The sequence below is a fragment of the Spea bombifrons genome, chromosome 5, assembly GCF_027358695.1.
Source record: "Spea bombifrons isolate aSpeBom1 chromosome 5, aSpeBom1.2.pri, whole genome shotgun sequence".
Classification (NCBI taxonomy): domain Eukaryota; kingdom Metazoa; phylum Chordata; class Amphibia; order Anura; family Pelobatidae; genus Spea; species Spea bombifrons.
In genome coordinates this window covers 48163919-48429064 of record NC_071091.1, presented here as the reverse complement: position 1 = coordinate 48429064, position 265146 = coordinate 48163919, and the positions used below count along the sequence as shown (strand labels likewise).

Here is a 265146-nt window from a genome sequence, read left to right as displayed (position 1 = left end):
CGTTAGAAAATCAGGAAATGGATGGTGTGCTGATTGGGTGGCGCAATTGGCCACTTGACTAGACTTGCCCTCCAGGCTGTAGGCTGCCAGCCCTCACCTGCTTGGGATGGATATTAAATCTGAAGAAGACCCGTCTTCAACCACCCAGACTTGTAGTTTCCTGGGTCTGAGAATACATTAGTCTCTGCAAAAGGTATTTCTCCCAAAAAGTAAGGCCTAGAACCTTATAAACATGATTATTACCGCTATGCAATAATGAAGATATAGTTTCAGACTGAGAATTAATCTTCTTAGATTAATTGCATCTGCAAGATACACAGTGCCCTGGATTTGTTTTGATATAAGACAGCTCCAAACATTGAGGCTGAAAGGTTGGGATCAATCCGTTTTCTGTTTAGACAGAGAATTTCATATTCCTCTTGAGGTGGCTGCAGAAGAAGATACTGCAAAAAGGCAGGTCCTGGGAAGATCCTGTGTGGAATCACCATGACAAAAGGCAGCCTAGAGTTTGGGAAGCTGTTATCATATCTTTTGTCTAACATTCAAGTGGGGAAGCACTTGGGTAATAGTGATCACAATATGGTCTCTTTTGAAATAAACTCAAAAAAGAAATTGCCCATGGGGAATACTAAAACATATAATTTATTTATAATTTATTGACTGGCATAAACTCTTTTGGGATAAAAACACTGAGGAAAAATTTAGTATTTTCAAACAAATATTAGCAGGGTACACTTCTCAGTATGTACCACTAGGAAATAAATACTGTATTTGCTTGATTATAAGACGATCGGGGTCGTCTTATAATCAGACCTCAAATAGGTCTGACTATGAGACGACTAAGATCCAGATCCCCCGCAGCTGCAGGGGACCTGGATCCTCCGGTGCGGGGAACTCTGATCTCTGACAGTCGTGGAAGGTCTGCGCGATGGACGCAGACAACCCCCGCTGCTAGCCACGCCTCCTTCCGTCTGCAGCGTAAGCGCGTGGGATCTACACGCTGCCCCGGCTACATGACAGGGGAGTCAGAAGCAACGGTAAGTGGGGGGGGAGTGTTAAATGGGGGGCATAAGGCATTTCTGGAGGCAGAGTGCTCTGTGAAATGCCTTTTAACCCCCTTAATGCCACTCTGCCTCCAGAAATGCCTTTTTAACCCTCTATACGCCACTCTGCCTCCTGAATGCCTTAAACCTCCCTATATGCCACTCTTCCCCATAATATACCTTTTAACCCTCTAAATGCCAGAGTGGCATATAGGAGTATAAGGCATTTCTGGAGGCAGAGTGGCACATAGGGGGTCAAAAGGCATATCATGGGGCACAGTGGCATATAGGGTTAAAAGGCATATCATGGGGCACAGTGGCATTTAGAGGGTTAAAAGGCATATCATGTTGCACAGTGGCATATAGGGGGTATAAGGCATTTCTGGGGCAGATGTGCATAACTGGGGGGCAGGTTGGAAAATAGAAGGAAATAAAACCAAAATATTTTTCTCAATCATAGCTTTTATTAAAAAAAAATAGTTTAGATGAATTAACATTTACTTGTAAAACTTTTTTCCTATAGGGTCGTCTTATATTCAGGCTTTTTCTTTTTTTCCTAAATTAATATTCAGATTTGGGGGGTCGTCTTTTAATCAGGGTCGTCTTATAATCGAGCAAGTACGGTATAAAAGAAACAAATTGAAACCAATGTGGCTTAGTGGGGATGTTAAGCAGAAAATTAAAAATAAGAAAATGGCTTTTAGAGCATTTAAATCAGACGAATCAGAGCCATCCTATATAAGATATAAGGAAGCCATTACAGCATGCAAAAAGGTGATTAGATGGGCTGAACTAAAAAAATTAGAGAGTGATAGCCAAAGAGAGCAAAACTAACCCCAAATAATTCTTTAAGTACATAAATTCTAAAAAAATGATAACGTAGGATCATTAAAAACAGAGATGGGAGTGTTGGCAAAGGAGGACCAGGAAAAAGTAGAAACTTTAAATACCGTATTTGCTCGATTATAAGACGAGGTTTTTTCCAGAGCAAATGCTCTGAAAAATCCCCCTCGTTTTATAATCTAGGTCGTCTTCTAATCAGACCTCATTCTGCTGTGGCCAAGCTGCTTACCGGGCTTTGGTCGCGAGCAGCGTCCAGGAGAACAGGAAGCTAGCACAGTCCTCACATAACTCTGCCTCCCCCTCTTTCCTATGGGGGCGGGGCCAGAGAAGTTGCTCGCACAGCCAGGCCCCTGCAGAAGTCTGCCAGTGGGAGATCTGCAGTTCAGGTAAGGGGGTGGGGGAGGGTTTTTGCACAAGTATGCAATGAATGAGTATTTAAATGTTTGTGAATGAGTGTGTGTGTGTGATAGCATGGGGGTGGGGGTGGTAGCATGGCATAGGGAGGCTGTAATCACACTACTATCATCCACAGGTTCCAGCATGTACTGGCTGCCTTGGCTTGATAGGAGTGTGATTGCTGTTAGCAGTTATATATATATATATATACCTCCAGAAATGCATTTTAACACCCTATATACCACTCAGCCCCATGATATGCCTTTTTACCCCCTATATGCCGGGTGCCACTCATCAGGGGAGTGCCAACTTAAAGTAATGTCCGCCGCTGGAGGAGCAGGCTCGCAAGAGAGCGGTATCGGAGGTCTTTAACAGACCTCCGGCTCCCTTGAGTGATTTTAAGCCGGTTCCCTTGAACCGGCTTAAAATCACTCAAGGGAGCCGGAGGTCTGTTAAAGACCTCCGATACTGCTCCCTTGCGATCTGCGCGGCAACTGCTGCTGTGCGCCGGGGTTTGTTGTCAGATCCCGGCGGCACTGAAGCCGCGCCCACAGTGCCCTCTGACCCGGAAGAAGACAGAAGAAGAGGAGCGAAGAGGAAGACTGCTGTAAGAAGAAAAGACTCCTGTAAGAAGAAAAAAGGTAGAAAAGAAGGTAGGAACTCATTCAGTAAGACTGAGTGACAGTGACAGTGACAGTGGATTGGTATGTGTGGAATTTGTGGATTGGTATATGTGTGGATTGTTATGTGTGGAATCTGTGGATTGGTATATGTGTGAAATCTGTGGATTGGTATATGTGTGGAATCTGTGGATTGCTATATGTGGATTGGTATGTGTGGAATCTGTGGATTGGTATATGTGTGGAATCTGTGGATTGGTATATGTGTGGAATCTGTGGATTGGTATATGTGTGGAATCTGTGGATTGGCATATGTGTGGAATCTGTGGATTGGTATATGTGTGGATTGTTATGTGTGGAATCTGTGGATTGTTATGTGTGGAATCTGTGGATTGGTATATGTGTGGAATCTGTGGATTGGTATATGTGTGGATTGTTATGTGTGGAATCTGTGGATTGTTATGTGTGGAATCTGTGGATTGTTATGTGTGGAATCTGTGGATTGGTATATGTGTGGAATCTGTGGATTGGTATATGTGTGGATTGGTATATGTGTGGAATCTGTGGATTGGTATATGTGTGGAATCTGTGGATTGGTATATGTGTGGATTGGTATATGTGGATTGGTATGTGTGGAATCTGGATTGGTATGTGTGGATTGGTATGTGTGGAATCTGTGGATTGGTATGTGTGGAATCTGTGGATTGGTAAGTGTGGATTGGTAAATGTGTGAGAGTGATGGGTGTTATGCTGTACCATTTCCAATGTCTTTTTCATTAGAATTATGCTCTAAAGTACATCATAACTCCCATCACTCTATACTGTTCCATACAGTGGCAGAGCTGGGAGACAGAGGCCTTGCACCCCCACCGCAGGACTCCTGAAAGGTAAGTGAACTTCAAAGGGGCAGAGGGTAGATAGTTAGGAGGGGGTAGATAGGGAGAAGGGAGTGAGACGGGGGATAGGGGGTAGATAGGGAGAAGGGAGTAAGAAGGGGTAGATAGGGCAGAAGGGGGTGAGAATGGGTAGGTAAGGAGAAAGGAGGGTAGCAAGAATATTGAAATAAAGAGTCAGAAAATGAATGGATTAATATGTGGATGAATTGTGTGAATGAGTGAGAGAATTAATTAATTTGTGAGAATGCATCGATGAATATGTGTTAATTTGTGTGAAAGAATAAATGATTGTGTGAATGAATTGTGTGAATGAAAGTGAATTAGTGAGTGACTGTAAAAGTGTTTGTGTTAATCATAGGTGTATAGTTGATTTGTCAAAAAGGCAAAGATGGTATAAGCAGGGTGTTTATGGGACAAAAATGGCACAGGCAGGGTGTTTATGGGACAAAGATGGCACAGGTAGCGTGTTTATGGGACAAAGATGGCGTACACTCGGCTGTTTGGGAACAATGCTGACTCATGCTGGGCTGTTTGGGGGCAAAGATGGCACGTCCTATGTGTGTGTAATTTGGGTGCTGGTCAGGTTCTATGTGGGCAATGTGGGCAATGTGGACGCTGTTTTTTTTGGTGGGTTATTAAAGAAAGCACCATTATATGTTCAGTAAATGTTATTTAAACATGTTTATTTTACTTATAAGTTATTTATTTTTTTCAGATTTCTTGTTGTTTACAGTTGACATACAGTTTACAAATTGGTGCAATAAATATTCTTGCCAACAATTTTGTGGACGTCTTTACATTTGGGGGGGGGTGCCACTTACAGGATCCGCCCCGGGTGCCAAATACTCTAGGTACGCCCCTGAGTAGAAGTATAGATCAGGGTGTTGCAGTGGATGTAATCTACTTGGATTTTGCCAAGGCGTTTGACACGGTTCCACACAATAGGTTAGTATTCAAACTGAACGAAATTGGTCTAGATGCAAATTCTTGTTCTTGGGTAGAACACTGGCTTAGAGATAGAAAGTACAGAGAGTTGTTATAAATGGTACATTTTCAAGCTGGTCAAAAGTGATAAGTGGTGTCCCTCAGGGTTCTGTTCTGGGACCAATTTTATTCAACATATTTATAAATGACCTGGCAATAGGCGTTCAAAGTCATGTTTCTGTGTTTGCAGATCTAGATAGACTGGGGGACTGGGCACACAAATGGCAGATGAAATTAAATGTAATGCATAAATGTTATGCACTTCGGGGTAGGGAATGCACAAGCATCCTACACCCTAAACGGTAGTGAATTAGGGGTAACGACAAATGAAAAGGATTTGGGAATTGTTATAGACAACAAACTAGGCAATAATGTGCAATGTCAGCTAGCAGTTGCTAAGGCCAGTAAGGTATTGTCATGTATAAAAAAGGGCATCAATTCGCGGGATAAAAATATAATTTTGCCTCTGTATAAATCAATGGTAAGGCCGCACCTTGAATATGCTGTGCAATTTTGGGCACCTATTCTAAAGAAGGATATCATAGCACTAGAAAGGGTGCAGAGGCGGGCCACAAAATTAATAAAAGGAATGGAGCACTGTAGTTATGAAGAAAGGTTAACAAATTTAAATCTATTTCGTTTAGAAAAACGGCGCCTCAGAGGGGATATGAAAGCATTATATAAATATATTCGGGGCCAATACAAACCATTCTCTGGAAATCTGTTCATAAACAGGACTATGCATTGGACACGTGGTCATGCATTTAGACTGGAAGAAAGGAGATTTAGACTAAAGCAGAGGAAAGGGTTTTTTTACAGTAAGGACAATAAGGATGTGGAATTCTCTGCCTGCAGAGGTAGCTTTATCGGGGTCTGTACAGATGTTTAAACAACAACTGGATGGATACTTGGAAAACATAATATTCGGGGATATAATCTTTAATTATGGGGAAACAGCTTATTGATCCAAGGAGAAATCTGAATTTTTTCCCTGGTTAGTGCAAAATTGGAAAGAGCCAAACTGGGGTTTTTGTTGCCTTCTTTTGGATCAACAGCAACAAATTAACAGATATAGGAAAGGCTGAACTTGATGTCTTTTTTTCTGCCTATATAACTATGTAACTATATAAGTCTTTGTCTTTCTTCTTCAATTGAATGGTCAGAAATGATCCTGTCTATCAATCTCTTGCAGCTTTTGGCAGTCTCAGAAACTCCAATTCACCCATATTGAAGCTAGCCCAACAGACCTGGTCTACCTAGGAGACCAATCCGGAGGATTGGCATCTGGGTTGAGAATCAAGTGTCATGTTTGAAGACCATACATATCAAGGGCTCAGGCGATTTCAAGGAAGATTTTCAGTGGTATCTGAATATGGCCACTTAATTGCAAATAGTAAAGTTTGGTACATGCTGGACATAGATCTGTTGGCAAACAAGCTAACTACTTAGGTGGATGAATCAGCAGAATAGGGGGAAAGGTCTGATGTTTTTGACAGAGTAATATACAAGGTATTCTACAAAATACCCAATAATACAAAGCAAAGTTTTTAACTGCTTAACTTATCTCACACTTACACACTCACCACCAAAAAGGTTAAGTAGGTAGAGTAACTTGAAACATACCACAAAGAAATACCCCAGTTATCAGCCAGTGTATGCTAGTAAGAGAGTTTTTATCTGCGTCACTTTTGTTTGCAAAGATCTGATGTCATTTGTGCACATCAGAAAGCTAGATTGAGAGGAATTTGGTGGTGATCCTGACTTCTCCAGTTTGCCCCATACAGATTTAGTGTCCAGAGCTGATCTGTTATCTATGGCAGGCCCAAAAAGGCTAGAAACCAGACTGAACCTATTGCATCAGGAACCTATTCTGCATCCATATCCTTCTTACTGGAGATTGGGAGCTTGGCTCTATTTTACAGAAGTGTCCTCTAGTCTAGATCTTCAGGTCCTAGTTTACTGACAGACATCTAATTATCACTGGCGTTTATGTCAGTCAAATATCAGATTTCCTTAAAAATGGATTTGGACAAGATCTTTACCATACTACCCTGAAGGCATGCATACTGTACTAAGAGCTTTTGTTAGCCAATAACTACTATGACATCCTTAGGTAGACGTTTCCTTAAGGAACTTTGTTGAATATGACATACAAGAAGACACATGGCCGCATCCTGGGATCTCAATTTGATTCTTACCCAGTTAACTTTGTGATGATAAGACTTCTTTACTCATAGCTCTTACTTCTTCAGCTAGGATAACACTCTCTATACTAAAAAAACATACAGTATCTTCCATTAATATTGGCACCATTGATAAACATCATCATTCATCAATGCATTCTCACAAATCAATGAATTCTCTTCATGCAATTCATCCGCACATTCATTCATCTCACTCATCCACACAATACATACACACATTAATTATTGCATACTCTCACTCATTCACACAATTCATCTACACATTAATTCATTCATACTCTCACACATTCACATAATGCATCCACACATTAATTAATTCGTTCTCCCACTCATTCTCATTTCTCTCTACCCCCCTCTCCCCCTTCTCACTATCTTCCCTCTCCCACTTCTTATTCTCTACCCTCTCTCCCCTTTGTAGTTCACTTACCTTGTAGAAGTCCTGCGGTGGGAGCGCAAGGCCTCTGTCTCGCTGCTCTGCCACGGTGCACAGTGCTTTACTGCTGGACGCAGAAATATGACGTAATATTCCGGCGCTCAGCATTAAATGCTGGCCCTGCAACCAAGCTAGGATCCTCACGGAGGACAGTGAGGGGTGCCGAGCGGTTGCTGAAAACTTATTCATGAGCGATATCTTTGCGGCCCCCCCATCAAAAAAAAAAAAAAAGGACAGCGTTTTAATTGAGGAGGCCACTGATTCCAGGACAATGCATTGAGGCTGCCCAGGACCCGGGACTTAAAGTCCCATTGCGGGTCTGTCCCAAGTAATCCGGGACATGTGGTTCAGCTTCAGGGAAGGGGGCTGTGTGTTGCTGTCACAACATTCCCTTGCTGCCTGATCGCTGCCTGACAGTGCAGCGTTAACCACTTCAATGCCACAATTGCAGCATTTTAGGAGTTAATACCCGTTATGTATGGGGCTCTGCTGCTGCTGGCCTGCTGCTGCTTCTAGGCAGAGCAGCAACAGCAAAAATGAGTCCTCACGAGCCCTTTGATTACTCCTACAGGAGTGATTAAAGAGGCTCCTCCCTCCAAACCTGTACCCAACAAACTGATCTCTCAAAATTCCATGTTTGAAAACTGTAATGTCTAAAATAAATGCCCTACCCGTGCATATGGGGTATTCCTGTACTCTGGGGGTGTTTCTGAATACAAATCACAAGTTGTCTCAGTAATTCTATATACCCAGGGAAAGAAATGTACTGAAATACTGTGTTTGCATAGAATGGGTTTATTAAAAATGAAATTTTACTGCAATGTTTAGGACAGACTGGTACTAAAATGGTTAAATCAAAAGTGTTAAAATACCCCTAATAAAATACTTTGGGATGGCAACTTTCAAAAAATATATACTTTTGTTCACCAGTTTTTCTTTTTCTTGTTTAGAAACAGCGATACGCATCATTCATATTTAACCCTGTAAGTGCCAAAATAAATGAAAATACCAGGCACATGAGGTGTTTCCAAAAACAGGACAAATACCTAAATATACTTTTGGAGTTTTTCTTCCATTTGCACTGGTTATATGTTTTTATAAGTCAAACTGTGAAAGATTTTTCTTTTTTACCTAATTTTCTCCAAACCTTTTGATATTTCTCATACTAAATATCTAAATATATTAAAATATATATATATATATATATATATATATATATATATATATATATATATATATACACCGTATTTGCTCTATTATAAGACAAGGTTTTTTTCAGAACAAATGCTCTGAAAAATACCCCTCGTCTTATAATCGGCGGCGTCTTATAATCAAACCTCAAATGAGTTCTGACTCTGAGACTAAGATCCAGATCCCCCGCAGCACTGCAGGGGACCTGGATCCTCCTGTCTTATGCACCCCATTTAACCCCCTCAAACTTACCGGTGCTTCTGACTCCCCGGTGTGTAGTCGGGGCAGCGGGTAGACGTCTACGAGATTCACATAGGCAACTTCCCCTGCAGCCAGAAGGAGGTGCGGTTAGCAGCGGGGGGGTTGTCTGCGTCCATCGCGCAGACCTTTCCCGACTGTCAGAGAGTTCCCCGCAGCTGTGCAGGGAACTCTCTCTGACAGCCGGAGGGTGTATGCGCGAAGTTGCCTACGTGAATCGTGTAGACGTCTACCCGCTGCCCCGACTACACACCAGAGAGTCAGAAGCATCTGTAAGTTTGGGGGGGAGTGTTAAATGGGGGGCATAAGGCATTTCTGTAGTCAGAGTGCTCTATCATATGCCTTTTCCGTTTATTAAAAAAAAGTAACATTGCATAGTTCAAAGTACAGGATACATCAGGCATCGCAGCAAGGCAGTATACATCAGGCGATATGTATTCAGGGAGGAGTCAGTTCGAGTAGGGACTACATACATCGAAATATACCGCATAAGCTTCAATTGATATCGAACAACACAAGGAGTAACAATGCGATCAGTATCACGGATACAACAGGATAGGTTAGCAGACAGTTCTGTCTTGGAAAGTTGCCGAGAGTAACAACAAGAACCAAAGAAGATAAAACAAACAAAAATAAGATAAAAATGCACGGCAATGTATGGATGGATGGAGCGCCGTCTAACGAGTCACCCAAAAAGGTAGAAAAAGGAGGTCAGTGCGAGTAGAGAGACTGGTGAGGTTGGTGTCATAATGTATGCGTACCATTCAATACGTGATGGCTAACTGCCTGGTCAACAGTCGTCAAGGTCGGGGGGGCGTCAACAAAGCCGCCGAGAACGGTCTGAAAAGTGGGAGAGGCCAGGAACTCCCTCCATGGCAACCACTTCAGCCCATTCTTATATCCTAGGCCCCTGGAGCTCATAACCATGTCTGGAGGGAGTGTAGTGCAGAAGCATTGTCTTGGGGGAGGCTTGAAAATCAGGGTCATCTATTGCTCGTATCACCGCAGTCACAGCTGCCCATAGAGGTTGGACAAGAGGGCAGTCCCACCACAGATGCATATAGGTACCCACAGCGGTCCCACACCTCCAGCACGCGGAGGAGACTTGTGGAAGGATATCATATGCCTTTTAACCCCCTCAATGCCACTCTCCCTCCAGATATGCGTTTTAACCCCCTTTATGCCACTCTGCCTCCAGAAATACCTTTTAACCCTCTATACACCACTCTGTCTCCTGAAATGCCTTATACCTCCCTATATGCCACTCTGCCTCATAATATGCCTTTTAACCCGCTAAATGACAGAGTGGCATTAAGAGGGTTAAAAGGCATATCATGGGGCACAGTGGCATATAGGGGGTATAAGGCATTTCTGGGGCAGAGTGGCAAGCCTGGGGGCAGATGTACATAACTGGGGGGCAGGTTGGAAAATAAAAGGAAATAAAAACAAAAATATATATTTTTCTCAATCATAGTTTTTTAATCTTTTATTAAAAAAAACAGTTTACATAGTTTACATGAATTAACATTTACTAGTAAAACTTTTTTCCTATAGGGTCATCTTATATTCAGACTTTTTCTTTTTTCCCTAAATTAATATTCAGATTTTGGGGGGTGGTCTTATAATCAGGGTCGTTTTATAATCCAGCAAATACGGTATATATTATTTTAAAAGAAAGGCCTCCTTGTGCTGAAAAAAAAAATATGTGTGTGGGTGCGAAAAAAAAATAGTGGGCAATCACATTTGAATAAAGACATAGCAAAAGCACAAATACTGCTCTGGTCATTTAGTGCAAAAAAAAAAAAAACCTGGTACTGAAGGGGTTAAATGAACACCTGACTGCCATACCTGGGTACTCTCCAGGTTTGACCCGGAGAACACCAGGTGAAGCAGCGCTTCGTCCAGGTCGCGGGAGTGAAGTTTTGACACGTCTGGCTCCCTGCCCATTTCCACTTTAAATGGGAGTGTTTCCCTACGATGTTAGCGGGAATGCTACTGACCACAAAATCTTTGTCCTACCATGGCCATCCCAGTTCCCTGACTTAAACCCATAGAAAACCTGTGGGGTAAACTGAATAGGTGAGTCCACCAGTGTTGACAAAAAGGGAACCAAAAATTGTGACTTATACACATCTTTTCTTTAATTTTTGTATGTTGTGTTTGCAATTGTTAGATATCCACAAGAGCCCCTACCTGAAAATAGGCCCAGTCAGGGAGATTTCCCAGTGATCCGGCTGGTCCAAGGGGCCGATGGAGCATAGAAGCGGCTGATACAACCCTCATCAACAGCAATCTAACGAAAAACAGGCCTGCTTATGTACACCGCCTAATGCCTCAGTGAGACTATTCGTCCAGTCCCCTTTAGATGCGATGTGACGCGGGCTCAGACAGGATCAGAGTCAGTCCTGTGGAGGAGTATTTAGTGGAGTGCACAGAGCAAGCAGGCAGGCATGTGATCAGGAAAAAGGTACATAAATTATATAAAAAAATAGTTGGTGGGAGTGGGGTGATGATAGATGTGGACCCATTATGGGCCACCCATATTTAAAGGGGTATCAATAGCTCTAAGCTCTCACAAAGGGGGGCTGGGTGGCAAAACTACAAAATGTGGGGCTGGCTGGGGGTGATACACAAGGGGGCAAGAACACAGAAGGGGGACAACAAAAAGCAGTGTGGAAAATGTTATTGTTGTAGCACATTAGGATATGTCCTGGTGCGTTTGTATGGGTGTCTGTGTAACACAGCCTGTCCTGGTGGATGTGTTTGGGTGTTTGTGTGGCAGAGCCTGTCCTGGTGTGTGTTTGGGTGTCGGTGTGGCAGAGCCTGTCCTGGTGTGTGTATTTGGGCCTCCGTGTGGCTTAGCCTGTCCGGGTGTGTGTGTTTCGGCGTCCGTGTGGCAGAGTCTGTCCTGGTGTGTGTGTTTGGGTGTCGGTGTGGCAGAGCCTGTCATGGTGTGTGTGTGTTTGGTCATCTGCTTCCTGCCACTTTACTTACTGTAAGAATAAATTTAATATGTCATTCAGAGATAAAACACCCTCCTGAATTTGTAGTCACTTCAGAGGACACAACTTTCTAGGCTCAGAAATCAGTGAGAGGAAAACTATTTAAATTAGCATATTTTATTAGAAAGGATTACTGGCACTAAATTGTGACTTCAAGCGTCCCGTGTATGATGACTTTTTTTTTGTATACTGATGTACTCTCAACCCACATAAAATTATATAGTGTACTATCTGTCTAGCACTGATGTTATCTTTCAGTAGTACAGATGGATGCCAAGGAGTTAAGATTCTGTCTATTCAGGCCCATGATGCTCTTAATCCAGCCCTGCTGGCACGACATGGGTTTAAACAAGCGTAAAATGCAATCATCAATTCGCTCAACTAGTGTTGCAATGCCTGTATATCAAATCATCCAGCAACACCAAGAAACTGTAGGGGCCCTGTAAAATTGCTTCTAGAAAGAGGTTGTACCCACCATATCGAAAGACTTACTGCCTTTCAATTATGGCGTCGCACGGCTTAGGAAAAAAAATACTCTAAAGGTTATCAATGATCACTTTCTAAGCTCAGCCTATATAGAGACATTAAGCATTACAAAAAAAGTCAGGGGTCCTGTTTGAACGCTCCTAGGAGTGTTTCAAACTGCCTCCTGTTAGGACATGCTGCATCTAAAAAGATGGCGGCGCCCATTCAAAATAAAAAAATAAAAGAGTTCAAAGAGGGTCTCTCCAGACTCTGCAAGTACTGCTGGCAGCCATGCAGATTTGTTGAGATATAATCTGAAAGTGCTCTCACAGTGCTATAGCCTATGTGATACAATTGTATGGTTAAGATAAGTATAAATAAAGTGTATGTTGTTATCTCCTCCTTCCTCCTAAACAGGAAGAGAAGCAGTTAATATGTTTCAATAAAGACACAGAAGCAAGGAGCATGGAGCAGACTTTGCTTTGATGGAGATGAAAAGAATTAGGAACTTTGGGAGAATAAGTTCTTGGGACATCTGAGGTTAATGATTAATCTTAAAAAGACCATCCTGAATGTGCCTGCAGACACTGAAGATGAGGATGAAGATAACAGTAAGAATGAAGAAGCATATGCTGAATTAATTCAATTTTTAGATGATAAAAGTTTGTCCCTGGTTATGAGAGAAGCAGCTGATGATGGAAGAAAAGCACTTCAAATATTGAGAGACTGTTATGCAGGAAAAGGAAAGCCACGCATAATCAGTTTATATACTGAACTAACATCTCTACAGAAGTCTGTAAATGCGACTATATTATACGTGCAGAGACAGCCATTACAGCACTGAGAAATGCTGGAGAAACATTAAGTGACTGTTGATTGCAATGATTTTGAAAGGTTTACCTGAATCATTTAAACTATTTGCCATCCACATTACACAAGGGGATGAAAAAGTAACTTTTGCAGAGTTTAAAACACAATTGAGAAGTTTTGAGGATACTGAAAAATACAGCAGCAGTGCAATTAATGATAATATATTAAAAGTGAGTAACACAACTCCAAGATTTAAAGAGAGAGATAATCCTAACATTGTTTGTTACAATTGCGGCCAAAAGGGACACAGGGCCAGAGCGTGTTCAAACAATAAAAATAAAGGTCAATCGCTGTGGTGTAGCAATTGCAAAAGCTCAACACACAAAGATGCAAATTGCAGGCGCAAAAAGAAAGACAATGTCAACCAACAGATGACGCCGACAACAGACACTCATTCGCTTTTAAAATTAGAGATGACCCACTAGATGAGTTAAAACTAAAGGGACTAACGGTTGATACAGGAGCAACGTCCCATATAATTACTGACATCAGAGCTTTGATGACACTTTTAAACCGGAGAAACATTCAATGGAACTTGCAGATGGAAAAAAGACAACTGGTGTGGCGCTGAGAAGAGGCGATGCAGAGGTTTGTTTGCTTGACAGCGAGGGAAAGCGAAAGATGATAACACTGAAGAATGCGTTGTACATACCTTCATACCCCCAAGACATCTTCTCTGTAGATACAGCAACAAACAGTGGAGCATTAGTCAGCTTCCAGCAAGACAAGAATGAACGCGTGCATAGAAACGGTACCAAATTCACAATCCAGAAGTACAATAGACTTTACTATCTGAATGTTTTTGTTAAAAATGATGACAGTTGTCATGAATGTCATGATATAGAAATGTGGCATGAAATCCTAGGTCACTGTAATTATGATGATATTGCAAAACTACAAAATGTGGTAGAAGGAATGAAAATTAAGGGTAAGATTGATGTTTTTTATGAAGTTAAATTGTGAAGTTTGCATTCAAGGAAAAGTTGTTCAGAGCAGGAACAGAGAATCTGATACAAGAGCCACAGCTATATTAGAGCTAGTACACACTGATTTAGCAGGTCCTATAGAACCGCCAGCTAAAGAAGGTTTCAGATATACAATAGCATTCACTGATGATTACTCAGGTGCAATATTTGTATATTTCCTAAAAAACAAGAGTGATGCAGTGTTAGCCACTGAAAGGTTTATTGCTGACACAGCCTTGTATGGAGTCATAAAATGTATAAGATCTGATAATGGTACAGAGTTTATGGCAAACAGCTTTAAATCACTGCTAAATAAGAGAGGCATAAGACATGAAACCTCAGCACCTTACTCACCCCACCAAAATGGGACTGCTGAGAGAAATTGGAGAACGCTATTTGAAATGGCAAGATGTCTGTTAGTTGAGAGTAAATTACCAAAAGCATTATGGACATATGCAGTAATGACTGCCGCTCATATCCGAAACAGGTGTTTTAACAACCGTTTAGCACAAACTCCATATTACCTTTTAACAGGCAGAAAACCTAATCTTTCTAAGATGAGAGTTTTTAGGTCAGAGTGTTTTGCATACAGGTATGACAGAAAGAAACTAGACTCAAAATGTGAGAGAGGAATTTTCATTGGCTATGACAAGAACAGTCCTTCTTACCTATTGTTTTACCCAGACACTGGAAAGGTCCTTAAACACAGACTTGTGAAGTTTATCACAAAGAGAGTTTTTGAAAGAGAGACTCAAACTGACCTGTTACATGATGATGAGGAATGCCATAGGGAGAACTATGTACCCTCTATACCAAAGATTAATCAAACTGAAACTGAGTGTCCAAACTCGATTCAAATTTCTGAAAAATAAACTTTGAAGAGCAAGGACAATGGTCAAGCAGGCTGTGACCTAAAAGAGACAGAAAAACTCGTCAGTATTTGGAGGACTATGTTTTAGAAGTGGAATGTGATGATCAAATACTAACAAACATTGATTATTGCTACAAGGTGTTTGATGTACCACAAAACTGTAAGAAGCTTTAAGCTCACCTCAGTCACAAAATTGGCTTAATGCTATGACAGAGGAAATTGATTCATTGAAAGAAAATGACACCTTCACCTTGACAACTTTACCAGTAGGTAAATGTTCAGTGGGGGGACGATGGGTGTATGCAGTGAAAAATAATGTTGACGGATTATAAAGCCAGGTATGTTGATAAAGGTTATTTTCAACATTATATCCGTACGTATTTTTATGCAACTGGCAGCACAGTATGGTTTACTTCTTCACCAGATGGATGTGAAAACAGCCTACCCACATGCTCCAATTGATTGTGAGGTTTACGTGGAACAACCAGAAGGATTTGAGATACAGTCCAAACAAAACAAGAGACTAGTTCTAAAATTGAACAAGTCATTGTATGGTCTAAAACAATCAGGTAGAAATTGGAACAAGATGCTGCATGATCATTTAAATGAGAATGGGTTTGAACAAAACCCAGCAGACCACTGTGCATATGTCAAACATTCTGGACATGAGAGAGTAATATTGCTAATATGGGTTGATGATCTCATTATTGGCTCCAGTGAAGAAACAGTACTCACTGACGTGAAGAAAATGTTCACAGCAAAATTTAAGATGAAAGACCTTGGGAAGATCAAACATTTCCTAGGTATTGATTTTGAACAAAGTGATGGTTTGGTAAAGATGAACCAAAAGAGATACATATCAAAGATTCTGGAGAAGTTCAGAATGACAGATTGCAAACCCAGATCAACACCATGTGAACAGAAGTTGGACCATAATGATCACAATGATCTGGTAGATACAAAAAGATATCGAGAGATAGTAGGAAGCTTGTTATATGCAATGACCTGTACAAGACTGGATTTAAGCTGGGTAATCAGTAAACTGTCACAATACCTATCAGAACCAACAGAACAACATTTAATCACAGATAAGCATGTGATGAGGTATTTAAACGTACTATTGACTATGAGCTTTGCTACAGAAGGTGTAGTGAAAACTTTAAACTTGAAGCTTATAGCGATGCTGAACGATAGAAAAAGTACGACTGGATATTGCTTTAGTCTAACAAAGAAAGGTCCACTGATTGCATGGAAGTCAGAGAAACAGTCCACAGTAGCTTTACAGTAGCTTTACCTACATGTATGGACAATGGTTATCACAATGAACCAGTAACAATTTTTGGTGACAATCAAGGTTCAATAGCTCTTTCAAAGAATCCTGTTTGCCGGCAGAGATGCAAACATATTGATATCAAGTACCGCTTAATTCGATCAGTAATCAGTGAGGGTAAGACAGTTCTTGAGTATTGTCCAACAGACAAGATGGTAGCAGATGTTATGACTAAACCTGCAACAAAACTCAAGTTAGAAGAGTTTTTGAGTTATATGTTTGGAATGTAAGTCATGTGTATGAAAAAAAGGGATTAAACACTTGAGAGCAAGTGGGGGTGTTGAGATATTATCTGGAAGTGCTCTCACAGTGCTATAGCCTATGTGATACAATTGTATGGTTAAGATAAGTATAAATAAAGTTTATGTTGTTATATCCTCCTTCCTCCTGAACAGGAAGAGAAGCAGTTAATATGTTTCAATAAAGACACAGAAGTAAGGAGTACCTGTGTGTTTTGCCTACATCTTTATATATATATAAATTTCTTATATACCCGGTTATCCTATCCTAATAATTCAAATGGCAACAAGATCAATGGAGTCCAGCTCACTAATGACAATGTTTCACACAAAAATTGAAAAAAAGGCACTTTTTCTTACTTTTTTTTTACTCATCTACAAAAGCTAATGAAAAACAAATTGCTAAATAAGTTCTACTATTTACCTTGAGTTTAGAAATACCGAATGTTTATGTTGTTTTCCAAGTTGTAGGGCAGTAATTACTGCTCTTTCAAAACTATTTTTTTCAATACTGGAAATTTTGCTCTATGTGCTATTTGGGACATCTTTGAAGCAGTCAATTTACCCCATCAAACTATATATTTTTGAAATCTAGACACTCCAACATATTTCAAATACTGGTGTTTTAACCCTTTCCATGCACACGTTTTACTACCAGCCTTTGTCAAACTTAGGCAAGGTTTCCATTTGGTTTTTTTTTGCTGAAAACGCCTATAAAAACGCCAATAGTGCCACCTGGCGTTTTTTTGTGAAAAACGGCTGCAGCCAGATGTTAGCTGTAATTCAATAGGAAATCGCAAAATGCCATTTCCACTTGGCGTTTTTCTGTCTGGTGTTTTTTCAGTCCTCTTTGGCGTTTTTCTGCTTTTTTGGGCTCTGTGGCAGTTTTTCAAAACTGCAGCATGTTGACACTCTGGCGTTTTTTGCAAGAAATCTTGGCTTTTTTTCTCCAATAGAAGTCTATGGGAGAGAAAAAACGCCATGAAAAAGCCATGTGGGTTTATTGCCTTGGCGTTTTTTATGGCGTTTTTTCCACAGTTACAATGCAGAGGATGGACCCAGTATCTGTGTGTCCTACGAGAAATAGGCTGAAAACAAACAGTTTCACACAAAACAAAGTCCTGGACTGGTTCATATTGAATTTTACACCATTTTTAACAAACATGCCATTACAAACAAACATACCAACCGGATCCTGCGTGCCAAAAGCAACAGCAAACAATTTGCACCATCATTTGGGGCCAATCTTCCCAGAGGAGCAGACATTCAAAATAAAGCATGCCTTACAAACCACAGAAAAGAGACAAAAGGGTCTACCAAGTAAATGACATCAGGAGAGGGCAGATACTTGCCATTTATCCTAATCCCTTTTAGCTGGGTGAAACTTCTAACTTGTAAAGGCTGGAAAAACTGCCTAAGGTCAAAAAAAGCAATTTCCACAGAAAGGCTAAAACGCCAGAAAAAACTGCAGAAAAAACGCCAAAACGCAGGTAAATGCAGTGGCAGTTTTCTTGGCAGTTTTCCTGGCGTTTTTCATCAAGAAAAAAACGCCGGACAAAAACCCAAGTGGAAACCTAGCCTTATAGTGGTAGTAATTATTTTGCTTTTTTTCCTCACACATTTATATTTAGGCATACATTTACAGCTCCTGGTATATGTCACTTTAAAGCAACACCCCAATCTGTGTTTAGTAACATCTCATAAGTACAATGATACCACCCATGCATGGTTTATTTTAGGAGGTAATGCACAATTCAGTTCTTCAACTTAATTGAAACATTAAGAAAGTGTAGCACTTTCTGTAATGTTAGCAATTGAAAAATAAGTTGATGTTTGTATAAGTAATAATATTCCTGGTTGAGGAGATCCCCATTATACTGACAAACTTTGATGAGATATGAGAAATATGAGGAATGGCAAAGTGTGCAAGAACTAACTATTAGGGTTCTAATCAGTAGATATGTGCAAATGTGCCAAAAACTATTCTGACAAATTTTCCTTTTTTTGGCCTATATGTTTTTGGGCAACGGATTACATTCCCCGACCATTTGGTTAAGCCAAAACTTTAGAGGAATTTTTAATTCAGGAACAAAATTCGTAGCCTGGTGTCTACATTCACTCACTCTCACATATTCATTCTCATTCATTCTCTCTCTCACGCTCTTTGTCTGCCGACCTCTTCCTCTTCTGCATTTTCTTTATCTTTTATCTTCTCCCTTCTCTTCTCTATTCAATCTTCTATGGCGATTACTGGTCCTTCTGTAAGTAGGATTTTATTTTTATATTTTATTTATTTTTTCTATTAATGATTTAATGTAGGTTGGAACATAATATGAGCTGTGGCTCAAATAAAGTAGTGTGTAATTTATTTTTTATACAGATGATTTGGTTAATTATATTTTGTACAGCAAGTTGTACAGCTTTGTTTGCTCAGTATGTGGTAGCTAAGTTAAGTGATCCACAGACATAACATGCTCTTATTGTGTATATCACATTAAGTTTCACATATAGACACTTAATAGTCAAATGAGGGTTTGTCTAAATTTCAGATATTTGAAGTGACGCTTACACTTTTGTTATTGTTATTCTCATAGTATTATTATTTTGTGTTCATTTTGATAGTTGCATGTTTATTGTGTGCATATACAGTCTTATTATTTTCAGATTTTTTATATTTGTATATATATTCTTTGTAGGGCTGCAACTAACGATTATTTTAATAATCGATTAGTTGGCCGATTATTTTTTCGATTAATCGATTAATCGGATAAAAAAAAACAATATGCAAATTTTTCGTTTATTTAAAATAATTTAATGAACTGGATGTTAAAAAACAACTTAAAATTTACATTAACATTCTTATTTTGTTATGATGTAATAAAAAACAATATTTTCAAAGTACAAGAACCCAAACACAATATTTATGCACTTTGCACCCAGCCCTGGCACTTTGCACCCAGCACTTTGCCCCAGCCCTGGCACTTTGCACCCAGCACTTTGCACCCAGCCCTGGCACTTTGCACTCAGCACTTTGACCCAGCCCTGGCACTTTGCACCCAGCACTTTGCACTTTGCACCCAGCACTTTGCACCCAGCACTTTGCACCCAGCCCTGGCACTTTGCACCCAGCACTTTGCACCCAGCACTTTGCACTCAGCCCTGGCACTTTGCACCCAGCACTTTGCACCCAGCCCTGGCACTTTGCACCCAGCACTTTGCACTGTGCCCCAGCACTTTGCACTGTGCCCCTGCACCCAGTCTCCAACTCTGCCCTGCACCCAGCCCTGCCCCCACACTCACACCGTGCCCTGCATCCCCACCCCCACTCTGCCCTGCACCCAGTCTCCCACTCTGCCCTGCCCCCCACCCCCACTCTGCCCTGCACCCCCACTCACACCCTGCATCCCCACCCCCACTCTGCCCTGCATCCAGTCTCCTAGCCTGCCCCCCCACCCCCACTCTGCCCTGCCCCCCCCACCCAGCCCTGCACCCACACTCACACCCTGCCCTGCATCCCCACCCCCACTCTGCCCTGCACCCAGTCTCCTACCCTGGCCTGCACCCCCACCCCCACTCTGCCCTGCACCCACACTCACACCCTGCCCTGCATCCCTTGAAACCCCACCCCCACCCCGCCGTGGACCCCCACCCCCGCGAATCGCTCTGTGCGAATGGAGCCACTCGCACAGAGCGAATCGCTCTGTGCGAATGGAGCCACTCGAACAGAGCGAATCGAGCCACTCACACAGAGCAAATCGCACATAGACATAAAGAATACTTACCTCCGCTACGGACTCGTTCCACTTCCAAGCTTCAAGTTTAAAACTTTATTGAAATCTTGATTGAAGCGCGTCACATCCGTCACGTAGCGAAAAGAAGGCGGAGACTGCAGAGCGTGTAGCAGAAGCGGGGGAACGCTCGCGGAGGTAAGTAAAAGGAGCTGAGTGCTCCAACAACGAATCGATCACTCGATTAATCGATAACGGAAATCGTCGACAACGATTTCCATTATCGATTTTATCGATTCGTTGTTTCAGCCCTAATTCTTTGTATCATTTGATATCTGACATAGGGGTTAATTTTTCTTCCATGTTGACATTCAACTCCAGCTGGAGGGTTTCACTTACATCATCTGTGTGCTTTGATCTCTTGAGAGAAGTCTTGCCCTCTGCATCAACTAGGGCTGCAACTAACGATTATTTTCATAATTGATTAGTTTGACGATTATTTTTTCGATTGATCGGATAAAAAGAAATGTAAATTTTTCATTTATTTAAAATAATTTAATGGGGGGGCATGTCCAGCCGCCGAGGAAGATGGCCGCATAATCTCCCAGCTCCGCCGCTGCTCGCCCTTTTTCAGCTTGAAACCTGTCTTTACTCACCTTTTTTTTTGCCATGGGATGCAATAAGAAGCAGCCCGCGGACCCTTCTACACCGGGTGCCCTTCTCACGCTCGACTTCTGCTTTCCTGCGGGAGTTTTTCCGCACTCCTGCTGATCTGGCCACGCAGGCCTCTGAGGACCACGAGGCCCAGTCTCCCGCCAGCTCGTCCTCCTTTGAGGATGGCACCGTGGCACCACCTCCACCACCTCAACCTCTTACACCTGAGGTCCGGCAACTGTTCTCCTCCGCTCCATGGCGTACGGATTTCTCGACGCTGATCCTCGAACTTAAGCAAGTGGTGAGGGACGAGGTTTCCGCGCTGTGGACAGACTTAACCTCCCTGGAGCGCAGGGTGGTTGCTCTGGAAGAAGCCTCATCGACTCAACATGATCCTGCCCGACAGACTCAACAAGATACTCACCAGTTTCTCTGGTACCTGGGAAATCTTCGTCGTCGGGTTAAGGACCTGGATAACAGAGGCCGCCGCCATAATGTAAGGATCCGAGGTGTTCCTGAGTCTGACGCCTCTGAAGACCTGCCTGCGCTGCTGTCGTCCCTGATCTCCGGCCTCCTGGGATGCCCGTTTGTTGCCGCTGGGGCTCTGGATCGTGTTCATTGGGCCCTGCGGCCCAGAGGTAATCCGTCCGGCCCTCCGAGAGACATAGTCTGCCACTTCACAGACTATACCCTCAAGGAATCATGGCGCGTGCTAGCGAGGTGGGCTCGTGGCCTTGGCAGGGGCATCAGATCACCTTTTACCACGATGTCTCCGACCTCACCCTCCAAGTGCGGCGGGCCCTACAGCCATTGACTTCTGAGCTACAGCGTTTTGCGCATCCCTTACCGGTGGGGGCATCTTTTTGCCCTGGTGATCTGCCATGCCAACACCTCCCTTGCACTACGGTATTACCCTGATGTTCTACGCGTGCTTGGACTGCCTTCTCTGCATGTCCCCGACTGGACTTTCCTGGGCCTCGAGCCTGAAGGTGGGCCGTCGCGGCCTCCACTATCCTCCCGCCCGCGAGGAGACCCGCGCCCTTGACCTAGGGGAGCTCCGCTGGACTCTGACGCGATCCCGGGAGCCTTACCTTCCCTGCGGGCACGAGCTGCTGAGGAATGACCGTGTTCATTTCTTACCTCATTTGCTGTTTCTTTGACGGGTATTGGACAATGTTTTTTTGTTTTTCTCTTCTTTCTCCTTTATGTTGTATATACTTCTCCTCTCTCAAACCAATACCACCAATTGATATGCGTGGAGAATAATCCGCTCTGCGTTGTGTATTAATGATAAATGTAATACCCTTGTTACCTCCTCCAAGAACTAACATATAATCGTATCCCCTTTTCCAGATAATATATATGTCTAGTTCTACTAAGGTTTTCTACCCGATATTACAATAAAACAGCCAACCCAAGATTCTTACCAGAGAGAGAGCTTTAATTAGAATCTGCCCAGATTAATGTTACAGCAAAGACAAAACCAGAGTTACAGTGATATACAGATGACAATCATTCATACCACTCACAAACATCCCATCTATCTAATATCTGCTGCTAAGTGTGTATGCTGTGTGGGTGATGTGCCAAGGGTGAGACTCTCCAATCCAGTCTCCTTTTCTGTGTGTTTCTACAATGTCTTTTTAAGGGATTTCTCTATTGATGTGTAAATGAGGTCCCTGTCCTCTGTTCCCAAGACCCCACCGTGTGATGTTATTGACTCGCTATGTTTCCCATGCCTATCTCCAGGTGATGCATTTCCTTCCTTCTCTACATAGTATGTAGGTGTGATATCTTCTTACAGCTGTCTTTCCTGTTACTTCCCCCCTAAGTAGCTTGCAGCTATCATACATACATATATACACACAAACTTAATCAAGCACATATTAATTACAGATATACATACTTTGTATTTACCCCAACACTTTACTCACTGTAATGTCCGCCTGGGTGTTGATTCGGACTTCTGGTACTCAGGTCCTACTGCTGTTTTCACGCTCCTGCTCTTGCCTTTACTACTCGTTCGCGTTCTCCTGGCCATACGGCGTTTTATATACTGCACTATTTCTATGTCCTGGCCCCTGGCATCTCCTTAGTTTCACCCGGGGGTGAAGCATTCCCCTTCTCAGGGCTGGCCACCTGCTCCCACGCACACACATGTGTCTGTACACACTTTTCTCTATCTATATATTTTCTTTTTTTTTTTTCTATTGTATACTCTATATATCGTGCGTGCTCCAATACGCAAGTCTCTTTACGCACAATGGGTGACTGGCCGTCTCTGGCCCATTGTTGGGAATGCGTTAGGTGGTTGTGACCCACAGGCGGTGCAACTTCTATTTACTGGCCCCTCCCTGGTTCCACCTGAGGGTGATGCATTCCCCTCCTCGGGGCTGACCGCCTACTCCCGCGCACACACACGTGTCTGTACACACGTCTTTATTTCTTTCCCGTTTTTTTTTTATTATTATTTTTTTTTTCTCTGCCTCACATTATGGCCCTTGCGCCTTGCAGTACATAATTCCTATTCACTCTCACGCTGTTCTACATGATACACTCACACGTCTCCCATCGCACCTGGGGGCCTTCTGTACACTGTCACTCTGGCTGCTCCATTCTCACCTCAGTGACCTGTTTTATATACATTGTGACTGTACCCATGGCTGTTTTCACTTGTACCTATGTTGTTCTGTATTCCCAGGTTATTTTGTGCTATGTTCCACTCAGGTTTCCTCTCCGCACACGAATGTTTGCGTGTAGCGGCGGGAGGGGTTTATCTTCCTTGTTTGGTTGCTCACCTCCCTGCACATATCGCCTCTTTTTTGTCGATTCGGCCCCACCTTCCTTTTACTAGGGGTGGTTCCTTTTTTGCAGTCTCGGCAGGCGTCAGGTGTGTTTCAGTCCCCTACTCGGAGCTCCTGATCCTTCCCTCCCCCCTTTTTATCCTCCCTTCCTTCCCTCTCTACTAAGCCCCTCCCCCCCCTTCTTTTTCCCCTTCCCTGTACAATGTTGCCCACTGCCGCGACGAAGGCCCTCACACTTCTCTCTATTAATGCTCGGGGTCTTAATATCCCGGAGAAACGTTCACATCTGCTAAACGATTTGCGCAGGGAAAAGGTTGATATAGCCTTTATCCAGGAAACGCATTTCTGCAAAGGTCGAGCCCCTAGGCTTTCTGATCAGTTCTACCCTACTGGTTTCTTTAGCTCTAACTCTGCCGCGAAGTCAAAAGGAGTCGGGAACTGGGTGTTTGTGCTGACCCGGACGGGCGTTATTTGTTTCACAAGGGGACTGTCGCGACCAAGACATATACTTTTGCTAACCTTTACCTCCCTAACCAGGGCCAACATATGTCTCTGAAACAGATCCTCGCTAGACTGCAGGGCTTTCTGGGACTGAGGGGATTCTGGTGTTGGGGGGTGACTTTAACGTGGCTCTACATCCCTCTATGGACACCTCCTCTGGCTAATCCCGCGTCCCTCGCCGCGTTCTACGCTCTCTTCTTTCTCTGCTCTCCACGTACCGCCTTGTTGACTGTGGTCTGATCACGCCCCTGTGATACTATCCCTGACCTCGCCTCTGACTCACCCCATGGAGCGCTCCTGGCGTCTGAACGACGCTATCCTTTCTGATGAGGCGGTGAACGATGAGACCTCTCAAGCTTTATCCCTTTACTTCAGTGAAAATTCGTCCCCCGATCTCGCAGCACTTACTGTCTGGGAAGCCCATAAAAGTGTGATCAGGGGTCACTACATACGGCTCTGCTCCCAGCGAAAGAAGGCGGCGGGGAGGGAGATCAGCTCCTTGTGCGCACGCATCGCGGTGCTAGAACAGGACCATAAGACTTCTCTGTCCAGAGACGTCTTGCATTAACTTACGCTTCTCCGTGGGAGGCTGGCCACAATCCTTAACGATAAACACCACTGCTCTTACTTACGCAACAAAGCGCTGTTCCGCGAACACAGCGACAAGCCTGGCAAGTATTTGGCTTGTGCCCTCTGTGGCTCCCGCCGCCTCACCTATATCCCTAGAGTTCGATCGGCTGATGGCCGTCTACACCTCCTCCACTCTGATATCTTGCGGAGTTTCCTCGATTACTATACGGGCCTTTACAACCTCCCGTCTTTGGATAGTGACCCCTCCCCGTCCGTCGAACGTTCAGGGTTGACTGACTATTTGGACCATACAGTCCGTACAGGCATCCCCACGGCCATTGCGGAGGCGCTGGATGCTCCCATCTCACTGCCTGAGTTTGTTCAAGCAGTGAAATCCTCTAAAACCGGGAAATGCCCGGGGCCCGATGGTTTGCCTTTGCGGTATTACTCTCGTTTCCGTGACACCCTTGGCCCTTTCTTTGTCTCTGCCTTCAACTCAATCCTGGAGGGGGGCCAGATTCACGCGCATACTTTGACGGCTTCCATCTCCCTTATACCTAAAGAGGATAAAGATCCGGAGAAGTGTGGCAGCTACCGCCCCATTTCGCTCCTCAACTCTGATCTGAGGGGCTCCGGTATTCGTGCCTACCTGTCTCGTACCGGTCTTGCGTCTTTGGGGGACCTAGTGACCCCGGGACCTCAGTCCCTATTGGCCTGGTTCCGTTATTCGCAGCTTTGTCACTTTTTGAGGTCCTTGAGTCGGCCCCATCATGTCCTCAGGGACTGTGAGGTTCGTCTTACCAGGAGGAATCCGGAATGCAGGAATGGAACACACTTGCTCAGAACAGAACACGCACAAGGGGCCTGGTGAGGGTAACAGGGCGCTTGGCAGTGTAGCTGTAAGCACGGGTGGTCAGAACGAAGCCGTTTAGTAGACCAGGGTCGGGATGCCGGCGATACACAGGAGCCGTTGAGATAGCCGGGGTCAGGAAGCCAGAGGTACACGGAGTCGGTATGGATAGCCAGGGTCAGGATGCCAGAAGTACACGGAGTCGTGAGGAGACCCGGGGTCAGGATGCCAGAGATACACGGAGATACACGGAGTCATAGAATAGCCAGAGTCAGGATGCCAGAAGTACACGAGAACCGTTAAGCAGACCAGGGTCGGATACCGGATAAACGAGACAAAGCAACTTGGGATACTGGAGGGGCTCACGAGATATAGGAAGCACCAGTATAACTGAGCACTGAGGACATGGAGAGAGAGGTTTAAATAGCCCGGGGGGGGGGCGTTCCCCGACGCCCAGGACGTGATATAGCGACGCAGCGGAATCCAGTCGGCGGTCAGCCTCATAAATATTCATGAAGCGGCCGCGCATTGTGCACTCGTATTTGCAAACCCTCTCGGACAACACTATCCCCTTTACCCCGGAGTTTTTGCTCCTTCATCACACGCCTTACTGCAGCGAAGGCCTTGATCCCCTTGCACTGGGGAGATTCTGCCCCCCCCCACGATACGGGAGTGGTTTCAATGCATTGAGAGGACATGGACCCTTGACGAGCTGATGTGTTCCCTAAGCATCTGCGCACCTGGTTCCATTGGATGCAGCGCCTTTCTGATTCTCCAGCCAGCTCCTTATTTGACACGCCACCCATGTGAATGTGACGGATCCATACTGCCCCCCCCTTTGTTTTTCTTCTTTTTCTCCCCTTCCCCCTCCCCCTCTTCTCCCTTCTTTCTTGTTTTTATTTCCCAACCTGAGCCCCAGTTATGCACATTTGGGCCCAGGCTTGCCACACTACCTCCCACATATGCCACATATGCCACATACCCCCAGATATGCCATTCTGCCCTCCCCACATATGCCTTATATACCCTATATGCCTTATACCCCCAGATATGTCACTTCGTCCTCCCCAGATATGCCTTATACCCCCAGATATGCCATAGTGCCCTCATAGATTCACAGACTCGTTCATATCACACTAACACTATGCTTTTATAAAAAAAATACAGGATTAATCTTCACTGCCCCCAGGATTTAGATTCCCCTTAGTTTACCCCCCTTTACCTCTAACTGCACCATAAGTTTGTTTTTTTTTGTAAATTCTCCGTTTATTGACAGATTTATGGCAGAAGACAACAGATTGTAACACATTGATGCAGGGAGGTACATAATGAATACAGTCAATATAACGCATACAGTAAGACCGTGGAAAACAAAGCATTCATAGGGCAGTAAAAATCCAATGCAAAGATGATAACTTTAAAATGTAACATACTTGTACCAATGAGAAGGTCACACGTGCATGAGTAGCCCCAAGCGTCGGACTAGGGAGTAAACATAAACAAGTAAAGCTTCCCTCATGGATCACAGGCTTTGATGGAATTACCAATTGTGAAGAATGAGCATCCCAAACAGCTAGAGAACAATCAAGTCGTACGGAAGTATCTGAGAACCATGGCTGGGTAAACATAACACTGTAGGAACCCAGTATTACAACAAAGAAAAGAAAAAAAAAACGGGGAAAATAAAGGGACGAAAAGCGATGCGTGTATTGGTGTTAACAGCTGTCAAAGTGAAGGTGTACTCGGGACGTCATTATCAGGCAGAGGCAGGCCCATACATGAGGTAGGGACAGAACCCAGAAAGGGTGCACCGGAGGACGCAGACCAGGAGGGAATACAGTCAATGTAGTAGCTCAGGGAATCTCTGGGAGGAAGTGAGATCCTTCCACCAGAACTAGCGCCGATTATATTGAAACTCCTTGCCTCGGGACGCCCAAACCAACTCCTCCATATGTGAAATAAATTGCACCTTACTGAGCCATATTTGTATAGGGGGGGTAATTTCTTCCTCCAAAAGAGAGGGATGACAGCCTTGGCGGCACACAGGATGTTGTAGGAGACCGAATGTTTATATGAAGTGACTGAGAGGGAGATGTGATGCAGCAAAGCTGCCTCCGGGGTTAGGATAAGAGCCGGGTCAGACACCTCTCGTAATACACACTCCACAACCTTCCAATACGGTACAACCAGTGGGCAATCCCACCAGATGTGCAGGAAGGTGCCCGGTCCCCCCTCACATCTCCAGCAAAGGTCGGGTATATCAGAAATAAATCTATGAAGGTCATGAGGAACACGGTACCACCTAATAAGTAGCTTGTAGGAGGCCTCTTGTATTTTACTAGCCAATGCACCCTTGTGTGTTAGATGAATGATTTTATCCCAGTCCTCGTCAGACGAGATGTGGGGGAGGTCTCGTTCCCAAAGGGCTAGGAAATACGGTTTGGACTTGGTGTCCAAGGCAAGTAACATGGAGTATAACACTGACATCAGATGGGCCGGTTCGGAGGAGGCGGTGCATAAGTGTTCAAAGTCCGTCAAAGGTCTACAGTAGTCAGAGCGGCGAGGCAGAGAGGTAATGAAGTGAACTGCACCATAAGTTAACCTTATTAAATTAATTAAATTAACCCTCAGTCCTCAGCATTAAATTAACCCTAAACACCCCATTAAGCATAACTGCCCCTAAATTAACCCTAAACGCCCCATTAACCATAACTGCCCCTACATTAACCCTAAACACCCTCATCAAACATAACTGCCCCTAAATTAACCCTGAAGACCCCATCAACCATAACTGCCACTAAATTAACCCTGAAGACCCCATCAACCATAACTGCCACTAAATTAATCCTAAACACCTCATCAACCATAACTGCCCCTAAATTAACCCTAAACACCTCATCAACCATAACTGCCCCTAAATTAACCCTAAACATCCCATCAACCATAACTGCCCCTAAAGTAACCCTGAAGACCCCATCAACCATAACTGCCCCTATATTAACCCTGAAAACCCCATCAACCACAACTGCCCCTAAACTAACTCTAAACACCCAATCAACCCTAACTGCCCCTAAATAACCCTAAACACCCAATCAACCCTAACTGCCCCTAAATAACCCTAAACACCCCATCAACCATAACTGCCCCTAAAAACTCCATCAACCATAACTGCCCCTAAATTATCCCTAAACACCCCATCAACCATAAATGCCTCTCAATTAACCTTAAAGACCCCATCAACCATAACTGCCCCTAAATTAACCCTAAACACCCCATTAACCATAACTACCTCTAAATTAACCCCCACCTCTCCTAACTTTCAGCAGTCAAAATATTATTTTTAAACTTACTGTTAGATGAGTTGCTGAGCCGTGTGGACACTATAAGGAGCAGGGTCAATCGTCTGTGTGACTGTGGGGAGGGACTGGGAAGCAGAAAGGGCGGGGCCAATTGTCAGAGTGACTGCAGGGAGGGACTGGGAAGTAGGAACTCCTGTGGGTCGCACCGAGGGATCTGAAGAATCGGATCATGAATCGGGTCATTTCAATGAACGACTCGAAATGAACTGATTCACTTTACTGATGGGTATAAGGAATAGTGGAGACTGGGGGATTCTGCAGATTCAAAATCCGATAACACCGTGACATCACTTTTACTCAGTATTTAGGGACCACTTGCATAACTAAAATACATATCCAAAAATTAAGATCAAGAAGCCAACTATTGTGTCGTCTACTATCGCCCTTACAAACGTTGCACTGGAGTATAATTTAAATAATTAGCCCTCTCAAATAGGACAAAAACGGCACTTGAAAATAAAACGTGGGAAGTTTTTTTGTTTATTAAAGATAACATAGCTTAATTTAATGCCATTCGTTTTTCAACTAGTGATGTCCGGATCATGAACGAATCGTTCATTTGATCCGGTTCTTTTTAGTGATCCGGATGAATTGGTTCACTAGACTGAACGATTCATTTGTAGCGGTTCAGTCTGTGAATCATGCAGCTGTAACCTGATCCTAGAGCTGTGAGTCATCTGCAGAGCACTCAGACACAGACTCTGGGGTCAGGTTACAGCTCATTAATTCACACAGGAACGATCACTCATAGAGTCAGAGAGTCGTTCAAAGAGTCGAATGATCCGAAGAGTCGAATGATCCGAAGAGTCGAATGATTCGAATCTTACAAGGATCCGAATCTTACAGAGATTCGAATCATTCAGAGAATATTACTGATACCATACTTTTATAAATAAATACATTAATAATGTTCACACTGCCCCCAGGATTTAGATTCCCCTGAGTTTGCCCCCCTTTACCTATAACTGCACCTACAGTTAACTTTATTAAATTAATTAAATTAACCCTCAGTCATCAGCATAAAATTAACCCTTATACCCCATCAACCATAACTGCCCCTGAAATTAACCGTAAAGATCCCATTAACCATAACGGCCCCTGAAATTAACCCTAAAGACCCCATTAACCATAACGGCCCCTGAAATTAACCCTAAATACTCCATTAACCATAACTGTCCCTAAATTAATTGCATGTACTCCAGATAAATTACCTAATAAATTGGTATGGTTGATGGGGTCTTTAGTGTTAATTTAGGGGCAGTTATGCTTAATGGGGTGTTTAGGGATAATTTAGGGGCAGTTATGCTTAATGGGGTCTTTAGTGTTAATTTAGGGGCAGTTATGCTTAATGAGGTGTTTAGGGTTAATTTGGGGGCAGTTATGCTTAATGGGGTCTTTAGTGTTAATTTAGGGGCAGTTATGCTTAATGAGATGTTTAGGGTTAATTTGGGGGCAGTTATGCTTAATGGGGTCTTTAGTGTTAATTTAGGGGCAGTTATGCTTAATGAGGTGTTTAGGGTTAATTTGGGGGCAGTTATGCTTAATGGGGTCTTTAGTGTTAATTTAGGGGCATTTATGCTTAATGAGGTGTTTAGGGTTAATTTGGGGGCAGTTATGCTTAATGGGGTGTTTAGGGTTAATTTGGGGGCAGTTATGGTTAATGGAGTGTTAAGGGTTAATTTTAGGGGCAGTCATGGTTGATGGGGTGTTAAGGGTTCATTTTAGGGGCAGTCATGGTTGATGGGGTGTTTAGGGTTAATTTAATGGTGAGGGTTAATTTAATTAATTTAATAAAGTTAGCTTAAGGTGCAGTTGCAGGTAAAGGGGAATGTAAATCCTGGGGGCAGTGATTATTAATGTATTATTTATAACAGTATGGTGATATTCTCTGAATGATTAGAATGCCAATGAAGGCAGAGAGTCGTTCAAAGATCCGGATCTTACAATGATCCGGATCTTACAGTGATCCGGATCTTACAGTGATCCGGATCTTACAGTGATCCGGATCACTGTAAGATTCGGATCCCTGTAAGATCCGAATCTTTGAACGACTCTCTGCCTTCATTGACATCACTGGAGGCAGGGGGGAGGATTCATAATGAAAGGGGCGGGGCCAATCGTTAGTGTGCCGAAGATCCGGATCATGAATCGGATCATTTCAGTGAACGAATCGAAATGATCCAATTCACTTTAATGATCCAAACTTCCCATCACTATTTTCAACAGACTGCCAGATACAAACATGTCCGCCCTGGCCAAGGAGGCGTGGAGCATCTAGAGTTCTAGACACTGGAGCCTTCCAAGTAGGACACAGTTCCAAATAGAATTAGCACCAATATATTTTTTTAACGACAAATGATTTATATTATTAAATAATTTTTGTTTAAAACCGCGTGATAATGCAAAAAATCGCTAGAATTTGGTAACCGGAAGAAACGATACTAAATTTACGCATCATGCCATGGGCCTCTATCCCCGCCCAGTCGGCGTATGCGCGTGTGTCCCGAGAAATGACATTAGAGGTGGGCGGAGAGTTTGTTGAAGGACTGGCAGACAAAACTTTTCTTTCTTATAATGGGCGCGAGGCACGGAGTAATAGAAAGCGGCATTAACTGATCAGCGGCGGGCATCGGAATCGCCTCGATTATTCTCTGCATGTGTGTAATGTTAACGGTTTTTAGGAACCATTGGGACGTGTGTGCTTATTCGTGCATACTTTTGGGATTTAACGTGCATAGTTATGTCTGTACGCCTTCATGTCTCTATGTGTGTGTGAAGTTATGTATTTATTGTGCGTTTAATCTAGTGTTTGTGAACAAGTGACACATTTTGCACTGTTAGGACAGGACTGTTGTGCTCGTAGTATGGTTTGGTGGTAACGATCTCGTTGATAACACAGTTATATATCGTGCTTAGTGTAGGGTAGTAATTCAGCCTGATTCCATCTAACGTAAATGCACCGTTTGGTCGTTACCGTCGGGAGCCGTCTGCTGAATTCTTCAACTTCCTTGTTGCGGTAAACATGTATACCAGCAGAACGGCGCGAGGGAGAGTGGCGGAAAGGGGTATGGCTTGGTGCTCGTGCGATATTACTAATTCAACTTTTTATTTTTAGTATCACTTTAAGGTTAATAAATGCCATCCAACAATATTCCCATTTTCTGCAGGAAGAAATCAATCATAGTTAAGTGTGTGAATAAATCGTATTGATTTAACTGCTTTATGTATTGCCAGCTAAACTCTTCTGCAATAGATGCTCCCTACTCATAGTGTATATAGTGATGCCAGGAAGTTAAAAGCCCAGCTCTCCAGCAAACACTCTTGTAATGACAGTGCTGCTTATATATGTTTATATTATAAATAATCCATATTATTTACTAACAAACTAAAAGCAAAACTTCAAAGAACGTTTTTAAGAGCCTGTGCCTGCTTTTAAAAAAAAATATATATAATTCAGTGTTCTCATTGAACTTTTCTAAATAACATGTTTTTTAATCCATATTTTGTGACTTGTTCTTAGGAAATGTTGTTTCCCTGCATCAGTGTAAATTCTTGTTTCTGGTTAGTTGACTGTTTTGGATATTTTTATGTTTGTAATATTAATGGAGCCAAAAAATCCAAATGTGAATTCATCTCTTCTAGGAGCAGGGATATATTCACTTTAGTACTTAATTATTTATTGTAAAAATATTTGTTGTTGTTGTTGCTTGATTTACAGTTTAACATATGTTTAACCCATTTAAGTACATTACTGAATAACCCCCAAAGCTTTTTCTAAAGTGAGAATTGACATGGCTCTTGTGGTTTGAACTCACTGCCTTCTCTATTCATTATAAAGGGCTGTGTTTGGCTTTAAAAAGAGCTGAGCTGGACTGGCACAATGCCTAGGTCAATCAGTGAAAAACCTTTAAAAAGTAAATCATAAAATGACTGATCTCAGTATGCTTTATACAGGGCCACATATGCTATTCTTTGAGCTGAAGCTCACTGAGGTTGGTCTATGATGTAAAGTGAAGTCAGTGATCCTGGACCAGCCACCCATGATAAAAAGGACAGGGAGATTGAAATCTCTCACACACACACACTCTCTCTCTCTCTCTCTCTCTCTCTCAATACTCTCGGAAGTGTATTAGTTGTTTCAGACTGATCAGGATGCTTAAGTATACATGCATCACTGTGGCTTGGTGTTGTCAGTGTGTGTGAGCTTGAATCAGTGAGGCTATGTGGTCATTATAAGCATTTATTAAATGGTTCCCCTATTGTAAAAACAAAAAAAGAGAATCCCTTTGTCTATTATAAGGTCCAGCCAGAATGCCCCTAGCTTCTTTCCAGTATTATGTAACAGAATCAGGAATAGAATCGTATAATTGGACCTTGTGTTTTCTTTAAAGGTGTGACAAGAAACCACAATGAGAAAAAAAAATGTGTGTCGGTAAGAACAATTCTCAGAGTTTATTTAATTTTAAGCATATTTTTGTAGTTTGTGTGTGTAATTGAGGAATTGGTTTTGCAAACAAAAGACCTTTTTTCTTTTTTTTTTTTTTTTTTTTTAGGATGAATGTGTATCGGGAGTCCTAGATGGAGACATAAAGAAAGTAATGAACTCTTGGATTTTTGAATTTACATTTGTACTGGGAGGAGAAATGCTGCATCGCAAAAGCTGACATTTTGAAACCAACTTTTGAAGCCAAAGACAAAATTAGATGACCAGCAATATACAAACATTTCTGGATATCCATCAAATTTTTCATAAAGCCATCTCAATCTGCAGTGGTCATTTTCTCAATTTTAAAGCCTTGAAGATAACTTACTTTTTTTTTTTTTTTAAACTTTATCTTCCATTTTTTTTTTTCCAGCTTTTGGTTTGCCACTGTCATTGCTAGTCAAAACATAGTTTTAATGCATTACAATCTTAAGGAGCTGTACCTTTAAAGATTTTTTTTGCGTTGTCATTTTTTTTTTTTGTTAAAGATCCTTCATCCTACCCTTACAAAAACTCACCATTGAGGGATATATCATTTAAAGGCCTTTGTGTTATTTTTTTATACCATGGATTGGGAAGAAGATAATGGAGGAATCACTGATATGGAATATGTTAGCATGCAGATGCAACAAAAAGATGTGCCAAATCGACTACAAATTGGGCAGCAGTTCTTGGAATATCTTACAGACACCCATCGTTCTGCTCATCTTGATCTGGACTCCAGCACATTGGACAAAATTATTGATGAGTTAACCAGCTGGCTCAATTGCAGCCACTACAAGGTGAGCAAAATTTTTCCTTTTATCTATTCATTTGGGTATTTGGTTTCATCATTCCCTTCTGGCAGTTCATGTTAGCGTGGTTGCTAGTCGGAACTCCTGTAGCATGGCCGCACCTTCCCCAACTTGATCACACTTCATCTCCCTGGCACACAGATTGTGATTGTGGCATAATGCGCATAACACACAGTTGGGGGGGGGGATGGCAGTTAAGGGAGGGACCTCAGTGCTGTGGTACTAAAGTACCAGGCGTCTGATATCTGCTTTGGGCAGCTGATTATAATTAAACTGTTTAGGTTTTGTGTCAATGTCTGTGAGGACTTGCATAGATAATAAAAAATAAACAAAGTGAGCTAAGTGGTGTCATTGTGACATCACTGGCATTAATAACATGTTGAAGAGGTCCCTCTAGCCATACTGTACTACACTGCAAATTTTGAAAAAACAATCCCATTGCACAACCCCCAAACCCGTTAAGCCATAAGTATAAAAAATACTACCATTTAGGGTACTAAATGTAAGGGATGGATATGGCCCTCTAAAAAGGAAAAAAAAATAAGAATGCGAGGTATTTCCGTAATCTGGAGATGCATCTAAACAAATTTTATCTAGGTTTCTCTGGCGTAACACATACCCTGTACAAAAAAGTCTAAGAAACACAGAACTGTTGATGAAAAAAGTGCAGGAAATTTCTGTTTCAGTGATTGGTGACCAAATAGCTGCATGAATAATGTATTTATATAAATACAGAGGCAAAAGTAAATAAACCCTTTGGCATTACCTAGTATTCTACATTAATTGTTCATAAAACGTAAACTAATCCACATCTAAATCTAAGTATAGACAAACGCAATGTGCTTAAGCTTACACACACAAACAATGATTATCTTTCCTGTGTTTATTGAACACATCCGTTCACAGTGCTGGTGGAAAAGGTAAGTGATCCCTTGGATTTAATGACTGGTGGAACCTTCTTGGGCAACAATAACCTGAAACATGCCCTTCCTGTAGCTGCAGTTCAGACCTGTACAAAGTTCGAGAGTAATGTTATATACCGTTATTTATTACAGAACTACTTAAGCTCAGGCGTATTCTTACGATGTCTGGTGTGAATGGCCCTCTTGAAGCCCTTCCACAGCATCTCTAATGTTTAGGGTCATTGATCTGCTGCAAACATCTACTGAACTTCAGCTGGTAGACAGCCATCCTGACATTATTCTGTGTACCTTGATAAACGTAGAAAGTCATTGTCCCGTCTATGGTGGCATGCTTTCCAGGTCCAAAGGCAGCAAAGCAGCCCTTAATCATAATGCTCCCTGCACCGTAGATGATTTCATGTTAGTATGTAGTGCGCGTCTTACTTCATACGTGGTACTGCGTGTTCTTCCCAAACAATTCAACCTCAGTTTGGCAAATTTCAGGCGCGGAGCAATGTTTTTTTTCCAGAGAGCAGTGGCTTCCTCTGTGGTGTCCTGCCATAGACTCCATCCTGTTTAATGTTTTGCATATGGTAGACTCATGAACGAGCCTGTAGCTGCGTGAAGGGTTGTTTTTGTTAACCTCATTAACCAGGCACGTCACGCAAAAACAGTCAGTTGACCATGGCATTAAACAAGCTTAGAAAGCGATCTATGTTGCTGTAATGCCTCAACGTCAAGGCATTCAGCAACACATAGCTCGGCATCAGGGGCTCCTGTATGACGGACGCTCGTTTGTGGATCGCTTCCTAAGCTCTTCTAAATCACCCCCCAAAGATTCAATGTTGTGGCTAAAATGCTTCGATAGCAAGGCGTTCAGCGACAACTAACACCCAGGATGCACTGTGACCGATCCGGAGAGTGGCTACAAGCTCCACTGCAAGAGAGTTTGCCTCTTGCAAGATGGCATCATCCTTTAAAAAAAAAAAAGGTTTCTAAGAGGGTCTCTCCAGACCCTCCTGAGAACTCTGGGCAATGTGATTAGTAAAATATTTTAAAAAATTATAAAAATAAAAAAAATGAAAACAAAATAAAAATGGCTTCAAAATAAATAAAAACATGGTAACTTTTCAACATAACTGTGCAGTGATCTCACCATCAGCTAAAATTAGCGCCTTATCTTCCCAAAAATCCTGACATGGAAAGAGTTAAATTACAAGCTCTTCAAATACCCAAAGTGCTAAGTTGCAGCTGCTGGGTTTAAAGATGTCCCAAATAGTGCATAGACACAGAGTGACCCAAATGGGGGTACTTCCCAAATGTGGCCTTTTCCCCCCCAACACAATACAAACCCATGCATGGGGGTGTCACTGTAATTGGGAGGCTTTACTGAACACATATTGTTTGACAATGATATATACCAGGAGTGATAAATTCATACCTGAAGTACAATGTGTCACATTTTGACAGACTGGTAGTAGAATTAGTCCATGGAAAGGGTTAAAATACCGGCATTTGAAATACCCTGGAGTGTCTCGTTTCCAAACTATATTTTGATTTGATGAGGTAAATTGCATTGACTGGCTTTAAAGGTGTCCCAAACAGCACATGGTGGGAGAAGGACCAGATGTCAAAGATCCAAGTAAAAAAAAATGTGCACCTCCCAAATGTGGTGTTTTACCTCCCGAATAAACCCATGCTTGGGCGGTATCATTGTCCTCGGGAGATATAGCTGAACACAGTGTCGTTTGAAAGTGACCTATACAATTTGTTTGAAGGGAAAAAAAAATTACTACCACAAACTTTGGCAAAGGCCGATGGTAGAATCTCGTGCATGGAAATGGTTACAATACCAACATTTGAAATACCTTGGGGCATCTAGTTTTCAAAACTAAATATGGTTTGATGGAGTAAATTGCATTGGCCAGCTTTAAAGATGTCCAAAATAGCACATGGGGCAGAATGACCAGGTTTGGAAGAAAAAATGTTTTTTAAATAGCAAAATGCTATGTTTTGCCCTATAGCTTGCAAACCTGCAAAAGAAACCAGAAAAATTGGTATTTCTAAACTCAGGGCAAATAGTTCTAATTTCCTATTAAAAAATAAATCAAACGATGGTATCTGAAGAAAATCTTCAAATCTTCTTGTCCTGGAAAAAAAAATAACTTGTGTGGTACACTAAATGGGAGAGGAGAAAATTACAGCTAAACACGTGCATGGCAAATGTGTTAAAACAGTCTTGGGCATTGTGCACATGGAGTCAGCTGGCTGTCCACTTCTAGAGAGAGTAGCCAAAGTACTAAACTGTCTCCATTTGTCTCTGGACTGATGAATATGCAAGCTCTTCGAGATTACCTTGTAACCCTTTCCAGCTTTTTACAGATTAGTAATTCTTGCTTCATTGGTCGGACTCCCAAGTTTGCTAATGCCTGACTCCAATTAGCTTTTGTTCAAGTGATTAGCCTAGGGGTTCATAAGCTTTTTTCTTGCCATTCCAGGTGGCACAGATGGAGAGATGGCTCCACTTATCAGGTGGGGCAGAAAACCCTATAAAAAGGCGGACCTCCCCCTTCTTCCCTAGTGTTTCCTGCCCTACCCGGGTAGGGCTATTTTTTTATTTTCTTTGGAGCCCCAGGGGGTATCCCTTGTTTGAGTTCCTGGCAGAGGTCCTTGGGTGGATCCAGTGAACCACAGTAACAGGCTGCAGCAGAGACAAGACCCCTCTCTCTTACCTTATTTGGCTCACTTCCCAATAACCCGGGGGCTCCTTGGGTAGGTTCCCGGCACCATGCTCCTTCCTCCACCTTGGAGAGACGCACCAGTGTATGCTTCTGCTAAGGCCATGGCATTGTCCTCTGTATCTAGAAGAGCATTCTGGCTAAAATCGTGGGTTGCAGATAATGCTTCAAAGCATAGGGTATGCTACAGAGCCTTTCAGGAAACAAACCCTCCAGGAGTGAACTCGACTCTATCCTGGAATCGACTACAGGGGCAAGTATTGTTTGCCTCAAAGGAGAGGTCCTCCCTGTTCTTAGATCCAACTATCATCCAGCGAGAGACGGGGTTAACCACAGATCTACGTACACAAGACAGGGTTCCCAGTCCTTTTGTGATAAACCCTTCCCAGGAGGCAAACCCCATTTAGGTGGTAGAAGAGATAAGGAAGATAAAGCTGGAAAATTCTGATGCCAGTCACCCTCAAGTCAGAGGCAGGTTGACTTCGGTTTTAAGACTTTTTTGGATTACAAGCTGGTAGGACATCCCTGGTTTGCTAGACTATCCAAAGGAATGTGCAGACTTCGGCCTAGGTCCAATTCTTCAGTTCCCCCATGGGATCTTAACCTTTTTTTCTAAGACAACTCATCTCTCAGCACTTTGAGCCTCTAGTAGAGACTTCTCTAAAACTACATGCCTACAAGGTTGTCCTCCAAGTGGCCATCACTTCTGCAAGACGGGTGGGTGAGCTCCAGGCCTTCTCCAGATTGGAGCCGTTCCTCAGGATCCTCCTGGATAGAGTGTTCCTTAGGTTGCCACCAGAATTTCTACCTAAGGTGGTCTCGAGTCTTCACTCGTATCAGGAGATGGTACTACTAGACATCTTCCTTTTTGGGATTCTTGGTGTCTGGATAGAACTCCCCACTCTAGACCTGCGGAGATGTATCCAGATCTACTTGTCCCGTACTCGCCCATAGAAGAAATCCAATTCTCTTTTTTCCTATTTTTTTTTTTTTTTTTTTTTTTTTTTCTGGTGTCCGCAAGGGGATGTAAGTATCTCACAGCATTTGACCTGGAAGCACCCTGGACTTTCAGGTCAGTTCTGATTTTGTTTTGTTTAACGCTTTCAATGCTGATGTTCCATTGGAGCACAGCATTGACTGATATTTAGTCCCCACTAGCTTGTGGGGACAAACGTTAACCCCTGCAATGCCACGAATGTCATACACAATTGTGGAATTGAAGGGGTTAACGCTGCACTGTCGCTCTCATGGAGCGATCAGTCAGCAAGGGAGGGTTGGGGCTGGTCTCCACACTCATGTGGAGACCAAAGAACCCTCTACCCCTGTCCCTGAAGCTGCCTCTGGCAGCTGGGACGCAATTGCTGGTCTATAGACCAGCCATTGCAGGGGGAGTCTCTGATGACTGCTGTAGGCTTCCATGCCTACAGTAGTCATCAAAGGGCTTGTGGGGGCTCGTTTTTGCTATTGCTGGTCTGCCTAGGTATTGAAGGGGTTAATGCTGCACTTTCGCTCTCACTTGTGTGGGGACCCAATCAACACTCAACCCCCCTTCCTGAAGCTACCTGTGGCAGCTGAAAACGCGATTGCAGGTTTTCCTGCAATCGCAGTTTCAGCCTACAGAATCACTCCTTGGGAGTGATCTCAGGCTCGGTGGCAGGCTCTGAGTGGCTGTGCTGGTCTGCCCAGACTCCTGGGCACACAGCAGCAGTAGCGCCCCTGCGATCACAGGCTGACAAACACCTAGGCGCTAGGACAAAATTCAGAGTTGCCATGGCGACCTGGCGTCTGGGATTTGTCGAGCCCTGCCTTAAGTCATTTGTAATTTGTTTTATTATATGTTTACCTTTTGTCTAATTGTTCTACAACCCAAAAATGTTTGAACTACCCAGTGGCATCACTTGGGGGTGAACAGCATTAGTAAGAATTCCTTAAAGCTAATACTCATCAATACATGCTTTAATTATTTTTGTTACTTGTTTCATGCTATCTCTGCAATTTTATTCCTTTTCAGGTGGCTTTGCTGGGATTAGACCTCCTGAGTACCTTAGCTGATAGGTTGCTAGAGCGTTTTCGGGGCCATCTGGCAACAGGTGGGTTGATTACATGAATATATTTTTTGCGCTACACTTGTAGATAGGTTAGTAATTACTTGTATAGATGTTTGTCATGTTAGGAATGGATCTTCTCTTTATCTCATATTGTACTTAATAAACCCATTACCCCTTTTGTATTTGCATTACAAACTACAACTTACATTAGAAAGTTGAAATACTGCATGGCACAGAAAATATTAGAAAACGAATATTTTAAAATTACAACCAAGAAGCTATACACTTTAGCTCAGTCTTAAATTATTGCTCATCTACAGCTTTAGTATTTGTGTCTAACAGTTGAACAAATGCTTTTTTACAAGAGATGTTTTATCACTTTTTATTTCTTCCATTTTATTTACAACCTGTGTCAAACACAGCAGTCCCACAAATATTGAAGGATCTCCACAACTTTATATTACTGTTTTGCTGAGATGTCCTCCATTCTTGAATGGTTAATATTAATATGTATTCTTTCCTGATGGCTGCATGAGACACTTAACTGTCTGTATGAAGTACAAAACTTCAGTTTATCAATCAGCAGGTCTGCTATTCTTAAAATCATTTGCATTTCACTGCTGTTAAATGTTTTTCTGATAAAATATGACACGCGTATCGCACATAACTGCAAAATATCAGTGTTACTGTTCGTGTTGTCTATTTTAACTGAATTACGTTAAAAACATTTATGGTGAGTAGGAAGATGTACAAATCGAGAACCCCAGAAGCCTATAGTATATGATTTGGCTTACAAAACAGTCGCCCTATGATTGTAACGAAATTAGTTCCTTCTAATTCAAGAAAGCCATCCTGGGTACCCTACTGACAAATTTTAATGTGCCACAAGACCAAAAGAAGCAAAATATAAATGGATTTTTCTGTACTATAATATTCAAATGTGTGATCCCTATTGAGTAGCAAATAATTCTAACGTACCGTATTTGCTCGATTATAAGACGACCCTGATTATAAGACAACCCCCCAAAATCTGAATATTAATTAAAAAAAAAAAAGAAAAAGCCTAATTATAAGACGACCCTATAGGAAAAAAGTTTAATTCATGTAAACTTTTTTTATTTTTATTTTTATTTCCTTTTATTTGCCACTCTGCCCCCAGAAATGCCTTATACCCCCTATGTGCCACTTTGCCTCCCTGATATGCCTTTTACCCTCCTATATGCCACTCTGCCCCATGTTATGCCTTTTAACCCCCTATATGCCACTCTGCCTCTAGAAATGCCTTATACCCCTAAATGCTACTCTGGCACATAGGGGGTTAAAATGCATAACATGGGACATAGTGGCATATAGGGGGTTAAAAGGCATAACATGGGGCAGAGTGGCATATAGGGGGACACTTACACAACCAGACACTAATATACTCGCTTACATACCCACTCTGACACTTACATACCCAGACCCTAATATACACTCAAGCAACTAAGGCACTTCACTCACTGTGATACCTCAGCAGGCGCTTACTGCAGCTCCCACGGGATCACACACAATGACGCTGTGTGACCCTGCTAGGCCCCGCCTCCTCCAGAAAATTACCGGATCCGCCGATGACTTTGGGACGGCACAGTGCCGCCGGGGTCCCGGTGTTTTTTCTGATCTCTCCGACCGGCTCTACTACCCCGGCAGTGGGCGGGCTATCCCGGCTGTGAGAAGGTACGCACATATGCAACCTCCGCTGCCGTCCGCTATTTGAGGTCTGATTAGAAGACGACCCTGATTATAAGACGAGGGGTATTTTTCAGAGCATTTGCTCTGAAAAAAACCTCGTCTTATAATCGAGCAAATACGGTAATTTTAAAAACTTGAATCTTCAGTTTATATCCTAGTTTTAAATGGTTAAATGGTGTGTATCCCTGTCATTAAAATATATGTGCAGTCTGGTGACACAACAGTAACATTTCCACTAAACCATAAAACCACTTTTAATCCCAACTCTTTAGCTTGCAACAAAATGAAAGTAGCATACACATTTACAAACCATGGTATTAAACAAAGCACGTGTTAACTCTTATAATTAGTCTCTGCCAATATTGTAATGCAGCCCGATATATATGCTGTCCACCCTAACAATTACATTATTCTGGTGTTAAATGCAGAAATAACCTAAAGGGAAGGAGGTTGATAACCTTAATAAAGTGTTTTTTTTTTCCCCCCTGTATTAAGAATTATCTTGTCTTAGTTTGTGTCTGACTCAAATGCATCTGCAAAACTTACTGAGAACTGTTTTTAATTTAAAAGCTGAATGCTTATTGACATTAAATGACCAACAATATTTAGATTAATGTGAAGTAAAAAAGGATTTCAGTTGAACATATTAAAGTATGCATGCATCAAATTACTTTGCTCTTTTAATTTTTTGTTCTTTTAATTTAATGTTCTTTTTACCACTCTAGTTCTACCAGTTTTAATTGATAGACTTGGAGATGCTAAAGACCAAATTAGAGACCAAAGCCAAAACCTTATCTTGAAGTTGATGTATAGGACTGCATCGCCAGCGGTAAGAATGCCTCCTTTATCTTTAAAAAGTTTTTTTTTATTGCGAAAAATTTAGAGGACTTCAAGAGTTCTTTGTTAACCAGATAATACAAATAATGAGTTTTTTTTTTTTTTTTTTTTGGTTGTCAACACCATACCATCACAATCCAGCATTATTGGCATCTGGCAGGGTTTACTCTTACAGCTTTCCTCATACTCCAGCCCGGTCATCATTGACCGACTTTCATCAAAAAATCTTGGGCCCAGAATCAATTTAGATCCTGGGCTCCGTGGTCAATAGTCTACCCTCCTTGTTAAAGACATAAAATCCACACCTGCTTTTCACCCATCTTCCCCTGGTGCCCCTCCCACAAAAATAAAATCTTTTACCAAGAAACAATTGTGCTTAACCCCTTAATGACAAGGCCCGTACATGTACGGGCTCAAAATGCATTGTTTTCAATGGGTTTAGGGACCGCCCATTGTCCTTAAGGGGTTAAAACAAGGCCAACCTGCAGCTTTTGTTAGTTTTTTCAAAGTAGAAGCTTGTATCTGTATTCAAGACGTGAGGTTGGCAACCAAAAACTAGAACTTCTCAGTTTCCCTGTAGTCTTTACATGAGAAGACAATGCTATGGAAAATGTAACTGTTCATAATTGCTGTTCACCTCCCTAATAAATGTGTCGCTTTAGGCCTTTTTTTCTTTTCTAGTGAAAAAAACATATTTCCAGGTTTTGATACAGTGATCCTCTCAAATGACATAATCCTTGTATTAAGTACTGTGTAAATTGTTGATGCTATATAAATAAAAGTTAATAATCACATGTGCAGTAGGTAATTTTAGGGTACTTCCAGTAAATTTTCTGAATCTGTATTGGATAATTATTTTAATTAATATGGATCAATCCATTTTGATTTTACTCACTTGTGTCTTGACACAAGTGCATCTCCAAAATGTATTGCGACCTGTTGTAACTTAATTATTGTAGGTTTCTGTATATTAAAGCTTTATTCATTGTTTGTTTTGATTTGCTTTAATGTTCCCATTTTTTCCAATGCAGTTTTTCTAAAAGGCTACTCATAACACACACACCACAACTACGTGATGTGGAACTGATTGATCATAGGCATAGCATAACAGACCACTTTTGGTTTCTGCAGTGTTTTTATTCTGGTTGATGTGTTGAACATAAGCTACCCAGTACTGTTAATAATTAGCAAAAAAAAATGCAAACTTTTTTCCCATTTTTTTCTCAACAGTATGTCTGGGAGAGATTAGCTGCTGGCTTTAAGCACAAAAATTTTAGATCCAGAGAGGGAGTCTGCCATTGTCTCATCTCAACCTTAAATATGTAAGCAACTTAATCTATCATAATGCTTCTCCTGTGCTTTGTAAGTTGATTTTATTTCTCACCTAGTTGTCTTTCAGAAAAAAAAAAAAAAAACTTTTTTTTCCAGTTCCATTGTGTTACATCCTATATTTAATCTAGCCACTTGTTTTATGGTTCATTTGGTCACAACCTTTAAACTGCACTCATTGAAAGATGTCAGCTATACATATTGGTGTAAAAAATTCCATAAGGCATGGGTGTGGAAACAAACGAAAGACAAAAAAAACCCTTCAAATATGTAAAATATCTTTCTGCGGGCAGACCTCTTTGCTAAGATTGTAAAAGAAAAAGATATTAAGCTATAGATATATATAGATAGATATATACTAAAAAAGATCAATATCAAATAACAGATGGAATAAGTATCTTCTCTTAGTCCAATAAAAAATTTATTATCAGAAGATACTTATTCAATCTGTTATCTGATATTGACACCACTGGACTAATACGGCAACTACCTCTACTCTACTAAAAAAGATCAATATATAATTACCGTATTTGCTCGTTACGAGGTTTTTTTCAGAAAAATACCCCTCGGGGTCGTCTTATCAGACTTCAAATAGAGGTCTGACTATGAGACTAAGATCCAGATCCCCTGCAGCGCTGCAGGGGACCTGGATCCTCCTGTCTTATGCCCCCCATTTAACACTACACCCCCGCCAACTTACCGGTGCATCTGACTTCCTGGACGCAGACAACCTCCGCTGCTAACCGCACCTCCTTGCGGGTGCAGCGGAAGTTGTCTACGTGAATCGCGTAGACGTCTACCCGCTGCCCCGACTACAAACTAGGGAGTCAGAAGCACTGGTAAGTTGGGGGGGTGTTAAATGGGGGGGCATAAGGCATTTCTTTAGGCAGAGTGGCACATAGGGGGTGAAAAGGCATATCATGGTGCACAGTGGCACATAGGGGGTCAAAAGGCATATCATGGGGCACAGTTGCACATAGGGGTCAAAAGGAATATCATAGGGGTTAAAAGGCATATCATGGGGCACAGTGGCATTTAGAGGATAAAATAGTTTACATGAATTAACATTTACTAGTAAAACTTTTTTTCCTATAGGGTCGTCTTATAATCAGGCTTTTTCTTTTTTTCTAAATTAATATTCAGATTTTGGGGGGTCGTCTTATAATCGAGCAAATACGATATATGAAAAAAAGACTGTTTGTTACTCCTTAACTTCCATCTGGACGAGGCAGTTAATTCTATAAGTGCCTGTAAAAAAGGATATGGTCTCATTTTGAATAGTATGTTTAAACATTTTTGCATGATTTTCCAGTTACAACATTCCTCTATAGTGACCATTGTACTACCAAAACTTGAGCACTGAATCTAGAAGATAATTTCTTATATAACCATATAAATTGGAATGTAAGCTTGCGTTGACTTTTTTAAAAATGTTTGATTACTATAAAGGTAACTAAGATGATGCAATTGTGTTAGTGTAACTTAAATTTAGGTCTAGTTATTTTTTGGGTCAGTGCAGTTACTCTTGCTGTTTAAGCTAGAAAGATGCTAAGATGTATATTGCCCTGAATGTTAATACTATGCTTCTGGTAATAGTTTTTTTAAATGTATATTTCAAAGGTTTGGTGCTCAGCAGTTGGGAGTGAGCAAGCTTGTTCCTCAGTTGTGCTTATTGTTTGGAGATTCCAATGCCCAAGTAAGCATTTTTTTGTTCTCATTTTAACTTAAGTAAATCATTTTAATTTTACTAATCTGTGTATTTATAAAGATTCTTTATCACAAAGTGTTAAGATGCCATCCTAATAGTAATTATCAGTAGTAATGCTAATGTTACTTTCCCCCACTCAAATAGCTGATGTGCATACAGCTGTTGTGATGCACTTCTAGCCCTGCAATGGTGGAGTGTTACAAGAGGCATTTGGTGTCCTTACACTTACCCAGGTTTTTGTTGCATTGCCTCTTTATAGAGCACCAACAGATTCTGTAGTACCATTACAATAGAGTAAGAAAATTAATAGCGCCATTTAAATTGACAGTACACACATTATTGATCCATTTAATACATATTACAACATACTGATACAGAAGAAGAGTAAGCCCTTTAGAAGGTTGAGGGAGAAAAATGCAAACAAATGACAAACACAGGATTAGTGCATATTACAATAGTATGAAACATTAACGTTTAAAGGAAGTAGGATAATTTGCTATTGCTCATATATAAACTGGCCAATCAGGCTTTTACCTTGATTGTGCTTGCCTTGTGCACACCACCAGCCTGCTCTCCCACCTCCTGTATGTGTTTGTGTGTATGTAAATTATATATTTCTGTATTAATGTTGTTTAATCACCTAATGGCAGTACTGTCTGGACGTTTTTGAGACTTGAAAGGTTTAGAGTTAGGCTCATGTTTGTAACAAAGGAAGATAATACATTTCTTGATGATATTCCTAACTAGTAATTAATACAATAAAGATTGCTCCAACATTTTGTTCTCCACAGTCCTTATCCCCTTTTTTTTAAATTTCACATTCCATAGGTACGGGAAACAGCAATTCTAGCAATTGTGGACGTTTATAGACACATTGGTGAAAAAGTGAGAGCCGATCTTTGCAATAGAGGAATACCAGCAGCAAAGTGAGTGGGCAAGAAATATATATATATATTTTTTTTATTGATTTGTTACACATCTGGATCCATTCCCAAAGTTGAGGGAAAACGTTCACTCAATAATATAACATTACACACAGACCCTGATCCAAAAATATATATAACAATCTTATTTTAATACCTCCAGTACAATTGTGATTTACTTATGTAGTGCTGTCTTACTATGCACCATTGTAAAAAGGGTCAACAGAACATGCAGTAGAGTTGGGATTATTTTACACAAGGTAACACAACTATGGTGAATGAAAAGTATTTAATCCCCTGCTGATTTTGTACATTTGCCCACTGACAAAGACATGATCAGTCTATAATTTTAACCCCTTAACGACAAAGCCTGCACATGTACAGGCTTGCAGTGCAACGTGATAACGACAAAGCCCGCCGTTAAATAGCTGCATTGCCGCGAAAGCCCTCCCCGGAAGAAAAATGGCCGTCGCCGCACCGATCATCAAAGATCGCGACGCCCGGCTAAAACAGCTAAGGATGCAATCGGAATCGCTTCCTAAGCGTAAACTGTGTTGCTGACATGCCTCGATATCGAGGCATGTAGCAACACAAACCCCGATAGCCTTGTGATTGCTCCGAAGAGCAACCACAAGTGCCATTATGTAAATGACGTTGCCGTCATTCACAAGATGGCATCAACAATAGAAACCTGAATGAGTTCAGAGGGTCTATCCCTCTTGAGAACTCTTGAGGGTGTCTAGTTTTAAAAAATGTGTGCGTTGATGGGGTAAACTGAATTGGCCGTGTTCAAAGATGTCCCAAATATGGGACATGAGGGCAGTAGGATAAAATGTCTAAATGGCAAAAAAAAATACACACTTCACAAAGGTGGCCTGTTACTTCCCAAATAACCCAACAAACCCATGCATGTGGGCTATCACTGCGCTCAGGAGATGTTAGTGAACACATATTGGGGTGTTTGACACTGAGATATACCAGGAGTGGTAAATTTATACCTGAAGAAAAAATGATTTTGAAATGGCAAAACGCTTTTATTTATTGCCCCATAACATGCAGAAAAAAGCCATAAAAACATTGAGCATTTCTTAACTCAGGACAAATAGTAGAATCAATTTAGCAGGTTTTTTCATTAGTTTTTGCAGATGAGTAAAAGTTTTTTGTTACAAAATTACTTTCTCGCTTTTTAAACAAAAAATCACCATATTTTATCTTTTTTTTTTTTTTATAGTAAATTAGGTGATATGATAAAAATAATGGTATCTAAAGAAAGCCCTGTTTGTCCTGGGAAAAAAACTATATATATTATATATTGTTTTTTCCCAGGACAAACAGGGCTTTCTTTAGATACCATTATTTTTATCATATCACCTAATTTACTATAAAAAAAAAGATAAAATATGGTGATTTTTTGTTTAAAAAGCGAGAAAGTAATTTTGTAACAAAAAACTTTTACTCATCTGCAAAAACTAATAAAAAAACCTGCTAAATTGATTCTACTATTTGTGGGAGCATGAAATGAGAGAAGAAAATCACAGCAACACTGAAAAATGTTAAGAGCCATTGTCCCACAATATACTATGAGTAAGAAACCGTATTCTCCTTAAGGGGTTAATGGTAGGTTTATTTGAACAGTGAGACAGAATATCAAGAAAAAAATCTTCAATGACACATGTCAAATAAGTTATACATTGATTTGCTTTTCACTCAGTGAAATAAGTATTTGACCCCTTTGCAAAACATGACTTTGTTACTTGTAGGTGGTCACCAGGTTTGCACACATCTCAGGAGGGATTTTGTTCCACTCCTCTTTGCAGATCCTCTCCAAGTAATTAAGGTTTCGAGGCTGACATTAGGCAACTCGAACCTTCAGCTCCCTCCACAGATTTACTATGAGATTAAGGTCTGGAGACTGGCTAGGCCACCTTAATGTGCTTCTTCTTGAGCCACTCCTTTGTTGCCTTGGCCGTGTGTTTTGGGTCATTGTCATGCTGGAATACCCATCCACGACCCGTTTTCTATGCCCTGGCTGAGGGAAGGAGGTTCTCACCCAAGATTTGATGATACATGGCTCCATCCATACAGGAATTCATTCATAGAAGCCCCAGCGGAAGTGAAGGGGAGTAACCATACAGGAAGACTTAAGTCACCAAAACAACCAATGACGTTCCTGGCATGGCATTAAATAAGCTTAAAAAAGTTTTTTTTCATTTATCACTCTTTTTATAGTAGATTAGACTGAGAAAAAAAATACCGCTAAATACTAGCACTGCACAAATGGGGTACAAAAAAACAGATTAGTGGTTAAGTGGGTAATGGTACATGCTCCTTCACTGAAACAATTACTGACTGACAAGCAAAAAATCTAAATAGGTAATACCGTATTGGCTCGGATATAGGCCGCCCCCGTATATAGGCCGCACCCTAAAAGTTTGGTGCTTTTTTAAAGAAAAAGTTTTTTTTCTTTAAAAAAGCACCAAAAAACATGCTGCCACTCTGTCCCCCCCCCGAGATATGCTGCCACTGTCCTCCCCCCGAGATATGCTGCCACTCTGTCCTCTTCTCCCCCCCCCGAGATATGCTGCCACTCTGTCCTCTCCCCCCCCGAGATATGCTGCCACTCTGTCCCCCCCCCCCCCGACTTACCAGAGCAGACTCCCGGGTGTCTTGCGGGGCCGGAGGGGGACATCTATGCACATCGTGTATACAACTCCCGGTGCCGGAACTCGGCGGAAGTGCCGGCACCGGAAGTTGTATACGCGTATTGCGTAGATGTCTTCCGCCGGCCCTGCAAGACACCCGGGAGTCTGCTCTGGTAAGTCGGGGTGTGTGTGTGTAAATGCATCGTGCGGACGTTCGGACAATGCGCTTAGACAACCTCCAGTGCCGGCACCCCCCCCGTGGGAAGTGCTGGCAGGGGAGGCTGTCTGAGCGTATCAGACAGTAGGATACAGGTCCCCTGCACTGCTGCGGGGGATCTGTATCCTTGCCCGGCGCCCGGGAGTGCATGTCCTGGGCGTCGGGTGGTAGACCCCGAATATAGGCCGCACCCCCACTTTAAAGACTTAAAGTGGGGGAAAAAAGTGCGGCCTATATTCGGGCCAATACGGTAGTTCCTTTTTCTTATTGATATAAATGTATCACTATGTGGACACTAGGTGGCGATCATTGTACTTTAATCCAATGCGGAATTAATGCACTGCCTTGTTATGTGCTAAAGATGCCAGACTAGCAACAAGAAGAGCTTGCGTCACTCAGGGGGAGGGGAAAAAAAAGACTACGACAGGAAAGCTGAATTTATTATTCAAACAGCCAGGAAGCTAAATCGGCCGAATCTAGCTGTATTTTATTTGTGAACTTCTGCACGTTAGGATGGTTAAGCGGACAGCCTGGATTAGGTGAATTTGTCATCAGGACACTGAAGACATTGTCTTAAAGTCATCGTATAAGGCAAGCAAGATGAGAGAGATTGTTGTTTTTTTTATTTAAATATTTTATTTTTTTGGTATTTTAATATTGAAAATAGCATTGAAAAAAGTGCATTGAAAAAGGATTTTCTTTTTGAGGCCTAGGAGGCCTTCTCTGCATTGTAGTTCATTGTTAGCTTTGATGGCACAAAAGACTAATCCTATTTCTCTGTTCAGACCCACTGCAGTGGTGCCTGACACCAATGCATGTATAGGCAGAAAAATTTAACTTGGTTTTTAAAGCAGCTTTGAACTGATTTGATTTAATTTAGACGATAAGGAAATGCTTTAATAAGAATTGTAGTAATGAAATATGGCTACCAACACTGACTTAGATTTATTGTAACTGACTTGGTTTTATTCTTTTAATTTGTCTATTGTTAACCTAAAAAGCATACAGTAATTTTAACGTTTTATGTTTAGGAATTATTTCACATCTGGCTTTCCACATGTATTTGGCATACTGCGGCTTCTTGGTTAATAAGACGATGGTTTAAAGATTGCTTTTGAAAATATTTTTCTGATGTGGAGGGCTTTACTTTTTTTTTTTTTTTGCATGATATAGGTGGTTTGTGTTCATCTTATGATACTGGGCTGATTCAATTCAAGCATATTACCATACAAATGGTCAACCAAGTAATTATTTTGGAGAATTTGCAACCTTTTAACTATTCTTTTTAACCATGGTTGTAAAGTATGCAAGTGTTTGTGTATGTATGTGGGTCCTAGTTTTTGAAAGACAAACCATTTTAGTTCATTAATAACATCAAATGCATCAGAAATAAATAAAGTTTAGACATTCATGCTGTAAATTACTATTGTAGCTGGAAACTGCTGTTTTGTTGATATCTTCATAGGCGAAGAGAAGCCCTTTATCGGCAACCATCACTCCTGTGATCCAATGGCAGCTAATCCAAGTTTAAGTTTAAAAGGCTAATTCATCATTAGAAAATGGTTTTGCAATTGTTAAGAAACCTATAAATTTCCTTGTTTTTCATGACTCAACTCTTGAACAGTAGTGTATAATGTGTATGTATGTTTGTGTGTATATCCATATACACGTGTGTGTGTATAAGTATGTTGGCTGTATCAGTTAAATATTATAATTGGCCTTGAAATAAAGCAGCTATCAAAATTCTATCAAAGCATGTCTGTGGCAGATGTCTTTGTGAACCTTACTGTATTTGTCAATTATCACCTGATATTCTTTTAAAATGGCCCTGTTAGTGTTTCTAACAGTGCTCTTGAAATGTCTAAACAGGGACATAAGCTGGAGTAACTTTTGCAGTTATGTGCTAAAAGGCTTTCCAAGTGCCAAATTGAAGCTAAACAAGTTCTAAGGAGGCAATACAATGACCACTGCATAAAAATCATTTGGCTTCAGAAAAAGCAAGAACGAGCATACCTAAAATGCCCACACCATCAAAAGAATAGAAATGCACACACACCCACAATTCATACCTAGCCAAACCAGTAACGTCCTACCTGTAAGCAAAAGCACTTGCAAAGTGCAGCTGCAGTCTCTAGACTCTAAAAGTGGCTCAACTGTTGGGCATAGGACAAGCCATACATGAGTGGAAGACTAAAAAAAAAAAAAGTGACAAACGAAAATCTGGAATTTTTTGTGGTAATCCGAGTTCCAAAATATTGAGAACTTTTGAGCTTCACTGTATTCTTTGCTGCTGTTAAGTTGTCAGTATGAAGTTACTGGTCTTGTCTTCTGGAAGTAGCCATCAGAAGAACAGTACACTGTGGTCATAAAGGGAAGGACATGGTGAGCAACAATACTTGGGTAGGCTGTTGCGTTTAAACGATGCTCAATTGGTACTAAGGGGCCCAAAGTGTGCCATGGAAATGTCACCCACACCATTACACCACCAGCCTGAACCGTTGTTTATGGGTGGATCCATGCTTTCATGGTTTTTACACCAAAGTCTGAACCTGCCATTTGAATGTCACAGCTGAAATTGAGACTCATCAGACCAGGTAACGTTCCGTCAGTCTTCCATTGTCGAATTTTGGTGAGCCTGTGTGAATTGTAGCCTCAGTTTCTTGCTCTTAGCTGACAGGAGTGGCACCTGGTGTGGTCTGCTGCTACTGTAGCCCATCTGCTTCAAGGTTCGACGTATTGTGCATTCAGAGATGGTATTCTGCATACCTTGGCTGTAACGAGTGATTATTTGAGTTACTGTTGCCTTTCTGTCATCTCTAACCAGTCTGCCCATTCTCCTCGTGACCTCTGACATCAAGAAGACATTTTCGTTCACACCACTGCCGCTCACTGGATATTTTCTCTTTTTCTGACCATTCTCTGTAAACAGTAGAGATGGTTGTGCGTGAAAATCCCAGTAGATCAGCAGTTTCTCAAATACTTGGACCAGCTTGCCTGGCACCAACAACCATGCCACATTCAAAGGCACTTTCTTCCCCATTCTGCTCGGTTTGAACTTCAGCACGTTGTGTTGACCACATCTACATCTCTAAATGCATTGAGTTGCTGCCATGTGATTGGCTGATTTGCTATTGAACATGTGTACCTAATAAAGTGCCCAGTGAGTGTAGAACAGATAGGTTTGTCTTACATATTACTATCTCTACACCTATAAAAACAACAAAACAAATAGCTGACCATCTTCTAATGATCCTAGTTACATTTTGGATTTTAGCCTACAACAAATTATGTTCAGTGATCATTCTGTAATGTGTCATGTTAGACAAAAAAATGAATCATTTTAGGCCAAAACCATTCTTAAGTTCCCTTTTCCTGTAGTGTGCTGTTAAGTTGCTATTTGTTGGTTCATCCAGTCCTTGTAATGCGGTGAAAGGAGAGAACATGGACACAGGGTATTGCTTTGACAGGCTAGCTGTGCCAGATGCTTCAGATCTGTGCCTCTGACTTTTAATTGAAAATGTATTAGTGATTGACAAAGAAAACTCTTAAGCTGTAAGTGTTAAGCACTGCTTACCCAGAATGCAGTCTCATATAGTCAGTGTGAATGTTGCAAAACCCCCATACACTCCATATGCCAACTTTGGCTGTCTATTTGGAAACAAATACTTTCTTAATCTCTTGGTAAGAAAACACAACAGATGTCATTGGCCTTCATTTAATACATGGATGTGGTAAAAGTGGCTGCTTTGTAATTATGTCTCTGTGAAGCCAGTACGTGTTACATTGTTTTTTTTTGTTGTTTTAGTCCAATGTAACTACATCCGCCCTCATTCTAAAACGTTGGTGTGTTTTAGTATTTAATCCCTAATAAACCCACATTTGCTTTTCTTGCTTAGTAAAACCCCACCATGAATGGAATAATGTTCATTTTTCTCTTTTCAACTGTGATGTCCCTATATGACATTTTTAAACATATAAAAATCTGTTTTACAATTATATAAATTGTACACAGCTAGTGCAAATTTGGGGGGGGGCAAAATACATCCATTAACCACCCCATATGAATAGGACCATATTTTGGTCATATGGGGCAAATCCAACAAGGTAAGCATCACTTTGGTTTTCAGTCGTCTTTTTATTTTTTTTATTTTTTTTTAAATCAAATTTGTATAGTAGAACAAAAATAGTGGTTATACATAGAGATGGGAAGGTATGGGGAGACAAATTGGGAAAACGCCCCCCCCCATTTTTCCAAAGTCTTTTTTTTTTTCTGGAAAACTTGAAAAAAATTGGAGTGTTGGATATCTTTTACAGTGATAAATGTTTGACATGGCATCCAAGCTATTTTACATGAAGACCTTTTTGAAAGATGCAGTGTGTCCACATCTGACTGGCACACATAATGCCAGTTACTTAACGTTCCCATTTGCAATTGGTGCTAAGGTGCAGATATAATAGGGCGACTGTGATCGCTCTCCCCGTACAATTCATGAAGGAGGATTAGAGGAGATATTTTGTTTTTTTTTTTCAATTTTGTTGCATTTGAAGGAAAGGGGGGGGTGTTACCTGTTAACATATACAGTTCCATTTGCAACAAAAATAGTTTTAAAAAGCAAATTTAGTTTAATATTTACTGAATAAACTGTACTTTTATTTTAAGCATGATACTTTTTATATACACTGCACTTCATGTTCCCAGTGTAACAAAATAATTTTAAATTTGTAAAACTACTCCACTCAATTATTCTAAAAATGTCAATTTTTATCTCTAGTAACACAACTTCATACCACCCCATAAAACCATATGTTAGTAAACAGTAGACAATCTCAGGGTGTTTCATTAGTCTCACAAATAAACAAAATATCAAGGAAGCTCCAATATTTTAGTAATAGGCACAAAGAAAATGAACAAAAATATAGTGTTGTAAATAAAAAATTGTATGTGTTAATGGTTACTCACATATAGTGATGGAAAACAGTTTCATAAATAGTGATGTCCCAAAGAGTGAATGCGTTCTCCAACACCCTCAAAGCGATAGGACAAATATATGTATGTGTATGTAATATATATTATAAAATAGGGTCAATAGACGGTGATCTTGTACTTAAAATGCTGCACTCACGTGTGTTTCTTTCAAATAAAGCTCTTTAAAAAAACAGCAGCATCAATCAAGCAGAAACAATTTCAATAGATGGCATATCTGGGATGGCGCAGGTTCTGTAGAACCATTGTTTTATAATGCACCTAGTGTATCACTGGTCACGGGATTAAAACACCTCTCCTTACTCTCCTAATACAACTCCTTCATTAATCTTCTAATTGCTCATTGTCCATTATACCATTTTGAAAATAGTGTTCCTGTCTCTTAAGTGCTGTGAAACCCATTTTCTAATGTTGTTTTTGTGTTGTCGCTACCTGTATTACCGTATTTGCTCGATTATAAGACAAGGTTTTTTTCAGAGCAAATGCTCTGAAAAATACCCCTCATCTTCTAATCGGGGTCGTCTTCTAATCAGACCTCAAATGGAGGTCTGATTAGGAGACTAAGATCCCGATCCCCCGCACCGCTGCAGGGGACCTGGATCCTCCTGTCTCACCCCCCTCCCCCATCATACACACACTTACCGGCGCTTCCTGCTGCGTTGCCGGGGCAGCGGGTTGACGTCTACGCGATCCGCGTAGACAACGTCCGCTGCAGCCGGAAGGAGGTGTGGCTAGCAGCGGGGGTTGTCTGCGTAGACCTTCCCCGACTGTCAGAGATCAGAGTTCCCCGCACCGGTGCGGGGAACTCTGATCTCTGACAGCCGGGGAAAGTATACGCGACGGACGCATACAAACCCCCGCTGCCAACTCCACCTCCTTCCGGCTGCAGTGGAAGGCGACGTCAACCCGCTGCCCCGGCTGGAAGCACCGGTAAGAGAGGGGTGAGAGAGAGTGTGTGTGTGTTAGTTAAATGGGGGTATAGGGTGTGTGTGTTTGTGTGTGTGTTAAATGGGGGCATAGGGCATTTCTGGAGTGGCGTTAAGGGGGCAATTAATAGAGCACTCTGCCTCCTGAAATGCCTTATACCTCCCTATATGCCACTCTGCCCCATAATATGCCTTTTAACCCCCTAAATGCAAGAGTGGCATATAGGGGTATAAGGCATTTCTGGAGGCAGAGTGCTCTATACAATGCCTTTTAACTCCCTTAATGCCACTCTGCCTCCTGAAATGCCTTATACCTCCCTATATGCCACTCTGCCCCATAATATGCATTTTAACCCTCTAAATGCCAGAATGGGATATAGGGGTATAAGGCATTTCTGGAGGCAGAGTGGCACATAGGGGGTCAAAAGGCATACTATGGGGCACAGTGGCATATAGAGGGTTAAAAGGCATATCATGGGCCACAGTGCCATATTGGAGTGGCAAGCCTGGGGGCAGATGTGCGTAACTGGGGGACAGGTTGGAAAATATAAGAAATAAAAACAAAAAAATATTTTTCTTAATCATAGCTTTTATTAAAAAAAATAGTTTACATGAATTAACATTTACTGGTAAAACTTTTTTCCTTTGGGGTCGTCTTATATTCAGGCTTTTTCTTTTTTTCCTAAGTTAATATTCAGATTTTGGGGGGTCGTCTTATAATCAGGGTCGTCTTATAATCGAGCAAATACGGTATTACCTGAAATAACTGTTTTAATAAAGCAGTGTATAATAGTTTACAACTATGCAACACATGCTGCCTACTAGAAACCACAATTTTGTGTTACTGCATAATTAAATCTTTTGAGTGCTGCAGTGTTTAGCTTTTTTTTCTTTAAACACCTTGACTACGCTGATTCACTGTAGTCCATGGGAACCCAGTTGTATAGTAGAAATGTTTTTTGTTACTGTATAACGAATTCTCCCCTTATGGTTTTTGTTCCCCCTTTGAGTGTTATGACAGAGAAAAATACCTCCTCTCTAATTTATAAACATAAATAAAATGCCCGTAATTTCTAACATAAACTAACTCTAGGTAGTTTAATGAAAAATGAACAGATTTTTTTATGTCCCAGGAGCATGTGTTGACAGTCTTTAAATTATGGATTCTATGCAATAAGTCATGGTATATACCAGGAAACTTATGCAGTGTACACACCTTTCCAAATGTTACACGCTTACTTTCTATTGCTACATTTTGATTGTACTGTGAAAAATGCAACATTAACAACTTTGGTCTTTAGTTTACAAAATATATATATATTTTTATTTTGCAGGTTACAAGCAATATTTTCAAAGTTTGATGAAGTAAGAAAATCTGGAAATATGATTCTAAATTACTCTAATGGTAAGTTTAGAATCTCCTTGAACAGGTGTGTTTGTAGGTGTTCAGACAGCTGCATGTTAGCCATTTTTATGTGTTCTATCTTGGTTGTCTTAGCCTAATCTAAACACACTGACGCCTTATGATACTACTGTGGTAAACAATAGAATGGCTGATTGTTAATCACTAAGCTGGACACTGCAGTGTTAACCCCTTAACGACAAAGCCCATACATGTAGGGCTGCCGTTAAATAGCGTTTTCGCTGCGAACGGCGGCTTTGCAGCATCCACTGAAGCCTCGCAAGTGAGGCTGACCGTGGATCCAGGGAGAAGAAAAATGGCCGCGGCGGCGTCTGGCTAAAACAGCTTACGAAGCAAACGGAATCGCTTCCTAAGCATAAACTGTGTTGCGGACATGCCTCGATATCAAGGCACGTCAGTAACACTACCCGCAACCACAAGTGCCATCCTGTAAATGACGTTGCCGTCATTCACACAATGGCATTAACAATAGATCTGAGTTCACAGAGGGTCTATCCAGACCCTCTTGAGAACTGTCGATGCAGGTACTGCATCCAACCATGCAAGGTCAATGGAGCCCAGCTCACTAATCAGAGTGATTATATAAAAAAAAAGTAATGTTTAAAAAAAAAAAAAAAAAAAAGAGCAAGTCCTACAATTCTTTATCTTCACAAAAATTCCCACATGGTTAAAATATTGGCATTACAAATGCCCATAGGGTGTCTAGTATAAAAAAAATACCGGCTTCAAAGATACCCGAAATAGGATATGGGGCAGAATGACCAGCTTTGGGGAAAAAATGGTTTTGAAATAGCAAAACGCTACTGGTACTTATTGCCCCATAACGTGCAGAAAAAAGCAAAAAAAATGGGTATTTCTAAACTCAGGACAAATAGTAGAATCTATTTAGCAGGTTTTTTCAATAGTTTTTGCAACTGAGTAAAAGTTTTTTGTTTTAAAAAGTGAAGAAAAGTTATTTTTTCCTGCCATACAGTGGCAGTACGAGACGGTAGTATTCCTTCTTTGTGGACAAGAAGACGTTAAGGGATTTAAAGGGTTAAATAAGAGCGAACTCCTCCTTTACCCATAAAAACCGGCTTACCCTGAAACGCGAATCGGCTCTTCTGGAGGGCGCCAAATTCAAATCTTTAAAAGCTCTTGCTGAGTTTTAATTTTCTTTACCAGATGTCTAGTCTGGTTTCTCCGGAGGATAAAGACAAGAAACCTGCTCCCATTCCTAGAAAGGCCACTTTTAAATCAAAGCATGCGGCTTGCTCTGAGTGTGCTACCCCTCTTCCTGATGGATGCAGGAAAAAGATGTGTAATGCTTGCTCGGCAGAACAACTCTCTAAAGATAAACAGAAAGACTTACAATCCTTCCTGGGATGGTTCCAGGAAAATCTAGCTTGGACCTTTGAGGCATTTCAGGCCTCTGCGGCTCAAGCTCAATCCAGGGTCTCGGGAAAAATCTTCCCGCAAACGCAAGAGATCCCGGTCATCCTCCAGATCAGATCTGTCATCAGGGGAAATCTCGCAATCTTCAGGCTCTACTACCTTGTTCAGTTCTGAGGATGAAGTGTTTTTTTCCTCCCCAGCAGCTTCGCAAAAACATTAAGGAGGTGACTCGAATTTTATCGGATGAAGGGGTTGATAAAGTCAAGGGATTTCCTGTTCTTCCCAAGCTGGAAAGAGTATGGAAGTACCTGGGGAAGCTGGCTTTTCTCTCCAGATATTTCAAACATTTGTTCCGGCTCCAAAGTGAAAATTTTCAAAGTTTCTATGGAGATAGAAAATTCCAGCACCATCCCAAAAAACAAGGCAAGGGAAAATTCTGACAAAGTGGGAGGAAGGCTGCAGCAGTTCACTACTGTTTGGGAACACACGACAAACGGGTGGATTCGGAAAATTGTTTCAGAGGGGTACAGGATCGTTTTTATTTCTCCTCCCAAAAGTCAGTTCCTGATATCCTCGTATCCATCCTCTGTGAAAAATTTGGCTCTACATTCGGCCTGCCTATCTCTACTTTCAAAAGGGGTAATAGAGAGACTCCGAGCTTCACAACGCTTCCAAGGCGTGTATTCCAGACTCTTTCTAGACCCAAAGCCGGATGCATCCTTTTGCCCCGTTTTGGATCTAAAAAAGGCGAACAGCTGCATCCCGTATCGCCACTTTCGGATGGAGAACGTTTCTTCAGTCGCCAGTTTGCTTCAGAAGGGAGACGTCATGGCAACCTTGGAGCTGAAGGACGCTTACCTACACGTTACAATTGCAGAGGCTTCCAGAAAGTTTCTCAGGTTTGCAATCCGAATGGACGGAGTTATTCATCATTTCCAGTTCAAGGCGCATCCGTTCGGTCTGTCCTCAGCCCCGAGGATCTTCACAAAGATTCTGTGTCAGTTGGCGGCATCTCTGCGAGAAAAGGGGATTTCCATCGTGCCTTACCTCGATGACTGGCTCATCAAGGCCGAATCTTCAAGGAAGCTCCGGGCGGATCTAGCCACCACGATGCAGTTTCTGGAAGATCACGGCTGGATTATCAACCGAAGGAAATCCAACCTCGTACCTTCCAAAAGGATCCAATTTCTCGGCCTAGTGGTGGATTTGATTTCTCAACATTTTTTCTACCATCCGTCAAAATCAGGAAGATCAAAAGAGAGGTCAGGTCCCTTCAATTACATCCAACTTGCTCTATCAGGAAAGCCATGAGCATCCTAGGTCTTCTTACAGCCTCCATCCCAGCGGTCAAGTGGGCACGAGTTAAACTGCGTCCCCTTCAGTGGGATATTCTACGAAGTTGGTCAAGACGAGAGGAGGACCTAGACGTCACAATCTCGAGGCGGGTCTTAGCCCAACTTACCTGGTGGAGGGCGTCGGCTCATCTTTCCAGAGGCCTTTCTTATCGTCCCCCCAACTGAGTAACCCTTACCACAGATGCTTCCGTTATCGGATGGGGCGCCCATTTCAGTTGTCACTTCAGGCAAGGCAGATGGTCTCCGGAAGATTCGCTTCGCCAATTGGAAGTCGTGCCGTGAGGATCCAGTCAGACAACGCCACAACAGTCGCGTACATAAGCAAGGGGTACACGGGTAAGGAGCCTGCAGGTTCTTTGTACTGTGTTGATGAGTTGGGCCCAGCTTCAACTGGACGACATCGGCTACTCACATAAGAGGCTGCAACAATACCATTGCGGACGATCTCAGCAGGCTCAGATGGTCACAAGCAGAGTGGTCCTTAATCGAAAGAACCTTCACCTCCCCTAGTGTCAAGATTTGGCCTTCCAGACATAGATTTGATGGCATCCAGGCGCAAGGTTCCAATTTTCGCCTCACTCAACAGGCAGGATGCACCAGACTTCCTGGACGGTCTGTCCATTACGTGGGATTTCCTTCTGGGATGCGTGTTTCCTCCAGTTGCGTTGATTCCCCGCGTCCTCCAGAGGATCCGTTCAGACAGAGCACGGGTCTTAGCCATCGTTCCGTACTGGCCAAACCGCAGTTGGTTCTCCCTCCTACAACATCTAAGCCTAACGAGTTGGGAACTACCTCAGTCAGATCACTTTTTGGACGATGGGGCTCTTCATCTGGAGCATCTCCAGATGTTCGAGTTGACGGCCTGGCTACTGCAAGGATGATTCTTCGTTATCAAGGTGTTGAGGATGATCTCTGAGGAGACCTCATTTTCCGGCTTGGGATCTTACCGTGGTTCTTCACTCTCTCTGCTCGGCTCCATTTGAACCTTTGGAAGAGATTTCATTAAAGCCCCTGTCGTTTAAGACTGTGTGTTTTTAGTGGCCATTACGTCCGCCAGAAACGTGGGAGAAATACAAGCCCTGTTGTCCTCGAAGAACTTTACCATCTTCCATCAGGATAACGTTGTTCTCCACCTGCAGCCTTCCTTTCTTCTGAAGGGTTAGCAAAGTCCGCTATTAACCAGCCCTTGGTTCTGCTGTCATTTTTTCCATCTCTCTCCTCTGCGGAGGAAGGTAAATGGCACATGTTGGATGTGAAGAGGGCCCTGGAGTTATTTCTAGGACTTCCTCCATCCGTTCCACTGACCAGCTGTTTATTTCTTAGTCTGGTCGTTCAGCGGGTAAGGCTGCCTCCAAGGCTACCCTGTCACGACGGATCACGGAAACTATTTGTATGGGCTACCAATTATCTGATCTACCTCTATTTTCTCCTGTCATGGCCCATTCCAACAGGGCTATGTCTGCCTCGTGGGCTAAGAAGGCTTCCGCTTTGCCGGCTAGGTGGTCATCATTCAATGCCTTTGTTCGACACTAACGGCTAGACATCTTCTCATCCTCTGCAGGGGATTTCGGGCTTAAGGTGCTGTCCACAAAGAAGGAACAGTACCCTCTCGTACTGCCACTGTATTAACCCCTTAATGACAAAGCCTGTACATGTACAGGCTCAAAATGTATTGTTTTCAATGGGTTTTGGGACCGCCCATTGTCCTTAAGGGGTTAAGGAAATAATTTACGGTGAGTAGAAAATTTCCATTTTTAACAAAAAATCCCCATATTTTATCATTTTTTTAATAGTAAATTAGACGATATGATAAAATTAATGGTATCTAAAGAAAGCCCTATTTGTCCTGGTTAAGAGCCATCGTCCCACAGGGGTTAAGCAGGGAATATAAATGGCTAGAGGACATATAAAATTACGTTGTCAAGCACTATTGTTAAATATTAAAATAACGCAATGGGCTCATAAGATTGGTGTCCCCCAACACTCACAAAGTACGACCTATAGAATTATATAGAGATGGGCACCCACAGATAATTTCAACAAATTAAAAAAAAAATTGATCCATTATACATTTCTATTATATGCTTGTACAAGCAAAATTAGATAAAATTAGGTCCATGTTAATTCTGACCTAAAATACTATATTTTATGTTCCATTTTGCATTGTGTGTGCTAGGGATACACCGAAACCGAAAATTCAGGATTCACTTGGCCGAAACGGAAAGCGAAAATGACCACCCCCCTTAAAAAATAAATAAATAAAAAAAAAACCCACACACTTTTATTAAAAGTAACACACCAACATGGGGAAAAAAAGGAATAACAATATTTTTACATTTTATTTATTTATATATATATATATATATATATATATATATATATATATATATATATATGTATATATGTATGTGTGTGTGTGTGTGTCTAACAGCAATCACACTCTTATCATGGCCAGGTTCTAGCATGTGCTGGCGGCCTGGGCATGATAGGAGTGTGATTACAAGGTTCCTATGCCATGCCATGCCATCCCCCCACACAAACACTATTTGATTTAATAGTGCATTTGGGGGCAAATGATTTGTCATGTAAGGTTGGTGTTGTAACGGATGTTTTGCAGTAAACTATGCTCTGTAGCAGGTTGCATCCGCCGTATTTCTTCTGAGGTTTTACCTGTGTATTTGGAGACCGGATCGTAAGAATTGGAGTATTATGGATTTTAATCCATGGCTAGGAAAGTGGTGTTATAAACAGGGATTTGGTTTTATTTCCCACAGTAGTCCTATTTGGAGAAATAAAACTGTATATATATAAAAAAAAGTTAACTTAGTGCGTGGTGCTATTAACAGGCATTTAAACTAGTAGAAGGGGCTCACAGGCACACCCTTCTCGAAGCATGACCGTTCTGGTGGCAAAAAGTTTAAAATAACAATGCTGCCGTCACCAAGACAAATTACACAAAAAATCCACAAATTATTCTGACACGATATCTGCGATTTTAAATTACCAATAAAGCGGTCTAATCAGGTAACGTGACAAAGAACTTTTTATAAAGGATTATTTATTATGAACAAGTCGTGCGTACAAAAACAATGATAAACAGATTTACACCAAACAGATAAAAATAGAATGGAGAAATTAACAGAAAAACCTTACTGCTCATTTGAAAGGCTCCAGCAAGGAAAGATGACAATTTATTAGTAAGCACACTAGACATTTTCAGTTCATCTCAAGTTTCCAAGTGAACCCAGAGGCGGTATAAGCGGAGGGAAGGCGTACCTATAAAAACCATAAGTGACCTCCCCCTTGTGTTGTGGAACAATTCTTGTCCAAATAGAGAATTGAGATTTGATTTTCTCTCTTTTGCTTGTTACAGAGATAATTCTCGCATGTGTTAATTTTGATAGATATGTCACACTTGCTACTTATGACCTGATACCCCAGACTTCATAATTCCTTCCAAAATTGTGCTAGCTGTATTTGTACTCACAAAAGGACACATGATTATTAATCTGTGGGTTATTATGAATGTATGTTTTGTAAATACTGTATTTGCTCGTTTATAAGACGAGGTTTTTTTCAGAGCAAATGCTCTGAAAAATACCCCTCGTCTTCTAATCGGGGTCGTCTTCTAATCAGACCTCAAATAGAGGTCTGATTAGGAGACTAAGATCCAGATCCCCCGCACCGCTGCAGGGGACCTGGATCCTCCTGTCTCACCCCCCCCATCATACACACACTTACCGGTGCTTCCTGCTGTGTTGCCGGGGCAGCGGGTTGACGTCTACGCGATCAACGTCCGCTGCAGCCGGAAGGAGGTGTGGCTAGCAGCGGGGGTTGTCTGCGTCCGTCGCGTAGACCTTCCCCGACTGTCAGAGATCAGCGCTCCCCACACCGGTGCCGCACACCGGTGCCGCACACCGGTGCGGGGAACTCTGATCTCTGACAGCCGGGGAAAGTATACGCGACGGACGCATACAAACCCCCGCTGCCAACTCCACCTCCTTCCGGCTGCAGCGGAAGGCGACGTCAACCCGCTGCCCCGGCTGGAAGTACCGGTAAGAGAGGGGTGAGAGAGAGAGAGTGTGTGTGTGTGTGGTAGTTAAATGGGGGTATAGGGTGTGTGTGTGTGTTAAATGGGGGCATAGGGCATTTCTGGAGTGGCGTTAAGGGGGCATTTAATAGAGCACTCTGCCTCCTGAAATGCCTTATACCTCCCTATATGGCACTCTGCCCCATAATATGCCTTTTAACCCCCTAAATGCCAGAGTGGCATATAGGGGTATAAGGCATTTCTGGAGGCAGAGTGCTCTATACAATGCCTTTTAACTCCCTTAATGCCACTCTGCCTCCTGAAATGCCTTATACCTCCCTATGTGCCACTCTGCCCCATAATTTGCATTTTAACCCCCTAAATGCCAGAATGGGATATAGGGGTATAAGGCATTTCTGGAGGCAGAGTGGCACATAGGGGGTCAAAAGGCATGCCATGGGGCACAGTGGCATATAGAGGGTTAAAAGGCATATCATGGGCCACAGTGCCATATTGGAGTGGCAAGCCTGGGGGCAGATGTGCGTAACTGGGGGACAGGTTGGAAAATACAAGAAATAAAAACAAAAAAAATATTTTTCTCAATCATAGCTTTTATTAAAAAAAAATAGTTTACATGAATTAACATTTACTGGTAAAACTTTTTTCCTTTGGGGTCGTCTTATATTCAGGCTTTTTCTTTTTTTCCTAAGTTTATATTCAGATTTTGGGGGGTCGTCTTATAATCAGGGTCGTCTTATAATCGAGCAAATACGGTAATACTAGAATAAATGGTCACTTAGCATAACAAAATAATCCACTATCTACGATTTGAGATTAGTCATCCAATTTACATTGAAGCAAGACCTAGAGACCTGTAACATTTCACACCTTGCAGAGGGCACTGGTTGGAGTCCAGGCTTCAAAAGAGGAATTCACATTGTAAAACCTTCTGGCATCACATTCCTATACAATTAAATTAACCCTTGTCATGCTGAAATTGAACCTCTACCAGGTAACAAATGTATGCACTACACAAATTGGCGTGATAAGGGGGCACTGGGATGCTACAGGGGAACACTATTATAGTTGTTATATTTGGGACACACAGATGGGAAAAAAGCCCACTAGGTTTAGATTGCTGTGCATAAATACCCACAGTTAATGGAATGCCTGAGATTCCTGCAGCATTGGTAACTAGTAAGAATATGGATTTGGTGGAAGTTGATAAGACATGGTGCAATTAACAAAATGAGTGGGATGTTATTCCATGATATGAGTTATATAGAAAGAATAGATAATTTAGAACATGAGGATGGGTTGCTGTTTATTATCTAAAAAAACTAATTAGATAAAAGGTAAGGAGGAGAGCCTAGAGAGTAACTAGAACATGGAAATAAGGTAGCTTCTATAGATGTGATTGTCATGTAAAAAAGAACGTATGCCCTCTTTGAATTATATGATTTTACATATCCGGACTTAACAATAATCTGTTCTTTACGTCTAAAAATTGGGTAAATACAACACATGACATGTTACACCGTGTCATGATGTATTAAACAAAAAAACAAAATGGAGAAGGCGTATGTGGAAAAACTAGGTACCGCCCTTACTGGTTCCATAGGAATAAAGATGCTATGTAGCAAGCAGGTGCTGATAATCAAATGCCCTTGATTAATTATCAGCAAGTGTAACCACCTCTATAAAAAGTGTTAGCTGTTTTTGCTGTCTGGAGCATTCAGTGGAGATCTTTGGCCATAATGCGCAGTGCAACATTTGGCGTAAACACCTCATACCAACTGTCAAACATGGTGGTGGAAGGGTGATTTGTTTGTTTCACAGCCACAGGACCTGGGAGCCTTGCAGTCATTGAGTTGACCATGAACAACTCTGTATACCAAAGTATTCTAGAGTCAAATGTGAGGCCATCTGTCTGACAAAAGAAAAGAATCCAGGTGTTGCTATGGCCCAGTCAAAGTCTGATTGAAATGCTGTGGTTGGACCAGAGAGCTGTGCATAATCAAATGCCTGCAAGCCTTAATTAACTGAAGCAATGTTGTAAAGAAGAGTGGGTCAAAATTCCTTATGTCAGAGACTGATAAACTCATACAGAAAACAATTACTTTGTTATTGCTGGGAAAAGGTGATTCTATAAGCTATTGAATCATAAGGCTTTTCTACAAGCTATATAATCATAAGGTTCCCAACTGGGGGCATAAAGATATCCTGAATCTAAGGCAAGATCAAGGGCTGGTTACGACCCGGGTTTTACATCAGGAAAAATGGCCTTCAAATTAAATGTTTCCATTATTAGCCCTCTAGCATAAGAAACGGCAAATGCTCTGAAAAGTGAACTTTTTTGGGGGGAGATATGTTATTGCAATACTCAGTCCATACTACTGAGGCGGTATGGATCTTTTTGGAAGACTACAGTTTATTTCCTCAAAGCACCCCCACAGATGGCATTTTCAGCGCAACATCCTCCCTTTATTAGCCCCATGCAGCTGTTCTTGTAGTCCTCATGGTTTTAGCAGTCATTTTAAAATGAACAAATGATATCCACACACACCTCTTAAGGGTTCAGATTGTAGGCATTCAGTGGCAGCCTTTGATGGAGCCATCTCTACTGCTCACAATGACTTACTTGGCTTCTGTCTAACATCTGTGCAAGGGAACAGGTTGTGACTGTTTCTGCCAAGCTGTATTGGTTTGTTTTTTTCACAGTGCTTTCTTTTTATGTAGCCCCCTCCCCCTCCTGCTGTTTACAGCAGTCTCCGGAGCTTCCAAATGTCAGGGCTCAGCCTCAGCTGCATGGGAAAAAAACACTCATGTCTCCAAGTTCTGGAGAAGAGGGAGTTGTTTCCTCCTCTAACTTGTTTATAAACCTGGGTATGTATTTTATTGAATTCTGTGGACCCTTCTATTTTCATGCAGAAACTTTATTTTTAAAAAAGTGCCCTGCTGTTTAGTTAAAAATTGGTTATATTTTGCTTAATTTTTGTGCAATTGTAAAAGTTCCTGCATGATTCAAAAATATTCTTGCCAGCCATTGAACTTCTGTACATGCTATGAATACTTAACTTTTGTCTTAATGGAGCACTTGTACCATCTGGCTAATGGCCTTGAGTACACAGTTCAGAACTAAACAGTAAAGAAGCCAGAATGGAACTACCACCTTAGTTTGAGATAATTTAAAGGTAAATTAATATTTAATCACTTGACGACAATTGACTTCCTAGGCACCTCATGGAAATACCATTAATGAAATTTGTCAAGGGGTTAAACTGGTTTAGAAAGCGATTAGATATCATTCTTCTCCCAAATTATGCACTAGAATTTGAAATACCCTGGGGTGTCTAGTTTTCAAACATGTATAGTTTGATGTGGGTAAATTGAATTGGGCGGCATCAAAGGTGTCCTAAATTGGACATGGGGCAGGAAGTTTTGAGGAAAAAAAACCCCACTATGGTTTGAAATAGCAATATGCTACTTCTACTTATTGCCGTATAACTTACAAAAAAAAAAACACTGGGTACTTCTAAACATAGGACAAATGCCAGAATCTATTTAACAGTTTTTTTCATTAGCTTTTGTAGTCTTTTTTTTTTCATTCATTTTTTTGAAATAGTAAATTAGGTGATATGATTAAAATAATGGAATGTCATTTGTGTCCTGAAAGAAACAATATAATTTGGGTAGATTAAAGAGAAGAAAATTACAGCTACACATGAGCACAACCTAAATGTTAAAATAGCCATTGTAACGAAAGATACAAAAAATAAAAACACCTGTCCATAACAGGTCAATGAAATACTTGTGTAAGTGCTATAATAAGGATTGTGTATCTTTCACACCCTGATCACTCCCACTGGGAAGCTCATGATATATAACTGGAGAACACTAGGTATGCATTTATGTATATAAACAGAAATACTGTACGTAAACATCCGTATGTATCTTTTAATGTAGGGAATGTGGTACTGTCGTCCTCCTGTGCTGATTCTTTGCAGACAGTTTGGTGTGAGGGAGACAAAGGAAACCATAGAAGCACAGAACTGTGCACAGGGGAGGGGTTCTCTACATGTAGACCAATTACAGAATACTAGTAAAAAGAGAAGTTTGAAAGCTAGAGGAAAAATATGGTAGAGGGGTCATGTTTAAAACCTTTAATATCTTAAAAACTATTCATTTGGGGCAATTATACTTTTTTTTTTTTTTAATTCGAGCAGGGCCCTCTCCACCTAATGTATCTGTTTGTCTAAGTCTGTCCATTCTTGTCTTGTCATACCCCTTGTATATATGCATTGTATTAAGCGATGCGTAAACTGTTGGTGCTATATAAAGAAAGGATGATAATTTTCGATGAAATAAAATAAAGTTGAATTTCCATGATAAAATGCCTATGCCCAAGACACCCAGTGGTTTATAGGTTCTTCAGTGCTCTTAGGTGTTGAGTTGGCAAACATAACCATTACTAAAATAGTTGGCTTAAATTGCATTTGGTAGGTGAGCCCAAAGCAATCTGTAAAACATTCTAATCTAAATTACAATTCTTATCCCATCCCATTACATTACTACTGTTATAAATGTTTGTGTTATGGGATACTGCTGGAGATCTGACAAAGTGACAGTGAGGTTATTTTACATTTCTTTTTGGATTCTTAAAGGAAAAGACTTTTCAAGGTTGTATGCATCTAGATTGCTACCTATATGAAATGGGCATAATTCACTTTATTATGTAAGTGACATTGGACTAATACACTAGTCACAAACAGCAGCAGTCAATCTAATGTCTAGTTGCTCTACTGAAATACATTTTTTGGGCAGTCCTCTGCTAATGTGAGCCCAGGGATCTTAATAGTAGTATTGCCATTTCATTGTTAAAGTAAAACGGTTTCATCCTCCTCCTGTGTGTTTCTAGCAAAACATTGTTTTCTCCTTAAAGGAATAGTAAAGAAAGGCAAAGTGGTCCATCTGTAATGCCTAAAGCAGCTGCATGTGCTAATTGGCAGTTTACTTCTCGTTTTTTGGGGACTTTTTTGCCCTGTGAACAGACCCCAGTCAGACCCCGCCCCCTTATTTTTATTTGATGGTAAAAATGTGTTTTAATAACTGTGTGCAGCTAAATCATTTTTGTATTGATCTTATATCCATATAATTTCCATTGTCCAAGCAAACGGTCATAAGCCTAGAAGATTTAAATCTGTGATTTCAGTCTTTGTTGGGTGGACCTGAATGTATTCATGGTGTGGTTTGTGCTTTGGCTGAAGAAAACAACCTTTTGTACTAGATCTGAGACTTTTATTTTGAAGAGACTCGGAAGCTTGCTATGGTGACTGCAGCACAAGAACTGCAGATCTGACAGGGGTCACACTGAAACACACACGCGCACACACACAAAGCAGTGTCTTTATGCTGCCCTAGGTACACAACAGCACAGTACCCTCAAACAGTGGCTAACATCATTGAAGAGATTCCATTCACAACGAATAATTTCCAGTTTCCTAATGACAGTCGGGGATGGTGAGTGAGAAATGCATTTTTTGTCTTTGAGCCTTGCTTTCTGGACTGAGCATGCAAAACAAATGGAAAGCATTTTGTACAGGGTAGCTGGATGATTACTATCCACCCCACACACACTTAAATCAATTGCATGCTGATTTCCACATAATTTCTAATTACCATTTTTTGGTTACTTTTTTTTTTCTTTTTCTTGAAGATGCTAGTTTTCTGCTTATAGCCAATGTTTATACAGGGATGAGTTGAATCTTATGTTTTGATAATATAGCTTCGACAATTTGCAAATGCATCTTACAGCACGTACATTCGAAGGGTATGACAAAACTAGAATTGTCAAAGACGAAGCAATAGCAGTAAGAAATGAGGGGCATGTTCAGTTTTGTGTCGTAACTTTATAATTTAGTACCGTGAGCTACTGTGTAATATAATTTTTCATACCCTGTATGTACAGTCTGGCTTTTTAAAGTTGCTTTGTTCCTCCTGTTTAAACAAAAGCAAGCCCATGAGTGCTTGATGCAGTAGCTTGTAACAGAAGTAAACATATCCTTTGGAAAGGAGGCTTCGTATGAGATTGAACGATTCCAGCAGTGTACTTTGGCTTGTTGTGTCTGACACCAGCTGGATCTCTGAATCATTTATTAGATATTCATATAATGCAAGCCTCTGTTCTATTGATCTGCTTATAACTTCACACAGCGTTCTCTGTGTCAATTAGTTCACATTTCAATGTGTGTCTGTATGGATTCTGTACAATTGCTTTATAAGCTCATAATAATATAGATACGAATATTCATCATGGGTGCAACACATACTGAAAATCCGAGTTTTAGGTTTTTACGTGAGAATTTAAACGGCAGCCTTTTTTAGATGAGCAGTCAGTCTGTGTTTGACATAAGTGCAAATGTAAGATTGCAGCTCTGAAAACCAGATTATTCACAAGCTGAGAGAAATGGGTTTCCCTATACCCATTAATACAGGGCACAAATAAAGAAGCAAGTCAAAAAGTAAACTTGGCAATAAGAGGGAAATTATTACCGTATTTGCTCGATTATAAGACGACCCTGATTATATGACGACCCCCCCAATCTGAATATTAATTTAGGAAAAAAAGAAAAAGCCTGAATATAAGACGACCCTATAGGAAAAAAGTTTTACCAGTAAATGTTAATTCATCTAAACTATTTTTTTTTTAATAAAAGCTATGATTGAGAAAAAATATTTTGGTTTTATTTCCTTCTATTTTCCAACCTGCCCCCCAGTTATGCACATCTGCCCCAGAAATGCCTTATACCCCCAATATGCCACTGTGCCCCATGATATGCCTTTTAACCCTCTAAATGCCACTGTGCCCCATGATATGCCTTTTGACCACCTATGTGCCACTCTACCTCCAGAAATGCCTTATACCCCTATATGCCACTCTGGCATCTAGAGGGTTAAAAGGCATATTATGGGGAAGAGTGGCATATAGGGAGGGTTAAAGGTATTTCACAGAGCACTCTGCCTCCAGAATTGCCTTATGCCCCCCATTTGACACTCCCCCGCCCCCCCAAACTTACCGGTGCTTCTGACTTCCCTGTCATGTAGTCGGGGCAGCGTGTAGATCCCGGTGCGGGGAACTCTGATCTCTGAGAGCCGGGGAAGGTCTGCGCGATGGACGCAGACAACCCCCGCTGCTAGCCACGCCTCCTTCCGGCTGCAGCGTAAGTGCGTGGGATCTACACGCTGCCCCGACTACATGACAGGGAAGTCAGAAGCACTGGTAAGTGGGGCGGGGGGGGGGGGGGGGGCAGGAGGATCCAGGTCCCCTGCAGCTGCGGGGTATCTGGATCTTAGTCGTCTCATAGTCAGACCTATTTGAGGTCTGATTATAAGACGAGGGGTATTTTTCAGAGCATTTGCTCTGAAAAAAACCTCGTCTTATAATCGAGCAAATACGGTATCTACTGCTCATGGAGATGAAAGGGTTAATAAAGAGTATAAAGTATATTAGATAAAAAAAGTCAACACCATTGAAAATATGATGCAATATTCTATATTAATATAGGAAATATCCAAAGTGACCATTGAATGCAAATCATCATTGGGGTCCATCCCTGCGTTGACTCAGCTGTTGGAGGATATAAAACAATAGTACAGATACCAAGGATAATTCTGAAAACGTTAATTCAATTATGCTCATATCACAGAGACATTTCTTATCACATGGTGAACCCCCCCGCCTTTTCTCACTTTTATCTGAAAGACGTGTTAAATACTATTTGTCATGAGTTTAGAAATACCCGATGTTTTTATTTTTCCTTTTTTTCTACAAGTTATTGGGCAATAAGTACAAGTAGCGTCTTGCAATTTCAAAACCAATTTTTTTTCAAATCTGGTCATTCAGCCCCATGTGCTATTTCGGGTATCTTTAAAGCAGGCCAATGCAACTTACCTCATCAAACCATATATTTCTGAAAACTAGACACCCCAAGTTGTTTCAAATACTGGTGTTTTAATACTTTCCATGCACTAATTCTACTGCCACTCTTTGTCAAACTTTGTGGTAGTAATTTATTTTGTGAAAAATTTGCACTTCAAGCATGGATTTACAGCTACTGGTATATGTCTCTGTTAAACACCCCAATATGTGTTCAGCAGCATCTCCCGAGTACAGTATACTCGGTATAGTAGAGTATACACGGTATAGTCCCCCATGTATGTGTGGGTTGGGTTGCTTAGGTGGTGAAGTGCGCATTTTTCTACATCTGGTCCTACTGCCCTATGTCCTAAGTGAGCCATCTTTGAAGCCAACTAATTCAGTTTACCCGATCAAACCATGCATTCAGCAACATCTTTTCATTACAGTGATACCACCCATGCATGAGTTTGTCTGGTTGTTTGGGGGCTAAAAGGCCACATTTGGGAAGTGTACTTTTTTCCCCATTTTAGTCAGTCTGTGCCTATGTCCTATCTTTGAACCCGCCCACTCCAATTTACCCCATCAAACCATTCATTTTTTTACATAGACACCCCTTGGGTGTTTGAAATCCTTTTACTTTAACTCTTTCCATGTCAGGATTTTTGGGAAGATACAGTGCTAATCTTATCACTTGCTCATAATAAACTTTATTTTTTATTTTTGTGTATTTTTACAGTATATGGTAAACGTTTAATTAACTCAATAACAAAGCATTTGCTGTACAATTTGTAAATGGGGCATAACAAGTAGTATTTAACACAACAATTCAACCTACAGAAACAAGGGGTAAGGAGGGCCCTGCTCAAAGGAGCTAAAGGATTCCATTATAATATAGCCCGTCAAGTGGGGCTGACAACTTTATGCTCAGAACAGATCACATAACAAGAGGCTGTGACAGTCTGTACTTTGATAGATTTGTCTTTTTTTTTTTTTTTTTGTTTTTTTTTAACGTATACATATTATGTATGAAGATTATATTATTTTTACTAAATTCACTGCTACATCTTTGGCTGCAGTATGTATCTAAATGCTGGGAATTCTGTTTCTACATTTCAAGTAGCATATGTGCCTGTCAGTGAAATGACATGGCCAAAAATCTTGTCATCAGAAACTGTCAACATTCAAGGTTCCAAAGCTATTACACCACATTCAAAACATATAAAAAACCGTTGTTGAAACATGAATCTGGATAGTGCTAGATAACCAGTTCAAAGGCTCTCTAGGGATCCGGCAAACCACTGCCAGTGCAATATCGAAAAAATGGATACGGTTTGGGATATTAGTAACTTTATAGGTGTTGCTAATTTTGTCAAAACCACTCAGAGAAAGCCATTGTCATTAAGTCACAAAGAGTGCTATAATGACATCCATAGATCAGCACACCACTCTTACCTTAGCTAAGGTCAGTGTTTATGACCCGTCATTAGAAAGACACTCGATGAATATGGGATTCCTGGAAGAGTAGCAAAACTGAAACCACTGTTCTCTACGAATGCAATTGCTTATCTAGAACTTGCTAGAATCGACTAGTGGAAATAGAGTGCTGGAGCAACATTTTATGTAAAGTTATGTTTGGCAAATACACCAATTTTCAATAAAAAAAACTGCTTCCTTAGCCCAGGACGACACTTAGGAACTCCACCAGCCAGGAACAACAGAATCCACAGACGATTAGAGAAGCTCATATATGTGTATACATGCGGCACAACTAAAACTGATAACTAGTATCTCTTTAAAAATGGTATTCTCAAATATTTTCTGTTTCAAAACAATGACTGCTTTACCATTTTTTGGCATTTATTTGCTACATGTATAGTTTCCTGATTTTAGTTGTAAAATGTGAAAATATGTTTTAATGTTTGCTGCAGACTCTGTTAATCTTGACATTTCTTCAAGTTTTATTTTCATTTATATTAAATAGCTGAATTTAGCAAGTTAACTTTTCTGTTCTTGCCAGCCTTGGTTGCAGAAAGCTTCTAATTCCTAAACAAAGGTTACCTGGCAGACACTACATGTTTGAGATTTACCCACAAATTTTCAAAAATATTCGCTTGGTGACTGCGTGCAGTAGTTCATATTGATTTGGAAATGGTTTGGATCATAGTATTGCTGTAATAACTAAACTTTTTTTTTTTTTCCTCTGGGTTGTTAGCTTTTAAGATTTTCTGTACTTGGTAAAATCAATTTTCCTTTTACCTGCACAATAATTCATGGGCCACTATCTGCCACACTCGAAGCATGCTTAATTGCTTAGTGACCTCGGGTCCTAGTTGATGGCAGATGTAGTATGTCCTATGGTTTTTGCACTGCATGGATTGTTTTCCTGCTGGTACACAGGTAGAATTCGGCAGCCTGTGGTCTGCTCTGTCAGCAGGAGCTATCATTAGATCCAGCGTGATGGAGAATGCCCAAACAGGGGTTCGGGCACCTTCTGCTGGTGGTGCCAGTCCTGACACTGCCGGAATTATCATTCAAAATCGAAAGGTTCCAAGAGGGTCTATCCAGACTCTCCTGAGACCTGCGATTAACCCCTTAATGACAAGGCCGTTTCTTTCTTGTAGTACATTTTGGGACAATGGTTCTTAACATTTTTCAGTGTTGCTGTTAAGCTGTAACTTTCTTCTTTCTCATTTCGTGCACCCACACACATTATATATTTTGTTTTTTTCAGGACAAACAGGGCTTTCTTTAGATACCATTATTTTTATCATATCTAATTTAATATAAAAAAAAATGATAAAATATGGTGTTTTGTTAAATGACTTTTTCTCACTTTTCTTTGAAAAATCTTTTACTCATCTGCAAAAACTAATGAAAAAACCTGCTAAATAGATTCTGCTATGTGTCCTGAGTTTGGAAATACCCAATGTTTTTATGTTTTTTTTTTTTGTTTTTTTTTTGCTTTTTTTCTGCATGTTATGGGGCAATAAGTACCAGTAGCGTTTTGCTATTTCAAAACCATTTTTCCCCAAATCTGGTCATTCTGCCCCATGTGTTGTTTCGGGTACCTTTTGAAGCCGGCCAATGCAATTTACCCCATCAAACCATATATTTTTGAAAACTAGACACCCCAAGGTATTTCAAAAGCTGGTATTTTAACCATTTCCATGCACTAATTCTACTATATATATATATATATATATATATATATATATATATATATATATATATATATATAATTGTATAAACACATTCTCTGAGCAGCCCACTCTTATGTTAGTAATGTATTATTACAAATAATTTATCTGGTTACTACTTGTGTGATTGTTTAGTAACAATGTTGAGTGCATTTATAGAACAGCCAGACGCATAGTGGATTTGCAAGAAGCTTTCCTAGTGGATTCTGAGCTGATCCAGTAAAAGAAGATTAGGTGTTTAAGATGCAGCTAAGGTAATTGAAGGTTGTGGCATCATTTAAGTGTCTCTACAGTTTTTTTTTTTTTGTTGTTGTAAGTTTCACAAATAAATGTGACCGCCAAATATTTTGGCAAATATTTCAGACCTGCATGTCCGAATCTGGAGAGAGCGGTTAAAAAATGCCATCAGGCTGCCCTGAATCTAAATAAAATGGCTGTGCGGCCTCCCACAGCGCCAGGCCGTCTTTAATGCGGGGCAAAAGCATCTGTTTCCTGGCACTTTATTTTTTGTAGGAATAAATTGAACAAATTTAATTTTTACTTATCCAGAGATAAAACGCCCTCCTGAATTTGTAGTCACTTCAGAGGACAAAACCTTCTAGGCCCAGAAATCAGTGAGAGGAAAAGTAAAGGTTTTGTGATATTTAATCTAATTCAATTTGCATATTTTATTAAAAAGGATTAGTGGCAGTAAATTGTGGTTGCAGGCATCACGTGTATGATTTTTTTTTTTTTTTGTCGTGTACTGATGAACTCCCAATATGATCACATTACATCAATATGCGTTAGAAAATCAGGAAAAGATGGGCATGAGATGGGCTGATTTGGTAGTGCAACGGCCCACTTGACTAGACTTACTGCCAGCCCTCTCCTGAATGCCATAGTGAGATACTTTGCCTGTAGCAAAGGGTGGTAAAATGTCAGCATTTGAAATACCCTGGGATGTCTAGTTTGAATTGAATTGGCCAGCTTCGAAGATTTGAGGAAAAAAAGGTTTTGAAATGGTAATATGCTACTTGTACTTATACCCCTACGTCTTGCAAAACAAAATAGAAACACCAAATGTTTTTAAACTTAGGACAAGTATTAGAATCTATTTAGCAGGTTTTTCCATGAGCTTTGTAGATGCGTAAAATATTTTTCAAACAAGTCTGAAAAAGTCCTTTTACTTCTCTCAATTTTTCACCGTACTTTATACTTTTATTTATAGTAATTATGATCCGATTAATATAATAATGTTACCTAAAAAAAACATTCTTGTCCTGAAAACACAATATATAACTTGTGTGGGTACAGTAAATGAGAGAAGAAAATTACACCTAAACAAGAGTACCGCATATATACGAAAAGAAGCGGTGTGTAAATTTTGTGCTGCTCTATAAATAAAACATAATAAACAACAGACATCCTGCAATATGGAGGGATGTGATTGGGGGGAATAGTCTTGTTTTTTTAATCACTGGGTGATAAAAATGAAATGTGTGCTGTTGCTATGCAATCGAGATAAAATACTTGATTTATTTAAAGATTGTTTAATTTTGGTACTATATCATGAGGTAAATTTGCATTTTTTTTTAATTAATCTAGGCATCTATGAATTCCTAATCTTCTCCTGAAAAGATATTTAGCTAATTTAGGTAATAAGATCATAAGACCTAAAATTAGTAGCGAGAACATGAAGAAAAGGTTTCACCCCTAATCTTTTTTTTTTTTTTTTGGCTGTGTAAAGAATTTTTGGCATTCTTTTATACTCTGTTGCATTGGCACTTTAAGGGATGGAAACCTCTCTGTCAGCCTTTGTGATTCTGTTTGCCATGGGGATAATTATGTTCACTGCGAGAAGGGAGAAAAAAATGAAAACGGCTTTCTGAGTCAAATGGGGAACTGAATATTCATATTGCTGCATTTAACTTAAATAATTTGAAAACCATCCTTATGAAATCATATAGTGCCCTATATTTCACATACTGTTTTTAGTTTTAGCATGTACTGAGGAACAAATCTGTTGTGCAGGGACAGGCGGCTGTTGCCATGGCAACCAAAGGAGTGCAGTCTGGGCTTGGTCTGCTCTGTAGCTTGTTGATTGAGAGCCACCTTTTCAGGCTGCAAGTTGTTTCTATGACTTCATAGTAAAAGGATTATGCAACCGACATTACTTTTAATTCACAATTAATGCACGTTTGCCGTGTGTGTGTGTATACATATACCATGTGCTGTTATTTTTTTATGATGGTGCTTTAATACATATGCATACACAATGCTCTATATTTGACATCTTCTTTTAACATGGCCATATTTAAACCATGATTTTAAATCAGCCTGGCAGTGTGTCTGACATTTCTTACCAACAAGATGACCGCCTTCAGTCAAGCTATAAAATTCTCTGCCAAGTGGCACACATGCCACTACATGGATGTGGAGCATACTGTGCCAGCTGCCATCAACTAGAAATGCACAGTCATGTCTCGTAGAATTACATGAATCCATGCAGTGCCTGCCCCAATATGTTGAGGGGCGAGTAATTCAAGACTGCTGATCACTTTCTGAGCTCTGTTCAATAAAGGGAGAGCTTGCACGTCATTAGTCGTTATGAAGCGCAGACACTGGCGCGTTTCTCCAGCTATAAGGGCTGAGCTAGCCCTGCATAATTGAATTATCTGTGTATTATGGGTGGTCCCTTTATAATGAGTAGGGAAGTGCAAACCACCCCTCTTCTGCAAACTCTCTTTAGTGAATAGACCCATCCATGTGCACACAGCATTTATTTTGTGGGTTGGGATTGATGAATCGGCAAATATCATTAATTCTAGGCCCTTGTGCATTGCGGACTATATCAGAATAGCTAGTTAAGAAGAAGTCGGCATCAACAGTTTTAAGATAATTGGCCACCATTTATGAAACATAAAACAATATTTAAAGTCGGTGAGAAATAAAATTTAAATTTTTTTTATGGCCAACTTTAGCATGTTTTGGCTTTTGACAAAAAGTGTGTACCAAGAACTTTAATATTGCATATTCGTATAATTAAAATATAGTAAATTGAAAATGTCCTGTAGTCAGAATACTCCATTGTACAATCTGTAGATTATATAATTTTATAGTATGTTAATATATATATTTATATCTATAGATATCCAATATATAACATGGTAGAAAAGCCATTCTATTAGAAATATCAATATAATGCAAATCTGTAAAAATGAAAAAGGAGACTTTTTATTGTTACTGCAATCAAAATGTTCACATATGCCAGAAGTCTCCTTGCGTTCTATCAGAAGGCTGTTTGCATGCCGTTTGTAGTATTTTTCCCCCCATACTATATGCTACCAGGTTAATACCTTTTTGTGGTTACCATGATCATCAGTGGTATAATCAGCTTTGCCTTGAATCGTGTTTTTATTCTTTTCCAAAAGCGGTATACAATAAGTAACACGATGTCACCATTTAGTTGGGTTTGCGTGAGTGTGTCACAAGGATTTGCGCACTCTTCCTTTAAGAGAAATGTATATTCATGGTAAAGCTACCTTGTCTGTGGCTATTGGAGAATGATGTCACTCTGCAGCTGATTGGCTGATTCCCCTCCCTGCGAGCATAGGCAGGGAAAAGATGCCGGCTGAAGCATCACTGTGGGTTGTGTGGTCCTTTCCGTCTGCCGGGATCTCAGCTTAAGTTCCTGAAAATCCTGCCGCTTGTGCTTATGGGGGGAAGGGAAGGGAGGGCCATGTGAGCTACCCGGAGCATCCTAGAGTGGAAGGAAATGCAAGTGCTATAGAAGGAATGAGGCGACTCATCTGCAAGCGTATCTGTGATTGTAAGTTGCAGTGTCAGGGTGGCACAAAATGCTGCTTTGTAGCGTCACACATTTTAAGAAAATTAAAGCGGAAACTAGTAATTGCCACTGCGTGCTTCCCTTGTCACCGATAAAACTCATTGCAGTTTAATTTAAATCTTTAGAACCGCAAAGTAGCACTTTATGTATTTGTGTGTGTGTGTGTGTGTAGTTGATGTGATTTGAATGCAAGAGATGCATCTGATCTACTAGGCCTGAGACAAAGGGCGTGTTAGCACATTTTTTTCCCTTCTCAAGCTGTGTTCATCCTATTGTAGGATTTGTTGTAACGGAGCTGCAGTAATAGGTGTGTCTGTCCTTAGCCTCAGCTCGTTTCTTTTATTGTTCCCAGATAAAAGCTTTGAGGATGAGGACTCAGTGGATGGGAACAGGCCCTCTTCAGCTGCATCAGCTTTCAAGGTCCCTGCTCCTAAGAAACCTGGCAATCCGGTCAGCTCTGGTAGAAAGCCTGTCTCTGGAGCCAAGGGTGGAGGTAATCAATGCCATTCTGTGAATGTCTGTTTCTATTTCATATGTGGAATGCTTCATCTACCTATTCTTATAGTTATCAAGTGTGTGCTCTTGGCAACTACCTATTTGTATTAGATGTAATAAGAACAATCTAAAAAAATATTTTCCCATAAAAATAATTGTGCGTGCAAATTATTCATAGATGCATATTATACATGTGATTGTTGACATCTACTGGATAAAAAATATTAGCCGATGCACGCATTTACAGTTGCGATGGTCTTTTTTTTTTTTTTTTTTTAATACTCAAATACCTGTCCATTTTTTGTGATTTTTACCATATGTTTGTTAAACCATGATATTTGATGTGCCCTTATAAACATACATTTCTTCTTAACCCCTTCAGTGCCAGGGTTTTTTTGTACCTCATGTCCCAGAGCAATTTTGCCATTTTTTGTAGTTCAGCGATTATTCTCTTTTCCTGTGAATGGTGTACCCATGTATTGTTTTTTCAAGGAGAGATAGAGCTTTCCTTTGATACCATAGTTGGATGATTAGCTGGAAATTTAGAGTGAGAAATTTAGTAAAAACTAGCGAAAATTCGTTTCCCTCTGAATCCCCTCCAAGTTTATCAATTCAGGTGTCCTGATCTCAGAAATACCTAATTTATATAGATTTTCCATACTTTCCCAGCACTTATAGGAAACATACTATAAGGTGTACATTATTTGTAGAATTTTTATGCTTATGGCTTAACGGGTTTGGGGGTTGTGAAAGGGGGCAGGAGGGTTGCAATGGGATGTAAGGGTTTTTTCTTTTTTATATATATATTTTTTAAAAAAAATTTTTTTTCATATTTTTATATATATATTTTTTCAAATGGTTAGAGGTCCGCTTAGGGACCTCTTGAACATGTTATTAATGCCAGTGATTTTTTTAAAAAAATATTTATTTTGTTGGTTTTTTTCTTTTGTTTTAATCACTAATTTTCCCCTTCGTTTTGGTTTTCAGCATGGGAGAAGAATGAGAAACATGGTTTCTCGCTCTCCTCCCTGGGCCGATCACACTGTGATCTCTATGCATGTCCCCACAGACTTGCGTAGAAATCAGTGTCTGTGCGATCGGATATCCCTGCGGGGGATATCATGTCCTCCGACGACCTTCCGGGTGACATCAGCAGTGACGCGACCCGGAAGGGAATGCCTGATCGCACGTGACAGTTTTCCGGCGTTCGTGCCGGAAGCTGTTGCAGGAGATCGGGCAGCAGAAAGCCGGCGATGACAGCCTTTTCTCCTGCCGCTGCAAGAAGGGCAGGACGTACTGGTACGTCCATAGGGGATTCTTGGGATGCGTTTTTTTGATGTATGGTATGTCCGTAGGGGACTGAAGGGGACAAGTTTTTGTAAAAAAAAAAAAAAAAATACAAATACAGAGCAAAGGTTTTTTCAGAGCAAATACTACTTACCAGTCCCTCCCTGCAGTCACTCTGACAATCGGCTCCGCCCCCTTTTTTTCTCCCAGTGCCAATTGGTCTCGCCCATTTCCTATAGCATCCACAACTCCACATTGCTCGGCAATTAATCTAACTGTGAGTATAACATTAATATTTGGGGTTCGGAAACTTAGGGGAGGTGGGGGTTAATTTGGGACAGTTATGGTTAATGGTGTGTTTAGGGTTAATTTAGGGGCCGTTATGGTTAATGGGGTATTTAGGGGCAGTTATGGTTAATGGGGCGTTTAGGGTTATTTTAGGGGCTGTTATGGTTAATGGGGTCTTCAGGGTTAATTTAGGGGCAGTTGTGGTTAATGGGCTCTTCAGGGTGTTAATTTAGGGGCAGTTGTGGTTAATGGGGTCTTCAGGGTGTTAATTTAGGGGCAGTTATGGTTGATGGGGTCGTTAAGATTAATTTAGGACTGAGGGTAAATTTAATTAATTTAATAAAGTTAACTTAATTTGCAGTTAGAGGTAAAGGGGTGCAAACTAACGGGAATCTAAATCCTGGGGGGAAGTGAAGATTAATCCAGTATTTATTTATAGTATTGTCGGTGTCATGTGAACGGGTCTGTGAATCTGAGGGCACTATGGCATATCTGGGGGGTATAAGGCATATCTGGGGCACTATGGCATATCTGGGGGTCTAAGGCATATAGGGTATATAAGACATATGTGGGGAGGGCAGAGTGGTATATCTGGGAGGCAGTGTTGCATATCTGGGGGTATGTGACATCTGGGAGGCAGTGTGATAAGCCAGGGCTCAGATGTGCATAACTGGGGGGCAGGTTGGGAAATAAAAACAAGAAATGCATATTTTAAATAAATGAAAACTGTACATTTATTTTTTTATCCAATTAATGGAAAAGGTAATCCGCCAACTACGGTGTTTGCTCTATTATAAGATGACCCTGATTATAAAATGACCCCCCAAATCTGAATATTAATTTAGGGAAAAAAGAAAAAGCCTGAATATAAGACGACTCTATAGGAAAAAAGTTTTACCAGTAAATGTTAATTCATGTAAACTATGTAAACTATTTTTTTTTTTTTAAAATAAAAGCTATGATTGAGAAAAATATTTTTTTTATTTCCTTTTATTTTCCAACCTGCCCCCCGAGTTATGCACATCTGCCCCAGGCTTGCCACTCTGCCCCAGAAATGCCTTATACCTCCTATATGCCATTGTGCCCCATGATATGCCTTTTAACCCTATATGCCACTGTGCCCAATTAAATGCCTTTTGACCCCCCTATGTGCCACTCTTGCATTTAGGGGGTTAAAAGGCGTATTATGGGGCAGAGTGGCATATAGGGAGGTATAAGGCATTTCAGGAGGCAGAATGACATATATAGAGGGTTAAAAGGCACTTCGGGGCAGCAGGTAGACGTCTACGCGATTCGCGTAGACCACTTCCGCTGCAGCCCGAAGGTGGTGCGGTTAGCAGCGGGGGTTGTCTGTGTCTGCAATGTTATTGCATTTTTTTTTCTGTTATACAATTTAATTGCATAATGACATCACTGGGCTCCCAATAATTTTATTTATTTATATTTCCCTCTTAATTTTTTTTTCATTCATTCTCCCTCTCCTCCTTCTGATCTGAGCGTGCTGATCGCGCTGTGATCAACAAACAGGCTCCATAACTCTGCATTGCAATATGTGCAAACGGCCTCAGAAAGACCATGCTAAGGCTCGCCTGTCCTCCAGTGAATCATTGCATGATTGGCCCTTTTTTTTTTTTTTTTTTTTTTTTTTTTTTTACAGAAAGGTGTCCCAGCACTTGTGCCGAGTAGAGGAGAGTCCACGCTGTCAATAGACAGCTTGGTTCCTGTGTAGCGGCAGGGAGATACCAGTATGTTCTAAGGGGCGTCTTTGCACAGCTTTTAACATCCTAAGGGGTGCAAACTGGTTTAAAAGAGCTCACTGAAATCTACCATTTTACATTTTTGTAGGGCTGCAACTAACGATTATTCTAATAATCGATAAGTTGGCCGATTTTTATTTTTTTGATAAAAAAAAAAGTGCAAATGTTTTTTATTTAAACTTTTTACACTTTCATCTCTTTATCACAATGGCATTTCTCTATTCACCTTCTTATTTTACTGACATAATAATGAAAGCTACAAGAACCCAAACACAGTGTTTCTCAAACTAGGTTTTAATACAAAGTTATTAGTAAATATTAATTCATATGTTAACCATTTTTCATATTTAATAAAAACTGAGAAAAAAGCCTTGTTTATATTTTCTTTTATTTACCAAACTGCCCCCAGTTATGCACATCTGACCTCCAGCTTGCCACTCTGCCCCCATATATGCCTTATACCTCTTATGCCAGAGATTCCACTGTGCCCCCGATATGCCTTATACTCCTTATATGCCAGTGATATGTAACTGAGCCCCCTGAAATACCTTTTACCCCAGATATGTCTTATGCCCCTCTGATATGCCTAATATCAATATGCCTTATACCCCCTATATGCCAGTGTGCCCCCTGATATGCCTTATAACTTCCAATATGCCACTTGCCCCCATTTATGCCTTATACCTCCCTAAATGCCACTATGCTCTGCACCACCGTGAAATTCATTATACTCCCTGATTCACCACTCTGCCTCCCCCAGATATGCCACTCTGAAATTCATTATACCCCCTATACACCACTCTACCTCCCCCTAAACACCACCCCAACCTGCCCAGATATGCCACTCTGCCTCCCTGAAATTCATTATACCCCACCATACACCACTATAACTCACACATACACCACTCTCCACCCTCCCATTCACCACTCTGCCTCTCTCCCCCCTCCCATACACCACTCTGCCTCTCTCCCCCCTCCCATACACCACTCTGCCTCTCTCCCCCTTCCCATACACCACTCTGCCTCCTGTCAGCAACGGAGGTTCACAAGACACCAGGGAGTCGGATAGAGCGACAGAGTGCTGGATGGGAGGGGGAGGAGGCAGAGTGGTGTATGGGAGCCCCCCTCCCATACACCACGCTGCCTCTCTCCTGACTCCCTGGTGTTTTGTGATCCTCCGTTGCTGACCGGCACTTTCACTGGAGCTTCATAGAAGCCCCAGCGGAAGTGAAGGGGAGTAATGGAGGCTGTCTGTGTGCATCGCGCAGACCCCCACCGGCTGACAGAGAGGATGATCCTCTGCAAGAGACCTCGATTCTCTGTTAGCCGGTGGGGGGTCTGCACGATGCGCACAGACAGCCTCCGTTACTCCCCTTCACTTCTGCTGGGGCTTCTACATTACGTGATGCTGGCGCTACATCGTAGAAGCCCCAGCGGAAGTGGAGGGGAGAGACGGAAGTTGTCTGTGCGCATTGCACGGACACCCACCGGCTGACAGTGAGGGGAATCCATGTCCCCTGCAGCGTTGCGGGGATCCGGATTCTAGTGTTATAATCCGATCTCTGAGGTCGGATTATACAAGGAGAGGAGTTTTTCAGAGCATTTGCTCTGAAAAAACCCTCTTTTTATAATCGCTAAAAATCGATTCTACTAATCGATAACGAAAATCGTTGTCAATGATCATTATCGATTTTATCGATTAGTGGTTGCAGCCCTACATTTTTGTATAATACAAATACAGTGATCTCAACTCCTTTACCCCTGGACCTACAGGTATTTCCTTGAAATATGTGCCAAGGTTACCTTTGTGCCATGCAGTGTTCGTGGCAGCAGGGACATCTACCTGCTTCACAAGCTGTCTTTTGGCTTCAGGTTTCCTGCCAACCGATCATGTGTAACGGCGTGAGCACCCATATACCGTTACATAAGGAATGCCTGATCACGCGTTTTCTTCTGGTAAACGTCACTTCTGAAGCCAACCGGTTGGTCGGCTGGTCACACGTTTCTCCCTCTTCCCACGACAAAACAAAGTGAAATAAAATAAACAATATGGTGAGCTCAGTGATGTCATTGTGACGTGCCTGTTATGCAGAAGATGTACCAGAGATCCCTAAAGAGCTCTCTATCTGTATTACTACCTTTTATAGGGTACAATTTAAGGGATGGAAGTGGCCCTCTAGAACATGTGGGGTGTTTCTGTAATCGGGAACATAAATCGGTAGCATTTACAGTGTAGAAGAAATTAGGGATGCACCGATATATCGGTGGCTGAAATATATCATCTGACAAGGGCATTATTGGCAAAATGCCAAATAATAATAATAATAAAAAGGACGAAAATAATTGTCCGCAGGGGCCAGGCTGCCTACCTTTTGAAACTGTGCGAGCAGTGGCTCTTGTGCAGGCCAGGAGAAGCAGGAACCCCATTCACGGGACTGCACATCACATGACTCTGCTCCGTTCCTTCTTCCCCTGGGGGTGGGACAAGAGAAGTTGCTCACACAGCAACACAGAGGGAAGCAGCAGGGCCCCTGCAGAAGTCTGCGAGTGAGAGATCTGCAGTTCAGCCAGTACATGCTGGAATCTGGTTATGCCTGGGCATGATAGGATTGTGATTGCTATTAACAATCATATATATATATACCGTATTTGCTCACTAATAAGACGAACCCCCAAAATTTTAATATTCATTTAGGAAAAAAGCCTGAAAATAAGACTTCCCTATGGGGAATTAATTCACATGTAAACTATTTTTTGTTATGATAAAAAGTAAGATTAAGAAAAGAGTTTTTATATTTTTATTTCCTTTTTATTTGCCACTTTGCCCCAGTATATATGTTATATATAAAATAAATATATATAATATATGTGTGCAGGCCCGGGCATTTAAGACTGAGCAGCCCATTTTTATTTATTTATTTTTTGATAAACCAAATTCTGACAAATTTAATATACCATTTCTTGTTGTCTATTAGTTATTTTTCAGCATGCTTTTGTCACTAATGAATTAGTATTACATAAATATATAATGTATCATAACGTCATGCAATTTCTAAAGTGCTATATCTTTAATGAAAGATTCAAAACAGTAACTAATCTTTGACCATTTAGTTGGTAAAAAAAAACAAAACAAAAACTAGTGGCAGTGTGGCACTCCTTGGGCCTTCGTTGGTCAGATCACCCTCACGACAAGTGAGTCTGTCAGTCACAGACTCACATCACAGCACAGCAGGGAAGAAACTCAGACCACCCCAAATGATTTGCGGCGCTTAGCCGATCCTCTAGGCAGAGCAATGTGACTAAAAAAAAAATAATCATACCCAGGACGCCTGAAGCCACAATCTTTTTAATAAGATACGCAGGTTGAAATAGAGTAAATAATACAAAACCTTTACTTTTGCTCTCACTGATTTCTGAGCCTAGATTGTTTTGTCCTCTGGAGTGACTACAAATTCAGGAGGGCGTTTTATCTCTGGATAAGTAAAAATTAAATAGTTCAATTTATTCCTACAGAAAGGAAAGGGCCAGAAAACAGATGACTAAATACACATCAGGACAGGCTTTGCCACCCAGACACGCACAACAGGACAGGCTCTGCCACACCGACATTTCCTTGGGCCCTGCTCCACTCTCCCTACCATGTAATCACTCCCTCCGCTACCACACAAAAAAAAAAAATTGCCATACTGACTGCAGATTAGGGGAAGACTGTGAGAGTCAGTGCAGTCTTCCCCCCCTTCTCACCCTGAACATGACTTTGAGGGGTCCTCTCCCCTGAAATCATTCCCAGTCCCTTTGTCCCTCATTCACTAAGCCATACCTCTCCTTTCCTTCCTCCCTGTGTACTATAGATCAAACACATATAAACAGCACGTGCATAAAACTCGATTTTGAAAATAAACAGCACGTGCATGTATAGATCACATACAAACCCTATATTTGCAGGTATGCATAAATGATGTATGGAAACATAGCATAGCAGGTATAGATCAACATAATCAACACAAAAGCCAAGCTTTGCAAGTATAGATCAATTGAAAATCACATGTTCAGCCTTGAAGGTATAGATCAAATAAACAGAATGAGACATACAAACCCTCTATTTGGAGGTATACAATAATAATGTATGGAAACAGAGCGTACCAGATACAGATCAACAGAATAACACACACCCAGCTTTGCAGGTATAAATCAATTGGAATTCACTAATAAACTCAGCATTAAAGGTATAGATAACCCCCTAAATGACAGGCATATATCACAGGTTGCACACCCCAAAGCCAGTCCTGGTGTCCACATTGCCCACATAGAACCTGATCAGCACCCAGATTAAACACACATTACAGCCCAGCCTGAACCAACTTTGTCCCCTAACAGCCCAGTGTAAGACATCTTTGTCGGTAAACAGCCCACCCTTCATTACCATCTTTGCATTTCCCCAAATCATTCAAGCAATTCATCCACACATTAATTCTCGTACGCATTCACACAATTCATTCGGTCCTGACTGGGCCTATTTTAAGGTAGGGGCCTGGAGCTGCAGCTCCATCAGCCCTATGTCAACCCGGCCCTGTGCCGCCCGGGCAGATGCCCGATGGCCAGTCCGGGCCTGTATGTATATATGTGTGTGTGTATGTATATTTAATTTTTTTTGTCCAATTTTTTTGTGTGTTGCTTACTTTTAACCCCTTCATTCCCCTATAGATGTACCGGGATGTCCAAAAAACACCTATTAAGAAACCCCTATGGACGTCCCGGTACGTCCAGCCCTTCGTGCAGCGTCAGGGACACATCCCTGCCACTTCACGGGAGACCAGGCTGTCGTTTTAACAGCCTGGACTCCCCACTGACAGCAGAAGCCGGCATTGCCGGCTTTCTGCTGTCCGATCTCCTGTAACAGCTTCCGGCATGAAAGCCGGTAAGCAGTTACCTTCCAGGTTTCGTCACTGCTGATATAACCCGGAAGGTCATCGGAGGACAGGATATCCCCTGTGAGGACCTGCATAGAGCTCACAGTGTGATCGGTGCAGGGGGATCGCGGGGAGGGGAGTGAGAAACCATGTCTCTCACTCCCCCTCCTGTCCTGAAACAGAAAAGTGGGAAAAAAAGTTAATTCGTTTAAAAATTATTAAAAAAATCATTAAAATATTAATATAAATACTAAAAATAATTATAATGTGAGCTGTTATGTCATTGTGACATCACTGGCATGTTCAGGAGGTCCCTAAGAGGACCTCTAACCATTTCTGTGTTAAAAAAATATATAAAAAATACAAAAAAATTAAAATAAAAAAAATATATAAAAAATACAAAAAAATTAAAATAAAATAAAAAGATATAAAAAAAATATAAAAAAAAAAACTTACTTCCCATTGCCCTAGCATAACATCTAGCCAGTATAACCCTCCTGCCCCCGTTCACAACCCCCAAACCCGTTAAGCCATAGGCATAAAAAGTATACAAAATTGTACACCTTATAGTATGCTCCCTGGTGCTGGGAAAGTCTGGAAAATCTATATAAATTAGGTATTTCTGAAATCAGGACACCTGAATTGATAAACTTGGAGGGGATTTTCCATCACTTTACCTAATTTTGTGAGGATTCAGAGGGAAAATGTAAAAAAAATTTGTTTTTTTTTCTAATCTTCGCTAGTTTTTACTAAATTTCTCATTCTAAATTTTCAGCTAATCATCCAACTATGGTATCAAACGAAAGCTCTATCTCTCCTTGAAAAAGTAATATATAGTTTACATGGGTACGCTATTCACAGGAAAGGAGAATAATCGCTAAACTGATATACCCCAAAAATGGCAAAATTGCTCCGGGCTTTGAGGTACCAAAAACCCCTGGGATTGAAGGGTTTAATAAAAGTGGTTGTTTTTTTGGATTGTTTGGTTGTTTTTTTTTTTGGTTAATCCAGGGCTCGACAAATCCCAGGCGCCAGGTCGCCATGGCGACAGAGAATTTTGTCCTGGCGCCTAGGTTTTGTCAGCCTCTTACATCCAGAAAAAAATTGTGGATGTAAGAGGCTGAGTCACCACACGGGGGCGCTGCTTCTTCTGTCTGCCCAGGAGTATGGGCCCGCCCCCAAGCCTGAGATCACTCCCACGGAGTGATCCTGTAGGCTGAAAACGCGGTTGTTGGAAAACTAGCAATCGTGTTTTCAGCTGCCACAGGCAGCTTCAGGAAAGGGGGTTCAGTGTTGATTGGGTCCTCACACAAGTGTGGGGACCTAACACAACATCCCCCTGCTGCCTGATCGCTCCATGAGAGTGACAGGGCAGCTTTAACCCCTTCAATGCCGCGATCGCGGCATTTAGGGGTTAATTCCCGTTTTTCAGGGGGCTCTGCTGCTGGTGGTCTGCCTGGAAGCCCAGGCAGACCAGCAACAGCAAAAACGAGCCCCCAAAAGCCCTTTGATGATTCCTGTAGGCATGGAAGCCTACAGCAGGTCATCAGAGACTCCTCCTGCAATGGCTGGTCTATAGACCAGCAATTGTGTCCCAGCTGCCAGAGGCAGCTTCAGGGACAGGGTGAGAGGGTTCTTTGGTCTCCCCATGAGTGTGGAGACCAGCCCCAACACCCCCCCTGCTGCCTGAGAGCGACAGTGCCGCGTTAACCCCTTCAGTGCCACAATTGTGTATGACACATTCGTGGCATTGCAGGGGTTAACATTTGGGGACTAAATATCAGTCAATGCTGTGCTCCAATGGAACATCAGCATCAAAAGAGTTAAAAAAAAAAAAAATTAATTAAAAAAAAAAAAAACAGCACTGACCTGAAAGTCCAGGGTGCTTCCAGGTCAAATGCTGTGAGTTTAGTAAGTGGGCTGATGATGATCAGATCACTCTTGACCAACTGTTAGTTTAAAAAAATCCTGGCTCCTAACTTTTTTACCTGGCGCCTAGATTCACAACAAATTTGTCAAGCCCTGGGTTAATCCCACATGTGGTCCTTATGGCACTAAAAAGTCTTCGTAAGGAAGAGGGTAAAGATGAGACATAGCATTAAATTGAACCCCTTCGTGACAATGGCTCTTTTAACATTTCTGCGGTGCCCGTGTTTACCTGTAATTTTCTCCTTTCCTGTTTACTGAACCCACACAAGTTATATATTGTTTTTTTCAGGACCAGGAGGGCTTTCTTTTAGATATTATTTTGATTGTATCATATCATTTACTAAATCAAAAGTATAAAATTTGAGGAAAATTACTTTTTCTGACTTTTACCTGAAAAATCTTTTTTTTTTTTTTTTTCTTTTTTTCTGCATGTTATGAGACAATAAATGCAAGTAGCATGAAAGTGTGCAATTTCGGGTATCTTTGAAGCTGGCTAATGCAATTTACCCCATCAAACCATGAAGACTAGACACCCCCGGGGTATTTCAGATGTTAGTATTTTTAATTCTACTGTCAGTCTTTGTCAATCTTTAAGGTAGTAATTTTTTTGCATTTCTTTTTTTGTAAACACATTTTGCTTCAGGTATGAGTTAACAGGTCCTGGTATATGCCGCTGTCCAACACCCCACAATTTGTTCAGCAGCATCTCCTGGCTACAGTGATACCACCCATGCATGGGTTTGCCTGGCTTTTTGGGGGGCAAAAGGGCCGCATTTGGGGCATGCGCTTTTTTTCAATGTTGAACTTTGACATTGGTGGTGATCCACTGCCAATACCCTATTTAGTACATCTTTGAGCACGGCCAATTCAGTGTGCTCTATAAAACCATATATTTTTGAAGACTAGACACCCTAGGGTATTTTAAATGCTGGTATTTTAACTCTTTGCATGCACACATTTTACCACCAGCCTTTGTCAAATTTGCAGTAGTATTTTTTTGTGTGTATTTTTCCCACACGTGTAGTACTTTTATGTGTGAATTTACAGCTCTTGGTATATGTCACTTTTATACAACACCCCACTATGTATTCAGCAACATCTCCTGAGTACAGTGAATGTTTGCGGGCTAAAAGGCCACATTTGGGACATGTGCATCTTTCAAATTGGAAATTAGACATGTGGCCATCCTTCCCCGTGTGTTAATTGGGACATTGTTGAACCCAGCCAATTCAATTTACCCCATCAAATCATAATTTTTTTTTTAAAGTAGACGCAACGTGGGTATTTAGCATGCCGGTATTTACATGCGATAAAGCGCTAATTATAGGACTTTACCATTTTTTTAAATTTTTTTTTTAACTTTTTTTCCACATTTATTTTACTAATCACTTTGTGATTAGAAAGCTGAGCTTTATCGACTTGCATGGTTGAATGTAGGGCTGAAACAACTAATCGATAATCGATTACGAAAATCGTTGGCAACGAATTTCATCATCGATTAATCGAATCTATTTTTATCGATTTATAAAAAGAGGTTTTTTTCAGAGCAAATGCTCTGAAAAACTCCTCTCCTTATAATAATCCGATCTCAAACAGAGATCGGATTATAACACCGGAATCCAGATCCCCCGCAACGCTGCAGGAGACTTGGATTCCCCTCACTGTCGGCCGGTCTCTCACTTCCGTCTCTCTCCCCCCTCCCATACACCCCTCTGACTCCTCCCATACGTCACTCTGCCTCTCTCCCGGCTCAGTTACTGACAAGGACTTTCACTGCAGCTTCATAGAAGCCACATTGTAAGTGAAGTGCAGTAACGGAGGCTGTCTGTGCGATGCAGACACTCACAGGCTGACAGAGAATCATCCTCTCTGTCAGCTGGTGGGGGTCTGCATCGCACAGACAGCCTCCGTTACTGTCAGTAACGGAGCCGGGTAGAGAGGCAGAGCGGTGTATGGGAGGGGGAGGAGTCAGAAGGGTGTATGGGAGCCACCCTCCCATACACCACTGTGGCTCCTCCCCCTCCCATACGCCACTCTGCCTCTCTACCCGGCTCCCTGGTGTCTAGTGAAGATCCGTTGCTGACAGGAGGCAGAGTGGAGTATGGGAGGGGGAGGAGGCAGAGTGGAGTATGGGAGGGGGAGGAGGCAGAGTGGAGTATAGGAGGGGGAGGAGGCAGAGTGGAGTATGGGAGGGGGAGGGGCCAGAGTTGTATGGGAGAGGGGAGGAGCCAGAGTGGTGTATGGGAGGGGGGAGGAGGCAGAGTGGAGTATGGGAGGAGGCAGAGTGAAGTATGGGAGGGGGAGGAGGCAAAGTGGTGTATGGGAGGGGGGAGGAGGCAAAGTGGTGTATGGGAGGGGGAGGAGGCAAAGTAATGTATGGGAGGGGGAGGAGCCAACAGTGATACCACCCATGCATGGGTTTGCCTGGCTGTTTGGGGGGCAAAAGGGCCGCATTTGGGGCATGCGCTTTTTTTCAATGTTGAACTTTGACATTGGTGGTGATCCACTGCCCAATACCCTATTTAGTACATCTTTGAACACGGCCAATTCAGTGTGCTCTATAAAACCATATATTTTTGAAGACCAGACACCCTAGGGTATTTTAAATGCTGGTATTTTAACTCTTTGCATGCACACATTTTACCACCAGCCTTTGTCAAATTTGCAGTAGTATTTTTTTGTGTGTGTATTTTTCCCACACATGTAGTACTTTTGTGTGTGAATTGACAGCTCTTGGTATATGTCACTTTTATACAACACCCCAATATGTATTCAGCAACATCTCCTGAGTACAGTGAATGTTTGGGGGCTAAAAGGCCACATTTGGGACATGTGCATCTTTCAAATTGGAAACTAGACATGTGGCCATCCTTCCCCGTGTGTTAATTGGGACATTGTTGAACCCAGCCAATCCAACAGGGGGGAGGAGGCAGAGTGGAGTATGGGAGGGGGGAGGAGGCAAAGTGGTGTATGGGAGGGGGGAGGAGGCAAAGTGGTGTATGGGAGGGGGAGGAGCCAAAGTGGTGTATGGGAGGGGGAGGAGGCAGAGTGGAGTATGTGAGGGGGAGGGGCCAAAGTGGTGTATGGGAGGGGGAGGAGGCAGAGTGGAGTATGGGAGGGGGAGGAGGCAGAGTGGAGTATGGGAGGGGGAGGAGCCAGAGTGGTGTATGGGAGGGGGAGGAGCCAGAGTGGTGTATGGGAGGGGGAGGGGCCAGAGTGGTGTATGGGAGGGGGAGGGGCCAGAGTGGTGTATGGGAGGGGGAGGAGCCAAAGTTGTGTTTGGGTGAGTTATAGTGGTGTATGGGGGGTATTATGAATTTCAGGGCATATAGGGAGTATAAGGCATATCGATATTAGGCATATCAGGGGGTCATAAAACATCTGGGGTAAAAGGTATATCAGGGGGCTCAGTTGCATATCACTGGCATATAAGGAGTATAAGGCATATCAGGGGCACAGTGGCATATCAGGGGGCACAGTGGAATCTGGCATATAAGAGGTATAAGGCATATATGGGGGCAGAGTGGCAAGCTGGGGGTCTGATGTGCATAACCGTGGGCAGTTTGGTAAATAAAAAAAATTTAAACAAGGCTTTTTTTCTCATAGTTTTTATTAAATATGAAAAATAGTTAACATGTGAATTAATATTTACTAATAACTTTGTATTAAAACCTAGTTTGAGAAACACTGTGTTTGGGTTCTAGTAGCTTTTATTATTATGTCAGTAAAATAAGAAGGTGAATAGAGATAGAGAGGCCATTACAATAAAGAGATGAAAGTGTAAGTTGTACGTTTTTTATTACATTATTTTAAATTTTAAAAAATTGCATTTTTTTTTTATCCGATTAATCGAAAAAATTATCGACCAACTAATCGATTATTAAAATAATCGTTAGTTGCAGCCCTAGTTGAATGCAGTACCTGTAAGGTGAGCCAGAGTTCTCAGAAAATCTCAGAAGTGAAACATTTTCAGCTCCTTTATTTTTTTGAAAGGGGGCGCCGCCATCTTTGTGATTTTGCCACTTGCAGTGGCGCTTGTGACTGCTTTCTGGAGCGATCACGGCGCTATCGAGGCATTTCAGCAACACCATTTAAGTTTAGGAGGTGATAGTTGATCACATCCTAAACTCTCTTAAAACGGACGTCCGCTGCCATATAGTGTATGGTGGTGGTTGACGCCCTGGGGAGGGTCCAGACGTGGCCCCTGATGCCGATACTGGTGTTGCTGAATGCCTCTTCATTGAGGAATTACAGCAACACCGTTTGGGTGCAGAAAACGAACGTAGATCACTTTCTGCACCCGTTTAAAGCAATGACAGTCCTGGCACTTCAATTGTCACTAACTGAATGTTAGTGCATAACGTGCTCGGTCCGTCAATTTTCAAGGGGTTAAACAATTTATGTTCAGCGACATGCCCTGATACTAATATCACACATACAATGGACTGGAACAGATCTAGCAAGGCAGATATTTCACAAATGTACTTGTGGCAAAAGTAGCATCCTTAAATAAATGAAAAATTAAATTTTTTTTATCCGATTAATTGAAAAAATGTCAACTAATCGATTATGAAAATAATTGTTAGTTGCAGCCCTAAACTATACTGTTAAGGTTGTCAGAATGTTGTAAAAATAAAAACACATTTATAGACATACTGATACAGAGGGAGAAGAGAGCTATGGTCTTGTGAGCTCTCAATTGATTACAATCTATTTTGCCTGCACAAATTGTTTTTAATATTTTTAGGACAAGTAGAGCTTTCTTTTGAAGCTGTGCCCATTTATATCCAATGCCTTCCAAAAGTATTCAGAGCCCTTAAGTTTCCTCATATTACTGAATTACAAATGTAACATTTATATTCAGTCATGTCTAAACACTAGAATTCAAAATCAAGTAATGAAAGGAGATTTTTTGGGGGACAAAAATCAGAAAATAAAATTGTGGTACTTACATCAACATATTGTGGTTGTTCTCTGGAAGCTCTCAGTTTCCACAGATGAAGGAAATTGTCCTCTTGGGGATAGCGTTACTGTGATGTCGTTGTCCACCTGTGAACCGTTATCCCTGCTTCTGTTGAATGTCCTAACCATTCCCAGAGAAGTTTAAGTAAATATTTCTCATTCATAATTGTCAGGACAGATGAAGATTAACCACTTTATGACCTTAGGAAGTACTAGTACATTCTATAAAGCAGGCCCTAGATGACCAGGGATGTTATAATAGATGTAATAATTTTGTAATTGGTCTTCGCACCAGTAAGATGTTTACCTTTTGACAGCAGAAACTGACATCTCTACCTTCCTGCTGACCAATTCCGCGTAATAGTGCTCCAGAATATCTGGATCCTAACTGTAAAAAGGAAGGCATGATTGACAACCAACTGTATGTCAATGAAGTGAAATGGTGTTATGATGCAGAGATCCAATGGCAGAGCCTCTCTATACAAGACCTTAAAATGGTCTCAAACATTAATGGAGATTCTTCTCTGCAGAGCACATGGCAAATCAGTTAAGGCATTTGGTCACCTTCCACTCCCTCCCCCAGTGCAATGTCCTTTCCATTTTCAATCACCTTGGTCTCTAAGGGTCACTGGAGAAGATAGGTTACCAGGGGAGTGTCCAGCAGAAGGAGGACTTATTGTGTTTATAAAGTCCTGCCAACTCTCTCTCTCGCTCTCTCTCTCTGAATCTGCGTGGACATGATCACAAGGGAGTGGTAATTGTATCACGTGTTTACAGGCTTATCCTGCGGTTTCTTTGTTATTTCCATTCAATCAATGAATAGATAGTTTGGTAACAGCATATACTAACTTATAGTAATTTGTATATGTATTGTTAGTTTGTTTAGCCTCTCTTAATAAATATTGTTAATTGCAGAAAACAAGGAGTGTGGACTCTGACTTTACACTCAATAGTTAGTGGTTATAGCATAACAGTGTGTGTGTATATATATGTATATATATATATATATATATATATATATATATATATATATATTAGGGCTGCAACTAACGATTATTTTCATAATCGATTAGTTGGCCGATTATTTTGTCGATTAATAGGATAAAAAAATGAATGTCAATTTTTCATTTATTTAAAATAATTTAATAAACGATGTTAAATGCAAACAGCAGAATAAAAAAAACTGATAAAATGCATTTCTTGTCTTTATTTCCCAACCAGCCCCCCCAATTTATGCACATTTGAGCCCAGGCTTGCCACACTGCCTCCCAGACATGCCACGCTGCCTCCCACATATGCCACTCCACGCTGCCTCCCAGACATGCCACGCTGCCTCCCACGTATGCCACTCCACGCTGCCTCCCACATATACCACTCCACGCTGCCTCCCACATATGCCACTCCACGCTGCCTCCCACATATACCACTCCACGCTGCCTCCCACATATGCCACTCCACGCTGCCTCCCACATATGCCACTCCACGCTGCCTCCCACATATGCCACTCCACGCTGCCTCCCACATATGCCACTGTGCCTGATACGCCTTATACCCCCTGATACGCCTTATACCCCCTGATACACCACTCCATCCTCCCCAGACATGCCACGCTGCCTCCCAGACATGCCACGCTGCCCTCCCCACATATGCCTTATATAATGTATATGCCTTATACCCCCAGATATGTCACTCCGTCCTCCCCAGATATGCCTTATACCCCCCCGATATCTCATAGTCCCCTCAGAGTCACAGACCCGTTCACAGCACACTGACACCATACTTTTATAAATAAGTACTGGGTTAATCTTCACTGCCCCCTGGATTTAGATTCCCCTTAGTCTGCCCCCCTTACCTCTAACTGCACCTTAAGTTAACTTTATTAAATTAACCCTAAATCCTCATCATTAAATTAACCCTAAACACCCCATTAACCATAACTGCCCCTAAATTAACCCTAAACACCCCATTAACCACAGCATCCCCTAAATTAACCCTAAAGACCCTGTCAACCACAACAGCCCCTAAATTAACCCTAAACACACCATTAACCACAACTGCCTCAAATTAACCCCAAACACCCCATTAACCACAGCTGCTCCTAAATTAACCCTAAACACCCCATTAACCACAGCTGCTCCTAAATTAACCCTAAACACCCCATTAACCATAGCTGCCCCTAAACACCCCCATTAACCATAACTGCCCCTGAATTAACCCTAAACACCCCATTAACTATAACTGCCCCTAAATTAACCCCCACCTCCCCTAACTTTCAGTAGCCCAAATATTAATTTTATACTTACAGTTAGATGAGTGTCACAGCCATGTGGTTCTGGCCTTCTGGGAGAAGGAAGGGGGCGGGGCCAGTTGTCACAGTGATTACAGGGAGGGACTGGTAAGTAGGAGCTGCTGCTGTGAGTCAGACTAAACTATTATATAATGAGGGGTATTTTTCAGAGCGTTTGCTCTGAAAAAACCCTCATTTTATAATCGATAATAATCGATTCAACTAATCGATAATGAAATTCATTGGCAACGAATTTCATTATCGATTATCGATTTTATCGATTAGTTGTTGCAGCCCTAATATATATATATATATATATATATATATATATATATATATATAATTTCATACTGTAAATGTTATTCAATAATTGCAGTAAGATTCATAAAATACAGACACATTTTTGTTTATAACACTAACCCTGCTGCTTGCCCGGGCGTCGGGCAATACGGATTGCGCTAAACCCCAATTAAAGGCCGGGTGGGGGGGGTTCGGCTTATATTTGGTAATTATGTACAGGTTTTCTGTATATTTACCAAATAAATACTTTGGGGAGATTTTCTTTTTTGGTCAAATGTTGGTATTTACCTTTTGAAATGTATACGTCTATGTCCTAATCCCCCCCTGGCCTCCTACAAGCCACAACTCTGCCTCTCTTTACCTAAATATTCTTTTATTTCACATTTCTTCCATTGTAGCATTTCTGTTACATTTCAAGCTGTGTGGTAGCCACCTTCTGAAACCATGCAGTAAGCAAATAAATGTCATTATAAGTATTGTTTAACGAGTAAGCTTATATCATAAATATGATCAAAGAATGCTGTGAAAAACTGTTTGTTGTAACCCTTTTATCTTCTCTTAAAAAAAAAATACACAAAGATACTCTGCTCTCATGGATATCAAACAATTGCAATCACAACACAGATTTATATATAAAAAAAATATCTACATGTTAAATACATGTGGCACAGTTATTGGCACCCTTTTAGTCAATACTTTGTGCTTACCTCCCTTTGCCATGATAACAGCTCTGAGTCTTCTGCTGTAACGCCTGATGAGGTTGGAGAATACATGGCAAGGGATCAGAGTCCATTCCTCCATGCGGAATCTCTTTGGATCTTTAAAATATCGAGGTCGACGTTGGTGGACTCACCTCTTCGGTTCGTCCCGTAGGTTTGAAATGGGTCAGGGGACTGAGATCGCCATGGTAGGACATTGATTTTGTGGTCAGTAAACAATTTGTGTTGATTTTGATGGATGTTTTAGATCATTGTCTTGCTGGAAGATCCAACCACAGCCCATTTTAAGCTTTTTGACAAAGGTGTCAGGTGTTCGTTTAATATATGTTGATATTTGATAGTCAAATCAACGTATGCCATGTATACTAAAAAATCCCAGGTCCTCTGTCAGAAAAATAGCTCTAAAACATTAAAGAGCCACCACCATATTTAACTGTGGGCATGAGGTACTTTTCCACATGGCTACCTACCTCTGGTGTTTATTGCCAAAAAGCTCTATATTGGTTTCATCTGACCATAGAACCCAAAGACGGTTGAGTTTGTTTTGGGATGAGAGTAGAGGCTTTTTTTTCTTGAAATCCTTCCAGACAACTTGTGGTGATGTAGGTGGACGTCAGATTGTAGTTTTGGAGACTTTATGACCCCAAGACGCAACTAACTTATGCAATTCTCCAGCTGTGATCCTTGAATACTTTTTGGCCAATCGAACCACCCTCTTCACAGTGCGTTGAGACAATATAGACACAAGTCCTCTTCCAGGTTGATTCATAACATTTCTTAAGTATTGCCCTAATGGTGGAAGATGGCTTTTTCAATGCTTTTGATATTTTCTTATAGCTACTTCCCATTTTGTGAAGCTCGACAACCTTTTGCCTCACATCAGTTATATTTCATGGTCTTACCCATTGTGATGATTGACTAAGGGAATTAGGCTTATGTGTTGTCTAATATTTATACCCCTGTGAAACAGGACGTCATGGTTGGACAATTTCTTATTGGAAAAGGCACTGTACAGACCATCCACATGACAAGGTGAAGGGCACTGAGACAGGGTTGGCGTTCATTGCGTGAATAAACCTCAAAGTTTGAGTCCTCATATTTCAAATAAACCCCAAATTAAAGAATGTTTTCAAAACGTAGGCAACTTTTTTTAGGGCCACAAACTCAAAATCCTAACAAGAACGTGAAAGGACGCACGGATGAAACTTACATCTGGAAACATGATTGAGATTAGATCAATCTACAGTTTAAGTAGGCAGTGTAGGTCCTTGTTAGTGGGCATAGTTACATATCCACTGTCAGTATTTAGCTCCTTGAGGTAGGGTGTAGCAGTCGTGACCGTGAGGGTAGCTCTTTATAGTAAAGGTGATATATGTGGCTTTATGTACTTCTCCCATATATTTAGATTTTTTTAAATATGTTTTTAGTAGCTATTTTCAGTTTTTATGATTTGGATATTGGAATTTTGTAGATAGGATTGGGACCTGCATCTGAGAATCTTTGCCTTATCTTTTAACCCCTTCAGGACCGGGATTTTGATACTAAGCTGTCACTAAAGGACCAGAGCTGTTTTTGTGTCTTTGCTATGTCTTTCTTCAACTGTAATTTCTCTTATCAATTAGTGCACCCACACAAATCATATATTGTTTTTTTCAGCGCAAGTACGGCTTTCATTTGAAAGCTGGGTAGTACATTGTTTTGTTTGAAATAAACTGGAAAAAGTGGGGGGGGAATGAAAAAAACTCATTTTCTTACAGTTTTATGTACATACAAATTGTACGCACATTGAACCAATGGGAAAAAATTAACCAAAATATATTTATTAACTTGTCCTGATTTGGAAACCACCCAACATGGCCAGGATTTATCTATTTTGACCAGTATAGGGCAAATATAGCAAGGCATGCATCACATTTTTAAAATTTAATTTTTTTCACATTTGGCATGGTAGTCTAATAACTGCAATAGTTGTCACAGATACTGATTATTCCCCCAAAATTATATGTTTATGAATAGTAGATAAGTCAAGGTGTATAACTAGGGTCATTTTGACAGGGATTTTATCGTCCGTTGCGGCCAAATTTTGAGGTATTTTTATATTTTTTTGCATACGTTGCAATGTTGCTTTAGATTTCATATTATATTTTGTATAGAATATGTGCAACTGCAGAAAAAAACACCAAATTGTGTTCACCGACATCCCCCGGTTCCAACAAGGCCTCACATGCATGGAAGCTATGAGGGCAAAACTGGAACATGCGCATTTTAGTTTTCAAATTTGGAATTTTCAGAAATTGGTTTACTGGGCCCATATCCCGTTTGGGAGATTTTGGAAGCCCCTCACTGTAAATTACCCCATAAAAGTATATATTTATGAACAGCAGACAAGTCAAGGTGTTCAACTAGGGTAATTTTGACAGTTTTCAGCCACCCATTTCTTCACTGATGTCTGCCAAAGTTCACAGGGAAATTATTTTATTGCGTTTTTAATGCATACATTTCAATGTTGCACTGAATTTCTTGCACACCGTAAGTGCAACAGTGGAAGAAAACACCACATTTTATTCATCAACATCCCCTGATTCCAACAAGGCCTCACATGCATGGTACATGCATTTTTTTGAGGAAGCCATGAGGCCATAACTGGAACAAGTTTTCAGTAATTCGTTTACTGAGCCCATATCCTATTTGGGACATTTTGGAAGCCCCCCACTGTAGATTACCCCATAAAAGTATATATTTATGAACAGCAGACAAGTCAAGGTGTTCACCGACATCCCCCGGTTCCAACAAGGCCTCACATGCATGGAAGCTATGAGGGCAAAACTGGAACATGCGCATTTTAGTTTTCAAATTTGGAATTTTCAGAAATTGGTTTACTGGGCCCATATCCCGTTTGGGAGATTTTGGAAGCCCCTCACTGTAAATTACCCCATAAAAGTATATATTTATGAACAGCAGACAAGTCAAGGTGTTCAACTAGGGTAATTTTGACAGTTTTCAGCCACCCATTTCTTCACTGATGTCTGCCAAAGTTCACAGGGAAATTATTTTATTGCGTTTTTAATGCATACATTTCAATGTTGCACTGAATTTCTTGCACACCGTAAGTGCAACAGTGGAAGAAAACACCACATTTTATTCATCAACATCCCCTGATTCCAACAAGGCCTCACATGCATGGTACATGCATTTTTTTGAGGAAGCCATGAGGCCATAACTGGAACAAGTTTTCAGTAATTCGTTTACTGGGCCCATATCCTATTTGGGACATTTTGGAAGCCCCCCACTGTAGATTACCCCATAAAAGTATATATCTATGAACAGCAGACAAGTCAAGGTGTTCAACTAGGGTCATTTTGACAGTTTTCAGGCAGCCATTTCTTCATTGATGGCCAAAATTTCATGGAAAATGTATTTTATTGCGTTTTTAACGCATACATTTCAATGTTGCAATTTATTTCTTGCACAGCATATGTGCAACAGTGGAAGAAAACACCACATTTTGTTCACCAACATCCCCCGGTTCGAACAAGGCCTCACATGCATGGGCTGCCATAATGATCCGATCACTCCTATTGGCCAGTGATCTGATCATCATCATCCCAGCCCAGCATTTGACCTGGAAGCACCCTGGACTTTCAGGTCAGTGCTGTTTTTATTTGTATTTTTATTTTTTTTATTTTTTTTTTTCTACATTTTTTTTTTTATTGTTATAAAAAAAAATTATTACAGGACTGATCAAAGGGCTTGTGGGGGCTCGTTTTTTGCTGTTGCTGGTCTGCCTGGACTTCCAGACAGACCACCAGCAGCAGAGCCCCATACAAAACGGGAATTAACCCCTTCAATGCCGCGATCGCGGCATTGAAGGGGTTAACACTGGACTGACGCTCTCATGCAGCGATCAGGCAGCAGGGGGGTGTGGGGACCCAATCAACACACCACCCCCTTACCTGAAGCTGCCTGGTTTCAGCCTACCGAATCACTCCGTGGGAGTGATTGTAGGCTTGGGGGCGGACTTAGAGTGGCTGTGCTGGTCTGCCCAGACTGCTGTGCTGGTCTGCCCAGACTGCTGTGCTGGTCTGCCCAGACTGCTGTGCTGGTCTGCCCAGACTGCTGTGCTGGTCTGCCCAGACTGCTGTGCTGGTCTGCCCAGGCTGCTGTGCTGGTCTGCCCAGGCTGCTGTGCTGATCTGCCCAGACTCCTGGGCAAACAGCAGCAGCAGCGCCCCTGCGATCACCACGGTTGTGGCGATGTGGGGGCGGTTTTTGGGGATGACGTACCTGGTACGTCCCAGTCTACCGGTGACCTATGACCAGGAAGTACCAGGTACATCCCGGTCCTGAAGGGGTTAAATGACTGGGTTATAGGAATGCGCTACTGTTTTGTTTATTAAACTCATAGAATAGTTGTAGGTGGTGGCTTCAGTTTTCTTTATTCTAACATAGTTTCAGGGCCTAGTGACATGTTCTATATGAACATTTTTCTTTTCATTTCTACTGTATCTGGGAGACTACCAAAAGTTGTGCCAAAATTGTCATCTTTGCTGCACCTCGCCTTTTCTTTTCTTGGTTTTGCAAAAAATACTATAAAATTTTGAAATTTGTATCAGCAATTTCCCCTTTGGTGTTAATTTTTCCCTGGTTATTCATGAATTACGGAACACATTTTGTACATTTGTTCTTCACTCAGTATGCGCGTTTCCAAATATTTTGAAGTTTGAGCTTGAACGAATCATAGAGTCCTATATGTTTATAAGTGTTTAACCCCTTCGTGACAAAGGCTGATTTTATTTTTTTTTACCCTTCGTGACAATGGCCGTTTTAACATTTCTGCGCTGCTCGTGTTTAGCTGTAATTTTCTTCTTTCCCGTTTACTGAACCCACACAAGTTATATATTGTTTTTTTTCAGGACAAGAAGGGCTTTCTTTAGATGACATTGTTTTGATTGTATCATATTAGTTACTATTAAAAAAAGTATAAAATATGGTGAAAAATGAAAAATTCTACTATTCGTCCTGAGTTTAGAAATACCCAATGTTTTAGTTTTTTTGCTTTTTTCTACACGTTATGGAGCAATAAGTACAGGTAGCGTTTTGCTATTTAAAAGCCATTTTTTCTAAATCTGGTAATTCTTCCCGTGTGCCATTTCGGGTATCTTTGAAGCCGACCAATGCAATTTTCCCCATCAAATCATATATTTTTATATAATATACGTCTATATACTAGAAACCCCAGGGTATTTCAAATGCTAGTATTTTAACTCTTTCCATGCACCATATCTGCCACCAGTCTTTGTCAAGCTTTGTGGTAGTCATTTTTTTGCATTTGTTTTTTCACACGCATTTTACTTCAGGTATGAATAAACAGGTTCTGGTATATGTCACTGTCATAAAACACCCCAATATGTGTTCAGCAACATCTCCCGAGTACAGCAAAACCTCACATGAATGATTTTGCCTGGCTGTTTGTGGGGGGAAAAAGGGCCACATTTGGGGCATGCACATTTTTCAATGTTGAACTTTGGCATTTGGGGATCCACTGCCCATGCCCTATTTGGTACAACTTTGAGCCGGGCCATTTCAGTGTGCCCAATAAACCATATATTTTTGAAAACTAGACGCCCCAGGGTATTTTAAGTGCTGGTATTTTAACTCTTTGCATGCACACATTTTACCACCAGCATTTTTTCAAAGTTTGCAGTAGTATTATTTTGTGTGTATTTTTCCCCCAAACACCTACTTTATGTATGAATTAACAGCTCCTGGTATATGCCGCTGTCACACGACACCCCAATATGTGTTCAGCAACATCTCCTGAGTACAGTGATACCCCACATGCATGGGTTTGTCATTTTTGGGGGGAACTAAAAGGCCAAATTTGGGACGTGTTAATTTTTCTAATTGGAAATTAGATGTGTGGCCATCCTTCCCCCCCGTGTTAATTGGGACATTGTTGAACCCGGCCAATTCAATTTACCCCATCAAATCATAAATTTTTTTAAAGTAGACACCCCATGGGCGTTTAATATGCCAGTATTTTAACTCTTTCCATGCGAGAATTGTTTTAAGCTAATGTGCCAATTTTAGGACTTGCTCACAAAAAAAATATATATAATATATATATATATATATATATATATATATATATTTATTTTTTTTGTTTTTGCCTTTTTTACATTTTTTTTTAACATTTTTTTTCAACTTGAAGGTTCCCCTGGTAGTGACATCAGTGGGAAATTATTTTTACATTTTACTGTTGTTTTTTTTTTTGTTTGTTTTTTTTTTTACTTTTTTTCTAATTGTTGTTTTATTTTTTAATTTATTTTTACTAATCACACTGTGATTAGAAAGCTGGGCTCCATTGACTTGCATGGTTGAATGCAGTACCTGTATTCCACCTGCAAGTGGAGCCAGAGTTCTCTAGAGGGTCTGGAGACCGTCTAGTGAACTTGTTCAACTTTTTTTTTACAGGGCGGCCGCCATCTTGCGGATTGCGACGATCACTTGCAGTGGGGTAAGTATTTGGTGTCGGTGAATGTCTCCTGATCGAGGCGTTCCTGCGACACCATTGAAGTTTAAGAGGTGATCGTTGATCGCCTCCTAAACGCGTTTAAAACGTTTAAATGTATGGCGGATGTTGATGCCCCCCGGGTGCCGATCGTGGCGTTGCTGAATGCCTCGAGGTCGAGGCATTACAGCAATAACGTTTGGATGCATAAAGTCATGACGGTCCTGGCGCGTCAATTGTCACTAACCTGATGTTAGTGCATGACGTACCAGAACCGGAAAATGTCATTAAGGGGTTAAACTGGGCAACTAAATACCATTTAGGCGTGGAAGGGTATTTTCTTTTTTTTACTTCTGCCAGCAAGGTTGCTGTCTGAGTTTCCATGACTTATTACCTGATCCTGGATTACATTTGATAAGATCACACCTTAGACACCTTTGTTTACAGAGAAGGAAAACCGTTTATCTAGGTTTTACTTATGAAGTTATCGCAGGCTTGCAGTAAATCTCAACCTTCTTGTGCTCTGAAGAGCTGTATGACCCATTCAGGTTCAATGAATGCACAGGGAAGTCTATTTGTTTAGATGGTTAATGTGCGATCATGATAATACTCAACTTCGATGCAAGCTACTGGTAGAAAATGCTCTGTTTATTTTAGTCAAACATGCTTCAAGCTATTAGACTGCAAAAAAGCTGTTCTTTAAGGAGCAACCATAACAGCCATGTTTAAATTGTCTTACATTACTATTTTATTTGGTCTTTCAATCCCTGCTGTGTAATTCCCTTCTGAGCTTTTATATGGCAAACACCACAGGAGTTGTAAGCCTTTGTAAGCACTTTGAATGATCCAATATCCTGTTTACCAAGCTTGCGTGCTATTGTGCCTGATGGTTGGTAGTAGAGTTTAATCCTTAACTTATCCAATTGGGGAAAGTGCTTTTAGAGCATATGACTTCAATGCTTGGCTCATATTTACAATCATATGGAATATCTTACAGACATATGGACACCAATGGTTTCCTTATTTGTTTATTTTGTAGGTATGATGAAGGAAGGAGGTGTTGGAGCTGTTGATGAAGAAGATTTTATTAAGGCCTTTACAGATGTTCCTACTGTGCAGGTATCTCTTTTGTCCTGTTTGTAAGTCTCTATGAATTTCTATTTTCAAGTTAAAAATAAAATAATAAATTACCTTGCCTTCAAGAGAAGTTGCATAACAAGTTGAGTAAACACCTCTCATATACTTCAAATAGTGAGGAAAGTGTCAAATGCATATGGGAGGATTCTGCAGTCTTGCAATGCATTTGCAAAGGGTATACTACGAAAATTACGAAGGAAGCTCTCAGCCTTCGTATGCTCAGCCAAGCATAAGTGCGTAGTGTAGTAGGCCTTCTTCAGCATAATAGTACGTCCTATGATTTTTGCACCACACGAGATCAGGGTGTTATTAAACGGCTTGGAGTCTCCTCTGTGAGCTGGAGCTAGCATCGGTAGAAAGCTTGGGCGTTCTCTGCCGGCGTTGTCAGTCCTGATACCGCAGGAAGCAACATTGCAAATGAATAGGTTGCCAGAGGGTCTATTCAGACCATCCTAAAACCTTGGATGAGCTACTACTCCTGGCTGATCATAGGTACTGAGATAGCAATGGAGCCCTTCTTGCATATAACTGTGATCAGCAGCAGTAGGAATCAAAGTGAAAAGAGAGAAACTGTGTCCAAGAGAGATCCATGGGGACTTTAATGGCTGTTTGACGCACTAAATGAAAGTCTATACAAAAAAAGTGGTATAAACAGAAAGCCCTAGCTGTACTTGCAAAAGCAAAATATATAATTGATGGGAAAGAAACATTGAAAATGGGAATCATGGTTGAACAAAGGTTTGCTAGAAGTGGCAAAAAAGCATCTTTCACTTAGGGGGGGACCCTTCTGTCACAAAGGGTTAAAGACAGAACTCTCATTTACTGTTAAAGTAAGCAAAGTGGATGCTTGCTGCCATAGTAACATGTGCTGCCACCTGGAAAGTAGCAACATGCTTCCAGCTGATCTAATATGAGATGGAAGCCCTGATTCCTGCTGGAATCTGGAAATCAGGGGCTGTGACAACACAAGTGCCGCCCCCCCCCCACTATAAAATGCCTTATCTCCAATAAAGGCAACATCATTAAAAAAAAAAGGCAAGAAGAGAGACATTTGTATAATTTTTTTTAATAAAACAAAATAATCGGATGATTTGTGCTTAAACTACACTATATTGTTTATTGCCATCCATGTTGGCTGCAACATGGATTGGCAGTTGGATATGTGGTTGGTGCTTCTGCCAGTGATGCTGGAAATTTCCATTTCTAACTGCATCTTTTTCGCCTAGCCTCTGTCCAATAGTCTGGAGACCCCATTGTTCTGCTCGGAGGACATGTGAACAGCCCGCTTCTGTTCTAGGATCCACTCCCTTATGTCCAGGGTGTAGTTCCAGCAGATGATTACATTCTTATGTAGACCGTGCTGGGATACACCCACCTTCTCATGCTCCCCCCAGCTGCTGGCTTGCCTTCACATTCCTGAGGAAGTGTCCAGCAATCTTAAGGCCCTTTCAGTTTTCACAGTCTACACTGCCCTTTCTTCCTGGTGTAGAATGTGTTATGCAATGCAAACCCACAAGGTCCACATTTCTGTTTTCACCATGTTTGCTGCCCTACCAGTCTTAATTTCTACTGCTGTCTCTGCCTGTGGCCAAATCTACTCCACTCAGGGCCGGGTTAAGAGCATCATGGGCCTGGTGCTGAGGTTTTTGGTGGGCCTTTTTATGGAAATAAATAAAATGGGCAGGACAGACAGAATCTTAACTCCTCGGCTCCTCAAGGAGCAGCTGTCCTTTTTGCCCTGCGTTAAAGACGGCAATGGCGGCAAGGCCGGACTGGGAATGCAAAGCAGCCCTAGAAATATTTGGACACCAGCCTCATGTATTGTATCGTGTGGTCGAGCGCTTGTGCCCACATGCCACACCATCTAAGCCACACTATTTACCATCCAAATAGCTATAAATCATTCTTTTTAAAACTATATTAAATTGTTCCTTTACGAAAACAGAATACCACATTATTAAAATCCCAGGAACCAAAAAGTGTTAAAAGCCCAAATAAGTACCTGGGAATGGACAGAATCTTAACTCCTTGGCATCCATGTGTACTGGATAAAGATGACATCAGAGCTCGGCAGATGTATGAGATAGAATTGGGAGTACATCCATACACTAAAAAAGGTCATGATACACCTGAAGCCACAAATTTGTGTCGCCAATCCTTTTTAATAAAATATGCAGATTGAAATAGAGTAAATAACACAATACCTTTCTTTTTCTCTGATTTCTATGCCTAGAAAGTATTGTCCTCTGGAGTGACTACAAATTCAGGAGTGCATTTTTTCTCTGGATAAGTAAAAATTAAATAGTTCTACTTATTCCTACAGTTAGTAAAGTGCCAGGAAACAGATGGCCAAACACACACCAGGACAGGCTCTGCCACACAGATGCCCAAACACACACACAACGGTACAGTCTCTGCCACACCAACACCAAACACACACATCAGGTCAGGCTCTGCCACACCAACACAAAAACACCAGGACAGGCTCTGCCACATTGACACCCAAACACACACACACCGGTACAGGCTCTGCCACACCAACACCAAACACACGCATCACGTCAGGCTCTGTCACAATGAAGGATAAAAAATATATTTTCTACACTGCTTTGTCATTGATGGTGGTACAACATAACTGTTATCATTATATACTGAGGCAAACATTGACAGGGGTACAGCATAACACCTGTCACTATATACATGGGCACAAATTGATAGGGGTACAGCATAATCCCTATCACTATATGTTAAGCCAAACATTGATGTTGTGTAGGCCTATCACTTCAGTGTCTGGCTTAGTATATAGGAGGAATTCAACGAAATGAAAATTCTGGACCAAAACTGAAAATTCAACGTTCGCTTGGCCGAAACCAAAAATAACCCCCTCAACCTTTAAAAACAAAAACAAAACACTTTTATTAAAAGTAGCTCACCAAATTAGACAAAAAACCCCCAAACAATATTTATATATATATAGTAGAGGTTGTACCCGTATTAGTCCAGTGGTGTCAATATCAAATAACAGATGGAATAAGTATCTTGTGATAAAACTTTTTTATTGGACAAACAGTATTTTGGAATGACAAGCTTTCGGGGGCTCTTCTCCCTTTCTCAATGAAATGTTTTAGACTTGAGAAAGGGGGAAGAGCTCCCGAAAGCTTGTCATTCCAAAATTCTATTATCACAAGATACTTATTCCATCTGTTATTTGATATATATATATATATATATATATATATATATATATATATATATATATATATAAATATTATATAACAGCTATCACAATCCTATTATGCCCAGCATGTACTGGCTGCCTGGGCATGATAGGAGTGTGAGTGCTGTTAGCAATTATATATGTATATATGTAAATATTTGTTGAGTGTTACTTACTTTTAATAAAAGTGTGGTTACACACCCCACTGTTGATATTGATTTTGTATTGCCAAAATCCAGCCAACCCTCTTTCTTGAATACGGGTCCCCTATTTTTGTGGTAATACTTACATTTTGGGTTTTTTCTTTTTTCCTGCTCTTCCGACGTGAAGATCCTCTCCTTGTCACGAGGAACTCTTCTGTGAGCCCCGCCTCCTCGAACATCACGTCTTCAAAGCCCGGCCATGAAGTTCATAAGGCGGCCAGCGGATGCTTTGAACATTAAAGCGGCTGGTGGAAGGCTGTGTTACAGCCACACGACGGCTGCTTTGAACTTCGCGACCGGGCGGCAGCTTTGAATGTTGGCCTGCTGGCCCATGTTGGCCAGGCATAGGCCCAGTCAGTCTGGCCCTGACTGAACCATTTTTCAGGTAGGGGCCTGGAGCTGTAGCTCCATCAGTCCCTACGTTAATCCGGCCCTGACTCCACTAGCATCCTAAAAGCTGCCAAAATGTGAGCTTGTGTACTGCGCATCCATAATCTCAACGTAGAATATAAAAGGATCTTTAACCCCGCTGCCTTTCTTCCCGAGTTCTGCAGTACCGCCCTTTCTGTCACTCTGTGTGCTTATAACGGCTAAAGTGGTATTGTCAGTCACCAGTGTGCCATCAGTAACGCTCTGTATTTCGAAAGTGAAGTGGATGGTCTGTCCAGCTGCCTTGGAAAGCTTGTCCTTCAACATTGATGCACATGACCAGTAAAGGGAGGCACTATGGTCCTGCTGAAGGCGGTGCAACGGGGCAGGTGGTGAGCTGTCCCAGCAGTTGTCAATTCATTTGACTGCTGCTTTGACATACCTCTTGCAAACCCCCAAAACGTTTTAAGATACGCTGGTGCAGTCTGTGTCCCTGCCCTATCTGTGTCTAGGTACCAGCCACACTCTTAGAGAAGGCTGAGGCCTCACCACGCCCTTAACGCTAGCTGCTGGCTGTGGGTTTGCCATTGATGCCAAAGTTGTGTAGGATTCATACCGGAAATAGCAAGATGTCCAACAACAACTTACCCTGACACGCTTCCTATGACGCTCGAAATATTTTTACGCTTCACTACAGTGTGGCCCACCAGGCGACATATCAGTGGTAATTAGTGGTGTTTTTTTTAGGGTATTAATGATAGTAGTGTTACTTGTGCAAAGAGGAAGGAACAACACATCTAACAGATTAATTACTGGAAGATGTGTTGCTTGACTCCTTCTCTGGCTTATAACCAGTGTTCCCTCTAAGTTATGCGCACGCACATAGCTTTTTTAGAGAGCGCACATGTCCAGAAATTGTGCGCACAACAGTTTTTCCCAAAAAAAGAAAAAATAAAACATTTTTTGAAACTTTATGCGGCGCGGATATTGTGCGCACCACATTTTTGCTCTGTGAAACTTTTTGCACAAGAGAAATTTTCTGCGCACGCCAACTAAGAAAAATTAGATGGAACATTGCTTATAACCTACACCCATGTCATTGTGCCACCATTTATGGGATACGTGGTTAGTTCCTTTAAGTCCACCTTTCTCAGTCATGTATCCTATTCAAAACTGATACTGAAATGGTAAATTTAATTTTTAGGTTTCGATTTAAGTAATATTTTTGAAAACTTTGCTTACTTTGTGTCATTGTTTATTCCTTGCCCATTGATCACAGAATAGAGCAGGGCAGCCATCACAGACATGAAGTCCCTACTACACGGGCTGTTGGGACATTCAAACCCTATCTGTGTGATGGCTCAGAACCTGTAATGCTGGCACCTGCTGAAAATGGGAAGATGAGGCTGACATGTAGTCTCTTATTCTTTTGTGCATCAGCAGTGAGCTCTCCATGCCTTTCAAAAATATTCCAGGACGTAAAAGATACACCCTGCGTCCTTGAGTGAATCATTCAGGTTGTTCAATTACGTCCTGTACCATAAATTTTTTAAATAGCTCTTTAAAAGTTTTCTTATTGCCATAGCAATATCTATGATGTTTCAAATGATTAGACCATACCACTTTATGGGGATTTAGAATTTTCTAGATCAGCTTTTTGTTTTCTGTAATGCACATATAACATATTTTTATATTTCGCTAGTACTCACCCCTCCCCTTTGAATCACTTAATAGTTGTAGTAGTAATTTTCTTTCGACTTTATTGTAGACTTCTGTAGCTATGATTATATGAACTCAATGCATTTTTAAACCACTGTTAACTTCAATTAAGTTAAATGAGTCCTTCCGTGAAGGCCAAAATTTTTTCTTTCTTTTAAAAGATTTACTCCAGTCGAGAACTTGAAGAAACATTCAATAAAATAAGAGAAATTCTGTCTGATGACAAACATGACTGGGATCAGCGAGCCAGTGCGGTAAGCTATTTGCATCTGCTTTTCCTCATTTATCATTCAGAAACAGGCTTGCCGATATGGTATTTTAGTGACGTGAGTATTACTGTCGATGGTTACCGTATTTGCTCGATTATAAGACGACCCTGATTATAAGATGACCCCCTAAAATCTGAATATTAATTTATGAAAAAAAGAAAAAGCCTGAATATAAGACGACCCTATAGGAAAAAAGTTTTACCAGTAAATGTTAATTCATGTAATCTATGTGAACAATTGTTTGTTAATAAAAGCTACGATTGAGAAAAATATTTTGTTTTTATTTCCTTTTTTTTTTTCAACTTGCCCCCCAGTTATGCACATCTGCCCCCAGGCTTGCCACTGCCCCAGAAATGCCTTACACCCCATATATGCCTCTGTGCCCCATGATATGCCTTTTAACCCTCTAAATCAGGGCTCGACAAATCCCAGGTGCCAGGTCGCCATGGCGACTCAGAATTTTGTCCTGGCGCCTAGGAGTTTGTCAGCATCTTACATCCACAAAAAAATGCCCCCGCGTCACCACGCGGGGGCGCTGCTGCTGTCCGCCCAGGAGTCTGGGCAGACAGCACAGCCACTCAGAGCCTGCCCCCGAGCCTGAGATCACTCCCACGGAGTGATCCTGTAGGCTGAAACCGCGATTGCAGGAAAACCTGCAATAGCGTTTTCAGCTGCCACAGGCAGCTTCAGGGAAGGGGGGTGAGTGTTGATTGGCACAACATCCCCCTGCTGCCTGATCGCTCCATGAGAGCGACAGGGCAGCGTTAACCCCTTCAATGCCGCAATCGCAATTGGGGGGGTAACACAGGAGGATCCAGGTCCCCTGCATCACTGCGGGGTATCTGGATCTTAGTCTCATAGTCAGACCTATTTGAGGCCTGATTATAAAACGACCCAGATTATTAGACAAGGAGTATTTTTCTTACAATCGAGCAAATACGGTATATTGTAGAAGCAATAATATCACTGGTATTCTCTTCCATAGAAGGTCACAGTTCTTAACTGAACCAGTTGGTAATGTATTTCAATGTTATGATACCTTGCAGCTTAAGAAGGTTAGATCATTGCTTGTTGCTGGAGCAGCGGAATATGACTGTTTCTTCCAACATTTGCGTTTACTGGATGGCAGCTTCAAACTTTCTGTAAAGGACCTTCGTTCCCAAGTGGTGCGAGAAGCTTGCATTACAGTGGCGTAAGTACAGGTTCTATGCAATATACGTTACAATGTTGAATAAATAGTATGCGAAGATCTTTCTTTATGATGTTATCAGTGTCAAACAAGGAAACCTGCCACATCAAATGCTAAGCAATTTTGGATCTGTCTTTGCACCATGGAAATACATCATCAAACCTAGTACAGCAAAAGTAAAAAGAATCCTGCATTTCTAATTTTAACACAGATCACTTCTTGCAGCCTTCCCGTTCTTTCTGACAGTACCCACTCTGGTAGCGTCCATATGAACTGTTGGATTCTCGCTTCCCACAATGAGAATCCTTCAGCGCGTTAAGGACACAGCAAGCAACCATACTGACAGAGGGGGCAGGCTGCCAAGCTTCTACCCACTGTAAAACTGTATCATGACACCTACAAATGGGTGTGTGGGGGGGTTAATAAATGTGAACAAAAAAAAAGGGGGAATGTTAATTAAGATGAAAAAGAATGCTTCTTGAGGGCTCACTTCTCTGCACGTCTATTCTTAATTCAAAACTAGAACTACTAGAATTGTATCCAAATGCTGCATGCAGTCAGTCCGTTAAGAAAATCAGAGCCTTTATATTAAAATAAAGGCTCTCCAGTGCTATATGTTGAGGTTAAAATGTCTACTATTAATCAGGTTTTACAGATGTGGTTTTTATCCCTGTCTGTTTTGGTGTTTGGTAGCTTAGCCCTCATTCCATGAGAATTTCCATGGTCGTTTTTGTTTCCAGTTTGCATTGTCAGGGTTCACACATACTGCAGATGTTGCTTGCAGTATCACACTGTGTGTGTTACTTTTCATCTTGGTGTTAGTATGGTCTGTAAGTTTATGTGAATTTTTATAAAATGGAGTCGATATATTTTACTGAGCAGACATAGTCCATGCTGTACAGACTCTAGATGATCTATGCATTGATGATTGAGGTAAAACGCTGGTGAGTTTAGTTCACAGAATTTTATAGTGGAACTGTTGTTTTTCTTGGTTTGCAAGGTATGTAGGGTAGTTTATTTGTAACATCAACATTATCAATAAGACTGTAAATGCTTTTTGACTAAAAAAAATCATTCTCACAGTTGTGTTGACGGGTTTTACTGCTACTTGATAATCCCAAATACTGTTCTAAATCTTTAAAAAACGTGCTTTTCTTGTAATAGTAAAAATGTAATCATTAGAACACCAAACCATACTTTCCAATTCTCTATTGTTGGTAGGGCAAACTTAATATAAAAAAATGAAATTCTGATTTACAATGTTACTACTTTTTCAACCCCTTAAGGACCCCAGGCCGTTTTTATACTTTTTGTACCCTTTGGGACCGAGGTTGTTTTAACACTTTTGTGGTGGTCGTGTTTGGATGTAATTTTCTCCTCACTCATTTAGTGTACCCACACAAGTTATAATGCAATTTACCCCATCAAACCATTTGGAAAACTAGACACCTCAAGTTATTTCAAATGCTGGTATTTTAACCCTTTCCATGCACTAATTCTACTACCACCCTTTGCCAAAGTTTGTCGTAGTTTTATGTTTTTTTTTCTTCCTCACACAAATTCAGGTATAAATGTATAGCTCCAGGTATACGTCGCTATCAAACAGCACTCCAATGTGTGTTCAGCAACATCTTTTGATTACAGTGATTACCACCCATGCATGGGTTTGGCTGGTGTTTTGGGGCTAAAAGGCCATATTTGGGAAGTACGCCCCCCATTTTGGTAGTCTGTGCCTATGCCCTATCTTTGAGCCCGGCCACTCCAATTTACCCCCATCAAACCATTCCATTTTTTAAAATTGGACACCCCTTCGGTATTTGAAATGCTTTTACTTTAACTATTTCCATGTCAAGAGTTTTGGAAGACACAGTGCTAATTTTAGCACTTGCTCATAATAATAAACTTATTTATCCTTTTTGGATATTTGTTTTACATTTTGCTGGAACTGGATGGTTCCTCTGACACAATTGTTTTTAAATGTTACCACATTTTTTTAAAATATTTTACTAATCACATTGTGATTAGAAAGGTAGGTTCCATTGACCTGCATGGTTGGAGCCAGAGTTCTCAAGAGGGTGTAGAGACCCTCTAGCGAACTTTTCTATTAAAGTTTAGGAGGCGATTGTTGATCGCCTCCTAGACTCTTTTAAAACCGGCGTCCACAGTGTATGGCGGGTGTTGACGCCCCTGATGCCGGTTTTGCTGTTGCTGAATGCCTCGACATTGAGGGATTGCAGCAACGCTGTTTAAGAGAAGAAAGTGATTGTAGATCACTTTCTAAGCTTGTTTAATGAAATGGGCGTTAAGGGGTTAATCACATGGGTAGAATATTAGATGACATGTGACCGCAACATTATTATATGTTCATTTCATTTTCCCAACAGCCAACTTTCAACAATTTTGGGTAACAAATTTGACCATGGGGCTGAATCCATTGTGCCTACCCTTTTTAACTTGGTCCCAAACAGTGCAAAGATTATGGCATCATCTGGATGTGCTGCGATAAGAATTATAATTCGAGTAAGTACCTATTCAGATTCCTTTGGAGCACACAATTTTGTATTAAAACATGACACGTGCAGAAAACCACACTAGGAAAAAAAAATACCACGTGTACATTTTTAGACCATTTTAGTAGGCACTCAGCAAAAGTACAGATTATGTTCTGTTTGATTATAAGTGGTTGCTGAATATATGTGTATTCTAAATACTTATCTTCATATGTGGATGCTGAAGCACAGTCTTCCTTGCAAATTGGAAATGTACTTTTTATTATAGAATGTACCAAAAATTTAATTGTGTACATGAAAGTTCTGAATCATACGTTAGTAATACATTTTGGTTGCTGCATAACATGCATATGTGGATATAACACCCTGCTATTTTGAATTGAGGACTGGTGGAAACGCCCATTAAATGTTTGCTTTTTGGTATAATGTATATTCAGATAGGTCATCAAGATTCTCTGCAGAAAACAAAAAACATAATACAAAAATGTTTCAATTTTATTGTAGCACACTCATGTCCCCAGGCTAATTCCATTAATTACAAGTAACTGTACATCAAAATCCGTAGCCGTAAGAAGGTAAGTTATTTATGTGTTTTATGTTTCAATAATATATTCTTTTTTTCTTAGTCTATAATATAAGGTAGTTAATTCAGACTGTATGGTTTCCGTGTAAAATATCTGTATTTTTTTTTATATATGTGTAGGATATCAGTCAGGCTGTGTTAGTTTAAATGCTGAAGGGAGGGAGAATAGATCAATACCAGACACAGAAGCAATACATTTAATGCATGGGGGCCCTCTACAGTTGCGGTGTTCTTAGTTGTCAGTGTTGTTAGTATGGATTTTATGTGAATTTTGTGTAAATCGTATGTGAGAGGATGTCATTTTTCTGGGGTACGTATAAAGTGCATGTTGGTAACGATGTATTTACGCAACTAACATCCATGTTTACTTCTAGGCGCTGTTTTGAGTTCTTAGAAATGCTTTTACAAGAATGGCAGACCCATTCTTTGGAGAGGTAAGTTTTTTTTTTTTTTTGTTTTTTTTGTTTTTCTCTGTGATGATAGGATATTATCAGTTATGTCTTCCTTTTTTTTTGTTTTTTGTTTTAAATGTAGCGTCTAATAATATTATCATCAGACATCTAGTTAAAATTATTTGTTCATTGAAAGTTTACAAGCACCAGGACAATTTACGCACCTTACAGTTGCAATAATTACACGTTTCCGTTTACTACGTTTTCTATTTATTTGTGCTGAATGGAAAACCCGAAGCATATTTGGCCAGCTCTTCTTCAAAAATGTTTGCACTGCTTATATATCCCCCTCAAGTATGCTTGAGAACACTATGACCCCTCCTAAGTTTAAAAAAAAAAAAAAAAAAAAAAGCATAATGGCAAAAAAAAAACCTGCAGTGTTAGTGGTAAAGTCTAGTGAAAATGTTTACTTGTGCCATAAAGTAAGCCATACATTTTATATCATTAACGGAATGTAGTACGATTTAGATTTTTGTTTAAATTTTATTTTAAAAAAATCATCACAATGTTTTTGAAATGTAATTATTTTTCAGGCATGTAGCAGTTCTGGTTGAAACCATCAAGAAGGGTATGCATGACGCGGATGCAGAGGCAAGAATCGGAGCACGAAAGTTAGTAAACTTATATATATATATAGATATATACACTCACTGGCCACTTTATTATGTACACCCGTTAAATCACAAGGAAGCAACTCAATGTATTTAGGCATGTAGATATAGTCAAGACAACTTGCTGAAATTCAAACCGAGCATCAGAAAGGGAATTTAAATGACTTTGAAGGTGGCATGGTTGTTGGTACCAGACAGGCTGCTCTGAGTATTTCAGAAACTGCTGAACCATTGGGATTTTCACGCACAACCATCTCTAGGGTTTACAGAGAATGGTCCGAAAAGAGAAAATATCCAGTGAGTGGCAGTTGTGTGGACGAAAATGCCTTGTTGATGTCAGAGGTCATGAGGAGAATGGGCAGACTGGTTCCAGATGACAGAAAGGCAACAGTAACTCAAATAACCACTCGTTACAACCAAGGTATTCAGAATACCATCTCTGAACGCACCAAACACATCAAACCTTGAAGCAGATGGGCTACAGCAGCAGAAGACAACACCGGGTGCCACTGCTGTCAGCTAAGAACAGAAAACTGAGGCTACAATTCACATAGGCTCGCCAAAATTGGACAATGGGAGCCTGGAAGAACATTGAATGGTCTGATGAGTCTCGATTCCAGCTGCGACATTCAGATGGTCAGAATTTGGCGTAAACCGAATGAAAACATGGATCCATCCTGCCTTGATATCAACTGTTCAGGCTGATGGTGTAATGGTGTGGGTGACATTTTCTTGGTAGACTTTGGGCCCCTTAGGACCAATTGAGCATCGTTTAAACGTGACAGCCTACCTGAGTATTGTTGCTGACCATGTTCATCCCTTTATGACCACAGTGTACCCATTTTCTAATGGCTACTTCCAGCAGGATAATGCACCATGTCATAAAACTCACATAATCTCAAACTGGTTTCTTGAACATGATAATGAGTTCACTGTACTCCAATGGCCTCCGCAGTCACCAGATCTCAATCCAGTAGGGGCACCTTTGGAATGTGGTGGAACGAGAGATTCGCATTATGATGTGCAGCTGACAAACCTGCAGCAACCGCATGATGCCATCATGTCCTTATGGACCAAAATCTCTGAGGCATGTTTCAAACACCTTGTAGAAAGTTTACCATGAAGAATGAAGGCAGGTCTGAAGGCAAAAGGGGTTTAACCCGGTACTAGCAAGGTGAACCTAATAAAGTGGCCAGTGAGTGTATATTTGTTGTTGTTTTTAAATAGTTCTCCAGGTTAGTAGCTACATGACTAGTCAAAACATGGGGTTTGGTGAGTCACCTTTTGTATTTTTTTGGTTTTATATTGTAATTCTTTCTAAGCATTATTCATGTGGAGGTTATTTTCCCTCCCCTTTCGTCTTTGTATTATATATACGTGTCCATACACAGAGAGCACTCCCGTTGATTTTAATAGGAGTGTTTACCTACCACCAATTGGCTGTTTCAAGCAGCCAGTCAGTTGCAAGAAAATTTGGACCCCAGAAGAGGCATTCCACTGCAGCTTAGTAGCTGCTGCTTCTCCTAAAGGAAGGTTATTTTGTGTTTTTTTTTATTTATTGAATGCATATTAAAATACTTAGTGATTTAACCCTTTCCGTGCCGGTGACGTCCCTGGTACTTCCTGGTTGGGTGTCCCGGTCTGTGTGTGATCGTCATCGATGATGCACGATTCAGTGTCGCTATGGTCGCTGGGATCACTAGGGGCGGCTGCTACTGACCGCTGGGTGTCCCCAGCAATCCATAGCAGCCACTCCCCCTCAGTTCCGTTAACGTGATTGCTTTGAAGCGAATAACGAGCACGTAATTAAAATATTTCAATAAAACTGGCCTTCAAGGGAAGACGCAGTATGAGGACACCAGTCTTGAAGGGGTTAATGTGTTGTTTTTGGAGGGTCCTGCTCAGGACACTGGACTGTCCCTTTAAAGTGGGCTTGTCATTGTGTGTTTTTAGTCACCGTATGTATCATTTTATGGATGCTGTTTTATTCTATTGATTTCTTCATAGAACTGAATAAGTGCATTATATTCTCACATAAACACATGTTAAAAACATTTCTTAGCCAATGATTATTATTTCTCTCAAATGTATTATTTACAGTGAACTGTTTACCGCAGTTCTAATGAATGTTTGAAAAATACTTATTCTTGTAGTGCTTACTGGGGCCTTAGAAGTCACTTTCCTGCTGAATCTGATGCATTGTACAACTCACTAGAACCTTCTTACCAGAAGAGCCTTCAGTCCCACCTAAAGATGTCCGGCAGTGCAGCATCGCTCCCCCATTCAGACCGCTCGTCCTCCAGCTCACAAGAGAGTCTTAAGTGAGAACAGATTCCGTATTTTTTATGTTTTTCAGACATTAACACTTATGTACACAGTAGCTTTTATTTTGACTTAACATTTTAATAGTTTATAGTACACTTTTACTATATAATTACAATAATTGTTTGCATGTTTATTTGAAGTACTATATAACAAGTTGCATTGCACAAAACAAGTTTCTCCTACTTGGGATCTTGGAGTTTACCATTTAGTTATGTTTTAAATATTTTTCCTGTTTGGACTTTCTATTTTTCTGACTTACGTTTTATCTTCTTTTAGTCGTCCTTTTACTGCAAAATTATCTTCTGGTAGTAACCAATTGCCTGGAAGAGGTAGGAGTTCAAACACTTTGTTTTTAAATCAGCATGTTTTAAATATTCCATACTATGAGCATTGTTTTCATAGCCAGATGCCAAAAATTAACAGAATATTGTAGAAGTAGTAGTATATACCGTATTTCCCCATGTATAAGACGCACCTTAATTTTGGGACCCAAAATTTGAAAAAGAAATGTATTACACTAAGTTATTGAACTCATGTTTTATTAATCATAAAATCCATCCTCATCACTCCTATCCATTAATTGCCCTTAAATTAACCCTAAAGACACCATCAACCATAACTACCCATAAATTAACCCTAAAGGCCCCATTAACCATAACCGCCCCGAATTTAACGCTAAGACCCCATCAACCATAACTACCCCTAAATTAACCCCCACCTCCCCTAACTTTCAGCAGCCCAAATATAAATTTTATACTTACTGTTAGATGAGTTGCTGAGCGGTGTGGACGCTAAAAGGAAAGGGGCGGGGCCAATCATCAGTGTGTTTGCAGGTTTGTACTGGGAAGTAGTAACTACAATCTACAACCACTGTATAAGACGCGTAATTGGGGACATTTAATAGGGCTGCAACTAACGATTATTTTCAATTAGTTGGCCAATAATTTTTTTGTTTAATTGGATAAAAAACAATGTGCAAATTTTTCATTTATTTAAAATAATTTAATGAACAAACTAGGTGTTAAAAACAGCAGAGTAAAAAACTTAACATTTACATTAACATGTGTCAGTGTACTGTGTCTGTGCACACAACACTTTTATCTGTATCACGGCGGCAATTCTCTAATCGCCTTCTTATTTTACTACTATTTTAAAGGTACAAGAGCCCAAACACAATATTTCTCAAACTAGGTTTTAATACCTAAAGAAGTTTTACGATTAAATATTCACATGTAAATATTTTTTTCATATTTAATAAAAACTATGAAAAAAATGCATTTCAGGTTTCCTTTTATTTGCCAACCTGCCCCCCAGTTATGCACATCTGACCCCAGGCTTGCTACTCTGCCCCCCAGACTTACCAATGCATCCCCAAACTTGCCTCCACGTGCTCTAGACTCCCTGGTGTCTAGTGGGGGCAGCCGGTGGACGTCTGTGCAATGCGAGTAGACAACCTCTGCTGCTGCCTGGCACTTCCGCTGGGGCTTCTATGACGGAGCAGCGTTGTGACATGACCTTCCGGCGCTTCATAGAAGCGCCCCAGTGTAAGTGCTGGGCAGCAGTGAATGTTGTCTGGACGCATCACGCAGACGTCCAGAGAGCAGGATCCAGGTCCCCAGGGGATCTGGATCTTAGTCTTATAGTCAGAGCTCTATTTCAGGTCGGATTTTAAGACGACCTCGAATATAATACGAGGTATATTTTTCAGTCTTGTATTTGAGCAAATACGGTAAATTGTTAACAATTTTCATTATCGATTTGTTGTAGCAGCCCTATTGTTTCTTACTCATCTTAAATAAGTTGTATTCACAGCCTTGAAGCACACCTAGTGCACATTAATAAAATAGAGCAGGGTGTATAGCTTGGAGGAAAGAAAGATGAGGGTGATGTGATAGAAACATGTAAATACTTAAAGGGCTTTAACAAAGTACAGGAAGAAAGTTTATTTCAGTGGTCATAAACTATCAGGATCAGACGTTTAGATGTAAGGACGTTTTACTTTACTGAGTGCATGGTAGATAAATGGAACAGTCTCCTGTTAGAAGGCTGAGGATAATGCAGGAAATGAGGAAAAAATGACAAGACTCATTTGTCAGATAGCCCTTCACCCTCAAATTCTATACTTTAATTTTCCTGCATTACCCGGATTTCTTAAGTGTACACATTTAATTCTGGCTTTTTCCTTTCTAAATTCTGTAGACATTTGCATGCATTTGTATCCATTTTCCATCTAAGTTTTTGCATTTTTTAATTCAAGTTTTAGGAAGCAGCAAGCCTGCACCATCCCCAGGTAATCTGCAGCGCTCCCGTAGTGATGTAGATGTGAATGCTGCGGCTGGTGCAAAGATTAGGCATGCAGGCGGTGTGCCAACCAGCGCAAGTCGTGCAGTAGCAAATTTACCACCAGGATCCTGTTCTTCCTTAGGTGAGATTCCAAAATGGTTTAGAAATAAAATAATGCAGCCTGAAATAATGCGAGTTCTGCGTCTTCGTGTGTATCTCTGAAAGCATTAACTATCTTGTTTTGTGGGGATGTGGTGGTTTACTGGTCAAAATATTCCAAAACAAAAGCATTTAACACACGTCTGCATCACTTCGGTGCTTCACTGTTGCAAACAGGGCACAGTTTTGGCTATGCGTACTGTTGCACAGGTAGCTCAAAAGCTTAAAAGCTCACCATGCTACTTATTTTCGGGCTATGATAGGCATAATTCATGATCTGTTTGCAGACTGTAGTTTTGCTGCCCTGATCTAAATAGTCTCGTGGTTCATTGAACCTGCAATCATCTGTAAAAGGTCATATGTAATTGCAGTTTCAAATATCCATGTGTTCAAAGCAATTTAGTATAGTTCTTCATTGAATTGAATTAACCGTATGCAAAATTGAAACACTCTTAAATCACTTGTCTTGTGCTATGAAGTCTAATACACAAGTTTCTCTTGCTCTTTGCTTGTATTCTCATTAAAGAGGATGCTCCTGACAAGATGGATGGTAAGCACATCTTAAATGCTTTTCGGACCATTACTTGAACTCATTTTGCATGGCTAGCTATTACAACCACAATAGAAGCTTGCTTTTTATTTCATTTGCTTGTATTCTGAGCATGACTGGTCGAAGTTGACGAGTGGAGTGTTGAGCTATTAGCAAAGTAATGCATATTTTCTCTGTTAAAACTCCTGCCCCCTTGGTAAATGTACTCAACATACCGTATTTGCTCGATTATAAGACGACCCTGATTATAAGACGACCCCAAAATCTGAATATTAACTTAGGAAAAAAAAGAAAAAGCCTGAATATAAGACGACCCTAAAGGAAAAAAGTTTTACCAGTAAATGTTAATTCATGTAAACTATTTTTTTTAATAAAAGCTATGATTGAGAAAAATATTTTTTTTGTTTTTATTTCCTTGTATTTTCCAACCTGTCCCCCAGTTACGCACATCTGCCCCCAGGCTTGCCACACCAATATGGCACTGTGGCCCATGATATGCCTTTTAACCCTCTATATGCCACTGTGCCCCATGGTATGCCTTTTCACCCCCTATGTGCCACTCTGCCTTCAGAAATGCCTTATACCCCTATATCCCATTCTGGCATTTAGGGGGTTAAAATGCATATTATGGGGCAGAGTGGCATATAGGGGGGTATAAGGCATTCCAGGAGGCAGTGACATTAAGGGAGTTAAAAGGCATTGTATAGAGCACTCTGCCTCCAGAAATGCCTTATACCCCTAAATGCCAGAGTGGCATATAGGGAGGTATAAGGCATTTCTGGAGGCAGAGTAGTCTATTAAATGCCCCCTTTACGCCACTCTGCCTCCTAAAATGCCTTATACCTCCCTATATGCCACTCTGCCCCGTAATATACCTTTTAACCCCCTAAGTGCCAGAGTGGCATATAGGGGTATAAGGCATTCCAGAAATGCCCTATGCCCCCATTTAACACACACACACACACACACACACACACTTACACTTACTTACCGGTGCTTCCTATTTCCTGCTGTATAGCCGGGGCAGCGGGTTGACGTCTCCTTCCGCTGCAGCCGGAAGGAGGTGAAGTTGGCAGCGGGGGTTTGTCTGCGTCCGTCACGCACACCTTTCCCGGCTGTCAGAGATCAGAGTTCCCTGCACTCTGATCTCTGACAGTCGGGGAAGGTATGTGCGACGGACGCAGACAACCCCCGCTGCTAGCCACACCTCCTTCCGGCTGCAGCGGACGTTGTCTACGCGGATCGCGTAGACGTCAACCCGCTGCCCCGGCGATACAGCAGGAAGCACCGGTAAGTGTGTGTGTGGGGGGGGGTTAAATGGGGGGGGGGACAGGAGGATCCAGGTCCCCTGCAGCGGTGCAGGGGATCTGGCTCTTAGTCTCATAATCAGACCTCTATTTGAGGTCTGATTAGAAGACGACCCCGATTAGAAGACGAGGGGTATTTTTCAGAGCATTTGCTCTAAAAAAAAAAAAAAAAAAACCTCGTCTTATAATCGAGCAAATAGGGTAAATAAATATGTGATAAAAGAATATGTAACATAGTTTAGGCACTCATGAGGAGCTAAATTCACAAATCATAATCCGTATGCCAACCCCCCACCTAGACTATACAACTGAGGGTAATGGGTGTTGTAGTCTATGGAGGCTTATTGGTCTTTTTTTTTATTGGAACAGAAAGAAAAGATGTACCGTATTGGCTCGAATATAGGCCGCTATTTTCCCCCCCACTTTAAGTCTTTAAAGTGGGGGTGCGGCCTATATTCGGGGTCTAGTCCCGGGCAGGCAGCGGGGTTAGGATACAGATCCCCCGCAGCGGTGCAGGGGACCTGCATCCTACTCCCCGATACGCTCAGACAGCCTCCCCTGCCAGCACTTCCCACAGGGTGTCTTGCTCCCGGGTGTCTTGCGGGGCCGGCGGGGGACATCTACGCCATACGTGTATACAACTTCCGGTGCCGGCACCGGAAGTTGTATTGCGTAGATGTCCCCCGCCGGCCCCGCAAGACACCCGGGAGCCTGCTCCAGTAAGTCGGGGGGGGGGGGCAGGGGAGGACAGTGGTAGCATATCTCGGGGAGGGAGGACAGTGGTAGCATATCTCGGGGAGGGAGGACAGTGGCAGCATATCTCGGGGGGGGGCCGAGGAGGACAGTGGTAGCATATCTCGGGGAGGGAGGACAGTGGTAGCATATCTCGGGGGGGAGAGGACAGTGGTAGCATATCTCGGGGAGGGAGGACAGTGGTAGCATATCTCGGGGGGGGAGACAGTGGTAGCATATCTCGGGGGGGGGCAGAGGAGGACAGTGGTAGCAAATCTCGGGGAGGGAGGACAGTCGCTGCATATCTCGGGGGGGCGGGACAGAGTGGCAGCATGTTTTTTTGGTGCTTTTTTAAAGAAAAAAACTTTCTTTAAAAAAGCACCAAACTTTTAGGGTGTGGCCTATATACGGGGGCAGCCTATATCCGAGCCAATACGGTATTTAACGCATAATTTTGTTTATTTTAATTGGGAGCACATTTTTAGAGCACGGGGTGAGGTGTCATTTGTCTTGGGGGGGTATGTTTGTGTATGTGTGTATATATGTATATATGTGTGTATGTGTGTATATACACACACACACACACATACACACACACACGTCAGGCAAGTGTGAAAAAATGTAAAGTAAGAATTTAGGTACACTTGCACAGAGCCAGGGAGTTTGTAGGCATATAGTTAGGTGTATGATTAAACAATTATACCAAATAATTGCTAATGATCATCAGTTTAATATGTAAGTTGAAACACAATTAACTGAAACAGCAACAGCTATGTAGGAGGAATAAAAACTGGTTAAGGAACATCCAACCTCACTAACAAGGTGATGTTGCTGAAGACAGTTTAATGTCAAAGTCATACACCATGACAAGACTGAGTACAGCAGCAATACACAAGGTCAAGGCAAACGGGTTTCCAGATGTTCTGTTCATGCTCTTTTGAAAAACAAAGAAACGGGCAAGCAGTTCTATCAGCTCAGCAATGGCAGAAGACAGTGGAACCCTGGTACACCAATCTACTGTCCAGAGAAGTTTGTACAGAAGTGGGTCCTCATGCAAGCGGCCAAAAAGCAATGCCTTGAGTGGAAACAAGGCAAAGTGACTCGGCTATTCACAAAAACACAGGAACTAGGGTGCAGAAAAATATCAGTAGGTACTTTGGACTGATGAGTGAACATTTTAAATAGAAGAGCTGGAGAGTGCTACTAGTGATTCAAGACAACAGTGAAGCATGGTGGAGGTTCCTTGCAAGTCTAGGGCTGCATTTCTGCAGTGTAAAGAAGAGCAGAGTGTCTTGGAAGTGATGGTATGGCCCCCACAGAGCCCTGATCTCAACATCATCGGATCGGTCTGGAATTGCACGAAGAAAGAGAAGCAACTGAAACAGCTTAAGTCAACAGAAAAACTATATTCTCCAAGATGTTTGAGACAACCTACTCATCAAGTTCCTTAAACAAAAGAGAGAAAAAATGTGTGCAAGTGTACCTAGAAGAATTACAATTTAAAGGGTGGTCAACTATTGATTTGATTTAGATTTTTCTTCCATCCACTCAATTTACATTTTGTTAACTGATAGGAAGAAGCCGTTAACATGTTCGAGCAGCCTCAGTTTCACCACAGGGTCACGTGACTTAATGTGTCTCTGATACACTCCTGTCTACCTATGCAGGTTCACAGTAGTTAAGATAGAGGAAGGGTCCTTTCTAAACTATTTTGAATTAGTACGAGGAGACGGGAACAAGGGGTCAAACCGGGCCCCCTAGAGGCCCTGTGGGAACTGTGACCCTTGTAGTTAGGCCAGTGACTTTAAAGCTACTTTCCCTCCAAACCGCTGGAGGCAATGATTTTGCAACTTTATCTACTGAGTACATTTAACATGTTTGTATTCTAATGCGAGTAAAAGGATATTTTGGTATTTCAGTAAAATTTGGTTTAGCCTTAACAAGTAAATAAGCTGAATATTTTATTTATATCTAACAAATCATTTACAATATGGCAAAATTGACATTGACGGCTAACACAACCTATGTCACTTTTTTGGATTGCTCATTTTCATATCCTTGCAAATGCTTGCTATTTTAGACACATCTGTGAGCACTACATATGTTCTACGTACATTCAGCTATTTCGATTTCATTAGATCTTATCGGTGCAGTGTAAAAAAGTTCTGGCTCATGCAAATAAACCAAAGCCAAAGATTCTGTATGTGTATGATTAGCACAATTTTTTTTAAATGTACTCCACAGAACACTACAGCCCAAATAAAATTAATTTATGCGAAAGCTGTTTCTATATATTGCTCATTTAATAGGTGTATTTTGTTTTGTTTTCTGGGCTCTGTACAAAGCATGACTGTACAAAACATTTTTTGCTTATAGCACAGGATGAAATGTACATTTTGTATGTTAATGTATAGAGAGCTAACAGATATCTAGAGCTGTACAGTATAATGCATTCATATTAGTAGAGTAGGCATGCAGAACAGGTTACAATAGGTATGTGTCCATTAAAAAGAGTGATACTGGAGGAGGAGTCTAATTGCTGGATAGTTTCAGCTAGGCTGGTAGTAATCATATCTGAATGTGTCTAGTGAAATTGAACCTAATTATCAATTACATTTGGTTGATTTAATAACTAAGGGGGCAATTACTTTTTCACATAGGGCCAGGTGGGATTGGAAAGCTGTTTTCCTTCTATACATGAAATAATTTAACTAAATTTTGTGTTTAGTCGTATTATGTTTGTCAAATGTTTCAGATCAAACCAATTTGAATATTAGATAATAGGAGAAATCTAGAAAAGAACAAATACTTTTCCTACTGTGTGTATGTTAGTGTGAGTGTCTGAGTGTGTACGGTGTTAATGTGTGTCTGTATTAGCATGTGTATTGTGCGTAGCTTTCTGTGGCAGGGTGGCACTCGGCTTTCTACACCCGTTTAAAGCCATGACGGTTCCTAGCGGTCGCTAACAATGTTTTTGCGTGACGTGCCTAGAGTCAAGGAGTTAATGAAAGAGCTTATGTAATCATGTCCTTTTCGTTTTTTTGGTTCCACTTTTAATGAAAGTAATGCTCTTTTTCAGGACGTGTTCGTTCAAAACTTAGCACACTTCCCACTGGCACTTCATCTTCTAAGACAGACTCAAGAGGACGCAGTCAAACAAAATCTATTTCACAGTCTCAACGTAAGTATCTGCTTTGCGCACCTTTGAATGTCTTTTACTCGTGGATGTATGGGTGCCCTTTTGTTTCGGATGTCATGGTACACTGATTTTTGTCCGACCAACAATTTAACTTGCTACCGTTTTTTTTACTATATCTTATAAATGGCAAATAGTCAAATAATCAGAGGAAAAAATTTACTGAGTTGCCTTTATGTACCATCTTAGGTTCTTCATCTCCTGACAGACCGGAAGGTATATTTATTTCTGTAGGCTATTGGTTTTGCTTGGTTTTCTGTTTCCTTCAACTTTCAGGCCATTTGAGGCCATTTTAGGGCTGGATCATTTCTCAAAGTAAAAAAACATCACTTTCCATTAAAATATTTGCTAAAATACGTTATTGGGGAAGAAAGTAATCCATGGTAGTAAGCAGTTCATGGTAAAGGTTTATTACTGTTCTGTATAGCACGTTTTAATTTTGTAGTATGCAGAGCAATACAGGTACAAGCATTATGGTGATGCTCACACACAATCCCAGAATATGGTGATTTTGCGATTATCATAACACATTAGCAAAGTGTGTGTGTGTATAGTATTGTTTGCTTTTTTAATTTAACTACCACAAAACTATTGAGAGGCACACACCTAAAGTAAAAAAAAATAAGTTCAACACTCTGAAGCTGATGCCGATAGGACAGCAACATAGGTGCAAATACCAAAAAATCCAAATAAGATATGATAAAAGAAACAAACTTGCAAAAATAAAGCATACGGTCCACAGTTAAATAGAAATAGAATCAAAATAGGCAAAAAATTGCCGAAAGCTGTTCCGTGGAGTCCACTCCTGGGTGTGTTTCCACGGAACAGCTTTGTTGTCACTGCTTTTTTTTTTCTTTCTGTTTTTGCTTCTATTTTGAGTTGACTGTCGACTAAGATTTGTTTTGCAAGTATATTTCTTTTATCATATCTTATTTGATTTTCTGATTAAAAGGACTTTAATACTAAAGTTGGTGCACCTCCATTTGTATTTTATTGCTCTGCGAGACCTCTCTTGGAGCCAGACTGCACTCACATCACAGTGGTCTTCTCCATCTTTTGTCTTTGATACGCAGTGCAACTGATCAGTGATCAGCAAGCATGGTCAAATTGCCCTTGATTGTTAATGGCAGTAATTCTGCCCATCATGATCTGGTCATTAAGGGGTTAAGAGCAAGTGTGTTTTATCGTGTAAAATTTCCAACTTTACAAATGTTATTTATAGCTGCATTTAGTTTATATATAGTGCATATGCCAACATACTATAAACCTTCGTAAATTTCACTTTCCAAATTTTTCCTTGTATTTATATTAATACCCATTTGCATTTTTTGTAAATTAAATGATCCAACCCTAAAGTTCACAACATTTTTGGTTCTTTTGAAGCTATTTGCTCACTTTCAACAAAGTTTCTTTCTATAGTCACCAAATGTGCACATCTCACATGCTTCTCTGATGGTGGTAGACACCAAACACACACACATTTTATATACCTGGACATTTACCGGAGCTAGTTCCCCCTTGAGATGGGGAGGAGCAGAGACAGATTAGGAGTGCAGTTCTACCCTGTACTAGGTGGGAAAGTGGTTAAGAGTAGGTGGAGTGAAACACCACTCTAACACCCAGAGATCATTGGCTCTATATACACAGTGGCAGGAAAAAGCAAGAGAACCCTTGGGGATTATCAGCATTTATAGATAAATTTGTCTTAAAATATAATATGGTCTTCATCTAAGTTAAAATAATGAACAAACAATATGTTTTAACTTACAACACACATTGTTGTATTCTTCTTGACACTATTGAAAGTATCATTCAAGCATTCACCGTGTGGGTTGGAAAAAGTATGTGGACCCCTAGCCAAGCCAAGTTGGCAAACTTGAAGTCCAACCAATGAAACGGGATGAGAGGTGTGTTTTAGCGCTACTTTGACATTAAAAAAGACTATTGCTATTCACAAGAAGCATCTGTTGATGTAAAACATGCCTCATAAAAATGAGATCTCAGAAAAACTACAATCAAGAATTGTTGATTTGCATAAAGTGTTACAAATTATCTCAAAGAGTTTACTAGGGATGCACCAATATATCGGCCGAAAAGAGCGTTATCGGCAAAATGGCGAGAAAAAAAAAAAATGCCCGAAAATAAAATCTTCCGCAGGGGCTGGGCTGCTTACCTGCGCCTTGGTCGCACACTGTGTGCGAGCAGCATTTCGGCAAGGAAAAGCAGGAACTTAGCGGAATCACGTGAATGCAAATCACATGACTCTGCGCCACTCCTTCTTCCCCTGGGGGCGTGGCCAAAAAAGTTGTTCGAGAGGAAGCAGCAGGGCCCCTGCAGTAGTCTGCGAGTGAGAGAGCTGCAGTCAGGTAAGGGGGTGGGGGAGGTTGTCTGAGCAAGTATGTGTGATTAAGGGAATGAATGAGTATATCAGTGTTTAGGGGGGTCATGGTGTAATCACACTCCTATCATGCCCAGGTTCTAGCATGTGCTGGCTGCCTGGGCATGATAGGAGTGTGATTGCTGTTAGACATTATAGATAGATAAAATATCTTTTTTTTTTTTTTGGTTAACACCAAAATTGGATGAAAAATGCAACAACATTATATATATATATATATATATATATATAAACACAGCAATCCCACGCCTATCATGCCAGGCATACCTAGATTCCAGCATGTACTGGCTGACTTTGCATGATGGGAGTGTGATTTGCTGCTAACAATCATATAAGTAATATTGTTATTGAAATCACACTCCTATCATGCCCAGGTTCTAGCATGTACTGGTTGCCTGGGCATGATAGCAGTGTGATTGCTGTTAACAAATATATATATATATATATATATATATATATATAATTGTTGCATTTTTTTGTCCCATTTTTTTGTGTTACTTTTAATAAAAGTGTGGTAATTTATTTTTAAGCCAAGTGAATCCTGAATTTTCGATTTCAGTGCAGAATTTTCATTTCGGTGCATCCCTAGAGTTTACATATTCATCAGTCTGCAGTTAGACAAATTCTTTATAAATGGAGATGAAGTAGCACTGTGGTTACTCTCCCTAGAAATGGGCGTCCAGCTAAAATTAAAAAACTGGTAAACATCTCTGTTCATGAGTCTATCATAAGTAAAACATTGAACAGGCATGGAGTACATAGCAGGCCACTATGGAGGAAGCTTGCTGTCTGAAGGCATTGACAGCATGCCATTGCTTGCTGTCTTAAGGCATTGACAGCATGCCATCATCGAGGGGGACAATGAATTCCCAAGTTTATCTAGGTACCGTACAGGATACTGCCAGGATGGCTGTCTGCCAGCTGAAGCTCAGTGGAAGTTGGGTGATGCAGCAGGACAATGACCCTAAACATCAAAGTAAATCTACTACAGAATGGCTGGAAAAAAAAGAAAATTTGACTTTTGGATTAGCACAGACAGAAATCCATTAGAGATGCTATGGAATGACTCCATGAGAGCCGTTCACACTATCCGTCCTTAGAATATGACTGAGCTTTTACAGGTATCCGAAGGGCTTGTTTGGAGTGATTGTATGTTCCACCAGTTATTAAATCCAAAGGGTTCACTTACTTTTTCCACCAGCACTGCAAATGTTTAATGGGTGTGTTCAATATACAAATGGAGATTTATCTTTGTGTGTTATTAGCTTAAGCACATTGAAGTAGATCAGATCACGTTTAATGAAAATTAATGCAAGAATCCAGATTATTCCAAATGGTTGATTTACTTTTTCTTGGCACTTTGTATATGTGTGCTTTGTATGTGTGTATCCCAGAGTGCTTTCTTTTGATACCATTTTAGATGTTAAGTCCAACTATTAGTATGAATAATTTGTTGAGAACTTGAGTAAAATAGACAATAAAAAAACTATGCCTTTCATTGAATTTTGTTATGTAAACCATGAAACTAGTTAGGTTGACAAAAATACACAAAAAATGTAAATTCAAGTGTCCTCATTCTGGAAATGCATCATTTCTATAGAATGTCCATGTATTTCGGACAATGATAGGGCAAATATAAGTTGTACATTGTTTCAAATACATTTTTATGCTAGGATTTTAACTAATATTGAACAAACTATGTTGCTAAGAGTGTTTAGACACTCGTCATGCAACCATTTCGCCACCAAATCACTGCAAAAGTTAGTGAAAAAGTACAGAAACTCTTTACTGTGGCCAACACTTCCATGTGGCTTTGTTGTTTTGCACAAATTATGAGTAGAAGCTACAAGGTGCTTATCTGAAGACTGTTTCCAAGACTGAAATTTTCACATATTGTGTGGCCCTATGTCTGATTTGGTGCTTTAGCAATCATTTTCTATGCTTTTTTGAGTAACGCTTTTACTATTCTTAGGATTATTTTGTACAGTTTATGTGAAATGATAAATACATTTGTTCAGCTGCATCTCCAGCATTCACAGTGGAAGGTGGAAAAAATGTGAACTCCAATGCTAATGACTTCGCCAAAAGCGAATTCAGCAGTCCAATGAATGAAGAGTGGATGTGTTGGTCAGAGCAACCCTCGCAATCTTTGAGTATGCTATTCACATTGCCTGATAACACATCTCTAACAAAATAGATTACCGAAGACCTAAGATTAAGAATTGTTGACTTATATAAAGCAGGAAAGGGTAACAATATTATCTCTAATAGCCTTCATCAGTCTACAGTAAAACACAATTTCTATAAATGGAGACCATTTAGCATGTGTATAAGAGTGTGGTGTTCTGTATGTTACAGTATGGCATTACCATGTGTGTATGTCACCATATTTGTGTGTGTATATTAGTGCATACGGTAAGCATGTGTATACATGAGTGTCGAATGTTATAATGTGTGTTACTGTTTGTGAGCATAAGACGTTAGCGTGCCTGTTAATTTATGGTGTTAGTGTGTGTAAGAATAATGGTGATACATACAAGCTTGAGTCTTTATGGTGTAAAATACCTCTGGTCTTGAAGTGGTTAACTGCAGTACTGTACAAAGTGGTGCAGCACTGAAGGAAAGTGTGTTATGTTGAATTGCCCCAAGGAAGAAAAAAAAAGCTGGCTCTTAGATCCAAACCAAATTTGTCGCCTCATGATCTTAAGGCCTTTTGATCCTCAAAGCTCAACAGAAATTGGGTTGTGCAACAGGCCCAAAGCACTTGAAATAAATCAGTAGCAAAATAGTTTCAACAGGACAAAGAAAAACTTCTGCAGTGCCCTGGTCTCTACCTTGTTAAGATGTTGTGGCATAACCTTGAGTGCAATTCACACTAGACATCCCAAGAACACTGCTTAACTGAAACAGGTTTTTAAAGAGGAATGGTCTTATCCAAAAGTACAGGAAACATTTGGTTGAGGTTATTACTACAAAAGGAGTGGGTCTACCTCTCCAAGGGTTCACATACTTTTTTCCACTCTACACTGTGATGGTTAACACCGTGTATTAAATACATGCAAAATGTGTTTTGTATAGTTAAAGCAGACTGTCTATTGTGACATAGTTGAAGATCAGATCAAATTCCGTGAACAATATATGCAAAAAATCCAGGTAATTCCAAAGGGTTCACATACTTTTTCCTGCAACTATAAAGTAGAAAACAGTGTATTTAATCATGAGCATTTGGACACTTGTCCCAAAATAAATCTGCCCTGGCTATACATTCCTGCACATTTTTAACCAAAGCTGCATTGGTTTAGCTTTATTTTGAACAATGTATTTGAAATGTCAGAAATTGTAATACAAAATGTGTTCAGCTTCATCTCCAGATCACAGAAATACCCTATGTGCATAGGTTTATCATGGTTTTGTGGATGTTACACAGCACACGGTTTACTAGGCCCATGACTCGATTGCAGCATAAAAAAAATAACAATATACATAAAAAAGAAATCTAATAGTCTCCGTTTCTATAAAACTCAATTGTTGATGCAGTGGTACGGGGGGTCCATCCTTATCCCCTTTTTTTATAGCAGACTGCACCTTTTCTGTGGCACTTTTTAACCCCTTCAGGACCGGCGTTTGCGTACTGTGTCTTCCCTGAAAGACCGCAGTTTTTTTAAAATATTTAAATTCCGTGCTCGTGATTCGCTTCAAAGTGATGACGTGCACAGAATTGAGGGGGAGTGGCTGCTACGGATCGCTGGGGAGATCATCGATGACGTACCTGGTGCATCCCGTTCTGGCTGTGACCTATGACCAGGAAGTACCAGGTACGTCCCGGCCTTGAAGGGGTTAAAGGGGGTGCGTGCAAGGAAAGTTGCCTGCCAGTAAGATGTATAACATCTTCATGTTGTGTATTTTGAATATGAAGTGTTAACTTTTAGTTGGAGTTCCTCTTTCCCGTGCCATATTTTTTTAACAGCACATGCACAGTAAACATGGCTACCTGGGTCACCGTTTTATACCGTGTATTGATCACTCAACTTCAGTAAAAAAAATTGCTGATTTAGTAACGTTTGTGCAGGAACAATATCCAGCTTAGTGGCTTAGTCCATTCAATCATAAGAAGTGGAGTCATATCTGCTAACATACTATAATTTACCCACCGCAACTCCCAGAGATTTTATAGTAGTCTTCATTATTTCAAGATGAAATATGCCATTATGGGAGCAATAAGATTACTGAGAAGTACCAACACATGTCCCTGTATTTTGACCTTTCTGCATGTACACTCACTAAAAGAAGTAGTTTCAAACCCATCGTAGGGGCCTTACAAAAAGGCAAGATCCACTACAAATGGGGGTACCCCACAAAATTATTATCAGCGGCAATACACACGCGCTACACTTTCCTTCAGAAGGTATGGAGAAATTAAAGGCATGAAGCATCCAGCTGCCACAAGAGGCAACAATCCCACCACCAAAGAAACATCCAGTTAAAATGCATCAAGAGCAGTCACATTAAAGCAGCGGGCCTCAGTTGCATACCCTGGAATCAAGTCTTCGCCCGTCCTAGGAGGGGTGAGAGCCAAACATCTTTTAGTCAATCAACGGGATTCCAAGCGGATTGAAGCTGGATCCACGATGGACTTTATCATGAATGATGGCATTGGTCTGTAAGTCACCCATGGACGGATCCTTGGACTGAGGACATTACTGATGACTGGACTAATTCTGATGGGAAGGGTTAATAGTAGGACAATAGCATACATATACGGTAGATAAAACATGATATCAACCGCTCGCTAAGTTTATTATTGTCACAACAGATTCACCCTGTTATGGTTAGGTTTTGAGAGAAGAAATGGCAAGAACTGCTACTTCTCTAAACATATCCCTTGTGGATCGCCACGTCTCCTTGACGGAGTTATATTCTCCAGGGGAGGAGGTTAATTGGAGAACCCATATGTTTAGTTATATCTGGCTTTGTTAAAAGTTTTAGTGTTTACTCGTTTAATATGCTCTATTATACACTGTGTTTATAGGCACAGCCCCCTTAATACTCAGACATGGAAACTGGGAAGAAGGCTAGCACACATTCTTACAGTGAGATGCAGTTTTTCAACTTTAATATTGTCAACCTTGTTAAGTCTCTGGGGAACATCATTGTCCATTCCCACAGAAGTTTATAGAAATCAATACGCATACACTGGATTTCAATCAACACCCTTCCATATAACGAACAGTACAAGGCAGGTGTGTCCATTTTCTACCACTCTTTTTGTACTAGCTCTGGAACCTCAGCCATAGCTCTCACATAAACTCTCCTCAAATACAAGGTTTTCACACTAGATCTAAAAAACATAAGATAGGGTTATTTGCTGCTGATATTCTTTTAGCTATTTTCAATCCAAGTACAGCCCTACAACCTATTCAAACATTATTACGTCCCTGCTGCTACACTGGAGATCAGGCTGTTGTTTGACAACCCGGACTCCCCCCTGACAGCAGAAGCCAGCATCGCTGGCTTTCTGCTGCCCGATCTCATATAACAGCTTCCGGCACGAGCGCGGCTTTACATTTTTAAATGCCCAATCCCTGAAGGGTGTCTTCGAAAAAACATTATTTAGTTTACATGGGTACATTATTCACAAGAAAGAAGAATAATCGCTGATCTGACAAAGTGCAAAAAAAGGCAAAATTGCTCCGTGCTTTGAGGTACCAAATACCCCTGGGACTGAAGGGGTTAAAGCAAAGCACTCCTTTAAAGAAACTGTTCAATAATATACCTGGGTATTCATCTGACAAAATGTATACAACATTTTGTGCATTATAACTTAAAGAACTTATGGGCCAACTTAGTCAAGAATATCCAGAAATGGAGGCAATTTGAAATAGGGTGGGGACGTATTATCTCATTAAATATGATGTGCCTCCCTAAACGCATGTATTCTGCTACCCATCCTGAAGAGTTATCTTCTAATGTATCGAAGTGCCGTTGACAATCATACTTGGTTAAATCACAAAACTAGATTTGCAAAGAAAACGCGATACACTCCAGTGTTTCATGGAGGAATGGGTGCACCAAATTTACTATACTACCACAATGCAGTTGGTTTAACACAGGCCCTACGAACCACATCTGCAGGCTCTGTCCGCAGATGGGTAGAACTGGAGAACAATCTTCTATACCAGGGGCATCCAAGTTTTTTTTCTGCAGTGGGCCACTTCATCAGAAATGTGTATGTGCGTGGGCCGCACGCATTTTTCACTGGGAGAAAATACGGCCTTTAACCCCCTAAGGACCAGGCTGTTCTTTTTTACCTTTTGTACCCTTTGGGACCGAGGTTGTTTTAACACTTTTGCGGTGCTCGTGTTTAGATGTATTTTTTTCCTCACTCATTTTACCCACACACGTTATATATTGTTTTTTTCAGGACAAGAAGGGCTTTCTTCAGATACCATTTTGTTGATTATATTATCTAGTTTCCCATTAAAAAAAAAATAGAATATGATGAAGAAAAAAAAAAACTTTTTACTTTTACCCGAAAAATCTTTTACTCATCCGCAAAAGCTAATGAAAAAACCTGATTCTATTTGTCCTGAGTTAAGAAATTTATGCAAGTTATTCGGTAATAAGTACAAGTAGCGTTTTGCTATTTTAAAACCATTTTTTCCCAAATCTGGTCATTCTGCCCCATGTGCTATTTCGGGTATCTTTGAAGCCGGCCAATGCAATTTTCCACATCAAACCATATATTTTTGAAAACTAGACACCTCAAGGTATTTCAAATGCTGGTATTTTCAGCAACACCATTGGAAGTTTAGGAGACAATCAAACTTTTAAAACGGGTGTGTATGCCGGATGTTGATGCCCCGGGGAGGGGCCAGACATGGTTCCTGATGCCGAGATTGGTGTTGCTGAATGCCTCGACATCGAGGCATTATAGCAACACCGTTTAAGCAAAGAAAGTGACCGTTTTTGCGTGACGCGCCTGACCCGTCAATGGACATTAAGGGGTTAATAAGATATGCAGATTGAAATAAAGTAAATAACACAAAACCTTTTCTGCTCACTGATTTCTATGCCTAGAAAGTTTTGTCCTCTGAAGTGACTAAAGAAAAATTAAATAGCTATTTATTTCTACAGTAACTAAAGTGCTAGGAAACCGATGACCGAATACACACACCAGCACAGGCTCTGCCACACAGACACCCAAACACACACACCAGGACAGGCTCTGCCACACTGACACCCACATCCGGACAGACTAAACTACAAACAATGCTTTGTCATTGACACCCCCTTTTGTGTTTATGCCCCTTTGTGTATCGCCTCCGGCCAGCACTATGTCTATTTGTGCTCCAGCCTGCCCCTCCATTTAGTACTGATTTATGTAATTGCCCCAGTTGCCCCTTTGTGTAATGATGCCACCAGCCCAGATCAAATGCTGTCCTGCAGTATGGGGGATGTATATCTAATTGGTTCCCTTCCATTAGTCCATACATCCCCCATATTGCAGGGCAGCATTTTATCTGGGCTGGTCAGCAATATGTAAAAGTTATGTGTCCTGGAAAACATGACTGATGTGGTCACCCCCCACACCCTTGTGTATTGTCCCCAGTTAGCCCCACATTTATCCAACCACTCTCCCCCCTTTAGTATTGATTTATGTGATGCCCCGAGCTAGCACACCTCACACCCTTGCATTGAATCCACAGGACCTACCCAAGTACAGGGCATGCCCTATTTGCCCCCAAAAAGCCTGCCTTTGGCATCCTAGTCTCAAACAGCCTCCCTGTGCCATGCTGCCAACTATGGCTGCAACTAACAATTATTTTCATAATCGATTAGTTGGCCGATTATTTTTTCCAATAATCGATTAATCGGATAAGAAAATTTTAAATTTTAATTTAAAATAATTTAATAAACAGGATGTTAAAAACAAACTGCAGAAAGAAAAAACTGATGATAAGGCATTTCTTGTTTTTATTTCCCAACCTGCCCCCCCCCCGTTATGCACATTTGAGCCTAGGCTTGCCACGCTGCCTCCCAGGCTTGCCATGCTGCCACAGATATGCCACGCCTTCCTCCCCAGATATGCCTTATATCCCCCAGATATCCCATAGTCGGCAATGATTTTCATTATCGATTAGTTGTTGCAGCCCTACTCCTAACCACTTACACATCCATGCTGTCACACACATTTTCATTCATTTACTAATTAACAAACATTCATTCACTCATTTACAAATACTCAGTCACACATTCACAGATATTCATTCACAGATACTCATTAATTCCCTCAGTCATGCATACTCCTTCATACACCCGCCCCCGTTACCTGCACTGCAGCTCTCTTGGTGCTGCTCGCAGACTTCCACAGGGGCCGCTGCTTCCCTCTGCATTGTTCACACCCTGTGCAAGCAACCTCTCTTGTACCGAACACGGGAACCAGGAATGGAGCAGAGTGATGTGATGTAAATTCACGTGATTCTGCTGGGTTCCTGGTTCCTCTGGCGGTGCAAAAGACAGTGTTCCCACAGTGTGTGCGAACAATGCACAGGTGAGCAGCAGGGCTTTTGCGATCCTGCAATCGTGGTTGTCCTGGCTGCAGATCTCATGCGGGCTGTACCTCGAGGTCACATTGGCCAGAAGGGTTAGTGAGCTTAACATTGGTTCCTCAGGAACCAAGTTATACATCTGCCTACGTTTTAGCCGCACCCAGTATCAATGATGGAAAAAGCTCTTTATATGCTTGATGCTTTTTTAATCATCCAGTGCACTTCGGGCAGTAAAAGGCGGCTTAATTAGTATTGTTAGTAATAAATGGCTCTCAACTCGTATATGCAAATGTTGAGGGTATGTGAGTTCATGCAAGTTGAGAAAGCAAGCAACTCACAGATGAATTAATTGATTAACCCATAAATTGCATGTGAGTTACAAATGCAAGTAGCAACTCAAAATTAATCCTGCATTCCTAAGAGTTTGTAAATGTCTTAAAGTGGATTAAAAAGCAATAAAAAAAAAACATTCTAGAGGGGCACAGACCCCATCACAAGCCTCTCCCCTCCCTACATTCCCTATCCTGTGGGATGCAAGGGTAAAAAAAAAAAGCAGCTTCTCTCCCTCCCTAGACAGTGCCTCTTATCTAATGCACATACAACATAAGTTGGGGTAAAGTTAATGGAAAACCCTTCCTCTTAGCAGAAGCATTATTAAGCACTAATTGGCAACCACTAGACAGACCTGTTTTTCACACGGAAAACTTGTAGTTCTACCACCACTGCAAGGTATTCTGCGTAGGTATGTGCAAATTTGGTTATATGGACCACTTGGACCAATATTTCTGTGGGAAAAATAAGCCTCTGGGTTGTCCAGTAGTTTAATGCCTCTGCTACCCTCTGATCTAACAGTAACTGTGAGGGAAGTCTCATGTACTCTATGGAAAAGAGATCTGAGCGATTGGTTTAGGCCATTGCTCAGTATGGGGCTCTGAATGCCACTGCATATCTGACTGTTTGAGCCTACTTTGCCAACTACGTATTGCCTACGTAGCTTCTGCTTTAGGGTTAAGTCGTGTCCTTTGACTTGAATGGGATCCATTGAAAAAAGAGGTATAAATACATGCTCCCGCATAGATCCTAAAACTAAGAAGTGATTTATACATATTATATACAGTGCACTCCACTAATATTGGCGCCCTTGGGAAATATGAGCAAAGAAGGCTGTGAAAAATTATTTAAGTTTCATATTTTCTTAAAAAAATTACACAGATAAAATTATTGCCATCCCTAGGAATATGAGGAAAATATAGTTGAAGTATATTTGTTGAAACATTCAACATATTATGTAGTGTGAACATCATTTGGCATACTAAAGGTTTTTACTACAGCTGTCAATGTTTTGTGATCATTTTATATGCCCATTCTGATTTGTTTTACGTTGACTAATAATCACTCTGTGCCTCCCAGTTTTCATTTGCTTTTTTGATCATTTAATAACCACTTTGCCCTGGCTCTCACTGTTTGTGTTTCTGCAGATTTTTCTGTTAACTGACAAAAGCTTTTTTTTTATTCCTGTTTGCTACCCAACTCCCTAATGCTCTTGTCCTTTCACGTACATGGACTGCAAACCTTTCCCCTATTACTGTCTGTACACTTGTTCAGGACCACAGTCCGCTAACCCTGGTAAGAACTTAGACTATGTGTGTATGTGTCTGTATCTTTCACCTCATTGCTTGCATGTACCTTCGTTCATGTTGAATCATAAACTACAAAATATTTTCAGCTACCCATCTTTAAAAAATTAAATACATTTTGGAATGGTTTGTATCTGTAAAGCATAGTTTTGTTTTGTCTAAAAGAGAGGGTTAACCCCATAAGGACAATGGGTTGTTCTTAAACCCATTAAAACAATGCATTGTGAGCCCGTACATGTACGGGCTTTGTCTTAATGTCTTGATCATTTTGAGATTTCTGCTTCCTTACAATTGTGATTATACCATAGTCCAGATGATTTAATAGCTAACAACGTTACATCAGACTACAACATCAATTCCAAAATATGTATAATGTTTTCAGTATGTGTGTGAAATATATATAAAATTGGTTCTATGTTATAAATAGTTCATCATTGGCATCATCAAAGTAGCCTCATCTTAACCTTCACTCAAACTGTTTTGAAACTTAAGCTTTCACTATAAGTATACGTTTTTTTTTAAGTATGTAGTCATGACTGTTAGCACAAGGAAACTTAAATGGGAACTGAATTTAATATTTTGTTTAATATTCTGTTTCTCCACAGCAGGTTTCCTGTATACAGTCTTAATATGATACCAACTATAATTCTAAAAAGGCATTCCGTTTTTGCCTTTTGCCATATATCTTTAATAATTTCCTTTCCTTCCTCTTCAAAAGCTATTCTGTTCTCCATACAAGGGGTTGTCCCACCACCACATTTGTGTTTCCACATTTATCATATTGGTGAATCAGGGCAACGGCTAAAAATATCCCTAACGCTATCACACCGACCAAATAGCCACCCCTTCATGACCTCTGTACAGACAACAGAGAGGACACAGCAGACATGTAGCTTCAGCTCCCACTACATAGTAACTACACACCGAGTGCTTTGCAGTACTCACACATTGGAAACTGTGATGCTTAGTAGGACAACATCCAATCATTCTGCAGCAAGTACGCTCTAATTAGTCCTTGGCTTTATGTCCCACCCAGTGTGACCGACAACAGCATTCCTTTTGAATATAGTATCCCTTTTCTGCTTTAGTACTATGGGACATCTTCATAGGCATACAGAGTCCCATCACTCCTGTGTTCCAATGGTATGTTGTTAACTAATCCAAGTTTATGATTTTAGAAGAACAATTGATCGTTAGCAAATGATTTTGCAATGCAGTTAGATATTTCCTTGTTTCCAATAAAAACAAATAAGCGACCCCAACATTCTCAATGGTAGTTGTGTGTGTGTGTGTGTGTGAAAAAAATAACAAAAAAATAATTCCCTTTTCACACTTTTTGGTGGTATGTGTCTTCCTCAACCTTGAGTCTACTACCAGAGGCCTGTGTTCAGGGTTCTGTGCAGTATCTTAGCTGTTCCTGGAGTCTGATGGAGCCACTTTCCCAGCTTAGAAGTCACAGCCCCAGTGCTCCTATGACCACTGGGACCACTTTGGCATTCACTCTCCACATTTTCTCTAGCTCTAGTCTAGTACCCACTTGTCGGTTTGGATCTGTAAGTACCTCAAGAGCTTAGCTCTGCTATTCTCCACAACCTTCTGTGGAATCTCCCATTTGGACTTGGGAGGGTTTAGCCCATACTCTGTGCAGATGTTCCTGTACACAATGCCAGCTTCTTGTTTGTACCATTCAGTGTACACTGTCCCTGAAAGCATCTTACATCCCGCCACTATGTATTGGACTATCTCAGAAGCCCCTCTACACAGCCGGCACCTTGGGTCTGGTCTGGTGCGGTAGATGCCTTCCTCTATGGATCTATGGGGCCGATGAAACAGTAATTTGTCCCTGAATCTGGGAAGCAAAACGCAGAGTTAAGTGTAATTGATTGCTAAAGTAGGAGCGGTCGGAGGGTGGTGGTTATTGCTGTTCCTAATCCACCTATACCTCCAGGCAAACTGCCACAACAGTGCCCCCGCGATCGACATGATGATGGTGTCGTGGAAGGCGTTTTTGGTCCACACGGGACATTTTCTGATGACGTACCTGCTAAGTCTTCCTTTTACGAAGGAGTAAAAAACATGCATATTGCAAGAGAATAGATATTTACAACTTAAGCATATTATGCTAATTGTGCAACATGCAATAGTTAGTTGCATCTGTTCGTGTACTTTTGTTCTTGTTAACTGTGCAGTGCTGCAGAATGTTATCCCTTAAATAAAGGTCAATAGTCAAAGAAATGTCTCCTCCTCTTGGATCGCCTTCTGATAAATTTCTTCAACAGGTATTCAGTGCAGCATTTTACTTTTAATTGCTCAAAAAAACATAATACTTTCTAGGAAGTTATAAATCTTACGTATAAAGTTGTTTAGCAAAGCAGTTGGGCAAATTGGATCTCACCTAGCCAGATGGATATTCTATACTATTTTTTTTTGCTTCTGGCCTCTCAATTGGACAAATAAGGGAGGCTAGTTTTTCAGTTAGTTATCCCACTGTGTGCTGTCTACAATAAATTCTATACTACAATATTTATGTTATCACTTAGATGCCGAGAAAGTAAGCCACAACTGGTTACTATATTTTTTTTTCTTTCTTTCCCACCTGATCTGTTATGATGCACAAATTTGAGGTGTCACGCCAATTTATTTCAATAAAAACATTTATAAAAAAAAATTTTAACGCATCGATAATGATCCAGTATTTGTGATTGAACTATAGTGCGCATATCATTTCAGTATGCACCAGAAGATGAAAATGTGATTGAATACAGGATTTCTTTTTCTAGAATAAAACTTTTAATGAAATATTTAACGTGTATTTCAGATGTTCTGAAGCTTATCAGCTGCATTATCCTATTTAACTATAAATGTCAGTTCTTCAACATTATTTTTTTAAGAAAGTAACAGTGTAGCATTTTCATGTCTTTAGCGTATTAGAATCTATTTAAAAAACTGGGCTATAATATAGAATATAAAAAAATCGATTTTAAGAAGTATGTTACCATAAAAGTGATGTGAAGATAAAAGTTTGTTGGCATGCTTAAAATATTTAGCCTTACACTTTTTTATTTACAGTTATATCATACATTTGGAAAGATAAATTAGCTGGAAATGTGTGTGATAATTTGTTTTAGCCTTTAATCTATCAACCAGATATTGCTACAGTAGTTATGATACATAAAATATAGACTATATTTGGAATAAATTTTAAAACTAAATCAGTAACCCATTTAATATTGTGGGTTCTTCCACACATAGTAAACCTAAATGTTATCAACAACTGTTTGTTTGTGATCCATAAACAAGCTCTTTAATGGTCATTTTATTTGAAAATAAAGGTAAAGTAGAGGCAATGAGAAGGATAGCTCTCATTGTCCTTACAACTTTCACTTAAGATGAGCCTTGAAGAGCTTTCTTATTTTACGTGTGTGTGTGTGTGTGTGTATAATATATATATATGTATGTGTGTGTGTGTGTGTGTGTGTGTGTGCGTGTATACACACACTCCAGTACTGTTCAAATGTTTGCGGTCACTTATGGAAAGCAAATAATTTTTAGCTGTACTAACATAATTGCAAAAGGGTTTTCTGATGGTCAATTAGCCTTCTAAAATGATCTTGTGTTAGCGAACACGACATGCCATTGGAACACAGGAGTGATGGTTGATGATAAAGGGCCTCTATATGCTTATGAAGATACTCTGTTAAACAAACAGTTTCCAGCTACAATAGTCATTTACAACATTAACGATGTCTACACTGTACTTTGATCCATTTAATATTATTTTTAATGCTTTTCTTTCAAAAACAAGGAAATTTCTAAGTGACCTCATACTTTTGAATGAGTTTTGAGTGTGTGTGTGTATATATGTATGTATATATATATATATATATATATATATATATATATAATTAATCAATTTTGTTTTTATGAATTTGTTTTAAGCTGGAAGTCGATCTGGTTCACCTGGCAGAGTTTTAACTACCACTGCACTATCAACTATGAACAGTGGAGTCCAAAGAGTATTGGCCAATCCCCCATCAGCACAAAAGCGGAGCAAGATACCTAGAAGCCAGGGCTGCAGCAGAGAGGCCAGTCCATCCCGTCTTTCAGTTGGTAAGTCACAAATATATTTTTGATAAATACATTTTGTTAAAAAGAAATATTGTAAAAATGTGATGACAGCAGTTCCCTTTTTGAGGATTAAAAGTTTATTCTGTTAAGTTTTTCCTCCCATTTTAATAAACATCCTGGCATGCTCATAAGGGTGTATCGAAAGGGAAGAAAGGTACATTCAGGACAGGGAATTTTGGCTACCAGTTGCAACTAAAACCAGCTCTGCTATGACAGTCATTTACTTTCAAACTAAATTATCTCCAAAACAGTTTCGCTGATTGAGAAAAAGCAATCTGAGTGTTTTTTTTAACCCCTTAAGGACAATGGGCGGCTCCTAAACCCATTGAAAACAATGCATTTTGTCATTAAGGGGTTAAATCCTGTGAATACATTGTTTTTAAACAGTGTCATGTATTGATATCAATATCATTTTGTATGGAATTACATTTTTAGCATTTTCATTTGTATATAACGCCTTGTATTTCCAAAAAATGAGGACTACAACAAATTATTGCATTGTCTTGGTATTAACAAATCTAGATGTTATGTTCCTAAACACAAAAATATGAAAGTTTTCTAGAGAGCCTACAATTGTGAAGCTATTTTTATACAGTGTGTACAAACCATATATTATCACGTACACTTAAGCATTTGCTACATGCTGAGTGTGCCACCTTGCAGATGCTTATATTTCTATTAAAATGTACCGTATTTATCGGCGTATAACACGCACTGGTGTATAACACGCACTCCCATTTTTGAACAAAAAAACTGAACAAAAAAAACTTCATCAGAATCACTGCTATCTGGGAAACCACACACACACAGTAAGACACACACACACAGTAAGACACACACACACTCAGACACACACACCCTAACCCCCCTTCTCAGGATCTCCCCTCTCTCTCCCTAACCCCATCCCGGTCACTTACCTTCAACTCCTGTGTTGGAAGCGTGAGGCGTTTGTCTCGGGTGCCGGCGCTTCACTGCTGAGCGCCGGCACCCGAGACAAACGCCTCACGCTTCCAACACAAGAGTTGAAGCGCTGAGGCAGGCGGCGGCGGCGGAGGCTGAGGCAGGCGGCAGGCGGCGGAGGCTGAGGCAGGCGGCTGAGGCTGAGGCGGGCGGCTGAGGCTGAGGAAGGCGGCGGCCGCCAGCAGAGGAGTCCTGGATTTCTGTCAGTCAGGGGGGCCCGAGAGTTGCCGAGCGGTTGTCTTCAGCAACCGCTCGGCACCCCTTGGGCCCCCCCTGACTGGCAGAACTACAGGGCCCGGTCGCAGTTGCGACCCCGGTAGTTCCGCCACTGGCTCTAGGATTTATCGGCGTATAACACGCAGGTAGGATTTCAGCTTCAAATTTTAGTTAAAAAAGTGCGTGTTATACGCCGATAAATACGGTAATTTACAAACCCTTTAGCTATTGTGTCAAAGTCACAGTTTTATTTTAGTAGAAGGCTGGAGTGCTTCCTTTCTGTTTCTGGCATGATGGAGTTAACAACATGAATTTAGTCTTTACAGGATGACATTTTGTTGCTCTGTATGATTTTGTAGCTCATCTATTATTTTAAATACTGTTAGTCCAATAAAAAAAGGTATTACAAGATTCTGCAACATTCTGGGGGGTTTTTGGATGAAGTTTGAAAGGCCCTCTTGCATGCTACCGCTGTGCAACAAGAGACAAATCAGTTGTTAACGACTCAAATAGAGAAGCTGTGTTGGAGGCACAGACTGTCCTGAAGGAGATGGCATAACACAAACTGCTACAGATGAGCAGAAAAGCAATGCCAAACTAATCTTGGCAAGTCACTTGCAAAAAAAAAAAAAAAAAAGTCCACACCTCATTGCCTTTTAAGGAGCAGTGGGCTGAAATTATTGCACCCTTCCTGTTTGGGATTACAGACTACCAGACTCCATTTCAGTGTGGGGAGCTGGGACACGTATAAATTGGATGTCAATATTTTGCCAGAACCCATTGAATGTGGATAATGTTCTGATTAAACTATTTTGTGCACTAATGTTTTTGGTATGGAGCAGACCAATAATTGTATATTTTGAAAAACTAATTAAAGGGCAAGGCAATTTTGGCTCTTGTGGAGTGACATTAACATAATTCCTAAAAACTTCCTTTTACCCTCGAATGTTCTTACAAAAGAGAAGGTAGAAGTACTCTGTGTAGATGACTATTGTTTCTTATCCCACTGCTTCTTTACAAATAGAACTTCTTTAGCTGAAAGGTTAATGGATCAATGTTGTAAACATGGATATTGACACCCAATTTGAAAGGGAACACATAGGCAATTTGACCTTGCAGAATACTTATATTAAAGTTGTAGAGGGTAATGGGGTTTTAGTTGAATGTAAACCCAGAGGTGAACCCCCTATTTCATTATTGGAAATTATATACTTTATATTGTGGTTAAGGAAGAGAGACGCAAGATTTGGTAGATTTAGTTCATACTCATATTTAAGGCAGACACTTGGGTGTTTATGAAACTCAAGAAAGAACCTAAAGGATATTATTCTTCCCAGCGGTCTATGAAGAAGTAAACGGGTACTATGCCTTGTGTCCAGGAAGCATTTAGGAGCACCCTTAATAGAAATATCCATTATTGAGACAGGAAGGATTAAGGATTAAGACAGGAAGGATTAAGGAAAATCAGATAAGGAGAATGGATAGATTCTGTCCGTGGTGGAATGTGCCATAAGATATCCAGGTTGTTAACTCCAGCATGTCAGGAACAGGAAGAGCTCCAGTTTGTTTCTAATATGCCTTATTCTTCCTCCTCTGTGGTCAAACGATTCTTGCCGTTGATTGTTTGGTGGCTGCATCTGCAAAGGGGTCTGAACAGATTCCTTCGGCAGCATTTGCAAAGCCAGTGCTGGAGCTGACTGTAGGTAAGTATATCACGTGCATAGAAATGCGTTTAACCAAACCTGATCAATGGACAAAGGGGAAAATGCATATGGGGAATTATGCAGAATCCCCCCCCCTCTGTATTTGCAAGGATACCAGAAAATTGAACCATACCTTTAGTCCAGAGTTATCAAATATAAGTTTGCCTTATAACTGAATTTTCTGAAATAATATCTATACAGTTACCCTGAAGAAGTGTTTATGTCCTCCATTTATTTTGGCTAACTCAATTGTAATATTCTAGTGCTGATTATCTCTGCTACACTTTTATTTATATATAAAAGTTATCTGACCAGCCAGAAAATTATATTCCACTGTAATTAATACAATGACCAGAGAATGAGGAAAGTTTATAAACTATCCAACAGGAACAAATACAATAATATAAGTGTGGCCAAACGATACACGTTATCATCTCAGTATGAATGGTGCATATTTAGTGCATATTTTCCTGGGCTATAAATGACAAAGTGCTTGGATAGTGACCAATTAAAACTTAATGTGGCAACTTTTCTGGCATTAGATGGGGTTGGATGCCCTTATGATAGAAAAGGTGATTTGATTTGGGACAAGTGGAAAATACACTATATTGATAAGTATTAGTAACACCTCTTAATTATTAAATCAGACCCATTGCCACAGGTGTAAAAAATCAAGCACCTAGCCATGCAGTCTGCATTTACAAACATTTGTGGGGGAAAACAGGTCATTGTGGAGAGCTCATTGAATTCAAGCGTGGTACTGTTATAGGCTGCCACCTTTGCAATAAGTCAGTTTAAGAAATTGAATCCGTGCTAGATATTCCACAGTCAACTGTAAGTGTTGTTATTGTAAAGTAGAAGTGTTTTTGAACAGCAGCAACTCAGCCCCGAAGCGGAAGACCGCATAAAGTGTCATAGCAGGGTCACAGAGTGCTGAGGCGCATGGTGCGTAAAAGTCACCAACGATTTGCTAATTCCATAGCTGAGGAGTTGGGTTTCCATGGCCTAGCTGCTGCATTAAGCCTCACATCACCAAGTACTAGGGCTGCAACTAACGATTATTTTCATAATCTATTAGTTGGCCAATTATTTTTTCGATTAATCGGATAAAAAAATAAATGTAAATTTTTCATTTATTTTAAAACATTTAATAAACAAACAGGGTGGTAAAAACAAACAGTAGAATACAAAAAACTTTGATAAAAATGCATTTCTTGTTTTTATTTCCCAACCTGTCCCTTCCCCCCAGTTATGCACATTTCAGCCCAGGCTTGCCACTCTGCCCTCCCCACATATGCCACTCTGCCCTCCCCACATATGCCACTCTGCCCTCCCCACATATGCCACTCTGCCCTCATAGATTCACAGATTTGTTCAGGATTAATTAAGATACAGGATTAATCTTCACTGCCCCCAGGATTTAGATTCCCCTTTAGTTCCCCCCCTTTACAACTAACTGCACCTTAAATTAACCTTATTAAATTAACCCCTTGGCTGCTAAGCCATTTCCCAACCTGGTGCTAAGCTGGTTTTCGGCATTTTGGTGCATCTCACGTTTAAACGCGTTTAGAAGTAAATTTCTTGGGAATAAACTATACAAACCAGCACACCCAGCAGATTCCAAATATACATTTTTATATGTGTATGTCTCATTAGGTTTGCAAAATAAAGCCAAAAATGGGAAAAAAGTGTAATTTGTCACTTCCGACTCAATAAAAACTAGTTCGTAATTTTTCTAAACTCTAATATCAAAAGCTGTGTTGCTAAATATTTGTAGTAGGTAACCGGTCTAAAATAAACAGAAATTGAGAACAGTAGACTGTGTTTTTCTAATATTGTATAGCTAAAAGTAAAATTTATTAGACTATCACAAAAGACATCTTTAAATTTAATGCATGGCTGCCGTCAATTAAACAGCTCTAGCTGCCCGGGATGTTAAAATATGCCAACGAAACTATATATTTTTAGAAACTACACCCCCAGCTGCAGCAAATGAGGTCTTAGTTGTATTTGTATCACAAATCTAACGTGCACAACAAATAAGTGAATATCACACTTCTAAAAATAAAAAAAAAATTAAATTAAAAGCGACAAGTTCATTTATGTCTTGCTCATTTGATGCGCCAAGGGGTGTAGTTTCTGAAAATATATACTTTATGTACCATAATTTAACTTTCCAGCTGTCTAGAGCTGTCTAAATGCAGGTATCACCCCTAAATGTTTTAAGACAATTTTTTAACAAGATTCTCCAATCTGCCATATCTGAAGTTAAAGTGGTCTAGACATCTGGGAAGTTAAATTAGGGTACATAAAAGTACACATTTCAAGAAACTACACCCCTTGGAGCTTCAAATGAGGGGTTACATGTATTTCTTGGACAAAAGTTGAGTTCACAAATAATGATGGAATATGTCGCTTTGGCTAGAAAATGTTTTTTCTAACCATAGCGACATGTTCATTTGTGTCTTGCGCACTTCAGGTTTGTACTAGAAACACATGCAGCCCCTCATTTGATGCGCCAAGGGGTGTAGTTTTTGCAAATATGTACTTTTTGTGCCATAATTTAACTTCTTAGGTGAGCAGTAATGCCACGTCAAGGCTTCAACCCTAATTACTGACCATTCACACGCCTTTCATATCTCCATTCACTCGCAGAAGCACACACCATACTTTCCATACATTCACTCGCAGAAGCACACACCATTCTTTCCCCTTACAATCCCAAAGAAATGATGGTAAAGGGAGAAAAAAAAATCACTTATACAGCAAAAATAAGTTTTGCAGTAAAAATGCAAGGCGCTCCAGCGTTGAGATGGTTACTCACGTACCGCACAGGCTAAATGGCTGATTCTAATAATATTTGCAGTTCATCAGGATTTCAAAAATTGGCTTCCTCTACCATTGGCTAAATTTAACCCCATGATCAAAGGGATCATGGGGTTAAAATTTAGTATCGGCCATTTTTAAAAAGGGAATGTGACTTTTTCATAGCTATATGATCACTATGGTAACATTAGCTACCACAGTGATCATTTAGCTAGAATACTTTTAAAGTTCAACTAGTTTGTTTAAATAATTTAATTTGGGGGTCTCTAGGCAATTTTGATCTTTATTTATCTGCCTTTAGAGACCCCCAAATCATTTTTTTTACTTTTTTTGTACATTTTTATTTTTTTAACTTAATATTTTTTATTCTTTTTTCACATTATACCGTTGGAAAGGTGAGGCGATTACCTTTCCAACAGTATATGTTGGGGATCTGTAGCTGCTTAGATGCCTGAGATACAGGCATCTAAGCAGTATGCCCCCATACCTCTTTAACTGACAATTGTCAGTTTTCAATAAAGTTGCGCGGTGACGTCATCGCGTCATTGCGCGTGCCGTCATCGGCCGGATCGGGTGGCCCCGGTGATGCCCTTCAGTGTGAGGAGCAGATCGCCGGGGTAGGTGGTGATGGGGGTCCACAGACCTCCATCAAGGTAAGATAGTGCTAGCGACGGCATGGTGCCGTCGTTAGCACCTGACTGGGACTGCTAGCGACGGCACCATGCCGTCGTTAGCAGTCAAGGGGTTAAGTTAACCCTCAGTCCTCAGCATTAAATTAACCCTAAAAACTCCATCAACCATAACTGCCCCTAAATTAACCACCACCTCCCCTAACTTTCAGCAGCCCAAATATTAATTTTATACTTACTGTCAGATGAGCTGCTGAGCAGTGTGGACGCTATAAGGAAGGGGGCATGGTCAATCGTCAGTGGGACTGCAGGGAGGGACTGTATGTAGTAACTGCTGTAAGTGACAGGTCGGATTATAAAACGAGGGGTATTTTTCAGAGCATCTGAAAAAAAAAATCCTCATCTTATAATCGATAAAATCGATTCAACTAATTAAATTCGTGGGCAACGATTTTCATTATCGCTCATCGATTTTATTGATTAGTTGTTGCAGCCCTACCAAGTACAATACCTAGCATCGCATCAAGTGGTGTAATGCACCCTGCCACTAGACTCTGAAGCAGTGGAAACGAGTTATATGGATGGACGAATCACGCTTCTCTGTTTGGCAGGCTTATGGGCGAGTCTGGGTTTGGCAGATGTCAGGAGAATGTTACCTGCCTAACTGCATTGTGCAAACTGTAAAGTTTGGTGGAGGAAGGATAATGATATAAGGCTGCTTTTTAGGGGTTGGGCTAGGCTCCTTACTTCCAGTGAAGGGAAATCCTTCAGCATACCAAGGCATTTTGGACAATCCTGTGCTTCTAATCTTGTGGGAACAATTTGGAGAAGACCCTTTTCTATTTCAACATGACTGTGCCCCAGTAGGCAAAGCAAGGCATGAGTTTAGTGTGGAAGAACTTGACTGGCCTGCACAGAGCCTTGACCTCAACCCCATTGAACACCTTTGAGATGAACTGGAACGAGCCATTACGAAGCCAGGCCTTCTCATCCAACATAAGTGCCTGACCTCGCAAATGCTCTCCTCGATGAATAAGCAAAGATTCCCACAGAAACACTCCAAAATCTTGTGGAAAGCCTTCCCAGAAGAGTGGAAGCTGTTATAGCTGCAAAGCGGGGACCAAATTCATATTAATGTATATGTATTTAGAATGTGATGTCATCAAAGTCCCTGTTGGTGTAATGATCAGGTGTCCCAATACTTTTGTCCATATAGTGTATTTCACAAGTATGACACAAGGGCTCGCAAGTATGACATTTGTATATCTCCTGGTTAGAAAATGAACATTAATGTACAATAACAAACAAAACCCTTTTTTTTAACAGGTAGCTAAACTATGTAGTATTCTGTTATTCACATGGATTTCGTCTTTTTAAGTAATTAAGATTGTAAAGTTATAACGTAAAGTTTTGTGTATGAATTCTGTTTAGCTAACTTAATCTGTACTAAGATCGTGTTTGGGCAAAATCTGTGACTTTTTCTTGTGTGTTTCTCTTTCTTTTCTCTTTTCTTCACTTGATGTGCTCCCTGAATCACACTAGCACGAGGAAGTCGTATCCCTCGACCTAGTGTGAGTCAGGGATGCAGCCGGGAGGCCAGCCGCGAAAGCAGCAGGGACACAAGCCCTGTCCGCTCTTTTCAGCCTCTTGGTAAGTACATGTAGAAAACTTTGACAATGCATGGCCACCTCTCCTTTTTTACTTAGTTTCTGTTATGGTGAGATACCACCTTAACTTCCTATAATCTTTATCCTCTGCTAACCGGTATGTAGAAATAGAATGTCTGCACTTATATCAGTGACATTTTCCCATTCTTAATATGGTTAAAATCTTTATTAATTCTTAAGAGAAATTGGGGTTATAAACAACAAACCAACTAAAGTTACTTGCCTATTTTGTACAGAGTTTTTTACACTGGCGGGCTCTATTAAGGAAAAGCCTTATAGAAAATTAAGCTTGTATAATTTATCATACCGAACACATGGTTACACTCAGAATTATATTTGGTATTTGGTAACAACAAACATTGATGCCGCTTTAACTGGGAAGCATGCTTGCTGTTCTACTTTCAGATTCTCCTGAGCTTTGTACTTTTTCTAAGCAATTTGTTTAATTAATTCTTCCCATGGTGATAGATATAGTTTCTGTGATCCTATAATTACAGCCTCCAGACATCACTCCAGATCTACTGGTGCTCTCCACACCCCTGACGTGTATGGGGCTTCAGGTGAAGGATGAGTAAATCTTTTTTCAATGTCTGTGCAATCAGTGCTTGTAACCCCCATTTTAACAATTTTCTTTGATTTATTTTTTTTATATTATTTTTGAACAAACCTTTAATTGCATCTTTTAAAACAATTATGTTTTAATGCTCTAATTTTTTTAAGCTAAATTGTGTTAATTTTCTAGTTGAATTCATCAGATTTTCACTTGATTTTAAGTCACAGACTGTTACTCATTCCTTCCATTTGTTAATTTAATGTATTTTTATTTTTTATATTTTTTTTTGCTTATCTTTGATCTCTTTTGTATACCTGATATTATGTATTTGTTATTTTTCTCTTCAAACTGTTGGTGTTATCTTCTCAGTAAACTGCTAACATATAAAATTGCTTTTAGAAGTGCAACAAAGGTTAATATATTTGCATTTGTATTTCAAATTACAGCCTTTTCCCTAGTGGTTCTGTTTGTCTACCCCAAACAGTCAGTTCAACTAGTGGCAGTGATTGTTCTTGTTGTGAGGCAGTGACTTTACTTTGGATATCCAGCCAATAGCTAGATATTGACCAATATGTAGGAAAATGCAAATATTTGCTTGCCAAGTTCCTCAATTGAATAACTGGAGACATATTTCTTTAATATATATTATATCCTTGACACCCTCTGTAGAAGAATGCTTATTAAAAGTAGCTGAAAACACAAATGCCGCCTGGCATTTGGCAGGGGGACATGGAAAGGGGACAAATGAGTTTTAAAGGACCACATAGCTTTCATATGCATTTAACTGTGTCTCTTTTAAGTGCATCTTAAGTGTTTTTTGTAGAACATGAAAAAAGTGTTTTGTTGCCCTGAGCTAAAATGCTTATTTGGAAAGTTAAAATGAATGGCAATAAATATTTTGCTCTGTGGTCTCTGTTTTGAGAGTACCTTTAACCCCTCAGGACTGGGTTTTGGGGTTTTTTTTACCATGTTTGCGCTAAAAATTGTGTGTATTTGCTACATCTTTATTCAACTGTGATTTCCCACCTACTCATTTAGTCCACCCCTACAAACTATATATAGTTTTTTTTTTTCTTTTTTCAGGATAAGTAGAGCTTTCTTTTAAATTTTATATATATATATGTGTGTGTGTGTATATGTGTATGTGTATATATATATATATATATATATATAATATAATATAACTTATACACACCATCATTTAATACGGTTTCACCTATAAAAATTATACATAGCCAGTGCAAATGAGGAAAAAAATTTACAAACTGATTTTGGAAACGCCTCTTTTCATTCATTTTGGTAGCTACAGGGTTAAATATGAATGACTCACATCACTGTTTTCAAACAGCCCATTTTTAAACTGCAGCAGACTCTTAACTGACAGTAATTGAAACGCCGGCACCGTGACGGAGTCACGGAGAATGAGGGGCGCCGAGCAGTTGCTGAAAACTTCACGAGCAACCGCTCGGCGCCCCTGCCCGGGACTTAAATGAAAACACCGTTTTTATTTTTGTTAAACTTTATTTAACATCGCCCATGTTAAATAAAGTTAAAAAAAAACTTTATTTAACATGGAGGATGTTAAATAGAGTTACAAAAAAAACAAACGATTTTTTCATTTAAGTCCCAGAAGGCGCCCCTGTTGCCATGGCGCCCTGTGCAGCCGTGGCAAGGTCGCACACCCCTAAGGCCGGCCCTGCTTCCAGGTCAGTACTAACCCAAGCCCCCCCCCCGTTAATATTTTAACTCTGAAGCTGTCTATGGCAGCTGGGACAGAACTGCTGCAACCCTGGACCTAACAATGCATGATCGCTTCTGTGGGAGCAATTAAAGTCTCGTGGGGGTTCTTTTTTGTTATTGATGGTCTGCCCAGCTTCCAGGCAAATAGGAGTAGTAGTGCCTCATGAAAAAGAGTATTGACCACTAAAATATTCCTAAAGGGGTTCATGCTGGGCTATCTCTCTCATGGAGCGATCGGTCAGTAGGGGAGTGTGGCGGCCCAAGAAACACAGCCCCCTTCCCTGTAGCTACCTGTGGCAGCTGGAAATGCGATGGTGGTAAACCAGCGATGTGAGCATGTATAATCGCTCCTGTAGGAGCAGTCAAAGTCTTGGGGGTCTTTGAGTCAGTGTGCTTGTCTCCACGGACCTCTGGGTAGACAGCCGCAGTAGTATCCCTGCAATCCCCAGGTACGTCACTGGTCCTATGAGGAAACCTTGACAATGATGTACGTCTGTCGTCGTGAAGGGATTAATTCAGGACTACATTTGAAACTGAATTTATTTGTTTGCAACTGACTGCACTTTTTATTTATAAGTCTATATTTGTGTTGGTACATTTGATTAAGAAATACAAATCTCCTTTTTCACAGAAATAAAGTTCCTCATTACTGTATTGATATTTTGCATCCCAAACAAACACCTTTTGTGTACAGTTTATAATTGGGTTGATAATTTAAGCTTCTTGGCATTATGAAGGTCTAACCCTAGTGGGCTACTCCTTTACGAAGGCCCAGGCTGGCCATGCCTAATACATGGTAGTAGGCCAAGATTTCTGAAAAATCATCTCACAGGTTTATATGGTCAGAGGTGTACATTATGCACAGCCGACTCAAATGCGTCAATAACGTTCATCTCTCCTGTAAAATCGTCATGTTTACTAAATACACCCCATAGTCCATCCAGGTAAAAACTTTGTTCTTTGCATGTCTTCTAAATGCAGGGTCTTCTAAATAATGACTCACAACTAGTATTTGTATTTACAAAAAGGTCACCTAGGCAGGGTTTATTTAGTCATTCCTGGAATAAAATACAAAGTTTACAGTCTGCACAAAGTTACATTTTCCATGTTAACATCATGTTATTTTGTGTTAACATGCATGTATGTGTGTGTGTATATATATATATATATACCCAAAGTAAACACGCACTCACTGGTCTTTTCAAATGTATAAATTGCTCATCAACGTTTCGGTTAGTTTACCATATAGAATTCATGGAAAACCAGTGTCAGCTCGCAAGTTGAATATTCTCTGCTCCAACAGGTGTAGGATATGGCATCAGTCAACAAAGTCGACTGTCTTCATCTGTCAGTGCTATGCGAGTGCTGAATACAGGGTCTGATGTAGAAGAAGCTGTTGCTGATGCTTTGGTATGTGTTCGTCTTTTTATCTAGCTACATGTCACGTATGTGTTCCGCTATTTAGAACTACGTATCGCTCGCAAATTCTGAGAACACCATGTCAAAAAGACTTGATTTGTGTACGATTTATGATTGTGCATACACTTGTCCAGCACTCCTACTGGAGAAATTAATAGCCCTTTGTCTTCTTTCCCTAGAGAGTCGTCCAAGTGTACTGTCAGTTCATTCTCTTTCCTCTGCACTTTTAGTTACTGCTAATGTGTCACCGTGAATGTCTAGCATAATGAATGTTGACAGTACATTTAACTCCTGATACTATGGGTCTTTATGTTTATTTTTGTTAAATAATGATTCCTCAATGTTCTCAATTTTTCTTTTTCAATAAATTACTGCTCTCAGCTCTTAGGAGACATACGGACAAAGGTATATATATTTTTTAAGTTTATGTTGTAATTTACATATGTAAATGCAAAAAAGTTAGTTATAAAAAGATGAATGTTACAATATTTAACGTAATGCCATATAATAAGGCCAGCAATCAGGTTTTAGCTACCAAGTGTATTTGTTGTATTTAGCACCCGTTGACCCTTTGGTGATGTGTTTAGTACTAAACCTGTATTAGTTTTAGCATTAAAATGTTTGTATGTCATTGTGACATTTGATTAAGAAAAACTAATTTTTTTTTCTTCACAGACAGAAAGAGATTGTAAAATCCCTTCATGTAGTTAAAAACCTATTGTGTGACAGTTTCATATGTTTGCACAGATTTTGTGCCCAAGGACCAATTAAAATCCAAAACATCCTGCACAGCTAAGAATAGTTAGTTTGAACTCTTTGTTTGACATTGTTAAATGTATGCAATATTTTATTTTATGGGGATAATTGCGAAAGCAATATATTGTAGATCCAACCCCTTTATGCCATGTGAATTTGTGTGCATATATATGTGTGTGTGTGTATTTGTATTTATATTTTATGTACAAAATATCTGTTATAACAATTTTTTTTCCTTTGACAGAAAAAACCAGCCCGCCGAAGGTATGAGTCATATGGCATGTATTCAGATGATGATGCCAATAGTGATGCCTCAAGTGCCTGCTCCGAACGCTCGTATAGTTCGCGCAATGGAACCATTCCCACATATATGCGCCAAACAGAGGATGTTGCTGAGGTCCTAAACCGATGTGCAAGCTCAAACTGGTCTGAGAGGAAAGAGGGACTGCTTGGTCTGCAGAATCTTCTAAAAAACCAGAGAACTTTAAGGTGAAATATATTTTTTGTAATTTATTTTTATTTTACTGTTTTTATACCAATTTCTAACTAGATTGTGAGATATGAGCCTGGTAATTTTGAAAAAAATTAATAAAACTCATGTTTAGCAATTTTGGTCCTGTTATTTATGTATATGGTGCTGACAGTTTTCCTGCTAAAGATAATTGTGTTTCTACTCTTACCGACATGGGTACTACACTTAAATATCTATATTCTGTAAATTAGCAACTCATCCTCTCTGATCTTTTGTATATGTCTCCCTATGTGCAACAGGTAATAGCAAGGGAAACGGAGAATACCTTACCTGGGAATTTATTTCCTTTATTATCTGGTAGCACATACATTTCTTCCCACTCAATAAAGTTTTCTGGCAGTTGCCCACTTTGTTATTTCAATAGAGTAGAGGTCTGTGGTATTTAAATGTTTCTGCCCTGTCTAGAAAGAGGAGTAGCTGTATTCTCCCTATGTACTGAGGAGTTCCGTTTCCTTCCTTTTTTGCCCATTGCTAATGTGAAAGCCCAGAAAGTTTTCTCACACATACTGCTCTCACTTTGCCACATAGTTGCTGTTGACGATAATGCGTTTCTGCATTTGAATTGGTTTCAGTTTCTACAAAATCCAGAACACAAAAATTAGTAATTTTTGCGTTTTTACTTATTAGTTCCAGAGAAGATCATTGGACGGTAGTAGAGACTGTAGCCCCACTTCGAGTCCAGCATATTAGGCACATTACCACCAGGGGACTACATTGCTTTGTATGGAATGTTTTAGCAATCTGTGCAAGCTACGAACTATACTTTCAATTAGCAATCAAATAACTAAATCAATTTCAAATTAACTATTTAGCAAACATCTAAGCCGACCAATAATGTAGTTGTCAAAAAATAAAATAACCAATTACTCATAGTTTAAAAAAAAAAATTTACGGTTAGGTGTTGGTGTTGGGTAATGCTAATAGGTGTCAATATAGAGAATTTACTGTTGAGCAGCAGCAGATTCTGTAGTGATTTATTATATCAGAAAATATGAAATACTGTAAAGTAGAAAAGTAATCAATGGTACATGACAGGTTTAGCTCACATAAACAATCACTTATTAATTAGTGGCTGCACGTGTCAAGAGTGATGGTGGGATAGCCAAGGATTTGATCATATCACTCATGTTTGTTAAGGAGTGATCTGATCACTAGGATCCAACTTCTTATTGGCTCTGCAGCTTTTTCAAATTATACTGTAGAACTTCACTGACAGCTCAGATCTGTAAGCATCTACCACTTCTGAGTCAGTGCTGTCTTTTTTATTCTTTAAGTACTTTGATGTTGGTGGTACTTATAAAATATAGTGAAAAGAGGGGAACTCCAGGTATTTCCCTCAACAGACCCCAGTGATGTTGTCATCATGAGGGCTGCTCTATAGTTCAAACAAAGAATACCCAAAGTTGACATCCAGTCATTCTGCACCCTGATTAGAGCAGTACAAGGACGTTAATTAAATAAATGCACCCTTGGTCAAGTAATTGTGTTTATGCAAAATTTTATAATTACTGCTGTTTTGTGTTTTTACAGTCGTGTTGAGCTGAAAAGACTCTGTGAGATTTTTACAAGGATGTTTGCAGATCCCCATAGCAAGGTAAATTAATTTATCTACTTACTGTGTATGTGTTAGCCTATATGTAAATGCATCTTAATGCACCAAGGTGCCCACCGTGAGTGAGGGCACACCAGGATTCTTGCAGAATGTCTATCTACTGGGTTATCTTTTCAGCCTGGGGATTTTTACCTTCATAGGTCTTCCCATAAAATGATACATCTAAATGGCAGGTTCTTAAAATCGGTGCTGTGCTGAGCACCTTACTGAAACCAAGAGCTCTAATTTCTGTCTGTCAAGACACACCCATGGAAATAGAACTATTAGTTATAGATCTTGAGTCAGCAGAATTTGTTGTAGTAGTGTTTTCCGCAAATGCACAGGTGGAGGGGGAATCTCAATAGACACCCACAGAGTTCACCAAGCCAAGGCTTGGAAAATAGCATGGCATACCAAAATCACACACTTTCTTCAGAAGTACTGCCGAACGCTACTTCATAAAATCCAAATCCATGGAAGACTTTACTCACTACAAATTCATGCTTTTCACCCACAACTCTGCTCTCTCTCACTGCATAACTCTTCTATGCTCTCATATCCTCCTCCTTCCAACCCACATTGCCTATTTTCTACCTTCAACTCCCTTCTCTGTCCCTCCATACCCATGCCACAAACCTCTCTCACTGCCCAAAATGTTGCTACCCGCTTCAAAGACAAGATCAAAACTATTAGACTACAACCCCCTCCTACAACACCCTCTATTGCCCCCCCTGCTCAACCAATACTATCTACCTTTTCCCCTACAACTGAAGAAAAGCTAGCCACTCTTCTTTCTTCCTCTCACCCAACAACATTTCCCCTTGATCCCATCACATCTTGCAAAGTCTTTATCCCTCTCCCTTGGTCCATCACTTACCCACCTGTTTAATCGTTCTGTGTCACATGGAACTGTACCAACAACCTTCAAGCATGCTCTAATCCTGCCCATTCTAAAAAAAAAAAATCCTTCGTTAGATTCCATCTGTCTGACGAACTACCGCCCTATCTTCTTTTTATCTCTAACTTTTTTTAAACGGATTGTTTCAATTTGAATCTACCCTGGTCTAAACTTCTGTCTTACAAGTGATCTGATAGTAGTTTATTTGTTGTGTATTGTACCCAACATTTTACGGTAAACCAATCTGCTTAGAGAATTAGAAAAGCAATGCCTTGCTTGAACAAAAAAAAAAAAGAATGTGAATATAATAGTTTGTGATATGTTGGGTTGTGGCTCCAAAAAAGAATTAAATGTTAAATTGGTTGTGTAATTTTTATTTCTTTCTTTACAATGTTGTGTTTTTACTCGTAGGAAATGTATTGGACTAATTTTATGTGTTTTTTCTTTTGTTTTTTGTGCACGCGGCCCCCTGTGTTGGAACTCTCTATAGAGAGTAAGTTGGCTCAATGTTTGCTGAGAATCTATAAGCTAATCGCATGACATACAGTATTAACCTTTTGATAAATCACTGTGCTTAGCAGCTCATGCAGAGACAAAAACATTACTTATAAACCTTTATTAATGCATAATAATGGATATTGATGTCGTTTTTTTTCAGTTTCAATTGCTTGGGGGATTTTCATTGTGCCAAAAATCTAAGGGAAGAAATATAATTCAAGTTTAGAATGGGCTGTAGTCATAATTAAAAGTACATTTAAAAAAGTAGACACAGATCCTTATATTTCTTTAACCCCTTAACGACCTATGATGGGCCAGGCACGTCATGCAAAAATGGTCAGTTAAAGATCAATGACGTGCCTGGCACGGCACGTCATGGCATTAAACAAGCTTAGAAAGTGATCTATGACCGCTTTCTTCGCTTAAAGGTTGTTGCTGTAATGCCTCTGTGTCAAGATCGGTATTAGGGGCCATGACTTCAATGGTGTAGCTGAAATGCCTCAATAGCAAGGCAATCCAACAACACTGAGCTCAGTGGAGCGCAGTTTTCTAATCACAATGTGATTAGTAAAATATATATATTTTTAAAATAAATATGGGGGAAAATGTAGTAACATAAAAAATTATTATGCAGTTATGTCACCATCAGGAGAACCATCCAGTTCCAGCAAAAATAATTAAAAAAAAAATGGAAAAAAATTTATCATGAGCAAGTGTTAAAATTAGCGCTGTATCTTCCCAAAAATCCTGACATGGAAAGAGTTAAAATAAAAGCATTTCAAATACCCAAGGGGTGTCTAATTTAAAAGAAATGAATGGTTTGATGGGGTAAATTGGAGTGGCCAGGTTCAAAGATAGGGCATAGGCACAGACCAAAATGGGGGGAGCTCACTTTCAAAATGTGGCCTTTTAGCCCCCAAACAACCCCATGCATGTGGGGTATCACTGTAATCAAGAGATGTTGCTGAACACACATTGGGGTGTTATTTGATGGTGACATATACCAGGAGCTGTAAATTCACACCTGAAGTACAATTTGTGTGATAAAAGGGTTTAATTACCGCTATTTTAAATACCCTGTGGTGTCTAGTTTTCAAAAATATATGGTTTCATAGGGTAAATTAAATTAGCCCTCTTCAAAGATGGCCCAATTAGGACATGGGGGCAGTAGGACCAAATGTAAAAGTTCCAAGTAGAAAATTGCGCACTTCCCAAATGTGGCATTTTACCTCCTAAACAACCCGAGAAACCCATGGGGGGTATCACTGGACTTAGGAGATGTTGCTGAACACATATTGGGGGGTGTTTGATAGTGACTTATACCAGGAGCTATAAATTCATACCTGAAGTACAATTTGTGTGAAAAAATAAAAAAATAATTACTGCCACAAACTTTGACAAAGGCTTGGTGGTAGAATCTCATGCATGGAAAGATTTAAAATACCTTTGCCTGTCTAGTTTTCAAAAATATATGGTTTGATGGGGTAAGTTGCATTGGCCGGCTTTAAAGATACCGAAATTGGGACAGAATGACCAGATTTGGAAAAAAAATGGTTTTGAAATAGTAAAACGCTACTTGTACTTATTGCCCAATAACTTGTAGAAAAAAGCAAAAAAAACCAAAAACATAAAAACATTGGGTATTTCTTAATTCAGGCCAAATAGTAGAATCTATTTAGCAGGTTTTTTCATCAGCTTTTTTGGTAAAAGATTTTTTTAAATGTTTCATATTTATTTTTAAGGGAAATTAGATGATATAATCAAATAAATTGATATCTGAAGAAAGCCCTTCTTGTCCTGAAAAAACAATATATAACTTGTGTGGGTTCGCTAAATGGGAGAGGAGAAATTTACAGCTAAACACGAGCACCACAAAAGTGTTAAAACAGCCTTGGTCACAAAGGGTACAAAAAAATTAAATAAAAAAAAAACAGCCTGGTCCTTAAGGGGTTAATTGAGAATTATTAAATAGTATGTAACCTAATATTTAAAATTACATTCACCTACCGTATTCAGTCAAAGTTAAAAAAAAATAAAAAAAAAATATCTATATTTGCCACATTTACTAATAGGAATATTTATTTTAAATTAACTTAACAAAATCTGATGTAATGACAATAAAATGTGCCATATTGAAAAAAATTACTTTGGTACTTCAGTGTAAAAAAACAAACAAAAAAAAAAAACAACCCAGTACAACCCAGATGTATTTTTTTTACTAATTTTTATTTTCGTTATAATTTACATGTGGTTATTTAAATACTTTTTAAAAAGTCATTTTTATTCTGTGGGATTTAGATACAGTGCATGTCTATAGTTGAAAAATCGAGGGATTTTGAAATGTATGCATGCATATTTATCACCCAATCCTTTCAGTGATTTCTTAATGTAGTTATGATGTATGAGAATAGCAAACTGATTTCTCACCATAGCATAAAATGTAATTTACAAAGTGTTTCAGTCATTAGAAAATTTCAATATCAGTTTCTAAACCAATTGGAAGACAAGACCGGTCACTATAATAATAATTAATTAATAAATAAATAATACCTAACTCTTTTTGGCTGCTTAGTTGCTGCATCTTTTTTCACCATGTGATTTTGCTTATCACGTTACCCTCATTTCTAACTTTTGTGCCTTCTAGTTTTAACATTTGGGGTCTGAATACTTTTTCTCGGTCTCCCTTACCTTTTATGTTGTAGGTATTCAGTATGTTTCTGGAAACATTAGTTGATTTTGTTCAAGTACATAAGGAGGACTTACAGGACTGGCTTTTTGTGCTTATCACACAACTGCTTAAGAAGATGGGTGCCGATCTACTGGGCTCTGTGCAAGCAAAAGTTCAGAAAGCTCTTGATGTGACTAGGTAATGTATATTTATGGCCATGCTTACCTTAAGTACCTCTATTTTCCCCATGTAACCGCTGTGTGTGTAAATTCTCTCCCTCTTTCTATTTTTATAAAACAGAGAATCTTTTGCAAATGATCTTCAGTTCAATATCCTCATGAGGTTTACCGTTGATCAAACCCAGACTCCAAATCTCAAGGTATGTGTCTCCATAAATAATGTTATGGCACATTTCACATGTTTATCAATAGTATGGCTCAAAGGAAGTGTAATGCATGTGGGGCGATTCTGCAAAACCCACTCTATTAAATTGCAAAAGGACACCAAATCATTTTATAGGGACTTCATAAAGCATATAATAGCTGAGAAGGATAAAATGCCCCTTTAATGTGAGAAAGCACAATACTGTGTTAGTCCGTAGAATAGACAGGAGTCAAGGTACTTTTTCTAATATTGATAAAGCATTTTACTTTGATTTTCTGATTTCTCTATTACAAAAATACACATACTCCTGTCTATTTAATAATTAAAACCAAGGTCACTGTTTTAAAAAAAAGAAATATAATGAAATGTATCTAGTACATATATTCACAGTAAACATGTTTGTATAATAAGGTCTTCAGCTAGACATTATGCTAGGTTAACAAAATATAGTTATACTCTGCTCGCTATCCAACAGTTCATGATATATTTTGATTACACAGTTAGGGGTTACTGTGTTTTGGGCTTGTTCCTTTTACCTTATAAGCAGGGTCACCTCACCATACTCTCAGCAAGTGCTCATCTCGTATTTTTTTTACATTATGCTAGCCAAAATGCAAAAAAAAAATAAAAAATATATATATATATTTATCTTACCTGAAAATATTCTCGCCTTTAACAATAGGGCAGATCGTAGGCCCAAAATTTACTTTGCACCATCCCAAAACGCAGTGCATGCTGTTTTTGTCTTGGAATTGGGTAGGGCAAGCAGGTCTATTTTTCTGTTGTCACTGGCCAACTGGATTAATGTATCAAACATCATCTATAGATTTGCTAGCAATTTGGTGAGCACAATATCGTTTTTATTATAATAATATAATAATATATTTTTTTTATAATTAATTTTTAACTTAAATTGATCATTGTTTATTACTCTGACAAAAATATCAATATATACCTCACTTTTTTTAACAGTTGTTCCCTCACTTCTCTGGGAATGGGGAATTAGGCAGTGTTTTTCTGAGTCAAAACTATGCTTTGTGTTTTTGTTTGATTTCTGTAACCTCATAATTATTGTTTATAGAAGGCTGAAATGTACATTTGTATTTGGTATGCTGGATTTTTCAGACATATAATATTCACCTAGCTAACTGCAGCTTCAAGGGTCTCAAAGAAATGTTGGTCCTTTGTTTAACCATTTTAAAATAGTGGATTTGTTCTCTTTTTCATAAACCTTTCAGACAGCCAAACCAGCTCTGCAGGACCAGCTTCGCTCTTTTTGGAGCTCAAAGGTTTTTTTTTTGTTTTGTTTTATTTTTTACTCTTCTAGTTTTATTTCTTTTTTTCATCTACTCTGCAACCCTCTCCTGTTTTCACATACTCCAATATGTGTACTTATTTCTGTTATGTTTTGGTGCACTAATTTAACCCTTCTCTATATCTCACAACTTTGGCTGGATTTATTTAATTTCTCTGTGGATAACATAATGCTGTGGGTTTGTTGTGAGCAACTAACTCTCTGCAAAAAAGCTTATGTAGCATGTATGGATGGTTAGAGTACCTTTTGAACATATCATGCCCTAAACCAGTGTGATAGCAAAGCTTGTGGGTTGATAATTATATTATAAGGAAAACAATGAGCTGTGGTTCACTAATATCAAGACAGGATTATCTAAACTGCATTTGTATATGCCTTGCTGATTGAACACTGCAAAAAGCTCATATACATTTGACTTATGGTGTAAGCATGTTTTTCATTATTTATTGCACATGTATTTATGTATTATGTATTTCTAATAATTAAAAGGTAGCAGAAATTTGAATTGTCTGTTCCCCAAGTAGCGTGTCCTTTTAGTACTTTTTTTCATTTTTTCTTTCAGAAACAGACTGGTTTTTTTTGCACTTAAATCACAAATAATTGGTTTCAAGATTATGTAATTATAACAAATGTTATAATTTGTATTTATTTCAAATCAATTCATGGAAAGATGTTTTGGATTCTCCAATTGCTGTTATATTACTGGTACTGCTGTGTAGTTAAACAGAGTATATAATAGTAATAGTGAAGTCTATACCTACCAAAGATTTCTTCTTTCTTCAAGGAGAAAAAAAAAATCAGATGCCCTTGGCAAGGGCAAAGATACTAGGATAGCAATATCCCAATATTAATAAGAATTTGAGTAGTTATATATAACTACTAACAATTTTGAAGGAATCTAAGAATGTATTTTATTTGAAATCTGGTAATAATGTGCCTGTTTTATATTACAATGAATCCTGTGTTTCATTAGAATATTTAAAAATACAGTTTCATTTGCAGCTTTATACATTTAGCAATGGACTTGATCACAGGTCCAAATTGACAGCGACCCTCAAAACAGTTATATGCGCTAAAATATTATTACATAAGCAATAGAAATCATGTGTATCTATAAAGGGAGATGTAGATATAAAAATTAAAATGTAATTAAACCTCTTGTTTTAGGTGAAGGTTGCTATTCTTAAATATATAGAAACACTTGCTCAGCAAATGGATCCTGGAGACTTTGTGAATTCAAGTGAGACACGACTTGCAGTTTCTCGTATTATAACTTGGACCACAGAACCCAAAAGCTCTGATGTTCGCAAGGTAGGATTTTTTTTTATTTATAAAAATGTAGGTTTATCTCAGTCATCTTCTAACATTTTTATGAAAGTCGCATTTATTTGTATGGTAATCTACAACACTTAATGCTTGAGTGGGGGATTCTGGAGTTACTTTGCATGAAATACAATTCACATATGATTTCAAGGTTCAGCAGTTGTTATAAGATGGCTTTGCCCAGGGGGGCTTTTGAGATATAAATCATTTAAGAACCCAGAAGCATGAAAGTCATTCAGGAATATTCTGGATATTTACAGTTTTATTTTTAACCAAAGAGGCAAAAGTAGGCATTTAAAAAATGGTTAAGCTCAGTCTTGTTTGAATGCCAGGAATTGTAATGGACTGTTAAATGTCTAAGATTGTCGAGGCAGCACTATCATTTTTAATCAGTTCAGTTAAGCACAGCGGCTCGTGCCACTCAGACTAATCTTTCATCTGAACAGCATGCCAGCTGCCAATGAATAACAAACAACCCCATTACTTTTATTTGTGCATTTTTTTTATCAATAAATTTTAAGTTCATTACATGTAGGCTTTATCAGTGCTAAGTGCACAGTGGCTGGAAGAACCAGATTTAACCCTTTGAGTGCCAGGGGTCTAGAAACATTTTTCTCTTATCATAATGCCTTGTAGTAAAAAATAGAATGTTTGTTATATCCAACCGGCCTGACACTGTGATTAATGAAAGTATACAGAGGAAAATGTTTAATTGTACAAACCAGACTTTTAGGATTGCTATAAAGAGTTATGCAAAATATAATAGCTGACAAATGCTGACTCCGGATCTTGAAGGTACATACGGAACGAAATAATAAAACTAATAAAATCTGTGTTTTCCTGAAAGACCTGACCAATCTCTGTAGATACATGTAGGTTATGTTACAAAAACCTATTTCAGGGTAGAATATGTGATTACATTATTTAATTATAATAATAAAGAAACAAACGGGTAGATGTGCACATCCACAAGTACGACCTTTTTTCCTGCATACTGGCCATTGGATCTAACAATAGATCTCCTACCAACAGGAGAAACCTATGGGTACCTGAACAGCTTTCATTGATGCTTTCATTGATATTTTTGACCATAATGTTAACCCTTTAACGACAATCCACGTACATGTACGGGGTTGCCGTGCAACGGGTTAACGACAATGCCAGTACATGTACGGGCTGCCGTTAAACAGCTGCATCGCCGCGATCGCGGCGTTTTCGCTGCGATCGGCGGCTTTGCAGCATCCACGGAAGCCTCCCAAGTGAGGCTGACCGTGGATCCGGGGAGGGCAGCCCTCGGCAGCCCTCCCCGGAAGAAAAATGGCCGCCGCCGCACCGATCATGAAAGATCGCGGCGGCGCCCGGCTAAAACAGCTTAGGAAGCGATCTGAATCGCTTCCTAAGCATAAATGGTGTTACTGACATGCCTCGATATCGAGGCATATCAGCAACACTAGCCCCCGACCCCCGATCACCTTGTGATTGCTCCGAAGAGCAACCACAAGTGCCATCCTGTGAATGACGTTGCCGTCATTCACAGGATGGCATTAACAATAGATCTGAGTTCAGAGGGTCTATCCAGACCCTCTTGTGAACTCTCGAGCTCCTCCTGCAGGTTGAATGCAGGTACTGCATCCAACCATGCAAGGTCAATGGAGCCCAGCTCACTAATGAGTGATTAGTAAAAAAAATAAAAAAAAATTTAAAAAAATGTTAAAAATTTTTTTTTAAAAAATGTTTACAAAAATAAAAATAATATGGTAACATATAAAAATCCCCACTGTCACCAAAAAAAAAAAAAAAAATTAATAAGCAAGTCCTAAAATTCTTTATCTTTACAAAAATTCCAGCATGGAAAGAGTTAAAATATTGGCATTACAAATGCCCATAGGGTGTCTCGTATTAAAAAATGCATGAGTGGATGGGATAAATTGAATTGGCCGGGTTCAAAGGTGTCCCAAATATGGGACATGGGGGCAGTAGGATCAGATGTCTAAATGGCCAAAAAATACACACCTCACAAAGGCGGCCTTTTACCTCCCAAATAACCCAACAAACCCATGCATGTGGGGTATCACTGCGCTCAGGAGATGTTACTGAACACATATTGGGGTGTTGTTTGACACGGACATATACCAGGAGCGATAATTTTATACCTGAAGTACAACGTGTGTGGAAAAAAATACAAAAAAATTTACTACCATAAAGTTTCACAAAGGCTGGTGGTAAAATTAGTGCATGGAAAGGGTTAAATTACCAGCATGTGAAATACCTTGGGGTGTCTAGTTTTTAAAAATATATGACTTGATGGGGTAAATTGCATTGGCCGGCTTCAAAGATACCCGAAATGGCACATGGGGGGAAGAATTACCAGATTTGGAAAAAAAGGTTTTGAAATAGCAAAACGCTACCTGTACTTATTGCCCCATAACGTGCAGAAAAAAGCAAAAAAACATAAAAACATTGGGTATTTCTAAACTCAGGACAAATAGTAGAATATATTTAGTAGGTTTTTTCATTCGTTTTTGCAGATGAGTAAAAGTTTTTTGTTTAAAAAGTGAGAAAAAGTAATTTTTTAACAAAAAATCCCCATATTTTATCATTTTTTTTTATAGTAAATTAGATGATATGATAAAATTAATGGTATCTAAAGAAAGCCCTGTTTGTCCTGAAAAAAACAATATATAATATGTGTGGGAGCATGAAATGAGAAAGAAGAAAATCACAGCTAAACAGGAACACCGAAAAATGTTAAAATAGCCATTGTCCCACAATATACTACGGGTAATAACCCCTATTGTCCTTAAGGGGTTAAACAGCTCAGAACTTGCAAGGATTCTGGTCATTTACAAAAAAAAACAAAAACATTATTGAATTTCTTCTACAAGAAGTCGGAGGAGGGGCAGAGTGGCAGCATATCTCGGGGGGGGGACAGTGGCAGCATATCTCGGGGGGGGGACAGAGTGGCAGCATGTTTTTTTGGTGCCTTTTTAAAGAAAACCAAACTTTTAGGGTGCAGCTTATATCCGAGCCAATACGGTATAAAACCTAACTTGAGAGAGAGAGAGTCAGTTTTTATATAAACCCTTCGTGTCAAGGACACTGTCTATTTTGTGTCAATTGGGAAACGTGTACAGAAGCCAGGTATTTGATATGTTCCTAATGATTTAGGTTGTAAGCTGTTAAACCGATCCTTGGTGTTAAGTATTTGGCTCTGAATTGCCATTCTAATTATTTAAACATGAACCCTGCTACAATTGTTGGAAGGCTCCTAACGTACACGCATGTACAAATTAAATGATCATTTAAAAGCTGTGTTATGTGTTTACTTGGATTATCTGTCTAATATTAAAATTAATTTAATGAGTGACAAGCTTAAATCGAAGAAATTCAGAAGGGGCAAATACTTTCACAGCACTGTACCACTACTTCTAGCAGGCTTAGACATTGCATGCAAACCTCCTTTAGCACTGTCTTGTAAACCTACTCACATAACACGGCTCCAGGGAAACTGAGTGTAAAGATGGCCTCCTGTTTCAGGCACTAGGGTAAGCCTTCCAACATAAATCTTGCAGGGTAACAACAGTTGAAAAGCGGTCAGCCTTTGTGGGGCAGACCTACATGTAGAGCCACTTAATCATAGCTTTATTTTCTGCTTCTTCTTTGAAGCCCCGAGGTCAGTGGCTCCGTACTCAACAAAGGATATGTGGCCCTTTCCCTGCCCTGTAAAAATAAATTTACCCTAAAGGCTGGGGCTAGTGTATACAAAAATAAAAAGTTAATGTAGGGGTAAAAAGTGCTTAGCAGCATGTGTAGTAAAAAAATAAAAAAAAATAAAAAAAGTGAAGTACTCAACCTCACACATCATCATAGTGCCCAGCGCCCAGTCTTGGACCAAAGACTGGGGACAAATTGCAACCTCGGGCTTCCTGCTATCCCACCCCTAAGGCCAGAGGACCAAGCTTTCCCTCTGTCACAGGTACTCACTTGATCTTAGCCAAAAGGCCAAAAAGCGATTTATGATAGCCTTAAGATAGCTCTTTGCTTATCAGTCCCCAAGAAAGCAGACAACATATGTCTCTATATACACATACTTCAGGAAGGGCATAGGTAAAAGAATCAATCAGGAATTGGTTGGATTTCAATACTGGTATTAAAATGTGATGACATTGTGTCTGGTACAAGATAAGGTAACAATGACAAAGGTGACAAATTACGCCATGCAGTCTAAACATTCTTGTTTCACAGATGAAATAGATTATGTATATTATAACTGTCCCATTAATGCTTGAGTGTAAATTAGAAATGTAATGTCTTGTGCTATTTAGTTTACTGAATTAAGCAAGAAATTAGTGGTTCATGTTTACATGCTTAAAACTAGTCCGCAGAATAGATTAATTTGAAATTGTTAATTTTTTTAATCACATCTTTGTTCTACACCTGGGGAAACCTGCATTATTTATTTTATTGCAGAAAAAATAAAACTATTATGCACTGGTGATTTTAATGATTCTAGATTAGACTTGGTGCTCCCGAAACTGTAACAAGAATTATCTGATAAATTTCCACTTAATAAACTCTGTTTGTTGTGCTACTTCATTGTTTTTATCATATATTTTTAAGCCTTGTGCCAGACCTCAAGCTGTCCTAGTTCAGTCATACTGTGAGACTATTAAGTAGTCACTGCTGAACTACAATACAATCAATATCTACTACTTTTAATAACAATTTATTGTGTTATTTCTTACATATGCATCTAAATTTCTCACATGCTACAAATAAAAAAAAATCTCAATAATTGGTATGGCCGTCAATTGAGTTAATGGTGTACGTAATTGTGCAGAATTATAGAATTTGCGATATTTATTTATTTTTTAAGTGAGGGTGTAGAGATTTCAAATGTTCCCAAAGTCGTTGAGGTCTACTAATTGCCGTTGTAACATGTGCTTGCTTGGCACATCATCAGTATTGTGTTTGGGATTTTTTTCTCCTGTTGGAAAACAAATCTCTTCCATACAACTTAAACTAGAAGATAAGTCATGCCTCTGCAGAATGATACTTCTATTCTGGAGTTGATGACTTGCACAACATCAATTACACTTTGATCAAAGTGTTCCCACACCTGAATGTTTCCTGCACCGTTTGATTGCAACCAAAAGTATCAAATTAACTCCTTTGGATTAAGGCTGTTTTTTCTGTTTGTACACTTAAGAAGCGAAAGTTTTTTAGCTTTTGCTGTAATGTTTTATGAATGAGTATGTGTGATTGAGGGAATGTATCTGTGAATGAGTGAATCAGTGTTTGTGAATGAGTGAATGTATGAATGTAATGTGTGATAGCATGGATGTGTAGGGGGGGCATTGGCACAGGGGAGGCTGTAAGTGATGTGCAGACCCCATACTGCTGGCAGCATCAATACACAAGGGGGCAGCTAGCCAGGTGTCAGCATGTATTGGCTGCTTGTGCATGGTAGTAATAGCAATATGACAGCAATAACACTCCTATCATGCCCAGGCATACTCAGATTCCAGGATGTACTGACTGACTTGCCATGATAGGAGTGTGATTGCTGTTAACAATCATATATTAATATTTTTTTTTTTTTTGGTAACGCACCAAATATATATGATTAACAGCAGTCGCACTCTTATCATGCCCAGGTTGCAGCATGTACTGACTGCTGGAACTGGGGGGGTGTGGGGTCATTTTTGTTTGCGGCTTTGGCCAAGTGAATCCTGCATTTTCGGTTTTGGTCCAGAATTTTCATTTCTGTGCATCCCTAGTGTGTGCTGGCAAGCGAGTATGTGCAGGCAAGTGCAGTATATATGTGTATGTTTGTGAGCAGGCATACGTAAGATCAGTTTATGTTGGACAGGTGTTTCTTATTTAAAGATAAGAGAATGATTCCCTGTAACATAAGTTAAACCCAGTGGCAGTATAATTGTTTTAAAAATGATAATGTCCTTAGCTGAGTCTAGCAGCTGTGAAAATGTCCTCCATGAAATATCTCCAGGCCTGTTCCTGGTTAAAATGTGTGTGTGTCAATGTATGCAGCATTTGGGCTCAAGAATATTGCCAAGGTGCCACTTGGTCTAGGGCCGGCCCTGGGCATCACTAATACAAAACCCCTAATTCTAGGGGTAGGGAATGATGTCTGTCTGGGTATGATAGCGTATGTTTGTGGGTATGTTATTGTGCACATCTGGTTTTATGGGTATGTTAGTGTGTTTCCAGGTATGTGATTTTTGTCATGTGTCTAAGTATATTAGTGTGGGAATGTTTCTAGGTATATCATTCTCCATCTGTGTTTGTAAACTGATGCTGCATAACTGTTATGCACACCTTGTTAACAGCCTTTCCCCTGTTCCTCCAATCAGAGGAGACAGTTGCTCAGAGGCTCCAGCCTTTTAATGAAACTGTTTTCTGCGCCCCTTCAGAAGAACAAAAGTCAAACAAATTAGAAAGTTAGTGGAGAAGGGACATCATGTGGAGGTGGTCAGCAGCGAATGTAGGGGGGCATTAATAGAGTGATAGCACTTTCTCAAATGCCACAAGGAAGCTGTTTGGGGCAAACATGGTACAGAGGTAAACTTTTTTTATGCGCGCTGGTGGCACAGACAAGCCGTGAGGTCAGAGATGTCACAGAAAAGCTGTTTGGGGCACTGATGAGGTGGCTGAGGACACATCCATGATGGGAGACTAGCAACAGCTCTACTAGTGGGGGCTAGGGTGAACACATTTTATTTCTGCCATTCAGGGACACAGTATAGAGCTGATTGGATTAGACACACACAGGAGTATGATATAATTACATAAACACTGATTCACATATGCACACATCATTACATACACATAAAATACATTTTATATTATGTAAATCATTAGGAAGTTATGGTGTACCAGTGTCAGTGCCTGTTTCAGATTATAGTGATGAGAGTATTGCTGTGCTACAGTCTGGCTCACTATATAATCATGTTGTACCACTGTCAGGCTCAGTATATAATGGTAGTTGTGCTATACCGCCCCCAAAGTCTGACTTACTATTTAATGATGGGAGTTATGCTGTACCACTGTCATTGTCTTGCTTAAAATATAATGATAGGTGTTATGCAGTACAGCAATGAGTGTCTGGCTCCCTACATGCGAATGTTCACTGTTATCATATCTGTCTGTATTCTGATGATGGCTGTAGATGTAGATAATGGGGATTGTAGTATGCAACCTCTGGCGTGCCAAAGGCTACTTTACTGTCCGTGTTCCATTAGTCTCATGCAAAACACATACTCGGGCCTCAACCAGCCCAAAATGTGAATAAATCACTGGGTTTTTACCTTAGCACAAAGGCTGAAGGCTCTAGTTGTGCTCTTTTTCATACTGTTTGCATGTTAGTCTAAACTAGGAGGCTTTTAATGCAGATGGCAAGGACAAGTCATTGCAAGGGTGTTTATCAATCTCGGTGAATTTTAAATGGCTTTAAATGCATTACACCATTGGTACCTTTGCTTATAAAACTTTTATCTTCAGGGAAGCCTACCACTGACATAAACATCAAAACTTCTCTCTCACCCACTTACAACCCTTATCTCACCCTACATTAACGTCATTCACTACCACGCAGTCCTCACTTCCTGTTTCTCACCCCTTATCCAAGGGAACAGGGCCCTTCATTCCTGCTGTATTGTACTTGTCGTTATCTGTATCATTTTCTTTGTACAGCGCTGCGGAATCTGTCCGGGCTTTATAAATAAAGTATAATGATAATAATAACCATATTTATATAGATAACAGGGCTTTCCAAATATTTGTAGGCTTTATGAGCCAAACAAAGAAATTCAGGAGCCTGGAAATGGTACATCCTTATGGTTCTATTTAAAACAATCCACAAATGTAAGAGCCCGCATCTTATGGTTTCCCAGATCCTGAGATCTTAGGGGATCTTATTCGCCATGTCTCCTGGAATTTTTCAAATCCTAAGAAAAATTGGCTAGTTGAAATTTTCGTTGTTAGATTTATGTTTTGATGAATTAGGTGTATTTTATTTACATACTCATACTCATATTCTAAAGGAGACAGTGGGGCAGAATAGTTTAAAAAGAAGAAAACATGCTAAAATAGAATATAACAAACTGCCCATCAATAGGAAAATGGTTAGGAAAAACTGCATCAACCGATGAGAATACCATCATTATCAAGTACTAACAATCATGAGACACTCAGCACCTTAAATATCATAACTGATACTCATAGTAATGCGTACATTTGTGATCGAAATTTTAATGTTCCCCCTTTGGCCTTGCATAACAGTTAAAATAAGGTGCTACCTTATTGAGCATAGACCTAACCAAGGAAAAACTGCAGATGTTCGAAAGCCAGCATGTGAAGATGGTAGAAAATTCTGAAAAGACTGACAATTTCACCATCAGAAAGCTTCTTGAAAAACCAAACACAATTGGCTATTTTTGTGTCCCATGTATGTTTGATCAATGATTCGCCAAACCACACCACACCAATACTGCCATTCCAAAAGTAGGGTTTAACATTTTAAAAGTAATACTTGATGCTGTAATGTTTTGCGCTAAAAACTATTTACCTCTTAGAGGATCAAGTAACATAGAAGATCCTTGTAACAGGGCCAGGTTAACAGGAGTTGCCCTGGACCTCCTGTCCCCGGGCAGAGACAGACATTCTCGTGGAACTCTGGGTCTGGTTGTCTGGGGGCAGTGTTTTGTTGGGTGAGGGTCTTTTGGAGGTCTTTGGGGATTTGTGTGTGGCTTAGCCGAGTCATGGAGCGCGTCTGTGTCCTATTCCTGATCCCATGACCCGGTAATGTTTTGTGGTTTATTTTATAACCGGCCCCAGAGACTGAATATGGCTGCAGCTCCGGCCTTTCAAAGGGACAATCATGTAACCTGGCTGGAGCTCTTAATCGGCCAGCACAGCCTTGTTTGGCCTGACAGCAGCCTCACTACAGGGGGGGATAACACAGGCGGGGAAACCCATTGTATCCCTTAATCCCTTCACTTTATCCATTCCCTTCCTGAGTTGATGGGATTTGGGGTTGGGTTCTGTGTAGATTGAGCAAGAATGTTAATAGAATTAAGAATCTATATAAGCTCTATGTGGTTTTAATAAAAGTTGTTCTTGTTTTACTGCACAAATGGTGGTCTGACTGTTCCTTGGATAGCAGGAGCTATCCATATGAAGGTACTGACTGGGGTACCCAGCCTTTGGTATGGTGACCCTGTAACAACCCTATTTTTTAGTTGCTGGAACTTAGAAGTCACTAGGTACAGCATATCACAACTCACAAAAAAGGTTCACCGAGTTATATCCAATGCTAACAAAAGCTAAATATTATTCATTCCTTTTGGACTGCACACCAGATATATATCATCGAGAACACATGTCCTAGATTGTGAGATACATGCAAATTGACAATGGAGTTATATTTTCTCTTATGTGATCCACTCATCAAAATGGATACTGTGAGTCTACAAAAAGCAGCAGTAGATTTGAGTCTAAAATACAACCGTGATTTGAATATGTGTGAATTTTCATCTGAGATCAAGCGTTTCTAAACATCAGGCTTTAGTGTTGCTCACTACCATTTCAACAGCATCTAGTTTGGACATTCTTCGGTTTATTCATAGCCATGATTTGGCCGAATCTTACCCAAATTTAGAAATTTCCTTAAGAATTTCTTTCAGTTTGCCAGTGACTGTAGCTTCTTGTGAAACAAGTTTTACCAAGCTTAAGCTTAATAAAAAACTACCTGAGAGCATCAACAGGCTAAGAGAGACTAGTATGGCTATCTTGTCGATTAACCAAGACATAGCAAAAAAATATATCTGGCATATCTGGTTGGGCAGAGTGGCATATAGGGGGCATCGTATGCTGCAGTTTGACATTGGGAATGTTCCAGCACTTGTGATAAAATTGATTAACTTGATCAGTGTTTTTCAGTTATTTGCATAGATTTTGTTTGTACTATTTTAAACACTTCCGCTCTATACACAGGGAAACAAAACATTCCAAAAACATCCTCAGATGATTCCAGAAACTTATAAGAAACCTTTTTTTTCTAACTTCAAAGAAATATGATTTCCAATTCTTAAGTGTTCCGTAACTATCAGAAAAATCGTGGTTGCTAGATCACAAAGATTGCGAAGAGCTCAAGTGCCATGGTAGATTAGGAGAACTACAAGAGAGATTGTGCCTAACTAAAATTCTATCCACTGCAAGCTTTATACTCTAAATTCTGTGGCTTAAATAACTACTTCAACATCTTTATATGGAACATTTGTTTTATGTTAAGGCCTGTTTAAGTTGTTAACATTTTTACTGCTAAATGCAGTGATTACAAACATCATTCCTAGTAATAAGGTCATTTTTGGTTGCCTTCATACTTTTAACGGAAACATGTATTTGTCATTTGATGCAAAGCAAGCACTTATCAATGTAGTAACTGAGGGATGGTAAAATGTTTTCTTTAGTTGGAATAGGGCCTTATATACATATGCAGGATAGTACCTTGTGTAGATTTATGGATTTTATCATTTAGCGTGAGCTTGAGAAGAAATAATTTTGTTGATTGTTCTGAATACATTTTTTTCAGGCTGCTCAGGTGGTGCTAATTTCACTGTTTGAGCTTAACACCCCCGAGTTTACCATGCTTCTTGGAGCTTTACCAAAAACTTTTCAGGATGGGGCAACCAAGCTTCTCCACAATCATCTCCGCAACACAGGCAATGGCAGCCAGGTAGTACAACACTGTGTGTATAATTTTGGATTCTGAAAAATAGGAAGGTTTAGATCAATGTTTGTCAGTCTCCATCCTGATTGTGTTTTTGTGTTAAGGGTTCAACATGTAGTCCTCTAACAAGGCCATCTTCACGTTCACCTGCCAGCTGGGGTAGCCCTCTCACATCTCCAACAAATACATCTCAAAACACCTTATCTCCAAAGTAAGTTAAATGTTTTATTTATTGATTATACTTGATATATTTGCAACAGAAGTAATATTCAAATAAGTCCATGAATAGATTAATTATGTTGTCCCAATATATTTTCTTCGATTACAGCATTTGGCCAAGTCATGCTATGTTGACTTATATTGTTTATTTTATTAACCATTCACCCTTTGTAAGCTTCTTAGCCTTTATCATTTTCAAAGCTGGTTAGTGTAAAGGTTCCTTTTATAGCTTGAGTTAACATTTTGGTCATCTCCTAGGTTTACTTAATTGTAGCACTTAAGACTACAGTGTTTTCAGCTTGGTCATAAGGCAAAATCTAATATGGTGAATGTTTGGTTGATTCTTGTAATTAGTTATACATTGCTTACCTGCAAGTTTGGACTTGTGTTATGGTCCATTAACTCCACACAGCATTTTGTTTGCTTTCACAAGCTGTGACTAAATGTAAACAGTAGATATTTTAAGGCGCAGTAAAGGCTAGTCATGTACTATTATATGTATTATTATATCTGTATTATAGACAACTTTGTTTAGGAAACATTGGAGTTACATTTAAAAAGTGATCCTGTTGCAAAGTTAAAATAGTGACAGTATGCCAGTAGCAAATATCTGTAGACTGGGCATTTCTAAGTTTTGAAATATCCACTTAATGCTTCTCAAAGTAAGAGATTATGACTTTTTTAGTCTAACAGGAGGGACTGAGATATTGTCATTTTCTGCACTTTCAGTGATTTTACATACACAGCCCATCCCATGTACATGACATTCTTTTGTAGGATGTGATATTTCCCAAACATATTTTGTATTCTAGTCTTGGTCCTGTGGCCCACACAACATTACAAAACAATGCATTCTGCTAGCTGCAGAGGCGACACATAATAAATGTACTGCTTACTGTAAGACCTAAGTTGGCATAAAGAACAAGGCAGGTGCAAAACATATTTAATACACTACATTCTAACAAAAACATATTGTCAAAATCCAGTGCTATTTTATTGATATGTTTTCAGTAAACAAAATTATAAACATGGTATTGAGTGCCTACCAAAAACAATACATTTTTCGTTTAAGAAACCCTCAGAACATGCTTAAGATCAAATAGCGTTTAAAGGTATTTTACCCTGTTCTTGGTTTTCAGTGCATTTGACTATGATACTGAGAACATGAACTCCGAAGATATTTACAGTTCGTTGCGTGGTGTAACAGAGGCCATTCAGAATTTTAGTTTCAGAAGTCAAGAAGACATGAATGAACCTGTGAAGCGTGAAGCTAGAAAGGATGAAACAGATTCAGTAAGTAATAGTGGGATATATATATATATATATATATATATATATATATGATTTTTCATTAATTGAGATACTGTTTTTTTTCTGAAGTAGTTTTAAATAACACACTAATATTTATTAAAAAAACATCTAACATTATTTGTCTTAGGGAATGTAACCTTTAATCTAATACCTTATTTTCTGGATGAAAGTTTGAGTTACTTGAGTTGTATTTTGTGTAGAATAAACGGTCAGTGATAACCTGAAATGCTCTTTGCTAATGTAACAGCACTCAATTAAACTAATTGTTCTTCAAAGGTTTGTAGTGCTTCTGGCTTGGGTGACTTAAGAAGCAGTGGTGATTCTTCTGATACAGGAAGAACAGCTCTTGATAATAAAACGTCGCTGCTCAACACCATGCCCCCTCGATTGAACCAGCGAGCACGGGACTACATCCCAAGCAACTATTCAGACTCTTTAGGCTCTTATAACAAGTCAGCTTTGAAGGAAGCGATGTTTGATGATGATGCAGAGCAGTTTCCTGAAGGTATGTTCAAGATGTCTTGCTTTTAAATTATTCTATTTAATTTTGTTGTTTTTTTCTGTTATTTGTGAGTATTGTTTATCTTGCTTATTGAGAACTGATTGATTTCTAGTCCTGATTTAAACGTAGAGCTTATAAATAACTACCTGAGTGCAAAATGCGGTAAGCTGTTTGATTTTTTGTTCTGCTGTGGTCTGTTCTACCCAATGTATCAGCATTGGATCCACCTTTAGGACTGTGTACCTTTTTTTTCCTCTTTCTTGTTCTCGTTGATTGGTGCAGGCGGGGTCATCTTGCAGGTGACTGGTGGACGGACCTAAAGTTAGTTGCTTCCTTATGCTGCACATTGTGACCACCTGGAACTCTCCACCATTAATTTTGTCTGACCTGATTTAAAAGTAGTTCAGTGCAGTTGGTGATTTATAGGGATGCACCGATATATCGGTTGACGGAATATATCGGCCGAAAAGGGCATTATTAGCAAAATGCCCAAATAATTTTTAAGAAAACGGCCAAAATTAATTGTCCGCGGGGGCCAAGTTGCTTACCGGTGCGTTGGTCGCACACACTGTGCGAGCAGCGTCTCTCGTACCGGCCAGGAAAAGCAGGAGCCCAGCAGAGTCATGTGACCACACCCTACAATTATGTAGCTGTGTATCTTCCCGAGATTCCTGCATAGATGGTATCATTGTGCTCAGGTGATATTGCTGAATACATGTTGGGGGTGTTGGTTCGGCAGTGACACATACCAGGAGCTGTAAATTCATATTTGAAGCACAATGTGTGTGGGGAAAAAAACACTGGAGGAAAAACGCCCCTGGGGTGTAAAAGCCTTTTTTCATGGATGGCTTGATTTTTCCCAAGGAGGAGTAAAGCTGTATGTGACGATTGATCTCCTTGATGAAAGATTCACCGAACAGGAGACCTTCAGCAGACGAGCACAACTCTTTCTGCCCCAACTCCAGGAGATGACCGTCAGTCCTCAGTAAAGCCACCTTCCTGCATTCTGCGCATAACGCAGCATTAGCATTACCCAGTAGTATCAGAGTATGTTGGACACATTCACTAACAAGATGAGGATCCAGCTGACTTCCTTCCACTATCGCCTGATCGGCCAGTAAAAAGATCTGAGAGGCCGGACCCGCCACATCCAGCAACTTGTCTTGTGCACTCCGCAAACCTTTTTCAATACCCTTCCGGGTGTCCTTTCCGTGACCACCCAGGAATGTCACTATTGTAGAATCGTGCTCCGGAGTCTGCATCACATAATGGAGCACAGATGGTCTAGGACGCTCCGCCCTCAATTTATTGTGTGCTCCTTTTTCCAAAGAGCACCTCATCCATTTCATTAGAAAATTGGACATATGCTGCAGGGGTGACCACTCTGAAGATCTCGGGTGTTTGATGTTCTTTGGGTCTACAAATGGGCTCCCCCAGTGCATCTAAGATTACAGCGTCATCCACAGAAGTCTTGCTGGATGTTGCTACTTCTGTGGGTTGGTTAAACTCGGATGAATCCAGTCTGACCCGTCGAGAATTAGATGGGCCAGGTAAAACACCGGTATCACTTCAGACTGATCAGTTTGGCACTCCGAACCATACATATCAGGTACCCATTAAATCACAACATACGCGAGTAGCGCAACAGGGGGAGTACCCCAGGGAGTCTCAAAGAGTCAAATGAACGGGGAAGTACCCCAGGTGTTATACACCTATTCAAGAAAAATAAACGCCTGCAGGCGGTATCGGGTAGTACCCAAAACTCCCTTAATAATAGTATTATATTAAATATGCTATGGGGTTTTATTTATTTATTTATTTATTTTTAAAGTTAAAATAACATGTACAGCAAGAAAAAGTGCAGCTTACCAAGATGTTGCATAGGAAAAAGTAAAACAACCATACAGAGGATGATGGAACAAGTACAATAGAGGCCATTGTAATATACATAAGTGCACAAAGGTACAATCAAGGTAACATTTTATCCACAGTAACAAATAAAAGTGAGTGAGCCTTTGGGCTGGCATATTGTATCATTGTATAATCAGTAGGTACGTGAAGATAGTGAATCCGTGTAAAAAAAAAAAAATTTGTGTTTTTCCGGGAATCACATGTGCGAGATGACACATATCAGGGTAACATACATGTTGGAATAAAAGAAAATAAGAGAGAACACAAACCAAAACGGCGTATAATAACATGAACTTTAGGGTCGACATAATTTCGGAGAAAGTGAAGTTCCATGTAGAATACATGGCATGAGCCACTCAACGTGTAGTGTGTGGTAGAGCCCTGCGTGGGACTGCTTTTTGAATCCCGCTCCCGCCTGCTCCCGCTGTTTTGAATCCCGCTCCCGCAATGTGGGTGTTCCGCTCCCGCCACATTTGAGGCCAATCACGCCCGCCTCCTTACATGATTTCCCGCGCAGTCCCGCAAGGCTCCCCTCGAGTTGTTCCCTCACAGCGTCTCTTCTCTTGCTCCACCCAGGAACAAGGCGGAGTCACAGGAAGTGACGTCACATCACGTGACTCCGCCTTGTTCATGGGCGGAGCAAGATAGGAGACACTGTAATGGAGCAGCGAGAAGGCATCCTTGCGGGACTGCGCGAGATTACCGGGACCCGAAGCCCCAGTGCCTGACCGCCCGCTCCCGCCCGCAGCCCCAGAAAGACCGCCCGCAAGTTTTTTGCCGGGACCCACATCCCAATGCAGTCCTCTAGTGTGTGTAGAAGCAGGAGACGGTGCGAGTGGGAAGTATAGCAATGAAAAGCTCATCTCCTCTAGCAGGATAAACCGTAAGAAGCGATTGAACACAGTGGTGCAGAGTAAAGTATGTGGCTGAGAAATCAATAATCAAAGCATATACATATCAAAGTCACATGTAGGCTAATCATCAAGGGGCAAAGTGTCCCGGTTATTAAGCCAAGGAGACCAAACTTTTTTATATAGTTCAAAGGTAAGTGAGGATTGGTGTGACATTTTCTCTAAGACAGACAGTACTTCTGATAGTAGTGGAGGAACTTTAGCTTTCCAGGATCCTGCAATACACAATTTTACAGCGATAAAGAAGTGAATGATTAATTTCACTTCCGGGAGGGGGTCCAACCTGACATTGAGTATAGAGCCAATAATAGAGAATATCCTCAGCTGTAATGGGGTCAATGCTGGACAGGACCACCACATATGTAACATTGTACCTTCTTGGCCACAACCTCTCTAACAAGCTCTAGGGTAACCAGGGTCCATGAAAGAAAGACGGACTTGGGGTCAGGTACCAGCGGCAGCTACGTTTTTTTCTGGAGTTCCAGGTGATTTAAACAGTGGGAAACTCCCTTCATCATAGATTCTGATTCAAACCAAGACTCTAGAGGGAATGTGATCTGTAACTTTCTCCCATGCTAACATATGGGATAGCTTACTATTGGAAAATTTGGAAAGTAGCAGAGAGTACCAACTAGAGATTGCCCCTTTTAATGTGCCGGACTGATTTAAATAGTTTTACAATCGGGTGAAGAATGTGAGGAGGTGGGGTTAGGGGGGCGACTCGGGTGTTGAGGACATGAGCGATTTGTAAATGATTGAAAAAAATCTTGATGAGAAATGTTATGGGTCTGAGCGAGATGGTTGAAATAGGCCAGATTAGTTCCATGATATGTCACCCAAGGTCCCTAATGTAGGGTGAAGCCAATTGCGGATGGTCAAATCAGGAATGAGAAGTTCCATCTTTTATAAAGGTGTAAAGGGAAAAAATCCAGTGAGGGAAGGGAAACGCCGTAGGCATTTATTCCAAACTGTAAACATGTAGGCTGTCGTGGGAGGTAGGTCTTGGAGAGGAGGGTGGTGTGTGCGATCGGTCCAAAGGAGCTGTGAGACTTTGTAAGGTGAGAGGATAGCGTTTTCATGAGTGACCCAGGTCGGTGTATTGACATGTCCATGGAACATTTGAGTCTGGGATAAAATGCAAGCCTTGTGATACGATTCTATGTGCGGGATTCCCAAGCCACCTTGGAGTCTGGAAACGAATCGGGTACGGTTAGCAATCAGAGATTTACCTTTAACTTTAGTGAAATTAATAAGTTTGTATGGAATGTAACAGTGTAGGAGGAGGTGATATAGGCACCGTACGGAGAACATAAAGCAGTTTGGGAAGAACAGTCATTTAGAGGGCATTAATGCCACCCATCCAAGAAAGTTCAAATTGTCTCCATCATAAAATATCGGATTTAATTTGTTTCCATATTGAAACGATATTGAGATCGTTAAGAGAATGGATATTTTTAGGTAATTTGATCCCTAAATACGTGAGGTAAGAGTCTCTCCAGTCAAATTCATAAAGAGAACACAAAATGAAAAAAGTACACTTAAAGCAAGACAGTAATAGGCAGGAGGCAAAGGGAAATCTGTTATTTTTATTTTATAAAGATACTTTATCGCAAGTGACCCCTTCTACTAGCCAGTGATGCCAACCAAGTTGTATCAAAAGTTGTGCAGGAGAAATATTTTTTTGCAACATTTGAAAAAGGCGTTTGATTTGATTCGTTGTACTAACATCTCTTCACTGGTTGCCTGTGTGCACTTCAGGATTCATTTAATCCTCTTTCATCTCTAAATACACATCTATCCGGTCGGTCCCTTCTCTTATCCAATGATCTCCTTCTATCCTCGTCTCTGATTTGTAGCTCTTATGCACGCTTGCAAGATTTTTCAAGGGCTGCCCCTATTCTCTGGAATGTCCTCCCCGGGCCTATCCGTCTTTCAGCCTGCCTTCGTTCCTTGGCTACCTGATTTTTTGGAGTATGAAAAAGCGAATATCAGTTGTTTTAAATACGTTTTGTTGATATCTCGACATAATTACCGTATTTCCCCATGTATAAGACACACCTTTTTTAGAAAAATTTAGGGTCTAAAAATTGGGTGCGTCTTATACTGTGGTGGTAGATATATATATATATATATATATATATATATATATATATATATATATATATATTGTTTACTAAAAAGGGGACCGGAAAGGGAACCTGCTGCTTACCCGTTTTGCTCAGCAGCGTCTCTTGATCCACCGCGGCGACACAGGAACCCAGTGGAGTCACGTGAATGCACCTCTCATCACAGGACTCCGCTCAGTTCCTGTTCCTGCTCGAGCAAGGCAGGGGGGAAACAGTGGCCCCTAAGGAAGTCTGCGAGCGGCAGCAGAAGATCTGAAGTTCAGGTAAGGTGGGGGAGTAAATGAATGTATGTGTGTGTGTGTGTGTGTGTTAGCATGGATCAGTGTATAGGGGGCAGAGGGAGGCTGAATGTGATGTGCATGTACTGGCTGCCTGAGCATGATAGGTGTGCTATTGCTAACAATTGCTAGCAGCTAACATCACTCACACTCATATCATGCCCAGGCAGCCAGTACAATTACTTTATGTAATATTTTTTTTTAAAATCTCGGCCCCCAAAATGAAGGAGCGTCTTATACTTGGGGAAATACAGTATATCACCCACCATTTATTTAAATGTATAACTGCTACTTATGCATGACCTAATGCTGATCTACGGTGCCCTCCACTAATATTGGCACCCATGGAGAATATATGACTAAGAATTATGTGAAAAATTGTCTGTTTAACCCTTTGATATTTTCTTTTAAAAATACACAAAAATACTCTGCTCTCATGGATATCAAACATTAGCAAACACAAACAAGTTTATCCAAAAAAGTTAAATGTGTTCCACAATTATTCGCACCCCTAAGAATTCAAATGAGAAAAATATATATCACACCTGGGTGACTGGAAACATGAGTGTTCAACCATGACTTGCTGTTTCACATGGGGTATAAATATTATGCAGCACATGACCAAATTCGCTTAGTCATTCATCACAGTGGGTAAGACCAATGAATATAGTTGTGATGTGCAACAAAAGGTTGGTAAGCTTCACAAAATGGGAAGTGGTTATAAGAAAATAGCAAATGCGTTGAAAATGCAATAATTAAGATGTTCCAGTCAACTGGAAATCAACCTGTAAGAGGACATGTGTCTATATTGTCTCAACATACTTTGAAGAGAATGGTTTGAGTGGCCAAGGATCACAGCTGAAGAATTGCAAAAGTCAGTTGCGTCTTGGGGTCAGAAAGTCTTCAACCTACCTGACCACAAGTTGTTTGGAAGGATTTCAAGAAAAAAGCCTCTACTATAATCCAAAAACAAACTCAAAAAAAAAAAATGTTAGTGGAACCTTCTATAATATTATGCATATGTCATCCTTTTTACTATTTAAAGGCTACAGTGCAGATTGTCTTGGTTGAGGTGTGATAACCTAAATTTTAATTTTGTTCTGTAAGATGTTTTCATTTATTTTTATTTTTTTAACATTTTCAGCTGATTTGCCTCTGGATTATTCAGAATTTGTTGGAGAGCTACTTAAAGAGCTGTCAAACCATAATGAACGTGTGGAGGAGAGAAAGGCAGCATTGTGTGAGCTTATGAGATGCACAAGGGAAGAATCCTTCAATGTCTGGGATGAACACTTCAAGACAATTTTACTTATTTTGCTTGAAACTCTCGGGGACAAAGAGGCAAGTTAATATGTTTTACTGTTGCCTTGTTCGGTAACTAAAGTCATGTTGTAATACATACTGCTAAACTGGAAAACTACAATGGCAAGAGTTCCCTGTATATTTTTCTCAAGGAGGCTTAGTTCAGTTTAGTGAACTAAACTATTCAGGGCAAGAGTTCCCTTTATGATTATGAGGAATACCTGAATTCAAGAAGTGGTGTTAGTTACATAGGCTGAAAAAAGACATGCGTCCAAGTTCAGCCTTTCCCATATTTGTTAATTGCAGTTGACCCAAAAAAAGGAAAAAAAATCCAGTTTGTAGCTCTTCCCAGTTTTGCAACAAACTAGGGGGACCCCAGAATAGCAGTCAGATCTTGGATCAAGAAGCTATTTCCCCATAATTTCCTTTGTTTTAGACAAAATCTCCTTCCTTCCAGTCTAAATGCGTGATCGCGTGTCCTATGCATAGTCCTGTTTACCAATAGATTTCCAGAAAATGGTTTGTATTGGCCCCGAATATATTTGTATAATGCTATCATATCCCCTCTGAGGTGCTGTTTTTCTAAACTAAACAGATTTAAATGTTAACCTTTCTTCATAACTGAAGTGTTCCATTCCTTTTATTAATTTTGTAGCGCGCCTCTGCACTTTTTCTAGTGCTATAATATGCTTCTTTAGAAAAGGTGCCCAAAATTGCACAGTATATTTAAGGTGCAGTCTTACCATTGATTGATTTATAAAGTGGCAAAATTATATTTTTATCCTGCAAATTGATGCCCCTTTTTCTACATGACAGTACCTTACTGGCCTTAGCATCTGCTGACTGACATTGTACATTGTTGCCTAGTTTATAGTCTATAACAAGTCCCAAATCCTTCTCATTTGTTATCCCTAATTCACTACCGTTTAGGGTGTAAGTTGCTTGTGCATTCCTTACCCCAAAGTGCATGCCTTTGTGTGCCCAGTCCCCCAGTCTAAATCCCTCTGCAAAGGCAAAGTAACATCCTGCTCACATTGTATTACTTTACAGAGTTTAGTGTCATCTGCACACACGGAAACATGACTTATTGCAATATCATTTATAAATATGTTGAATAAAATTGGTCCCAGAACAGAACCTTGTGGGACACCACTTACCACTTTTGTCCAGCTTGAAAAATTACCATTTATGACAACTCTATGTACTCTATCATTAAGCCAATGTTCTACCCAAGAATTTCCATCTAGACCAATTTCTTTCAGTTTGAATACTAACCTTTTGTGTGGAACCGTGTTAAACGCCTTGGCAAAATCCAAGTAGGTTACATCCACTGCAGCACCTTGATCTACACTTCTACTTCTTTGTAGAATGCAATTAAGTTAGTTTGCCATGACCTATGTTTCTTAGAGCCATGCTGATTTTTGCTAATAACACTGTTCTTCCCCATGAATTCCTCAATATTACACCTTAATAACCCTTCAAATACTTTCCCAGCCACAGATGTAAAGGTCACAGGTCTATAATTTCCAGGCAAAGATTTTGAACCCTTTTTGAAAATAGGAACCACATCTGCCTTCCTCCACTCCTCCGGTACAATTCCTGAAAGAAAAGAATCCTTGAAGATTAAAAACAGAGCTTCACTTATTTCCACACTTAGCTCCTTAAGTACTCGGGTGAAAGGCTGCATTTGTCTGAAATGCAGGGCATCACATATTTGTAAAATGTACTCTCCTATTCAGTAGCAATCTCTTAAGTAAACATTGTTAACGTTGCTTCAGTAAGAAAGATATAAACATATTTTCCCTTAAGATTATAAGCTTGCGAGTAGGGCTCCCTCCACAGAATGTATCGGTTTGTCATACTCATCTTGTCATACCTCCTTGAATATATGTATTGTATTAAGTGCTGCGTAAATTATTGGCGCTTTATAATAATAAAAGATAATAATAATTCCAAGGCATCCCCTTGAACAATGAAACCTGTTTTTAATGTGTAGCTTTCAGTAGGGAATCAAGCCATTGCTTCATTCTAATATATTGTAAGATCGCAAGTCCACAGCCGTGTTCTCATTCTGTACCCTTATGTCATAAAGTGTGGAAAACTTATTCTGAAATTATATATTAACCATTTGTAATATTCATTTTCATTGTCCACCTACTGTAAAAGTGTTTTACAATCGCCATGCTTTCCATAAATAAATTTGTATATATATAATGTTTATTTTCATAGAGGCCAGAGAGTGGTTATCTTTGCAAAGAGTTTTACATTTCTGCCACAGGAAGCATATAATGAATGTTGCTGCCTCTGGACTGTTGTGCAGGTTAAACGCTTTTTGAACACATGCAGTTTATGTAATATGTTGACAAGCTCATGATGATTCAACTTTTGTATTTTAGCATTCTATCCGTTCCTTGGCACTGAGAGTGTTGAGAGAAATACTCAATAACCAGCCATCCAGGTTTAAAAATTACGCTGAACTCACAATTATGAAAACCCTTGAGGCACACAAAGACCATCACAAAGAAGTAAGATCTTATTTAACTTTTTAGTTAAAATTTGGTTGTGTAAATGAAAACGGTAAATGTTTTTCTTTTTTAATTACAACCATATAAGCAATAGTTTTGTGCATCTTAGCATTTCTGTTTCTTCAAATAGGTAGTACGAGCAGCAGAAGAAGCAGCATCAACGCTAGCCACTTCCATTAGTCCTGATCAGTGCATCAAAGTATTGTGTCCAATTATCCAGACAGCAGATTATCCCATTAACCTAGCTGCAATCAAAATGCAAACTAAAGTTATAGAGAGAGTGCCGAAAGAAGTCCTAACACAACTTTTACCTGAAATTGTGCCAGGATTAATACAGGTAACTAATTGTTTTGTAGGCAAAGAGTTTGGTTTGCCATGCATCTGGACGTTACTGCCAAATGAGAAATGATTGAAACATTTAAATATTACGATCACATAGAGGGTATCTTTTAGACTGGTTTCATTTGAAAACGTGCGTGTGCTGCCGTTACTGCTATATGCACAATACACTGTGTTTTTTACATGTGGTTCATAGAACTGATGATCTTGTCTGTTGAGATTTTTTGCCTACATATTTTACATGAAAATTATTTTGTTTTCCTAGGGATATGATAACTCTGAGAGCAGTGTCCGGAAATCTTGTGTCTTCTGCCTCGTAGCTATCCATGCAGTTATTGGAGATGACCTCAAACCACATCTTAGTCAACTCACTGGCAGTAAAGTAAGTATATAATCACACACTGTCATAGTGACCTCTGGGACCTTAGCACCCATTTCCTAACTTGTTCTATGTGATTTCTTCAGAAGGGACTGAAGGAATGTCTATGGAACCAGACATTTTTTATATGTTTGATACTGAATGATGTATAGCTAATCAGCATACTGTAAGAAAACCCCCCAAATCTCTGTATTCACTAAATTATATTGACATTCTTTGTATACATGGGATGAACACTAGCAGTGAAAAATAGAACATTATGAAACAACCTTATGTACTGTATTTGCTCGATTAGAAGACAACCCTGATTATAAGACGACCCCCAAAATTTTAATAATAATTTAGGGAAAAAAAGAGTGCATGAATATCCAGATCCCCCGCAGCGCTGCAGGGGACCCGGATCTTCCGCTGCTCACATGACCTTCTGCCCTTAAAAAAACTGACTTTTTATTTCCTTTTATTTGCCACTCTGCCCCAGTTATGCACATCAGCCCCCAGATATGCCCTATATGCCATTCTGCCCCCAGAAATGCCTTATACACCCACACATGCCGCTCTGCCTCCCTGACAGGCATTTTAGCCCCCTATTTGCCACTCTTGCCCCAGATATGCATTATTCACCCCTATATGCCACTCTGCCTTCCTGATATGCCACCCTCTATATGCCTCCAGAAAACCATTGAACCCCCCCCAACTTACCTGTGTGACCTATGCTTCAGACTCCCTGGTGTCTAGTGGGGCAGCCGGTGGAGGTCTGTGCGATGCAGTCCTCCGCTGCTGGTGGCCTGCACTACCGCCAGCATCACATGATCTTCCGGTGCTCCACCATAGAAGCCCCAGCGGAAGTGCCGACAGCAGCAGAGGTTGTCTGTGTGCATTCCGGCAGGCAGTGAACGTTTTCGGGGCGCACACAGACAACCTCGGTTGCTGCCAGCACTTCCCTTGAGGCTTCTATGGTGGAGCACTGGAAGGTCATGTGAGCAGCAGAGGATGGTGTCTGCGCACCAGGTCATGTGAGCAGCGGAAGATCCGGGTCCCCTGCAGTGCTGCGGGGGATCTGGATCTTAGTCTTGTAGTAAGGCCTCTATTAAAGGTCCTATTAGAAGACGACCTTGAATATAAGATGATGGTTATTTTTTTTGAGTATTTGCTCTGAAAAAACCTTGTCTTATAATCGAGCAAATACGGTAATAATTCTGTCATATGGGGTAAGAGGTTGTCTCTGGTGTGTGCAGAGGTGCCTCCCTGTTGCGGAAGTATAATGCATACAGATCAGTGGAGTAAGAGAAGTATTTACTTATAGGCTCCCTGGAAATCATACATGACCCAGATAGCTGACATGATCTGTGCATTTAAACTGCTGGGCAGCAGATGTGTTAGATGGAAAAATAGTGCAACTGTATAGAGGTGTCCCTTTTTAAAAAGAAAATGCTAAAATATAAAGTAAAACAACTGTCATATGAGCATATGATGACTGGAGTGTGTTTTTGAAGTTAGGTACACGTTGTAAAGCCGAGTTAAACATGTTACTTGTTGTTAGTAAAATCTAATTATTGGATAGTGTTATGGAAGTTATCTTAAAACTGTAACAACAAGTTGAGTGTTCCTGCTCATGGAACCATTTTAATTGGTCTTGTCATACCACTTTTAGCCTTTTGAGTGTCAGAAGTTTTCAGTATGACATAGATATTGAGGAGAGAGAAATGTCAGGACAAGTTAAAGGGACACTTCAGCTATCATGTGCACTTTAATGCAGAATTTGCCCCTTTCCACATCCCTGGCTAAATGCTGCGGTGGAGATGTGGTCAGCCAGACACTTATCCATGAAAGTGATATATTTTCCTCCAATCAGATCTATGGATAGCTAGGGGAAGGCTGCTTGCAGGGAATTAAGACCCCTGTGCACATGTGTGGAAAGTCCTCAGTAGAGCATGTTCCTGATGCTAAATTACTTTTCAGACATCCAATTACTGCCAAGAAATGTTAGATCATGAATAAGACAACTGCTTTTTATCTTAAAATTTGCAATATGCATTCTTCTATAGTTAGGGTGTCAGCCATGCTAAACTGCCCATTATTTCCCCAGCTATGCCGAATCAAAGCAGTATTATAAAACATCTGTATATTTGGTAGCACTTACAATGATTAAGAATACAAAAGTTAACGTTGCTGATGCTTTTGCACTCTCAGTAGTACCAGATATGGCATACTGAATGTGTTGTCTGTAAAGAGATCAAGAAGCTGAATAAACAAATGTATTATTCCTCAGTTTTTTCATGAATAAATATGTTTCTCATGTTCTTTCTAGATGAAACTACTAAACCTTTACATCAAGCGGACACAAACTGGCACAGGGCCAATCGACCCAGCTGCAGATGGCTCTGGCCAGAGCTAGTATATGATCACAAATCCCTGGATTCTTCCCTGTTAGCCCACTGAACAACGTGACAGACCTAAATTGTTAAGACATTTTACCATTCAGTTTTCAAACCTGTTACCTCATTCTATCACTTTCCTTGGTTTTATTTTTTTCAAACCAACAGACATCCAGTGGTTTGCATGTGACTACTGAGATAGTTAGCCATCACCCAAGGAGATCAGTATTAAACTCAAATCTATCTAACTTAATAAAAACATAATTGATTAATCCCTGTGCGCACTGATGTGTTCCTGAAAAGTTTTGACTGACATTTACTAACAAGAATATAGTAATAGTATACATTTTAATGTTGTGATGAAATCACCAGGGCTGTCTTTAGAACCTACCCTGCCAATGTCAAATATATAATTTGTTTATGCATCTTGAAGCACATCAGATATTTCCTTGCATAATGCATTTCGTACTGATAAAGATCAAACACAATATTTTTTTTTTTTTTTTTTTTTTGCAAGCAAGGTAAGACTAGTCTAGGCTGCCGCAGGACCTGTCACTGTGTAATAGATGTACCTCTTTATTTATACTTTGAGTGGAACATGCCCAGAAAAAATAAATATCAACTGGATTGGTCACGTTTCTATAAAGTGGTTCTTATTTGCCCATATGTAATTCCTCCCTGCCCCTTCTGATTTTGTTTTCTGTGAGACTGTAACTGATATTTGTTCAAATACAGCAAGATTGCAAGAGGTATAACAGAGCTGCACAAATAGTTCAGCGGTTGAACTTTCTTCTTTGATGGATATGAACCCTGCATGTCATCATTTCTTCAAGCAGGATGGATCAGAATGGAGTCCTCTTCACAAACATACGTCGTATGTATTTTCCTCACATCAAGAAGCATATTAAACTTAACTAATGGCTCTACAACTCTCGTAATAAAAAGTTAAGAAAATTCTAGGCAATTCTAAACAAAAATTTTACATTTAAACTGTTTATCATCTAGCAAAGTTTTCACATATCGAAAGCGTTCATTGAAACATTGTAGTTTGATTTCAGCAATGCATCTAAAATGTTTATGCATTGTCCTACTAAGGTTTATTGTGTACTGCACTAGATATGTAAAAGCAGATTTTGAGTGAGTACAGATTCTTGAATGTTGAGCAATGTTCAAAATGTTTTAATAAGGGAGCACTGATAAATATGTATTTTGTTTGAAAAATACATAAGTTATTCTTAATTTTACAGGTAAAAAAATAATTGTGTGCGCGTTAAGGCAGCCCTATGTACTTGGGTGAAAGGTAGTGTCTGCTCAGATGTTATATTTATTGTTTAATCTTTTCTGGGGAGAGGAACATTTGTAAAGTATCCATACATAAATACTTTCTGTCATATGAAATAATATATTTTTCCTCAAAACAATTCTGCTAGTTATTATTTTTCTGCCCCTAGTATCTGGCAGCCAGTTCTGTGTATCTTGATATTCCATATGTATCCAGACTCGCATATAAAATGTATGGCATTACTTTATGCATAAGGTTGTTTTTTCACTATTTAAATACATAGTGTATTTAAAGGTTTATGTGTATCACTGTTCATATACAAAACATTTGAACAAATGCATGAGAAATACTTTGTTTCGTGGTTTTATTACTATATTTGTTGGGCATTAAGCTATTAACATAAGAGATGGTTTAGCTTTAAAGGAAATTACCATCAATAAAAATGTAGTAATTTTATAAGTAGTAAAAAAATTTTTACAAAGGCGCTAATGTTCACAAGGGATTATAACAGCTATTGCTTAAATGTTTTACATGTATTAGCATAGCAGTTTACTGACTGCTAAGGTTTCTTTCACATTTCTTTTCCTCTTACCTGTCACAGAGCTTGAATATGCTGGGGTCAAACAAAACACTTATAGCCTATCTGTGTTCTTTATTTTTTCATTTGCTATAAGCAAGTTTGGATACTAAATGAACAACCAGTGTGGAGTGTATTGGTAAATACTGTGATTATTAGAGAGATTAGGTTTTTTCCAAATACTGCTAGGGAGAACTGTATTTCTATGTAGAACTGTGAGCAGGATAGCCCAAAGGACAGCAGTAATGCCTTTTAAACCTTCACTCTTGATACCTAAGCAGCAGCAGCCTATATATACTTCAAAAGATATGGATGCTGGAGTAGATACCTTCCCAAAGAATGCTGTGCTAATTTCAGTTTTCTTAACTGCATCTCCTACAGTGTAGTTGTTTTGATTTTTTTTTTTATCTCCCCCTCACATGACCACAAGTAATCACTCTGATTAATCCTCCATTTGCTGATGTGAGTAGAAAAAATGTTTCTGAAATATGCTGTATGCCCAAAAATATGTTGACACCTGACCATCACACATATATGAGCTTGTTGAGCATCCTGTTACAAAACCATGTGCATTAATATGGTGTTGGCAGCCCCCTTTGCAGTTATAATAGCCTCTACTCTTCTAGGAAGTTAAGGAATTTGTGCCCATTCAGCCAAAAGAGCATTTGTGAGGGCAGGCACTGATGTTGGACAAGAAGGTCTGCCTCACAATTAACATCACATTAAGTTGTTTGGTCAGGGCTCTGCAGCCCAGTCAAGTTCATCCACACATACTTTTCAAACCATGTCTTTATGGACCCTGCTTTGTGCACAGGGGCACAGTCATGCTAGAACAGGAGAAGAGCCTTCTCCAACCTGGTACTACAAAGTTGAAAGGATATTAGTTGTCTTCATTAGAACTTAATGGGCCTTGGCCAAATTCCGAAAAACAGCCACTGGCATTTTTCTCCTCCACCAAATTTTACAGTAGACTCTGTGCATTAAAGTCTGTAGCATTCTCTATAATGGGCAAGCGTAAGGATCTGAGCGACTCTGAAAGGAGCCAAATTGTGATGGCTAGACTGGGTCAGAGCATCTCTTAAACCGCAGCTCTTGTTGGGTATTCCGGGTGTGCAGTGGTCCAAGGAAGGAAAAGTGGTGAACCCAGCCACAGGGTCATGGGTGCCCAAGGCTTATTGATGCACATGGGGGGGCGAAGGCTGGCCCATGTGGTCAAATCCAACAGACGAGCTACTGTAGCTCAAATTGCTGAAAAGGTTAATGCTAGTTTTGATAGAAAGGTATCAGAATGCAGAGTGTTGCATATGTGGCTGTGTAGCTACCAGTCAAGGTACCCGTGCTGACCCCTGTCCACTGCCAAAAGTGTCTACAATGCCTACATGAACTGGACCTCGGAGCGTTGGAAAAAGATGGCATGGTCTGATGAATCATGTTTTCTTTTACATCACGTGGATGGCCGGGTGAGTCTGCCTTGCTTACTTGGAGAACACATGGCACCAGCATGCATTCATGAAGGATGCTCCTCGCAACTTACAGGACTTAATGGATTTGCTGCTGTCTTGGTGCCAGATACCATAGCACACCTAGGTATAGTGGAGTCCATGCCTCAATGAGTCAGGGCTGTTTGGGTGGCGAAAGAGGGACTGACACATTATAAGGCAGGTGATCACAATGTTATGGCATCCATAGGCAGAGGCAGCTACCAACATAATGCATGAAACAGCATACATAAAATTGTGTTACACTATGTGAGCAAAGGTATTTGGACATCTAACAGGGACTTTGATGACATCCCATTATATGAAGTTGGTCCCCCCTTTGCAGCTATAACAGCTTCCACTCCTTTGGGAAGGCATTTCACAAGATTTTGGAGTGTTTCTGTGTGAATTTTTGTCCATTCATCCAGTAGGGCATTTGTGAGGTCAGGCACTGATGTTGGACAAAAGGCCTAGCTCGCAATCTCAATTCTAGTAGTCATTGCAAAGTTGTTCGATGGCTCTGTGCGGGTTAATAAAGTTCTTCCACACCAAACACATCCAGCCATTTCTTTATGGGCCGTGCTTTTGTGCAGCACTATATGGACAAAAGTTTTGAGACACATCTCTTAATTATTGAAATCTGAGTTTGGACTAGGCACGGTAAAGGGAAATTGCAATGCTTCAGCATACCAAGAAATTTTGGGCAATGCTATGCTTCTGACCTTGTGGTCAGCATGACTGTGCCCCAGCATGCTAAGGGTGGACAATGGGCAGTGAGAGTGCATGTATAGGAGCAGAAAAAGAGAAAGTGAATTAAGACATAAATTGACAGGCATGACATGAATTTCACCAAAATGCCACGTAACCCAGTATGGGCATTCATGGGCTATCAAGCAAAGACAAGGGTAATATGTGTACCTAGCAGAGAAACAGGAAAATAATACATAAAACATTAATAGATGTTAAGATCTGTCGTGCCAGCCTGTATAACTTTTTTTGCAGAGATTTGGTGGATTGCTTGGGGTCTTAGTACCATACCAGCCAATCAAATGTCCCTATAAAATAGACTATTCCATTAGATTCTAAGGTGAGGTGACCACATTCTAAAGTGTATCAAAATGTTTGTACGCCTGGACAAGTCATTTCAACTTATCTCTAATGAATATGCCTTAGAAACACAAACGTGTGGGGCTTATATGTAATATAAATATTTGTATATAATATACATTTTAGAAGCAGGTACCTTTTGTCCACTATAAAATACTGCTCAGTAATCTCAATTTGTGAGCATTTCTTTTGCAAATAACATTAAAGCCATTGTGTTTCTTAAATGCATAGAAAACTACTAGTGTACAAAATTACTTCCCTTGCCATTGTGTTTTCTATTTATAGAAAACTACTTGTTTACAAAATGACTGCCCTTGTTTTTGAGATATTTAGGAAGGTAAAATGCTTTTATATTCAAAAGCCAAAATTTCAAAGAGTAAATAATAGTTCTACCTGCTCTGCTGAATAAAATACATTTATAGCTAAATACAGCATTGGAAGTATAATTCATGGTACCCAAATACCAAATTTGTAAGTCTGCCTCATACCCACATTTTTCCAGGTTATGTTTCTTATGTGAGACAAAAGAGGCACTGATAAAATGTTACTATAGAACGAGAAAACATTTATAAAAAATTGGGGGTTAAAGCCATAAAATGTAATATCTTGTTTATTTTCGTAGCATGTTAGAGATCTAAGTTAACATTCTGGAACAGCACCTTTAACCCCTTGATGATCGTGTGTTTTTTGAAGGTCAAGGCTTACTTTCTGTTTTTATCATGTTTAGATACCAGTATGCCATTTTTGTAACAATAAAAAAAAAATACAATAGACATTTATGTTAGGCAGCAGGGGTACTTGAAGTGGCAAGATTCCAACTGTGATACCTCAAATAAGGGGCCCTTTACCTTCACATGTCAGTTTTCTCTGCTGTACATTTTATAATCTGTTAATAAATTACATATTTGCTCAATTATTTTCTCATTTAAATCAGGGAATTGAAGCTCATCATTGTACCTGTTAATGTTGTGCGGCCAAATTACAGTATTTCAATCAAAATGTTCACAAACGCAAGATTTTGATTATAAATGTTTTCCCCACACCCATTTTTTGATCAGTGAGGAACAAATTATCAACTGTTTCAGCACAAAGGATTTTTGTTTTACTTTACCTTTAAAGCAATAAACTAGTAGGAGCTTTAACATTTATGCATGAATAGATTCACTATTACAACAGTAATTTCAGAAACAATAAAAAAAGAGCGGAAATAAAGTATGGTTGTAGGCTGACAGTGGCGACTCTAGAAACAATATATAGGGGGGGGCACACAAGATACCACAGTCAAACTGGGGGGGCATTAGTAATTTCCACCATTAAATCATATTACTGAAAACACACACACACACACACACACACACACACACACACACACACACACACACACACACACACACACACACACACACACACACACACACATTGCCAAAAGTAATGTGCGATGGAATGATACTTTTGTTATTGGACAATACAATACTTGATCATTCAACATGGGAAGCCTGAAGCCACAATTTAGTACGACTAATCCTTAAAATCCTTTAAACAACACAATACCTTAACTTTTGCACTGATTTCAGGGCCTAATATTAGATCCTGCTGCTGATATATATATATATATATATATATATATATATATATATATATAGCCCCTGCAGCCCATATATATTAATATTAGTCCCTGCTGCCGATATATATATATATATATAAATATTAGACCTTGCTGCCGATAGCAGGTATAGATCAACACATTAACACAAACCCAGCTTTGCATGTATAGATCAATTGAAATTCACATGTGATCTCAGCACTGAAGGTATATATCAAATAAACATAATCAGACATACAAATCCTGTATTTGCAGGTATACAATAATAATATATGAAACATAGCATCGCAGGTATAGATCAAATAAATACATGGAAACAGCATTGCAGGTATTAATCAACTGAACAAGACATACAAACCCTGTATTTGCAGGTATATATAAATAATGTATGGAAACATAGCATAGCAGATATGGATCTACAGAATAACACAGAAACCCAGCTTTGCAGGTAAAGATCAATTGGAATTCACATAAAAACACAGCATTAAAGGTATATTTAAAACCCCTTAAATTACAGGCATAAATCACAGGATGCACACCCCAAAGCCAGCCCTGGCATCCACACTGCCCACATAGAACCTGGCCAGCACCCAGATAACACACATACGATTTGCCATCTTTGTCCCATATACACCCGGCCTGTGCCATCTCGGTCCCCAATGCTCAAACATCCTGCTAGTGCCATATTTGCCCTTCCACAATTATACATCTATGATACACACAAACATATTAACTCATGCTCTCCCTCATTCAGACAATTCATCCACACATTAACTCATGCTCTCCCTCATTCAGACAATTCACCCACACATTAACTCATGCTCTCCCTCATTCAGACAATTCATCCATTTTAAGAAACTACGCCCCTTGGAGCTTCAAATGAGGGGCTACATGTATTTCTAGGACAAAAGTTGAGTGCACAAATAATGATGGAATATGTCGCTTTGGCTAGAAAATATGTTTTTTCTATCCATAGCGACATGTTCATTTGTGTCTAGCACACTCCAGGTTTGTAGAAACACATGCAGCCCCTCATTTGATGTGCCAAGGGGTGTAGTTCTTGCAAATGTGTACTTTTTGTGCCATAATTTAACTTCCTACATGAGCAGTAATGCCACGTCAAGGCTTCAACCTTAATTACTGATCATTCACACGCCTTTCATATCTCCATTCACTCGCAGAAGCACACACCATACTTTCCATACATTCACTCACAGAAGCACACACCATTCTTTCCCCTTACAATCCCAAAGAAATGATGGTAAAGGGAGAAAAAAAAATCACTTTTACAGCAAAAATAAGTTTTGCAGTAAAAATGCAAGGGGCTCCAGGGATAAGATGGTTACTCACGTACCGCACAGGCTAAATGGCTGATTTTAATAATATTTGCAGTTCATCAGGATTTCAAAAATTGCCTCCCTCTACCGTTGGCTAAATTTAACCCCATGATTAAAGGGATCATGGGATTAAAAATTAGTATCGGCCATTTTTAAAAAGGGAATGTGACTTTTTTATAGCTATATGATCGCTGTGGTAACATTGGCTACCACAGTGATCATTTAGCTAGAATATTTAAACTTTTTTTTTTTTTTTTAAAGTTTAACTACTTTGTTTAAATCATTTTTTTTTACATTTTTATTTTTTTAAACTTAATATGTTTTATTATTTTTACAATCTATATACTGTTGGAAAGGTGAGGCGATTACCTTTCCAACGGTATATGTTGGAGGTCTGTAGCTGCTTAGGTGCCTGAGATACAGGCATCTAAGCAGCATGCCCCCATACCGCTTTAACTGACAATTGTCAGTTATTAATAAAGTTGCGCGGTGACGTCATCGCGCGTGCCGTCACTGGCCGGATCGGGTGGCTCCGGTGATGCTTCAGTGTGAGGGGCAGATCGCCGGGGTAGATGGTGATGGGGGTCCACAGACCTCCATCAAGGTAAGATAGTGCTAGCGACGGCATGGTGCCGTCGTTAGTACCTGACTGGGACTGCTAGCGACGGCACCATGCTGTCGTTAGCAGTCAAGGGGACTGTCCTGGGTGGCTCCAAATTCGGCGGGGGCGCAACAGGGGGGGCAAGGAATATCCTAGGGGGGGCAATTGCCCCCCCTTGCCCCCCTGTAGCGACGCCACTGTAGGCTGATACCACATATTTAATACAGAAGTCAGTTGAAATACTTTTTTACCTTACTGGTTTCCCAATTTAGCTCTGTAAAATTATAACAAATCTTTATACCAAAGAATAATACAACTTTTGATTTGTGCATTTATATTAGAATTATTAGAATCAGATTTATCTATAATGTAAAGAGAGTCAGGAGAAAGACTGCAATTTCATCTCCTTTCATACTCCAGTCATACGTAATCATTCCTCCCTGTTATCCCTCCCATGTTAAGTTTTTTTCATTGATTTAGGCAACATTTGCAAAGGTAGACTGAGGAAAAGGGTTAGACCTTCAGGATAAAAAAAAAAAAAAAGTAATTATGTAATGCAAGCTGTGCATTAAAAAAAAGTAATTATGTAATGCAAGCAGTTCACCTCTGCTTTCATGAGGTGAACTGTTGAACGAACTCTTCAAAATAATTACCTCCCCCGGGTTAGCCTCCCCATATTAAGAATTTGAACAAAAGATCATATAATTTGTTAGGTCTTTGTTAGATCAGGTTGGCCAGCCCCCTCTCAACAAAAAAATTCAACAAACTGTTTTTGATTATGATAGCTCCGTGTTAGATCAGGTTTGATCAGGCAACATTTTTGTTAGATCTAATCTAGTTACTGAGACAATGCATATTTAATGAGGGGGGCTGCCCCCCTCAACTGAAATTTGGAATTGTTTTTTTATTGATTTTGGTAGATATTCGTTAGATCCGGTAAGTTTTTTTTTTTTTTCATTAGATCTATCACGCAGGAGGTGGTATTCACAGTCCTATTTTGTGTGCGGGGGGTGGGAATACATGCAGGTTGAAATTTTTATTTTTTTTAATTGATTTTGGAAGATATCCGTTAGATCCGGTAAGATCAACTTTGTAGGATCTATCACACAGGAGGTGGTATTCACAATCCTATATTGAATGCGGGCCATAGGACTACATATGGGCTGGCCCCCCTCCAACTGAAATTTTGAATTTTTTAATTGATTTGGGTAGATATTCATTAGATCTGGTAAGATTAACTTTTTTTTTCATTAGATCTATCACCTGCTTCAAAATAGGATTGTGAATAGCGCCTCCTGCGAGATAGATCTAACAAAAAAAACAGTTGATCTTACCGGATCTAACGTCTATCAACCAAAATCAATTTAAAAAATCCAAATTTAAGTTGAGGGAGGCCAGTGTATTTTAGAGTCGATCTAATGGGGGGAAAAAGTTGCTCTAACAAATTGAATCATGTTTTGTTAAAATTCTTAATATGGGGGGGGGCAAACCGGGGGGAGGTTAAACAATTACACTGACAACAAAAGGCAAAATTGATAGGTTAAAAATATTTATATATGCCAAAATATACATTGATAGCTTCTTTGAAGGTCTGAAAAACAACATATTGCGCTCCATTACACAGTTATGTCATGTGTCTTCACTTTAAAACGAATAAAATGACAAGGTTTGCACTGCTTCACTGTTCTGTCTCTTAAAGGGCATTTTTTGTTATTACAGTGGACAGTTTTTGGAAATGTACATACCTTTTTCTTACTAGCATCATGAAAGGTCTCATAACTATACGGTAAACAGGTGCTTCACTTGCCTTTTAAGCAGATCTGCCCCTTTACCCAAAGGCACAATTCTATGCACAAGTAAACACAACAGTCTACAATGGTCAAAACTGTTTAGTCCAGGTCAGATATGGTTCAAACAGGAACACATAGACCTGCCACCAAGGTAAGTAAGTAACACAGTAGCTCCCAAGGCGGAACCCTTGACACACACCCCCCCCAGCAGCCCTCCCGGGACCAGTTTTGGAGGATACAGTTTATGGAATGTGAATGTATGGACAACTGTGGAGGCTTGGATTAAACAAACTGATTCCATCATCTTTGCTCAGGTTAATAGCCCTTCCAAAAAATTGAAAAATGCATGAATATTGGGAGAAAAAAGAACAAACAATAGTGCAGATGGAAACAAAATGATAAAATAAGTAATCCAAGAAAATAGGTAGTCTACTCACAAACTAACATGGTAGAACTTTGCATTTTAGCAAATTCATTCTGTACGGGGTCTATTCTGTTTTGATTGGTATGGGCAATTATTAATTATTTTATTATTTATTGTTTAATATAGTGCTATCAATTTCCATAGCGCTGTACAATGGGACAAAGTCGTTATATTCTAGGTTTCAATGATTGTAACAGCAATAGAGTTGGGTGGGTGTAGTTTGGCTATATGTAGGAGAAGAGCTCTTTTCCAAATCACCATGCATTTTTGCCCAGAACAATAATTTCCACAAGTGATAAATGGTCTAGGGGCTATCTGTCCATTTGATCTGTCAAAAACCATTGTCTAACCATTTCATGAGAGATCTTTGGGTCCACGCTCTCAGATTCCTAAGATTCAGATGCAGATTCCTGTCCAACTATCTCTGACTTCAGAGATTGGCACACAAACCTTCATATACAAGGATAAACTCATACTGCTAAACAAGATGCACTGTGTCGAGTTTCCAGGTGCTTTGTTCTGACATTTAAGATATAGGAGAAGATCTAGAAGAGTAAAGAACAACATATAAATCACCATTGATGCACAAGATATATCTCTGCAAAGCCAATAAATACAATGTAAGGATCATCCACACACGAGTACAAAGGAATCCTTGAGACAGTGGTACCTGATGCAGTTTCTGATACTTTGATAATTTTCCATAACCCTAAAGGTGATTTATTTTTTCTTATCTCTCTTGGACTACCTGACAGACCTGAAGGGTACTATGACCACTTAGTAAGGCCCTGGAGAAATCTGGTATGTAGTATAGGTGAAGACTTCCCTTTAGGCTTCTAGCCAAATGTGGCAATACCACGCCATATTAAAAACTCATGATCTGCCAATTTCTTGGCCCCTAGATAAACTCCATACTAAATGATCACTACCTTCCATTCCAAATAAAAATAAAAGGTGTAAAACAATTGTTAAGAGCAATGTTACTGGTAACGTGTTGGCACCTCTGGCAGGCATACATAAAATATTTCATGTACTACTCTCACCCACATGATTAACCACAGAAGTATTTCATTAGACAAATAAAGCTCTTTTGTAAGAGGCTGATACTCTGGCATCTAAATTACCATGTTGTCGATTAAGGTTTTCCTCACAGATACTAGAAAGATTCAGTATTTGCAATGTGGATTGCTTTTCTTTCACAGTGAGACGAGTGTGTCGATTTAGATCACTACTTGTTCATCAGATATAGCAAACGTTCTAACAAGGAAGTCACCTTTGAGCATGGTGACAAAGCTAGGAAATACCTGGTGACAGGTCATTGTTCAACAGTCATTAGAGATACGCTAATGGTAGAGTTGGCAGGACTGTAGTGGTTTCAACTTCATGTAATTATTCATTATGAAGGGACAAAACTGACATAGTTTAATGTTTGAGGAGACTCTCAAGATATCTCCCTGGTTAACCTATTTTATCTGGAACCAGCCAATACCTCCCTGCAGAAGCTGGCTAGGATTTTGCCTTCATAATGTAGGAAGAAGTAAAGTTCTTTAGTAAATAAACCCTTGATCAAAGTTTAAAAGATATAACTGTCCTATCAAAGCCGGATCAACTTACCTGTAGCACCTATAGAATCTCACTTCTTTAAACCTTCTTTACTGAGTCTGCTTTGTGCCCAACAATCACCCCAAACAGTGTTGCATCAGGGGAGCCCTTGGGTCCCCATGCTTAATGGATAGGTCAAGATTTTAAAATTGAGTCTCCTTTAATTTGCAGACAATATATATCTGACCCTTAATATAAATCCTTGTATCTCACTGCCTGGCCTTTTGGAAGACATTGAGGAGTATTGCCAAATATCTCTGTATAAGGTTAATATTGAAAAATCTCAGAAACTAACACATGCTTCACCAGTATAAGAGAGGAGGTTACTAAAGACAAATTATAATTTCCAGGGGACTGTAAACCATGTCAAATATTTGGGTATTAATATAGCCTTCTACAAGGATGTGGTGACATCTAATTACATTCCCCTCCAAAAAGATCTCTCTAAATAAATATATGAATGGAAACATCTTTACCTATCATGGATAGGCAGAATTAATCACATAAATATTCTCTTCGGAAGCTAACATTCCTACATAGATCCATAGGACCCTAGGACCCTACATGCCTCTGGCAATAGAGAAAAGAATACATAATATCTCATCTCTTGGAAAAAAAACTCATCCCATTTGGGGAATTGGTGGAGAAACGTGGATTAGATATAAAAGAAATCTTTAATTATAAACGTTTAAAACACTGCGTAGAGGGGGAATTCTGAATAAACAGAGAACAGAAAATATACTACCCTTTTTTTTTTTATTTCATATATATATATATATATATATATATATATATATATATATATATATATATATATATATATATATATATATATATATATATATATATATATATATATATATATATATATAAGAGAATAGAAGCCAGCAGGAGGGTGAACTCTACACTAAATCATAGAACTAATGGTGATTAAGAAGTGAGAAACTGAACTGGGCTATAAACACTCAGAAGAGGAATGGCTATATTCTATAAAGCAAACTAAACTGACAATACATAATGTTGTCCTACTGGAGGCATTTTACAAACTCCTTTATATAGGGCATGACACCCCAGGCTTGAGGTCAAGATGAGAAATGTTGGAGGTGTGGAGAAACCAATGGTACCTTCATTCAGTTGTGGAGGGAGTGTAAGAAATTAGAAATCCTCTGGAAGAAAACATCTGAGATTCACATGATGGATGTGCATCTGACAAATCTGCAGCTACTGCGTGATGCCATCATGTCCATATGTACCAAAATATCTGAGGAATGTTTCCAACACCTTGGAAAGTATGCCACGAATGATGAAGGCAAAAGGGGGCAGAATCTGCAGTTTTGAAATAGTAATACGCTACTTGAACTTATTGCCCTATAACTTGCAAAAAAGAAAATGGGTATTTGTAAATTCAGGACAATTGTAAAAATCTATTTGGCAGATTTTTTCATTAGCTTTTGTAGATGAGTAAAAGAGTTTTCAAATAAAAGTCAGAAAAGCCCTATGATCAAAATAATGATAACTAAAGAAAGCCCTTTTTATCCTGAAAAAAATATAATTTCTGTGGTAAGCGGAACGAGGAAGAAGAAAATTACACTTAAACATGAGCACCACAGAAATGTTAGAACAGCAATTGTCGTAAAAGGTACAGGAAATAAAAAAACAGCTTTGTCCATAAGTGGTTTATGCTTGGTTAGGAATAGGCTCTTCTAGGAGTCTCCTTCTGGCACACCACACACTCAGCCATAGCAGCAAAAACAGTCCAAGTTGCATAAAACTACCACGTTAAGTAGCATGTCTGTGGATCCAGAACGCATCCATAGCTTCTGGTAACCTTGGAAACAAAGGTGGGAGAGAGGAATGGAGCCCACTCAAGAGACCAAACTGGATACTTCGCATTATGCTATCCCCACTGCACTGCTGGGAGCATGCAAGCAGCTAGGAATTTGAAGGGGGCGCCAGTGAGCGGCTTTCAAACGCCGTCTTTTTTTTTTTTTTGATGCAGAGGAGAGAGAGGGGCGCCTAGCAACCGCTCGGCGCCCCTCATTCTCCTCCACAAGGCCTCTGCCTCCGTTCCGGTGCCGGCACCAGCGAGCGGCTTTTAAACGCTGTCCTTTTTTTGATGCGGGGGAGAGAGAGGGGCGCCGAGCAACCGTTCGGCGCCCCTCATTCTCCCCCGAATCAAAAAAAAAAAAAAGACAGCATTTAAAAGCCGCACGCTGGTGCCCGCTGCTTCAGTGCTGAGCGCCGAAATATGAAGTCATATTAAGGCGCTGAACAGTGAAGCAGCGGGCACCGCAGCAGTGCAAGAAGGCAGAAGCCTCGTGCTCCCGTCGCTGGACCTCAAGGTGAGAACTACAAAGGGGGAGAGGGGTTATGGAGTGATAAGGGAGGGAGAGGGGTTAGAGAGTGATAAGGGAAGGAGAGGGGTTAGAGAGTGATAAGGGATGGAGAGTGGTTAGAGATTGATAAGGGAGGGAGGGGGGTTAGAAAGTGATATAAGTAAAGAGTGGATTAATGTGTGCATGTATTGAGTGAATGAGGGGGAGCATGAGTTAATATGTGGATATATTGTCTGATTGAGGGAGAGCATGAGTTAATGTGTAGATGAATTGTCTGAATGAGGGAGAGCATGAGTTAATGTGTGGATGAATTGTCTGAATAAGGGAGACCATGAGTTAATGTGTGGATGAATTGTCTGAATGAGGGAGAGCATGGGTTAATGTGTGGATGAATTGTCTGAATGAGGAAGAGCATGAGTTAATGTGTGGATGAGATGTCTGAATGAAAGTGTGAATTAGTGAGTGACTGTAAAAGTGTTTGTGTGTATCATAGATGTATAATTGTGGAAGGGCAAAGATGGCACTAGCAGGAGGTTTGAGCCTTGGGGACCAAGATGGCACAGGCAGGGTGTATATGGGACAAAGATAGCACAGGCCGGACTGTTTGGGGACAAAGTTGACTTGTGCTGGGCTATTTGGGGACAAAGATGGCAAATCTTATGTGTGTGTAATTTGGGTGCTGGTCAGGTTCTATGCGGGCAGTGTGGACGCCAGGGCTGGCTTTGGGGTGTGCAAACCTGTGATCTATGTCTGTAATTTAGGGGGTTTTAAATATACCTAATATTTAATTTAATGCTGTGTTTTTATGTGAATTCCATTTGATCTATACCAGCAAAGCTGGGTTTTTGTGTTATTCTGTAGATCCATATTTTTATGTATACCTGCAAATATAGGGTTAATATGTCTTATTCAGTTGATTAATACCTGCAATGCTGTTTCCATGTATTTATTTGATCTATACATGCGATGCTACGTTTCATATATTATTATTGTATACCTGCAAATATATGATTTGTATGTCTGATTCAGTTTATTTGATATATACCTTCAGTGAATTTCAATTGATCTGGGTTTGTGTGTTGATCTATACCTGCTATCGGCAGCAGGGTCTAATATTTATATATATATATATATATATTTATATATATCGGCAGCAGGGACTAATATTTATATATATATGGGCAGCAGGGGCTAATAAATGGGTTTTAGATATTTGGACAGGGGCGCAATTTCAGTGCTTGCCATAGGCGCTATTTTCGGTAGATACGCCTCTGCTTCAGCGTGTGCTAGGCTCTACTGGAGGAGAAAGGTCTGTACCTGTGTGATGCTTCTCTCCTTATATGTCGTCTGTTAAAAGACCAAAAAGTGCTTGTTTAGGATAGGGTTATTTGTAGGTGAAAGCAAATGTTGAATTTTATATAACAAGTTCAAATATTGTTTTATAAGGCATGTACGGTTCACGTTGTTAGTCATGCCTGAAAAATTAGATATGTGTGTAGGCTTTACCAGGGAGAGGCTTTACCAGGAAGAGGCTTTACCAGGAAGAGGCATGGTCATGATACTGCATGGCTAAGGGAGGGGCATCACCGCTGGGGACCCATTACTTTTTGTTGCCCAAGCCCTGGATGGTCTCAGTCCGCATCTGGACATTAACGATAACTTTCTTGAGGTAACAAGATCTTTTCGGAAGAACTACCAGATGCAGGCATCACAGATGCTCTGTTTTGAAAGGATGCTTGATACCATTCTTACGCATCCCCATGCCTAAGAACAACAGTTCCTGACAACGAGACAGCCGAGATATTTACCAGCTAATTTGAGAACCTAGGTAATGTGCTCCTAAGTAGTCTTATGGATATAGAGCCTCAAAAATTTCTATTTTGAAACTTGTGTTAAACAAATGACTGTTGGGCAGCCACCACAAAAGTAATTGTGGTAAGAAGTTTTTCTTTGAAAAAAGTTCTGAATGAGGTTTTGAAAATCTTCTGAAGTGTTGGTACCAGTGTCACAGGAAGTGCTCCAGTCTTCCAAGTAAACCTTCACTACTTCTAACACATTGTATTATGACTCCACCCTTTAATAGCTCCGCCTCACCAACCCCCAACTATGGCCAGTATTTTTTTTAAAGGAAAATGTGGCAACCATATGCAAGGTACATTTCAAAGCTGGATCTGACAAAAAGCTAATTGTGGATTACCGTATTTGCTCGATTATAAGACGACCCTGATTATAAGACGACCCCCCCCAAAATCTAAATATTAATTTAGGAAAAAAACAAAAAGCCTGAATATGAGACTACCCTATAGGAAAAAAAGTTTTACTAGTAAATATTAATTCATCTTAACAATATTTTCATATTTAATAAAAGCTATGATTGAGAAAAATATATATTTTTTTATTTCCTTTTATTTGCCAACCTGCCCCCCCATTTATGCACATCTGCCCCCAGGGTTGCCACTCTGCCCCCAGAAATGCCTTATACCCCCTATTTGCCACTCTGCCCCATGATGTGCCTTTTAATCCCCTATATGCCAGAGTGGCATATAGGGGGTTAAAAGTCATTTCTGAAGGTATATATATATATATATATATATATATATGTATATAAACTGCTAACAGCAATCACACTCCTATCAAGCCAAGGCAGCCAGTACATGCTGGAACCTGGGGATGATAGGAGTCTGAGTACAGCCTCCCTATGCCATGCTACCACCACCACCCCCCTTACACATCCATACTAACACACACTCATTCACAAACATTTAAATACTCATTCATTCCATTAATCACACATACTCAAAAACCCTCCCCCCACCCCCTTACCTGAACTGCAGATCTCTCACTCGAAGACTTCTGCAGGGGCCCGGCTGTGCGAAGAACTTCTCTGGCCCCGCCCCCAGAGGAAGGAGTGGGGAGGCAGTTATGTGACACTCTTCTAGCTTCCTGTTCTCCTGCTGCTCGCGACCAAAGCCCGGTAAGCAGCATGGCCCCAGTGGACATTTTGAGGTCTGATTAGAAGACTCTGAAAAAAACCTCGTCTTATAATCGAGCAAATACGGTAATTGGAAGAGACAACAAAGCAAGCAACCAGAGCACACATGATAGGTACATATTGCAATTGCTATTAAGCTGTTAAAACCACCTATCTCAAGTTTAAATATTGATAATTCCATCACACAATATGGTTGTTCATTGTTTAAACTGACACTATTTCAAAGTATCCCAAAGTCTCATCCTAACATGTCTTTTTTTTGCGTACCATGCCTCTGAATGAGTGGTACATTTAAACCCACTGATATTCTAGTGCTATTTATGACCCTCTTACAGAGGCGTATCTACCGAAAATAGCGCCTATGGCAAGCACTGAAATTGCGCCCTTGTCCAAATATCTAAAATCCATTTATTAGCCCCTGCTGCCCATATATGTATATAAATATTAGTCCCTGCTGACGATATATATATATATATATATATAAATATTAGACCCTGCTGCCGATAGCAGGTATAGATCAACACACAAACCCAGATCAATTGAAATTCACTTGTGATTCACTTGTGATTCAATACAATAATATTACAATAATAATACAATAATAATATATGAAACGTAGCATCGCAGGTATAGATCAAATAAATACATGGAAAGAGCATTGCAGGTATTAATCAATGAATAAGACATATTAACTCTGTATTTGCAGGTATACATAAATATATGGATCTACAGAATAACACAAAAACCCAGCTTTGCAGGTATAGATTGGAATTCACATAAAAACACGGCATTAAAAGGTATATTTAAAACCCCCTAAATTACAGACATAGATCACAGATTGCACACCCCAAAGCCAGCCCTGGCGTCCACACTGCCCGCATAGAACCTGACCAGCACCCAAATTATACACACATAAGATTTGCCATCTTTGTCCCCAAATTGCCCAGCACAAGTCAACTTTGTCCCCAAACAGTCCGGCCTGTGCCATCTTTGTCCCATATACACCCTGCCTGTGCCATCTTGGTCCCCAAGGCTCAAACCTCCTGCTAGTGCCATCTTTGCCCTTCCACAATTATACATCTATGATACACATAAACACTTTTACAGTCACTCACTAATTCACACTTTCATTCAGACAACTCATCCACACATTAACTCATGCTCTCCCTCATTCAGACAATTCATCCACACATTAACTCATGCTCTCCCTCATTCAGATAATTCATCCACACATTAACTCATGCTCTCCCTCATTCAGACAATTCATCCACACATTAACTCATGCTCTCCCTCATTCAGACAATTCATTCACACATTAACTCATGCTCTCCCTCATTCAGACAATACATTCACATATTAACCCATGCTCTCCCTCATTCACTCAATGCATGCACACATTAATCCACTCTTTACTTATATCACTTTCTAACCCATCTCCCTCCCTTATCACTCTCTTACCCCTCTCCCTCCCTTATCACTCCCTTATCACTTTCTAACCCTCTCCCTCCCTTATCACTCTCTAACCACTCTCCCTCCCTTATCACTCTATAACCACTCTCCCTCCCTTATCACTTTCTAACCCCTCTCCTTCCCTTATCACTCTCTAACCCCTCTCCTTCCCTTATCACTCCCTAACCCCTCTCCCTCTCTTATCACTCCCTAACCCCTCTCCCTCCCTTATCACTCCATAACCCCTCTCCCTCCCTTATCACTCCATAACCCCTCTCCCCCTTTGTAGTTCTCAGCTTGAGGTCAAGCGACGGGAGCACGAGGCTTCTGCCTTCTTGCACTGCTGCGGTCCCCGCTGCTTCACTGCTTCACGCCTTAATATGACGTCATATTTCGGCGCTCAGCACTGAAGCAGCGGACACCAGCGGCTTTTAAACGCTGTCTTTTTTTTTTGATTGGGGGGAGAACGAGGGGCGCCGAACAGTTGCTCAGCGCCCCTCTCTCTCCCCCGCATTAAAAAAAAAAAAAAGACAGCGTTTAAAAGCCGCTCAATGGTGCCGGCCTCGTGGAGGAGAATGAGGGGCGCCGAGCGGTTGCTAGACGCCCCTCTCTCTCCTCCGCATCAAAAAAAACAAAACAAAAAGACGGTGTTTGAAAGCCGCTCACTGGCGCCCCCTTCAAATGGCGCCTATGGCAGGAGCCATAGGTGCCATACCCTAGATACGCCTCTGCACTGAAGGCATGTAGTGTCTAATGTATAAAGCAGCAGATGGAGATGGGCAAACAAATCTGCCCATTTCTACCTCCTTTGAGAATTATCGGAAACATATTAAGCCTGAAATGTCATATGAGGACTTGCACTTATCAATGCTTTTGCATAAGATACAACAGAAGTAGGCAGAAAAGCCAATTTTCCTCTTCTTAGTGAACCACTGATCCTATTTGTGAACCACACCACTACTTTCTGTTACTGGGTGAAACAAATCAAAACATCAAGATAAACTTGATAAACTTAGGACAACTTATTTAACAGCTAAGTTCATATTCCAAAAATATGGCAACTGGAAGATTTTTTTGTATGTTCTATATACTCTATACGATTAGTAAAATTAGTTTTTTCAGGGGATGTGTAATTTTGAATGACTTTGCTGATATATCAAATCAGGTCCATGTGACTGTGTGACTGTAACCCAGACATCCCAACGCGCAAAAAGTAATTTCACTTTGACGACCCCCCCAGCCACCAAACATGTATTAACAAGGACATGATAGAACACAACTACCGTATTTGTTCAATTATAAGATAAGGCTTTTTTAGAGCAACTATGACGGAGCGCCGGCATGACGTGACCTTCCGGTGCCCCACCATAAAAGCCCCGGCGGAAGTACCTGCATTGCACAGACGTTCACCCGCTGCCAGAGAAGAGGATCCCCCCGCATCGCTGCATAGACCTGGATCCTCCTTTCCGGCAGCCAGTGAACATCTGCATGATGCGAGCAGACAACCTCTGCTCCTACCCGACACTTCCGCCGAGGCTTCTTTGATGGAGCACCGGCGTGACCTTCAGGTGCTCAGTCATAGAAGGCCCCAGCTGCGTTCAGACGTCCACTGGCTGCCCACACTTGACACCAGGGAGTCTGGAGAAAGGTGGACAAGTCTAGGGATGCATCGGTAAATCGGGGGGGCATATAAGGGGGTATTAGGCATATCAGGGGGTCAGATTGGCAGATCAAGCAAATACAGTATTTACGTAGCTACATATTGCACAGTCGTTTATGCAAATAGCTTTTCTACTTATTTTGCAAACTTTCATTGTACTGTGTAGCATCTTGTTTGGCAGATTTGAGCATTTTGCTGAAAGTCTAAACCTCGTAGCTGTCTGCGTCAATAAATTTGTTACGTTTGCAAGACATCAGATTCACAAGTGTTTTGTGAGACAGCTGACGTCTGAGTTCTGTCTTAATGTGAGGCACAGTGTTGAAGGCCCTTTTCACATCGCACTTAGAATTTGGCAGCACCAAAAGCAGCTTTATCAAATAGCAAATCTCAACTGCCAAGTGCTCACAGATTTTACTTTGGACAGCTTCCCCCAGAATTCATCAACTGGCAAACCTTTGCAGTTTGGCATCAATTCCTCAAGGTTAGTTGAGACATAATCCAAGACTTCCAAGAACAGCTGTTCTCTGACATCTGCCTTGATCACATTTGGAAATCTCTCTGCCAAAATCATAATCTGCTCTGGATTCTCCTCATCTTGGTTCTCCATATTGACCAATATTCTTCAGGATTTGGTCTTTCATTGGGAACTTATCCAAGATTTTTTTTATGCTTCTGACATAGAATCATCTGGCATCTTTAAAGAAATGCTTTGTCTTGTAATGGGGCATCTCTTGTCCTCTCTCACTTAGCAACTGACTACTAGACAGGTACCCAATGAAAAGCTCTTCATCTGGTACATTTCAGTGTTGCTTCCATCTATTTCCTGAATGTTGTGTTCTCTCAATACCTTAAGCTAAATAAATCTGCTTGCCATGTCATGCAGGAGCTCTTCTACACTCTGATCCAACTTGAACAGGATAGGTGCCTTATTTAAAAAAATCTAATTGAAATTTTCAAAGCATTCTATGACATTATGGAGAAAGCATGGATATAGTTTCATTTTGGGGTCTTTCAGCCTTTTCTGAATATGAGATGACTTCTGATTCTCACTTTTTCATCATATTGCAGTTGTCACTGCTAAATCCTACACAATTAGACCATTCAAGGCTTTTGTCATGCATGTATAATGCAATTCAGTTTAATATGTTTTAGCTTTGGCATCACTGCACACTGGCATGTCTACAAATCCAACTGCTTCCTTATCCTGTGTTTCATTATAGTACCTAGCTAAAATACATTACTTCTCACACATGATATAGTTGCTTTTGTCAACCAAAAAACTGGCTTTTTCTCCGTCTGGTGTGGTCCTCCAGCCCCCGGTACCACACCTGGGAGCTCTCCGGATTTGACCCAGAGAAGCACACATTAACATAAAACAAGATACTGGGATACAAACCACCCACCTAATCTGCATCCCAGAGACAACAGGGGCAGTAAAGGGATTAACTATACAAAAGGACACACGCACAACTAAAATAAGGAATACACATTTTCTTGATTAGATTATCTCCCAGACCTTAGTGTGCTGTGTGTAAACAGTAAGGAAATAAGGCAATAATAAAATACATACAAAAGGATAACATTAACTGATGGGTAGGGGGTACTCTAGGAACCGTCACAGTCCCAAAATGCAGGAACCCCAAATTTGTTTCCGAGCTCCACAGTCTTTAGAGTCTCTTATGATTTGGATAACGAGGCACTCCTTACCAGGGCCCATAGTCTGTAGGAAAGAGGCTGGCACTCAGTCCCCTCCAGGAGCCAATGGCACGGAGGCTTCCTTGATAAATGGGAACTCGCACTGTCAGGTGGGCAGTCCTGCCCACGTCCCGCAAGTGAAGGCTCCGGGTAGCCTGAGCCCAGAAGTTCCCAGGTATGCCCGGTACCTGTGCCCTGCTCTAGAGCCCTGCGCGGGACTACTTTTTTAATCCCGATCCCGCCCGCTCCCGCCCGCTCCCGCGGTTTTTAATCCCGCTCCTGCCCGCTCCCGCAATGTGGGTGTTCCGCTCCCGCCCGCTCCCGCTCGCTCCCGCCCGCTCCCGCCACTTTTGTGGCCAATCCCGCCCGCTCCCGCCACATTTGTAGCCAATCATGCCCGCCTCCTTACCTGATTTCCCGCACAGTCCCGCGCGGCTGCCCTCGAGTTGTTCCCTCACGGCGTCTCTTCTCTTGCTCCGCCCAGGAACAAGGCGGAGTCACAGGAAGTGACGTTACATCACATGACTCCGTTTGGTTCCTGGGCGGAGCAAGCTAGGAGACACTGTAAGGGAGCAGCAAGAAGGCAGCCTTGCGGGACTGCGCGGGATTACCGGGACCCGCAGGTACAGTGCCTGACCGCCCGCTCCCGCCCGCAGCCCCAGCAAGACCGCCCGCGCCCGCAAGTTTTTTGGCAGGTCCCGCCTCCCAGTGCAGTCCTCTACCCTGCTCCTCCTTTGTGGTGGACCGCTCTAGATATTAAATACTAGACTTGGGCACCAGGGGGCGCTTCGTGTTCGTCTTCGTGCTCGTCTTCGGGGAAAAAACCTTCGTATTCCGCGATTATTCGCCTGTTCCTGTCTTCTCTTCGGGCGAATATTCGCGGACATTCTTCGTGCTCGTTTAATCTTCGTTTCCCTCCCGATTGCCTAGCAGGGGTTAATACGGGGTTAACAACACATCGGAGCAGCAGCAGCTGCCGTGAAGGTACGTGTGTGCAACTCTATTGGTCGTTTCGGCAGGGGGCTGGTCTGGCATCAACGAGTGAATTGCAGAACGCACTTCATTCGTTGATGGCAGGCCAGCCCCCTGCCGAAACGACCAATAGAGTTGCACACACGTACTGAGGTGTACTGTACACAAAATGACCTAGAGACAAATGCTCCAAGGAACTTGGCCTCCGTTTTTATCATACACAGTCACACATCCATAGATGTTTAATAAAAGAATAGGGATTATTTTACATTTTTAAATTGATTTTGGACCACTTGTAATACATGCCTAACATTTGCTACCTATTTACAATGGCATACTTTGCAACAACCCAACTTTTACTGGACAGGACTGGAAAAAAGCAGGACTGTCCACCAAAATCTTGGGTGTGTTGGCAGGTATGCGGATGGAAAAATGTTGGACAAGAACTAAAAAATAGCTTAGGGTTAATGTACGGTTATGTTTAAGATTAGTAGCAGTGCACTGGTTTGGTTAAAGATGTATTAAGTCTAAATAATAATTTAATTTTAATGGGTTTTTAAAAAAAATTAGGGGTTTATTTAAATGTATTTTAAAGTTAGATTTATTATTTAGTACTTTTAAAATAATAAATATATTAAATATATTAAATATTTATTTAATGTTTATACTAGTGCTACCTACCGAGCTATAACTACCAATGTGTATTTGCATACCTAGTTTAGCTAAATTAGATGGGACAGGACTGGAAAAAAGCAGGACTGTCCCTGAAAAAGTTGGGTCTGTTGGCAGGTATGTGGATGGAAAAATGTTATAGTATGAAGTGTGAGTTATAGCATTAATGCTAGTGAGTGTAGAAGTGAAGGCCAGGACAAATAAAAAGAGGAAAGGTCCTTGTGATTTGTGCATTGTATGTGTATGTGTTATGTGTGTTATGTGTGTTGTCACTGTGTTTTATGTGTTATGTGTGTACTGTGTTATGTCACTGTGTTATATGTGTTATTGTGTGTGTTATGTTTGGTTGGTTGGTTGTGTATCAGAAGGAAAATAATGAAATGGAAATGGAAAAGGAAATGGAAAAGGCGAATGAGTGGGCAATTGGCGACCCACTCACCTGTTTCACCCCAGGGCAAAGCACCCAAACACTGTCAGTCTTAGACGTTTGGCAGCAGACTTCCAGAGCTCAGACACTAGGCCCAAGCGTAAACTGGCCACTCCGGTGGAGGTAGCAGGCGTTGCCACACCGCAAACAGACGCAGCCAGGGGGGAGAAACTGCCCTTACCATTAGGGACATTTTGGGCATGACTCTAGCCAGGAAGCGAACTGGCAGAGAAGAGATGCTGGCACCACCACCACCACCACCACCACCGGCAGCATTGAAAAATGGGAAAGGCGAATGAGTGGGCAATTGGCGACCCACTCACCTGTTTCACCCCAGGGCAAAGCATGAAAGTCTGTCAGTCCATGGCATTTGGGAGCTGACTTACAGAACTCAGACACTAGGCCCTAGCGTAAATTGGCTACAGCGGCGGAGGTATCAGGCATTGCCACACCGCAGCAAGTGCAACCAGGGGGAGAAACTACCCTCTCCATTAGGGACATTTGAGGCATGATTTCAGCCAGGAAGCGAACTGGCAAAAGATGCTGGCACCACCACCAGCAGCAGCGTTGGAAAAGGAAAAAGGTGAATGAGTGGGCAATTGACGACCCGCTCACCTGTTTCACCCCAGGGCAAAGCATGAAAGTCTGTCAGTCCATGGCGTTTGGGAGCGGACTTACAGAACTCAGACACTAGGCGTAAATTGGCTACACCGGCGGAGGTAGCAGACGTTGCCACACCACAAACATGTGCAACCAGGGGGAGAAACTACCTTAAACATTATAGAGAAAAAAAATTAACTTTCCAAGCTAAGAACTGGGTAACCCAACTTGGGCAGATTGAATTTAAGAAAGGCAATCTGCTCCATCAGATGAGGTGCCATGCGTGAGCGCTGTGGACTCAGTATGTTTCCAGTCATAGAAAACACGCGCTCACTTTGAACAGTGGTTGGCGGACATGATAGTAGCTGCTGCGCAACCCATGAGAGTGCAGGCCACACACTCTTCTTTTCATCCCAGTAACTAAGAGGATCAACATTAGGCACAGAAGGAACTTCACAGAGGTAAAGTTTGACCATTTCAGCAGCACTATTCTCCTTTCTGCTGCTAGCTCTGTCAGATGGTCCAACTATACTCCCAAGCGCCTCTTCCCAAAACGCATCTGCTCCACTCAACTGTGTTGTGATGCTTGTGGCACTGCTGCTGATGCTGCTGCTAGGAGTAGCAGACCACTAGTGATGTCCGGATCATGAACGAATCGTTCATTTGATCCGGTTCTTTTTAGTGATCCGGATGAATCGGTTCACTAGACGGAACGATTCATTTGTAGCGGTTCCGTCTGTGAATCATGCAGCTGTAACCTGATCCTAGAGCTGTGAGTCATCTGCAGAGCACTCAGACACAGACTCTGGGGTCAGGTTACAGCTCATTAATTCACACAGGAACGATGACTCATAGAGTCAGAGAGTTGTTCAAAGAGTCGAATGATCCGAAGAGTCGAATGATCCGAACAGTCGAATGAACCGAAGAGTCGAATGATCCGAAGAGTCGAATGATCCGAACAGTCGAATGAACCGAAGAGTCGAATGATCCGAAGAGTCGAATGATCCGAAGAGTCGAATGATTCGAATCTTACAGGGATCCGGATCTTACAAGGATCCGAATCTTACAGAGATTTGAATCATTCAGAGAATATTACTGATACCATACTTTTATAAATAAATACATTAATAATGTTCACACTGCCCCCAGGATTTAGATTCCCCTGAGTTTGCCCCCATTTACCTATAACTGCGCCTACAGTTAACTTTATTAAATTAATTAAATTAACCCTCAGCATAAAATTAACCCTTATACCCCATCAACCATAACTGCCCCTGAAATTAACCGTAAAGATCCCATTAACCATAACGGCCCCTGAAATTAACCCTAAAGACCCCATTAACCATAACGGCCCCTGAAATTAACCCTAAATACTCCATTAACCATAACTGCCCCTAAATTAATTGCATATACTCCAGATAAATTACCTAATAAATTGGTATGGTTGATGGGGTCTTTAGTGTTAATTTAGGGGCAGTTATGCTTAATGGGGTGTTTAGGGATAATTTAGGGGCAGTTATGCTTAATGGGGTCTTTAGTGTTAATTTAGGGGCAGTTATGCTTAATGAGGTGTTTAGGGTTAATTTGGGGGCAGTTATGCTTAATGGGGTCTTTAGTGTTAATTTAGGGGCAGTTATGCTTAATGAGGTGTTTAGGGTTAATTTGGGGGTAGTTATGCTTAATGGGGTCTTTAGTGTTAATTTAGGGGCAGTTATGCTTAATGAGGTGTTTAGGGTTAATTTGGGGGCAGTTATGCTTAACGGGGTGTTTAGGGTTAATTTAGGGGCAGTTATGCTTAATGGGGTGTTTAGGGTTAATTTGGGGGCAGTTATGGTTAATGGGGTGTTAAGGGTTAATTTTAGGGGCAGTCATGGTTGATGGGGTGTTAAGGGTTAATTTTAGGGGCAGTCATGGTTGATGGGGTGTTTAGGGTTAATTTAATGGTGAGGGTTAATTTAATTAATTTAATAAAGTTAGCTTAAGGTGCAGTTGCAGGTAAAGGGAAATGTAAATCCTGGGGGCAGTGATTATTAATGTATTATTTATAACAGTATGGTGATATTCTCTGAATGATTAGAATGCCAATGAAGGCAGAGAGTCGTTCAAAGATCCGGATCTTACAATGATCCGGATCTTACAATGATCCGGATCTTACAGTGATCCGGATCACTGTAAGATTCGGATCCCTGTAAGATCCGAATCTTTGAACGACTCTCTGCCTTCATTGACATCACTGGAGGCAGGGGGGAGGATTCATAATGAAAGGGGCGGGGCCAATCGTTAGTGTGCCTGCACGGAGTTACTGGAAAACAGTAACTCCGTGCAGGCACACTGAGTGATCCGAAGATCCGGATCATGAATCGGATAATTTCAGTGAATGAATCGAAATGATCCGATTCACTTTAATGATCCGAACTTCCCATCACTACAGACCACATCATCTCTTCCTCCTCCTGCACCTCTCCCTCCTCGGACAGCATTCCCATTTTACGCTGCCAGTCACGCACCTTGTTGACCAATTGCTCCTGGTAGCTACTGAGAACATTAAATTTCAAAGCTAGCTTTCCCTTAATTCTTGGATCGCAAAGGCACGCTAGCATCATTTCGGGACTCTCTCACCAGTACTAATAAGATTAGCTGAACTATACGCTAGTAGTAATTAATTAATATTATTACTTTTATTTATAGATAATTTAATTAACTATTAAGATAAGAATTATAGAATTATTGATATTACTGATTTTAGATTAGACACTAGTAGATGTCTTGAATGTCTACAGTACACTCTACACTAGCATACTATTACTAACTATAACTGACAAATATATATATAATTTTATAATGTATTCAATTATTAATTATATTAATTAATATTACTGATTTTAAATTAGACACTAGTAGATGTCTTTAATGTCTACAGTACACTCTACACTAGTATACTATAGTATATATATATATATATGACTGACAAATATATATATATATATATATATATAATATTATAATGTACTATTAAATTATAGATTCCATTAAATTATTATTTATAAATTCTATTTAATTTATTTAAGCAGGACAGGCAGTAGGCACTAGTGCCAGCCCAGGGCAAGGGCACCCCAGTGCCACTGAGGCACTGGGTGCACTGTCAACTCAACAGCACTTACACTACAGTTGATGACAAATTAAATAAAAAAAAAATTAAATTAATCAAATTATTATTATTAAATATATTAATTAAGTAGAACTGAAGTGAGGATGAAGTACACTGTGAGAAATGGCAAGCTAAGGCTTGCCAGTCTCACACAGAACAGAACAATCTCTCTTTGTAAAGCTCGGATGCAGCACAGCAGTGTTGCCAAAGCAGTCACAGCGAAAAATGAATGGATCTCTCAGGCAAGCTCTGGTCTTATAAAGGCGCCTTCAGAATTCAAAAAACAGCAACACAGGCATTGGACGAGACCCTTAGCGTGACGTCACAAGAGTGAGCTGATTGGACAGACGAGATTGAAACTGTTTGAAATTTTGGGGGCTGCGCGGCAAAACGAAGACGATCACGAAGAATCTACGATTCTTCGTGGTTGTGAGTCTTCGTCTTCTCCTACGTTTTGCCGGCACTGTATTCTCTTCGGCGTGTCTTCGGAACGAACAAAAAAACGGCCTCTTCGTGCTCGTTTTCATGTTTGCCCGAAGACGAATGCGCTAGTCTATTAAATACTGTATCTGCTCGATTATAAGACCACCCTGATTATAAGACGACCCCCCAAAATCTGAATATTAATTTATGAAAAAAAGAAAAAGCCTGAATATAAGACGACCCTATAGGAAAAAAGTTTTACCAGTAAATGTTAATTCATGTAAACTATGTCAACAATTGTTTGTTAATAAAAGCTACGATTGAGAAAAATATTTTGTTTTTATTTCCTTTTTTTTTCAACCCAGTTATGCACATCTGCCCCCAGGCTTGCCACTCTGCCCCAGAAATGCCTTATACCCCATATATGCCACTGTGCCCCATGATATGCCTTTTAACCCTCTAAATGCCACTGTGCCCCATGATACACCTTTTAACCCTCTATATGCCACTGTTCTCCATGATATGCCTTTTGACCCCCTATGTGCCACTCTGCCTCCAGAAATGCCTTATACCCCTATATGCCACTCTGGCATTTAGGGGGTTTAAAGGCATATTATGGGGCAGAGTGGCATATAGGGAGGTATAGGGCATTTCAGGAGGCAGAGTGGCGTATAGAGGGTTAAAAGGCATTTCTGGAGGCAGAGTGGCATTAAGGGGGTTAAAAGGCATTTCACAGAGCACTCTGCCTCCAGAAATGCCTTATGCCCCCGTTTAACACTCCCTCCCCCTCCCTCCTCTAAACTTACCGGTGCTTTTAAATCCCCCGGTGCTTAGTCCGGGCAGCGTGTATTCGCGTAGACAACTTCCGCTCTACGCGAACCGCGTAGAGCTCTACACGCTGCCCGGACTAAGCACCGGGGACTCAGAAGCACCGGTAAGTGGGGGGGGGGGCATACACAGGAGGATCCAGGTCCCTTACATCGCTGCAGGGGATCTGGATCTTAGTCTCATAGTCAGACCTATTTGAGGTCTTATTATAAGACAACCCCGATTATAAGACGAGGGGTATTTTTCAGAGCATTTGCTCTCGAAAAAACCTCGTCTTATAATCGAGCAAATACGTTATTTAAAAGCTCCTTTTTGAGGTATGAATATTGGGGATTCCATCACACTATATGGCCATATATTGCTTAGCTTGTCACTATGTCTAAGTGCCCTAAAGCTTTCAGCGACCGTTCGACGCCCCTCCGTCTCCTCTGCGAGGCCTCTAGCTCGGTTGCGGTGCGGCGCGTCATGCTGAGCGCCGGAATATGACGCGTCGGCACCTTAGAGAGGGGGTTAGATTATGAGAAAGAAGGGAGGGAGGGAGAGGGGGGTAGATTATGAGAAAGAAGGGAGGGAGAGAGGGGTAGATAGTGAGAAGGAAGGAGAGGGGGTAGATAGTGAGGAAGAAGGTTGTAAGAATATTGAAATAAAGAGTGAGATTGAGTGAGAGAATAACTGAATTAACGTGAGGATGAATTGTCTGAATGGGTGAGTATGAATTAATGTGTGAATTGTTTTAATGAGGGAGAGAATGAATTTGTGAGAATGCATTAATGTGTAAATGATTTGTTTGAGTGAGAGAATAAACGATTATGTGAATGAAAGTGTGAATTAGTGAGTGACTGTAAAAGTGTTTGTGTATCATAGATGTATAATTGATTTGTGGAAAGGCAAAGATGGCACAAGCAGGGTGTTTATGGGACAAAGATGGCATAGGACTGGCTCTTTGGAGGCAAAGTTGACTCATGCTGTACTGTTGAGACAAAGATGGCAAGTCTTTCTTGTTGTATGTGGGCAGTGTGGACGCCAGGGCTGGCTTTGGGGTGTGCAATCTGTGATCTATGCCTGTAATTTAGGGGGGTTTATCTATACCTTTAATGTTGAGTTTTTATGTGAATTCCAATTGATCTATACCTGCAAAACTGGGTTTGTGTGTTATTCTGTAGATCCATATCTGATATGCTATGGTTTCATACATTATTTATGTATACCTGCAAGTACAGGGTTTTTATGTCTTATTCAGTTGATCAATATCTGCAGTGCTGTTTCCATGTCTTTATTTGATCTATACCTGCAATGCTATATTACCATACATTATTATTCTATACCTGCAAATACAAGATTTGTTTGTCTGATTCTATGCCTTTTATTGTATTTAATGCCTCTATTCACTTATCATTTCCCGTCTTGACTACTGCAACACTCTTCTGGTTGGCATTCCACTGTCTCGACTCTCTCCACTACAGTCTATCCTTAATGCCGCTGCTAGGCTCATCTTCCTTGCACGTCGCTCCTCTTCTGCTTCCCCCCTCTGTGAATCCCTCCACTGGCTCCCAATTACCTTTAGAATTAAATTTAAGATCCTGGTACTGACATATAAGGCCATCCACAATACTGCTCCTCCGTACATTTCTGACCTCATTAGCAAATACTCTCCTACTCGATCCCTACGTTCCTCCCATGGGCTAAGGCTCTCCTCCTCACTCATCACCTCTTCCTTTTCCCCGTCTACAAGATTTCACTCGAGCTGCCCCATATCTCTGGAATCTGCTCCCAAGGAACCTTCAGAATTCACCCTCCCTCCCGACATTCAAGAAACATCTAAAAACCCACTTCTTCAGAGAAGCATACCATCTTAACTGCTAGAACATCCTTGTCATTGATACCCCCACAATACCCCTCACCCTTTCTCTATGCCTTATGTTTATCACCCCATTTTCCCTCTAGATTGTAAGCTTGCGAGCAGGGCTCTCTCCACCAAATGTATCGGTTTGTCTTAGTCTGTCAATTCTTATCTTGTCATATCCCTTGAATTTATGTATTGTATTAAGCGCTGCGTAAACTGTTGGCGCTATATAAATAAAAGATAATAATAATAATAATAATAATAATAATGCCTTCAGTGCTGAGTTCACATGTGAATTTCAATTGATCTATACATGCAAAGCTTGGTTTGTGTGTTAATGTGTATCCCTGCTAAGCCATGTTTCCATACATTATGTATGTAGTTATGTAGGTTTGTATGTCATATTCAGTGCTGTTTTATGTGTTGTTTATTTGATCTACACATATTTTTTGGTGCGTGGAGCGGGTTCCAAGGAATTGCTTGCATAGGGTCTGAGCAGTTCAGCTGTTATTTTGAAATCATATTTCAATCATAGTCTTAACTTCAAAGAGATAAGTACATATTATGTAGTTAAAAATGCATGTCTAACACACACACAGATATATATCTGTGTGTGTGATCTCATGGGCTTCATAATGTGTCCCTGAATGGCAGAAATAAAATGTGGTCACCCTAGTGGGACTGTATTGCATTTTAACCCACTGAGACTCTTATGCAATTTAAAGCCTGCTCTGGAAACGATTAATAAGACACCTGATAACATACTTCATTCTAGTGTGCATATCTTACCTGGTTACAGCTGTGAGAAGTTTATGTAGCAAATCAAGAGGGCTCTCTCTGCAGCATAACATATTCTCCCGTAGCGAGAATTCTGCTTCAGTTTTACAAACCAGCAATCCGGTATAATATGCATGTGTTACTTAGAGTATTTATTCTGCATTATAATGTAATTAATTAGATTTCTGTCTTTTTATTTTATCTTCCACAGAGACAACTTAGTTGAATACCCCGGGTCACATCATAAAATGCTATTATGGCACAGTCAGTCTGACCATTACCATCACCAGTATGCATCTGGAAATAGCTGTTTTCGGTAAGACAGGTTTAATCTAAAAGATTTACATAATTAGCCTGGAAAAAACATGAATTTAAAATGAGCAAACAGGGGAGGTCAGGCAACACAAGCCGGGGGAAAAGGTACAACCCAGTGGTCCATTTCTGCTATCACACCAGCAGAGAGGGGCTGGCACCTTCTGGTCTTAGAGGTAGGAACAGCTGACTGGCCCCCTGGCACCTTGCCCTCCCCCAGTAACATACAAGTGTACACCCACATGCTCGCTCTACACACCTAAACTGAAACGTACTCACGCCATCATACCTCACCACCACACCTTTCACCTCCATCACACATCACAGATTGCCTTATCTTACTTTTGTCTGGAAAACTGTGCAAGCATCCTCAAGAATTCAGCATGTTAGGTGCCTCAAGAATCACATCATGTTAGGTGGCTCTACTGTGTTCCCGCAAATGGGCTGGTGCAAGTCAAACAGGCCCTGTTTTAAGAATTTTGGACTGGCTGGGGCAACATTCATTTTCCATCTAGGACTTCTCAGTTTTGTGGTCTGTTGTTCCAAAAGACTGTTTAAAAAATGATTTTAAATACTAATACTAAAATAAATACAATACCATAAGTAGTCACTAGAAAGGTGGTAGATTGTGGTAGACTGCAAAATTCTTGGTGTGGTGAGAGTTGCAATGCTATTAGTAAAAGTGACAGTCCTTGACACCCCTCTATGAGTACTTTAATATGCATTTACCAAAATAATAATAGAAAATAAATAATGGAGTTATTGGCTGAGTTAGAAGATGCAGCCCTCCTCCTCTGTGGTCTGACATTTGTTGCAACTTATTTGCAGGTTCTGAATAGAATTTGGGTGATGATACAGTTGTGATCAAAAGTTTGCATACCCTTGGCGAATTTGTAATATATGTACCATTGTTAAAGAAAACCAGATTAAGCAGGGACAACACTTTCTTTTATTTCTTATGGGATACATATTCAACTGTAGGTTAAAATAGAAAGGCGGAATCATAAAACAAAACATAAATAGAATAAAGTGTTGCGCCTAAAATTGTAAAAAATAGTGATTTGTTAATTCAATACAAGTGCAATATAATAAAGAAAAAAATAAACAAATACTTATATTGGTTTCCAGTTTTCGTTCATTGTGTCAATATCGCGTGTCAATATATAGAAAAAGAAAAAAACAAACAAAAAATCATAGTGCTTTCCGCAAAATATGTGAAAATCAAATATATCTTGGTATGGTGTTCCACTCACATGAGAATGAGCAATGAGTTTGCTCTGACTTGTTGGGATATGTAGCGAAAAAATGCCGGCTTCGTTCCCGCCGAACAAATTGCTTTGGAGATGCCCTCCTCGAAAATTTGCGTCGTCCACACAGCAGCAATCCGGATTTAGCCGATATAAGAACAGAGAGGCAGGGAGGTGAAGTATAAATATATATTTAATGTTTAAAAAATATAGCGTGCTTTTAAAAAAGCAGTCTATAGCGCGTCTAAGTCTCAGCGTTCCTTTTCAGGGTAAACGATTTGCAGATTTAGCGCGATGACGATAATCCAACACGCAAACGCGTTTCACCCAACAGGGCTTCTTCAGTGACGTGTTGGTTGGTTCTCTCCTCCCTCCTTAAATACTTGATCTCATGTGTGGCATGTTGATTGTCTCCTGTTACTTTGTATCCAGTTTCAATTAGTTCTCTATGATGTGTTAATTGGCTCTTGTTACATTGTATCAGATGTCAATTGACTCTCTATAGTATATTTTTTAACCCTTGTTATATTAAAACAAATAGCAATGGTACATAATGAATTCATATGCCTTAATATATATTTGAACAATCAATTACAAATACATCCATACATTAGCACAAAAAATATATAAAATATATAATATACAAAATTAATTCTAATATGTCAATATAATAAATATTCGAAAAATTATCAGAATGTATAAATATTTATCAATTATAAAATACATATTTATCAATTATAAAATACATCTTTAATTAAGAATCTCTCTATTTCATAATTTATAATGTATACCCCTAAAAATAAATATAAGATCAAATAGAGATAAAGTTAAATACTATATATTTTAGTGCAAATGCATAGATAAAATTTATATAAATTTATGATGAATATCCATACAGAATATAAAATTACATATAAACAAATAAATAAAATAAATATAAAACATACATTTGTATAATACATAAAAAATCACTTCCTTTCCATAATATGTATCCATAAAATTTTTTTTATAGAAACATAAATATAATATGTAAATACAGTTATATATATAAAACCTATAAAAAAGGGGAAAATAAATATACATATTAAATAGAACATATTAAATGTCAACAGATATTCTAATCCAGAAAATTAAACAAATCAAACTCTTGGTTTAGACCTTTAGGTTTTAAAGTTTTGAGGTCAAAAACCCATTTCATCTCTGTCTGGCCTATTTTTTTCACATAATCATCCCCTCTCCAGTCTTTTTGAACGATTTCAATTCCTAAATATGTCAGGCATTTCGGATCACTATTGTGGTATTTAGAAAAATGTATTGGTACAGGATGATTAGTTTTATTTGTTTTTATTCCTCTAACATGTTCGTCTATTCTTTTATGTAACGGGCGAATCGTTCTGCCTATGTATTGCAGGCCACATGGGCATTGTAATAAGTATATGACTCCCTTGGTGTGACATGTTAATAAGTGTCTTATTTTATATTGTTTGTTTGTAACACTGGATGTAAAATTTGTTATTGTGTCACTACTCTTAGACTTAGTATCTCGACATGTAGTGCAATAACCACATTTAAAAAAACCCTTATGTCTGTTTAAAAAGTGTTCATTTTGATTGTTCTTTAGTGGTCTAGTAAAACTAGAAGTTAAGTCACGGCTTAAATTAGGTGCCCCTCTGAATATAATTCTAGGGTTGGTTGGAAGTATTTTTTGTAGATCATCATCTTTTAGTAAAAGGGGCCAATGTCATTTAATTATTTTTTTCATCTCATAGTGACATTTGTCAAAATTTAAGACTAAAGGTATATCTTCTTGATTATTGATTGTTCTTTTTGTTGTTCTAGATTGTAATAAATCTTTCTGTTCGATTTTAGAGACTTCCATCAGAGTCTTATTCAGTAGTTCTTGTGGGTACCCTTTTTGCAAAAGATAATTTTTAATTATATTAGCCTGTTGTTTAAATACATCCTCCTTCGTACAATTTCGTTTTACTCTTATTAGTTCCCCCTTCGGGACTCCTTTTAGCCAGGGACTATAGTGTCCACTGCTAAATAAAACATAACTATTAACGTCTACTTGCTTAAAATATGTTTTGGTATAAAGTTGTAAGTTATCTACATAAATTAAAAGATCTAAAAAAGCAATTTCTTGAACATTTTGTTCCATAGTTAATTTGATACCCCAATCATTGTTATTAAGGTAAGAGAAGAACAAATTAAGTTCTTCTGTAGTACCAGACCAAATGAAAAACATATCGTCGATATAGCGGCGATAGGCAATCAGCTTCGTCTCCCAGCTATGTGGAGAAAAAAAAAAAGATTCTTCCCAATGCGCCATGAATAAATTTGCATAGCTGGGAGCGAAGCGAGTGCCCATCGCTGTACCTTGTTGTTGTAGAGAAAAAATATCCTGAAAGACAAAATAGTTATTTTGCAATATCCACTTGATTGCTGAAATAATGAAGTTGATTTGTATTTTAGGGATGGAAATATCTTGATTCAAAAAGAATTCCACTGCTTTACAGCCTCTATCATGAATGATATTGGTATAAAGAGAGGAAACACCACATGTTACCAATATATATTTTTCTGTCCACTCAATATCCTTCAGCAAATGTATAAGACTCGTAGAGTCTTTTAAATATGATTTTGTTTTGAGTACCATTGGTTGTAAACATATATCGACATATTGGGATAAATTAGCAGAAAGAGATCCTATGCCTGAAACTATTGGTCGACCAGGGGGGTTGGTCAGATTTTTTTGAATTTTTGGCAATATATAAAAAGTTGGTGTACGTGGATATAATGTATTTAAAAATTGATATTCCTTTTTATTCAAAATGCCCTGTTGCCTTCCTAAATCCAATAAATGGGTATAGCTCTTTTTCATTTCATTGATAGGATTACTTTTAAGTTTTTTATAGACAAGGGGGTCATTCAGTTGTCTGTGACATTCGTTAATTTATTGATGTCTATCCATCAAAACCAGGCCTCCTCCCTTATCGGCTGGTTTTATTACTATAGTTTTATTAGTTCTAAGACTTTTCAAAGCAAGAGTCTCATTAGGGGTTAAATTATTGGAAGAATAATGTATTTTCCTTTTTGATAATTTATCTATCTCCTCAATAATCGATTTTTCAAAAATATCTATAGCTGGTGACTTATAATATGCTGGATAAAAATGAGATTTCTTGGACAACATTGTGTGTTTATATTCTGTACAAATAGATGTGTCAGTATGGTCTATAGGGTTATTTAAAAAAAAATTTTTTAGGGTTAAACGTCTAGAAAACTTTTGTATATCTATAAATGCATGAAAAGAATTAAAGTTCCTATTGGGTGCAAATTTCAGTCCCCTATTTAAAAGTTTAATTTCATCCTGTGATAGAATGTGTGAGGATAGATTGAAAATACCTATTGGTTCCACAGGCGTCCTCTCTTTTCTCCTCCATAATTTTCGCCACCCACGGCACCCTCTTTTTCTAATGATCTCCCTCTCTTTGAGAGGGGTGTTGGCGTTATATTTCCCCATTGTGTCTTTGCTATTCCATCCCCTAAAAAAGAAGGGTCTTGGGAGAAATTATCTTTCTCTTCTCTATAACTATCGATTTTTTAAGGGAATTATATTGGGGTTACTTTGTTTATAGGGAGTATTTTGTTTAAAGGGAGCATTCCTCTGTGGATTTCTATAATGACTCGACGTTCTGTTGTCATAATTATGATTCTCATATGTACCTTTATATCTATTACTATTATTGTCTTTAGTCTCATTGTTATAATTTCTTTTATTCCTAGTTACTGGAATAAACTTATCGTGACTATTTATCCTACCTACATATCTATTACTAGTTGTTTTTTATCTTCATAATGTGATTTAGGGGTCTCTCTCCTCATATATGTTCTTACTTTATCATTCGCATAATCATTTTTATCTCTCATATTTTCTATGTTTCATATTTTTAACCTCTTGTTCAATTTTTTCTAGTTCTCTGGTACATTTATCAGACAATTCATTGCAATCTTTAGTATTGAGAAAAGGTTGTAATTTCTCCCTAATATTAATAATCTCTTGATCCAATTTGGCTAAAGCTTCCCTACGTAGACGGATGATTAAAGTCATCCATTCTATCGGACATCTTTCTGAGATGGAGTGCCACTCATTTAGGAAAGTCATATTATCTAACTCCATAGTAGGGAGTTTCATAATTCTTAATCCTCTCGGGGTAATCTTCTCTTTTAAATATCTTTCAAGGGTAGCTATTTCCCATTTATATTTTATTTCTTTTGTTAATAATTTATCTAGAGTTTTAAAAACACCCTCATATGGGCATATGAATTCATAGGGCATATGAATTCATTTTGTACCATTGCTATTTGTTTTAATATAACAAGGGTTAAAAAATATACTATAGAGAGTCAATTGACATCTGATACAATGTAACAAGAGCCAATTAACACGTCATAGAGAACTAATTGAAACTGGATACAAAGTAACAGGAGACAATCAACATGCCACACATGAGATCAAGTATTTAAGGAGGGAGGAGAGAACCAACCAACACGTCACTGAAGAAGCCCTATTGGGTGAAACGCGTTTGCGTGTTGGATTATCGTCATCGCGCTAAATCTGCAAATCGTTTACCCTGAAAAGGAACGCTGAGACTTAGACGTGCTATAGACTGCTTTTTTAAAAGCACGCTATATTTTTTAAACATTAAATATATATTTATACTTCACCTCCCTGCCTCTCTGTTCTTATATCGGCTAAATGGACGACGCAAATTTTCGAGGAGCGCACCTCCAAAGCAATTTGTTCGGCGGGAACGAAGCCGGCATTTTTTCGCTACATATCCCAACAAGTCAGAGCAAACTCATTGCTCATTCTCATGTGAGTGGAACACCATACCAAGATATATTTGATTTTCACATATTTTGCGGAAAGCACTATGATTTTTTGTTTTGTTTTTTTCTTTTTCTATATATTGACACGCGATATTGACACAACGAACGAAAACTGGAAACCAATATAAGTATTTGTTTATTTTTTTCTTTATTATATTGCACTTGTATTGAATTAACAAATCACTATTTTTTACAATTTTAGACGCAACACTTTATTCTATTTTTGTTTATTTTGATAGGTATTTTTGGGATTATCCTAATAGTGTTTGCTGCATTTTCATATATTCACCTATATTGATCTATATATATATATATATATATATATATATATATATATATATATATATATATATATATACAATTGTTTAATTATCCAACTATATTTAAGCGCCTGATCACTATTATTATTTCTAGTATAAAACAAAACATGGGAACAAAGAAAAAAAGGAAATGACTCCTGTTTAAAAGTCTTCATATTTCTTAATACTGTATAGTGCCCCCTTGAGCATCTATGAAGGTCTATAAAGCCCCAGATTATTGCAGGTTATCTTGCATGAACCACAGGTTTGAGATCTCCCCAGAGTGGCTTGAAGATATTAAGGTCAGGAGACTGTGATGTTCACTCCAGAACCTTCACCTTTTTCTGCTGTAACCACTGGAGGGTCAACTTGGCTTTGCGCTTAGGGTGATTGTCATGTTGGAAAGTCCAACGGCGTCCCATGCGCAAGAATGCAAATTCTCTGCCAGTATTTTCATACTGCATTCATCTTGTCATCAATTTTTTCAAAATTCCCTGTGCCTTTAGAGCTCACACCCCCCCATAACATCAGTGAGCCACCAGCATGGTTTCCAGTGGGGATGGTATTCTTTTCACTGTAGGCCTTGCTTACCGCTCTTCAAACATAGTGCTTATGGTTCTGATGATTCTCTATTCTGGTTTTGTCACTAGAAATCACAGTGTGCCAGAAGCTGTGACACGTGTACAATGTGTTGTTGGGCAATTTATAACTGGGCTTGTTTCTGCCATTGGTACAGTAAAAGCTTCTTTCTGGCAACTCGACCATGCACCTCATTTTTTAAAGGAAGCCTTTACTGCACCATATCAATCATCGTATTTTGCTCCTTGAAACAACCACACCGTCTTTTTCTAGAGCAGCCTGTAATTCTCCTGAGGTTACCTGACAGTTTTTCTTTATATCCAGAAGAATTATTCTGGCAGTTGTGGCTGAAATCTTTCTTGGTCTACCTGACCTTGGCTTGGTATCAAGAGGTCTCCGAATTTCACTTCTTGATAAGTGATTGAACAGTACTGACTGGTATTTCATAATAAGTCATGTCTGGATGAGTTTGGCATGTAAGAACTTGTCCCAATACTTTTGTTCATATACCGCATAGTAAATATTATATGTTGGATTTTTGGTTCTCATTGCAATACTTGTCTATAATTTATAAGAGGTAAAGCTGTAAAACATTCTTTTAACATACTGGAAAACAAACAATATATAATATGTGTGGGTACGCTAAATGAGGAAGGAAATTATGGTTGAACAAGAATAGAGCAGAAATTTTGAAAATGTCATCCAGTGAAAAAAATGGCCTGAAGGGGTTAAGATTTGAGTCATTACAGCAGGTTAAAATGAGCAGATGGGCCAAACTGTTCTTACTAGTAAATTACACATTTGCCACAGTCAGAGATTGGCATAGTGTTTATTAATGGTAGTTTACAGAAATACATGCTTCTCACCTCCATTTAACCCCTTGACGACAATTGATGTGCCAGACACGGCACGAAAAAAAGTCAGTTAGCGACAATTGATGTGTCTGCCACGTCATGGCTTTAAATGGGTGAAGAAAACACCCAAACATTGTTGCACCTATACACACACACCCGAGGACAGGCTCTGCTACACTGATAACCAAAAACACACAAACAGCAGGACACAATCTACGTCACAGACGTCTACATCAGGATGGATTTTTCACACTGCATTGTCGTTTATACCCCCCTTAGTGTTTTTGCCCCTTGTGTATTGATGCCCCTGCTGCCCATATATATAAATATTAGCCCCAGTTGCCGATAGCAGGTATAGACCAACACATTAACACACAAACCAAGCTTTACATGTATAGATCAACTGATATTCACTTGTGATCTCAGCACTGAAGGTATATATCAAATAAACAGAATCAGACATACAAATCCTGTATTTGCAGGTATACAATAGTATATGAAACGTAGCATTGCAGGTATAGATCAAATAAATACATGGAAACAGTATTAATCAACTGAATAAGACATACAAACACTGTATTTGCAGGTATACATAAATAATGTATGGAAATATATAGATATGGCTCTACAGAATAACGCAAAAACCCAGCTTTGCAGGTATAGATCAACTGGAATTCACATAAAAACACGTCATTAAAAGGTATATTTAAAACCCCCTAAATTACATGCATAGATCACAGGTTGCGTCCACACTGCCCACACAGCAATCACACTCCTATCATACCCAGGCAACCAGTAAATGCTGGTACCTAGGTAAGATGGGACTGTGCTTGCTGTGGTTGCTGTTAGCAATCACACTCCTATCATGCCAGGTCAGCCAGTACATGATGGTACAGGGTGGCTGTAAGAGATGTGTAGACCCCATACTGCTGGCAGCATCAATACACAAGGGGGCAGCTAGCTAGGTTTCAGCATGTACTGGCTGACTTGGCATGATAGGAGTGTGATTGCTAACAGCAATCAAAGTCCCATTATGCCTAGGTTCCAGCACTTACACATCCAACCAGTAAATGCTGGAACCTAGGCAAGATGGGACTGTGATTGCTGTTAGCAATCACACTCCTATCATGCCAAGTCAGCCACTACATGCTGGTACAGGGTGGCTGAAAGTGATGTGCAGACCCCATACTGCTGGCAGCATCAATACACAAGGGGGCAGCTAGCTAGGTTTCAGCTTGTACTGGCTGACTTGGCATGATAGGAGTGTGATTGCTAACAGCAATCAAAGTCCCATCATGCCTAGGTTCCAGCACTTACACATCCAACCAGTAAATGCTGGAACCTAGGCATGATGGGACTGTGATTGCTGTTAGCAATCACACTCCTATCATGCCAAGTCAGCCACTACAGGCTGGTACAGGGTGGCTGTAAGAGATGTGTAGACCCCATACTGCTGGCAGCATCAATACACAAGGGGGCAGCTAGCTAGGTTTCAGCATGTACTGGCTGACTTGGCATGATAGGAGTGTGATTGCTAACAGCAATCAAAGTCCCATTATGCCTAGGTTCCAGCACTTACACATCCAACCAGTAAATGCTGGAACCTAGGCAAGATGGGACTGTGATTGCTGTTAGCAATCACACTCCTATCATGCCAAGTCAGCCACTACATGCTGGTACAGGGTGGCTGAAAGTGATGTGCAGACCCCATACTGCTGGCAGCATCAATACACAAGGGGGCAGCTAGCTAGGTTTCAGCTTGTACTGGCTGACTTGGCATGATAGGAGTGTGATTGCTAACAGCAATCAAAGTCCCATCATGCCTAGGTTCCAGCACTTACACATCCAACCAGTAAATGCTGGAACCTAGGCATGATGGGACTGTGATTGCTGTTAGCAATCACACTCCTATCATGCCAAGTCAGCCACTACAGGCTGGTACAGGGTGGCTGTATGTGATGTGCAGACCCCATACTGCTGGCAGCATCAATACACAAGGGGGGCAGCTAGCTAGGTTTTAGCATGTACTGGCTGACTTGGCATGATAAGAGTGTGATTGCTAACAGCAATCACAGTCCCATCATGCCTAGGTTCCAGCACTTACACATCCATGCTTCCACACACACACACACATTCATTCATATACTCATTCATTCACAGATTAATTCCCTCAATCACCCATACTCATTCAAACACCCTCCCCACCCCCTTACCTGCACTGCAGCTCCTCGATGCCGCTCACAGACTTCAGCAGGGGGCGTGGCCTCCCTCTGCGTTCTCTGCTAGCTTCCGCTATGCAGTACAGAAGACCCTCCCACAGGTAAGTAGCAGGGCTCGAGGTGCGGCCCAAGTAAGATCGGTTGCCCTGGCTGCCGATCTTACGCGGGCCGCACCCTCTCTCTCCTCCACATTAAAAAAATAAATAAATAAAATAAAAAAAGACGGGATTTAAAGTCGCATTGCGACTTTATTCCAAATTCGGCAGGGGGGCAACAGGGGGGGCAAGGATTAACCTAGGGGGGGCAATTGCCCCCCCTTGCCCCCCTGTGGCGACGCCACTGTTGATAGGCATCACCGGGATCGGCAGCAGGGGCCCCATGTGGCCCTTCATCCTGATGTCAATGTCCACCATATATTGTATGGCGGCAGAAGCTGAAATGCCTCCATAGTAAGCCATTCAGCGACACCGAAAACCCACCCCCAGGACTTGATGTGACCGCTCCTGAGAGATAGTTACAAAAAAGCAATACCCTTTATTAAGTATGGGTTAATTATATCTCAAACATACTTTGCACCAATTCCCAGATGGTCTTCACAGCTAGGAGGGTAAAGTTGTCTATCCTTGCCCTTTGTACCTAAAAATCCTTGTAGCATTTCCACAAATATGTTGCTTGAAACACAGTCTGTTGCATGGTAAAATTTTATGGGACTATAATGCAAATGGAGTTTGTATGCACGACCATTCTTTTTTGTTTAATGTATTGTGACAAACCCTGTAGCATGAGGGCCATAAATGTCACATTTAGGGGTCCTAAAAACAGTCCTATAGGGCAATCAGAGTCAGGAACACCAGCTTATAACAAAACAGCACTTTATTTTAACTGTTTAAATGCAACACCCCAAAACAAAATCATAAAAAGAAACACCTAGCTCCCAATTGGAGCCCTCTCTAACTGTACGATGCTGGCCCAGACTGACCAGCCTAATCACCCACTAACTTGACCTCCCAGCCAGACCCAGCTCCACCCCAGGGACCCATATTTACGATCTGGATAGCACCTGTACCCAAATCCCAAACTAAGCATCTCCCTGGGGTTTACAGTGTCACAGTATGTATACATGTGGGATTCCGTTACAGCCACCCTATTAAGAAATGCATGGGGGGGGCTGAAGCATTGCAACGCACATCTGGGACCAGCCATTTGTGAAAAAGTTTGGACTGAAACGTGGAGGCAGGATACAGCGGCCCCTTTGCACCCCACTCCCCTGGCCAGCATGCCCCTAACAGCAACCAAGGGTTTCTAATGATTGTATTTAGGTGAACTGTTACCTGTTAGAATATCAAAAGATTTTGAATTACGCCATTTGTTTTTAAGAAGGGATTTCAACGATATTCCAAAAACACAAATCAGGATGCTCGGATGCCATTAACCCTTTCAGTCCCCTTAGGACGTACTTCCACATAGGCAAAAAGCCTATTACGAAGTACAGAAACGCCTTGACTTTGTTGCAGCTACATTGGAGATCAGGCTGTGTATCAATAGCCTGGACTCTCCCCCGGCTTGCACTTGGGACATAAACTTTCAGTTGGTCTCACTGATGACAGGGGGCCGGCCTTAGGTGTTTAGGCGCCCTGTGCAGACTACTTCTCTGGCGCCCCCCTCGACAATAAAGAAAGGGATAAAATCTTGTAACAAACAACTAGTTTTAATTAGAGATTATTTATGTGCAAGTGCAAACAAGTACAATAAAATATAACTGGAAACACTGGTAACAATAATGTACCTTAAATACATTAAATATAGGAAAAACAGCTAACAGTGCAATCTTTGTAACAAAAACATTTTTCATTTAAATATTGAAAAAAATTGGACCCCTGGCAATTATTTCCTTTGCATCCCCTCCACGTACCCTAGCATGCAATCGATCCCTCCGCTCCCACACCAAAAAAATAATATTTGCCACACTGCCTGCAGATTAGGGACAATGGCTCTTTTAAAATTTTTCAGTGTTGCTGTTTAGCTGTGATTTTCTTCTCTCTCATTTCATGCTCCCACACATATTATATATTGTTTTTTTTTCAGGACAAACAGGGCTTTCTTTAGATACCATTATTTTTATCATATCATCTAATTTACTATAAAATTCTATTAAAAAAATGATAAAATATGGGTATTTTTTGTTAAAAAATTAATTTTTCTCACTTTTTAAACAAAAAACTTTTACTCATCTGCAAAAACTAATGAAAAAAACTGCTAAATAGATTCTACTATTTGTCCTGAGTTTAGAAATACCCAATGTTTTTATGGGGTTTTTTTTGGCTTTTTTTCTGCACTTTATGGGGCAATAAGTACAGGTACCGTTTTGCTATTTCAAAACCATTTTTCCAAATCTGGTCATTCTTCCCCCATGTGCCATTTCGGGTATCTTTGAAGCCGGCCAATGCAATTTACCCCATCAAATCATATATTTTTAAAAACTAGACACAAGGTATTTGAAATGCCGCCATTTTAAACCTTTCCATGCACTGATTCTACCACCAGCCTTTGTGAAACTTTATGGTAGTAAACATTTTTTGTATTTTTTCCCCACACGCGTTGTACTTGAGGTATAAATTTATCGCTCCTGGTATATGTCCGTGTCAAACAACACCCCAATATCACTAACATCTCCTGAGCGCAGTGATACCCCCCATGCATGGGTTTGTTGGGTTATTTGGGAGGTAAGAGGCCACCTTTGTGAGGTGTGTATTTTTTTGCCATTTAGACCTCTGATCCTACTGCCCCCATGTCCCATATTTGGGACATCTTTGAACCCGGCCAATTCAATTTACCCCATCAAATCATACATTTCATACAACTAGACACCCTATGGGCATTTGTAATGCCAATATTTTAACTCTTTCCATGCTGGAATTTTTGTGAAGATAAAGAATTGTAGGACTTATTGAAAACCTTTTTTTTTGGTGACAGTGGAGACTTTTACATGTTACCATATTTTTTTTAAAAAAATTTAACATTTTTGAACAATAATTTTTAAAAAAATTGTAATTTTTTTTTTTTTTTTTACTCATCACTGATTAGTGAGCTGGGCTCCACTGACCTTGCATGGTTGGATGCAGTACCTGCATTCAACCTGCAGGAGGAGCTCAAGAGTTCTCAAGAGGGTCTGGATAGACCCTCTGTGAACTCATTCAGTTTTCTATTGTTGTGAATTACGGCAACGTCATTTACAGGATGGCACTTGTGGTTGCTCTTCGGAGCAATCACAAGGCTATCGGGGGTAGTGTTACTGACATGCCTCGATATGGCTTCCTAAGCTGTTTTAGCCTGTGGCCATTTTTCTTCCAGGGAGGGCTTGTCCCCAAACAGACCAGCATACTACATCTTTGTCCCTAAACAGCCCGCCCTGTGCCATCTTTGTCCCATAAACACCCTGCCTGCGCCATCTTTATCCCATAAACAACCTGCCTATGCCATCTTGGCCCCCAAAGCTCAAACACCCTGCTTGTGCCATCTTTGCCTTTAAGCAAATCTCTTATACATCTGATACACACAAAACACTTACACAGTCCCTCATTTACACAATTCCTTCAAACAATTATTAATTCTCTCACTCATTCACACAATTCATCCACACATTAATTCTCTCATGCATTCACACACCAATGCATTCATTATCTCACTTATTCTTACTCTTTATTTATTTCAAGATTCTTACTACCCCCTTTCTCACAATCTCCTCCCCCTTCTCACTATCTAGCCCGTCTCCTTCCTTTCTCACAATCTCTTCCCCTTTCTCACTATCTACCTCCTCTCCTCACTGTCTACTCCGTCTCCTCACTACCTACCCCTTCTCACTATCTACCCCCCTTTCAGGTTCACTTACCCTGGTGAAGTCCTGTGGTGGGAGCGCAAGGCCTAAGTCTCACTGCCTTCCACTGCGTGCGCAGCTTCACCACTGAGCGTTTGGATATGATGTCATATTCCGGCGCTCATCATGAAGCGTCACACTGCGACCAAGGCCTCGCACTCCCACCACTGCAGTCAGGGCAGCCATAGGGAACAGAGGAGACAAAGGGGCCCGAGCGGTTGCTGATAACATTTTCATGTGCAACCTCTTGGCGCCCCTCTCTCTCTTTCCTGTGCACCTGCCTTGGCACGGCCCTGGCCTTGGTGATGGGACCGCACAGCTTGCACACCCCAAGCGGAGCTCTCCCATTGCTCCCCCAAATGTTTGATTGCAATTATACTAATCTACTAATTATACTAAACAAAAAGTTTCCCCCTTTCCAAAAAAAAAAAACAAAAACAAAAATTGACTAGAAAACCCAGTTATATCACCATTACATCACTGGTAAAAAAAAATGTTTGAGATCCCCAAATAAGATCTCAAGCCATACTATACTAAGAACAATGCAAAAATAAATAAAAAAATAATACAATAAAAATGTTCTAAAACAAACAAAAAATCACAACCACCCCCCAAACCCCTGAAGTCAATAGTATTAAAAAAATATGTAACATAGAACCTGGAATATAAAATATGGAAGACAAAAAAATATGTATGTTGGGTATGACTATAATCAGATGTTGCTGAGAATAAATTGAGTCGTTGAACGGAATAGAAGAAAATGTAAGATTGTTTTATTCTCTATTTTATTTTTTATGTATTTCTATTTTTTTTTTTAAAGGCCTTACTTCTCCTGAACAAAATGGTGTATACGTTGCCTGCATTTATCAACTATGAAAAAGGGAAATTATGGTTTAACAAACCTGGTAAAAATGACCAAACTTTTTTTGGTCATGAAAACCAGGGGACTGAAGGGGTTAAGTCAGCGTGCAATAAAACTGGTCATTGGTACGCTAACAATTATCGCACGCCACCCGAGAGTGGAATGGAATCTCTGCAAAGCTCACAACCCTTATTTTATTCACTAACATAAGCAATCGCTGGCAAACATTGTAAAAAAATTACGACACTAAGGAAGACAATAACACAGATTGTATTCACCCCTTCATTCCCCTATAGACGTACCGGGACGTCCAAAAAACGCCCACTAAGAAACCCCTATGGACGTCCCGGTACGTCCAGCCCTTCGTGCAGCGTCAGGGACACATCCCTGCCGCTGCACGGGAGACCAGGCTGTCGCATGAAAGCCGGTAAGCTGTTACATATGAAAGTGCCTGATCGCGCAGTTGCAAACGCGCGATCGGGCATTCCCTTCCGGGTTGCGTCACTGCTGATGAGGCACAGAGACGCTGCGATCTCTATGCAGGTCTGTGAGGACCTGCATAGAGATCACAGTGTGATCGGTGCAGGGGGATCGCGGGGAAGGGAGTGAGAAACCATCTCTCTCACTCCCCCTCCCGTCCTGAAAGAGAAAAGCAGAAAAAAAAAAACGTTAGTCCATTTAAAAAATAATATTAAAATAATCATTAAAATAATAATATAAATAATACTAAAAAAATTATAATGTGAGCTGTGACATCACTGGCATGTTCAGGAGGTCCCTAGGAGGACCTCTAACCATTACTGTGTAAAATAAAATATATAAAAAAATACAAAAAAATGTAAAACAAATTAAAAAAAAATATATAAAAAAAAATAAAAAAAAAAATCTTAAAAAAAAACTTTACTTTCCATTGCCCTAGCATAACATATAGCCAGTATAACCCTCCTGCCCCGTTCACAACCCCCAAACCCGTTAAGCCACAGGCATAAAAATTATACAAAATTGTACACCTAATAGTATGCTCCCTGTTGCTGGGAAAGTCTGGAAAATCTATATAAATTAGGTATTTCTGAAATCAGGACACCTGAATTGATAAACTTGGAAGGGATTTTCCATCACTTTACCTAAATTTGTGAGGATTCAGAGGGAAAATGTAAAAAAAATTAGTTTATTTTTCTAATCTTAGCTAGTTTTTACTAAATTTCTCATTCTAAATTATGAGCTAATCATCCAACCATGGTATCAAACGAAAGCTCCATCTCTCCTTGAAAAAACAATATATAGTTTACATGGGTACACTATTCACAGGAAAAGAGAATAATCGCTAAACCGACATACCCCAAAAAATGGCAAAATTGCTCTGGGCTTTGAGGTACCAAAAACCCCTGGTATTGAAGGGGTTAAAAGCGGGCCTCGATTGCCGACGGACTACAGAAAACAAAATAACATGGCAAAGCCCTTGTTGCCGCATGACGCAGTTTTCCCAGAACTCCGTGTAGTTCCCTTGTACGTGCTGAGGTAACACGCCGGAAGTGTCTAGCGTGCTTTTAATATATTCCATAGAAGCCGGAAGCGGCGGTGTGCATAGAGAGTGATGGTGTTGTCCGGGGCTTTGGCGGGTCGGCCCGTCTAGCTAGAAGGTGGTGGGGGAGGATTCAGATTGTTCATTATAACCAAGGAAATCATACACGATTTGGACAGTGTACTGGCGGGACCCGAGGGCAGGGAATGATGTTGTGGCCGCTGCTTCCTTTTAACTTGGCGCTGCAGCACGTCTTGCTGTATATTGGGAGCAAAGCCAGACTACCCCCGGCACGCATTCACCGTAACAACTTCGTACGCTAAGCTGTCCATAGCAGTCCTGTTAATTGGTATTGCTGACATCATTCCCTGCCTTTCCGCTAAAGCTGCATCACATTTATATCACCTTCCTTTTAGTCTTTGGCTTTTGCTGGCACCCTGGTCTTTCCTATACTTTTCCTATAATAACCTATTCTTTTATATTTCTGTTACCTGCTTTGTTCGTCTACCGCTAGACCCCGAATTCCCTGCAGTTGTAACCAGTCTGTAAACTCCCTTTGTCGCCTAGTTTCGGTGGAATTGCTAGGTTTGCCACCAGCCTTTTAATTGTTTTTGGTGTTGGGCAGCTGTGCAAGAATAGTATTTTTCCCTCCTTCACTTTTGTTCAACTCCCCTTTTGTTGTGAAGTTGTGTTTTATTGATATTTTCCCTGATTACTCTGAAGGTCCATCTCATTCCTCCTATTCTGCCTTGTTATAAATGCTTTTTTGCAAGGAACATATTAACCCCACATGTTGTTTTGCCATAGCTTACGTTGTTTGAAAATGTGTTTTGCTCACTGAAGCTTAGTGCCCATGAGATAACGAGATTCCGCCCTATACCGTTTTATTGTTTTATTCATTTTCTTTGCTAACTAGTTAAAAATAAATTTTAGCTACATTTTAAGTTTTTTTTATTAACACATATTAGTTACTTTTGCTCAGTCCAGATTGTAGCTTGTCAGTTTCTGTCTCTTTTGATTTAAGTTACTTTGTTAAATAGTACTGTTGTTGTTCCCAGGACTTCAAGTTCAATATTTTGTACCTGATTCATTGTTTCTCTGTGTACCTTACATTTTCACTGCAATCCTCCTTCACCTCCCATAGCATGATGAATCACTTGGCCAAAAAGGAGAAATATTTTTTGTAATAGTCACTTTTGTTGTTTCCTGTTGGAGCTTTTTTTTTTTTTTTTTTTTTTTTTTTTTTCTGGGTCATTGCTGTTGGGATCTGGGCTGGCAACCCTATACAAAGAATAAAATGGCTTGGGTATTGAAGATGGATGAAGTTATAGAGTCTGGGCTTGTGCATGATTTTGATTCAAGCCTTTCTGGGATCGGTCAGGAGTTGGGAGCAGGAGCCTACAGCATGAGGTTAGCTTAGCTCACCTTCAAACCTTGTCAACTTTGTTAACTTAATTTGCATATTGTTTAAAAAAAATGTTTTGCTAACATGAATGAGTGTTTCAAATGCTTGGGTCTTCAGATACCTTTTTGTAGTGGTCTTGCTACACCACAGATTTTATGGGTATAGCTTGCAGGTTTTGCGGCAACTTTGAAGTCATACAAAAATAAAAACACTTTTTTGTTTAGAGGATAAGCATGAAGATATGCATGTTTCAAGAGTGAACACCATCTTGTATAAGCTATATTACAGTCACTAGTGCAGGCGAAACCTGTTTTAGTCTCCCAAACTTGTATTTTACAAATAGTTTCACTATGCCTGTGTGAATAGGTTATGATCCCGAAAAAGGGACATTTCAGGATTTTTTAAATGGCTTAATCTGACAGACATCAAGTATAGCTTAGAAGGAATACCTTAAGCAAAGAATGTGATGGAAAATACAGGACAACCAAAGTTAAAGTTTTTAAACTTTAAGTTAAAGTTTTTCTTACGCGTACAATATAGTGCTGTATACAAAAAATATAGGTTAGAATTGATCACAACCTGGTGTTATTTCAACTTGTCCAATAAATTTCCCTGATCTGGGGTGCTACTGGTGCCAGTCATGTGATATTTTGGATGACTTTCATTGCGTAAATACCCGCTGAGCTGATTATTTAATGCAATGCAATGCTAATGAAATCTGTTTCTATGTGGAATTTCATTAGTGTCCAGCTGGCTGATTAAACCTTGAGCCATTCTATTGTTTGCAGGCTGTGTGATAAGGTCCCTGGGGTGTTTGGTATATTATGGTAAGCAATATGCTGCTACCTGGAAACACTATTATGGGGAAAAAAACTATTTTACCATAGTAAACGGCACAATAAACGGCAGAAGCCAGCCATGATTGGGTTCACATGCCCAATATTTCTGTCCAACATTTTTTAAATATTGGCAGTAACACACCAAGCTGAATTCTCTTGGCAAAACATGTGGTGGATTTGCTACTTGATTTTGTCTGTTTCCTCATTTAGCTTCTGTGGTTTGGTCCTAACGCTAGCAAAAACATGCTGCTAGTAAGAATTCTTAGACTTGCATCAATAAAGGTTAAGGCACATTTTATGAAGTGTCCTAAAATTGCAAATTAACTCAAAACAAGACCAAGACAAATGCATCTCCTTTTAACATCAAAACGCACTATTTCTTGTGGTTTGAAGCTCTGTATAGAGTGTATTTACCTATTGATCAAGTGAACGTTTATCCATGTATATGCACATAAAGCATGTGCAGCCACAGAAAACATCCTCGTGTTAACATGAATAGTTTAAAGGGCTACAGTGTAACGTTATAGTAAAACTTCACAAAAATGCATTTTTATTTTAGTGACGTGTTGGCGCTTCCTATTTTCAAACAAGAAGATGCAAGCCTTCCACCTGACACTGAGACGAAGCATCCTCCATTTCAGTATATCTTGTGCACTGCAACATCTCCAGCAATTAAACTGCATGATGAAACGCTCACATATTTAAACCAAGGTTAGAATGCCCATGATTGGTGTCTGTTAGAAAACATGAAATATTAGAAATCATTTTTTTTTTTTTTAAAGAGATTTTATTGAGTTTTCAGAGGTAAGTATAAACATGATAAAGTACATCAACATCCAATAACCTACTTTGACCTTAAGCCTCCCTGGATTTTTTTCAGGTGGTCTGGGTGCATATGTCAACTTGTTACATACAGGATGGAGATTTTAACATATTACTTATTGTTGCAGTAGTAACATTCAATTATATTTGCAGCCATATATTTTATCTATGAATGTCGTACCTAGCGTTATACTCTTATTTTAAATGTACTTTGTATGTTTAGATTCAAACATTGTTGAGTAACTTTGGTTGTCTTGTTGCATACTAAGGTACTAACATTTAAACATTAACATCATAACCAAGTTAACACTACTTATAGTTTGTCTTGAACCTTTAAGGTGTATAATTGTGAGTTCACTTATTACTTTATTGGTCTAACGTCACTGTCCAGCCATAATGAGAAATCAGTTATATTGATGGTGCTACCTTCCAGGACTGTTCATATTGTATGCATTCATTGATTTCAGGTCTGAATATTGATACATTTTATGTGAAATGTCTGTGTATAAAAAGTATACTGTGTGCTTTAACGGTACAATATTCCACAGGTCAGTCTTATGAAATCCGAATGCTTGATAACAGTAAAATTGGGGATTTTCCTGAAATTAGTGGTAAATTGGTAAAGGTAAGAACACCTGTCTAAATGTCAAATTATTAATTATTTTAAAAATACCTTTCTGTTTTAATTGTGATAGCCAGGCTTAATGTAAACTGGACTCCTACAAATGTTATTATCTACAGGAAGTTATAACAAATGCAGCCAGCTATTTTGTAGAATTAATACAATTTAGATTAACTACCGTATATTCCGGCGTATAAGACGACTGGGCGTATAAGACGACCCCCAACTTTTACAGTCCAAATATAGAGTTTGGACTATACTCGCCGTATAAGACTACTCCTCTACCCAGCGTACAACAACCAGCCAATCACGGCAAGCGATGTACCTTACCGGTGATTTGCTGGTTGATTTGCTGACATATACATACATGCACTGCCCTTACACACACACACACACACATATATAATATATATATCTATATATATATCTACACATATGCCTGTCCATACATACACATTTATACACTGCCCTCACCACACACCCCTGCCTTTACACACACATGTATATGTATATATATATGTGTATATGTGTGTGTGTGTGTATATATATATATATATATATATATATATATATATATATATATATATATATATATATATATATATATATATATATATATAATTTCTCCCCCCTTTGTCCCTTTCTCCCCATCTCTTACCTTATCTTCTGTCTTCTTTCTTCCATCCAGTTGTGGGAGCCCGATGTCTGGCACTTGAGACCTCGGCTTCCCTGCTCTCTAATCACTACGCGCCGGCTATTGATGCCGGGCGCCGGGACATGACGTCATCCCTGCGCTCGGCATCAATAGCCGGCGCCTAGTGATTAGAGAGCAGGGAAGCCGAGGTCTCAAGTGCCAGACCTCGGGCTTCCCTGCTCCCTCATCACTACGCGCCGGCAATTGATGCCGGGACATGACGGCATCCCTGCGCTCGGCATCAATAGCCGGCGCGTAGTGATTAGAGAGATTGGTGGCTTCGTGGGAACCTCCGGCTTGGTAAGTACCTGGCGTATAAGACGACCCCCCACTTTTAAGAAGATTTTTTGGGGTTAAAAAGTCGTCTTATACGCCGGAATATACGGTACATTCAATGTAGAAAAGTAATTTCTTGAGTGGAAAAAATTGCCGATTTGAAATTGGTTTATATTTCACTATAACCACTTATTATATTTAGAAACCACCTTACACATTTAACAGTGGGAACACTGATCTTATCTACATGATTAGTGGGTTTTTATTATTCCTTCGGTTTGTGGGAACCGACCGTAACATGCTGGTGAGGTCAAAAGGGGGTCTAAACTAGGTGATGAGACTAGACTGTTTTTATACTTTAATGCCACAATTGCTCTGGTGAAATACTTCCTTGTTTTAAAACTAAATTTCTGCAGAGCTTGTTAACGGATTGAAAACAGAACACACCTATAGTTTTGCTAAATACTTCTAAACATGACAATAGCTGTGACATTTACTCTTTAAATTTGACCAGAAAATGAAATTCAAATAAAATCCTTGCTTGTATATAGAGGGACAAAATGAAGGCCAATTGACAGATAATTAGTCAGGCATCATCCGACTCTATTCAGTGGGGCCATAAAAAGGTAAATGTTTTATTTAAATGCTTGAATAGAATAACTTTTTAATTGCGATTCTATGGTATCCAATATATATTGGATATTAATTTTAATATATAATTTCCTAAATTCACTTTATTATATAGTTTTCACAGAATTTTCACCAAGCTTCCTTAGATTGAGTTACTGTATATTACTCAGTCGTTTGTTTCCTGCAACTCAACAGGTAGAACATTTGTCACTTTCCAGAAATCCTGCGATTTACAGTTGTGTAGTTTGTAACCACCATCATAGTATGTTAATGTATTTTCTGCACTCTTTTAGAGTATTATAAGAGTCGTGTTTCATGACCGGAGACTACAGTATATGGAGCATCAGCAGTTGGAAGGTTGGAGGTGGAATCGTCCTGGGGACCGCCTACTTGACTTGGGTAAATTTTTTTTTTTTTTTTTTTGTTTGTTTTTTTTGTTTTTATTTATTTTATTTTTTTTCTCATGGCTTTGGGAAATTCATCTAATTTGAGAAAATAGAGACTTTAATTGATACATTTTTAAAATAGATTTGTGCATACACATTTGTATACGTTTAAATGAAATTTGCCAATTTTGTTAATTCGTATGTGTGTCTGAAAGTGAGGGACCCCAACACAAATGAAAACGAAGCAAAGTGCTCTGAATCTTATTTGCTGTTTTTGGGCAAGTGCCAACCACTTCAGTGTCCCTCCACAGATTGTCTTGCCTGTTCTTGTATCTTCTGTATTTTTTCTTGGTTCGGTTCTTCACACTATCAACTGGCCTGGCCTCCTGAAGCATTTCCATGAGGGTGTGGAGCCTTTAGGGGCAACCTAACCCGATTGGAGGAATAGGCAAAGACTGTGTTTGTGGTGCATGCTGTGGCTCCACCCTTTTGCAGAAGTACTCCAAAAGGTCAGAATAATACAGACTTATTTGTGGAGACAAGTGCAGAAAAACTTCTTTCTCCGTGTACCTGTCTGCATTATTCTGACCTCGTCACACCCCACATAAACAACCTCTTCCCATTCTTCCAGTCAGGAAACAGATTGTGCTTGGTTATGATGCATATTGTGAATATATATTCTAGTGTGTTGTCATTTCTTGACTATCAGTGAACTTCCTTCCAAGAAAAAGGAGAAAATATTAGTTAAAATTGCTGTAACTCTTTTATGGCTTTTTTTTTTCTTAGATATACCTTTGTCTGTTGGAATAATTGACCCGAGGACAAATCCAGGACAGTTAAATGCTGTTGAGTTTTTATGGGATCCATCCAAACGCTCTTCTGCATTCATTCAGGTTTGGAAAAAAAATTCCCATAGTTCATTCTGCAGTCATGTCAAACTTAGGAAAGAATTTAATCTTTCATGGAATCTGTATAAAAGGGGTGTATTCACTAAAGTATCCAAGTAAGTTGTAGTTTCAATCAGGCCCAGACAGGCCGTCTGCAGCACCCAATAATTATGCATCTCCTGGTAAGAGTATGTGATGTTTTGGGACATTTGTCATACATTTAGTAAACTTTGTTTTTATTTTTAAATTGCGAGGAGTGTAACATGACAATAGTCAGTTCTTTTGGGGATTTGTTAAAAAAAACGTTAAACCCTAACGTTTTAAATGGATTGACTTTTTTTCCCCTCTCACCTCAGGTGCATTGTATCAGTACAGAATTCACTCCTCGTAAACATGGAGGAGAAAAGGGTGTTCCATTCAGAATTCAGATCGACACTTTTAAACAAAACGAAAATGGAGATTACACTGATCACTTACATTCAGCAAGCTGCCAAATCAAAGTTTTCAAGGTAAGATTATCACTGTGCTATTAGTATCATTTTAATAGCCCTTCTCTGAACATTCTCTAACATATCTATATCCTTCTGAAGATACGGTCTCCAGTACTGTACTCAGTGAGGTCTCGCCAATCTGAAATAATTACTCCTAAATCCCTTTCCTCACACGTTGAGAAAAGGACAGTATCTATCAAATATTCTATAATCCTTTTTATGCCCTAGATGCATTACTTTGCATTTATCCACATCAAATGCCAGTTGCCACAGTTCTGACCATTTTTCCAGTTTACATAAACCATTTGCCATTTGGCTTATCCCTCCAGGAACATCAACCCTGTTGCAATTTTTTGTGCCATCAGCAAAAACATACCTTACTATAAATACCTTCTGCGATATCGCTATTAAAAATATTAGTCTTCACTCGGCCACTGCCTAATCCATTCAGCAATATTGGGATTTAAACTCAGTTTGCAGTTTGATAAGTCTCTATGTGGCACAGTGTCAAAGGCCTTACCGAAATCCAGATACACAATGTTTACTGCACCAACTTGATCGATTTACTTTAGTCAACCAATCAAAAAAAAAAAAAAAGCAATAAGATTAGTTCGGCATGATCTTCCCTGAGGTGAACCCATGTTTTTGATTTTGAAACCCATGTGACTTTGTTCAACAATACTATCCTTTAACATTGTTTGCACTAATGTAACACTGGCCTGTAATTGCCCGACTACTTCCTACTGCCTGTTTTGTGAATGGACACAACATTCGCTAATTTCCAATCCCCTGGGACGACTCCCGTTAACAATGATTCGTTAAATAAATCTGTTAACGGTTTTGCTAGTACACCACCAAGCTCGTTTAATAACTTGGAGTTAACGGGGGGGGGGGGTGTTGTGCCGGCACGTGAGATTGTCTAAGCGCATCGCGCAGACGTTCATCGGCTGCGGTGATGAGCGCGTAAACAACCTCCGCTGCCGGCACGCCTGCATGATGTGCTTTAACAATCTCCCTTGCCGGGAATTCCCACGAGGGGAGTCCTGGCAAGGGAGATTGTTAAAGCACATCGTGCAGACGTGCCGGCAGCGGGGGTTGTTTACGCGCTCATCGCCGCAGCCGGTGAACGTCCGCACGATGTGTTTTACCTCTGCCCTCAAGACTTACCAGAGCAGCCTCCTGGGTGTCTTGCGGGGCTGGGGGGGGGCATCTACGCAATATGCGTATGCAACTTCCGGAAGTTGCATATGCGTATTACGTAGATGGCCCCGCAAGACACCTGGGAGGCTGCTCTGGTAAATTGGGGGGGGGGGGGAGTGGCAGCAAATCTCGAGGGGGGGAGGACAGGTGCAGCATATCTCGGAGGGGGGGGACTGAGTGGCAGCATATCTGGGGGGGGACAGAGTGGCAGCATATCTATTACAAAACTTTCTTTAAAAAAGCACCAAACTTTTAGGGTGCGGCCTATATTTGGGCCAATACGGTGTGTGAATGCAATGGGTTTCAATCAAACCCATTGCTACTGATAAAATCAAGCACCTAGGCATGCAGTCTCCATTTAAAAACATTTGTGGAAAAAATGGATGGTTGTGATGAGCTCAGTGAATTCAAGCATGATACCGTGATAGCATGCCATCTTTGCAATAAGTCAGTTTGTGAAATTTTGTCGCTGTTGGGTATTCCAAGATTAACTATGGCATTATTGAAGAGTGGAAATGTTTAGGAACAGCAGCAACTCAGCCGCGAAGTGGAAGATACGGAGCGGGGTTGCCAAATGTCGAGGTGCATGTTGTGTAAAAGTTACCAACACTCTGCTGATTTCATAGCTCAGGACCTCCAAATTTCCCCCAGCATTAATCGGCATAAAAACTGTGTGACAGGAGCTTCATGGAATTAAAAATGTGGGATTCTAAAGAAACCCAGGAACTGCCTTTGGAGGCTCCTTAATGAGATAATTGGGTTTATTAAGGAGAACATACTGTTTGCATATATTTCAATCTACACAAACCAATTAAACATTGTTGAGAATACAGTGACACTTGAGTGTTGGTGGCCCAAAACAGTTAACATTAACATCAAGAATTTAGGGGGTCATCTTTTTTTTTTTCTTTTCTTCCATGCACAGTAATCTTGGCCATAACCATGGGACAAACTTTCCTTCACTCTACACACCCTCAGTTTGGCATACATTTTGTGCTGGCATTCAGTTAGAAAGTTCAGCTATAGTAGGCACAAACAGTGAGAGGTTTGCCTCTACTGATTTACCTATAGTTGCTTGCAGGCATTCTGTTTGCAGAGGTCCCTGTTCCATATAATAAGTGAAGGATTTTTTAAGGTTTTATTTTGTCTGCCTGATCTTTCATGAACACCTTTCTTACATTTTTTTTAAACAATGTAAGTGCCTCCACTAGCTAAAGTTTGCTAGGCACAACTGATATGTTGTAAAAAAAAAAAATAAATTTAAAAAAAAAAACCAAAACAAAAAAAACAATGGTATAATATAATTCGAATAGCATAATAAGTTTGTTTACTTATTTTATTTTCAATTATCCCTAATGTCCGTAGCCAAAAGGAGCTGACCGTAAACAGAAGACAGACAGAGAGAAGATGGAGAAAAGAACAGGCCAAGAAAGAGAGAAATATCAACCTTCCTACGATACAACAATTCTAACTGAGGTAACAGACTAAATGTGTAAGTGTATATACAATCATACATATACTGTTAATCTATCTGTTAAAATCATGTGTATTGCACATCTCTAGAGACTTCTGTACAAAGAAATAGACTATGTTGTCATGAGTAGCTGGAGAGTAGCTTACGTTTATATAAACTTTATATTTTGGTTACCAGGGTTGTTGAGTTTGGAAATTGGTTTAATTCTTCATATATATATTGCTTTCTCTCTAGACATTACTTTAAATTGAAAGGCAATCCTCTTCTACCTTTTTTGGTTGTATTGTTCAGGAATAATCCATAAAGCATGTTCTTCTGGTCTTTGTTTATCGTAAACATCTATACAAGATTACAGCTTGGGTCTGATATGCATTTTTAACATGGCAAAGATGGAAAGATGCCATGCCATCATGGCTTTTTAGTAGTGTATTCTGTCTGTCTGTTCAAAGCTGGATAGTGTCCTAAATTCGGCTAACATGGCTTGATGGTACTCTATACATGCAAGGAAACTACACAGATCTTTCGGCTCCTTTGGTGAATAATCCTAAGGGTCATCAACTCTGTCATGCAGAACGTGGGATTTCTTTAACCCCTTAAGGACAATGGGCGGTCCCTAAACCCATTGAAAACAATGCATTTTGAGCCTGTACATGTACGGGCTTTGTCATTAAGGGGTTAACTACAAGATAAATACCGTTATGTACCAATCTAAAACCTTGACATCTCAAAAAATTAGAAACAATCTATATTAAGTCTCAGAATATATATTTTTTTTTAAGTCGTCAAGCTGAAGGTGATAAAACACAAAAGGCATTTAGATCTTTCTTGACCATGTCATGAAAAGAAAATTGATCCAAATCTTTGGTGTTTATCCCAGATGAGGCTTGACCCTATTATTGAAGATGCAGTTGAACATGAGCAGAAAAAGTCCAGCAAGCGGACTTTGCCAGCAGACTGCGGTGATTCTCTGGCAAAGCGAGGCAGTGTAAGGGACCTCTGCTTACTTTTTCTTATATTTTTTTCATTGTGCAAGATCTCTTGTGCAAGAATAGCTGTGTTAGATCTAGGACATACTCCTGCCATTTCTGCTTGACTTTGCAGAATTCCCATAAAACTGAAAGATACCTTCTGCAGTTTCAGTAAATGTACATGCAAAGACACCATTCATGTTGCTAATGCATGTCTGAATACAAAGATACATAAATTTTTTCCTAAATTGCAAAACAGCATGTTTTGTCTGGATGTTCTCAATAATTAGGCGTTTTAGTGTTTTCTTAATAAAATAAATAATAAAAACAAAAATTGTGCTCCAAATTCTTGCGTTTGGAAATCACTCTTCCCTTTCCCAGAGTTGCAACTATGACTGCTGAGATCGTGACCCATGGAATTTTCTTGCATTGTTCTTTGGAATTTATGTGCAAGCTCAGGTAGGCCAGTGGGTGCAAAAGAGGATGTAATAATAATATAACTGGTTAAATGTTTTATATTTTTTTTATTTTTATATAGGCCAAATGATCTAACGTCTGTTAGGTGTAATAGTTCTATAATTTCACTGGGAATTATTTAGAAACAAATTTAAAGTTTGAGCACGTTTGGTGTCTTTGTTCAGAGCATTTCCACCCACACACACACTGTATAATTTCAATTATCAGGGGGAGGGGGGTCTTCCTAAATCTAACACGTATGCCAAAATGTACTTCTGTAGACTTGGGTGCTAAGTGTTGTAGGATTTTTTTTTTTAAAACAATGCTGTCTGCTTGCTTTTTTTCTTTTCAGTCATGTAATTGTATTTTTACACTTATTTATGACCTGTGTGTGGGAGGGGGGGAAGCCTTTGTGAAGTCTGAAATCAGGTGGTTGTCCAGGTTGTTTAGCAAATTTAAATTTGTGCTGTGTTTAAAATGGCTTGCATTATTTAAGGCAGATATTTCGCTGTTGCAATCATTTCTTATAGTTGTGAACTAAATCATATGTAGTGGTTTCCCATTGTGGGTCAAGCTTGGTATTTGATACTTTTATACAGATCAGACTCTAGTGTCTACAAAAAATCAGTGTCGTCATGGAATTAGGACACTAAAATGGCGCAAATTTAGAATTCCCTGACCAGTTCATAACTTATCAGGGAGACAGTTTCAATTAGAAAATTTTCATTCTGATAGGAAATGATCATGTTAACACTTCTAAAACCATACATTTTAAGTTATATATTTTATAGATTTAAGTAATATACACATGTATTGGAAATCTGCCTTTAAATGAGTATCATGTGAAAGTAATGTTAACTTCCTTTTCTGAGGATCTCTGTGATTATTACTCGAGGTGTAATTATCACTGCCCTATTGGTTCAGTCAACCTTTTTATGGGCGTACAAGGAAAATGGAAATAGTTGATTAGTCTGCAGTGGTTGCTTTTAACTGTACATTTTTACATTTTTTATACATTTCAGTGTAAATTAGGTAACCTTTCAAAATGACATGTTAAGAGTATTTTACTAGAAAAAAAACTAGTGCCATCCCTATATTAGCGGCCATGAAACTGTCATGTTACCTAAATTCATAAGCAGTAAACTGGATTTTACCATTTTCGCAGTGAAACGTATGCCTCCCCCTTTCAATGTATTTTTATTTAACGGTCTCCATTAGCTTTGGATCAAAAGATGTTACAGAATACAAAAGTTAGAAATTGTGTCTCATGGGTTAAGAAATTACACATGTGAATATCAAATGACATAGAAATAGTCATGTACAACTTTTATAACACCTGCTCACTGGCAGGTAAATGCAATGAAGCCATGAGTAAACTAATGCAAAACCAGATAATATATCTAAAGAAGTGTGTGTGCATGAGAACACATCTTCCAAAACTGCTTCTCTGCAACCTTTATATTCCATCACTCACCTGGTGCCCCAGTGTACCATTTATCTGCACCTAAACACACTTTCCAATCCATGTATGCATTCTGTAACTTTTTATCGCATGCTTATGCTCTTCATGTAAATGATTTTTAATTTTTGGGGCAGGACCAGGATATCCCCATGATTGTGTTAACCCTTTGCTCTAGTATGGCCATTTATCAGCCATCTTACTAACTGGACTTGTCATGCCTGTCTTCACTTACGCCTTTATTTTATTTTTCTGCTACTCTAACCACTTCTTTCCTATATGTGCCACTATCCATTCTGACAGTATATTTAGCAGTCTCCTCCACACCTTAAGTTTATCTATACCCCATTCTTGTGAGCTTGCGAGCAGATTCCTCTTTACCTAATGTTCTTTACCTAATGTTTTGGTTTGTCTTTGTTTGTCAATTTCAGTTCTGCCATACCCATTGAATAAATGTATGAAGTTGATCTTAAAGAAGCAGTTATGTAAAATGTTTTAAGTTGCTCTGTTTAAAGGAGAACTAACATTTAAGGTTGACCCCTTTAATTCTTATAACTCCTGTGTAGCATGGTTTTACTTCTCTACGTAAATAGTATAAAACATCTCTAGTTTTCAGCAATGCTGTGCAAGCTGCCATATTGCTTTGGGTTATATTTGTGACAACTGTTTCACATAGGACCTCCGAATTTGTTATTAGAGAAAAAAAACTGTTCGAAAGCAAGGAAGAGGGACCCCTTTCGAAACAAATAAGCTCCATTTTCTTTCGTATTTTGTTTCTTTGCTCTCACACTGATGCACTCTCTCAATGCATCCCTTCCTTCTCTGCCAACCACTTCCGTATCCCTGTGTGCTTTTCGGCAGCTCCACTCTTCTTGCCTCTTCTTGTTCTTCGGTCTTATCGAGTTAGTTCCACAAAAGGGCAGAGCCTCCCGGATTGAAGGTACGGATGAGAGCCTGTCCTTGTGGTGGTGCGCACTATGGCTCTGACCTTCGGTGGAAGTATTCCATAGAGGCCAGAATATTGTAGACAAGTTCAGAGAAAGAAGCATCTCTGCACTTCTCTTTGTGAATCTATCTTAAATATTCTTGCTTCTGGCATCACTCTCCCTCATTCCTTTAATCGGGGGGAGTGCTATGTGTGGAGGCTCTACCCTTTTGTGGACATACCTGAATAACTTTGCTCATGGGGGGGGCGGCGGATGAAGAAAGAGAGAACAAGAAGAGGCCAGAGAAGTGGAGCTGCGGAAAAGGAGACCGGGAGATGGAAGCGGTAGGGTGTAGTAGGTGAGGAGACAGAGAATTTGAGACGCAACATATTTTAATTCCGAATAGAATAGAAAAGGCGCATATTCCATCTGAACCTAAAGGACAGGAAATTTAAAAAAATTGTCGATCGTTTTTTTTTCAATTCCCCAAGGCTGGTATTCATAATACGGATTTATGTGATAGTTCCCAAAGTGGAAAAGTTCAGCTGTGCTGTATGTCACATTGTCCTCTCCAATGCTGCACCCTAGCTTCCCTGACGGTTTTCTGTGCAGATGGCGCGAAGAATATTTCTATTTATGCGATTCCAGTGCTACTGTGCATGCAGGTGTACAGATTTTGTCAGCTGCTGGGTGAGGTGTCCCCCCCCCAAGCAGCCATTTTTGTTTTTGCTTGCAGTGTGTGTTATCTGAACGTTTAGGTTTAGTTGTAAAACTAACCTAAAATAGCCATTGGCCTGTTTTAAATCAGAGATGTTCCAATAAGATGCTAAAATCTTTACATATAGTTTTATGTTTTCCTAATGATGATCTTCAACAGACTCACTCAAATGTTCCTTTTCCTCAGTGTTCGCCTTGGCCAGATACAGCGTATGTAAATACAAGTCCTACCACAACTCCTACATTTACTTCATCTACTCAACACAGTACCTACAGCGTCCCAGACAGGTATGTAGGCAAATCTGCACAATTTGAAATGCCAACTACATACCACATGTGTACCACCGTAGACAAAACTTTTCCGCAGGGATACCGATCGCCAGTATAATTGACGGGGAACAAAGCCTGATATTTTGTTGACTTAAATAGTCTTACTTTTCACTATATCTGAATCAAAGTACTGCTTTTATCAAAACTACATATAGGTGTGTACTGTATTTTGTCTAACACAAAAAAGGCTCTGTACTTCTAGATTTGAAAAGAAAAAAATAGCTCTTAAGTCAAACCTATTTGTTTTCTTGCAGCAATTCTTCTTCTCCAAATCATCAAGGTGAAGCAATTCCACAAGGGACTTCAGACGTATGTATTGAATTCACTTTGTTGCTGATATAGGTATTAGACTTGTACATTCTGATTTGTACGAATTGAAAAACTCAGAATTTTGGTAAAATCTGCAATTCGTGCGAAGCCACGAAAACTAGGCCAGACCCCCAAAAAGCTTAGGTTTCGTCTGAAATTCATGGGCCAACATTCACTCACTCTCTAAATGTTTCTCTGCTGACCAATTCTGCATTGTCTAATGCATCTTCTACCTTCTCCATTCTTTTCTCTGGCATCTTTGTCCACATCACTGCGGACATAACCCAGTGAGAACTTCCGCCAAAATGGACCACTTAAATTCATTGTCCGAAAGAAGAAAAAAAAAAGAGCAAACTGAATAGCTTTTTTTTTTTTTTTGTCCATTTGTACCTGTATAATTTGATTTATAGTCTTAAAATTTGTTCTCACCATTCCCTTCATATTTGCCAAAAAGCTTTCAAGATTTAACATTTCATTCGGTTAAATCAGCAGATTGTTAGTGTTGGCCTTTTCTCAGAGGATGGAGACACCCCCCCAGGGTTGGTCCGGCTTCTCAAAACCGGGCTGACCCACTCAGCTTCGGCACAACTGGTGAATGCTAGTATGATGAAGCCCGCTGTAAAATAAAATAAGCCAGTCGGATCCATGGTGGCCCCACCTCACAACTTACAGTATGTCTTTGTGCCAGAGACCACAACACAATTTCAGAGGTCTAGTGGAGTCTGACTTTTCAGGGTTGTTTTGGTAAATATTAGGCAGGTGGCCATAATGTTATAGCTGATCGGTGTATATAGGCGATAGATGATAAAAACCACACTATGGACTCTGATCAAGAGTATGACGAATTTTCACTTTTCAGCTGTTGCTCTAGAAAATATCATATTTGCTCAATTATAATACAAGGTTCTATTTGAGGTTGTCTTCTAATCAGACTTCAAATTGAGGTCTGACTACAAGACTAAGATCCAGATCCCCCTCAGTGCTGCAGGGGACCTGAATCCTCCTCTCTGGCAGCCGGTGGGCGTCTGCAACCTCCTCTTCTGCCGGGGCATGACATCACATGACCTTCCGATGCTCATTCATAGAAGCTCCGGGGAAAGTGCCGGCAGCAGCAGCTAAGGTCCTCCACCTGCTGCCCCACTAGACATTAAGGAACCTGGAGCATGGGGAGATGTCTAATAAAGCACCAGTAAGTCGAGGGAGGTTGAGAGTGGCATATGGGGGGCATTAAAGGGCTTTCTGGAGGAAGAGTAGCATAAAGGGGTTAAAAAGAATCAGGGAGGCAGTGGCATATAGGGGGTTAAAATGAATACCAGGGAGGCAGATTGGTATATAGTGGTATAAGGCATTTCTGGGGGGCAGAGTGGCATATAGGAGGAGGGTTAAAGGCATATCTGGGGGCAGGTTGGCAAATAAAAGGAAATAATACATTTTTCTCAATCATAGTTTTTATTAAATATGAAAAATAGCTTACATGTGAATTAATATTTACTGGTAAAAAGTTTTCTTATAGGGTAGTCTTTTATAGTCAGGCTTTTTATTTTTTTCCTAAATTAACATTCACATTTTGGGAGGTCGTTTTATAATCTATCAAATACGGTACAATTGTCCATGACTGAATATGCGTTGGGTCAAATATATTCCAACATTAGTTAGTTTGACCCTGAACCTTTCTGGGAGTGCCAAATCTACATGATATTCATTCTAAAACAGTTGCTGGCCACAGGTTCTGTATGATTTTAACTGACAATTGCAACAATGCTCAGTATTCCAAGCGTTTTTTTGGCCAAAAGGGTTAATGGTGCTATAATGCCAATAAAATTGGCATCTAATGTCAAGGGTCTTGCTCTTATGAGCTTTGTTTATTAGGATGTATGAAAGGTCAGGGACTGCTCCGGAGAGTATAATCTGTTTGTAGTTATTGTCATGGAGATCTTGAAAGCTGATGGTTTCTTTCCAGAATTCAGATTGCTATTGGGAGGGTTGTGTGGTTCCCTGTACAAGTGGGTTTAATAGTAAGTGATTTATGTTCAAATGCTTTGGGAAAAATCTGACATTGGGGAATTACAGAGAGTAAGAGAGTACAATGTGTGAGTGGGAAGAAGTCATAGCAGTTGAGGAGAGAAGTTAATTGTGGCCATGCTGAGTATTTGTAGGGTAGAGCAGAGCTATAGGCATGTTTGCCGTGTTAAGGGCAGGGAGTTTAGTAGACTCTTACAAAAGTATTGGGCACCTAACACAGGGCTTGACAAATTTGTTGTGAATCTAGGCGCCAGGTAAAAAAGTTAGGAGCCAGGATTTTTTTTAAACTAACAGTTGGTCAGGAGGGATCCGATCATCATCAGCCCACTTACTAAACTCACAGCGTTTGACCTGGAAGCACCCTGGACTTTCAGGTCAGTGCTGTTTGTTTTTTTTTTTAAATACATTTTTTTCATTTTTGTAACTCTTTCGATGCTGATGTTCCATTGGAGCACAGCATTGACAGATATTTAGTCCCCACAAGTTTGTGGGAACAAATGTTAACCCCTGCAATGCCACGAATGTTTCATACACAATTGTGGCATTGAAGGGGTTAACGCTGCACTGTCGCTCTCATGGAGTGATCAGGCAGCAGGGGAGGGTTGGGGCTGCTCTCCACACTCATGGCGAGACCAAAGAACCCTCTCACCCTGTCCCTGAAGACCAGCCACTGCAGGGGGGAGTCTATGATGACTGCTGTAGGCTTCTATGCCTACAGGAATCATCAAAGGGCTTGTGGGGGCTCGTTTTTTTGCTGTTGCTGCTCTGCCTGGGCTTCCAGGCAGACCACCGGCAGCAGAGCCCCTTACAAAACGGGAGTTAACCCCTAAAATGCCGCGATCGCGGCATTGAAGGGGTTAACGCTGCACTGTCGCTCTCAGGGAGCGATCAGGCAGCGGGGGGGGGGGTGTTGGGGCTGGTCTCCACACTCATGTGGAGACCGAAGAACCCTCTCCCCTGTCCCTGAAGCTGCCTCTGGCAGCTGGGACTCAATTGCTGGTCTATGGACCAGCCATTGCAGAGGGAGTCTCTTTGATGACTGCTGTAGGCTTCCATACCTACAGGAGTCATCAAAGGGCTTGTGGGGGCTCGTTTTTGCTGTTGCTGGTCTGCCTGGGCTTCCAGGCTATCCACCAGCAGCAAAGCCCCCAAAACGGGAATTAACCCCTAAATGCCGCGATCGCGGCATTGAAGGGGTTAACGCTGCGCTGTCGCTCCCATGGAGCGATCAGGCAGCTGGGGGGTGTTGGGTGAGGTCCCCAGACTTGTGTGGGGACCCAATCAACACACAAACCCCTTCCCTGAGGCTGCCTGTGGCAGCTGAAAACACGATTGCTGCTTTTCCAGCAACCGCGTTTTCAGCCTACAGGATCACTCCGTGGGAGTGATCTCAGGCTCGGGGGCGGGCTCGGAGTGGCTGTGCTGTCTGCCCAGACTTCTGGGCAGACAGCACCAGCGCCCCCGTGTGGTGACTCAGCCTCTTACATCCACAATTTTTTCTGGATGTAAGAGGCTGACAAAACCTAGGCGCCAGGACAAAATTCTCTGTCGCCATGGCGACCTGGCGCCTGGGATTTGTCGAGCCCTGACCTAACAATTATTCTAAATAAATAGAATATGCAGTTGCCCACACCCCCCTTTTGCAGCTGTAACAGCTTCACTCTTCTGAGAAGGCTTTTCTCCGGGAGTTTTTACCTATGTATTAACTAGAGCATTTGTGAGGTCAGACACTGATGTTGGATGTGAAGGTCTGGCTAGCAATCTCCATGCCAATTCATTCCAAAGGTGTCTGATTGGGTTGGGGTCAGGGCTCTATGGGGGTTAATCAAGTTCTTCCACACCAAACTCATCCAACCATGTCTATATGGGCCTTGCTTTGTGCGCGGTGGCACAGTCATGCTGGGATAGAAAAGGGCTTTCCCTAAACCTTTCCCACAAAGTTGAGAGCATAGCATTGTCCAAAATGTCTTGGTATGCTGAATCATTAAGATTTCCCTTCACTGGACGTAAGGGGGCCTAGCCCAACCCTTGAAGAATAGCCCCAAATTTTACAGTTGACATAATGCAGTCAAGGAGGTAACATTCTCCTGGCATCTGCCAAAGTCACAAATCAGATTGCCAAATAGAGAACAATGGTTTGTCATTAAACAGAACTTGTCACTAGACTATGGAGCAGTGTAAACGTGCTTTACACCACTTAATACAACGCTTAGCATTGTACTTGGTAAAGGGAGACTTGCATGCAGCTGCTCGGCCATGGAAAACCATTTCATGAAGCTCCGGCTGCACAGTTTCTGTGCTGATATTTATGCGAATGGAAGTTTGGAACTCCTCAGCTATAGGATCAGTAGAGTGTTTGCGCCTTTTACACGCCATATGCCACAGCGCTATGTAATCCTGCTCCATAACTTTGGGGTCTTCCGCTGCAAGACTGAGTTGCTTCCACTTTCCAATAATAACACCTGCAGTTGACCATGGAATATGTAGCAGGGATGAAATTCCATGAACTGACTTATTGCAAAGGTGGCATCCTATCACAGTACCACGCTTGAATTCAGAATGACCCGATTTTTTAAAAAAAATATATATATAACACACACACACACACATATGTGCATAGGCTGCACCCTAAAAGTTAGGTGCTTTTTTTTAAAGAAAAAATTTAATTTAAAGTGTAATAGATATGTTCCCACTCTGTCCCCCCCAAGAACGTCTTACCGCGCAGACGTTCACCCCGTGGGAATTCCCAGCAAGGGAGATTGTTGATGCACACTGAGCAGACGTGCCGGCAGCGGAGGTTGTATACACACATCGCCGCTGCCGGTGAACGTCTGCGCGATGCGCTTAGACAACCTCCCGTGCCGCACCCCCAGTCCCCACCCCGTGGAAAGTAGGATGTATCCTAACACTGCTGCCTGCCCAGCGCCTGGAACTGCATGTCCCGGGCGTCGAGCGCTAGACCCCGAATATAGGCCGGGGGGAAATTGCGGCCTATATTCGGGCAAATAGGGTAGTTTATATTTGTGTGCTTTATAAATGTGTATAAACATCTTAAATTGGTGAGTTTATGTTTGTCACTATACATCATACTAATATTGGTTTTATTCTTTCTCTTAGCATCTTCACCCGTCAGCTAGTATACAAGATACGCAACAGTGGCTGGTGAAGAACAGGTTCTCCACATACACAAGACTTTTTTCTAACTTCTCAGGTAAGCACTGCTTTTTCTGCCTTGGCAATCACTGCTTTTTCTGCCTTTGCTCAAGCTGGGTTTAAAATCAAGCTAAATTTGAGCTTTTTTCTCTTATATAGGGGCTGATTTATTAAAATTGACAAGGGAGGATCTTGTTCAGATTTGCGGTCCAGCTGATGGCATTCGTTTATTCAATGCTCTGAAATCACGGTAATACATGTTTTTAAGTAAAAAAAAAATAAATAAAATCCTATTCCATCTTTCCATTACAGCTCTGTGCTTTAGAAGAATTTTAAAACATTTTCTTAAAATAAAAGTTGCCTCTATAATATGTAACATTGGTATTTCTTCCTGTCACTGTTGTGACATTTGTAGGTGGGGAGGTTGATGCAGGCTGTCTGAATGCTGTGCTGTGGTGTCTCTGCACACCACAGTGTTCAAATTTTCCAATATACAAAATCTTCCAACTAATGTTAGGAGGACAAAAGAGGTCAAGGTTGCTCCCATCTAACCATTGAATTAAATGGCGTTAGTTACCTATAACTTTACACTTTACCAATACCTGTTTTAATGAAACATTTTGGCTGTTGAACAAATCAAGTCCCTCCAGTAGTCTGTGTTTTGAGCTTTTAGTAAATGACAACTCAGACCGCACAGGTGTATGAAGAGACAGGTACATTCGCAGCAGCGTTAAAGAAAATGGATTAACATCTTTTAATGTGCGTGGAATGTAATGCACTCTGCAAGCCAGGGCTTCCCTTTTTAGCATGAATGCCAACTGTGCATGTTTGTACAATGTGAAACAGGAGAAACATTGGCACTTTGTATATAGTATTAGTAAGTCTGTAAGTGAATATATCTCAGGATATATACAAAAAAAGCTTTGCCATTGGTTTAGAGCCGTTCCAATGCATTCATAAGGGTAAATTAAACATTTTCATTTTAATCTGGGCATCAATTACCCTACGGAATCGGTAAAAGATTCTTCCCCCTTTCGGTTTTACGAGGCATTAAATTTTGACCTTCTGTTCTAGGGCTGTCCGACCCCGTTTAACAATTTATGTTTGTCAAGATATACCAAGTGCTCATCTGGGAAGGCCAACAGAAGGAGACAAAAGGGAAAATGGCAACGGTCATTTACAAAGTAAGAAATGAAATGTTAAAGTAAAAAATAAATGTCCGTACAGAATTTAAATTGCCTGTCAAGAGGCAGTAGGGGCAACATTTAGCTGATGGATGCACAGAGCCGAACATAGAAGATCCGTGTACAGAGGTACAGCCCTGATGCTAGTTTGGACTTAGCTAAAAGTATGTTGACATCCGCTTGTCACTTTCCAATACCAATGGAATTCATATGGAGCAAACCCACCCTTTTTTTTGCTTCTACAACAGCCTGATTTTTAATGCACCTTGAATTGTTAATGCACCTTGAAGTTCATTTTGCTTGGCATGTAGAAGAGAACATGCCTTCCCCTTATCCTGCGTGAGTTTTTTTTTTTTTTTTTTTTTCTCCCCGTTTTATTTTTTTATTTTATTTTTTTTAATGTTGAGCTCCTGGGTGGACTCAGTTTCCATATTCAGTGCCCAGCACTGTGGAGTTAGGGGGAGCCCTGGTTGGGTCCTTGGGGCACAAGGCAGCTATTGCGGGGTGCAGAATCCTTGAGGTTATAGCTGGTGTTTTACAGCCCTTGGGCAGGCTGACTACTCGTAATAGCAAGGAGGATCCGGATGCTCTACTACTGCAGGACACATGTATCTCTTCTTGCACTTCTAGGTAGCGCGGTTTTTGGGCACATAGTGATGTGTTGTAGCCTAGGGCCTTCTTGTCATTGCATCAGTGAGTCTGGTTTTATTTAAGGGTAAGAGAGCTCCCATGGGGGTTTTATAACTGTCTGTCTGACTTAGGAGGAGCTTCTCTTCTACATGCTACTAGGAAATGACAAGGTACACAAATTACCAGCTAAGGGTTCAGTTTTACAGGTAGAGCTAGAGCATTTTGAGAAAAAAATGAACATGGCTAGTTCACACATGACTGCAATCATATGCAGTGTTTATTTTTGCTAATTGCAAGCTTTCTCCCTCTGAAATGTAAGCTTTGGAGCCAAAAAACTCTAACTGGCTTAACATGGCATGAATCTGAAAATGTGAGACATAAAGGTTAAAAAAAAAAAAAAAAGCATTGTGCAAGCTGTTTCATATCCTGTATATGGTTTCATTTTCAAAATGTAGGTATTTGTTGCACTAACTAACACGACTATGCATTTTATAATTTTAGTTTACCATGCTATATATTTGGAAGAAAGTACTGCGTCAGAAATAACAAGAAAAATGGCTGCCGTGTTTAATATTCCTTTACATCAGATATCCAGTGTATACCGACAGGGCCCTACAGGCATACACATTGCGCTTAGTGATCAGGTAATGGGCCTTTTTAGACATTCTCACATGCCAATTTTTATGTATTTATTACTTAACAGTAACTGTCTTGTCTGCCTTCTCTTATATTATACAGAATATTATGTATGAAAATATACTCACATTTTTTGGGCGTTGATAAAAATGTTTAAAACGTCAATGCATATTATGAAGTTTATTTCAATTCCCAGCTTTCAGTATAACGGATTGTTTTTCTGTTCAGATGGTTCAAAACTTTCAGGATGAGAGCTGTTTCATGATTGCAACAATAAAAGGTATGCCATCTTTCACCTTTGTTGTGGGTTTGAACTTGTATTGTGGCACCAAGCTTTCAGTACAGACTTTTTCCCTCCACAGCTTTTTAAGCTGTTTAGTTTTATTCTGCATACAGTGAATGGAATCCAATTTGCAGTAACATGATATAGCACAGTGTTTCAGAAGGGTATTAGGAAGGCTCTTGGTTCCATATTTACTGACTTTAAGATGATATATTAAATTATGCAATTTTATTAAACACTGCTATATTTCAAGATATTTGAAAACAGTTCTGATAACTGATTATTTGGGGTAGAGACATGGGTGTAGGAACCCCTAAAAATCTGGGGGGGACAGCATTTTCCTCCATCAGATCCCCACTTTCTCCCCATCTCTCACACTATCTAACCCCTCTCCCCTTCTCACACTATCTACCCCCTCTCACACTTTCTTACTATCTACCCTCCCTTCTCACACTATCTACCCTCTCCCTACCCCCTTCTCACCATCTACCCTCCCTTCTCACCATCTACCTTCTCCCTATTGCCCCCTTCTCACTAGCTACCCTCTCCCTACCCCCCCTTCTCACTGTCTACCCCAGGGGTGTCCAAGTTTTTTCTGCAGTGGGCCACTTCATCAGAATTGTATATGTGCGCGGGCCGCCCTCATTTTTCACTGTGAGAAAATATGGCCTTTAATAAAATATGCAGATTAAAATAAAGTAAATGACACAAAACCTTTACTTTTCCTCTCAGTGATTTCTGGGCCTAGAAAGTTTTGTGACTACAAATTCAGGACCAAAACATTCACGGTTCACTTAGCCGAAAATGACCCCCCACCTTTAAAAATAATAAAAACTCACATTTTTATTAAAAGTAGGTAACACACCACAATTGGACAAAAAAAATTAGCAATATGACTTGGCATGATAGGAGTGTGATTGCTAACAGCAATCACACTCCTATCATACCCAGGCAGCCAGTACATGCTGGTACAGGGTGGCGGTAAGTGATGTGCAGACCCCATACTGCTGGCAGCATCAATACACAAGGGGGCAGCTAGCTAGGTTTCAGCATGTACTGCCTGACTTGGCATGATAGGAGTGTGATTGCTAACAGTATTTCCTACGGCCCTGGGGGAGATTTCTTCATTATCGCCCCCCCCCCCGCATGAGTTACTGGGGGGGGTGTCTGCTACACAGGTTAAACAGCTAATTTGCAAAAAAGATTGTTTGCCCTACAACAAAAGCTCCCTTTTTATTTTTTCAGCTGGAAATGAAGATGGTTTGCACATAATTATGAAATAAACTTAACAGTGATACAAACAACTGTGGAAAGTCTTCTACAGGAGTGATGGCTTGAACGATCATCTACTGAAGTTAGAATCTGACTTCATGGAGAACTACATTGTTTCATATTGAAAACATAAGACAGCCTTCCTTCTTTAACTGTACAGATAGAAAATCCCTTGTAAGTACATCTAGTAAAAGGTTTGATTCCCACAGGAGATGGAAGGCAAAGGGGTGAAAAAACAGTGGCCAGTAGAACATTTGTGTTATTTAAGTACATTTCAGCTTGCCTGCTGTTTTGATTTGACATTTTTATAGTCTTGATTGGGTAGGGGGTATGTTTTATAAAACATGTATTACAGGTCAACAGCTCAGATATACTAATATAGTGTTAATGCAGCTGGATTGACAGAATCTGTTTTTTTCCACAGAAAGCTTACTTTGTATGTGTTGTCTCCACTGTTGTACTTTTAAGTAAACTTACCACTGTTCATATGACATGGGACATTATTTGTGTTTCAACCATAGTACATTGTATTGTGTAGTTTCCTTATCTTCTCAACTGAAGACTCAAAATGTGTGTGTTGGGGTCATGATGAATTTGGTGGAAATACATTTTATGTACTTCCCCTAACTTCATGATTATGGCGTAAGACTTGTAGACCCCTTTCCATATAATTATTTGTAAAGTCCTATAAACTGAATTTAACTAACCAGGGAATTTGAAAATTTGATAAACTACCCTTACTAACTTTAACATTAACAAATGTAATAACTTTATTAACAATTTTTTTAAGCTATAAATTTCATTGTGAGCCACCAAAATGTATAGGGCGATATATCTTGGACATTCTGATGTACATGAGTTATTGATTTTCTTCAGAAAGTCTGATGTAAAACGTATTTCTTTGTGAAAAATTACCTGGTATTTCCCTTATTGTATATTATACTAGGTTTATTTTAGTTTTCTCAATTTTCTATGGCGTATTTAAGCTGTGGAGTCTTCGGTTTATGCTGTATGTCTAGTGATAGGATGCTTTTGTGCAAAATATGAGGAAAAAATCAGTGATTTATAAATATACAATAGGACAAAATATAGTAATTTGAAATTGGTTTTACCAAATATACACAGACACATTCATGATTTGTGACAACTAAATGATTCAATAAATTAACTGCAGTTTATTTTTTGAATCTGCAGCCCCACTACTTTCTTCTGGTTAATTTTGCTAAATATTTTCTGTTAGAAAAATGTTATACAGTATGGAGTATTTTTGTTGGAGGGTACAAATGTGTTTATTAGGCATAAATTAAATTTCCTTTGTGTGGGTTAATCAGCTATATCATTATGACCACCTGCCTAATATTGTGTAGTTCTTTTTTTTGCCACCAAAACAGCCCTGACCTGTCGAGGCATGGACTACACTAGACCTCTGAAGATGTGCTGTGGTATCTGGCACCAAGACATTAGCAGCAGATCACTTAAGTCCTGTATGTTGCAAGGTGGGGGCCTCCATGGATCAGACTTGTTTGTCCAGAGAATTCCACAGATGATCAATTGGATTGAGATCTGAGGAATTTGGAAGCCAAGTCAACAGCTTGAACTCGTTATGTTCCTCACCATTCCTGAACCATTTTTGCTTTGTGGTAGGGCGCATTATCCTGCCCAAAGGGGGCCAGTGCCATCAATGAATACGTTGTACATGCTTTGCAACTATGCTTAGGTATATATGGTACATGTCAAAGTAACATCCACATGAATGGCATGATCCAAGGTTTCCCAGCAGAACATTGCCCAAATCATCACACTGCCTACACCGCTTTGCCTTATTCCCATAGTGCTTCCTGGCGCTATGTGTTTTCCAGGTAAGCGACAAACATGCACTCGGCCACGTGATGTTGGGTTGGGTTCGGTTGGGGGGGAGCCAGGTCTTATGAATCAGCGTATCTTTCAGTGCTCCGTGGTCCATTTCACGTGCTCTTTGTAGGAGCTTTCGGCAGTGGACAGGGATCAGCATGGGCACTCTGCTTGGACCTGCGGACTGCATGTATAATAAATATAAATGATATTGAATGTTACTATAAATAAGGAGCCCTCCCTTTGTATCATTAGTATGGCCTTAATTGGTCTAAGTGAATGAAAACATTTTGCAATTGTACTATGACAGGTTTAACCAAACAATTAAGCTGATACTGTCTAAGTTCTTGCTTAACCTATGCTAATAAAAATAAGAAAATATATTGAACTATACGCCCAGTGAGCTGTGGATATACACTTTGCTCAGTTAAGCTTGTGATACTTTGCTTCGATACATATTAAAAACAGGTGGTAAACAATCATAACTTGATATGTTTTTGAACAGATTAACTAGAATTTTGATCAAATCTCTGTTTATTGTGCATACAGTAAATATGGTGCAGAATCAAATTGTACAAGAGTATTATAACATGGCGTTGCAAAGTACCATGGCTCATACATAATACATACAGGGATGACAAGTGTATTAACAAAGCAATATTGACAATGCTATTCTGGATGTTACAAGGATATCTTAAAGCTGAAAATAAGAATTTATGGCCGTAAAAACTAGCACATCACAGTAAGGCTAGGTTTCCACTTGTTTTTTTCTTTTTTTTTTTGCTAAAAACATCAATAAAAACGCCAATTCAGCCACATTTGTGAAAAAACGCTGCAGCCGGATGTTAGCTGTTCTTCAATAGGAAATCGCAGAATGCCATATCCACTTGGCGGTTTTCTGCT

General features: G+C 40.1%; 2 protein-coding genes across 37 annotated transcripts; both read left to right on the top strand.

Annotated features, from left to right (window-relative positions):
• The first annotated feature begins 34120 nt into the window (after positions 1 to 34120).
• Positions 34121 to 191787, top strand: CLASP2 (cytoplasmic linker associated protein 2). 35 transcript variants are annotated; one of them, XM_053467346.1, is made up of 41 exons: positions 34121 to 34341; positions 40005 to 40083; positions 42495 to 42598; positions 43837 to 43928; positions 45556 to 45631; positions 46472 to 46569; positions 56670 to 56740; positions 78814 to 78954; positions 104945 to 105024; positions 110712 to 110804; positions 111866 to 112011; positions 114393 to 114528; positions 115023 to 115093; positions 115476 to 115535; positions 116087 to 116164; positions 118318 to 118485; positions 118766 to 118818; positions 120747 to 120914; positions 121458 to 121481; positions 126600 to 126701; positions 139269 to 139289; positions 143240 to 143410; positions 151305 to 151412; positions 151927 to 151989; positions 155026 to 155132; positions 155523 to 155546; positions 156142 to 156386; positions 157960 to 158023; positions 162119 to 162282; positions 162385 to 162463; positions 163707 to 163757; positions 164951 to 165094; positions 175719 to 175862; positions 175961 to 176067; positions 177215 to 177368; positions 177663 to 177891; positions 184259 to 184455; positions 186813 to 186941; positions 187072 to 187278; positions 187546 to 187662; positions 189968 to 191787. In XM_053467346.1, the coding sequence occupies exons 1-41, from the start codon at positions 34126 to 34128 to the stop codon at positions 190052 to 190054; spliced, it is 4668 nt and encodes a 1555-aa protein (XP_053323321.1). In that variant the 5' UTR covers positions 34121 to 34125; the 3' UTR covers positions 190055 to 191787. The 35 variants fall into 35 exon arrangements, with proteins under 35 accessions (XP_053323321.1, XP_053323323.1, XP_053323322.1 ...); XM_053467348.1 differs by lacking the exon at positions 121458 to 121481; XM_053467347.1 differs by lacking the exon at positions 139269 to 139289.
• Positions 191788 to 239594: 47807 nt separating this feature from the next.
• On the top strand, positions 239595 to 262972 carry UBP1 (upstream binding protein 1). Of its 2 annotated transcripts, XM_053466460.1 has the most exons (16): positions 239595 to 239731; positions 241125 to 241276; positions 241936 to 242012; positions 243903 to 244008; positions 244782 to 244888; positions 245239 to 245391; positions 247939 to 248049; positions 248925 to 249032; positions 252761 to 252861; positions 253158 to 253212; positions 258352 to 258445; positions 258547 to 258637; positions 259462 to 259571; positions 260703 to 260845; positions 261066 to 261117; positions 262366 to 262972. In XM_053466460.1, the coding sequence occupies exons 1-16, from the start codon at positions 239619 to 239621 to the stop codon at positions 262401 to 262403; spliced, it is 1611 nt and encodes a 536-aa protein (XP_053322435.1). In that variant the 5' UTR covers positions 239595 to 239618; the 3' UTR covers positions 262404 to 262972. The 2 variants fall into 2 exon arrangements, with proteins under 2 accessions (XP_053322435.1, XP_053322436.1); XM_053466461.1 differs by lacking the exon at positions 248925 to 249032.
• The last annotated feature ends 2174 nt before the right edge of the window (positions 262973 to 265146 follow it).

Bases quoted from the DNA above. Each gene is read 5' to 3' on its own strand.
- CLASP2 (XM_053467346.1), top strand. From the start codon at position 34,126: ATGGATTGGGAAGAAGATAATGGAGGAATCACTGATATGGAATATGTT. The intron at 116,165-118,317 runs GTTAGTAAACTT...TTATTCTTGTAG, and splicing joins GCAAGAATCGGAGCACGAAA to TGCTTACTGGGGCCTTAGAA. The intron at 151,413-151,926 runs GTAAGTACATGT...CTATAATTACAG, and splicing joins CCGCTCTTTTCAGCCTCTTG to CCTCCAGACATCACTCCAGA.
- UBP1 (XM_053466460.1), top strand. From the start codon at position 239,619: ATGGCTTGGGTATTGAAGATGGATGAAGTTATAGAGTCTGGGCTTGTG. The intron at 244,009-244,781 runs GTAAATTTTTTT...TTTTTTTCTTAG, and splicing joins GGACCGCCTACTTGACTTGG to ATATACCTTTGTCTGTTGGA. The intron at 244,889-245,238 runs GTTTGGAAAAAA...CTCTCACCTCAG, and splicing joins GCTCTTCTGCATTCATTCAG to GTGCATTGTATCAGTACAGA.